Genomic DNA, 288,358 nt, shown 5'->3' with positions numbered 1-288,358 from the left:
CGTAATACATTATTTGACTATATCATTAATAGTTTTCATAGCGCAGGCGATGTAAGGAATATTTTATGTAATTTCTTTACTCCATGGACATCATTATTGGAGTTTTCCATATATTTTATTATAGAGTGATCTATATTTTTTGTAAATATGCTATATTAATATATATTAACTAACGTTCATATAGTATCCCAACAGTGCAAAAACATTTAATCATATATCAAAAACAAGAGGCCTAGATTAGATGACGACTTTTGATTATTTATTTTCAAGAAAATTTATTATAAGACTCAAAAGGAAATCTGAATTTATTAAAAAATGTTTTCGCTTGATATACAAGATTAAGAGATATGACGCATTATCGTCATATTCACTTTGATATTTGGGATTTTTGCTTGAGTTAATTTTGTTTCAAAAATAAAAAACGGAGAGCAGAAGCATAAGAATATGTGTAGAATTTTATTTCATAATATTATATTATTACTTTTCAAAAGATTATTCTCAAATTAAATTATAATTTTTTTTCAGACTTTCACATATCAAATATAGGTACATATATATATATATACAATATGTATATGTACATATTTTTTACGATAAACAAAACTAAACATATAACAAATTTCTTAAAAATCTCAAACATTTATTTGATTAAATAAAAGTTGAGATTTTTATTATTTAAAACTAATGAAATGTTATCGATTTCAATCATCTATCTGACTCGAAACTTCATGAATTTTAGTACATAATATTGCGGTTATTATAAATATATAATTCCACTATTTATGTTTCTCATTATAATTAATTTTCTCATTCATAATAAAATCAGAATTGACAACTAATTAATATATGTATATATATAGTTTATAGTCAAGATTATAAATTAATATCTTTGTATACATAATGCTATTATACGTGTGTGTGTGTCATTGAACTGTCCCTGAACGAAGCATAATAATAATAATAAGCATAATAATAAACATAACTTTCTCATAATTTTCTGTACACGGTCTAAGACGTATGACCATTGGGCATCAAAGCATACGGTCAGAATAAGAGCGACATAAAGTTATATATTTTTTCTCATATATCTTCCACATATAGGCAATGATCCGTTATATTTTATTATATGTATAAATTAACTTATAACACGTGTGAAACTAACGCGAAGGCAAGTTAGCATATACCTAATATACGTCATACTGGAATAATTGAAAACTTAAGGCAGTGGTGAAACTCTGCGCTCACTTTATAACGACCAGAAATGTCCAGCCTAAGTAGAGCCCTTTATCGTGTGATTGATTAAGTAGAGCTCAGGTCAACATAATTTGAAATTATAATTTCCGTTAATAGTAATTTTTTACTTCTGTTTTCATTAGGATTATATTTAATTAAAAATCGTAATTCCATATGTAGAAGGGTTTCAGTCAGTGATCAGATAAATAATGTAATAGATATATAAATAGTTCAATATAGATATTACTTAAATGTTTAACGTGATTCTTTAAATTTACATAATTTATTATTTATTTGCCGAAAAACATGAAATGGACGCTAGATTTACTTAAAGCTTACCACATTACATTAGTGGAAACCTTAACCTAACAAAGAAGTCCTTTTTAAGAGTAGCATGTACAAAAAAATAAGGCAACGAGGCAAAAAATCTAAGTCATTATTTGTGGTTCTATCTGAGTTGATAAAGGTACTAGTAATATTTTTTCTCATTAATGTTCTATGTGCAAACAACCCTTATATTTTTATTATTTATTATGTATATATGTGATTATAGATTATTAATGTAACACAGTTTGGAAAAAAGTATAACTATATATTTATTTATTCTATATTAATTATTTTCTGTCAGTGCCAGTCATCAAGAACTTTGGCACAAAAGAACATTAAAACAATTTAATAAAAGTACTATCATGACAAACATGATGTAATTACGTGGAAAAGTAGTGTTTAATAGAATTATAAAGTAAGTAAGAAAGTTATTAAATTCATTTATGTTGGAGATGTCATGGGTAGCTGATTTGAAGGGGCGTGAAATTTGTGATATTGGCACTATGACAGAGAAATAGTCTTCAAAATAATTGAAGCGCTCATTAGAACGCAAATTAATTTCTGCACCTGATTTGAACTAGAGGCAATATTAAGTCTAGTTCATTTCATGAAATATGTTCTTTATGCAAAAATATTATATAAAATAAATCTTTCGTTATATTTTAGAATAAACTCAATAAAACATGTCGTATTTAAATAAACACAGTGATATTGGAAAACAGGGCAACGTAGGAATTATTATACTACTTTAGACAAATAATTTAAGTTCTCTGAAATAAAATAATGATTTCAATTTTAATCCGTCTGACTAGTAGCATAAATAAACAACGGAAGTGTATCAACTGGACAAATTCATAAAATTTATATTTTGTAAACGACTCCTTAAAACTCTAACGCAATCAGCAATGTGTATTTAGAAACGATCATTGAGTTATCACTAGCGGTGTAAACCCTTTTAGAGCATGAATATTAATTTGCATGCGTAATCTTATTACCAAATTGAGAATTAAAATAATTAATGTCATTAAGTTGTCCTCAAAGATTCAATAGCTAAAAGGGAAATTAATTTATTCATCAGTCTAATCCACGGATTCCCAAATTTATTTTGTCGACCGCCCACATTGAGGAAATTTTATTTATCGCTCCCATCATTTTATCGCCCACTGAAAACCCACTACAACTTATTCTTGCTAAATTTAATTACAAATCACCCCCAGGCCTTTACACAACGTCCCTTTTTTTTAGATGTCTTACCCCTTTACGCTTGCAGTTCCCAGAAGGGTACGTTGTCGCCTATTTTGGGAAAGGCTAGTCTAAAATAAAAAAAAATCTGTATTATTTATGAAAGAAAAAATAAATTAATCTTAATGTAATTGTGAAAAATGGAATTGACACCTCTCGTTAGAAGACACTGTGGTCAATAGTTTTTAAAAATTTATATCTTTTATAACATCACAAAATTATAATAATAATAAAGGGTTTTCCAATAGGGACGCTTGAACTTTGACAGCTGATTGCGGCCATGTTGTTTGAGTGACAGCTGTCAAATGCAGTGTGTTATAATTCATTCCGTCCTCCCAAACCACCATGGCAGGTTACAGTGTCGAGCAGCACGTGCAAATCATAAAATTGTTTTATGAAAATGGGTCTTCAGTTCGAGCAACGTTCCGCGCACTTCGCCCGTTTTACGGTCGCGATGATCGTCCTGCCGAGTCGACTATCCGTCGATTGGTGGACAAATTCGAGTCAACCGGGTCAGTTAACAATCAGCCGGTTCCCGTGCGTCAACGTAACGCGAGATCTGCCGAGAATATCGCCGCTGTGCGCGACAGTGTCCTCGAAAACCCGCGGCAGTCAATTCCGCGTCGCGCACAGGAACTCGGCCTTTCGCAGACGACAACTTGGCGAATTTTGCGTTGTGACTTGAGCCTGCACCCGTACAAGATCCAGCTGACCCAAGAGCTCAAGGTTAATGACCATAGACAGCGCCGTGTGTTCGCTGACTGGGCATTAGAGCAGTTGGAAGTTGACGCCGATTTTGGCAAAAAAATCATCTTCAGCGACGAGGCGCATTTTTGGATGAATGGCTATGTCAACAAGCAAAATTGCCGTATTTGGGACGAGACCAATCCACACGAGGTTCACCAAGTGGCAATGCACCCGCAGAAAGTGACTGTTTGGTGCGGATTTTGGGCCGGAGGCGTGATTGGTCCGTATTTTTTCGAAAACGATAATGGTGTGGCCGTCACCGTCAATGGTGAGCGATACCGGTCGATGATAACCAACTTCTTTTGGCCTGAAATCGAGAATATGGATCTGGACAACATGTGGTTTCAACAGGACGGCGCTACGTGCCACACAGCACACGCTACGATGGAAGTTCTGCACGAGCAATTTCTGGACATGGTCATCTCGCGCGGAGGCGACGTGAACTGGCCACCGAGATCGTGCGATTTGACCCCGCTGGACTTTTTCTTGTGGGGTTTTCTTAAGTCGCAGGTCTATGCCAACAAGCCGCAAACCACCGATGCCCTCAAAGTCAACATACGCCACGCCATCGATCAAATACAGCCCGATTTGTGCGCCAGAGTCATCGAAAATTGGACCTTTCGTGTGCGCGCCACCAACCGGAGCCGTGGTGGTCATTTGAATGATGTCATATTTCATACATAATGGGGTCGATAGACCTTCCAAATAAAAAAAAAATTTCGCAAATATCTTTCCTACATGTATTTTTTTTTGCATTTCAAAGATCAAGCGCCCTTAATGGAAAACCCTATAGTTTCACAAGAAATAAAAATAATAAATATTTTATTATTATAGAAATATATTTAAATTCACATTACTTTAATCAAAATATTGTTAACAATCGGAAAAAAAGTTTTGTTAATTCACTTGAAAGGATAATTATAATTTTACATTTTACATTTATCCTTGGGGGAGGCAAATACTTCGGCCGCCTACCACTTATGTAACAAAATCGTATTCAAAACCGATACATCAAGTTCAGATATATTTTCTGATTAAGCCGCATGGATGATGAATCTGAACAGCTTTCTTGTAAATTGATCCGAGTCTGATACTGTGTGAACGCCATGATCTCAGTGTCTTTTCACAACCAAGAGGAGTTGGAGGAGGAGTGTATTCAACTTGACTCCAACAAATCAGAATTTATCTTTGGATTACTCCCACCGTTTCAGTTATTAAGTATTGAGGTATCTACGAACCTTAACAACATCTTTGATTATGCAAAGTTCACGTACGGTTTTGGATGGAATAAAGAGGTTACATTTGGGCAGGGTCTGTCAAATGTCACCTTTTTTTTCGAACTCCATTGAGAGACGTGTAAAAAAATTTACCAGTGCCCACTTGATCTTGGTAGCCATATAAAGTATACGAAATTCAATGAGGTCTTTAGTGTATTTAAAATAAGTTATACAGTATTAGAAAACACCCAAGACTATATAAGTTTGCGAAATCAAATCAGGGAAGATGAGTTACGTAACTGATAGTTCGCAAGTGGAGTGGAGGAAACGGGTTTCAGGGTCGACACAAAATACTTAACCACTCAAAGTACGGGGCTCATATAGACCACGTTGTGACTCGAATTAGTTCATTGTGTTTTTCGAATTAGCACCTAGTGTTTTTACAACACCAAATTTCAAAGAAGAAGCAGGATGATCAATTGTTACCATCACGATGGGAATATTGACTCAAAATTAATCCTTAGCTACAACCATAAACCTCCTTTAATTTATTAAATTCTATTTAGGACTGGTTTACGGCTATAACGTTTTTTATAAACCTTCTCGTTATCTTCCTGCCCTTTCCCCATTTACTTGAATTTGGCAAAATATATTTTTCTCTTGTAAGTACTCAACAGCCATTAAATGTAAATGAACACCCTTGTTATACATATAATTTCTCACACAATTCTCACTTTTCTCGGTGTTCCTCTACGTTCTTAACCATCTAAATTCACATGCATTACTTATTTTGTTATATGGTTTTATTTCCCCTTGTAGCCAGCACATAGAACACATACCTATTGCTTCTTTTTTTGTAAAACATCTAAGCAGGTAACTTAACAAAAAATATTTTTATTGATTGAAATTAAACTAATATTTTTCGGATGTACTACGCGTGCTTTATTTTTGGTTAAAACTACATAATCCCGACGTTTTGGTTACTTACCGTGATTACGGTATCTGAAAAGTAACCTAAACGTCGGGATTATGTAGTTTTAAGCAAAAGTGAAGCACGCGTACCGAAAAATATTAGTTTAATTTAAATGAATAAAACTCACGAAAGTCTTAGATATCATTAAACATTTTTATCTTTCTGAGGTTACCAGAATCAACCGTTCAAGGACTGTGACGTTTACACGAGTGTAATATGAAAAAACTTCTGTAATATTGTAATTAACAACAATATAGACATTATGCAATTGGACAACTTCATTGAAATACCGTGAAGAGGATTACTCAATGTTTCTTGTATGCAGGTGCATTTCGGATCGGCTACGTCGTATTTCTCTTCGAGGGTAGCTTTGATAGTTTATCACGGCGGTGAACTGTTGATTATCTGTATTGAAATCCACAAAACCAAGTTAATAAAAAAAAACAAGTTGATACATTCAACAGCATTAATAATCAAATCTGTTCTAAATTTAATATCGTAGTTTGTAATAATTGTAAGAGAAAATCAAAGCTAACAATTAGTAATCGAAATCTGCTAAAATACATAAACAATTAAATATATATTGTAAAACGATTTAAGAATACTCAAACATACAGATAAGAGATTTAAAATTTAAACTAGACTTAATAGTGGGAATCCTAAAAATTCCATTAAGATACAGTTAATTACAGAAAATATAAATATAAATGTGACTCAAGCCAAAACCAGATACTGGTATACTGGTAAAAACCAATGTAATAATTGAATATGTATATTAAATAAATAACTTAAAGTATACGACGGATGCATGATAAAATATTTAACATAATAAAAAGTACGAATGAGAAGTTCTACGTAACACTATTATAGAATTTATATAATATCATCTTCACTACGATACCAATATGCGAAATCGGATCCAAAGGCAATATAATTGTAAATTCCTAAATAAAACTAAATAAAACTTCCTCGTCTCTCTGTGAATACGGTACTGCAAGTCAAAACGACAGAAAGATATTTAGAATAGAAAAATAGAAGGAATAAATCAGACGATAATAGATTTATTTAAATGTTAACTCATGAGAAATGTACTTAAATCTCTCCTATCACTGTATGATAAGCGTTTATTCATAAGTTGCCTGATAGATGTGATTTTGTACGTATATTGTATTATATTTTAAATGTTACACACAGCAAAGACATTAGCTCGGAGCTTGTGTTACTTATAGTTGTGCTGAGCTTAATTGAAGTAATAACACAAATTTTCCAACTTCTTAAACGTTTCAGATGATATATGATACGATATATTTTATTCCATAGTATTCTGACATATTTTATGTATGAATTGTGATATTTCATAGAAACGTACTTAATTGAGATAACCACACTTACTCAGAGATGGTATCGAATTCACTGGAACGTGATCAAACTTACTTTCCCACTTTTATGAAGAAAAAATTGTGTTAGTTCCAATATTATTTTATATGGAATATTTTTATATTTATACTATTTGTTAATAATATGATTATTATATATTAAATTTCAGAGGTCCGAGTACCATTTTTATATAAAATATTTACAAATTTGAGCGTGTTCATCGTCATGAGCTGCGTAAAGAATAATAATATATGGCTAAAATACAGAATGTTAACATTTCAAGATTATCGTAAATAGGAAGCTTATAATAACATAGATGTTAATTGATATCATTGAGGTTGCACAGGAATCACAATGAAATACTACTTTATTTATTTAAATTAAATTTAAATATTATGTTTCCCTTAATATTGTATAAAATTAGGAGTAACCACCGCTGTTTTATGTAAGGCTGGGGTAGCACTTTCTTCTTCCCTGCTTTCAATCTGTAGCCTGGTCCTCTCAATAAAGGTCATTCAATTTAATTTGTTTACTTTTTGTGATAAATAATTAAATTAAGATAACGTACCAAATTATTTATAAAACATTTGATTGCTATAAATGGAAATATTATAAGCAACTTTAACATTAATTTAAGAGCATTATTAAGATCTTAGGTCAAAAAAGGTTCTTAATTTTAACATTCTTCTATTCCGTGATTTAATATAATAAAATATATAACTTACAAGAAGAATTAAGAACTAAATTGTTATAATCGTAGGTAATTGAATAGCCCAACGTAGAGGGTAAACGGTAGTTATCTTAAATAACTAAGATGATATGGAATCGTTTAGCGTTAATGAGGGTCTTAACCTTTTAAGAGTTTGCTGAAATTGACCCTAAATCCCAAAGCCACTTTACTGTTTTAGCGGTAGGCGAATGCAATCATGTATGTAAGAAAATTAAGGAAAAGATTACTACCTGAAACATTTTTTGTAATAATACATCTCTGTATGTTGTTTTAAATTTAAATTTTATTTTAGTATAATAATGAGAATTAATTTTACTTTTCTTTTTTCATAGTGAAAACAATATTTATTATTTTACTTTGTTTTGTACCCCAACATATAATTTCTATAAATCCTCATAAATTTTTTAATGTTAAAGTAAATTTATTTAGATAATTAATATCCGTCAAAATTCTTTTTCGATTGTTACATGATTCTCAAAATCCAGTTTGAAAATTAATTTCACAAAACATTTAAATAATTCAATGTATCGGCTTTTCAAGACTTTCATAGAAAGACTAAAACATAAATTGCAGGACGATAGGATCATGTTTCATTTGTTTATTTACTGTGCAATAAAAAAAACTCATTTAAGAATTTTCTAATATGACGGCGTATTTGTAATTTTGGAGACTAAATTGATTATTTTTACAATACATTGAGGGTAGTTTTAGCGATTTAGTGAAGCGAATGTCTCTGACGGAAGGATGGACGCCTTCAAGTGACAGTCCGCTTGACGTAACTCGGGGGACTGGCGGTATCATACTAGAATCGTTGAATTAATCCGGTCGTATGAGGCGCATACGCCACGTTGTCCGCGGAACGTCGTGTGATTTCGATTAATACCGACTACGAACTTTTTATTTGATCCTTGGTTATTGAATTTAGTTGATCGTAGTGTGTGCTAATTAATTATTTGAATTATTACGTCGATTACCTACACGTCAAGTGTTCATTATTATCTCCTCGCCCGTTAACCTACGCCACTATGGAACAAGGAAATAATTCTGATAGCTGCCAACTTCCTATAAATACATTTATTGAGTGACAATCAAATGTTCAAGATTAATCTCAATTTATCTCAGATAAAGTTTGTATAAGGATAAAATAAATACAACATATGTCACGTTCTGAACTGCACTTGGCCGTTATTTATTCTTTAGCAAAAAATGAAGAATATTTTATTAGAGTTTTAAAAGGTTCGTATTGTGAAACACAAGTTTTTCTTCATAAAAATAGGACGATCTCTCCAGTGTATTTTAAAATAAATTATATTAGACTAACGGTGTTTTACTTGCCACGTGCTATTCTTTAATCTATTACAAATGCATCAGAATCTTGAAGTTCCTTCCTGCATTAAACTCGCTAAAACTTGTTAAAGTAAACGCTAACTTTGGTTACAAAACTAATCTTACTACACCAGAATATTATTCAGGCCAGTATATTACTGAATTAATGTTATCTACTAGTAATTTTTCTTATTTAAAAGTAAAACAAAAGATTCAGTAGTAGATAAAAAGAGAAATGCTCTAGGAATTTTCACAGACATATTAAAGCCTTTGACGCTGAAATTACAATAAGATTTTACGAAATAATATTCGCACCGTTACATATTATTCAAATCCGGTTTACAAAACTAGACCATATTTTTATCGTAAATAGACCTGATTAATAATTTTGTAAAATAATATTAAAAATATCAGAACAGGCTACTTCACATCTTTAACTCTTGATGCATTCTGGAAATTTAAAAACATTTCACAGCGTTATCGTACAGATTTAAAGAAACAAGACCTGTCATTAGTTATATATATATATATTGTTTTGAAAATGATTTTTTCAGTTAGAAATTTCTATGTAGGAATCAATTGACAAAATAATAATTAGTGGTTGATATACATTTCACAACTTCAAACTAAGAATAAGAAGACGAGCTATGATAATTAACATATTTATATATTATTACATATATGAAAAGATATGTCGTTGATACAAGTCAATAAAGAAAAGCAGAAGTTTTCTCCCAATATTGGTTATTATTAGAGTTAATAAAAAAAATCTAGAACTTTGATACAAGCCTGATGATCAGTTTATAAATAGTTAAGAGATAGTCCAAGAGTGTGGTCTTGAGCAAGCATACTTTTCTGATTCGAGCACTGGGCTCAAGACAATAGTTGAGAGTTTTTCTCTACATTTTATATTCTCTTCATGTGATTTTTTTGTATCAATTTTCTGAAGCATTTAAGTTTAATATACTATACACCATAATGTGCGAGTCTATACCATTCTATACGGTACTATTATTATCTATGCTATTCTGTACTATACTACTTTCTATATATTATACTATACCAATCTACACTAAAACGATTGGTATTGCGATGCGATTCTATACTATACTATTCCGCACAGGCACCTCAGCGTCGTTTTATACATTTTTAATTATAGTGCCGTTTACATTTTTGGCAAATTGTACAATATGATACAATTTTGAAACTAACATTTATATGAAATCAAATTTTATATTTTGCCCTCATAACATTACTCATATAGGAGTTTTTTCAGATCGTGGTTAAAAAAAGTACACTGACCACACATATAGTATAATACAACCTAGTTATGAGTTACTTCGGATGATCCTCTAGTCACTCTCAGTCAATTATACCTATATATAAAATATTTCATGAAGTGAGAGAAATAAATATAAAAAAATAAAATAAAATCACGCTTCTGCAGTTAGCGGAACTAAAGAGAAGGAAATAATTTGATTATTTTTTAAATAATTCATAATATGGATAAGAGTGATAAATGAAAGAAATTATTTTAATGTAAATAAGCTTGGGGGTGCATGTATACATGGATTTGTGTTCTCTTGCTAACAGCGCCTTATATAGCACACTTGCCTCATATAACTAAATACTGATAGGAGTAGCAACATTGAAGGAATATTTTTCAGAAAAGACCCCAAGGTTTACATTAAAATAATTTCTTTTATTTATAACTCTTAAACATATTTTGAATTATTACAAAAAAAAAATCTTCTTTTTACTTCAGTTTATTAAAAGCGTGTTTTTTTGGTATTTTTAAGCTATTGGTTTTTTTTAAGAAAGAAATTACGTAGCCCCTATAAGTTATTAAAATAAAGTGCAATTTTATTAACAAAATAAAATATAAAAGTGATGTTTCCAGGTGTCCACTCATCTTTGTTAAATTATTCACAGAGCGATAGTTGGGAAGTATTTTACACATCCTTATTCTGGAAGATGTGGATATGGAAGATAGATATATTGAAAAATAAAATTAAAAAATTAATCAGTTTAGAAAGTCTTGAAATTTTTATAGTCAAGAAAAATAATTGTATATACTAGTAAAGTAGACATTATTTGTTTAAAATAAATAAAAAAGGAACCAACTACTAAAGTTTTTGAGAAATCTGTGAATAATGTAATCTCTAATAAAGCTTTTAAATAGTTATTAGTTTCAGAATAAGACACACAAAAATATTTGCCATGCAAGTAATTCTACGGTTAAGTATACGAAACTTGCAAAGTAATGTGCACTGGGGACCACTTTGTATCAGACGATAAAATATAGTTTACTGCAGAGCGTTGGGTACATTGAAAATATTTATAAAGACTATTTATTTACTTATAAAACATTCACTTTATATTTATTATATTAATGCTTGTATTTAAAAAATGTGTTGGTATTCCTTATAACATTTTATTCTTCATCAATCACACAATTATCGTTAGTCAATAAGTCATCATGAGTTATGAGATCCGGAAGTTTTAGTAATTTTGACTTGCCCTTTATTTTTTTTTATTTTTTTTTTTTGTACGGCTTCCTCTTGAATTTTAAACATTTTGAAACTCAAATAAATAAGGTATTATTTGAAAACATGTCTGATTTTCATATGAAATTATATTAATAATATACCTTGAAGAAGGGTAAATAGATTTTTATAGTTGGTCATCGGTTGTATGTAGAGTCTCTTCATTGAAGTTGTTTAAAATCGTTTTTGGATATGCATGGGTGTTTATTATGTCTATTGAGATTATAGATACTATTAAAGATGAGAATTCATTAATAATAATTATAAAAACAGATCGTAAAAACTTAAATAAAATAGATGCGATTATGGCCGAACTTTTAAAAAAAAACCATTAAAATTTTTTACTACTGAATAAAAAAAAAATTGAAAATTTCATTTAAAAAAAAAACATACATCATAAAATGTTTTTAAATAATTATGTATAACAACTATTTACTATTTTAATGTTGGTAACTGTTGCGAATATTCTAGATTGGGTTAACTAATGAACCTTCCGATACTAGAATTTATTAGGAACTAGCGTGACGCATATTCAACGTGACAATTAAAGTCAAATATTTCAATTAATAATAATAATTACTTTCTGGCTAGAGTTTATTTTGTGAACATTTGTCATAAAAATTATCCAATCTAGAGTACTTTAGTTTAAAACGTAAAATACACCAAGCTTTCTCGATTATTACAGACCCTCGAGGGAATCTGATGGAAACGATGTTGTCCGACATGTACAGCAATTTTGTTATTCAGTATTTGTGCAGTAAAATATAAAATGTGACCTGAGTACAAAGTAAGATATAGAAGTTATTAAGTGACACTGTTCTGGATGTTAATAATAGTAACATTTACAGTTACCGGTGACATTTAATATTGTCTATCGGTTTGTCAGATGGTCTTCTTAAGCTCTTTTTGCATCAAAAACCTATATGGCATAGCTCCTTTAGAATCCATGTATTTGAAATAAAATTACATCTGATACTGTCAGAATATCCATATCTTGTTCCACCAGCAATAACAGGAATATTATGGTAGGAATACATCTAATTCATATATTATATATTAACGTAGAATTATATTTTGTAAATAGTTAACAATTTATAAAAATATAATATAAATCAGTTTATTCCATAGAAATATACAACTTAATTAAATTATTTATAACATAATACTGTATCTCAAATATAGTATAATTGCAAGGGACATGATTATAAAACTCTATTATAAAGTTTTTCTTTTGGTAACAATATATATTGAAATTTAAATATTTACTTATGTCCAAGTGAAAGTATTGTCCTACACAGGTAAATTGAATAGTATTTGCTATAATATTTTTTAGTTTTCTCCGATTGAGCAGTAAATATTCTTTGCCTAATTTTGCGTTCTGTTAAATGCTTACAAATATTGCCTTCTCTATTTCAATTGATGTGTTAGTGAATTTAAAACGGATTTTGTAAAAAAGATTTCATTAGGTATTTCTAGATAATGATAACTGTATTAGGATTCGATTTGAAAGAAAAATATTTGTTTATAAGAGTGTTTTGTCATTCAAATTTTGGTTGTGATTTTTATAAGGAATTAATCAAATTACAAGGAAATTACAAAAAATTCTATCAAATACCATATTGTCTTACATAAACTTGAAATATCCCTCTTTGTACATATATACTGACATGCAATCAACCTCGTACCGGCAGCGTACCGGGAGTTTCTTTGACAATATATTAACAACGAACTTCATAATTGATATATGAAAAGAAATTCAGGATATTAAAATCAGAATTTTAAGCCCTAAATTAAAATCAGAACTTAAAGATACAAAAGGTCATACGAAACTTATAACATCTAACTTTGTTCTTCTGTAACAAACTCTAAGAAGAACATTAATGAACTATAAGTTTAGCTCTTTTGTCTTAGGACTTAAAATGACTAGAAGAACTCAACAAATTTAAATCAACAATATGATGTATTCTGCTAAACGCTTAAAATATTCTGAAAGCTGTACTAAACTAATGAATTAAACTGAAGCGGAGAGTAGAACCGCTTAATTCAATGTACAAACTTGGTTCAAGGAATCATATTACGTTTAGCGATATTAAACCCTAGTGTCATATAGTTTATATTTTGTTACCAAATATTTCCAAATCAGAGATAATTTGTCAGTTACAATAATTTATTATTATAACATGACATATATTGTATAGATCGTATTTTATTACTTTCATCTATTAATACTTTGCAATGGTGTCAAATGACCAAGTGATTTAAATAGGATGTGAATATTAATTTACTTTAAGACATTCGAAGGTATGTACGCGTATCATGTCTGTTTGTATTCCCTTCGTAATTCAACGTTCGTATATAAAGTTATGCTACAAAGATCCGAGAGTTATTTTCAGGAGAATTACATTATATTATTAAAATCGATAATTATTTTTTTGGGTATCGTTTTATTAAGGACAAATATAAAAAGTTCTTTTATCAGTCGCATATGAATCGCTTCATTCGATTATATAAATAGAATTTAGTTCCCTTCTTTATCACTACTAGCAAATTCTTACTAGTTTCGTTTTTGTTTTATGAACCTATTCCTCCTAGCTTATGTGTGTCTTTACGCAGTGGAACCTTCATTATCTTTAGAGGGAAAACTAGACTCCGCAAAACGGGTATCTTGGGAAGATGGGTGTGATTATCGTTGAATGAAGCGCTTCATATTATTATAATGATCGAACTTCACTCGGAAGTTTGTTTGATATATTTCATTTCTTATTTTTTACTTTTTACTTTTTTTTTATTTATTAATACAATATAAATGTTCAAAAGATATCTTATTATCATTTAATCAATGAAGTTTCAAGGTAATGTTATGATAATTCATGTTAATACGTAACATTTCTGATATAAAAAAGCAACATAATTTGGCGAAGATGTTGGACTGATTTATCTTATTTGAAACACCTGAACTATTACTGTCTATTATGCAATTTTGCTGCTAATATATGATATTTTTGCTGCTAAAACTCACAATTCGCTTTTCCATTATCTGATGACAGTAAACAAGAGTAATTTTCTTCACGTAACATCTCACCTTTAGAAGAGAACCTGTAACACTAATCCTGAAAATTTTTTAAGAGTTGAGAAATTACATGATTTGTTGCCCCTGTTTGGAAATTTGGTTCCTTTGACAATTGTTTTCTTTTTGGAACAGTCCTTCCAATGAAAAGAAGTAGTACCCTTTTCGTCTGGTCCGTCATTCATAAGTATATTTTTCTAAGCAATTAATGATAAATTAGATCCTTGTGTAAGTTTTTTAGAAACAAAGAGAGAATTCATCATAATATTTTCAGTCACATCTGCTGAATGATCCTCCCAACCTGGTGAAAACGTACATAGCTTATATAGTGGGCACTTAGAACATTTTTTCTCAATAATTTTGATATACTGACAGACATTAAAACTTATAACATTAAAAATATTTTAACAACCTTGTGATTACATATCGGACATCGTCACAATATAACTCAAATATATCTGTTAATAAGACATTGTGATACCATCTCGGAAATCCTCCCAATCAAGCGTAATTTTACGTATTATGTCTTAATAAAAAGACACTAATATGTTATAAGCCTTTGTGATGCCATCTGACATATCCTTCGGGTAAAAGTCGTTTACTTATTTTGAATTACATTCCTCGAGCGAACGTTAGCAACCTCCCGGTGATGGGAGAAAATAAGTTACAATACGATCTGACTTCCAAGATAATCACGATTCTTAAATTTTATTCAGAACCTTTAGAAAAAGTACGACGTACGTCATCCTAGTACGACGATGATATTTTATCTATCATATTCGTATGTTCCTCCGACAATGTTCAATCTTTTAACTAATTGTTATGAGTATTTTAATAAAATGATTGATGCGGCGTCCGAAAACAGTATGAAAGTTTGACTTGTACAAAAGTACACATATATATACTAGAAGGGACACCATCATAGAAAGATCGAGAGCCGTTTACAGTTGCCAGTAACAAAAAAGTGAACTACTTTGTAAAATAAACCTCAAGTATAAAGTGATGAAATATAATATATATCTATGTTGATAACTAAATAAAATTTAAAAATAAAATTTGTCAATGTCCAGCTTTAAAAAAAAAAACATTAAATTAAAAATGAATGAATTTAGAATTACTAAAACTAACACCCACTTTACTGAATAAGGAATTAGCAATCATAATTATTCGAAAAGTTAAATTCGAAACTTCAAAATTTGAGGTAACTTCAATAAATCCGGGCAATTCTATTTCCAGATCTTTCAAAAACCTTGTTAAAGTTAATACAAGCAAATGTTAAGAATTAAGTTCACTTTTAAAATAATTTGCGGTAAAATAGGTTTTTAAAACGACATATTTTATATGTTATTATGTTTTAGTTTAAAGAAAGAAGTTCAACAAAAGATACACGCACCAGGTAAAACCGAGGTTACGATAAATCTTCAATCGTTTTGCCTAGCCAAAATGAAATATATCTTATAACACTAACTTTAAAAGTTATCTTACTATAAATTCACTGATTGGAAATCATAATTGGATTAATTAGATTGTCACTTTTCTAACTCACCTTGCCTTTGTTTTCCGACAACTGACCTTATTCTTTATATTTACAAAAAAAAAAAAAATTCCTCGTGCAAAAGATGCTTAACATCTTACACATAAAAAAGATACGTAAATTTAACATATTTGTAACGTCACGATAGAAAATATTTAAAAAAAGTTATAATCACAAAAGTCACGTGTTATAGTTTATGTACAGTTGATGTAAGTTCAGTTTAACCATTCATTTCGTTTTTAATTCTAATATTGTAAAATATATGAATGCAACCATAGAATGCAACGAATTAAAATGGAATATGAAATTGTAAACTCATTTTTATAAAACTACTCGTGTAAAAGCTCGAATCTAATATGCGGTAAGCTTTATTATTTGGTTAAATTCTATGGTTTACATAAAATAAAGTATTCATTTGTGCAATTTGTTTGATAAAATAAAAGCAATTAAAATGTATTTACTTAATATAAACAATAAAAGGAACATAGATATAAACTTCTAGTATACCCAGTTACAAAATAAACATATCTTATAGAGGAGGACATCTAAGAACTGCAAGTAATACTTATATGGAACTATTTAACTTAATTAAACAGTAGAAAATCTTAATAATGGACCTGTAATGTCATAAAACTTGTTAATAATGAATATTAGCATTGATTCTTTCTAAGCATGTATGAACTCTAATGAAACAAACACATTATTACCTTGACAAAATTACTTGTAAATTAAACGTTGAATATAACCGCCAATTTGTTAGAAATTAGTATATAGACCAATGAGAGAGTGGGCGCAACATTTCAACAAGCCTTTGCACAAGGGCGGGCGATAAATATTTATGCAGATGAATACAGCACATGCAACTAGCTCAGCATTTCAAGAAAGAGTGAGCGTGAAGTACAAAGATATGTTAAGAGTAAGCGCACACTCACTGTAAGCATTACGATACATTACATACACATGCATTAGAAACTAAGCTCCTATCTCTATTATACCAGTCGTAAGAACGTTACGTTACAGAGAAATTCTCGAGAAAATGCTGTATTATATATCTAAGTTTTCCGTATAGTGAAACAAAATTGTGTATTTACTGTTATTTTTAGTATAATACCCGTCCAGATCTTATTTTTTTTAAAGGAAGTTTATTTATAATTGCACAATAAAAAACAATTATGAGAGAGGGCAAATGTCTTGAAGAACAACAATGTTTACATTTACCCAAAACTTTTATTTAGATTGATTCCTTTTAGACAAAGATTATTAGGCATTTAATTTATATTATCTTTAATAGCCTCTATCAATGACAGATTTTTTTTAAACCGGTGCTAAAAATAATTTCCAACGGGTGTGTATTCAATGAGATCTAAGAATTTGGCGAGTATTCATTTAAATAAAACTTATTTTACTACGCGTTTTTTAACTACATGCTGCCGACGTTACGGTTACTTTATAACAACCGTAACCACGGGCAGACGAGATGGAAGTGTCAGTCAATTGGTCTCGTTATTTGTCATCTGCCGCTAACGATTTCTTAATTTCCTGGCGTACCGCTGTGGATGCCTGCAGAAAACATTTACTATGTTACAAGGTCCTGTGGTGTGGTCATGGACATTGAAATTTATATTCTTTATGAGAGGGTCCCAGGTGTTGAATAGATTCCAGCAAACTTCTCTATTGAAATTGGGATATTTTTTAATTTTAATAGCCTCGCGAATTAGAGTCTCAGTACCATGTACCTGTCTTCACGAGTGAGGGTTCTGTGGTTCAGTATCAAACCGAATGTAATAGCCTGCTTTGTCCATTGTGTGTCCACCACTATATGTTTAATGTCCGAGACATATTATTTTACCCTTGTTCAGTGTGTGTGTTTATTTAAATATACATATATTGTTAATTTTATTTAAGTGTATAATAATTTATAACAACATAAATTTAAAAACAAGAGGTAACTTGTTTAAAAGAATATAGCAAAAACCTATTTAAAAACTTTTAATGTCTTAAAACTGCTAAGTGTAGATTTTTTATATGTATATTTAATAGCACAATGAGTTGCTTTAAATTAATATGTTTAAAAATCGGAGCGGTACTATATATGTATATGTAAAAAAAATATTTTGGTATATAGAGTATAAAAAGCATTATGTGATTTCAAAAATAATACAGAATATTTTTCTGCTTTCCCAAATATGCATTTTTAAGGCTGTTTTAGTATGTGACAGAAACAAACTTAAACAGCTATTCAGATTCAGTCAAAAACATTACAATAATCAATATTCTTGCACGAGTTTTTGAAGGAACTTAAGAAATAGGGAGAAGAGTTTATTAGGTAAGAAAAATAAACACATATTGTCTATGAAAATAAAAAATAATTAAAAGCAACTTGTTTCTATGTAAATCTAAAAATATAATATTTATAACAGACGTTATTTGATAGTTTTTTATTCAAAGTATTTTCCAGTCAACCTCTATTTTTGTTAACATGTATTTTTCATTGTGATATACCGAAACACCTTGCCTCAGATTATTGGTGATATTTTATTTTGCCTAGTAGTCTTCTTCACAATACATATAATACTTACATACGACATACGTTTAGGCTTTATAGTGAAATTCATAGATCATCTTAACAAATTTCAACCGAAGATGTCATTCACATATAAAATAAGTCGTCCTATTTCCTGGATAGTAGGTTTAGAGCGATCAGATGAATACCTATTTCTCTGTGCACACCGGAAGTTAACATACGCAAGTTAATACCTAGACTCGAGGACTCATCATCATTTTTGACATAAAAAAAAGAGCCTCCCACCTCTGAAAATGTCAAGCACGAGGTATTCTATATATAATCAGTATATACTCCTTAATTACTGATATCAGATGAGTTGACTGAAGCGTGATAAACCTTCGGATGTAAGTGTCCACTTCTGCCTGCTTTTTTGCAACATTCACAAGAATGACTGGCACGATTAGATCCGTTATGAAGAATCTTGCATCAAGCGCAAGTAAATGAAATATGCACACAGTGAGAGTTTTGATTAGTATTCAGTGAAAAATAAAAATACAGGTCTTTAATGAAGATTTTGAGAAAATTTCGTTTAGAGAAGTAAGGTAAGGTATATAATACATGATCGCATTAATTTACTTCCTAATATCTTCAACAACCTTAAGCTATTATAAATAATATAAACATATAATATAATATAACGAATATTTTCAGTTTTTAAGTGTTCAAGGCCGTTGGTAATCATGTAAATTAACGTAAGCGTTAGCACTGAAGTTCCAGGTCCAAAATCTGTATGTTACCTTTCTGTTACGAAAAAAATTACAAAGTTAAATGCTCTTTATCTATCTGACAAAGCTCTTTATCTAGCTTTATCTATCTGACAGTGGCTAACGTGAACGTTAACGAATCGTTTTATAAAAATGACCTAGTTCCTTTTTAGTTAATTATTTATAGAGACGTTTATATTTTTGGAGGCTTGACATGAAAAATTCATAGAATTTATTAAACCAACAGTGCAAAAACCTCCATTACTAGAGGTCTATTGGCAGAAAAACATAACATTTACTGAAAAAAAATATTCCGAAAATAAAATACATTTAATTCTTATTATTCCTCACAATCTATTAATTCACTAAATTAGCACATTATTAGAAACATGCAATTTAAACTGTGCCAAGCTGAATAAAGATGAGATTAATTTATTTGGAAAAGTAAGGTATTGAGCGCTTTGTTTATTTATTTGTTTTCCAATTCTAATCCTTCAAAAAGAAAATAGTTAGAAAACTTGAAAATTTATGAAAGAATTATTAGATGTCAAAAGGCATAATTCCAAAAAAATATAGATCATCAAATTATTTATAAAACATTTATGAATATTTTTTCCTTAGGGTGGCTACCCTTTTCGAGACAAAAATACTATTATTTCATTAATACTTTCAGTATGTTCTATTATACTATTATTTGATTTATACTTTTAGTATGTTCGCTGACAATTTGGTTCTCGACTTACAGTCGTATTCGAGGCTATTGTGATTGTAAGAGAAACATCAAGACTGCAGTTCCAACTAGTCAACAGAAATTTCTTAAAAATACTCAATATTCTCTCAGCTCAATTCAATGTTGGAAGAAAAGTTGGCTGCTTAAAATATACTTATAATAAGCTTATAGTGATGTTGATGTTTAATTATTGAAACAGTTATAGGGAAATTCAATTTGACAAATACAGCTAATGTTGTTTATGAAGATGTAGACATATTACTCACTGCTCGAATGCCAAAGGAAAGAAATCTATTATTTTTTTAAAAACAGAAAAAACTCAACTTCAATCGCAGATATATACTTTTCTTTAAAATATATCTACTTTTCTAAAGGGTGAAAATCTTATACTATTTTTACATGCAATAACTAACTGTATTACGACATCTACATTTAATAAGGAGGCTGAAACAGCAGTTTTCAAATAGTTGATAAAAATATATCCTGTTTAATATGCGGAAATTTTAAAAAAGTAATGCCACTCATAAAGAAGTTTTAAAGGCGACATTTGCTTTCATCTATCTATGTGTGAAGCTCCTTAAAAATAAGACCTGTAGAAGAACAAGAGATGGGTTTATCTTAATCTTTCTCCAAACTGAGTTTCTACTCATCAACATTTTTCCGCATTACTACCTAGTTGAAGTTTGACTTGTAGACTTGGATGGATGTTGTTGAACAATAAATTAGGGACAGTTCGAACTTTATCCCCCATCTGCGCCGAAAAAACTGCTAAATACTTTTTGTAACAGAAACAAGTCATAAAAGTGGTCGCAAAAAAGGCAGATTGTTTTATTCTGGCATGTACAAGGTGTCATGGCTCACAGTACTCTAACGTTTAATTACCAATAGTGGAGGATTCGTTTGAATCCATAGCTAGAGAAACATCGTTATTGACGCAATTTTCTTACACCCAGAATGAAGATGAAGAAGAGGATCGAGAAGATTAACAAAAAGAGTTCCAAGGTTACAAATCAGATGAATGAAGTTGACCACTTTTTTTATTGACATCGCTTTTATCTTTTCCAATATATAAAATTTCTGTTTATTTGCCATAGTTTCAAATTAAATAGGATCACAGCTGTAAAAGTAGGTTTACTAAGTGGAAATCTGTGCATGATATGACGATAACAACTTTTACAATTTTTTGTATCATTATATCCCAGAAACGGTGAAATAAATTACTAATTCTTTTTTTTAAGATAATTGTATGATATTTCTTTTTTATCGAAAGTGTTTTTAGGATAAAAAGTACTTCGTTGCTGGTAATCACGAATAATACATTCCTTTTTCCCTTCAATTTAAAGCATAATTAATTAAACCATGATGAATTTTTATTTATAATTAGGTTTTGAACAAATTTATTGATTTCCAGCTTGTTTATATGGGACGGACTTTTGCTAGTGTTTTAAAAACTTCTGAACCTGTTTTGATATTTTTAGGAACAATTAATCACGAGGAAGCGCATGTCGAGAACTATGGTAAGAATTTTTTGGCATTCACACATACCTTGGTACGCAATTTGTTACTCACATACACGGGGGCTTGCAAAGTGATTAAGGGTAAATATGCATAATGTATCATACATTTATAATAATTTCTAGACAGTATATCACATGTTTCTAAGCCACTCAGTACTTTAATATATTTACGATGTCTACATAAATTTATGATATCTCTTGAGAACAGTTAAATTTCAATCAATTCTTTTAAGTTAATAAACGTAACCAACCAACGTACCCAACGTAAAATGTAACCAACTAAATGAAACTAGTGTTATTCGGATTTACAACGCGGATTTTATTATTTAAAAACTACATAATCCCGACGTTTCGGTTACTTTGCAGCAACCGTGATCACGGGCAGACGAGGTGTGACACACGTAGTAAATCCGAATAACACTAGTTTCATTTAAATGATACTCGCGAAAATCTTAGATCTCATAATGTAACCAACTGTTATATAAAGTTATTGTTATATAAAAAACATTAAATTGTGAAACCTACTCACGCAATATTCTTTAATTCTCTTTGTGGTATATTATACGTAAGAAAATTTATCTATCAACCTTTTTCCTGTCATCATAAAGCAAATAAGCGGATAAAATGTTCATATTTATCATTTCATATCATATCTTTTTTCCATATTCCATATCACAAAAGATATTATGAAATCTCATTAGATTACTTCATCGTCTCTCTGTACATGGCTAACGTCTTTTAATATATGTTGATCTATATTATACATGGCGTCCCATTTTTCAGTAAAGAACTATTATATGTAGAATATTCACATTGGGTCGCCCAATTTCTTTATAATTTTGCGATCATATCGTATAATACGAAATGCTGCAAAATTATTATTTTTTATTAAAATTTCAATTACTACTCTATATACATAAAAACTTTATGAGAAACTGTAAAATTGTAGTTACAAAGTAATCTATAACTATATTGTTCATCTTTTATCAAATAGAATTTGACCCACACTATTAAGTGATTTTTAAAATCTTTACCCTCTTGCGATAAAAAGGAGGTTGCATGACTTGGTGGAAAAATCTTTTAATTAGCAAGGATTTAGAAAACACTTGAAATTCATGTTGAAAACATTTCATTGCAATACCCTTATAAACAATTAATTGTTTACGGTTTATAGGAATTCACCCGCTTGGCGCTTACAAGACTCTTTAGACAAATGTACATACAAAAGAAGGATTGAAATTTTCTATTAAGAATATAAGAAGAATTAATAGGTTTTCTATAAATTTGTTGTTGGGCATCAAATATGTTTTTTTTTATGGTCAAACACTAATTCTACTACTATAATAAAACTTTGGTAGTTTTAAGGATTACAATTGTTATAGAATAAAATTAATGTTACCTGAAAACTCTAAAATAAAATACTTTAGAACTAACTCAATATTCGTTTTTTATCTTGTTGGGAATGATATTATGTTTTCTGCCTCATAACATGTTTTTTTGAGAATCGATCTCTCTTTTAAAAACATTTGTATGGTACTGAAACGATGTCGTCCAAATTACAGAGTATAGACTGATAAAAAATAATTGCATTTGTATCTAGGGTAAAGACAGAGGTTATTCCTCCAAATCTATTTACCAATATCAAGGTGGTCTTTAAGATAATTGATTAAAATCACAGTGACACTAACATCAACGGTCAATTCCTTACATGCTTGAGATTTGATCATGATATTGTCATCATAACGGAAATTCCCGGACCTTGAGATAATGCTGAACTTAAGTTATTCTTTAAGACGTCTCGGGTCTCGGAATGAACCTTGATAAGACCAAAGTTATGGTTAAGCAGTGCTGCTTCAAGAATTTCATATCACTCAAAGAGCTCTGGAGCGCGATGCTTTGAGACTTTCTCGCGCATACAGCTTTGAATGGAGTTATACACCACAGCACTGAAATCTCGAACATCGTACCCACAATTATTACATTATCGAATTGTGACAAAACATGTTAAAATGGAGACCACTTTGACATAGCAGATGGCCCGATATTTTAAAAGACATTGCGGGCAGTGCCTGTGTGCGGTATATTTAGGCCCGAAAAAGTTGCCGGACATTGAGGCAGGACTATATTTATCAGTGGACGGTGTTTAATTACTACTAGAAAGTGCTAGTAAGTGGTTGTTGCAAAAAATGTATAAATTTATACTTTAGTATCTGTAATGTCTGCATTACTTAATCACTAAAAATATAATAAACACGCGCAAGGCGACATCGAAAACCGATTATGTAACATCAGTAAATATAGCAATTTCAGGGAGTTACTGAAACATATCAAAATTATTCTTGGAGTCGATAGTGAAAAGCTCTCTACTCACAAACTTACCGTGATGCCCTACAATATAATTTCATAAATTGAAGCCTTTAAAACTCTGTAAAGGCACCCGACCACAGGTCAAATTCTACATCAAAACTTAATAGACTTCATTGTAATAACTTGCTGTGCTTAGAGTGAAACAATGTTTCTACCAAATATCCTACCAGTTCACCTTTGATCTCTCAGCTCAAAGTTTTGCTTTGATAGTAAATAAAAACAAAGATAATTGTTACAAAATCAATAAACACAATTGAATATGTTAAATAAAAAAAAAAATGGTAAATATCTTCAAAAACGTTCATTTTTTATTCGAAAAGGGTTAGGTAAATTAATTTTTATTTTTACAATCGATTGGGATACTTTTTTTTTTAATAATGGAGTTTTAAAATTTCCCTTAAAATCGTCACAAAATTCACTAAATAAGAAAGAAAACAAATATGAACAAAAATAGGGTGGACCCCAAATTCACTAAAAATATTGTTTACAAGGAAATATTATGAGAGAAAACTGCAAAAGTCGGAATTCCCAAAAAAAATAAATCTTCCGCCTACATTTTCCCAATTAATACTTATGTTATAATTTCTTTTCTATCTGTCTGTATATTATCTCTTTAACTTAAACAGCAAAGTTGGAAAAAAAGTTTTCGAGAAACAATTATAATCCCTTAAATAAATAAAAATATAATGTCTTTGTTCAACTCCAGGGCTTTTAAGCTTTTAAAAATTCACGAATTTTGTCCATCAAAGGCATTAACAATATCCGATCAAACGAAACCTGCATTTCAAGTTAGTATACGTAAAATAAGTTTTTGTCAGAATGTCTAGAAATAAAGTTTAGGAAAGTGATAGTGTCCTATAACTCGGAAATATTTTATTTAAACTATCCTTGTCAATATGTTGAGCATTACTTTAAGTAGAAATCATGTAAAATTACCTCGTTAGACCTTTAATTTATGTTAATATAGTAGATAATATTTCATTGTGTTATCAAAAAATGCGAATTTAATCATTATTTCAAATCAGTTCATCTTTACTGTCAAGAGAGAAACGTGACTCAAATTCCTGCATAAATTGGTAACTTAACGAGATTAATATAAGGACCTAGGATTATTAAGACAAATCATAAAAACATTGTTAAATTAAGATATAATCTTAAAGAGGTGTTCAAAATCAAATAATCTATAATATAATTTTCATAATGATCCATTTATAAATCAAATAAAGTACACGTGGTACGTTTTTTCAGAATATTAAAATGTGTAGTCATAGGTTGCATAAATATTGTGATTATGAAAAAGAAATAGTTTCAGTTTTGATGGAGAAAAACAAAACCGTTCTGCTCAAAATTTTTTATTTCTTTATTCGATGAATTTATTACTCCTTTATTCTTACTATGCATGTAAAATAAATGTTTGATATTGCTTTATCGAAGATATCCAATCTTGCCAGCAAACAAAAATAAAACAGGAGCTCATCTGAAAAGCAAAATGTATAGAGACCGATTGAAATAAAAATGTACCATGAAAATATTTTTAAATAAGGTCAAGTTACAAGGCTTATGTGGATGAATTTCAGACGAAGGTTAGAAGATATATAAAAATGTTAGGTTCTTGGATCGTGTAAGAAATTTTGTTTAAGTTTCTATTTCGTTATTGCATTGATCTTCTTAATTAACAAATTTCACACTTAGAGTTATTTCATAAAATATATTTTAATCCCTGACAGGATATGAAATGCATATCAAAAACATATATATTTTATGTATTGTAGGTATGTTCATCACACAACCCTGAAAAAAAAATTCACTTAAGGAAAGGTTCAAAGCATACCATTGAGAACTTTAGACAATAAATTAAATTTCAAACCTTTCCTCACATTATAGTTTATTTCTTTCCAATTACTATGTATGATTATATCATTTGTCTTTTTTTTGAACACAGTATAAGTAATAACTTACCGTGATGCCCTACAATATAATTTCATAAATTGAAGCCTTTAAAACTCTGTAAAGGCACCCGACCACAGGTCAAATTCTACATCAAAACTTAATAGACTTCATTGTAATAACTTGCTGTGCTTAGAGTGAAACAATGTTTCTACCAAATATCCTACCAGTTCACCTTTGATCTCTCAGCTCAAAGTTTTGCTTTGATAGTAAATAAAAACAAAGATAATTGTTACAAAATCAATAAACACAATTGAATATGTTAAATAAAAAAAAAAAATGGTAAATATCTTCAAAAACGTTCATTTTTTATTCGAAAAGGGTTAGGTAAATTAATTTTTATTTTTACAATCGATTGGGATACTTTTTTTTTTAATAATGGAGTTTTAAAATTTCCCTTAAAATCGTCACAAAATTCACTAAATAAGAAAGAAAACAAATATGAACAAAAATAGGGTGGACCCCAAATTCACTAAAAATATTGTTTACAAGGAAATATTATGAGAGAAAACTGCAAAAGTCGGAATTCCCAAAAAAATAAATCTTCCGCCTACATTTTCCCAATTAATACTTATGTTATAATTTCTTTTCTATCTGTCTGTATATTATCTCTTTAACTTAAACAGCAAAGTTGGAAAAAAAGTTTTCGAGAAACAATTATAATCCCTTAAATAAATAAAAATATAATGTCTTTGTTCAACTCCAGGGCTTTTAAGCTTTTAAAAATTCACGAATTTTGTCCATCAAAGGCATTAACAATATCCGATCAAACGAAACCTGCATTTCAAGTTAGTATACGTAAAATAAGTTTTTGTCAGAATGTCTAGAAATAAAGTTTAGGAAAGTGATAGTGTCCTATAACTCGGAAATATTTTATTTAAACTATCCTTGTCAATATGTTGAGCATTACTTTAAGTAGAAATCATGTAAAATTACCTCGTTAGACCTTTAATTTATGTTAATATAGTAGATAATATTTCATTGTGTTATCAAAAAATGCGAATTTAATCATTATTTCAAATCAGTTCATCTTTACTGTCAAGAGAGAAACGTGACTCAAATTCCTGCATAAATTGGTAACTTAACGAGATTAATATAAGGACCTAGGATTATTAAGACAAATCATAAAAACATTGTTAAATTAAGATATAATCTTAAAGAGGTGTTCAAAATCAAATAATCTATAATATAATTTTCATAATGATCCATTTATAAATCAAATAAAGTACACGTGGTACGTTTTTTCAGAATATTAAAATGTGTAGTCATAGGTTGCATAAATATTGTGATTATGAAAAAGAAATAGTTTCAGTTTTGATGGAGAAAAACAAAACCGTTCTGCTCAAAATTTTTTATTTCTTTATTCGATGAATTTATTACTCCTTTATTCTTACTATGCATGTAAAATAAATGTTTGATATTGCTTTATCGAAGATATCCAATCTTGCCAGCAAACAAAAATAAAACAGGAGCTCATCTGAAAAGCAAAATGTATAGAGACCGATTGAAATAAAAATGTACCATGAAAATATTTTTAAATAAGGTCAAGTTACAAGGCTTATGTGGATGAATTTCAGACGAAGGTTAGAAGATATATAAAAATGTTAGGTTCTTGGATCGTGTAAGAAATTTTGTTTAAGTTTCTATTTCGTTATTGCATTGATCTTCTTAATTAACAAATTTCACACTTAGAGTTATTTCATAAAATATATTTTAATCCCTGACAGGATATGAAATGCATATCAAAAACATATATATTTTATGTATTGTAGGTATGTTCATCACACAACCCTGAAAAAAAAATTCACTTAAGGAAAGGTTCAAAGCATACCATTGAGAACTTTAGACAATAAATTAAATTTCAAACCTTTCCTCACATTATAGTTTATTTCTTTCCAATTACTATGTATGATTATATCATTTGTCTTTTTTTTGAACACAGTATAAGTAATAACTTACCGTGATGCCCTACAATATAATTTCATAAATTGAAGCCTTTAAAACTCTGTAAAGGCACCCGACCACAGGTCAAATTCTACATCAAAACTTAATAGACTTCATTGTAATAACTTGCTGTGCTTAGAGTGAAACAATGTTTCTACCAAATATCCTACCAGTTCACCTTTGATCTCTCAGCTCAAAGTTTTGCTTTGATAGTAAATAAAAACAAAGATAATTGTTACAAAATCAATAAACACAATTGAATATGTTAAATAAAAAAAAAAATGGTAAATATCTTCAAAAACGTTCATTTTTTATTCGAAAAAGGTTAGGTAAATTAATTTTTATTTTTACAATTGATTGGGATACTTTTTTTTTAATAATGGAGTTTTAAAATTTCCCTTAAAATCGTCACAAAATTCACTAAATAAGAAAGAAAACAAATATGAACAAAAATAGGGTGGACCCCAAATTCACTAAAAATATTGTTTACAAGGAAATATTATGAGAGAAAACTGCAAAAGTCGGAATTCCCAAAAAAATAAATCTTCCGCCTACATTTTCCCAATTAATACTTATGTTATAATTTCTTTTCTATCTGTCTGTATATTATCTCTTTAACTTAAACAGCAAAGTTGGAAAAAAAGTTTTCGAGAAACAATTATAATCCCTTAAATAAATAAAAATATAATGTCTTTGTTCAACTCCAGGGCTTTTAAGCTTTTAAAAATTCACGAATTTTGTCCATCAAAGGCATTAACAATATCCGATCAAACGAAACCTGCATTTCAAGTTAGTATACGTAAAATAAGTTTTTGTCAGAATGTCTAGAAATAAAGTTTAGGAAAGTGATAGTGTCCTATAACTCGGAAATATTTTATTTAAACTATCCTTGTCAATATGTTGAGCATTACTTTAAGTAGAAATCATGTAAAATTACCTCGTTAGACCTTTAATTTATGTTAATATAGTAGATAATATTTCATTGTGTTATCAAAAAATGCGAATTTAATCATTATTTCAAATCAGTTCATCTTTACTGTCAAGAGAGAAACGTGACTCAAATTCCTGCATAAATTGGTAACTTAACGAGATTAATATAAGGACCTAGGATTATTAAGACAAATCATAAAAACATTGTTAAATTAAGATATAATCTTAAAGAGGTGTTCAAAATCAAATAATCTATAATATAATTTTCATAATGATCCATTTATAAATCAAATAAAGTACACGTGGTACGTTTTTTCAGAATATTAAAATGTGTAGTCATAGGTTGCATAAATATTGTGATTATGAAAAAGAAATAGTTTCAGTTTTGATGGAGAAAAACAAAACCGTTCTGCTCAAAATTTTTTATTTCTTTATTCGATGAATTTATTACTCCTTTATTCTTACTATGCATGTAAAATAAATGTTTGATATTGCTTTATCGAAGATATCCAATCTTGCCAGCAAACAAAAATAAAACAGGAGCTCATCTGAAAAGCAAAATGTATAGAGACCGATTGAAATAAAAATGTACCATGAAAATATTTTTAAATAAGGTCAAGTTACAAGGCTTATGTGGATGAATTTCAGACGAAGGTTAGAAGATATATAAAAATGTTAGGTTTTTGGATCGTGTAAGAAATTTTGTTTAAGTTTCTATTTCGTTATTGCATTGATCTTCTTAATTAACAAATTTCACACTTAGAGTTATTTCATAAAATATATTTTAATCCCTGACAGGATATGAAATGCATATCAAAAACATATATATTTTATGTATTGTAGGTATGTTCATCACACAACCCTGAAAAAAAAATTCACTTAAGGAAAGGTTCAAAGCATACCATTGAGAACTTTAGACAATAAATTAAATTTCAAACCTTTCCTCACATTATAGTTTATTTCTTTCCAATTACTATGTATGATTATATCATTTGTCTTTTTTTTGAACACAGTATAAGTAATAACTTACCGTGATGCCCTACAATATAATTTCATAAATTGAAGCCTTTAAAACTCTGTAAAGGCACCCGACCACAGGTCAAATTCTACATCAAAACTTAATAGACTTCATTGTAATAACTTGCTGTGCTTAGAGTGAAACAATGTTTCTACCAAATATCCTACCAGTTCACCTTTGATCTCTCAGCTCAAAGTTTTGCTTTGATAGTAAATAAAAACAAAGATAATTGTTACAAAATCAATAAACACAATTGAATATGTTAAATAAAAAAAAAAAATGGTAAATATCTTCAAAAACGTTCATTTTTTATTCGAAAAGGGTTAGGTAAATTAATTTTTATTTTTACAATCGATTGGGATACTTTTTTTTTAATAATGGAGTTTTAAAATTTCCCTTAAAATCGTCACAAAATTCACTAAATAAGAAAGAAAACAAATATGAACAAAAATAGGGTGGACCCCAAATTCACTAAAAATATTGTTTACAAGGAAATATTATGAGAGAAAACTGCAAAAGTCGGAATTCCCAAAAAAAATAAATCTTCCGCCTACATTTCCCAATTAATACTTATGTTATAATTTCTTTTCTATCTGTCTGTATATTATCTCTTTAACTTAAACAGCAAAGTTGGAAAAAAAGTTTTCGAGAAACAATTATAATCCCTTAAATAAATAAAAATATAATGTCTTTGTTCAACTCCAGGGCTTTTAAGCTTTTAAAAATTCACGAATTTTGTCCATCAAAGGCATTAACAATATCCGATCAAACGAAACCTGCATTTCAAGTTAGTATACGTAAAATAAGTTTTTGTCAGAATGTCTAGAAATAAAGTTTAGGAAAGTGATAGTGTCCTATAACTCGGAAATATTTTATTTAAACTATCCTTGTCAATATGTTGAGCATTACTTTAAGTAGAAATCATGTAAAATTACCTCGTTAGACCTTTAATTTATGTTAATATAGTAGATAATATTTCATTGTGTTATCAAAAAATGCGAATTTAATCATTATTTCAAATCAGTTCATCTTTACTGTCAAGAGAGAAACGTGACTCAAATTCCTGCATAAATTGGTAACTTAACGAGATTAATATAAGGACCTAGGATTATTAAGACAAATCATAAAAACATTGTTAAATTAAGATATAATCTTAAAGAGGTGTTCAAAATCAAATAATCTATAATATAATTTTCATAATGATCCATTTATAAATCAAATAAAGTACACGTGGTACGTTTTTTCAGAATATTAAAATGTGTAGTCATAGGTTGCATAAATATTGTGATTATGAAAAAGAAATAGTTTCAGTTTTGATGGAGAAAAACAAAACCGTTCTGCTCAAAATTTTTTATTTCTTTATTCGATGAATTTATTACTCCTTTATTCTTACTATGCATGTAAAATAAATGTTTGATATTGCTTTATCGAAGATATCCAATCTTGCCAGCAAACAAAAATAAAACAGGAGCTCATCTGAAAAGCAAAATGTATAGAGACCGATTGAAATAAAAATGTACCATGAAAATATTTTTAAATAAGGTCAAGTTACAAGGCTTATGTGGATGAATTTCAGACGAAGGTTAGAAGATATATAAAAATGTTAGGTTCTTGGATCGTGTAAGAAATTTTGTTTAAGTTTCTATTTCGTTATTGCATTGATCTTCTTAATTAACAAATTTCACACTTAGAGTTATTTCATAAAATATATTTTAATCCCTGACAGGATATGAAATGCATATCAAAAACATATATATTTTATGTATTGTAGGTATGTTCATCACACAACCCTGAAAAAAAAATTCACTTAAGGAAAGGTTCAAAGCATACCATTGAGAACTTTAGACAATAAATTAAATTTCAAACCTTTCCTCACATTATAGTTTATTTCTTTCCAATTACTATGTATGATTATATCATTTGTCTTTTTTTTGAACACAGTATAAGTAATAACTTACCGTGATGCCCTACAATATAATTTCATAAATTGAAGCCTTTAAAACTCTGTAAAGGCACCCGACCACAGGTCAAATTCTACATCAAAACTTAATAGACTTCATTGTAATAACTTGCTGTGCTTAGAGTGAAACAATGTTTCTACCAAATATCCTACCAGTTCACCTTTGATCTCTCAGCTCAAAGTTTTGCTTTGATAGTAAATAAAAACAAAGATAATTGTTACAAAATCAATAAACACAATTGAATATGTTAAATAAAAAAAAAAAATGGTAAATATCTTCAAAAACGTTCATTTTTTATTCGAAAAGGGTTAGGTAAATTAATTTTTATTTTTACAATCGATTGGGATACTTTTTTTTTTAATAATGGAGTTTTAAAATTTCCCTTAAAATCGTCACAAAATTCACTAAATAAGAAAGAAAACAAATATGAACAAAAATAGGGTGGACCCCAAATTCACTAAAAATATTGTTTACAAGGAAATATTATGAGAGAAAACTGCAAAAGTCGGAATTCCCAAAAAAAATAAATCTTCCGCCTACATTTTCCCAATTAATACTTATGTTATAATTTCTTTTCTATCTGTCTGTATATTATCTCTTTAACTTAAACAGCAAAGTTGGAAAAAAAGTTTTCGAGAAACAATTATAATCCCTTAAATAAATAAAAATATAATGTCTTTGTTCAACTCCAGGGCTTTTAAGCTTTTAAAAATTCACGAATTTTGTCCATCAAAGGCATTAACAATATCCGATCAAACGAAACCTGCATTTCAAGTTAGTATACGTAAAATAAGTTTTTGTCAGAATGTCTAGAAATAAAGTTTAGGAAAGTGATAGTGTCCTATAACTCGGAAATATTTTATTTAAACTATCCTTGTCAATATGTTGAGCATTACTTTAAGTAGAAATCATGTAAAATTACCTCGTTAGACCTTTAATTTATGTTAATATAGTAGATAATATTTCATTGTGTTATCAAAAAATGCGAATTTAATCATTATTTCAAATCAGTTCATCTTTACTGTCAAGAGAGAAACGTGACTCAAATTCCTGCATAAATTGGTAACTTAACGAGATTAATATAAGGACCTAGGATTATTAAGACAAATCATAAAAACATTGTTAAATTAAGATATAATCTTAAAGAGGTGTTCAAAATCAAATAATCTATAATATAATTTTCATAATGATCCATTTATAAATCAAATAAAGTACACGTGGTACGTTTTTTCAGAATATTAAAATGTGTAGTCATAGGTTGCATAAATATTGTGATTATGAAAAAGAAATAGTTTCAGTTTTGATGGAGAAAAACAAAACCGTTCTGCTCAAAATTTTTTATTTCTTTATTCGATGAATTTATTACTCCTTTATTCTTACTATGCATGTAAAATAAATGTTTGATATTGCTTTATCGAAGATATCCAATCTTGCCAGCAAACAAAAATAAAACAGGAGCTCATCTGAAAAGCAAAATGTATAGAGACCGATTGAAATAAAAATGTACCATGAAAAATTTTTTTAAAAAAGGTCAAGTTACAAGGCTTATGTAGATGAATTTCATACGAAGGTTAGAAGATATATAAAAATGTTAGGTTCTTGGATCGTGTAAGAAATTTTGTTTAAGTTTCTATTTCGTTGTTGCATTGATCTTCTTAATTAACAAATTTCACACTTAGAGTTATTTCATAAAATATATTTTAATCCCTGACAGGATATGAAATGCATATCAAAAACATATATTTTATGTATTATAGGTATGTTCATGAAACAACCCTGAAATAAAAAGTTCACTTAAGGAAAGGTTTAAAGCGTACCATTAAGAACTTAAGACAATAATTTAAATTTCAAACCTCTCCTTACATTATAATTCATTTCCTATCCATTTCTATGTATGATTATATTATATGTCTTTTTTTTGAACACAGTATAAGTAATAACGTAATTAAACTGCCAAAGACCACTTAATCACTACTCTATACTTGTTCTAAAAATATGTGATTTAACGATGTAACTGCTCTTAGACGTCTCATGAAAATACAATTTCTATTTGTTTCAGTTTTTTGTTAAAATAATAATAAGTTTGGACGAATGAGCACCTCAAGCTTTAAAGGCATTACCTAAATAGAAAGCGGTTCCAAGTGTACTCGATCATGTAATGAAGGTTGATTTAATTAATTCCAACATCCTTTAAATTATGATTTTATTAATAACACACACTTTTATTCATTGATTTAATATTAAACAATCGTTTATAAAATCTAAATTGAATAAATCCTGAGTGCAGACCTCATATATATCCATACAAACACATTTTTTTAGCAAGTGTGTTTAATTTGATTGTACGTTTCGATTTATTTAAATGAATAATAATAAAAAAAAAATACGTCCCAAAGGGGCAAACGAGCAGACGGCCTACCTGACAATAATTAGTCGCCCATGAACATTAGCAACTTAAGGGGTGTTGCAAATGCAATGCTGACCTTGTTTGTGTAGGAATCATCTGAAAACTTAATATTTGAAAGACCCCATGCTGTAGTTCTCTGGGAAAACCTCAGGTGGGAGATCTTTCCACATCCTGCACGTGCGAGGAAGTTACCGAAACGCAAGTTCAGTCTTGCAGCTGAAAGCATCCAGGTGATGTGGATGAATTCTTCAGAACATTCCACGGTTTACAGAGGATGGAAAACACAGAGATAACTCACATTCCTTCAGAGTGTAAGAAGTTGGTACTGTGGGGTACCGGACAAGAGATCAGAAGATTAGTCAATGTGGGGACGAACCGGAGCTTTGTATAATAAAAGCAATAATTTATATTTCTTTATATTCTAATACAAATAAAAACAGTACAAATATTCATCTAGGGTATAAAAACGACTCTTAATGTACTAACAACTGTTAAAGTTGATGTTAAAGGTCAGATGCCTCTGGATCTTGACAATTATTTTGTCTGATTTATTACCTTCCCATACATCCGTAATAAGCCAAGGCTGACTTTTTCTGCCAGTGCGAAAGACAGTGCTGGGGATTAATCATTGTATTTCCTCTATAATAGTGTTCTGGGAATGTGAGAAAGGGTCTTTCTACCGAAAAAAGACCCCCAACATGGTATCTTCCTTGGTCCTATGTCCCCTAGATGGGGCAGAGGGCATCCACAGTACGTCCCCAACAGGTGGCAGCCCCACCAGTGAGCTAGGGTATAGTGGGCTAATCACTCGCTTACCTAAATCCAAAAAGATTAGCGAAACCCCAACATGGTATAAAATGTATAAAATTCTCCATTCATCCACTCATAATTCATCCCAATCTGCTGACCTATAGTACCATACTAGGTTCTAGAGGGAAGGCAGTATAGTTCCTCAGAGTGTAAAAGATATTATAATATCTTTTAATAATATCATAAAAATCTTTTAATTTATTTTCCTTTTAGTTTAGTAATTTCTGGTTTTGTGAAGTAAATTTTAGTAATTTCTAGTTTTAGTGAAAATATAAAAACTCAAAACTAAATCTAAAAACTCAACGACGTCAATGAACAAGATTCAAGCAGTCGCTAAACAAACTAGTGCAAAGTGTCATCAAATGTGTGTCAATGAATTCCGAACCTAGAAGTTTAATTAATTAACTCTTAAAAAACAGAACATAAATTAAGTTAACAAAATCACTCCAGGCAATCTGCAAAAGTTAAATTTTATATTGAAAAGTCTGTCTGTGAATTTACTTAAACGCTTAGAGGAAGCATCAAAATCCTTAAAATGAATCTACTGAAATATTATGTAGTGAAACAAAATACGTTAAAGATTTTATATGAATATTTTTATATAAAATTCCAACAATTATGTAATATATTTTATGAAATTTCAAAATAGATTATTAAGTACGACGAGTTGTTTTCATGGAAACAAATTTCAAGGCGAGAAAAATATTGTAAGAATGAAACGTTTTTAATTAAAATTACTTTTAATATTATAGTATCAGATTTACAAACAAATTAACTTGTATAGATTATGTTTTACTTATAAATTTGCAAATTTTATGATTAAAATTAAATTAAAATATTAAGGGTAACCCTCAATAATTATCACTGTTAACTCACTATTAGGTGATTGAGTGCCATGTGGAAGTAAATAGGCAAATTTGTCTTATCCACAAGTTTCTCACTGCCTCTCTTCAAAGTACTTGCTCTACTGTGACCTCTTTTTTTAACTTACAACTTTATTTTCATCCACCTGGGAAAAATCCCAGGCGTAGAACGTCGTAAATATTCTATAAAAACAGAATTTTACTCATTAAGAATCACTCGTAGAATAATCCATCCATAATCAGAAATGGAAACCAAACAGACAATGAGATATGTCATAACTAGAAAGTTAACCAATTAGCCTGTCGTGTTAGATCTTATTCATAGAATTAGGAGGTCGAATGACAGTTGTAGAGCTTAACCGTTTCTCTTTGGAACTTCCCCAACAAATCCATCATGCATCAGAAAAAATCAATCAACCAATTACTGTAAAATATGTGTTGTAGTTTACTGAGAAAATGATAGTCCCCCAGGTTTTTTCACGTTTGGTGCACGTTTAACAGAAGATACATAAAATTTCACAGAAAAAAGGTACATTAATTAAATCGCATTATTAGAGGGGTCCGAATGGTTTCTTTCTTAAATACGGATACCACATTGACAAGCACCCAAGATCTCAGTACTATACCAGTCACTACATAAAGCACAATTTTAATTTTAAATAATAATTTTAATCAATTACAAATCCGTACATTATTGTTATAGGTTTAAATATAAATTTTAATCATAGCAGATAATACGGCTATTGAGTATAATGATATCATGCACAGCAGGTTATCGTAAATCAATAATAATAAGTTTTACTGTTATAACAGTTACCAATACCATAAACATTTAGTAATTACTTCCTAGAAATAATGAGTTAAGAGAAATTACGTTGTTAAATTAAAATTATTATGAAGACTGAATTTGAAGTGTTAGCATTTTATTTTAAATATGTCATTTATCAATTTAAGTTAATATTGTTATGAACATTTTTCTTTATAAATCTATTGGTATTATTCATTTTAAAGTGCTAATTAATATTGTTTTTATTTAATATACAAATGTGTAATATTATTATCAATTAATGTTTGGTCTTATTTTTAACTTTAAAACGATTTTTATTATATTTATTTTTAAGCAACTGTTTCTAGATCCTGTAATAAAGTGATAATGATAAAACTTAGATACATTTTTATAACTTCTTAAGTTAAATTTTTTGTATTTTTTTTTTTTAAATCACGGATAACTTCGTAAGTTCTACGAATATTAATATTGAGGTCTTCATTTGAAGAGTTGGGTTTCGGAATTAATTAATGTAGAAATATTTGATAAATCATTATACCATACTGTCGTTTGATGTTTGAAGTGCTATCAGGTTTTCTAATGAAATTTAGGAAAAGGAAATGAATGAATCGTGAAATTTATATTTCCGTTATTTTTTAAACTTTTTTATATATTATTTTTAATTTTGTAGGTGGTAGAGTCTATCTGTGGTCAAGTTACTGCAGCTCGAACATGGCTGACTCGACCGGGGAAGTACCACCCTCTAACAGAAGATCGGTGTGAAGTAGTCTTTAATGGCTGCGTTTCATCATTCATTTTCATGAGTCAGAGAGCCAGCTGACTTTTTCCTTTTCCCACCCTTTCTAGCCCCTTCCCTTTTCCCTTCCTTTACCACTTTTCCTCTTCCCTAATCAAGGGTGGCAACACATCTACATATCTATGTTGCGGATGTCCATGGGCGATGGTACTATCTCCAACAGGTAGGCCATCTGCTCGTTTGCCCCCTTTAACATAAAAAAAAATAAAATCCAACGACTATTATTATTCTAATGTGATCTTAAGGATGTCCTTACTAATATAATATTATAAGTATTCACTTATTTTTATGTTTACTAAAATTATGTATATTGGTGAATTGCATTATTCAAAAGACATAGTTCTAATTATAGTTAGTGAAAAAGATTTGCAAACAGACGTAATAAGATTCCACAAGTACTGCGTGAAAGCGGGACCATTTTTATGTTTGTCTCAAACATCCAGATTTGAAAAAATAGATACCCAAAATACTATCAACTCAAGATCAAATAACGTGGATAAAGAAATTTAAGTCTTCAAATTCCCTCTTTCACTCTCTCAACAATTTATCTTTGGGCTTGGATAAACGAGTCTAGTAAATCTGGTCAGATCGAGATCCGGATAGATGTCGAACGAGTTTCATATAGTAATATTATTTCTTATTTTATTTAAAATTAGAACTTTTGTTATATATTGTCTCAGGTTGAACGTTAGGCTCCATGTCAGACTACTTTTTTGCTATCGTTTTTCTTGTATTTTTGTTGTTGAGCAAAACATAGCACTTAAAGGATGACACAAAAAACCTACAATTAATTTACAAAAAATGTAAATTTTTGATTCACTAAAAGATCTCATTATGTGAACCAGTACGGACTGGAAATCGCAAACAGAATTCACTAAAAGATTTCCAGCACTATTTTTTACCAAAAAAAAATTTTTTTTCCACAAAATATTTTTTTTATTCTTAAGTTATTGTAGAAAACAACATCATTATCATAAATGTAATAAATATTTAAGTATGTATAACTAAGTAAAATTTTTGGAAATTTAATATGGACACATCAATCTAATGTAGATGTGCATTCTACCTCTCAAGCGCTGTAAATTCGCCTGAAACTCAACTTCCGATACATTAACTCTTATACTTCAATATTAACAATGTCTTTGCAAAACTTTATATCTAAAAATTTCACCTTCTTCATCATTAAAAAGTATATTTTGCACTCATGATACCTTTTGATTTACGGGGCATATAAGGCAGGCATTAGGCATTAACGAATAAACATAGAATCGTGATCAAAATATTTTTTCTCTTTCTTTAAGAACTATTGACAAATAAAGTGCAATAATTAAGATGAATCTATTTCTTTTTTATGAGTTTTTTTTAAACTCATGCTTAATTATTTTTTTCTATATAATGAGGTAGGTTGTTATAAAATTAATTAATATCTGAGTGATATTATAGCTTAAAAAATGTGGAAAATAAAAACTTTTTTAACTAAAAATCAACAGCCGAAATACTAAAAAGAAAAGAATAATACACAAATCGAGATAAGTATTTCGAGAAGTCTTCAACCCCTTTTATTTAACCAGAAACATATTAATGACTATAATTACGTGTTATAAACGTTTTAGTCTAAATACATTTGTAACAAAACGCTCAAGCTACCATCCTCAGATAATTACATCAACTTCCCTCTTAACGTGATCGAATACACTTGGAATTAATTTCCGATTTATGAAAGCCTTTTATACGTTGAAATTCTATTTCTATCAGACTTGTGCTGGATTCATCGAAGAATCCGCAAGTAAAAATCAATAGCATATAGAAATATTATATTTAAAAAGAGAAACTTTTCAGGATCACTTATTTCGATGTTACATTTATGTGAGTTAAAAATATACACATTAATAATTTAATATTGTTTTACAGTTATATATACACTATACTAAGTTAAATTATCACAATTTCTGAAACATAATTATTTTAGACATTTTTCAGGGTAGGCTTTTAACCTTTTTCTGAAGTCAACCAGAGTATTAAAATGTTATTAAATGCAAATACAATAAAAGGCGTTAAGATTTATGCCATTACATTTACTTTTTATATAATAGTATTTTTTTATATAGCACAATTATTTTACAAATAAAAGAAAATACAATAAAAAATTTATCTTATCAAATTTATTACTCTTTTAATGTTTATACTGTTTTAATTTTACATAACTTTTTTCTCTGTTTTATACTACTATTTTTCCACGTATTCTTCTGTATGAAACTGGGTATTAGGATGAAAGAGAAATGTAAAAAATGAAACAATAGATATTGTAACTAACCGGGAGCGTACTATTATCTGTTACACGTGATTTGACACACTATAACAAATATGCCCTGATATGAACTATACTAATTAGAAGATAAATAAGCTTATGTCTTATTGATTGTCTTGTGTTTAAGCAATATACTTGAAAATTTTTGTTAAAATCCATCAAATAGTATTTGTATGAAGAAGAAATAAATATCAACACGTCCAAATATCCATACTTCTAAACTTCACCATTTGTAATATAAAGTAGGTTTGATGTATGGGACCAAAAAAATAAATTTTCTTGTATTAAGCGCTTTTATTATTTTCTTTTCTAGTTTCTTTATTCAGTTATCACGCATAATTTCATCTTTTTTAGAATAATATATTTCTATTCATATATTCACATTGTTTACATAATCGATTACATGGGATTCTAGTATTAAAGTTTTTGGTTAAATTATTTGGGAACCCATAAAAAGTTAATGAAAGTTTAGTTTATATATTTAAAATAGGGAATGGCTTGAAAAAATTTCATGTATATATTCTTACAAACATATAAAATTCAAAAATAATAATAAAGATTTGTTTATTACTTGCTCAACTTCAGGATTTGTTGAAATTCAATGTTTAAGTTTTAACCTTCCAATGGCACCAACAAAGAAAACACATCAATTTTATTATATTTAGAATTTTAGTAGCTTCTTAAATTTATTAATATTGTTATGTTGCTATCTACTTTTTTTAATTGAGGAATAACAGAATTCGAAAAACGAGTATATATTTTTTGATTTAATTGTAAAATAATTGTTTTGTTTTTATTTAAACGCCAGTAAATGATTTTCACAAACTTTTAATACAGTCAGATACACTTAAGTTTTGTTAAGTTCCATACTAAAGAAGTTTCAATAAGAAACACTTGATAAATCGTCTTTTTACAGATTTTTCACTCGATATCTTTTTTATTATTGTAGTTTTAATTTGTTATTCTAGTTGACTGCTAACAGTTTGTATAGCGGTTGTATGTGTTTATTAACAACTGAAATATGGTAATTTTAATGACGTCTTATTATTACTTAAAATGTGTACTTGTAGAAGTTCCTGTATATATATCAGTAAAAGAGGAAAGTGTATATCAAATGATCAGTTAAAATTATAAGTAATTGAAAATAATTGTTTGATTCTTGACTCTACATTTATATTGGTTTTCTTGAAGAGTAAATTATTATTTTAGTTATTTCTATTTATATAAAATTTAAAAACCTTTTAGACACACATAGTATAAAACAACTCCTTGTAAGGGGTTTTCCAATAGGGACGCTTGAACTTTGACAGCTGATTGCGGCAATGTTGTTTGAGTGACAGCTGTCAAATGCAGTGTGTTATATTCATTCCGTCCTCCCAAACCACCATGGCAGGTTACAGTGTCGAGCAGCACGTGCAAATCATAAAATTGTTTTATGAAAATGGGTCTTCAGTTCGAGCAACGTTCCGCGCACTTCGCCCGTTTTACGGTCGCGATGATCGTCCTGCCGAGTCGACTATCCGTCGATTGGTGGACAAATTCGAGTCAACCGGTTCAGTTAACAATCAGCCGGTTCCCGTGCGTCAACGTAACGCGAGATCTGCCGAGAATATCGCCGCTGTGCGCGACAGTGTCCTCGAAAACCCGCGGCAGTCAATTCCGCGTCACGCACAGGAACTCGGCCTTTCGCAGACGACAACTTGGCGAATTTTGCGTTGTGACTTGAGCCTGCACCCGTACAAGATCCAGCTGACCCAAGAGCTCAAGGTTAATGACCATAGACAGCGCCGTGTGTTCGCTGACTGGGCATTAGAGCAGTTGGAAGTTGACGCCGATTTTGGCAAAAAAATCATCTTCAGCGACGAGGCGCATTTTTGGATGAATGGCTATGTCAACAAGCAAAATTGCCGTATTTGGGACGAGACCAATCCACACGAGGTTCACCAAGTGGCAATGCACCCGCAGAAAGTGACTGTTTGGTGCGGATTTTGGGCCGGAGGCGTGATTGGTCCGTATTTTTTCGAAAACGATAATGGTGTGGCCGTCACCGTCAATGGTGAGCGATACCGGTCGATGATAACCAACTTCTTTTGGCCTGAAATCGAGAATATGGATCTGGACAACATGTGGTTTCAACAGGACGGCGCTACGTGCCACACAGCACACGCTACGATGGAAGTTCTGCACGATCAAGCGCCCTTAATGGAAAACCCTATATAACGGTTTTCTTTTTATGTTGCGTTTCTGCAAACGGTCTCTATATTTCCTCAAACATGTATTTGATATTCGAAAGCAATTCACATTAAGAAACGTAAGGTATTTTTCTCTTAAGCGCTTCCACAAATAGGCTTTTGTTGTTAAAAATGAGGTTTTTTAACATTTTAATTTCAATAAATACGCGATGAAGAGATAATTTATTACACATTCAATATACTTGTAAAGATACATTTTTATTTTGATATAATGAGGGCGCTTTTCAATTTTTCAATGTACTTCGAATAGAATTTTAAATAAAACATATAAAATTCTATTTAAAGAAGCTAACCTGTTCATTAATTTATAATTAAATAGAAAACTGTCTTTCAATCTGTTTTTAGACCTATCACTAATTTTAAATAAAATATGTCTAAGAAATTTAATAAAGCGAAAACTACTTGCGAATATCATAGTATAAAGACAACATATAATAGTTCAATAGTGGAGAGATGAAACAATATCTCCATTCAATTTTTATATTTAAAAAACAGAATATTGAATCAATTGAAATGTTATTATCTTCCCAAAGGATGAATTTAAATTGCAAATTCTAATATCAATTATTCTCTTTGCAGAAAATAAAGCTATGAAAAAGTCACGTATCAATTGTCTATGAAAAAAAAAATGTATATAATTTTTTTTATTCATTTATAATATATATACAATGTAAGCTGAAAAACAGTTAAAGAGGACTTTTCTCATGTGATGTAGTTATTGAGTTTTAATAAAAAATTATAAAATAATAGTATTTAAAAAAAATTACCCGATTCTAAAATTGTACCTAGATGACTTACCTATGTAGGTATATAAAAAAAATAACAGAACTTAAAAGTAAAAAATAAAAACTTCTGACAACTTCCGTCTTAAATAAAATTATTTTGATGTAGTAACTAAGTATTTTTTGAAGACGGTGCTGCCCCCTTTTATAGGTAAGTAAAAAGTAGGTGCCTAATGAAATTTTGTACTTGACATCAAGTCAAATTTAATACTTTTTTCGAATTGGCAGAAACGACAGTTTTCTGTATTTTCATTTCTTTTTTTTTTTAACTTAACTTGTGGGATAATCTTGGTAAGTTCATAAAGGCTCCTGATATTGCCTCGCAATCTATGAGCGAGATCCAAATAAATTATTCAAACAACCGCATGATTCTCGCGCGTACCAAGAAATGTTGCGGTTCCATAATAATCCAACCGAAACTGATAATCATTTATAACTAATAATATTCCTTTATTTGAACAATGCTAAGTATAACAAAAAATAATTACTTAAATCGAACTTGTAGTTTCGGAGATATACGTACACAGACTTAAAAAACATACATACATTTTTGAAATTTGGCACATTTGTTGATATATTGATATACACTAATATATATGAAATCTTGGCAATTCTGTAAATATTACATACATACGGATCAGATTGATAACCTCACTTTTTGAAGTCGGTTAAAAATCTATCTATGACAACTGATATACTGACGGGCTATATTATAATATAGTCCTAAAAAGCTCTTTTGATATCTCCATTATACTTTTGGGTTTCTGTATCTCAAAGTTATTGTTAACCATTTATTTACAGGATTACATTACCTATTGAGTCTACGTTAACATATCTGGGTCTGTCTGTGACTAAAATTATATTGTCAATATAATATATACTATAGTACCTAAGGAATATTCAATCAATCCTTATAATATCTGACTTATAATATGAAGTTTCAAAATTTATATATCATATATTTTGATTACATATATAAGGAACTTCAATTATAACTACCATTATAATTCAAAATATCTTTCGCAATTTGAAGCACTATAATCACTTAATAGTTATGGTAAGCCTTCAATTAAGTCGAAAGCTATTTATAGGATACATAACTTAGGCATTAAATCAAAAACTAAGGTATTAAATGATGTAACTTAGTTTAAATTACTTTGGTTACCTTGTAAGGTTCAACCTAATTTAGATACGTGAAGCAAATAATTGAAATATAATAAATAAGCCTCAAACTTAATTTATAACCATTATTATTTTAATAATTTTATTAAAAAAAACTCTCGACTATTATGGAGAAAAAGTGTCTAGGAAAAAGTTTATAGAAGAAATTAATGTAATGTAATATTTTTTTTTATAAAATAATGATGTGATTAAAAAGATTTTGTTTTTTTTCATTATAGTATTAACAATAATGAATATAAATATGAGTAAAAAATATTCTATAAAAATATGAGCTTTCTGTTGAAGTACCATTGATAATAATTTTTGGTGGTATAGCCTAACTGTGGTCAAGTCACTATAGTCCGAACATGGCTAGCTCGACCGGGGAACTGCCACCCTCTTACAGAAGATCGGGTGAAGTAGCCTTAAATGGCTGCGCTTCGTTTGATGAGTGAGAGAGCCCGTTGCCTTTCCCCTTTTTCTCCTTTTCCCACCCTTACCTTTTTCGTACCCGTTCCACTCCCTCTTCTACAATCAAGGTCGGCAACGCATCTGCAACATCCCTTATGTTGCGAATGTCCATGGGTGACGGTGAAAGTTCCATCAAGTAGGTCGTCTATTCCTTTGCCGCCATTCAAATTAAGAAAAAAATCCTAATTCATCAGTTGTTATAATAATGACAAGACCACGTAAAGAAATAGAGTCACTAAAAAAAAATGTAAATATGACCATCTGTGCTCAGCTCACAGCACAGAAGGTAAGTTGATTTATCCGTTTCGTCGTATAACGATGTAAAAGAAAAAGGATATTTAGGTATACGTACAATTTCATACAAGATTTCTAGAAAAATTAAGACTTAAAATAAAAATTTTGTTTGAATTATACATCAAGTAATATATTTCAAAAATTTTAAAATATCAAGTCTTGATAAGTGTTTTATAATTTTATTATTACACAATCATTATTATTTTGTACTAAAAAAAATTAAACTTAAAGTGTAAAAGTAACTCGATTTTATTGCAACTAAAATGTTGGTTATGATAACAGAATAATCAATATATACATACATAAAAATGACCAAGAAATAGGAAAACTTATACAACATATTGATTGGAACAAACGAACAAAAATATTAGCGAATGGTTTCAGCACTTATGTTAATTAATAAACATGAATTATTAAAAGTAATCTGAATTCTCAATTTGAACCATTTCTTTAAATCTATTACGGTTGGCTGCAATCTACAGAAAAAGTTTGATAAACTTGAAAGGGCTCCTACATAATTATTGGAAATTGTAATAATTTACTGAATTCTAGTGGTAAAATGTTTAATAATTGTTAATATTCATTCTTGAATTAACTCACTGTTGCGAATGTAAATATAAAGTATAAGAGTATAAGAGGGTAGTTTTTAAAAACTACTGCCAAGTGTTGTAATTTGCTTTATGCAACAATCAGTCATTTCCCACCGTTTGGTCGGCGAAGACTTCATCAAGTGTGCACTAAATTGTGAATATATATAGTGCTTCAACGAGGGCTTATACTTTGTAAGTAATATTTTGTCTGTTGTACAATTTTCTAGCTATAAGCATTTCACTAACTGAATTAATGTCTGTTAATTAGCAAAATGTGACATAGTAGAGTGATCTTGAAACTTAATCCATATATATGATTTGTGATAAAAAATATAATTGTTTTATTAAAATAACAGAAAGCTAATAATATTAAAGCCAGTGATTAAACGTTAATCAACTATCACAATAAAAATTGTGACATAAGTATGGAATCGTTTCAAGATACCCAAAAGTTATTAAAACTAAAGTTCTACGTTCTTTAAACCAATAGTTTACATCATATACTTTGCTATTTTAATAATCTTTTAAACGTTCTTATATCATATATTCCAACACAACGTTTTTATTTTGAAATGTAAATATTTTTAAAATAAATTTGACCGAGTATTCTACACATGAATAGGCTTTAGTTTGAAAACTTACAACCACCAACGGTAAAAACTCAGTGTCGTATCTATCTAATGAGTCATTTCCGATTCTTTAAAAAGCAAATGAATCGAAGAAAAATGCAGATAAATTTACTTCGTTAAAATCGTATTTCATAAAGATAAATGGAATGAGGAATTAATGATAACAGAAACAAATATTTATAAAATAATATCAGTTTCACTTTATAACCGATCAAAACCCAATATTAAATGAAACGAAGTTTTTCATGGACGTTCTTAATTATAGTGGAACGGTAATAAAATTATTTTTTCTACCAAAATAGCTTAGGTTATTAAATAATTTTTAAATAGATCAGTAAGTATATAGAACATGGACTTGATAAAAGACAGAATAGTATATAAATATATAGTTCACTGACTCTAATTTTATATTTATAATTAAAGTATCCCGGGATAAAATACTTAATAATTTGGTCATTTTTTCATTTACATATAAACCATGTCAACAATAGCGAAAAACAGTACTTGTTCCATATATTCATATCATAAAAATACTGATTTTTAAAAAAAAATTACATGTCAATTTTCTGCTATATCATATTTTTATAAGATGTTAAATATTTTTAATTACTTTCAACATTATTCCATTCACAAGTTTTGCTTTAAACCAACAACGTTGAAATATTTCACTTCCAACCTCGTGGGTGTGAGGGACACTTGTCAGTCGTTAGTCAATTTTCATACGAAATTAATCATTTTCAATATATGGACCAGGTTTTTAAGGGTTTAAATATAAGAGTATCAGTATTTTCATTTCCAACAATATATTGCGATATAAATTAAAAGTCTCGGTATAAAGATATCTGATATGTGATTATATTACAAACATGATTATGTCTTGTATTGTGCATTTACTAAATAATTTAAAAAGAAATATTTTTTAAGTAACCCCTAGTAAAATCTTTGAGGCCTATAATTTTAAGCAATTTCTTAATTTTACACGTACACTAAAAAGTAGACTGTTCTATAATTTAATATTAAATAAACCATTTAACAAGCTTTGAATACGTCTTGCGTCAGATACACAAATTTGTGAGAAACATTTTTTTAAAGTGTATGTAATAAATTATTCATGAAGTAACAAATCAATACCTCATTGAAACGAATTTTACGAATCACGTATCTGTACTTTGGCAACTTTTGCTTTTTGTTCGAGAACGTTTTATTTTCAATACGAAATAACAGGAATTTATTGAAAAGAAATAAAATACACACGTGGGTATAAAAGTATTTAATACTTTATATCTTTTTAGGTTGGAGGCATTTATTTAGAACTTTTTATATGTGAGGATTCACTGCCTAGTCTATCTGTGAATTTATAATTTTTTTTTGCTAACTATAGTGTTAGTATATACTAGAAAACCATAAGGTCCAGTTAGCATTACCGTTGCCAATTTACTAACAAACAGTCTACCTAATAGCAAAAGATTTACACAAGAATGCAATTTTTTTCTCGCTCATGACATATGACAACTTAGTAGAAAGAATATGACATTAAAAAAATGCATGATACTGGTGAAATGTAAAAATTTGGTGGTTTTTGTAAAATTCCGTTTTAAATGAAGGCAAATATAAATATATGTCTATAATGTACAAAACAACATACACACACAAGTATAGATACTAGAGAATCGAAATACATTTATGAATTAAAACTGTTATCTTTACTTTTTTAAAGCTATAAAATGCTCTTTGTATTAACAAACAAGCGCAGTAAATTGTATGGAGTTATAATAATTTTAATGACAAAAAGATTATTACAGATGCAAACTTCATTTATAAAATTTCAATGTACAAATTGGTGAAGTCGTGAAAAGGTAGTGTCGTAGTTACAAACGTGAAGTAATGTTATATTAAAAATTTTTTTTTAATTACTCCAAAAATAAATGGGTTGCAATTTTGTTTTGTGTTTTACAAAAATTATCGCTGATAATATAAGACGAAAAAGAGTTATAAAAAGAAGTATTAAATAATGATGTATAAAACTTAGTAATTTTTCGAAAAAGCTTGCTTCTTTCAGCTAAAGGCGGATGTTATGTTGAAAAAGAAATTTCTTTTATCTGATATAACAAAGTTATTACGATTCACGAGTTTAACTTCTTGTCTGACATACGACATGTGTTTTTGACGTACATCAACCGTCACTTGAATACTTTTATTGTTTCTTTATCCTCTTTACAATGTACTGAATTGATATTTGGAAAAGTTTTAGAGTTTTATTGGCTCGATATAGATCCATATATAGTGTAAAAGAATATGATAACAGATATTATATGGACGAAAATCACTTTGTAGTTAAGGTGACAAGATCATAAAATATGTTTGTCATTATTATTTAATGCCAGTTTATTTTAGTTTCAGAATATTTGAGACCAATAAATCTATTTAATATGATTTCAATTATCTTATGCACGCTTCTCTTAATAATATTTCCGTAACGAATAAATAATCTTTTTATTAGAAATCCATAAAAGGTACGTGTTTCGATTTTCACACAAATTAATGCATAAATATATTGCCAACGCTAGCATAATATTAAAACATAAACTGTTTTGGCTCAAAATTGCTTATCTTCAATTTTGTGCTTATTTAAACGTCAGTTTAGTTGCAAATGCAAGTTGTTTATAAGACTAGACACTTTAGCCACTCCAAATAAAGTTGAAAATAGCTTACTCTTTTTAAATATGCTGATATTTAAAAGTTTTACTCCCTAAAATGTAAATTAAATCTGGAGTGCTCTTAATTAAGTCAAAATGTAAAGTTACAACGAAAAAGATCTTCAATTTATATAAACTATTTCTAGCATTTATTTGTTAGTTATGTTTTATTATTAACGATTTCTGTAGCTATTTTTATGTTAAGAAAAAAATTCAATAGAGAATCCAATATAGATAAAATTATTGCGAACATTGCTAAAAAGTAATGACAAGGGAAAATTTATAGTACATATTAATAAGAAAATATATATTTACATATATAAATATATATGGACAAATCATTTTATTACTACATTAATATATACTATATTAATGTGGCCACTAAAACAGAGTCGAATTGAGAATCTCTTCCTTAGTAAAAGTAATTGTTTGTGTTATCAAAACTATAAAAAGTTCACATAATTTACAACGCTTGTGTCTGTGAATGAAAAAAAACCTAGATACAAGGAAGAATTAAAAAAAAAAGAAATTTATATCACAAAAATATTTATTTCCCCTAGCTGAGAATAATGGGATGATCCTAACACACAAATAACAACAAAAACAAGGAAACTTTTTAAATAAGAGAAGTTTATTTGCATTCCAAAAATTTATTTCATAATATTTTTGTTCTCATCCTGACATCACTTCAGATCAAGTACCATAAGTACGGTGAAACTCAGTACCGAGCAATAATCGATAGGAAAAATTCGGAAAAAAGTTCAAATTTGTATGGAATTATTTATAATTAAAATTAAAAATATTTGCCTACAAATATAACAGCGTATCCAATAATATAAACTTTATTTTAATAATGCCACCATATTTATAAATGTTCATTTCATTTTAATAATTCTTGTTGTAATTCTAATTCTCACGTAGTTAACTACTTACGATTCGGTCTAGATTTTTGTTGCAGAATTCTCTTCATTTTAAGCTTTAGCGCAACAAGAATATTCAAAATAAAAATCAATGTATTATACAAATGTATTGAAAAACCAGTAACTAATAAACGTATTGAAAATATATATATTTTTTAAAAAGCATTATAAATATTAACGTTTTTATTATTACACTGTTTTGGTAATGACTAAAGTATTTAATTTAAAAATAATTTCACATTTCTTCTAATTATTAAAAATATATGCGTATGAGAAGCAATATAGAATCCCAGAGAATATTGCGACAGCGTCCAGACCGCAGATATTTTTATATTTGCGAATTTTCAAGCGCGTTGTGATAAAAGAGCTCACGGTTCCATGGGAATCCAACATCCCCAAAGACCATACCATCAAGGTCAACAAGTATTACGAGCTGAATAAATATAATTTTACATAAAACTGACATAAGAACTTTATGTTTCACTAAATAGTTTAATGAGTATATAAGGTATGTAAATAAAATTCCTAAGCAAATTAGATTCAACAAAGGAAGTTCTCCTAACTCCTAAATTAATATCTTTATTATAATATAAAGAATTCCTAAAACTTTAAACCAAAAAGTAATTGCTTGTCAAAGGAACGTTGTAGAGAGCATTCAGCTTAAAGTCTAGAAGTTTATATCGAAAACTCCCAACTAAAAGTTTTTCGTGCTAAAAGGGTTGTGTAAATCTCTTATCTCCTTCACAATGTCTTACATCAAAGTCTTATACCAAATTCCTTACAATATTGAAATTAATACAATAAATTTAATAAAGGATATAGTAAAAAATGGACTGATCGGTTTTGAAAAGAAGGAAGTCTTAAAAAATAGAGAACAATTACATCCGCGATAAATGAATTAAACAACTTCATAGTGATTCGAAAAATACATATTGGACTTAAAACACATTCGTTGTTTCTAAAGAGTGACACGTCAGCATCGCTGACTACACAAATGTCATTGCTTTCAGTACGTTCCATGAAATTTCAAAATGAAACTTCAATTCTCCTAAATGTTCTTGTATTTCACGAAGGTTCTTCATAGTCACATTCTTCAATGGTCCGCACTCACTGAAATCTGCTGTCGTGCGTCCAGGCGTCGTATTTATACCAATTCAAACATAGTTCTATTCTCCTTTTAAACAGTCTTTGATTTCGTTTTACTTTTAACAATAATATGAACACCATAATTTTTTTATAACAATTGATGACAGCCTCAAGTTATTTTCATGCATATGTCCTAACGTTTACTTTTTTTTAATTATTAAGTTCTTTACGTCATAATATTGAACAAAATTGTAAATTTTCGAAATATCCCAAACATAATTTAACCTCGTAATAAATTTTATTTTTTATTGTGGAACCAAATCAGGTCATTTGTACAAGATGTTAAGAAAATTTGTCTTTATTAATTACACAACATGAAGTCCTGCTACAGAAAATAAATTAATATAAATTATAGTCCTAATTAAAAGTACAGCATAAAAAGTAAAAGAAATATTCGTATACGTCTGTTATATAAATATTTTATAAATTCTTCAATTATAAAAAATATAAGCATAGTAAAGCTTTATATACTCGCAACAATTTAATATCATGTAGTGGGAAACGGTATCATGTTTCATCTTTCTTGTTATTTCACCTTTGCTCTCTATATTTTCGTAAAGATATTGACTGTTTGTTACGTTTAAAAACTGTTTTCCGGAACGAGTTCAAAACATTTGCTTGAGTAAGAAACGTTGTCTTTAAAGTAACAGAGTGCCTGACAACATAGCAGTTTTTGAATAAAAGAAATGTTTTGTTCACGTCCTTTCCTTTAGAATCTTTTTTTATTTTCACAATAGGGTGTAAAGTATATTTTACAGCTTCCAATAAATTCCAAACATACATCGTTAAGTCTCTTTGATGTTTATGCGAATTGAAACGTATTTTTCTATTAAAGAGCTCTTAAAATGTATGACAACTCGCTCTTTTTCATCGACTTGTTTATATCTGTTAAAATAATTGAAAGTAGATAACTTTTAACAGAAAACACTTAATATTTTTAAAATAAGAATTAAGAATTAATCGTATTCTAGTGTTATTTGTTCCAAAAAAAAAATTATTATAATTTACTTCTGCTACGTTACCTTTATTTTTAGTGAAGTTATTCATAATTTTCTCTTGTTGCCAGGAATTTTATAAAAACACCTATGTAAAAACTGTATTTTTTTTTAAACAGAAATAACATTTAGCTTGAAGGAAAGAAAAGAGCTGATACAACTGAATTGTTACAAAAATTTACCAATCCTTTCGTACATAGAAAAAATCAATTACTAATTACGGCTTTGTCACAAAACAGAAATAAAAATTTCTCATAATGATTAAAAACACAAGTTAATTGAAAAAATAAAAATAAAATTTGAATAATTATTTACAGCCACATTTAGTAATAATTTATGTTCAACATATCTGTGCACAGTGTAATATCAGTAAACATGATTTCTGCTTTCAATATTAGCGCGTGTCAAATTGCCTGAAGGTGGTTTTGTGAGGTTTACAAACTTATGTATTAGGAATGTTAAAAAAAAATTGCTGCAATAATACGCAGCTATTATTATGTATAGCATATTCGTAATATTTTTATCCGCTAATTATGTTTATATAGAAATTACACTGTTGATTTTGAGAGTCCGATGTTAGAGTACGTTAAAGGAAGCCTTCTCTTTACATTATTTCTTTCTTCCATAGATCATAAGGAAAATTTATAAATTTAATCCCCAAAGACCGTGCCATCAAGGTCAACAAGTATTAACTAAAGAATAGTTTCGATGTAAATTTGTACGCGGTAGAACTAATTCTACGCTCCTAAGAGCGAGAAGTATAACAGCATCTCTCTACAACCTGCTAAAAGACTTGGGCCTGCCAAGAACTAACATCAGTTAATTCTTGGAACGTGCGTCGAAGGCATCCCTAGCAGGTTTCAAATTTGGTTAGGTAGAGAGAGTAGCTTAGGTAGTGGAGGCGAGCGTTTAACGCTTGTTAGATGGGGTAGATAGGGAGTAGAGGAACTGTTGAAGCTCCTCTCAAAGCGATGGTCCCGGCACCCGCACGGTAATTGAATGCTATGAGGTTTCGTCTGTTAAACTAAAATAAAATTTTAATTCTGAATTTCTTCAACAATATTATGTTGATTTTCATTTTTCTAAACCTATTGTAAATCAAAGTATGCATTGCATTTGCAAAGCAAAAAATACTTATTCCCTTTCCTTCCATGGTAAAGTGATACGTAAGATTTTAGTCTTATTAACTTCTCTGAGGATTGCAATTTACTTCATTTGTTATCAAAGATTAAAACTAAAACCATAACATTAATACACGTACATTTTGTGCACCTATTAAGTTATCTTTCAATAACATGTTAAGTAAAAGTAAAATAAGTTTCTTTTTAACTAAGCATAATTTTTATAATTATTACTACTATTATTCTGTTTTATCTCTATTCGATGTAATTATAATGATCATAACATTAAATTGCTGAATTGAAATATACACAAATATACGATGTTCAATAACAATTATGCGTATTTGTTGGATTTATCAAATATTAAATAATAATCATGTTTTCTGCTGTTATTACATATGTGCAAAAATATATGTATGTGTGTAATAGGTCTCTCTTTACCATTTGTCGAAATTGTTTATTCATTATATAGATACTATCACAAATCTCTTTATATTATTTGTAGACTTTTAATTGGTATCAGAATATTTAGTTGAAAATAAAAATATTGTTACACTTATATAAGAGTAACAATATTTTCATTTAATTTTCAGTTAATACGTATATACGTAACCCATTAGAAACATGCTATATATAATAAATATAAAGAGAACTTTTGTTTGTATGTCAAATGATTGAGAAATAGTATCACACCCACGAGGGTAGAACTGAAATATTTCAACGTTGTCGGTTTATAGCAAAACTTGTGGATGGAATAATTTTGCAAGCAATTTAAAATATTAAACATCTTTTGAAACTGTAATATGAAAACAGAAAAGGATGTAATGAAATGTTAAAAGGAAAATATGTAACTCAGAAAATTGTTAAATGAGTTATTTTAAAAACTAAAAATGATATATTAATAAACAAAGATTTACTAACTTGGTTTATAGAAGTAAACCCAAAAATATCCAGAATCTTAGTTAAATAACCGGTTGTGGACATTTAATTTATAAAAATTCTTGATTTTGATCCTGATATATATCTGTGTGTGTGTAATGAAATAAGACCTACTTTTATTGTTTTTTACCCTAACTGACTCTTTTCAACATATTCTTTGATATTTTTTTTTTAAATAAGAGTTCAACTTTTAATTGTTAATGTTTGTGTAAAATTTTAAAAATAAAAAAAAAATTAACTGGTGAAACAAGTACAAAAGGAAGCAAGCATATTTTAGTTTGTTAATTGAAAAAGACTGCTTTATTTATATTTGATTAAAGCGCAACTTGGTTACTTGGTACATTTTAATTTTTTATTGGTAATGAAATTGATTTGATATTGAAACCATTCTAAAGAATTTAATTTCTCTTTCCTATATTTTTTAAATAAATTATAGCAACAATTTTTCAAGTAAAAATTGTATCTTCTGTGTATATAACATCACGTCTATTTGAATTATAATTATATTAACTCCAGTTATATACACAATATAATAGAGAGATTATAATAGATCGACGAACAAATTTAATTTCCTTCTGTGGCATTGAAACCTTGTATAGAAATTAATGGCTTTTAATAGTTAACAATATTAATTAGATATTAAAATTACACAGGAAAATTAACATTCATGTAATTGATAGGATTATCCCCGTTTTGATAACTCAAAGATCTAATCTGTACACTACTGTTCACAGATTAACAGATTATTAATGAACATCTGTAACATAAAATCTTTGTGACTTCCTTAATCGCCTTGATATTTTTTTTGCATCATTCCATTTGACCAAATGTTGAAGGAATACATTTTGCCCAACCACGATGAAGGGGTAAGGTTCATAAATAATGTCTTGTTTGAATAGTATTCAAATTACTACAAAATGTACCAATAACATAAATTGTAACATAATAAACCCGTTGCAGCTGTAGGTGTGCGCTTAACTTTTAACATTGTAAACAAATTCACAACATTTTAAAGACATAATATAAATGAAGTCATTCAGGTTATCTCTTTTCATATCAAGTGAGCGTGCACTGTCCAGTGTTTTGGTGTTAAGGTAGCTTTGAACTTGAAATAAGTTCATGATGGTGACCTTTTCAGCTGTTATACATGCAAGAAAATAGCCTGATGACGCGGACGGACAACATTTATATTCTCGCCTCACAGGGCTTGTCCAGAATGATCGCTACTTACAAAATATAGGAAATCTTGTTAGTCTGTAGATGTTCAGTTAACTTTAGTCAGCAAAGGCTGTTATCGAACATTATTAGTAACTAAAGGCTTGTGATGTAAGGTTCACTTGTTTTGTTAACAATTGGGAAGGAATTTATGTAATATATTCCAGTAAGGTTATTGGTCATAAATTTTCCATCATAGACATTACCTGGTTCTTCTTTGTGAAAGATTTAACAATAAAACTGTCTTAAATTTTTATTTAATTATTTAATAGACTTTGATACAGCATATTGTTACAGTGACGTACATATTACAACAATCCGGTGGAATTAACAACACTTTTATTTCCATTAACTTTTTATTTACTCAGAACAAAGGCGGTTTTAATTTTGCTTTTATTAATAAAAAATGTAAGGTATCATACGATAATCAGTAATCAGTCAGGTGAGTAATCCTCTTATATATTATGTGTATTATAAATATACTAGCCTCGTTTGCCCCACTAATCTTCTGAGCAATGATATTAATTATTTCTCCTAATTTCATCACATTCATGAAATCGGTAATATTATTAAGACTGTCTCCCCTTTTTAGCGGTTGAAGTATTTTTTTCGAGATATTAATTACATTTTTACTTAATTGCAAGAAAAGATTGACATATTTCAAAGAGGGATATTGATCTGAATTATTCGTAATATTTTTTAATAACTCTAAAAGTGTGTTGGGTTTTTAATTTTTCTATGATTATTCAGAATACAAAACTTTTACAGGTATTATGTATTACACAACATTTTTGACGGGGTTTGTAAGGAATTAATGACTTAGGTCTGTGTCATTGGACAGTCTTAGGTCCTCAAATCCTTTCTTAACCCTGTAAATAAATGGCCAGTGTTAGAGCGGTAATGAATGTTAGATACCTGTCGAGAAATAAGGTTATGCTTTAACCAAGAGAAAATAAGCAATGGTAAAAAATATAAGTGTCTCCCTATATTTGTATAAGTACTTGTATAAATAATTAAACATGCCTAAATCACTATTACACATGAAATGAGTTTTAAGCCTACAAATATAAAATATGATTTATTACTTCTCTCGAGGATGTGTCTGCTATTATTCTTTAGCCATTTATCATTTCGTCACAGCATTTCTCAATCTAAATATTTGGAAATGGGTTTTCAGGGAATACTTTAGAGTAACAATGTTTTTGTTAAATATTTATATTTTAACTAGCGGCTGTTTAATCTTATGGATAAGTAAAATTCTTCGTGTATATATTACATTCATACATCACTATTAGTACTGCGACACGCTTAGTGAAATTTTAGAATAAATTATGTCACCTTCCCTTTATCTTTCTTAAGTGTTAATAATTTACCATAGTACGCTTTTGAGGGACTAACAATATTTCGAATACTTTTGCGAATTCACACATGAGGTAAAAATGCCTGTCATTTATTTTAGTCTAGTCTTGTTATCATTGTCATTGTCATAAATATGTTTTTTATTATGTACCCTTAAATGGACTCTTGAATTAGCACCCTTTTATGATGTAAGTCTCATTTTCCAAAATAATGTATATTCTACCAATAACTTCTTTCAAATATTATGGTGATTTTGCAGGTTATAGCTTACGAAGGTGGTTTTAGATAATTTGTATAAGATTTTTATTTATTAGAGCATATTTTACAAGTTGCAGTTCAAACTCTAGATGTTCAACTTCGAAAAGGCGTCGAGCCACCTGATACAGGATTTTTCAAAGGGCTTGTTTTGGAATCCATTGCGATACTGATCTGTTTGACCTGAACGTATATTTTTGTTTTAGAAATAGTAAATCCTAGAGTGTTAACAGGATTCCTTTTATCAATTGTGTAAAGAAAAATGAAGAAATTGTTTTTTTCTAATTTTTTGGTGAATTAAGTTTTGTGTTAATACAATGGAGATGAGCAAATTATCTCAATTTAAAGTAAAATAGTAAAGGTATAGATTCATATATGGTCAATATAAAAAAAATTGTATTGAGTAGAACAAAGGGTGACAACAACAGAGACCAGTTAACCCATTGCAACTCCATCAACTATCATGTTGAAGTAGCAAATTAGGAAGCAAGATGTTAAAAATAGATTTAATATAATGATGTTTCACAATAACAAAAGATATGAGACAAAAACTGTTTTGAAAATATTATTTATTATATTTATTTATTTTTTTGATTATGACCTCAAGTATTTTTTTTTTATGATTGTGTTTTGAACAATTTTGCATATTATAATTTGTGAATTTATGCACCTTCACTCATAATTGTTGGTCATTCACATGGACATGGACTAATACGTGGACTTAACGGATTTTAATATAATAAATTTAATAAAAAATCTCTACAAGTGTTTAATAAAAAAATCTCTACAAATGTAAATACAGCAACAAGTTACCCATATCGTGATACCTATAAAATGTATTGTTGATTTTCAAAGCAGTAAATTTACTTTTTAATTTTCTTTAAAAACAATCTCGTATTTGAAATATTTTTTTATTATTAATTTTGGATTATACAAAATAGTATTTACGTCCAATAACAATTAGAGTCTATTTCAGAAAGAAAGAAAATTTTGTGCTTAATTTGAGGAAAATAATTTATATTTCCTCAAACATTTATTAAAAACAAAAAAAAAATAATTAAAATGTATTGAAAAATAATGTTTTCCTTGTTGTTTAATCTTTGCTTTTGTTCATCAAAACATTTCTTTAATTGAGCATATTTGTTACAATAAATAATTACATTTAAAAGAGTAGCAATAAAGGCAATTCGTAAATAATATTTTTAGGCTTTTTTAGCTTATTACCTATCTGTGAATGACATATAAGTTAAGTCAGTTAATACATCATAATTATATTAACAATAAGATTGTCATCCACTTAACATCGACGGCTTATGAGATATCGATAGATTTTTAGTCACCAAAAATAGCAGAAACGTCTTTGGTACCAAATAAACTTTAAATATACAAAATACAAACACAATTGATGAAGAATAAATTTCATAAAATTATAAAGAAATTATGTAACAATAAAATTATATTTTCATTTGCGACAGTAAATATGAAAAAAGAAAAATAATTTCTGTGACAAATCATAAATTAAATGTTGAATATTTCATCCTGTTATTATTCCTCGCCTTGCGCAGAACTAAACGATAAAAACATAATTAATGCAGTAAAAAATTCTCGATGCCACTTTTATTTAATGTAATATCTACTAATACTAGTATTAAGTAAAAAAATATATTAGCATCTAATAACCTCTTTGTGACAGCTAAGGAATTTAATTTTGAAGATGCAATAGCAAGGCCAAAAAATAGTTTAGCAATCTTAACATATTTTTGTTAGCAGTTTTTGTTTTTGAACAACAGAGTTCGACATAGAATATAAGTTCTAAGTTTAAGTCTCAATCGATTCTTCAGAGTTGTATGATGTTATGTTTTTAAACGAAATTGTCGTAATATACATTTACTGCGTACTATATTTTATATAGATATTGTATATCAATAACTGTAAATTTATTTGGTTGGATTTAAGTCTTAATTTTACATTACAAAACTTTTCAATTACAAAATTTCTTTACAGATTAAACGAAGTATGAAAGGTATTACATTATAACTATAATTTATAATAGAAGCTTTGATTTGTGTAAGGAAATTTAATGAACCAAAACTAAGTTATTACATAAAATTAGATAACTTAGTTAGATTTTTTTTAGAAACGTTTAGGAATAGATAACAAATTTAAAATGTAATATTACTCTTCCAAATTAGATTAAAAAAAAATGTGTTTTAAGAAATACTTTCAAAATTAAAATTATTACAACAAAGAAATGGAACGTGTGTAATAAAATAAATAATTACATTTAATGTATAAAACACGTTCTGTAATTTATATATGAACATATGAATGTCAAAAATAATCTGACCCCACAATTATTAACGAGTATAATTCACTTCATGTACGGCTATACAAACTCTTTCATATCTTTGCCAATTGTCACAATATAGTAAAACTATTTTTAAATTTAATTTAATCTGTAATGTTTTATATTAAAACAGTTCCAGCTTTTGTTAAGGAAATACATGCAATTGATAGTTTTACAAGGTTGAAAGTATTCTCATAATACTTTTTGAGAATTAATATTTTTTTTTACAAAAAGCACAAGACACATCAGAATCATCTTTTTAGAGATGAATTTGGGACAATTTATGGAAGACGAAAAATATAAAATTGTCCAAATTTTCATCAATCATTGTTTTAAAATTTAATTTTTATTTCTTACAAATGTTTTGATACGAAGTTGCTCATTTAAATCCTGCTCTACTAAATGGAATAATTCAAAAACTAATTAATCACTTCAAATAACATTTAAATAACATATGGAATTAAATTTTAAAATTAAATTTTATGAAACTAGAGTACAAGTTAAAAAAAATGGTTTATTGTATTGTCTTTGAAAATTAAAAAATAAATATTCAATTTTGATTACATAACTTAAAATTTTATTGCTAAATCAATAGTAGAAAACATACCCAAGAACACATTTTTATTTCATCGGTCACCCTAGTTGCGTTGGCCGATCCTTCGATTTTATCACTACTGCGTAGGTACCGAGAGTGATTGATAGACGCAGAAAAACACTTAAGACAATGGAAAAAAATTATTAAAGCTTTAAAGAGATTTTCATTAACATCATTAAGAGATTTTCATTAACATCATTAAGAGATTTTCATTAAGATGCACTTCGGATATAATGTTATGATAATCTCACTCGATATTGTTAGTGCTATGGATTGCAGATAAAAACATGAACTTTTTATAGTTTGTTTATTCTATCACACAAGGTATTAAAATACTTAAATCGTAGACAAAATTTATTAACACGAGGCGACTACATTGACAGTTGACAAAAAAGAGAAGTACACGTAGAGTAACGAATTTTCTTATTATTTATCCTAATAAATCAAAAAATATATATTATTGCCATAATAATAAAAATGTTCTGACATAAAATTTTAATTTTTGTTATAAACGACAAAGTGAGTTAATAAATGCTAATAGCAGAGCAGTTCAGCTTTACTGTCCATTACTGAGCAACGTGACTGAGTCAGCTTTGTCGTAGCAAGATATTGTTAACATAACAAGTGTTCCTTTGTATTAATAAATAAAAAAAATATGAAATATATTAAAAACTAGCCGTTTCCTGCGCCTTTGCCCACATTTTAACCCCATCGTAAAAAGATATTTTGTATTATCATTACGAAAATTTATTACATGGTTCTATAACCCTTTCGTCGGATCCTGTCTTAGAAAAAATAAACTTACTGAGGAAAACGCGATTTCCATTAAAAAATTATATTAAAAACCAGCCTTCTATTGTGCGAGTATGATATAATGTCATAATCAGAAAGTCAAATAGACAACTTTCCCTCTTCTGAGGTGACTTAAAAAGTAGCCAAAATCGCTCTCTATGATTACCCATAAGTGAAATTATTTCCAAATTCAGTCCAGTCGTTTGAAAGACTTGCTGAAACAAACAGCTGTTTTAAAATTGCATATAAAAAAAAATGCATTTTGATGTGAGTACCGTATATATTTTCATATACGTTTACTGATAAGCTATTTATTTGAAATTAAAAGCAGACTTAAATTTTGCTTTATAATATCTATAGACGTATAATTCTTTCGAAAAATCTTTAAGCCCAACCTTGAAACCAAAAAACATATTTAAGCAAAACTATTTTCGATTCGGCCATTTTGCTGTAACCGTGATCACAGGCTGACAAGCAGTAAATCAAAAATTATAGATTTATAAATGTTTGTACTCGCGAAAATCATAGATATCAAATTCAAAATGCACATTGTTAAAACAAAATAAGGTAATATCATACCCATGTACTAAATTAGGTTCATACGCTTTTGTATACAAAACTGTTAAATTAATTACTTTGTTTAAATTATCCCGCTCGAACTTTAATTTACCGGCAACGAAAGGTTTCTATTTGTTGACCGGGATATAGGTTACACACAAAATTTAATGAAACGTGATTACCCCGTAGAAAGAAACAAACAGAGTTACAGAGTTTAAAATATAATTAATTAGTTCTATTTTAAGTTTTTCATCCCCTGACTTGATTTCTAGCATTTTCTCGATGTACATAAATTAGATCTTCACAATATTATTTTCAATTTGATTATAAAGAGGTGCCATAGATTAAATTTATCTTCTTTGGCTCAAGTTATAACTGCTGATGAATGATATTATATGTTATAAAATGTGTATATAATATAATTACTCAATAAAATTTTCTCACCAAATAAATTACTTTGAAAAAATGCAATAAACGATTTTAAGTTGATTGATTCATTATATGCTAAGAACTAAACAATTAGTCTTATAACTACTATGTTTTCACATTTATAAAACTATAAAAGATAAATTAAACTTAACAAGGCACCTCAATTAACTTGAATACTACATTTAAAAACTTAGTTTTGATTAAGAAGTATCTCGTTAATTAAACCAGAGCTAGAATTATAAATTCCAGGTAGAAGTTATGTCTTAACAAAGTTTGAACATAGTTGTGTTTTAATTATAGTGAGAAAACTATTCTATAAAGATATATTGTATTCAAATTGTTGCAAATTAAAGTTATTATATTATGATACAAAGAATATTCTAATATTCTCTAACTCTTTATTATTAACATAAGAACATACAATATATAAATATCATTTTTTTGTCTGTTTGTGTCTTTATTCCAGCTAATCTCTAGAATGACTGCATAAAGTTTGACTTAACTTTCACTAACATATAGCTAATGTAATACGGACTAAGACTAATTTTATTTATTAAACTTTTTTTCGTTTAATAAAAAAATGAACTTTTATTTTAAAACTAAACATGATAGTTCAGATTCAAAAACTTAACTGATTAAAAGGTCATTAAATATTTCATCGGATGTCATTTAAACCGAAATCTTTCTAGTTTATAACTCTCTTTAGATAATTCTCTCTGTCTCTTAATAATCTTAATTTAACATCGACGGAAGAAAAAGAACTATATTATAACATAACTAAAAATTGTCTTAGCGCATCTTTGTTGAAGTCAGCCTGCGTATTTTATAACATACCTATATTATGAAAAAAAAACGATTTCAAATAATATTTTCTAAAACATTACTTTTCAATTCATATGAATTGCTTTCAACACAAAAACGTGTTTCAGGAAATATAAAATCTTTTTCTTCAACAAAGTAAGAATAAGATTTCTCTTTATTGATATATAAATAATATTTTATCGTTTATCGTGAACAGTAATTGCTGCAAGGCAAATATAACATTAGATTTTTTAAACGCAATATTTTATATAGAGCACGGAAGAGAAGAGCATTGATTTTTAATTCATATAAATTGCTTTAACTGTATGAAGGAGTTGATGGAGAAAAATAATTTTGCTTTTCTAAAATTATATAACACTAGTATTTGAAAGTATACGGAGTTTAAAATGTAAATAAGAATAGTGGTCTAATGCAAAATAGAGAATGGAAACGTTTCTGTATGTGAGCTTTTATTTCAACCTCGAACAGGAAAAATAACATTTGAGAGAAGTAAAACAAAGTAAGCTATTTGATTTTGTAAGTAACATGATATTAAAGTTTGTCGAGAATTTGCAAATGCAAAAATTACCTACTAATATTTCACGTTACCTACTAATATTTCACGTTCGTAACTATTAAGTTCCTTGTAATAAGCAAACACTTATGATAGCATATCTATGTATGTTATATGTGAGTACTGAATTCTTTATATCTCACATTTTAGGTAAACTTAAGTTTGAGAAGCAAAACATTTGAAAAAAAAAAAGAATTTAAATTAAGAAAGCTAACTGGAATACAATATATTTCTTAATTTTTATAAGATTAACATACCCGTTCCTATACCTTCTATTGAATACATTAGCTATTTTCACAATGTACAGTTTGAGATGTTATTCTAATATATTTCATAAGAACCCTTGTCCAAATATCAAGAGTGAATAATGCTGTGTGACAAAATGACGAATGACTTAGAAATAGTATCACTCACACCCTCGAGAGAAGAACAGAATAATATTTCATCGTTGTAGCCTAAAAGCGAGACTCGTAGACGTCATAATGCTGAAAGCATTTCAAGACATTTAACACTTTTACGATTTACATTTCTTAAATAGAATGCTTTTAATCAGTTTATGCAATATTAAGAGCCAAAAATAATTATAAAGCATACTTATACATTACATTGGCTACCTCAAGAAACCACAGCAATATATTTTTTTTTAACACATAACGAACATCGTTATATTTTTGCAATTTTTTTCTCTTGTTGGTTAATGATTAATGATGATGGAATTTTGCGTGTGTATAAGGATGAGGATATATAATTTAATGATTTGTTTATAGATCATTAAATTATATATATAGACTTGCAAAACAACTCATAATAAGTCTGGTTATTTAAAACACAAGTTTTTTTATGGTTTTAAAACTGCTTATTACGGATAGTGTGGTGGTGTCAAATTACTTTATATATTTGACTTGTAATTCATACCATTTTTAAAGTCAAGTTCAATATAACATATTGCATAAAAGATAAGTACTATAATGGTATTAAAAACTTTCAAGAGTCCATATTTAAATAAAACTATTTCAATTCTAGTAATTAAAAATGGATAGCAGTAATAGAATTATCTTTGCTCAGATTTAAAACAAAGAAGTATATTTAAAGAAAAAAAATCATACAATAAAGCCTCCTGACCTGAACCTATAAATAATGTAACATTTCACTCACCGACGCGCCGCTTTCAGATCTCCTGAATAATTCCACCGGAATCCTTCGAGTTCATTTAAAATATTTTGTATGGTTATTCTTAAGATCTACGTTAAAGTGTTTGTGTAATCCCAAGATTTTCTTTAATATAGACAAGATATTATAAAAATATTTGTTTAATAGTACAGAAAAGTAAGTTTTGTTTTGAAATTTCATGTAATTCAGTTATTTTGACGTGTCACAAAGTCTATAGAGTCTGAAATTTTCACATCAGCGGAAATAATTTAAAAATTAAAATCTACAACTGATAAACACACACCTTTCTTCTTGATAAAAATAAATGTTAAATTGCTTTGAAGAATCTGTTAGCCAATATCGCAAAGTTGGTGATTAAAAATCCTACGATATACCTACAAATATATGTATACCTATACATTTATTTCGTTTGTAGTGGTTTAGTAACGAATTATACTTTTTTATAATATAATTTAGAGTTTATTGTTAAGTTACTAAGTTATTTTATATTAGTCTTGCTTTGTCTTAATGACGGAGTAAATGTTATGTGAGTGTCTGTCTGTCGGTTGTCACATCTCGTCTGCCCGTGATCACGGTTGCTGAAAGGTAACCGAAACGTCGGGAGTATGTAGTTTTTTACAAAAATAAATCACGCGTAGTTTATCCGAAAAATATTAGTTTCATTTAAATAAATAAAACTCGAGAAAATCTTAGATCTCAATATTAAAAGCACATTAAAATATTTAACTATTTTTACCATACATCACCTATAGTGTCATTGTCAATGACAATGCTTTTATTCACTTTGATAACTATGTATTTTTACCAGTAAATAATAGAGATGAGACTGATCACATTTTACGCATATTTAATGTTATTGATTAAGATAGTAATTTAAATTCACTTCATGCCATGATTCTCCAACATGATTTTATTTTAAAGATGAATATAAATACAAAACAACTCTTTGTTGATAAATTTCAAGTGTTAGGGTGCCGTTTCGAAATAAATATAAAATAATTTCAACTTATTTAATTAACAAACAAGGTAATGGTTTGATCTCGTTGAGATCAGCTGTTGCATTTATTGTTAATATGTAGCGATAATTTGTGGTAAATATTTCAACAGGGTAGCATTGAAGTATCAATATATTAATCTAACTAACATTTATTTCACTAAAATTATTAAGGATTGAAATACTAATTAGAGATTTTGATCGAATTGGTTCGTGATTGACCACTACGTGAACTATCTGTCGGCCAATTAATGATTTGACGTAACGTTGATCCGTTGTGACAAACGAAACTTCATTTACTATTAATTAAAATGAACGATAAATCCAGTACAATTTAATGAACCGTTATCAAATAAAATACTGGTTTAGTAGCGGTTATAAAATAAATATCGGATATCATATTTAGCTCATTGTTATTATTTTAATTTTATATATTTGTAATTGTATTTAATGTATCTAACTTAAGCATTTTAAAAAACTGAGAGCGTTTGTAATGAGGTGCAAATATAATGTGAAAAAAGTGGAGCTAAATCCTAAAACCTTGGCTTGTTATTATTTCTAGTGAAAGTATTGTATAGTAACATATAAAATGCCAGGTCCAAATAAAAAAATGTTTTTCTATATTTATGATATTAAGAAATCACTGGCGGTAGATAGAAAAAAAAACGCGGCTACTTGACAAACACTTTCGTCTCGTCTGGTTATGATCGTGGTTTGTAAAAAAATATCTAAGATAAACTTCGCCTAAAATTTTATATAATTAATAGCGCACTATATATTTTTGTTTAAATGTTTGCTCATGTTTATCTTACACTTCACAATATGTCTGGTCTTTTTTGTGGAACAAATAAGAGCTTACCAATTAATTCCCAAGCTTAATATCTACATTATTTATTAGTTATTTGGGTTGAGTACAAAATGCCATAATCTTCGTTGTGTCGGGTGATTGGGTATGGAAGGTAGCGGGATCCAAAGGTAGGTGCTTCGCTGGCCTCCTGCAGTCCGAAGGACCGGCGACGATCTTTGGGGGGTTCGGGCGTCCCTGCAGTTTCTAGATCAAACTCCCACCGTCACAGTAAATCTGACTTTCTTGTTGTATTATTTCAAGTTATCGTTTAATTTCATTTTAACGGTTCATCTTGGGATGAAAATCGACATTTATTTCCATATTATCCTCGGTGGTGCGTTTGCTTCTATACAAAAAAATCCGTGAAAAAACCGTTCTATCCCCTAAAACTGATGAATAAATTATTGCCATTGATTAAACAAAGTACTTCGCAATGATAATTAATGCAATATTGTTACTTATTATCTTTAATAATATCAACTATTATTCTACAATGAAAATGAGATCAGTTTTAATTAAACATCCTAATCCGTCTCACCATTCGCATAAATAAACAAGGCAGGCGAGTCATTTAGGGGAACTCGTCAAGGCTGTATTTTATGGTCGACTCATTAATCTGACGCCATCAACGATATGTGTTTAGAAACGATCATTGAGTTATCGTTAGTGGGGTGAACCCGTCTGTAACATGAATATTAATTTTCAAATGTAATTCTAAATACTGTAATTTGTACACTTGTAACATCCAGAAAACAAAGATCGTATAAATTAATGTTCAGATTATAATTTATGGATTTTTTTTAAAAGAAATTCATTTAAAGAATTCCTATAAATAAATTAATAATAACTAGTTAATGGGTCAAAATTAAATGAGTCATACGAAAGTCTGTATTAATAAAAAAAAGGGACACCTTATTTTAAATCAATCGAATTGATTCAATAAAATGATTGTAATAAACGTTACTATTTAAACAAATACCACTTGTATATTCCGCTTCATATTTTGCTTAAAACACACAAACCAAGATAAAAAAATACATTGGATTGTATGACATGCAGAATATTTCAGAAATATTTATATCTGTTTATCTCTTTATATCCATATTGCAAATTATAATATTATTATGAACGTTATTTTGATCAGATATGAGAAAGATTAATAGATCAATTAATTATTTCGGTTACGTGATCGTTTACAAAATTAATTACGTTTTAATTCCGATAAATAATTAATGTACATAATATGTTGGTATAAACTAAAAAAGCTAAGTAATAAAAATCCTTTCATCAAGTTAATCTTTTTGATTTTAGAGGAATTTTAAGTATGTATATTTTATATATACAGATATAAAATTAACAAACGAGTAAGGAATTAATATCAGTTATATATTTAAATATTTTTTTTATTGTATGAAAATAAAACACATTTGAATGAAATAACTACACAGTCAAGTAAATATAAGCATACTCTTACTCTCTCCCTCATTATATCTTAAACATAATAAATAAAATAAATAAAAAAACCCTGCGAATAATAAAATAATGTTGGCTGAATCTATAAACAGCTACTAACGGTATTTGGTAATACATTATATATGTATATGCCTGTATAAGCTGTCTCTGGAAGTTGACAGCGGGCACACCGGGGTCGAGCGTGTTTGAATGTCGGTTAATATTCAGATTATTTACAAACTTGTAAATCATATTATTTTGAAAAGGTAGAGATAGACAATCGAATATAATTGAGAAGCTGATATTAGTGAACTTTAAAAATCGTTCCTTTGTATTTTCAAGTGGGACAAAGAATGAAGATGTGTTAATAAAAACAAAAATTTCTTCTCAGAGAAATAATTTGTGGTTTATTATGAAAATCCTCAATAACGCATATAATAAATACTAATAAACTCAACTATATATACATGTATGTTGATTAGTATTAACACTGTTATTACCAAATTTTATGACAAACGCTCTCCCATTAAGTAAATTACTCAATTAAGGTTAAGAATTTACCTGATTCAGGGATAACGACGGTTATAAATAATTTGAGGAGAACACGCGTCAGGGCTAAAGAATAAAAACTAGTAAAATTTCTCCGATGATAACCTGATGCAAGTAAGAATCTGCGTAATTTGTAATGCAGGGATGCCAATCACCTGAAATATTAGTTATAGTTGATAATTAATCACCCTCACAAACATGTAGGTTTTAAATTCACTTATTATGTTTTATTTTTACGTTGTAGAAGCAATTTATCACTTTCCTTCCACTCGAGGTCTGGCACGGCTGGTAGCAATCCCCCGGGATAGGCCCGGGCCTACTTATTAAACGTTACCGGTTAACCGAATTGCTTTCGTGGAGCGCCAACGGATCACTGGCCCATTCGGTTGTGATCCGAAACGCCATGAACCGCGATCTCTGATCCCGCAGTATAAAACTTGGTTACCCATTTTACCCTAGAGTCAACAAAATTATTTTTAATTTTCTGAAAATTTCCTTTACATTCCTTCTCTTACAAAACTCTGCTAGTACCGTTCCCTTTGTTGCCTTTTCTCGGTTATGATTTTTTTGCTGTTTTGATGTCTTTGAAGACCTACCTAATAAATTAGATCGCCATCAAAAAAAAATTTAAAACTCTATCATTGGGTTACGCAAGTTTGACCATCTATCTGATTTTCAACGGTAACTCAAATGGCGTGGATTTAAAATCAACTCAAAGAGGGAAACAAATTTTCAAATCATACTTTTACTTTTATATTTGTTTTAATGATTCCATCCCAGCTTGGTGACCTACCTACCTAACTTATGATCCCCAAACGATCCATCTATGACGGCTGATCCTCCAATGTCCTCTCCTACCACTTCACTGAAGCGTGATTATGTACCATGTAACAAAGTGCCATACTAAGACACTTTTTATGAGAGTTTAAAGATCTATTATTTGTTTAAAGTGTAATTACTGATTTTATATGTCATGAATATTTGTTTTTATTAAGTTTTCCTCTGTTTTTCGACTCTATTTAATGTGATAATTATAATAATTCTAAGACATTGGTACTCATTGCCGGTTTTCACATTCTACTTGATAGTTTCTGTTAGTTTTAATTTAATTTTATAGGTGTTGTGCAAAAACTAATAAGAGAATATTTCCAGGAGCACTATAAATTATATTAAAGCTTTTTAATTCGTGAAATATGTTTTAATGTTCACTTTAATAATGAATACACTATGGATAATGCCATCATAAACCACATAAGTATATTATAGGATAGTAAGTAGTAATATCCCTTAATGCTATTAATTATTCTCTGTGTATTACTTCGTTATGGATATGGATTGATTCGTTATGGATTGATATAAATAAAAAATTAAATGAATGTATTCTTTGTTACAGAACAATCTAAAGCTTTTACAGCCGACTAATACATAATACACAAATTAATATTGTTGTTATTATTATTACTTACATAATTATAGCATTTTATAATAGAAACAGGTTACTTTAAAACTATTTATTATAAAGAATTCAAAAGGAATAAAGCATTCGTACTTGAATTTTAAAAAAAGCGTTTATGTTTCCAGGAACTATGTGTTATATTGAATATACCCCTCTTCATCTATCGGAACATAAACTCTTATTTAAAAGGAAATTTACATCTTTAAGCAAACATAGTAAATTAAAAATCAAATAACATTTAGCATCAAACGTATATAAAGCATTTCCCACTATATTAAAGTCTTATATTTGTTAACTTTTCCTATAATTATTAATTTAATTAACATTTTGATTGCATTCTGCTTTATTACAAATGAAAAATTAAATTTGAAATGATTTACTCTTGAATTGAAATTTTATATATCATAAATTTATATTGTTTAAGCCCCAATTTCTGTCTCCTTTTGGTAAAAAATACTTTGTAATGAGCTTCCCACAACTGTGTGTTTGAGTTATGTCAGTCCAATATTTGGAAGATCACTGATTTGGTTTGCTAATGAAAGAAATTCTGAAAAACCGATATTAAGAAACGAGGAGAAAGTATTATAAAAAGGTCAAAATCTTCAGTCAGAAATTTTATTATTACCTAAATATAAAGTTCATACGTAGTTTTTTTTTATTCTCTTCTTATTCTGTTCACCAACTCAATTATCGAATCGAAAAAGAATAAATCGAAATATAATTATACTAAACTCCTCCTAAACTTTTTTTGTAGGCATTTAAGTGATGCCCACGTTGTTTAAGATTCGCAGATCAGCTTGCAAATGGCTCTGCAGTCGGTATCTAAGTTATTCAAAAAGAAATAGCAGCATCGTAATGGTCACACATGTATTATTTTACGTACTTTATACATTTATGTCTGAGGTCAACTGCGATATTTATCGTGACGCAGTCGTGGGCAAAACTAGTATAATTATAGATATAGTTACGAGCCAAATTCTATGAGTAATATACATTTATACCCTTTAAGTACCTTCGCAACCTTACCATGGAGACTATTGGAGAATGGAGAATTAAATAATCGACATTTGTTGAGAGTTTCGTCAACAACAACACAAATAAAGAGATTGTGTACGTTAAATTAAACTAAGATTTAAAACTAAACATTTAATAACAATAACTATAAAAAGTTATAATAAATTAAAATATGAAAATGCTCTTATTTAAAAATTATTTTTTAGTAAAAATGCTGGTGATTTAGGTTTTTTATTACTATATCTCTGTTTATAAATAATGACAACGGAAATCAGAGAATGGTGTTGGAAAAATTTCTTACACTTTTTGTATTTGCTTTTATCCGTCTACGAGAAAAACTACAAAGCTTTCTAAATCCTACATTTCAAAATATGGTCACAAGTAGTTTGTACGACTCATATATATAGTTTATAAATCAATCAAGAAATAAATAAATAAAAATTTCCTTTTGCAATAATTGACATTTAAAAGGGTTTTCATCAATGTAGCTACAATTTTAATATATGTACATCATTCTCACATGAACAGCTTAAAGAAATTAAATCATTTGAAAGGAATTCAGTGTGATAAGGGTAAATTAAAAAGGTACGATAAGTTTGTTTTGTAAGCGGTACGGACTTTTATAATATTTTATTCTACAATAATTTAGACTTTATCTTACTCCTATGATGAAGTTGATGTGCCGATAAAACGTTATTGTTTCAATTATTATGAAGTATAATCAAACTTCAACATGATATTCCTCAAATGAGAAATCGGTCTTTTGGGACTTTTGAAATAAAAGGCTTTGTTGGTCAAAATTAAACATGAATTACAAAGGGAAATGTAACGAGCAATTACATTACAATATCTTCTTTTTCGCTTAAACAATCAAAGAATTTCTTAGCAAGAGAAAACAATCGGAGAATTATTAATTATAACGGTTTTAAACTTAAAAATGGCGCCCGATACTAAGGTTCAAAATAAATTATTCCATTCTTGTAGGTTTAGTATACGTGCTTTGAGCCTTAAAGCAAAATAAATACAATCACACAAACACTTTACAATTTTTTAGTGTCATTGTAACAAAAGGTGGCATTAATGTAAATTGCTGATCATGTGTTTTTTATTTCAAGTGGAAAGAAATAGTGTTCTACAAATTATTATGTTAGAATTGATAGTATCTTTCATATTAGATGAAGCAAATTAAAAAGGGACATAATATGGGGTTTTCCAATAGGGACGCTTGAACTTTGACAGCTGATTGCGGCCATGTTGTTTGAGTGACAGCTGTCAAATGCAGTGTGTTATATTCATTCCGTCCTCCCAAACCACCATGGCAGGTTACAGTGTCGAGCAGCACGTGCAAATCATAAAATTGTTTTATGAAAATGGGTCTTCAGTTCGAGCAACGTTCCGCGCACTTCGCCCGTTTTACGGTCGCGATGATCGTCCTGCCGAGTCGACTATCCGTCGATTGGTGGACAAATTCGAGTCAACCGGGTCAGTTAACAATCAGCCGGTTCTCGTGCGTCAACGTAACGCGAGATCTGCCGAGAATATCGCCGCTGTGCGCGACAGTGTCCTCGAAAACCCGCGGCAGTCAATTCCGCGTCGCGCACAGGAACTCGGCCTTTCGCAGACGACAACTTGGCGAATTTTGCGTTGTGACTTGAGCCTGCACCCGTACAAGATCCAGCTGACCCAAGAGCTCAAGGTTAATGACCATAGACAGCGCCGTGTGTTCGCTGACTGGGCATTAGAGCAGTTGGAAGTTGACGCCGATTTTGGCAAAAAAATCATCTTCAGCGACGAGGCGCATTTTTGGATGAATGGCTATGTTAACAAGCAAAATTGCCGTATTAGGGACGAGACCAATCCACACGAGGTTCACCAAGTGGCAATGCACCCGCAGAAAGTGACTGTTTGGTGCGGATTTTGGGCCGGAGGCGTGATTGGTCCGTATTTTTTCGAAAACGATAATGGTGTGGCCGTCACCGTCAATGGTGAGCGATACCGGTCGATGATAACCAACTTCTTTTGGCTTGAAATCGAGAATATGGATCTGGACAACATGTGGTTTCAACAGGACGGCGCTACGTGCCACACAGCACACGCTACGATGGAAGTTCTGCACGAGCAATTTCTGGACATGGTCATCTCGCGCGGAGGCGACGTGAACTGGCCACCGAGATCGTGCGATTTGACCCCGCTGGACTTTTTCTTGTGGGGTTTTCTTAAGTCGCAGGTCTATGCCAACAAGCCGCAAACCACCGATGCCCTCAAAGTCAACATACGCCACGCCATCGATCAAATACAGCCCGATTTGTGCGCCAGAGTCATCGAAAATTGGACCTTTCGTGTGCGCGCCACCAACCGAAGCCGTGGCGGTCATTTGAATGATGTCATATTCCATACATAATGGGGTCGATAGACCTTCCAAATAAAAAAAAAATTTCGCAAATATCTTTCCTACATGTATTTTTTTTTGCATTTCAAAGATCAAGCGCCCTTAATGGAAAACCCTATAGTTATATATTGCTTACTATGTCCTGAACGGAATTGTTTACAAAAGAGCTGATTTTGATACATTTAATTATATCCCCTTTAGATGGTATCTCAAGTAATATTGTCCACATTTACCAAAATTTGAACCCAACCAAATATTGCATAGGGCTGGATTATGATCTTTTATAATTTTGAAATAAATTACATTGATGAAGTAAAAACATATCTGGTCTCAATAAAAACTGAGCCAATATTAACAATATTTTAAGTATTTCAATTATTGTGTAATTAATTTTGATATCAAGGGATATCAAGGGATCAATAATGAGATCAAGGACATTAAGATACATGAGCAATCAAGCCATGATCTTTGTTTTAATGAAACAAAAATGTAGGCACTGAAAGTCTTTTAAGGTGCTAGAGCCTAGCGGTGGTGAAATTACTGCAGCTCGAACAAGGGCTTGCTCGACCGGGGAAGAACCATCCTCTCACAGAAGATCGGCATGAAGTCTTATACGGCTGCGATTCTTCCGATGAGTGAGAGAGCCGGTAGCCCTTTCCCTTTTCCCGCCCTTTCCTTTCCCTCTTCCTTAAATAAGGGTGGCAACGCATCCGCAAAATTTTTTGCGCATGTCCATGGCTGACGATACTATCTCCAATCTCCAATTTTTAGCCTCCACTTCATTTGGGTAGCCTTCAGAATTAAACTCAGAGAAAAATGTATAAACTGTACTAAAATAATATATTCGTTAAAATAATAGATACGGTAACTAAGCTGGCAGCGATATCTGTGGTATTTATCATGTGACTCCATGAAAAATAAAACTGGTATGCTATGTTCCCACTGGAGCTACACGAAATGCCGGGATAAACTATGGCCTATGTCAAATTTTGATCTCTAAGCTACCTTACTGTTTCTTCAAAACTCTGTCTATACATCCTGACAAACTTTTGCAATCATATTACTAGAAGGATAACTACTGTAAAAGTTATAGTGTCTTTAAAGAGTTCACACTATTATTCTTTTCACTAATATACTAAATATGCTTTTATTTCAAGAACAAAACTTGTTGGATTATTTAGTATTGTATATTATACTCTTAAATTTATTTTCTTTAAACGCGACATTTAGTTTTAATCTTCTAATGGAGCTTACGATGACTTCACGTTTTCAGTATTACGATTATAATATAACGAGTGCTTACGGGTATTGTTACTTCATGTAATACATTAATTTCATAACTAAATCAAAACGACCACACTTAGTTTCATTTTTTTGTTATTTACTGCAATTAACTGATGAGCGGAGACAATTTTAAATTGATTGGTTAGCGGTTTGTGGTAGTGTATGCTTCATAATAAAATATTACGATTTATGTAAACGTAAAGATGAAATTAATTATAATTATTTGCCTTTAATGACCAATACAAACGTCAAGTGGTATTCTTAACTTGTAGAACAAACCAGAGCTTGAGACAGAAATTAGAAAAAACGTTTGTTTAAATGTGTGATATTAATATAAATTTCATTTAACATGCTTTATATTAATATACTGTAATAATCAAACAAAATTGGGTCTTATTGTGTTGTAGTAGACTTTAAAATTGAAGTGATTTGCTAACACGCGTAGCATAATTAATATATAGATTTTTGTAATTCTACAAAAAATCCTAAAATTGTAGCATAATTCACAGTCGAATTTTTTTGTTTTTAAAATTTATATGTCGAGGAATAGTCCACTTCAGAATATTAAAACGGTAAATTGCAAGTTTTGTTTAATTTTAAAATCCATCGTTTTAAAATCCAGATATTGATTTACCCGTCAGCTTAAAACCTTGTCTCTCCGATATGAGACAAGGACTTGAGAGATGGGCACAAAGTACTTTCCTACTAGTCATCATCATCATCATCATCAGCCTATCGGAAGCCCACTGCTGAGCATAAGCCTCTTCTCGCATGGAGAAGGTTTGAGCATTAATCGCCACGCTTGCTCAAGACGGGTTGGCGATTTCAAACTTACAATTCGAAATTATAAGTTCAGGTTTCCTCACGATGTTTTCCTTCACCGTCCGTCAGTGGCGTCTAAATACTGTTAGAAAGTACATATGACTATGGAAAATCACATTGGTACTTGCCAGGTTTCGAACCCGCGCCCTCCTTTAACCTCCAGGCCACCACGACATTCCTACTAGTAGATAAGTATAACTATAAATTAGGGATATTTTAACGAATAATGGCTAGCTGAGGTTATTTGCTGTAGACTACTATGTTACTACTTTTTGATTAATATCTTATTTACTATTGAAAATAAAAAAAAAGGAATCAAAAAAAAATATTTAAAAAAAAAACATTTATTAAATCGATTACAAAAAGTAGAACTTGAACGACAATACTTTTTTATTTTTTGCTCTTTTAGTAAATTTGACTCAATTTTAACTTATAGTAAGAAATTTGAGAACCTTATTGGCTTTTACTAATATACAAAATATTTGTTTTATATTGGTAAGATGGAATATACATTGAAAAAATATCGTACAATAAGATCCAAAATTGTATTTTATTATGCTGCGAATAGAATTAAAGTGACACTTATTCAGTGGCCTTATGGCATCAACTAAAGATATCAAGGAATTTTTCGTACAAATTGCTTGCTCTTGCAGATTGATGAACAAAGTGAAAATAACCCAATATATATATAAACAAAATAATTATTTTATCTAATTCTTAAAGTGTTTGATATAAAAATGTTTCAGATCTGTTTAAAAATTAATATAAAAAATTATATAGATTTTATTTGGTATCATGGTATTCATTGACATTATGATCGTTTTGATAATGGATATAATTTGCTTTAATTAGTTTTTTGCAGCACCCGATTATAAAAACATCAATCATCCAATTGCTTTTATTGACATTCCGATGGAACCACTTTTATAAAAGTTATAACCTTTTAAAAAATCACAAAAAGAAATTCATATTTCAATCTTTGTTCCGTTAATGTATATTTATTGTAATAATTTTGCTTTACAACTTCACGTAATAGATCAAACATTAAAAAGATTGATTGCATGACCCTTAAATGCTACCCTGAATTCAACCCACACATGTACCCATGTCATTACTGTTTGAGACAGATTCAACCATTGAATCAGCAGGTAATCTTATAATGATTCAAAATTTATTAAGAGTAGGTACTGTTAAATATTCTTAAGCTCTATTACAAAAAATGTATATAAATAATGAAATTTGATATTTATTACGATTACGATTTGAAAATGTATAATAATAATTTATATAATAAGTATTATTAATAAAATAAACTATTTATACAGCTATAATATTATGACCAAAGTTACACACGTTACACATTTTCCAGGAAGATTTACATTTAAGACGAATGATAAATTAGGAATAAGGAATTACGTAAATTCAATACAATATTTTTTCTAACAATTATATTGTAGAAGATTACATCGAATAGAGAGAACATTAATTACTAGCATTAGGTTTTAATTGCAATATTAATATTAATCCAAAAAAAATCCTTAAATATATATATGTCCTAGAGCAGCAGGATTCCTTTTTTTTGAATATGAGAAAATAAATTAGGTTAACTCATAAACTAAGGCGATCGAGGTGATTATGTGGGACTCGCCTGCTGGTTTGGCGATAATAGGCACTAACTGAAACCTCACGAGGAAACTACCAGTCTATTTCCTCACGTCATAAAAAAATGTGACTAGATCTAATTGCAAGTATGTCAACAAAATGTACAAAAATATTTGATCTAACTCTACTTTGAATTTTATCTAAGTATTCGTTGAATTAAGATTAAAGATTGAAAATGCAGATGTTCTAGCTTTAATTATATTGTAAAAGTATCAGTTACATAATGTTTATGTAACAAGGGTTTGACTTGAGATTAGCAAAGGGGTTGAATGTCGAAGTTGTCAATGTGTATATTAGCGGCTACGGAGGAGACTTATAAACCCATTGTAACTTCATCAACTCGTAGGTAGAATTATGAACACATCATCATTCCACACAAGGATGCCAGATGTAAATCACCGCTTAAGTATCTTTGTTTCTTGTAGTGTTATGTTTTTATCCTTTAAGGTAGATATATCAGGTAAGTTAGTAAACAGCTACTTGATCTCTAAATTGACCAAAATGTTTTTTTTGGTTAAGTTTGAATGGTTTTAATATTGAAAAACCAGTGGGTATACCCCAGGAGTTGTGATAGTATTCCTAAAATCAGTTTTGCCAGTTTTTATGTAGGTTTTACACAATTTTATTTGATGTCAAAAAAATGTTTCACTTAAATTTGTTATAACTGTTTATAGGATTTTAGATATTTTTTACATATAATCCTAACGTATAGAAATACAATAAAAGTTTCAAGTCTGGACAATAAAAGTTTCAGAAAAGAATCTAGATTACCCACGGAACAGAGGAAGAATACATTTGTACCCTTTTTTTGGGTAAAAGAATGTATGTAGGCTAAATAGCATGATCATGATAGGGAAGTAAATGTTTTCATCAGTATCATCATTCTCTGCATCCTTGGTAGAACTTTGTTACTCTTCATGCATATTTTACGAAATTTAGATCATATGTCTCTTATATAACGTCAACGAAAGTAACTTGATATGTCGTCAAAATTTGCATGTACGAATTAAACCTCTTTAAAATTCTCGAGAAGGTTACTTGGTAAGATTACAAGCGTCAACGTTTTCAGATATCAATTTCGATTATCGATTATCTCGATCATGTGTTGTTTTAAAAACATTAAACGTTCAGTTGTTTTACATATTGAGAAGTTGTATATCAAGTTATTATTTTGCAAGAAGGCATCAGTATTACCAAAAAGCAATTTTTGGCGTCACATAATCTGCCTTCGAGAGTTTCAGTGCTTCAAACCATTTCAAGGGTGATCCCTTAAGAATTGCTGATTGGAGCCAATTGATGTTTCAAATACAGCTCCAGTTGTTCTTGACAAAAGGTAAAAATTAATATAAAATAATAATAAAAAATTTATACCTTATTTTTATTATTTAATATTAATGGATATCTTATGGGAGTAATACAAATAGAAATTATAAAAGGTGTGCCTTTTATATTCTTTTTTTTAATATCGACTAGCTAGTACTAGAATTTTTGACTTTATACTTTATCCCTTTATTGATACACCACATCTAGCTCTTGTTTCGAATTGAGAGAGAGTGGGTTACCCTATTGTGTTTTTACGTCCTAACTGGCAAACTATGTATTAGTACAGAACAGATTTTTTTTTCCAAAATTATCAACAATATCTAAGCTAACTACGCTCAATTAAAAAAGGGCAGACATTATGAAATCTAATGTTAAAGACATGACACATTAATGTTATTTTTTAATTGTTTACAAGTATAATACACATATAAAAATATATTTAATCCGCTCCACGGCTTATCCCTGACTGAAAGTGGCCTATGTTTTTGTACAAAATTACTTATTGATATGAAGAAAAGCCGACTTGAAGAAAAGCTTAAGAAAACATTACATTTGAATTCATATAAAGTCCTTTTAATATGAAATACATGTTTGAAAATGTAGGAATAAAGACTGTTTCCTCAAAAGCATTATAACTAATAGGAATATATTAACTTAACAGTGCTTGTAAGATAAAAACAGTTATTGTATTAAAACTATATAGTTTTTTTTATAACTTGTGTTTTTTTTTTTATTTCACACTTTCACGATAAAATAACCGAAAGTACAATAATAGTATAAAAATTTAAAATAAAAACCCGATTCAACCTAAAAAGAATCTATAGTTTTTTTTTGTTCAAAAATATCAATTTTATTCGATAAAACACACGGAGTATGATTTAATTTAATTGAAATAAGATTCTATATTAAACGTAACGTGTAAGATCATAGTGAGTTTTTTCTATGCTGTTAACTTAGCAATTCCTACATTTCTTCTTTTTCGACATATGTCAGGATCGAGTTCCTCGCAATAAGCTTCAACATACAAGCAAGGACCGAGCAAATATTTATAATGGAAAGTTTATATAGTATGTATAAATTTTTGTGCAAATCTCGCCTCACTAAAAATATTTGTATTCACTATACACAATACTCACTCTACGAGACTTCATCAGGAGTACTTAATCGATTGTAAATATTATATTACATGAGAAAAATAATATTTATCTTATGTTTATCGCATTGGATAAAATTGAAGAATTGTGAAATTTATATTGCCTATACGGTTTATGCGATATTATTTCAGCACTTGTATTTATAAAATTCGAATCAACAGAGTCGTTGAGATAAAACGAACCATAGATTCACATCACTATATTTGTTATTGAGCAAATAAATGTAATGAAAAACAATATCCGTAAATTTCACTTAAATTATTCTACAAAAACTGAAAACGTAAAATCTTTTGCTGTATTTATATATTGAAACTAAATGTTGCCTTAAACACAGTTTATCTTAAAGTTAAAATTACCCTCATAAAAAGTATTGTGTGAAAACTTTATACTGGTTGTAGATTTATTTAAATTATAATAAAATTGCTGTTACAAAAAATATTTTTGGTTATTAGTGACTTACTTAAACTTTTCATTAACGTATATGACCATAATGATAAAGTTTTATACTTGTATAAGCCTAACACTGTGGTTTAAGAAAACATACGTATGTTTTTAAAGGTTCTTCTAAAATTTTAATATTCTGTATGCTACACATTTTTTCTTATGGAATTATTGGAAAAACATAATTCAGAAGAAATCAAGGTCTCATCTTATTAAAGGCTTATCTAAATCGGAAATTGATTCCAAGTATACTCGATCATGTTGAGAGGGATGTTGATGCAATCATGTGGAGATGGTAGCTTAAGGGTAATGTATCTCGTTCAAACAGACTTGTATTTTGATTACACGTTTATTTATATATTTTTAGTAAATGTAAATTAAGACTTCAAAATGTTCATGTTTACCTTTAGGTATGGTGAGATAATATATATATGTTGTTATCAATATTAAAGACGAAACGTAAAAGTGATAGAAATATATATATATATATTCTTTATATATCAAAAAATATATGCCAAGTAATAACCTTAGAGCAGAAGCTTTTAAAAGAGAGTCAACTATCACAACGAGTATCAATAATGGCAGCATGCATTTAACCTTTACCAGCAAAGGGCTTAAACTTTTTTTTGTATTTTTAACCCCCGTCGCGAAAGAGCTTAAAAAAAGATGTTTTTTCATTTAATATCCAGTTTCGTTGCTGTTATTCATAGCATTGTTTAGTTAAAATTTGTCCAGCATTGGATAAGTATCACTTCCCGTAGAAAATGATGGTCTTTTTGGCCCATGATGATTAAACTAATTGGATCACACGTGCCTGTTTAATCATTAAACTACGATTCAAGTGGTTTTTTTTAAATAAAAGTTATTTACCGAATATTTTTTTTTCAAACCCTATGGTAAAAAATTAAACAACATTATCATATCAAACAAGGCATGTTAATTCAAATTAAAATGATTTCTTTAATTGAAAAAAATATCTTGCTGAGATTGTTATACATACGACATTTTTAATCTCTCATAAAATCCTCTAACTCACATATATGTACTGAAAAATATAATTTCTTATTTATTATATTTCTTTCTTCTCTTTATAAATATTTCAATTGATTAAAGCAATAATTAAAATAGGAAATATGATGTAAACGATGCTTCGGCACCGTTCAAATCTCCAAGCTAGAGTATATCGATTTCTACTTGCTTATACCATTCAAATTGTCATGACTTGGCTCGAGGCGATGAATTAAACATTCGACGAGTTTCCCAACGAAAATCCTAATCAATGTTTTCCAACTTTGCAGTATACATGAAACAGGAACATTATATTTTTAATATAATAAAGAATTTTTACTACACTACAATATTATTTTCATCTATTAGGTTTTCCAACGAAAATCTTAATAAAAAATTTCTAACTTTGCAGTGAAGATATTAAGTTCGTAAAGATATATTTTTAAAATAATAAACGCAAATACATACGACACGCACATCAGAGTATCAAAATTCAAAAACAATTAGATTTGTATTAATTTTATCGGCTCATAATGATTATTATTAGAGAAAAATTATTTCTTCTAACAGAAATACTAGTATATATTGATGTAATAGAAATATGGCATAAACCTTTCATTTTCATTTATTTAAATGTTATGAGAGGAGATTTTCATTCCGAGTTATAAAATGTTTATTTTTAAACTTAACAAATTGGAAACTATTAAAATAATGACACTGTTACTTATAATTTTAAAGTTAGCGATGTTTAATTTAAGTAATTGCTCGAATTTTTTTTTTTTGTAACTAGTCTGAAAATATTACGATATATTAATTTAAAATTTAAAATAACGTCAATATATATTTATACTTTGAATTAAAAAAATATTATTATTAAGTAAGCGTATTTTGTACGAATCATAGTATAAATAGCCAGTACTGTGGGACTTAAAAAAAAAGTTTTCATTATTCTTTTAAATAATGTTCAGATAATACATTTATTTTACATTTTTCTTGCCATTATGTTTGTAAATCTATCAAGTCCACATCTCATTTTATTAAACATACTTAATAAAACCATGATTATCATTATATTACTTTGCTTAATAGGATGGAAGAGATTTTATATTATAACAGCAATTTGAAAGGGATAGTTTTAAGGGGACGTTCTAAGTGTATATATTAAGGCATTAGAGTTTTATATTTGATTAAATAAAATGTGCGGAATAATAATAATAATAATAATAATAATAATAATAATAATAATAATAATAATAATAATAATAATAATAATAATAATAATAATAATAATAATAATAATAATAATAATAATAATAATAATATAATAATAATAATAATAATAATAATAATAATAATAATAATAATAATAATAATAATAATAATAATAATAATAATAATAATAATAATAATAATATAATAATAATAATAATAATAATAATAATAATAATAATTTTGATAACAACAAAAATAATAATAATAATAAATAATAATAATAATAATAATAATAATAATAATAATAATAATAATAATAATAATAATAATAATAATAATAATAATAATAATAATAATAATATAATAATAATAATAATAATAATAATAATAATAATAATAATAATAATAATAATAATAATAATAATAATAATAATAATAATAATAATAATAATAATAATAATAATAATAATAATAATAATAATAATAATAATAATAATAATAATAATAATAATAATAATAATAATAATAATAATAATAATAAATAATAATAATAATAATAATAATAATAATAATAATAATAATAATAATAATAATAATAATAATAATAATAATAATAATAATAATAATAATAATAATATAATAATAATAATAATAATAATAATAATAATAATAATAATAATAATAATAATAATAATAATAATAATAATAATAATAATAATAATAATAATAATAATAATAATAATAATAATAATAATAATAATAATAATAATAATAATAATAATAATAATAATAATAATAATAATAATAATAATAATAATAATAATAATAATAATAATAATAATATAATAATAATAATAATAATAATAATAATAATAATAATAATAATAATAATAATAATAATAATAATAATAACAATAATAACAATAATAATAATAATAATAATAATAATAATAATATAATAATAATAATAATAATAATAATAATAATAATAATAATAATAATAATAATAATAATAATAATAATAATAATAATAATAATAATAATAATAATAATAATAATAATAACAATAATAATAACAATAACAATAACAATAACAATAATAGTAATAATAATAGTAATAACAATAACAATAATAGTAATAATAATAGTAATAATAATAATAATAATAATAATAATAATAATAATAATAGTAATAATAATAATAATAATAATAATAATAATAAAGCTGAGTTTATATAACATTACTTTTGGTAATGGCACCATCTATGTGTGATTGACATATAGCTACATTTATGTAATATACTATATTAATGGCCGATAGAAAATAAATTTATATTTTATGAAATTGATAATACAAAACAATGACATGGACTCTATAAATAAAATATGTAACCGAATAATTGCTTATATTGCCTCTAATTACTTGATATTCATTACCTACAGGCTCTAACTCGATTTCCATTAATGAGATCTAAGACTTTCGCGAGTATTCATTTAGATAAAACTAATATTTCTCGGATTCACTGCGGGCAGACGACATGTCTGACATCGCGTCTGCCCATGATCACGGTTGCTGAAAAGTAACCGAAACATCGGGAGTATTTAATTGATTTAAATAATAAAATACGCGTCGTAAATGCGAAAAATATAAGTATTATTTATTTCGATTTCCAATATTCATTTCAAATAAATTAAAGATTATAAGCCTTATCATGTGTGTAAAAATTATGAATCTGTGTTATATTGAAAACAGATAAAAACATTATATCCAGCTCTTTGAAACACGAATACGAACACGACAAAGTTACATGTGAATTATACAAACAATAACAGATTACATACATTTATAGGAAATAAAAATATTGCTACACTGCAAATTTGCGAAAACTTCACATATCTTTTCTTTGACATATATTTTCTATGAAGCTATTGTATATGCGTTTATAAACAAAATTTTCTATACATTTTCTTAAATATTCACACATATTTGATATAAACAAAAATCAAAACGAGGTAAAGGAAAATTTGTCTAGCTACACTTTTCATGACCGATAAATTCACATCAGACCCAACTTCCAAAACATTAACTTCCATAGATATATACTTTATAAGGTCATTGCTAGGATTTATATTTCCAAAAATTTCCTTATTCCTTCACAGATAACACATTTGGCGCATTATTACCATTTCAATTTAAGAGAAATGGCGTCAATTTTTCTTTAATAATTTTACAGCTTCTAAGCTCTTATTCTCTTTTTAATATATTAAGTAAGGATCTAGCACTAGAAACTATTCACTGTAAAAGTCAAAATTAATAAACATATTATACATATTAAGTTATTTGTGGTAATATTATTATATGTTATATATGTGATATAAATATAATCTTACCTTGTCTCTATAATTAAGGGAAATAAATACATCTATGGTAAATGTTATCGCCATTAAGGCTAAACTTAACCACGTTGCACTCAGTCTCTATTTGTAGTTCTGAAATTTCACTCTAGTTGAATAGTAAGAAATAAAGAACTTGGTCTTTCTTTCATACTTTCATGTAAAGGATTAAATATATATTAGATATTTGAGCTTAGAATATTTTAGTTCATTTGTATAATGGCCCCTCGTATCATATATTATTATCAGAATTTCGATAATTCTATATAATTTAAATTAAATTTCATCAATTTTTTTTATTACTTACTTCATTACATTACTCCATGTCCTAATATGTCACAAAATACAAAATTTATTTCTAGAATAGAATTATTTTAACAAAAAACGATAAGAGGAAAATATTTTGATCTTTATTGCAGGTTGCAAGTCCTGATTTTCAAAATCGTTAATTATTATAATCCTAGTTGTTTATTTTATTGTATATGAAAAGTTCTTGAATATCAGAATATTCAAAATATTAAAAAATTTACAAAAGGAATTAATCACAGAAAAAGTTTTTTTTGTACAAAATAGTAATGAGTCATAAAATTCTAATATAATAATAATAATACTCTCCCCGCAATTATTAAAGGTTTCGAATCATAAAGGTTTCGATTATTACCTTAGGTATCCATAAACTGAAACATTTCAGTTAATGTATTTAATAATTTTTGTTATTATAGGCTATGTACATGTAAGGTTTTTAATTAAAGTCTGGTTTCTATGTTTGCACTAATGAAATTAAATATAAGACCTTTGTGAAAAAATATAAATTTCTGTATATATGAAGTGCTGGAGCACTACTATGAAGTAAATAAACACTTTGAACTAATACCTAGATTTAAGACACCTTTTATCCTAATAAAAAATGTTTTCAATATTTTCCTTGTGTTATTAAGAGAAATATCTTTAAGTAAACAACCTCTAGACTAAAAAAATTTCTTTCTTTCCAATTTTGTTTTTATTTCTACTGATTGAAATTCTGATAATTTAAGACTAAAGTAGCGTTTTCTTAATATTCGTGTCATCTAGTGTTATCTCATTTACAAAATCAGTCCACTTAAAAAATACATTGTCCCATCGAACTTAGTCTTACTTAACGTAACAATGATAGTTAATGATTGAAAAATTAAACTACAAAACATTACTTATTTATGGGACGGTAAGTAGTAAGCCTTTTATACCTCATTAAATTGTTCACTTAGGATAGCAAGTAGCCTAAATAAATATAACACTATGGGTCAAATTACCTATTCTGATCACTCCTTATTAATTACCTTAACAAATAGAGACGTGAGCGATCTTGTTAAGTAAGAGGAAATGTAAAATATATTGTAAATTTTTTGAATGAAATAAGATGCATAGGTTTTAATGTTGGATTAAAAATTTAAATAAAACATTATTGTAAAATTATAGTAAATTATTATAAATATATTATAGCTTTTAACTTTTAAAAAATTAAAGTAATTTCTTTAATTAAGAACTGTCACACCTTAAGGCAAATAAGGAAGGCAAGTAAATTGAATTATATAGTTTAGTAAGAGCTAAGCATATCAAAGCCTTTTTTTTTTACCACACACTTTTCAAATAACCCTTTAGTTTTAATTGAAATAATAATTATTTATCTCTATTCCATGTTTATATGTACATGTATTAATCCGTTAGCGTGATTTTGTTTACTGAAATACGTTTATAACTATGCCAACTTCATCTTAAACTTAGTTTTGACGAAAGAAGCAGTATAATGTTATTTACTCAAAAGCTAAATTATAAATTCTTAGTATTACTAGCAGTGCCACAAAGTTTTAGATATAATGTCGTAATTATAATATTTAAAATCTGTTTTTGTCTGGCATTTGGTATTTCATTGCGGACAATTAAAAAAATGTGTATTTGACAATGAATAATTATTGATAGATTAAGGAGCTCGACATGAAGGCTTCCACAGCGGGTCGTAGTATCGTAGCGTAGCGGGTCGTAGCGGGTCAAAACGTTACTGATACATTTACAGCAATATGAATGGTAAATTGTACATAACATGTTATAAATTAACATATAATACAGGACGACAGGCACGTACAGATAGATGAGAGGTTATAATATATTTAGAGATGTGAAATGATTTAAATGTCACAAAAATAACACAATATAATCTTTGAGGATATCATAACCTGTTATCCGTCGTTAGACAGTGCTTCTAAAACTCAAAAATTTTAGGTTCAGTATTAAATTATTTTTTTTATAGTAATTTTGATAAATTGTTTTCCTTTAATTTTTATTAATAGAAGTGTAGTTATTAGTAATAAATATTTCCTATGTCTCATATATTTTTAGTTTAATTTTCTTCATACCTTCCAACGTAAAGCCCTGATAGTGATTAATATTAAATAATTACTTGAACATGTAAGATAATATATAATAATAACATAGAGTGCAATAACAATATTGAAGTACCCTGACACATGACTTGTAATTTTTTATAAAATTACTGAACAAGTCTACCTGAGCCTAACGCTAGGCACCTGAACTACGAATTAAGTCCGGAGTAGAATTGCACCACTTACGCAGAATGGATAGATAATTTAACGTTCTAGGTTCATAACGTTGTAGAACCTTGCATAAATTATCCGTGCTTTATTAATACATAATATTACAGAGAATTGATGAGCTTAATGGTTTCATAAGGACATCATCATTATGTTTTAAGCTAATATGGAACTCCTTCTAGTAATGCTCACCATTAAAGCAGTTATAACATAAGCTTTGTAATCTTAGAAGCACAAAATAAAGTGGATCTCATTTACAATCACAGTTACTTATAGTATATCAATAAATTTACGTAAATGACAAATACTAATAAAACATATGAAAATAAATGATAAAGCGTTTATTATACTACGTAGCAATAATAGCATTTCACTTTTATTTTTAAGCCTGACACAACATTAAGCAAGACAAATTGTGGGTACTAATAAATTTTTACCTCAACACAAAATGGTGAGCGTTTAGCAAATTTTGCAGTTGTCATATTATTGAAATTGAAATAAATTAATAGCTATTTCAGTGTTTTCTATAAAAAAAATACTTGTTTAAAAATCTAGGAAGTTTGTTGTGTAACATTTGACAAATGATTAAAAAATAGCACAAGTTTTAGTAATAGTACTTATAGCATAGTGTGTGGAATTTGTTTATATTTCTTCTTTGAAATCCTTAGCAGAAACAACAGATATTATGTTAACTAACTTTCATTACTGTACTATATATGACACACAGACTAAGAACTATTAAGATTGAAAGGATGTCAAATTAAAGAACCAGGATAATATAACTTCTTTGTTTTGCAATCGCTACAATAATCTATTTCAATAATGCATACAAGCTCACGGTAATAATATATAAACATTCAATAACAACACTACAAAAAAAGCTAGATTATACTATAACATACAAAATTGATTGTTGCAACAAAACACTAGGTACGCACGTCAAAAGAAGAATTTTATAAATGTCACTGCAACTACATCATTTTATATGGACCCAGCAGTTAAACCCACTGACGCGTCGTATTTCATGCCTCCTGAATAATTCCGTCGAAATTCTCTGAGCACGTATAAAGTGTTTTACCTGATATATCCTGTGATGTTTCTTTAAGGTACAGAATTTCGTTGTATACGTGTATTACACTAGATCCCTAAGCATTTGAAAGGCAAGTGTCACTGGATGTGCACATAAAAGAAAGAGTAATAATGTTAACAAAGTAGTCCTTATAAATCCTCCTGAATAAAGAAAGATTCAAAAGTTATGAGCCTCGGTTTAAAGATACATTTATTATATAATAAATTAAATTAGACAATATTTTTATTATTGAATAAATAATAAGTAAACCACTTAGTACTGTACGAGTATCCAAAATCGTTAAAATTTGTGAGTCTGGTAGAAAAATATAAAAAATTAAAACAATGGAATTTTATAATCTAAAATGAAGTAGAATGTAGCCAAGATTAGAAAATCAATTTATGTATTCCTTAATGTGTTTGATATAAAAAATTATGTAGATTTTTTTGTATCATGATATTTATTAACTTAATGAACACTGGGGATATGGATATACATATATATTACCAATAGTAAAAATAATTTTTAACAAAAAACAAACTGACTTCAAGCAGTGAACTAAAAACCAAACAATAAATTTAGTTCGTACAAAGTATTTTCCACTGAGTTAAATAAAAAATAATATTAAATAATTATTTTATGATTTTGAAGTTCGTGCCAAGTATAACAATAACTGTGTAGAGATATTAGTTACCTATTATCAATCTTTATAACAATTGACGAAAATATTAGTAGGTGGTGTAGTTGTTTGCTCTAGCACAACTACTATTAGATTATCAATTTGTTAATCATATATAATAAAATCTATATGGACATAAGAAAATCTGTTTAAATTATTGTGTTTGAAATAGAAATCATGGTGGCCTGGAGGTTAAAGGACCGCCTCTCAAGCATGAGGGCGCGAGTTCGAAACGTGGCAAGTACCAATGTGATTTTTCCGAGTCATATGTACTTTCTAAAAGTATTTAGATACCACTGACAGACGACGAAGAAAAACATCGTGAGGAAACCTGGACTGATAGTTTCAAATTATAAGTTTGAAATCACCAATCCGCCCTCAGCCAGCGTGGTGATTAATTCTCTAACCTTCTCCATATAAGAAGAGGCCTTTGCTCCGCAGTGGTCACCGATGGGCTGATGATGATGATGATGAAATAGAAATACAAAATTAATGTTATTTACTAAAAATAAAATGTTTTTTTTAAATTATAATATCAGAAAATAATAAGGACCGCATATTTTATTTCCGGACATTCTCATTAGAATTCATAAACTATTTAAATCTGCTTTCACTAGTCCTACAAATGAACAAGAATAGCGAGTCAATTAGTGGGACTTATCAAGCCTGTATTTTATGAACGTTTCATTAATTATTACGCGCAATCAACAGTCAGTTTATAAGCGATAATGAAGTTAACGCTAGTATATAAATGGGTTTAGTAGTATGAATATTAATTTGGATGTTATATCTTAGTAAATGAAAATATCAGCTGGCTATTAACTTCTATTTCACGGAAAACTAATTGTATGTATAAATGTTATATTAAAATTGAACTAAACTCATCTGTTACTTACACTTATATACAAAAGTGTGGCTCTATAATAACAGGCAGCTGCAATTTTATCTCATTTTACAGCGTTTGATAATTCACTCAACAGACAGTAGAAAATTAATGGTTTTTAAAGGCAAATGCTTTTTTAAAGGTTTGTTTGATATACGTGAAATTTATTTGGGGCTTTTAGCATTACGAACTAAATTTTTTCGATTAAAAATTGACATTTCAGAATTAAATAAAAAAATGTATTAAAGTCGAATCGGGTCATGTATGTAGTATCGGCAGGATGTTGGATTGATACTTGTAGGATATAGGATGTAGTATTATACTATACTATTAAAAATTTAGAAAAAAAAAAATTTAAAAAAATTATTATTTTGTAGTATTATTGACTATAGTCAATGGTTTGTATATTCATCGGCTTCTCAAGAGATGATCCGCCTTACATCAAGTCTCGGCTAGAACTAACTAACTAACTTAACTCTAAGAACAAGTACCTTAATTTTCTATCTGGGTCTCACCCTGCTCGTACTGACTTAACTATAAGAACAATACACATTGTTCTCAAGTATAACAACAATACACATTCCATTCCCACGCAATCTTATCTTTTGACTATTTTACTTATTTCAACGATTCACAAAACATCTTGCACATTTCAGCCCTCATCTGTACACAGTATGCCCAAAAAACCAAGCTCCTAGCAAAGCTCTAATCCTATCATTTATGATAAACTAACCTAACCCTTACAGTGATAAAAGTGAAACTTAAATACTAAATACACAGAATAACTTAAATTTCTATTTTATAACTGCACATGTATTGATGTATGCTGTCCCTATCCTATCCCAAAAACTAATTTTTACTCAAGTATATGTTATATATATATTTATTTTTCAAGAAGATACATCATAAAACTTACATACATTGTGGATGTATGGATGTTTCTTGCTTTGCACTTAAAGACTACGTCATTATCATCAGTCTATTGGTGGCCGATGCTAAGCAAAGGCCTCTTCTCACACGAACAAATTTAGAGCATAAATCATGACGCTTGTCTAAGGTGGATTGGCGATTTCAAACTTATAATTTGCAATTATAAGGCCAGGTTTCCTTACGTTGTTTTCTTTCACAGCCTATAAGTGGTGTCTAAATACTTTTAGAAAGTACACATAACTACGAACAAAATCGCATTGGTACTTCCCAGGTTTCGAATTCGTGCGCTCATGCACGAGTAGCTGCGATTAACCTCCAGGCCACCACAACTTTTTTTAAAGTAAGTAACGAATATTACTTAAATTTTACAATATGAAGTTTAGACATTAGATTTCTAGTAATTGTTAGGAAAAAACTAGAACTAATATAGAAGTTTAAAAGAATAAAAAATACTTTTTCGTTGATTATTCCAGACAGTATTAAGTATGATATTCATATTTTACTATGATAATAATTATTTATATGAAAACTTTTTCGTGTTTTTTACTATAAAAGACAATAAATTATTTATTTGTCGTATCTTTATCTTCTTATTCTTTTTTATTTCACCAAACAATATCATGATGTCTATTTTTCGCGTGCGCGTGAATATACAAGCTTTCGTATATTATTGTACGTTTAAGATATTATTTTATCATATTGTCCCAAAAAAGTCCATTATCTTTTCACTAAATCTATTTAATGTAAATTTTTCGGTGGTGTTAGTTCTTGCAATGTTATATCTGTTAATATAATTTTTATAATAAACTACAAACATATTTATAGAAACTCATGGTTACATTTTAAACCAACTTTTTTTTAAGAAATTTAAATAATTGAATTAAATCTTATTGTGGTAATAAAGGTTGAACTAATAACTGTGATCCTTAAACAGGTACGACATTAAATATGCAGTTAATTGATACATACTTATTATTGAAGGCCATAAAAGTCATATCATTCTGATAATTTAGAATATGTTGTACCATCATATTATATGTCCAAAGTTCGGATTGTCATTGTATTTGCACATTATTATTTATGTAATTCGTGTAATAAATAAATAAATAAAAATTAAACAAAGATAAGCTTTTTTATATCTAATTACTTGATCACCCGACCGAAGACGGTTACAATATACGTATAGTAATAGGCCTGCCATTATAAAACTTTTAAAGTTATTCAAATATTTTGTATGAAATATTATTCTATCGACTTTTAAAGTTTAAAGTAGTTTCAATTAGACTCATATTGCTCGCTCAAATTATTAATGCCCGTGGACTGTCATGTTCTAGAGCCCTTACATTTTGGATAAAGTGGGGTTTTAAGAGGATAGGATGTGTAATCTTCTGTCCAAATACTCGTATAATTAGATGTCCAACATCACAAGGTAGGTTCGTTTGATTCATGGACTCTGGAGTGATCACAATATCCTCTTTTATATTAAGAAACAGACTATGTCCAATGCTTTAAATATTTTGCCAAGAGAATATAAAAGCATGAATAATTTCTCATTTTTAGTTATGTTTTTCAATGAAACACATCTATAAAAATATTAAGAGCAATGTTCTCAGCACCTTTTATTTTATTATTCCTATTTGTTTATTATTATAAGAAATATTTATAAAAAACTAGCTATGAACACCCATTTTGCTAGGTAAATTTTATTGTACAGTTATTTGTTGAAATTATTTTTTTTGTTTGAAATTTTTGAAATTATTCAGAATGTTTTCAACCGATTTGAATGTTAACATACATTTCAAAACTTGGTAAATCAGTCATTATTATTTTATATGATTTTTGAATTTTCTAAATGATTTTTAAACGATCAGAATCTAAGCATAGGTTATAGAACTCCCTATACCAATCTAAAATGAAACAAATTTCAAGAAATTTATGGATTATTCTAGATTTTTCTAGAACATTCTCGATCGAACAATATATTGGCATACATAGTAAAGCTTTCCAGATCATTATAATTATCGTTTTGTAACAACCATAGTGCATGATGAGAATCTTGGACCTACTTCCACATACAAACTAGTGTGTTGGAAGCCAATTTCTGTGATGCGTATTTGGCTGTGTATATGTGTGTTCTCTTATCTCAATATAAGAACACACATAAATAAATTTAACTATAACTTTATTGGTGACTCAATTACCATATAAAAAGTTTATCAGACAAAATCAACAAATAACTGATTTAAATTTGTATTTAGGATGAAATTAAACCAAATAATATGGAACGGTGACCGCAAATCAGCTTCCGACGCTTTACACTAACAGTTTGATTAAAATGAGAGTAGCGTTTCATGTTCCGTTTTAATTAGTTGCATTGTACTGTTTATATGATTTGCAATATCCGGATTAACTGAAATGAAATAAATGACTTAGTAACACATGACCTTTCCACTTTTTATTCGATATACGAAAACATAGAGTCCACTTTTATATTAATTGAATTGAATTTGTTCAGCCTCTGTGTGATACTATCAGCGTAGATATATATTATAATATGTTTAGGATATTTAAAATGTTATATAAATATCTCTTATTTATTGTAATAAAAATATATTAATGATTTCATATTTAAATTAAACCGTATTATTTAAAAGGAACTTTGCTTTCTACTTTAAGTTTATGTTATAATATAATAGACACACAGTTTGAATTATAGCCATGTCTTAGTTGTTATTAAAATTTTTATCTTTAAAATGGGTATAAAAATTTAAGACCAATAAAAACGTTTTGATAGTTAACACTTAGTAAGAAAATAGCGACATCTTTCGATTTCTGACAATAAATATAAAACTTTGAGTTACAATGTAGGACTATTTCAATACTGATGTTTATCTCCAATAATATTTAATATTGTAATGATATTTTTGTAGATAATCTAATAAGTAACGAGAAAAATGGGGTTATCGGTTCGTTTTATAATAAATTCACGGTATCTTTTTTAGCGTTTGCTGACGATCTCGCAATGCTGACACGTAACCCTAAATCCGTCAAGTACTATTGGATGAAGTGGATAAAATCTGTGAGTGGACGAATGAACTGAGGACAAAAACATGTAAATGCCACTGTCCGTGTCTCGGTAGGCGAAATACAAAATATACCTCATACGATACGGGATTATCGTTAGGCAGTGAATGAGTTTTGACGGTTACGGAAAATGCTCCCTTTAAATTTCTCGGTCTTAAGATTGATATTATAGGCGGTACGCCATCCTTAGAAGGAATAGTAGATAGCTTTTTAAACGATCTTAACATGGTCGATTACCAAGTGATAAATAACTTTAAAAAGCTTGGATCCACGATAATTTTCAAATATCACTTTTGAATTGGCCCTTCCTCGTCTAGATCAGCAAGCTTCATAAAGGTGTTACAGTTGTGGCTCTGGTCCGCACTGCCGGCGGATTCGTCAACGTTATTTATGGTTATTTATGGTTTAACAAACGTTATTTATGGTTTAACAATGTTGAGCTAGTACGTAAAAAAAAATAGTTTCTTTCCTTTCTAACTGTATTTTATCCTTCTTCTGTTTTATCACAGCTTAAATCTAACAAAAGTCTTTACAGAAATAAGTAGATTAGAACAAACTTTTCTGAACACCTAAATTGTAGTGGTTTGAATTAGAAACTTTGCACAGGTTTTGTTTTCTATATACTGTAAATCCGTATGCATCATCAGCCTTCTTCCGGTGTGACCTTTCTTGCAAATCATTTTCGCATTAAGATATTGATTAACCCTGGATACCACTATTGTTTAGACTTTTAAACAATGTTACTTATTTGTGTGGATAAAAGGCGTTGCTGTAATCAATAAGGACTATTAACAATAAAGAGTTCTCTACTGTCGTAATGTTGAAAAATATATGCATAAAAGCTGCAATGACTTGTCTTGTGTCCTTTTGTGGTGAAAAAATATATGGGATTTTCTAATAATATTGTTGCTATCATATCACTTATGGAATATTTTTTTTATAATATTGTAATATATGTCGAATTTATTGAACATTTTGAAAAAGAGTGACTTCAGCAGTCACAAACGCCTTTATTCTTGTTTGTCGTCAGTTTCTCAAAATATTTAAGGTAACCTCGCAGACGGTTTCACGAATTATTTATTTTGAAGAGGTTCGATTCTTGTGTTTGGTCTGTTTTTAATCTGTACCCCCACCTCTTTTTATACCAACCAACACTCATTGTTGTGACTGAACTTGCGCAGGTGACACCTGACAATTTTAACCAACTATCATTATTGATTATTATTTACGTGTATAAAGGATATTTGCTCCGATATCATGACAATAAAGAAAAGTCATTATCAGCGCTAGTGAGATATTATCGCTCTCCCATGTTGGATCACCGAGCCTATCCTTCAAATCTAAAAATCGAGTCAAGGAGAAATAAATTATTTGATAGATACAATCATGATATATTAAAGCTTTTCCGTATCGCTGAACGACCATTAATATAAATTTTGCGTTAATTATATAGAGATTCTTCAGGCCACACGTCTGCTCTTAAAAAAATATATAACCTTCAATCTGCTATGTACTCGTCGACAAAAATAGGCTACTTAGAGTTTTTCATATAATTTTCCAACCAACTATAATTCCTGAACTATTTTTTGACTGTTAAGCTGCATGCATTATAAATTTACTTAACAGCAGCTGAAATTTACTTAATTATAAGCCGAGAACTTAGTAACATAATATTTTTATAAAGTACCTAAATATACTGTCATAATTATCAAAATAAATTTGTGAAAAATAACAATAAAATAGAATTAAATAATTTTATTGTTGCTAATAAAAAAATGTTTTCTGCATAACACTATAATTTTAACATCTTAGTGTAGCTCGCTTAGCTTTCGCTTTCAAGTTCATCTTTCATTTGAGCATCTTTAAAAGAAAATTTAAAGATATAATCACTAATCAGTAACAGTTTTGGAATTTGTATTTTAATTTCGATTAGATTAAAGTAAGACAAACGTAGATCATTTAAAATTTCAATTCTCTTACATTTGTATTATACAAATGTGTATTTATTTATAATTTGTGTACAATCTAAATAAATTTTGGTGTATGAAAATAAAAATAAGACTAATATATTTCACAAATAATTAATCACCAATAGATTGTATGCATAGAAAATAATTCATAGTACAACATATAAACGCTATTTCCCGTGAAATCTAATATACAGAGTAATTTTGTAAATTCCTAGAATCGAGTTTGTACATTAAATTAAGTCTTCCTATTCACCACTTTAGCTAAATTGACGAGCTTATATAGCATAGAAAATATTTTAAAACATTTAGAGAAATACTTATTTCGTTGATATAAAATTTCTTGAGTTTAGGTCATATCATGTTCTCTAAACCATAGAGTGAAACTGATAATTAATTAAACTTTAAATCTCCAACAGCAAAAAAGTTATTTTATAAATCTTTTTCATTTGAATTCAAAGTTTTTGAATCGTTTACTTAATTCCTTATGATTTATCAATGCTGAAGATTATATTGTTAAAAAAAGGCTTTTTGCCTATTGTTATGGGCTGTTAATATATTGTTAAAAGTAGTTGCGGTGAGAGTTTGATCACGTCTCAGTAAATGGATGGATATTTCAAGTGGACGTGAGGGAATTCAGCAAGTTTGGCCACAAAAAATAATAGTTTTATTCATATATGTGAGACATTAAAACCATGCTATTTCTAGAGACACATAACAAAACTTTTTTTCAATGTAAGATGATAATTAATTGATAATTTTATTTTAAAAAGTTCTCCTTATTTTTATTCCATTTCTAAGAAGAATTTAGGCAAAAAAAAATTTAAGGCAAAAAAACGCAAAAAATATTTTACCGTTTAAAAATTAGTGACTTCTTAGAATTGTGATTTTGATTTGGTATCTACAATTCATATACTAGTAAGAGGCATGAAATACAATAATTTTCCTGTTTTCATGATCTAGGAACATAAAAATAAAACATCTTTGGAATAAAATATCAACTCCATAAATAAAAGTGGAATAATTTTAATTTTATATATTATATAATAATTAAAGCTGAGAATGCGAAAAATATTTGGTATTTTGGGAAATATTTTGAACTTTTTTGATTTACTTATGATGTAACGCTTTGGTCTGGTGCCATATCCCATAAATCATTGTGATGAATGAAGGAGTGATTGAGATTTTTAAGACATACTCCTGTAGACTACAAAACAACGGCTTCGAGTGTAAAAAAATATTATTTGAATTCCCGTAACTATCAGATTCCATAAAATAATTGATTTTTTATATGGAACAAAATTGTTGAAGATTTAAAATTTATACAGGATTTAAAATTTTTGCATCATATTCAAATCGCTGCAGTAAACATTATTTATCGTTTTACACAAAATTATGTTCATTATTTTGTAAGTTTGAAATAGTTTATTGTGGGAAATATTTGGTGTTATGCGTTACTCACGTTTCTGACATTTTAATGTGTACTGAAACAAGAATTTCAAGTGAAAATATATTTTTAAAATCATTAATTTAGCTGCATAGTTTCTTAATCTTTGGAAAATATTAATTCTGGGTTGCTTTTTGTTTTCTTTTTTTCTTACACTTATTATTTTCTCTTTTCTTTAGAACTTGAAGAATAATAACTCTAAATAACTAATTTTATATGATATTATTAATGTAATTTCATAAAATAAAAATTTTTATTCCTTAAGAAAAAATACTTCAAAATTTTTTTGTCTTTGCAGTATTGCTATCAACTATGTCTTGTCAATTCGAAAAAGGTTTATTTAAAAACTATGTTCAAACTTAAAGGTTGTGATTGATATAGTCAGGCTTAACATGTGACTGGAAACGCAAGTTATAATATTGCTTTCTTTTTGAGAAATATCTTAAACAATGCCCCTTTCCTAAAACCTTTACTTATTTCTTTATAAAAGTACTCCTTTATAATACTATAAGTATTATCCTTTTAAAACAAAAAGTATTTTAAATTTGTAAATTCCTTTATTTTCAATTATTTTAAATTATTACCTATTTGTATGATTTATGTGATCTTAAAGTTTTCCTTCTTATTTATGGGTGTGGCTTTGCAGCATGTGGTAAATTTCTGGTTAATTTAAATAACTAACTCAGACATGGCATTGTAAACATAAAGTTGGGCAGAGTAAATTTTATTCATTTTCTTTATGAAATTTATGACAAATTTAAAACTTTTACTTGATGTATATACATATATATATACATAAAAGTTTTATATATATATATATTGTTTCAGTATCAAATGAAAAAATGTTTTCTCAATAAAACTATACTTTTTGTAAATTTGACTCGGTTTTTTTATTGTATTTTCACACTTTACAGAATCCGTGATCACGGGCAGGCGAAATGAAAGTGACTGTGACTTAGAATTCTTATTTGTTTTATTATTGATCTACCATAAACAATTTTTTTAATTTTAAAATAAAAAAAAGTTTTATTTCAAAAGTGTACTTTGAAAAATATTAAATATTGAAATAAATTTTTTATCAATATCAATTATTTATTTTTTATGAACAATTTGTAAATGATATAGATATATATATATATATATTTATATATATTTATATTTATTTATATATATATATATATATATATATATATATATAATATCTATATGTAAGGTAATTATTTTAATAAACATTGTATATTTGATTTATATAAATGCTATTTTTACGCCTTTCAATAAATATTGAATTGCAAGATAATGTTTTAGTCAATTATTTGTCAAGGCATAGGTTTTAAATCTAAAAGAATTACGACGCATTCTTTCTTAGTTTTTGCGCTAATGCCATTCACCGCCGCATCTCATCGCTCACGTACGTGTTAGCTGTACATAAAATATTAAAGTAAGTTGATATTTGGCATAAAATTTTAAGATCCGAGTCTAGTAAAGAGTTAGTAAGCTTTTATGTATTTGAATAAATATTTAAATATTATATTCATACACATTAATTATGTTGAACTATAAATTCTAGTGTGCAGATCTTACCCATTAAACTACAGCACATTCAATATCCTTGTGTTCGTAAATATACCGAAGTAACATGTAGGTAACATTTTATATTATAAATCAGTCCTATTACTATTATTTTTATAAGGCTACTCTTGTGCGGCAGTAGAGCAATAATCAAATTTTAATTATCAATGTCTCACGGGATAGGTATGAAAATGCCTAAACTTTGTCTAACTAAAGTCTTAAAATTTTACTATACTAATACTTAAGCTATGAATGTATAAATATTTAAAAATAAGCACAATATATTCTTGTATAACATTCACTCTGTTTGACAAATTAGCTTTATATTAATAAAATTAAACTTTATTTCATCACCAAATGTGTATTTGTTGATATGAAGATGAAGATTATGTTATAAAGCATGTACGTCTAGAAAATCAGGCAAATAAAAATACGTTAAAACATTAATGAAATGCAATGAAATTGATAAGAGAAATCAAACTGATATATTATTCATATGTATGAGTTTTCTTCTTGAATTCTTAGCTATAATATTCTCCATAGGTAATATAAAGATATTTTTATTAATAAGTATGAGGTAACTTAATGACTTAAGTCACAAGTTTATGATATATGTAGTTTTGTTTTTCAATACAAACTAATAGGAATATATAAATTACTAGTTTTTTTTCCCACGACTCCCTCCGCGTGGAGTTTAGAGTAGGGCTGAAAGAAAATTGTAAAAATGTGTTCAAACAATGCATATAATAACCTACGTTGCAGTTTTTTCATTTCATATTAACGTGGGCACCAACTACGATGCCAGCTGAATGGATGATTTGTGAATTTAAACCATCAGGGGCACCATCCAAATGCATATGAAAAATCATTCAAATCCGTCTAGCCGTTTAAGAGGAGTTTAAGGACCTATACACGTACAATAGAATTATATATAACAATATTACACCTCTATGTATTTATAGGAAAAACCATAACTTTACTTTGAATAACCTCGATTGTGAAATTCTATTTGGACTTACAAATAATATAAAATAAATGTATAAATCAGTTTCAACTAAATGAATCAGTGACCAACACCATACTTTAGTCGTAATTAATCTGACATTAATAGACAGAAACATTGCTTAAAACTGATAAGCAATGTTACATTTTATTAACTTTCTTTATTGTAGGAACATAAATTATTTAAAACGGTACTAAGGGGATTAAAATGGTTATAATCATGATTACAATATAAGTAGCTTATAGCTTCTACTGAATTGCAATCGAGAAGTGCTAGTGCTTCATACCGTCATATAAACCCAAATCCGTTTTTCAATAATCCTCTAGTACACATCACGATCGACTAAGTTTTTAAATTTCAGTGAATTCTTTATCCGTAATATTACCTTGGACATCCTTCACAGTATCATAACTTGAATAGAATCAAAACTCCCTCTTATTTGTTATTAAACGGGCTATTTTTTATTAAACACCTCAGTACAAAATGGGAAATTGTGATTCTATGACCACAATATTAACATAATATTATATATGTATATACATAATAAAAGAGTAGAAAAAAATATACATTAGACTACATAGTATTTATTAAAAATGGAAATTATTACAATAATATATATATATATATATATATATATTATATATATAATTAATTTATTATTTGAAACAAGCAATTGATCTTTTTCAAATCATTAATATCACTTAAATTTAAGATTACGACTAAAACTTATATTAAAAGCAAATAATGAGAATTTGTTAAGTTAATATATGTCAGGTACAACATTTTTTGCTGGAAATTATCATTAAAAGATTTCATCGTGAAATCCATTTTGTATAACATCAAGGCTCTATTGTATGACATCGGTACAAGGCTATCCTAATTACCTTCTTGACTTTTCTAATAAGTTGTTTAATACGTGGTTTAGTGTTTTGTAAATCTCTGATACCATATAGACTAGTTCAAGAGATGCAAGCAGTGAATCAATGTTATCAACGAAGTGATTCGAGGCATCGCTCTAGTTTTATTGAGTATTTTTGCATGCACATGGCCCGATCACATAGACGAAGAGTCGCATTTAATTTAATTTTTATTCCCACCTTCATTTTTGAAGTGAATTTGGTAATATTTTGCAACCTTGCAAAATTATCAATTTATTAATTTCTTGAGACAAATTTGTTTGAAGCTCTAGAACTCTTTCAACGTCCTATGAAGCTTCGAGGATAATAAATATCTTTCTATTGTTTTCAATTATTGTTTAAGACATCCTAGAATATTTTTTATACTTTTATGATCGTTGCCATTTACGTGATAACAAATAAGTAACAAGAGTTCAAAGATTTATTTGTATGTGTTAAGATCCAGCTGTTAAATAAAATAGTCTTGTTTCGTTAAAGATCGCATATTTTTTGTATACTAAGAAACTCAGAAAGCAGGGGTTAGCGAACATTTTACAAAAAAAGGCTGCCATTTTGTTTTGAATAAATAATATTTCATGAAACCTGAACACAGAATGGAAAGTTGAATTTATTATTAGTATGCAGAAATTGACCAAACTATCATTTTAGACATATGAAAATTAATTTATTGTTTAAAATTTACGATGCTTTCAATTATTGTAATGATTTTTGATTCTTACGAATTATTTTACATCACACATCCAATACTTTTGTCACATAATTACCTTATTTATATTTTTAATTGCCTTGAGACATATAAAACCAAGATATGTGCGGAGCAGATACAAAGCTAAGCTAAAGCTAGGCGGAAGATGTGTCATGTTAGTACACCACCAAAAATTTCAATTTAACCAATCACAAACCTTAGATAATCACTCAGATTAGCCAATCAGCAACCGTCATTGATGTAACAGCCGTCATGCTTATTTCATTGAAAAATAAAAATACCCTGCAATGAGTCTGGAGGGATATCATCGCTGTGACAGCCTACAAATAAGTGAATCAATAATTGATTGTAAATAAAACTTCTACGTTTTTCAATATCTTACCTTTTCGGATATAACTTATCTAGTCCATGATATTTTTAAGTAACACATAGATTGCAGTAATACATTACAATGAATTCGTGAAAATATATATTTTGTTATGTCCCTAAGGTGAATCGAGCAAACGGCCAATCGGATGAGAAGTAGTTACCGTCGCCCATCGACATCTGCAACATAAGGCGTGTTGCGGATCAGTTGCCGACCTTGATTGTTTTTGAGGGCCCAGAACATATAGGCAATATATATATTATATATATTTCGTACATATTTACTATTCACTTTAATTCACATTAATAATCGCAATTTACCTAATGATTGCTATATAAAGTAGAAACTTAAAAGAATTTTCTAATACCACTAAAAATAACAATAAGACGTTTCTTTTAGACGGTAATGAAATAGGCTTGGTTAGTTATTGACGGGATTCTTATAATAACACTCAGACTAATCTTCGTTTCAATTCAGTTCGGTTCTTCTGACGTAACCGCTTTACCGCGCTGTCTAGACGGGGTCTTATTTCCTTTTGTACTCTTAAGTCCGAGCCACGATGTATACTAGTATTAGAATTTAATAAACGTGTAAAGTGCAAATAGTTGGTGAGGTCAGAGGATATGTTATGAAGAATAGTGTGTTTAGTTTATATATTTACCTTTTTACTCCTGGATATAATTAGTAGGCAACCAAGAAATTAATAAAGTCTAGTACCAGTAGTTCGGTATGAATTTAATTTAATCTCTTAGATTCATTTTCTTGTTTCAAACATTAATTATATCAGCCCATAATCTTCGTTAAAAAAAATGTCACATACGTTTACTCTTTTTATTAAAATATAGTACTATAGGTACAATAACGAATGGAAATTAAGAAACGGACAAAAAGTATAACCTTAAAAATATAAAAAAATACATTTCTTGTAGATATACGAACAAAGAAAGCGCTTTCAGCTTTTGGAGATCATCTCTGGGGATGAAGTATTAGACATTCAGCAAAAGTTACTTAATTTACGTCAACAACAGATGTCGGATATACAACAGAAAAGCTTAAACCATAAATCATAATTTCTTGTGTCACATATTTATAAGGATACTTTTGATATGGAAAGTCACCCTTGATAGTAAAAAATATTAAAGTAGTATTATATTTCCGTCTCAGCGCACTTTTGCAATTCAGAGATAAAGCAATTTTTGGGTTAGGTCCAAAGATTTTTTTTGTCATGTATAAAGTACTTCCACTCACTATAGAACAATATAAAAATATCTATCAAGATTATAAATTATTCTGTATAGAATATTTCAACATGTCAACGTTTCCTAAGTTTCAATTTAAATGTAATAATAATTTGAGAGATTTGAACTATAACAGATTATAAAATTCAAATATTTATTTTTTTATTTAATTTAATTTGTAGAAGGTTAAAAACATTAAATGATTTATATAAAACAATTAATATTAATTTTTACTTTGTTTTTAAATCACCGTTTATTGTTTTGAAAGTAACCTATTTCACTACAAGCATAGAAAAATACCAGTAGCTTAATCATAATAATTTAGTTCCTTTTATTATCTTTTTGTCAAGTAAAAGGTACGAATAGCTAAAAATAAATTAATCTTATTTTTTATTTTTTTGAAGCTTCTACATTTTTTTTCAGATCTGACTATACAATGCTTAGAATAATGGATTCTATGTTTTTTTTTTCATTTTTAAATATATCCTCATTTTAATCCAGATAGCCTTAATTTAACATATATCCTGGTTGAATAATATTTTGTTGGACTAAACTAAGTTTTATTACTAAATTTTCGTTTAGTTAATCAAGTTTTAGTAAGTTAAACGCGAAAATGAACTGCCAGTGCTTTATGTATTTGCAGTTGATTAACGAATAGCAAACCGCAAACAAAATCCAAGTTATATTTGTTAGATACTTGCCAATTTATAGACCAAGTCAATGTAAGGAACGCCAAAATCCAAGATACTATATATATATACTATAGAGATTAAAAACTATAATATGGTTTATTTCGTGCAATAATGTTTGTAAATTTCAAGCAATGTTTAGCTAATATTTAAATTGAAATTAGAAAATACTGAACCTTTAAAGGTATATCCTGCTTGTGTCGATGATGTTCTTTTTTATTTTTCTAAAAAAATAAAACTACACATGATTTCGTATATTGATTTTAAAGAGGCATATTATTCTACACTTTATTATTTTTTGTGTTTTCATTTTAGTTTCACAATAAGACACACATTAGAGTGCCAAAATAATCTCATAAAATTTGCAATATGTGGGTGGTTTCAAATGGTTCTTGCGATGCTGGCGAGGCACGGGCAGGTTGTTGGTGATGAGAGCATGTTCTATATGCTGCAGCTCGGCCTCTAGGTGGTCAGCATCACAAAAGTGTTGGGCTCTCTGTAACAAAGATTTGCCAACGGTAGCTAACTGGATAGGATGGTGGTGTGAGTTTCCATTGAGATACTTATCCGTATGTGTGGGTTTCCTATAAACAGTATGTCCCAAAATATTGTCAGGGTTCCTAACGACAAGTATATCAAGGAAAGCTAAAGAATTATTTGCCTCTAATTCTATAGTAAACTGAATCTTGCTATTGATAGAATAAAAATGGTTCAGAAAAGCAGATGTTTTATTTTTATTTATTTAGGCTTTATTGGAGGAGACCAAAAGTTTTGCAATTTGAAGAAGGTTTCCATCAAGACTATTAACATACCACATAAGGAAGTGAGCCAATTCTTGATACCAATCAAGAGTAACATTCCTTTGCAACAAACGTGTGACTACAAACTCGATTGTGACTGTGGCTTGTCATACATTGGACAGACAAAGAGGAGCATCGGTACAAGGGTTAAAGAACACATCTCAGATATCAAAAATAGGCGCGCGTCGAAGTCAGAAATTTCAATAGAGAAGATGGAATCTATCAAACACCTGGGACCCCCTTCTTAAAAATATAAAACCCCATGTCCGTAACCACACCGCAGGACCTCAAGACACCGTAAGCGCATTCTGCCGGCATCCAGAGCGGTACGCCAGAAAATTAAAAAATCGATGGCGGTAGGTTATAAATAACAAGGACTAACTGACAGACATTCATATCTCGTCTTTTAACTTTGTCATGCCACACGGACTTTTTTGATATTTTTTACTTTAATTGGTAATTGTAAGAATAAATAAACAGTTAAAAAAGTCGAAAGACAAGAATTATTTTCTATTGAGCAAAAAACAAAGATCTCGTAAATCAAAAGTTTTTTTTTAATAAACCACTTAATGTAATCCTCGATTTTCTAGAGTATTTAGCTTCTGGTTGGCCTCTTTCAATTATCCAGCAGTAATCTGCTAACATATTCGGGCTCCATTCGCTCTTGTACCGTTTTTCTATATAAGAAAATTCCTGATGGAATCTCTCACCGTGCTCGTCGCTTACAGCCCCTAAAATATCAGGAAAAAATCCAGGTGCAGGTCTAAAAAATGTACTTTAAGAGACATGTTGCAACCCAATGCTTTATATAACAAAAAAAAAACAAAATATTGGTGATAACACTCCAACACAAGATTCGTAAAATTTCGTCGTTGTTTTTTGGATGTAAGTTTTCCACAGACATAACAAAAAGAGCTAGAATCCTTATTACACTTCCTTGACATGTTCACAGGGTTAATAAAATTATTATGGAATCATAAAAAAGTGTTTAAATTCAACGAAAAATAATTTTATGACGATATACTTGTAAGCATTTCTGTTAATTTATAGCCGCAGTACAAGCTATGAGTATTACCGTATCACAACAAATATGAGGCTAATTGACTCATGACAACTGTGATTTAATAATGAGGATAGATTGATAAAACAAAATTTGTTATTAAAGTTCGTATGGCAAAATCAGTGTTGACCAGTGTAATTTGAAGACAAGTGATTTTTTTGCCAGCAATTTCCTTTTATAGTAAAAAGGAACTCTTAAAATTTAGAAACATATTAGTATTAAATTACTTGTGAGGTCCTAAACTTGAAAAGTTTGGCTTAAATATTTATAGTGTCACTTACTGTGTCCGCGATTCCTTCTGGTTATAATAGTTTTTTTTTATTTCTATCTTCAACTATCTTACAGAGAAATTTCATTGTGACAGAAAAATGTAGAAAAATGTTAACAACATTAAATAACGTTCAAAAACAAAAAATCCATGACTTCTTTTCAATTAAAACAATATACACATACATATACATATTATTATGTTCAAGTAGCTTAAGAAAAACATGACATCCCTTAACCGTCTTACACACATACTCGTAATTGCCTCTCTTCCTACCGGTAAACAAACTAAAGTGGCGTCAGGATTTTGGGTCAATTTCAAAAACCTCTTAAAAGGCTAAGACCCTCATTAACGTTTAAGGAATCCATATAATTTTGGTTATTTAAGAGAACCAAGATTAACTATATACCTTAATGTATTTAACTACAAGAACAAAAGTAAAACATATATATATAAATATATTTTTTTTATTATGATTTTATTCGTGTTAAATTTTCATTTTAGGATAACATAAACAGAACATAAATGCTCCGTGATTAAGTGCTCAATAATTTAAATTGGACCCATTACTTTATAATATTACGTAATTTGTATTACATAAAACTGACTGGATGATTTAACTTATTTAGATGTTCAGCAAATTTAAAATTATTTTAATAAAAAAAAAATATTTTTAAGAAAAAAAACCCTCAACCAAAAAAAAAGAAACATAGGATTAAAGAAAAAATAAAATTTTAAACTTAAATACTATTTCCTACTTTTACTTATCGTATAATAAATTCTAAATGTATTCACAAAAATCAACTAATTTAATAACATCTAATTTAGATAAATAAACATAGTATTAGCTCATAAATATTACCCATTTAGGTATAAGCCTAAAGCACCGCCTTTAAAAGGTGATTAAATGTTGAGTAATTGTATATATTTAGTTGGATATTAAATAAGATTATTGGAAAGTAAATATAGTAATAAAAACGAGAACATCGGGGAAAATACAAAAAAAAAATACTCACGGATTGAGAACCTCCTCCTTTTTTTTTTTTTTTTTGATGACGCAGGGAAACTCTTTTTACGAGCCGTCTCACCGGCCTTGGTGGGGCCGGAGAGGATGTGTGAGACTCGACCTGGGCAGGTCCCTACTCACTAAAACCACTGCGAAAGCCATCGGCCGCTATGTTGGTGCACCCCGGATCTGTCAGCGACAGGGCACACCAGCGACTGGCCGGTCCTGGCAAAGACCGGACTTACTCCCTCGGAGAAAGGGGGCGATCCCGGCAATTAGGATCGCCCCGACGACGCCGGGCTTTCACAGGAGCCGGGTTACCAGCCCGACCCCAGCCCGGGGCGCAGGGGCGCTATTGGAGGAGGCGTTGATATCGCCCCCGGCGCGCCCCCGTCCGTCGTCTGCGGAGGGAGGGTGCATCAGCCGCAACCTCCCGTTCCCGCTCAGATGCCTCCTTCGTGGACATAACCGTCTCACAGAAGGAGGACACCGCCATCCAGGACCTGTCACTCTCAAGCATCTTCTCCGCGACACTCGAAAGCGACAAGCCCACTCCGCCGAGCGCCGCCACAAGGTCTTGGCGCTGCGCAGCCCATCTCGGGCACACCTCGAGGGTGTGCTGGGCTGAGTCCACCGCAGCGCCGCACTCATGGCAGCCTCCTCCCGGCTCTCTCCTGGCCACCCGACACAAGTAGTCACCGAAACAGCCGTGCCCGGTGAAAACCTGCGTCAGGCGGAAAGTAAGGGGTTTGCGTTTCCGCCTCATCCAACGCTCTAGGACCGGACGGAGCGCAGCCGTTGTACGTTTACCGTACGGCTGGCCCGCCAGGTCCTCCCCCCACTCCCGCATAAGGCGCGACTCCCCCTGCCGGCGAACCGCCTGGATCTCCTCTGACGAAGGGTTCTCTCCGAGAGCCCTCCTACCCGAGACGTAAGAGAACACCTCGGCGAGAACCGACGCCACCAGATCCCAGGGCGGATCGCCAGCAAGAGCCGTCGCTGCGGCCCAGGAGACCGTACGGTACCCCCTAATCACCCTCACCGCGGGTGCCCTTTGCGCCGAGCGCAGTAGGGCCTTGACCCCGCGGCTCATCGGTCGATCAGCCCAAACGGGAGCACCGTACGTGGCTATACTCCGACAGACCCCAGAGTATAGCCGCCTGCAAGCTGCGCTGGGTCCTCCGAGGTTCGGGAGGAATTTCCCCAGCGCACCTGCCGTCCTCATGACCTTCGGCCCCAACTCCCTGAAATGGGGCACGAAGGTCCACCCTCCGTCAAGGGTGAGCCCCAGATATTTCATGGTCGGGCTCACCCTGACCCTCCCTCCTCCTATGAGAAGGGTGGCACCCGGCGGGGGTCCTTTCCGCCCAGTCCCGCGGAAGAGGAGGGCTTCGGTCTTGTCGATTCTGACCCGAAGCCCCAACCTCTCTATGCGGCTGACCACGAGATCAGTACCGACCTCGGCCAGCCGCGCCGCCTCCTTGTAGCTCCGTCCCCGGGATAAGACGAGGGTGTCATCTGCATAGCAAATGACACCCATCCCGGGGAGGAGGCGACTCCGCAGGACCCAGTCATACCCGACATTCCACAGGACAGGTCCCAAGACCGAACCCTGTGGAACGCCGTTTTCGACTGTCCACCACTCTATGGACCCCCTCCGGTTCTCGACTGCCACCCTCCTCTGGGAGAGGTAGTCGCCTATCAGCCTCCTCAGATACAGGGGCACTCCGAAGTACTCGAGTGCCACCTGTATCGCGCTGTGTGGGAGGCTGTTGAAGGCGTTGGCGATGTCCAACGACACCGCCAACACTACCTCTCCTCTGCGTTCCGCCTCTTCCGTCACCGCCCTCAGGCGTTTGAGGGCATCGACGGTCGACCGACGGGCTCGGAACCCAAATTGGGACTCTGACAGTCCCGGGCCCGAGCCTTCCTCCAGGTGCCGAACGAGACGGGTGGCCATTATCTTCTCCAGGGCCTTCCCCGCCTCGTTCAGCACAACCACCGGTCGCACCGCCGAAGCCGAGTCCAGAGGCCGGCTGCCTTTTGGGAGTAGGCAAAGCCGGCCTTCCTTCCAGGCCCTCGGAAACTGCCCGGACCTCAGACAGAGGTCGAACAGCTCCCTGAGGGCTTCCCCGAGGTGCACCAGGGAGAGAGCAAGAACTCTCCCGTGCACCCCGTCCGGACCCGGTGCGCTTTTCTTACTCTGGAGGCGAGCCAGAATCGCCTCCATTTCAGACTCCGTGACGGTGGGCGGAACGCGTTCGCCCTCTTCCAACGTCAGCCGGGCCATTCTGGGGGGAGTGAATCCCGCAGGAGCGTCGGGGAAGAGTTCCCCCACGATCCCCCTCAGAACAGCTGGCTGGAGCACTTCCGTTATGGGGGCCGACTGGGCGCAGAGCTTGTTCCGCGCCCGCTTGTATGGTCGGCCCCAAGGGTCTCGATCGAGACCCTCCACCAGCTATGAGAACCTCCTCCTCTTTTGAAGTCGGTTAATAACAAGATTACCAAATCTGTCTTCCGACCAAGAAGGTCACACAATATTCACCTAAAGTAATCCTGTTACTTAATATGTATTATGTATGTCTACACATTTAATGGATATTCTTTCAATTTTCTCTTGATTCTACGATCAGGTCTTGTTACAATAATCATGGGACCATTTGTTAAGTCTGTCCTTATGAATAAATAAATTGAGATCGGTTGGCATTGAAGTTACTCGTTTATTTGTCGCACACATACTTTATGCTAATTTTAGAAATATATGGTTTTCTAATAGTTAGCAGTTTTAAAACTGAACCTAAATAAAACCGGACCACATAGATTTCAAATAAAATCATTAAAATCAATTCGCCGGGTCGAAAGTTACGAGGTAACAAACAAAAAAATACAAATGAATTGAGAACATCCCCCTTTTTTAAAGCGTTTAAAAATGGTTTAATGACATACATTAAGATATGGCGAATTTAAATGAAACTAGTATTATTCGGATATACTACGCGGATTTTATTATTTAAAAACTACGAGACAGACGACAGACGACAGACGAGATGTGACACACCTCGTCTGCCCGTGATCACGGTTGCTGCAAAGTAACCGAAACGTCGGGATTATGTAGTTTTTAAATAAAAAAATCCGCGTAGTAAATCCGAATAACACTAGTTTTATTTAAATGAATAAAATTCGCGAAAATCTTAGATCTCATTATATGGCGAATTTATTCTTAATACATATAAACAATCAAAGAAATTGAAACAATAATATATATATATATATATGTTCATTAAATTATTAATAATTGTTAATAGATAATTTATCAAGTGATAGATAAATTAATAATCATATTCAATTTGCGTTACTTATATTACTTTATTTTCACTAACACTATTATTATCTTAATAAAATTTTTAAATAAGTTTGTTCACATTAAAAAAAATTGGTATTATTATGGATTTTTTTCCAAATGTGTTGAGAAATTTGGTATAAAATTTTAAAGATAGTAAGCGAGACTGTTTATAGAAAATAATTTTCTTAATAGCGTAAAACGTGACAATAATGACGATGTATTTATTTTTAATATTTGGAAACCTGTTATATATTATCATTTTTAATGAACTATAGATTTTAATAACCGCTGCAAAACAACAATGCAGCTCTGAATACAAAGATAAAATCAAATAGAGACCGAGCGAGCGCTATTTACAGTTTGCTTGTATGCATTTACAGTGGAGAATTATATAGCACCTCGTACTTACTTTCCGTCCTTATCTACTTCATTGGACTTAATAATTTTAGTTTTGTTCATCTTTTTTTTTTATATTAATAAAATTTAAGTTAAAATTAAATACTAAATTGTTGTTGTACATTAAAAGTTTAAATTTTAACCATCCTTTGTACTCTTTGCCTGTTTAAAATGTTGAAAACTTACAGATAAGACTACAAAGTTGCAAACACTGTCTTATCCTCTCTCCAAGTAATAATTTTTGCTGTTTACGATTATTTAAAATTATTATTTTATTATTATAGGCAAAAGGTGTTGCATGGAAGAGAAAAAAATACGAATAAGAGATAAAATAATTTTCAATTAAAAACATTTTATCTTACATTTTCAATTTTGTTTGTAAAAAATTTGGTGTACATATGTATATTCGGTAACGAAGAGACCTAAATATTTCGCGTGTCCTTTTAAATAATACAACCTCTAAAACTTTCAAGATCAAAAACACTGCAAAAATCAAAGTAAACTTATTCATTTTCACGCTTTTCAACATTCAACGTGATGTAAAACAATAGACGTTAATGTGAGAAATTTTCTTAAATGAATTAAGACCGAAAACTTATGTTAAGTGTACTTGTGTTTGGTGTCTTTGAAATGTTTATATTTTATATGAAACTCAACTCATTGTACAACTTTTCTTCTCGTACCAAATCACTGCTATTGTGTTAATTATGAATTTTATAGAAAACTTTCCAAAGGATTTCAATAATGGAATGTCATGAACAAATTGTAACTAAACGATATGTTACTCGTTCATTGAACCAGTGTAGACTTAGAGATATATATAATCCAAATTATGAATATTTTTTTCAAATAAAAATTGTTATTACAAAGGCTCAAAAAATAAAACCTTTACTTACTTAAGAAAACAATTAACAATGGCCACTACTTCTTATTGATGTTTTTGTTTTATTAAAATTTTACAATACATATTATCTTAACAGAAGAAAAGACAAACGAAATATTACAGTTTATATTGCATAAAACGCACATATCAAATGTTATTATGGGTTTGAATATCACAGAAAAGTTTGGCTGATAGTTTGAACACGTACCAGAAAATTCGATACATATTTCTAGTGGACAAGAGAGGAAATTGGATAGGAAGGAAGTTTGGACACAATGAAATATGAGGCGCTATATACTATACATAAAGTAAGCTCATACATACTGTGTTGTACCTTCAAATATAAACATGACCATTGAAGTGCTATTTTTCTAGCAAAGACTATTTTAGTGCAACGAAATATGATGTCAATGCGTCGTACTTCAAATGGTAGATGTTATTTGTAATTATCCAAATTCAAAATTACTTTCAGAAATTTTTTATGTCCTTATAATAAATCTTACAAAAAGACTTTCATCAAATTAAGAAAATAGTGCTTTATATGTTAAAATATATATATGCAACTATTATTTTTCTTTACATAAAGTAAATTTTGTTTGTCTCATTAAATCCTACTTACCTCTTTCATGCAAAGGCTTGTAAGGATGACACAGATATGATTTTTCTTAACGTATTGGTGTATATCAGTTTTATTAAAATAAGGCTTAAAATATCAGTAATGTGGCAGCGAAAATGGTTATAGTTAAATGGTAGACTTGTAAGTGGAAATAAGCAAAGTATGGTATAAATTACAAAGTTAACATCGTCTGATTAAGTTTTAAACTTAGTTAAGGTAAACTACTTCAAATCTGTCTTCGTTTACTTAAGCAAGCTCTAGCAATTTAGAAGACGGAAACGCAACTTTATGTGTGTATTTGTATATAATAATTGAAATACGTATAAATAATTTAATACTTATTATATAATTCATGCCAATATGTTTGTGCTAAAAGCTAAAAATACTTAATAATCAAATACCTGGAGTTATTACCAAGACTGACATAAATAAAGTTGTATTGGAATTAAAATAAACATCCGAATGAAAATCATTTCTGTACCAAATCCTATTGAGAGTAAATATCCAATAAAGTTGTCTCCTAGGATCAACTTCTGTAACTCTGTGAAAGTTCGTGTAATTATTTGTCCGAGCTTCGCGTCTATGCGTTTATTTAGTTTCGTGACAGAATTTTGGAAGTTTGATCACGTTCTAGATTATTTGATATATCTTAGTTTTGTGAACGTGGTTATAAATAAATGATAAAATACATATAACACATTGGAAATGTGCGACTGGTCTCAAGTCGCTAGAACAAAATATACTTTGGAATGGAATGGATAACATTTCACATCAGCCTCTTTTTCATTATTTATTATTTTTATTAGATAAATTGTTCTTAAATATGATAAGTTCATGTCCTAGTTCTGGTCGTTTCAAGAAAGTATCCCTCTGAAATTACATAAAAATCTTGTAGAGGTAAGATTTGGCGTTATAATTTATAAGTTTTTTTTTCAATCTCACTACTCAGTACAGTTAAACATATTTAATTGAACTCGTTTTTTATATGAAATAAGTTCACAGAGGCTAATCAATATTAAACAATATGTTCAAAAGACGTTGTATTTCCAAAAGACCTTGTATTTCCAAAAGACCTTGTATATTCAAAAGACCTTGAATTGGGGAACATACGTAAAAAGAACATTCGATACAGAATACAACTAAGGATTCAATAATCCTTCATATATCTACACATGATTTGAGGTGATGATTTATGTAATGAAAAATTAGAAGAGTAATTACATTGTTCTCAGACGATGAAATCATGACATCTATATTTTGACGCAGGAACTACTTATCAAGTAAGGACAGTAACGAAAGCCAGACAAAATTTGTGTTGCAGCCATTCCATATTGTTCCAAATATATTCACTAGATGGTATTCTGGAAAACTACACCTTGTTATGTTATATTTTTTATGTAACTAAAAATATTGTAATTAGTTCTTAAGAATTAGACTACTAGTAATTAACTTATAAAATATTCGTCAAATACATATGTGCATCGCATTTTTATTATAAATAAAAATCTCTGTAATGTAAAATCAAAATAAGTTCAGTACAGTAAAGTGGAAATAAAATTCGAAAGACATCGTTAAGGTTCTCCTTAAACGCCAGTAAATACTGCACATTCTTTTAAAGAATCGTACAGTACATATTTCTTTAGTAAATTGGAGAATTAGTATTATCCCGTTGGAATTTTTTACCAATTGATGACTTTTTTTTTAAAAGTTTGATTTATTATATTTATTAATATATTAACTAAATGGAATATCAAATACATTATTATTTTTTTAAGAATATTTATTTTAAACATCTATTTTAGTCTCTTTTGTTTCAATAAAATAGTCACACATTTTGGAAATCGATTTATTCATCCAGCTACAAAGTATAGGAATCTATCAAATTGGGATTGAAATATGTAAAGTAAATTTTATTGAATAAAGAATATTTTTAAGTGAATTGAAAAGAGGAAAATTACCTTTATTATTATATATATTTATTTATTTTATTATATAAACTTTTTATTTTAATCTGAATCATTTCTCATCCTTGACATTAAATTTCATATATTTCTTGTAAAATTCTTAAAGCTATTTTTATGAAAATTTGAGTTGACGGTTTCATACATTTTCTGCTCATCAGCAATTCAGATGTTTCTGAAAGGATTTGAGGAATTTGTGCTTGTTTAATCAGGACGAAATTAATTGTTTCGAATTTCATTACATGAAATTTTATTAGCGTTACCATTACTTCTATTTCAGTATCTTCTAAAATAAGCTAGACAAAGCAATTATTTAACAATATAAAGCATTAGACTTTAAATTGGCTTCATTTTAGAAGTTACAACCAAAATTGTTTGCATGTAAATGGATATAAGAGCGTGGACTGTAATTTGTTAGTCACAAAATCTTTTAAAAATGTCGGGTCGGGTAAATTTATTACAGAATTTGGTTTTTGACTTTTTTGAAACTAATTCTAGTTAGCAATAGCTGACATTTAACACTGCATCAATAAAGTACATGTGACAGTTGACACGTGACAGAAAGTAAATGTGACAGTTAATAAACTGTTATACAATAAAAATAATATGTTTGTAAACTAATAACGGCAGTGGTATAGGTATTGGAAATTTTCATAAATATTCTTTGTTCTTGACATACATCCTATTGGAAGTTCCCTCAAACCGCTGATTCTATTTGCATGCTGATTATTCGTCAATAGAAATTTTAATGGGGTATTGGGAGTTATATGAAGCTGTTATTCCTATATTATATATCATTAAAAATATTAGATACTATTTGTCATTTTTAGTCTTTAGTGAACACTCTACGACTTAATGAGATCTATGACTTTCGCGAGTATTTATTAAAATAAAACTAACATTTTTCGGATTATACTACAAAAATTTTATTATTTCAAAAACTACGAAACCGTAATCACGGTTGATGTAAAGGAACTGAAACATCGGGATTATGTAGTTTTTAAAATAATAAAATCCGCGTAGTAAATCCGTAAAATATTAGTTTTAATTTGACGCTACGACTTTACAAACTCGTTTTTATTCTTTTATATTGCATAGTTTTTTAACTATTACAATTTTTGGTGAAGTATTTTTTTTATTCCATTCAGTTAATATTAAAATTATTACCACGATCATTTTATATTCAATAACATACAACTTGGCTTCATGTTAAGCATTGACTTTTGAAAATATAGTCAAAACATGAAGCATTCAAACAATAACCGCGAACAAATAACTTGAGATTAAAATTGTTTGCTTTTGACGCGAGAGTTTATCAACTTTGATCCTATTCGGGTATTAAGAGTTTCCTCATATTTATGTATGGCGTTATAAGGGAAGAATAATTTACGTTAAAATCAACCAGTGATAATGAAATAGTCTAAAAAAAATGTTTGATCAATATAATCTTCTATTCTTCTAGTATTAGAGTTTATACGATTATAATTATATAGATATATACACATATGTGTTATTATATATTTTTCTCAGTCTGTAATTTAATTCCACACATAATCTTAACATTAAAACTGAATAATAAAATTAATTCCATATTAATGAAATAGCTATGTATTTGTAACATTATCGTTAATGTGTAACTACAACCGTAGTTGTAAGTTGTAAGTCGATTTTTTTGAAAGTATTTAAATTTTTAGTATCGGAAATACGACGCAAGTCTTTTAAGTTATGTCGCATTACAAGTGAATATGTGAAATGACGTCATTGAAAACAAACGTCAAAATGCCTTATTAATTAAAAAAATTGTGGACAAATTTTTAATTAATAAGACAATCAGTAGAATATTTTATCAATGATAACACAGATCATAAAAAAAATTCTTGAAAAAAATAATACGAAGCTGTTCATAAAACCTGATTTCCTTCCAAAAATTTTTCGACCCATTTTTCATATATAAATTATTTTTGGAAAATCCTGCATCTTTTAAAATCCATCCTATATATATGTATGTCTATATATATCATTTGGTAGAATCAAAAAAAATCATAACTATGTTAGATGTTAGAACTGCTTTTCTCAATATCAGCACAGGTGTTTAGTAGTGTGTAAAGTAGTTATTATCATCTAATCAGGGTTAATATATTGGCGAGGTAAATTAGAAACTGAGATAGTTAACTTAGAATTACGATAGGCTATGTAATATAACATTTACATTTTGTGTGGATTAAATTTATTAATGCTTTAAAATAGATAAGGCAATAATAAATTACTCACTAGAATCCGTCGGATAAAATTAGAATATAATATAATATCACGTTTCTCGTTAATAATGTACACGGGCTTGGATTAGTTTTGTGAAGACACCTACCAATAAAATTGTGTCTTAAATATGTCTTGCCTAATAATATGCCGTATAAAGTAATCTATAGCGAAAAGCTCTGAATAATATAACCTACCTAATATTATTATATTAAAAAAACATACATTTTATTGACGTCACTCGCCTAAGCATACTGACAGCTGAATTTATTATTGTCATTGTATTACTTTCATTAAGATTAATAGAGATTGAAACATAAGAGTTTGAATATATTGTAATAATTTTTTTAATTTTATATTTTGTTTATTAAAATTATGATTATTATGATTATTTTTTTCTTTTTATAAAATATAAATAAAAATCCGTACGTTCAAATATAATAAGAAACAAGGAAATATTGTATGTAAGGAAAACAAATTAAATCAGGTTACAAATAAATTTATGTTCAAAATAAGAATACAAGTTAACTTCTAAAAAGGCTGTACTGAAGCAAACTTTGTATCATAAAATATCACGAGTTGCAGCTTTACACGTGCAGCGAAACTTTTCACAATAAATTTACACTTTTGTTTGAGATATAGAGCCGAAATTAAAGTTAAAACAAGGTTTTAAAAACTTCCCTGTTTGGTGAAATCAGTGTTCATTTTTCCTTTCACTCATAACATGTAGACAAAGTTTTTAGTTAATTGTTATTCAATCGTGCACAAGGGGTTTGATAACCCATTTTTAAGTAAAATTATATAGGTACATAGATTTAATAAAAATTAAAATAATAGAGAAAAATTAAAGAACCCAGTTGCCACAAATGTTCTTAAACCAGTAGCTAGTAGCATATTTGTGTACGTCACTAAAGGGAAAGGAATTACAAGTTTCCTATTCTAAAATGAGTACTACTTTTATGAAAAAAATATTACGTACGAGCAAGGCTTGTTCTCATAACCAAGGACATCTAGGCTACCTGAAACAGGTACGTTGGCCACTCCATATTATTTTGAACAATGATTCTACCTAGAATAATTCAAATGTGATCACTAAAATAGTGACCAAATAAATTACTATTTACTTCGTCTCCAGAATAATAATAAACTTAATATTTTATTTGTTTCACAACTTTAATAAAACTAATTTTATTCTTTTATCAAAATTAATAAATATAAAATAATATAGGTTATAAAAATAAAGTTAAAGCGTTTTAAAAATGTTACCCCACCAGTTGTTTCCATTGTACCGTACTGTAGTGGGTCTTTTCGTTTTAGCCGTAGAAAGTTTACTAAAAATGTTTCAAAATCTCTTTTTCACATGTCTTAAGAGAGACAGAAGACGGAGACTGCAATGCAGTATTTTATTCTATCACTAGCTATTCACCTGATGCGAAAATATAAAAGCTGCGTTATACGTTCACCTCTTATGATTCTCATGAAAGGAGATTCGTTATATTAAAATGGGTGAGCATTAAATATATGATAGTAAATTTACCTGTGATAAAACTATATAGAGTTCAGTTCATGACTTTTCACGTGAAGGAACACTACAGTACATTACATTTTATTTAATATTATTTTTATAACCATCGATATATACTTTTAACTTTTAACTAAAAAAAATATATTTTTCCATTCCATTATAATTATGACAATGACATTTAAAGCGACTTCGAAAAACAAGGGAATTTTTCTATTTAACCGTAAAAATCATTTCATATGTTTTTTCGGAATACTCTTTCCTTTTTGTCCTGATTTTGATGATCCTTTTTTTTCTTGGAAATGATTTGCCGTTACTTCGATAAGAAAACACGGATCTGATCATTAAATCCTACGGAAGTAGATGTGAACATTAAAAAATCTCAGCCAATTGGAAATCGTATAACACTAACTAATCTCCGAGGTTTTGTCCTCTTAGTTCCTGTTGTCTGCATTTCAAACTATCTTAATTAACAATGTCATTATTTGGATCTGATTAATCATAATTATTATGTAATATCAAGTTAATTAGTATTAACAATATAAAGATTATAAATAAAATACTCTACTGAAAGGGAATAAGTATCACTAAAGAAAGTATTAAATTTTTTTTGTCATAAAAAAAAATCATTCTCTCTTGTCTCTCGGCTTCTTCTTACATACACATAAACTCTTACTAAATACGATAAATACTGAAAGTAATAACGTATAATTAAAAAAATCAGAATCTGTTTTATAAAATAAGAATAATATTGAAGAATGCACATAAAATAGCCTATGAAAGACAGTAAAAGAATATTGACAAACTCTGTACCTAATTAATGTTTGATTTAGCACAGATTTCAAAATTATTAAAAAATTTTTCAATAATTTCTGAATTACTAATTCAAAGTGGCTTTTATTTGGTCTTCCTTAGATTTGTGTTTTGAAGTCGGGTATTATTTATTTTTTTTATTATTTTTCTTAGAAAACTCTCATTTAAATGGTCATCCTCTTATAAATATATAATGTAAGCCATGAGCTAACTGAACCAACTGAACTGAACTGAAAACAGTCGTGGTGGCCTGGAGGTTAAAAGCCCGCTTCTTATACGTGGGGGTGTGGGTCCGAAACCTGGCAAGTACCTATGTGATCTTTTCCGAGTCATATGTACTTTCTAAGAGTATTTCGATACCACTGACAGACGGTGAAAGAAAACATCGTAAGGAAACCTGGTCTTATAATTTCAAATTATAAGATTGAAATCACCAACCTGTCTTGAGCAAGCATGATGATTAATGCTCTAACCTTCTCCATGTGAGAAGCGGCCTTTGCTCAGCTGTGAGCTCCGATAGGCTGATGATGATGATGATGAGCTAACTGAGTGGTGGCTATTCACTCTAGCCTTGAAGATACCCAAATTATAATTAGAAGGATATTACAACTAGCCAGTACTGGTTTATATTATATATGAATATAGTATCATATAGTTCTACAATGTTTAGAATACCTGGAGGATGACTATTAGTGACCTGTATTCAAGGCTGACGATATTTGTTTTAATCAAGTTGTGGTCACAAATATGTATTTTTTATCTCCTCGTCACAGTGTTCAAAGCAGTAAGTTTTCATTTTAATTTAGAACAAAAATCTGTCCTGGTATGAAGTCCTGTCGCACTCAATCCTTGCCATTTATTTATCTATTGAACGAGTACTGATGTTTCATATATTTTGCGATATGCAGTTATCTCTAAGACTTCTAATTTCAAACTAAATTCAACCAAGAAAAACCTTGTCCAACAGTTTAATAAAGATGAATTAGCAATAACCTAAAGTGACAATCGTAGTGGATATAATAATCCAAGTTTATATGTGAATTCAGATTGTTCATTCAGATTACCAAAATTTATAATCATTAGAATACTTAAATGAGTTTTAAGGAGATAACAATGAACCATACTTTGGTATTGATTGGGTTTCCAATTTCTATCATCTTGTATAGCATCAATGTGTATAGATTTGAAAGAATAAATTTGTTTGTATGGATGAATGAGTTTATACTCGTGCTCGTTTAAAGGCACCTTTTAATTATTTATAACCTTTATATTAAACTTCAACTTGTCTTAAAAAGTTTTTTTAGTCTATTCGAGATTTTCCAAGCCCTTCTGAGACCAGTACAATGTGATTGTTGTGTAGTTATATACAACCTAGGTAATATTGTACTTACGTCACACAGATAGCCTGCCAAACTAAACGTGTTTACAAAATAATTGCAATGATTGAACAATCTGTTTGAAACTACATAGCATGACTTAATTTTAACGAACATACAATACTTTTCATTTTTATTTACTCTCACATATGTCAAGATACAAAATTACTGGAGATATACATATATTTTTTGTTTAGATAATTTTATTAATTTCTAAGACTAATTCTCAAACCCCATTAAATTTTGACCGTTTATTAATTATTTTCTGTATAACAAATAGAAATAGAGAAAAATGATGAATGTGAAAGAAAATAAAAATTCATATAAAATGGCTGTAGTAACTAAGCTAACTAAAGCTCTCTAAATAAGCTTACAAAATAAAGCAACGTGTGAAGCACTTTGTTCCATACAATATATTTAGATTAAAGTTATATTTCCTGCATACTAAATATTTCTTCGTAAGAGTTATTATATTTAATCTGATTGTTTATATATTCATAAATTATAAAATCAAATCACAAACGAATGTGAGTTTAAACTATAAATGTAGTATAAGCGTTATTAAAGAATTCATTAGTAATGTATATTCTCATTGCTTCAGGTAGGTAAACATAAAATAGGTTTTATAGACATCAATTTGCTGCTTCAGTGGATCCATAGCGGAGGAGAAGAAAATTCCAATCGTTATCCATTTGAAATGTCTGTGTGTGATTACAAAAGAAATTGTCTTTCTTCGATTCTTATGATAGCCCATACAGTAAGCAAACATTCTTGAAAGCTATATCACAACGTAACTGATTCTTCTTCAGAGTATTTGATCATTACAATATGAAACAATGCATCATATTCGGACTAAGGTTCCGTTATTTACTAATATATTTATGAAAAAGTTGTACTATTCAAATTGTAACTATTATGACATTAATAGTTATATCGATATTAAACATGGCTAAAACCAATATGAAATATTGACCATACACAAAATGTGACGAAACCTCTCAGCATTCCATGGATTCACCGTGCAGGTGCTGGGTCCATCGCGTTGCAGGGAGAGAAGAAGCTTCAACAGTGCCTGGGACTTCGATCTATCTAACGCGAGTTAAATGCTCACCTCCACTGTTCAATCTCCTATCTCTACCTAACCAAATTTGAAACGAACGAACTGTCTTCGACGCACGTTCCAAGAATGAACTGATGTTAGTTCTTTACAGGCCCAAGTCTTTTAGCAGGTTGTAGAAAGATTTGGCTGTTATACCTCTCGCTCCTACTTCTACCGCGTACATATTTACAACAAAAACATATTCTTAGTGAGTTCGTTAGTGAGCTCGTAATACTTGTTGACCTTGATGGCATGGTATTTGGGGATGTTGGTTTCCCAAGGAACCGTGAGCTCTATTAGTACAACGCGCTTTAAAATTCGCGAATATAAAAATATCTCCGGTCTAGACTCCGACGCACAAATATCCTCTGGGATCTTATATTGCTTCTCATACGTGTCCATCATAAATGTCCAATCCGAAGCCGCTTTAATAAAAGAGTAAGGCTTGACGTTTGATTTTGTAGCCCTAGTGCCTTCTCTCACAAAACCTATTGATCGTTGGTTCGTTGTTATTTCTTTTTGCGCTCTTGCTATCGATAGACTAACCGCTTCTTGTATGATTTCTAAAACCCTATCGTGACGACGCGAGTATTGACCGCTATCCAGGAGTACCCTACATTCCACCAGCAAGTGCTTAGCAGTTCCAACTGCCTCCCCGCAGATGTAGCAAGTTTTTTTCGGTACCTTTGCCCCATCTTACTAAATTACTCTGATCTGGGAGAGTCATCTGGAACACATTGAGGTAAAAATTTAGCAGTTCTGGTGACCAATCATGGATTAGAGTGCGCCACTTTAGTGCTACTCGGATGCAAAAATCTCCTATGTGTAGCCACTCATTGTGCATTTCTAAGCATAATTAATTAATTGATTGCATAATTAATGATGCAATGAAGTCATCATTCATCTCACAGGCTTTAGTTTACTTCAGAATACTAAATGCTGTAATGGTACATTTTAGGGTATTTCTGTTTTAAGCAAGGCTGCTTAGATTGACTTTTTTAGATAAGCGCGAATGAGGAGAGAAAAAATAGATTATCCATACCTCAAATTTTTAGTGACGGGTAGTTTTACTATCTTGGAGAAAGTATATAACGTGTAGCACTATCGCTCTGCACACTCGTAACTCTGGTTTAATTGAATCTTGATCCTCTTGCAATCTGGGAGTTTCGAGACTTCAATGATTGAAGTTCTTAGAGCAGGTCAACCTGCTGTCACTGGGTCACTGGTCAACTCGCTGTCAACCAAAACCTTTCAAATTTTGTCATTCTTAATATCCGAGCTTTCAAAGCGATTCCACGCTTAGCGAAAACTAGTTATAACGACAATATACACAACTGAGCAAGGTTGATAAGTTACCTATATCATGATGAAGAAAAATCAAAGCAAAATAATCAGCTAGGAAAATAATTATTTTCATTTATTCATTGCATTAGAAGTTAGAAAAGGTTTGGGAGGGAAGGTAGAGAAAAAAATAATTATGTTATCTCCATCCTGCCATGATGATTAAACGGGGTTCTTAATTTATTAACTCGAGCCCGGGCACGATAGAAAAATTGTTTGAGCGACTGGAACGCGATATTCTAATAGTTTTAGGTTCAAACGCCGGTCATATAAATAAATTTCCATTTTTTATTTTGTATTACGATTTTGAGAATATAAATATTTAACCAAACTTTGTTTTGTTTTTAAAAGCCATATATTCGCCCCCTAATACTGATCAATTGCTAGTTAATTGTTCATGTGCGATTGATATTCGATCCTAACCACTTTACAAATTGCTTTCCAGATAGAAGAATATAGTCGATGTTTAACTTGCTACTTAATTTAAGCTCGACTGTTGAAACAATTTATTTATTTAGCAATATAGGAATTTTTACTTCTTGAATAACAACACGGCCTCGAAGTAATTTGATACATAAGATATCCTTTGAAAATTATTATATTTTTATTATCATTGATACATTTATAATAATAAAATCAGAAAGAATCAATAAGAATTTGTTTAATGTTAAGACTTTCGACCTACGACTTCCATATACCTAACTGTAGTCTTTCGAAATTCGATTTTGTCTTCTAGACAGATTTAGTATTTTTAAAATAATTTATTTATTTCTGAGTCGCAATACCATTTACATATCATTTTGTTTACTTTGGAGGACCAAAGTAAATTTATAGGAATAAATCAAAGTGGTACTTGAGTGATTTATAGTTTTTCGTAGAATTTACGGGGTTTCGGAATATTTTTATCGATATGTGAACATATGTCTTAGATAACTTAATTTTAATCTTTGAAAGTCTATAGTAGTGAAAACATTATGTATTTATATTATGCCGCTCATATAACAGAGTTAATTCTGAATACTTCTTCTTGCTAAAAACACACATACTAATTCTTGCTAAAAACACATTATACATCCGAAAAATGTTTGAGTACTTTGTTATATAATTAATATATACATACGTACATAACACTTCTTTTCCATGGTAGAAACAACCAGCTAATAAAAAAGGAGCTGTAAAAACATTTTTATTAAATCTTAATTTAATTCAAATATAAATATTGTTTTAAGAAAATTAATAAGTGAGAATATGGATTACTTAAAAGTACAAGATTTTGAAACAACAAATGTTCTGATCTATAACATTTGAAGGTGGTATGTAAACGCCTTTGACTCGGATAATCTTATATGAATATTTTAGATAAGTTAAATGGTTAAAAGTCTTAATGATAATCCGTTTTTCACTCAATAACTGACAATTTATTAAGTATAATATTTAATAAAAACGAGTATCACATTACTGTACAGTTATTCAAATTATTTAGCACAGTACTATTGACAAGGATTTATTTTGAGCCTTTATGATGTAGATTTCTAGAGGTCTCTTGATTGAATTCTTTATTTTATACAGAGGCTTCCTTGAAAATAAATAGACTTTTCACAATGTAAAAATATTTTCTAAATTAAGACTTACAACTTTTATGAATTCCTTCATCTCAAGGAGTCTTATAAACAGGAGATAAGTAAACTTGAATTTATTGAAAAGTAACCCGATGCAAATAATATTTAAACATCTTTTGCTTATACAACATACACTCTAAGATACTTCCTTAAATCGTCGAATTAGCTATAAACCTGCAAATATCTATTGAATATATTAAATTGAAATTATAAATTTTAAGAAGAATATTTTTACTTACGAGTAGAAAAAGGGTTCCAAATCTTTTGAATCTGAATAGTGATAAAGTTGAGTTGAAAATAAGATGCCATTATGATGTAATTCTTTTGTCATAGAATTTTGAAAGTCTACTTTATACGGGTGCATCTTTATTGTCAACTTATGAACGGGAATACATTATTTTGGCTTGTAAGTAATTATCATCATCTTCAGCTTATCGGAGCTCACTGCTGAGCAAAGGCCTCTTCTCACACGGAGAAGGTTAGAGCATTAATCACCACGCTTGCTCAAAACGGGTTGGCGATTTCAAGACCAGGTTTCCTCACGATGTTTTCCTTCATCGTCTGTCTAAATACTCTTAGAAAATACATGTGACTCGGAAAAGATCACAATGGTACTTGCCAGGTTTCGAACCCGCGCCCTCACGTATGAGAGGCGGGCCTTTAACCTCCAGGCCACCACGACTTTAAAGACGACTTTCAAGTTTTAGTTTTAGTACTTACTTAGTGTTAATTTGCTTACATAAGACACTTTCGTTGTTTAAAATAAATAATTTAAAAAATAAAAAATTTAACTAACCACAAATATTGTATAAGAAATTCAAGTTACGCTTGTTCTGAAGTATCACATAAAATGATAAAAAATAATGATGAAAAAATTATTATATAAAATGATATGTAAAAAATGACATGTAAAAGTTTATTCACTATTACCTACATCAGATTATCATATGTCAGTGTAAAACAGATTAATTCACTTTGATAATCGTAAGTTCCCAATTTTATATAAACGTTAAATATTCGCAATATATAACGGTATGTTAAATAAATATATCGATTAATCGTTTATTGCCTTCGTTATCCCGGGGATTATTTATATCTCTTGAGAAGACTACTACTCTTAAACTCCTTTTATATATTTTAACCCCTCTTGAAAAGGGATAATGATACTCTCCTAATATATTATATAACGTCTGGGGCTGCCATTTATATATTCATAAAAAAATCGCAAGGTTTGCAGGAACATGTGGCGCCAATCGTCTTGAAACATCGAAGGAAACGACCTTGATGGCGTAACATTAACTTTATTTACTGGCGTAATTTTTCAAGTATACGTGAAAAACATATTAAAAAATGTGAAACTTGTGACTCTTATTTAATATTTTCTTAGACACTGTATCATAATAAGATTTAGTTTCGAATTTGAAACATCAATGGTTAATGTTTTTTATAATTTCTTTTCGTGTCAAAATTGAAGACAAATTCCATGGACGTCATTTGCTCCACCATCATGAGGAATATTATCCGGAAAATGGTTTTCTTTACACATTATTTTAATACTTTAAAGACTTATCTGGTCTCCAGTTATCACGTCCGACCCAAAACCAAACATTTTTGTGTCCTGAATATAAAACACGAAAGATAGAATCGTGATATTTTACATATAAAACTATCGAATTCTGTCAATTTATTAATGATTTTATAATATACTATATATATTATAAATATATACCTTTATATTTCGTTATGGCCTCAATATTTAAATGTATTTCTGGCTTTAAATGATTTAAAGATAATAAATCCAATTATTTTATAAGGAAAATTTTTATCATCCGTTCACATTTTGGTATGTTGTATAGAATTTCTTACTTTTTCCTTTTCATATATTTATATTATTAAAAATAAGTTTAACTTCTTTTTAATATTCTTTAATTACAATCTTGAAAGTGTATTGTGTAGCTATTTCACCCATACAACATTAAGAGGGTAGAATAAAAATAGATAATTTTTAGGTGGTAGAGCTTAGCTGTGGTGAAGTAACTGGAGATCGGACATGGCTCGAACATGGCTCGACCGGGGAAGTACCACACTCTTAAAGAAAATCAGTGTGAAGTAGCCTGTAATAGCTGCGTTTCGCCCGATTAGTTAGAGAGCCGGTTGCCCTTTCTGTTTTTCAACCCTTTTCTCTCCCTCTTTCACAATTAAGATCGGCAACGCATCCGCAACATCCCTTATGTTGCAGAAGTCTATGGGCGACGGTGACTACCTTCAATCAAGTAGGACGTCTGCTTGTTTGAAGCCTTTGAAATAAAAAAGTAGTAGGGCTGGTACCACATTTATAATAAGATGTTAAGTAGTATTTAACATTAATTTTGTGTATAAATATAAAGAGTGATTTAAATTTAGTTCTACGTAAATATTACCAAAATTATTATTTCTTGGAAATTTTATATAACAAATCTTCTCCCGCCCAGTGAGATCCATCTTTGTCATCTATCACTTATCATGAAGGACATAAATTTTATCATAATTTTTATCTTATTATTTGTATAACTATTATTGTTTAGGCGTTTCAATTAATTTTAGGAGAATAAATAAGAAGTATTAGTTTATCTTTTACCTTTACCTTTAAACCTGCATTTATCTTTTTTGCGTGGTATTATAATACCTGTTTTATTATCGAACGTTTTTCAAAAGCTGTTTTAAATATTATTGTATTATGTATGTGAGATGTTAGTAATTTTACATATTAAGTTCATTTTTAACACAAAGTATGTAACTTGAACTTTAGTGTAATACTGAGATGAAATTTCTTTAAATAATTCCTTTGTAAGTATTAAACTTCACACAATTTGTATTCCTTATACCTATTACGTAATTGTGTAATGAAGTTGAGCGTAATTAAACAAATGTCCAACATATATTTCGAGCCCTTATAGAACGACTGGTGTTAAGAAATTGATGTATTTACTCAATCAAATATTAACAACACCAGATGGCTTTTGTTCATTTCGTTCATTTTTACCAAAATATATTTAAATAAAATCTACATCAATATATATTTCAAATTATTTAAAGAAAATCGCAGTGCAATTAACATTATATTTGGAAAAGATATCAAATCTAGTCATCTCTTGTAATGTTTTATCCTCTCTTGTGTATACGTAGGTTGAAACTGTGTCAAATGTTAATTTTAACCCAACACCTGTCACATTCTAAAATGATATTTTTTTTGTTATCAATAAGAAGTTTCATCAAAAACTTTAATATATCTCTTTGCTGCTATATAATAATCGAATTCTAAGGAACATGATTTATGTGTCTCGATTAAACTTAATTAAAATTATAGAATTTTGTAACGTTTATTAGATTTTCTATTGTAATAAAATCGATGTAGATTAAACGGCTCTCTTTTATCAAACAATTGAGACGAACAATTGTGTGCATGGCATTGATGGGTTTCTTTGATAAATTTCTACCGAATAATAAATAGATGAATAAAAATAAATTCTTATTTCAACGGAAGTAGTGAAAAAATTTATAATATCACCGCTGAAACAAAATTGAACATATATTTATCAAGCGTTTCTCAGCATAAAAATTTGGCATTAAGTACTTATCATATCAATTCGATTATCCTATAAAAACATTGATGCCCTTAGGCTGCCGTTAATAGTTTTACAGTTGATATTCGTAAGTGTGCTTAAGTATATATACCTATACTCTTTTGATATTTACATTTTATTTTATAAAAGAGTATAAATACTAATTGTCCTACAACCATAATAGTTATAACACAAATCTAGAGATTGTACTGTTTCGGAGAATATATAAATTAGAAATTCAAACGAAATGTTTCAACTCATTTTTATATCTACACTGAACTGTTAATACTATTTCAAGTAACAATTTCACATATCTCAATTTCTGCTGTTAATTAAGAAAAATTAGCGATATGTAACATAATTTTTGAATTAAGTAAAAAAATTATGAGCTCTTTGATTTACCATCCTCTGTAAAATGCTAAATTATGTCACTAACATAACATTAATAATCCACGTCATCAATGTAAAAATAAAAAATATATTGACTATAAAAATTACTGCTTTATTGAAATATCATAAGAATTAAAGTCAACAAAGATTTTGGGAGACTATTAAAATCTAAGATAGTTTATTTAATAACTCTGTTACTATAAACAATCTGGGCAGACATATGTACAGAAAAGCAAAAGGACAAATTTACATAAGTTTTTTGTTAATTTTACACGAGAAGTAAGAGTTGTGGAACAAAATTTTATAGAATTTCCAAGTAAGATGCCTCGGTATCTCTACTTCATGTTGTTTTTGCGCTCTCATTTTGAATATTCTACAATAACATTGAAGACACTCATTTTGTACTTATTTCTTTTCGATTTAATTTTAGTCTAATCATCATTTACTAAATGATTTATCAGTGTTATTATTAACTAAATCCCTTTTTTTTAACTTATTACAGACGGATGTTATCTTGAACAGGAAAAAATATTTTATCTGTATACACATTGTTAAGAAATAAATAACATCCCTTTTTCTTATCTTAAAATTTTGGCATATCGTATCTTATTAAGACTTTTTCTTCTTTAAATACCCATACATGTATAATTCGACAGTTTATTAGATATAAATTAAAAAATATCAAAATTTATTTATATCAAAAAAATATACTTACAAGCAATTAATGTATACACACAAAATATTTTGTTTTGTAAGTTTCCTAATTAAAGATCTGTGTCTTATAAACTATATAAAAACATTAATATAGTATCATTTTATAATCAAAACTGATTAAATTTTCCAGAAATACTGACATGCTTTTCATTTAAAATAGTTAAAATATTTTGTAAGATATAAAGTAAAACAACTTTTCAAATAAGGAGTAATTTATAAAACATGTGTATATAATAATAATGATAGTTCCATGATAGTTATTTTAAGTAGGTGTATTAAGTATTTTAAAAATAGACAAAACTCACGACTGTCTTTTGACTATAGCGGTAACATACGAGTACGTGACGGTCAAATTCCCAAAGGACTCTCGTGGCATTCCGCTAAGGCGATGAAGGTAACAGTTGGGTTTTAGTGGGAAGTCCTGGGATTATATAAAGAATCGAAAAACAGTAATACATCCCTTTTCCTAGTAATTTACACAAGCGATAAACATCGGACAACCATGATCTCTGTAACCAGCAAAATCGTTTTGCCTTCTGTAACCAGGGCGATAATTAAGTACTTCCTAACTCTATTAGCTTGAAACATAAACTCTGTGTTACTTTAATATATAAAGTAATAAATTAGCAAAAGAAACCGTCGCTTTTAAATCCAACGGGATATTTTAAGGTAATATTAGGATAGAACAGGAAAACGAAAAGAAATATAGAGACTAGTTATAATAGTTTATTTAATTTTATATAATTTCAGTTAAGACTAAATTTAGAAATATGTTAATATTTCCAAATGCACATAAATGTGAAATCGAATGAAGGTTTTGATATAAACAGTTTTGTTGACAATTTTAAAACACATTTATTGTTTTTTTTTTGTTTTAATATTTACTTTGTAGCTCTTATAGTTAATTAGACAGCTTAAGATATGAAATAACTTTTAGTAAGAAATAATTAAGAATTATTAAAATTATGAATGAGTTTTACTAAGCTATTGAAACTAGTATTCAAAATATTAAATGCTTTTGGGATAAATCAGGTGGAATAAAGAGGATGAAAGACGTCAGTAATCCCGTGAACCTGGAAAAGTAACTTGAGCCTAGTGCATTCGCGTAAAATGTTATATTTTCTTCAGGGAAATATGAAAAGTAGACATATTTGAAGCCATTCATGTTTATTTAAATTTCTTTCATTGATAGATTGACGAACAAATCTATACCAAAACGTAAAAAATGAGAATCAGAAAATATTGTTCAAGCATAATTTTTATTAAAATAGGTAAATGACAAGTCTGCCAAGAAAACAAATATTAACAAACAACTTTCTATAGAATTCATTATATGAAATATCAAGGACAAATTATAGTATTATCGGATATTTTATCTCAATAATTACTTGATTAATTAAAAAATTGTGATTTTGAAGCCAATTGATACGATTCAGGAATGTATGGCTTCTAAGAATACAATAACCTAAATTTTAATAGGGTAATGCTTAACCTGTGTTTATTCCTGATACTTTATGAACCCATTGTAATATAAACGTTTTTATATATATAGTTCTCATGTTATTAAAATCTGTTTATGCAGCTTTTGAGGTGAACTGCAGTGGGTTAACCATTAAATCTTAGTCAGAACAAGCAATTAACGCATAACATGAACTTCTTCTTTGACAAAATTCTTGCTACACAAGATGTGACTTTGTAGGCGACTGTATTTCTTGTAAACAAATTTATTTTCTATTTGTTAGCAAATATATTAGAGTCGTCTATGCTACGATCAATAAACGTTCTCGGAATATATGTTCAAAAAGAAACTAAAAGAGTAAATAGAAATCAACTAATTCCAATAACATTAAATACTGTGAGCCAGTGAGTTGAGAACAGCTTGCTTTTAATTATTTATATATATTTTTTTAACATGATCAATATTTTTTTTTACCACAACGATATTTGATATAGGGCTTTGACGGTTATTGGTCCGTAGAAAACAATTTATTGGATAAACAAATAATCAAATGTAAAAACCTTAGACAAAACCGTGTATACAGATTGGCTACTTGGTCTGTATTAGTTGAGCATTTATCTAAGATGAAGTGAGAAAACCAGAGAAGGTGGAATAGTTTATAAGTGGAACTATTTTAAAACTAACATCTGCTGCACCCACGGCATTGGGACTTACTTGATAGGTGTTCCTACTCACAAGTCTATCCAAATAAAATTTGAAAGTACGAACATGAGAGATTGCAGTGAAAAAAGCTAGGATTAGATTTAGAAGTTTAATTTTAACAGTTAGTTGATTTATTTAAATAAAACTAAGTTGGTTCTCATCTCGTCTGATCGTGATGACGGTTGCTAGTAACCGAAGTAACCGAAACGTCGGTAGAATGTAGTTTCAAAAGTAATAAAATAACGGGTAGTAATTCGAAAATATTAGTTTCTTTTAAATGAATACTCGCAAGTCTTAGCTCTCATTACTTGATTTATAGCAATCTTGTTAGGATATTTTCTTCGGATTTTGCACCTACAATAAATTGACGATATTTTTAAGTTTTCTAGGAATATAGCAATGTTGCTTATCTTTACAAATTTCTTTACCACGATAACGAGGTGTTATTTATTTTTTATATTTTTGTCATTGGGATATATGAGCAATTTTATTACAGTAACGTTTTCTAAATTATGCATTTATATATGTATTTTTGTTGTTATTTTCTGGAAGTAAAAATATTTTTTAATCTTTTTCATTTTTATTTAGATAAACTTGAGCCTCCATAAGATACCTATAACGAAGTGCTTATCTTATACCTATTATTACATAATTAAAATCATTTAAAACATTTTTGAGTTGTGTTTGAGATTGCAAACAGTCGAGTTTTTATTAAAAAGCATTATTTAAATTCCTTTGTGTTTGTAATCCATTCAAATACGAATCATTAATTTCATAATAAAACTTGATAATTTCATTATTGGCCAAAGAATTAATTGAATGCGTTTAAGAGCTTTATATTGCTTGATCTCTTCAGTACAAATTGCTTACTGCGCTTTATATTTGTTGAATGTTGGTGATTTATCATTAATTTAATTAATTTTTTTGTTTTGTAAAGTTCAACAAATATATAATAATGACTAGCCTAACAAAAAAAAGTACGTAAAGGTTATTATGTTTATGTACATGGAATAATAAAAATAATTAGTATGTCAAAAATATTTGAGATAATACTTAATTAAGAAACTGTCACGTTTACATTTTATGTGAATTAAATTATATTTCATTGTTTGTCACATGCTTTCTTTATGTTGTACCTATTTGAATTGATTACGAATTTCCACAAAATATTAAGCAGGTCTATAAACACGTGGCTCATCCGCCAGTCTGGTTAGCATTCCTCTTATAGTGTTTGTAACTCGTGCGGTGACTAAATAGCTAACACTATGATACCAATGCCTACAGAAAACAGAACCTGATCACTCTGGCAAGAACATATTTTCTTAGACGTCAAGTATACGTTGGATCTAGTACTCTTAAAGAGCAGTGGTCGTAGTGTGTCGATTCCTCTTTTACGATTCGACTTAAATTAACTCCAAAACACGAAGTCCTACTGGACTTTGTGTCTCATTATACATAAATTCGTTTGTATTATAATATGTAATTTCATATGATTCTGTTCCCGTGGATGCTCGTTGTGTCTTAATAGAGCAAAACCCTGCGGAATTTGCGAGCGGCACACACTACATTATTTTGCATTGCATATTAAAATCGTTATTCCGTTAATATATATCTGGAATTAACATACATTCATAAATATGCTAACTACTAAATATATGAATAACTCGTTTGTTACGAGATTCTGTAGCTCTACTTAAATTAAGACTCAAGTGAAAAATATCCGTAATGTAACATTTTTATGCTCTTTTAAAACTCTAAATCCGAATTCTGATTATTATTTTTTTTTTGATTAATTCCGTTTTGCGCACAACTCAAGTGGTGAAAAAATTTACTAAAACGATTTTCTTAAAAAATAAACAAGTAACCGAAACGTCGGGATTATGTAGTTTCTTAAATAATAAAAATCCGCTTAGTTTATCCGAAAAATATTAGTTTCATTTAAATGAATAATACTTGCGAAAATCTTATATCTCAAAAATAAACACGTCAAAAATCTAAAGCAACAAATAAGATTAATTCTAGTAGTAGAAAGTTATATCATCCTCCTTTCTCACCTCAATTCTCATTCTACCTGAGTTTAATCAAGTGTTAATCGTGTGTTTCATTAATGAAACTTCGTATGTACAAAGAGCAGTTCAAATTTGTAGTTATAGATTACATGAAAGATCTTATAACTGTAGGAACTTAATAGTTCTGAATGAACTGCAATGACCGAAGTATTAAATATTACAAGTAAATAATTCTAGTCTCACATTTAAATATAAGAGATTAAAATGAATAAATAAAAGCTTGTTTTCAAATTTAATGTAATACTTTATTAAAGAAAAACACAATTTTTTTGGCCAACTAAAACACCAAGATACGTTATAAATTTTCGATCCATTTGAGGCTCTCCTATTAGTATCTTGTTAAATTGGAGGCCATCAATTCAGAGATAAGTACTAATGCGACAGTGTGAATATAAATAGCATGGATTTTAAATTTCTAAACATTACACAAACAGGCTATAACTGTTATTGTTATTGAGTTAAAAATATATAATATATAGTGTTCCGGATAAATGTGAATGTAAATGTTGTGAGTACAGTTTTGGATTACAAAGAAAATTACAAACAAATTTGCTTATTAGAACTAAATTGCTTTAACATTTTCATATCACTTATGTTAAGTTTGCGATAATTTCAGTACAAGTACACGATTTTAATCTGTTAGTCATCGATAGGGAATGGTTGAGTTTTATATTATTTTATCAATAACAAAGGAGATCTGTAAACTAAGACATTACGAATATTCTGCTCAAAGACACACATCCAACTCCATTGTTTTAAAAAAGAAACTTAAGAAACATATTTTTACAAAGCTAAATAATTTTAATCGAAGTTTTATGAAGTCCACAAAACATAAACTTTAATTCGGCATTAAAATTTAATTTTATAAATAACTAATAATAAAAATATAATCAATTTAGTATTACAATTTTTGATATTAGAATTGAATAAAGTTATAGAAATTGAAAATTATATTAAAAACACGGAAAATTACCTTCTTTATATTGGCGCTAGATACAGCCAAATGTTGTAATTTGTAAAGCACTTCGCTTGTCTAATAAATTACTGATTGGGTGTGTGCTACCTCTATTATTCTTGAATAGTTATAATAGGTTTATATTATATATAAATTTACCATCTAATAATAATGTACACGTGCACACAATACTTATATTCGCATGAAATATTTTTTGAAAAGTTTAATTATATTAAACGGTTGGTGTTATTTAAGAAATACACCAATACATAGAGTTATTAAGTAACGATTCTTTAAGGAATTGTTTTAAAACTATATTAATTACAATATAAAAGCTGTGGTATTATTACAAACAAATATGTATTAAATGTATATGTATGGCTCATTTCAAAAAATATGTTAATGTTAGTAACTATTTATTCAAACGAAAAAACCATTCTAAGAAACCTTTTTTCAGGTAGGGAGTGTTCTCGAATATCAGTCTCGTACTAGAACGCTAAACAAATATACTTCTATATTTATTTGAAATTTTATAATCAATGCTTCCTTGTGCTGTCACTAGAGAGTGTTTTAATGTTTACAGCAGACAGGTTTAGTTTTTTTTTATTATATATAACGTAGAAACCAAGGACTGTAATTTATTTTCACCTCAACCAAAGAGAAAAAGGTTTCATTTTGTATTCAGAACGTTAACGGACCTAATGGCCGAGTGCTGTCAGACGAAACACTTCTCCCATAAACAGGCATCTCTTTAGAATATAAATATATAAATATATATATAGCTTCTATGCTTTTATTTTATAATCTTTGCTAGAGTGTAGATTTTAATTAAGTCAGTGGTTCGTTCGTTCTTGCTTTTATTATTTTCTTAAGCCGACCAATGGTATCAGTATAAAGAGCTAATTAACGAATGTATTTTCTAAGTGTGTAACTAATCTTTAGTCAGCACATATTTACAACATGTACTAAGGAGTGTATAACTATTAATGAACTTGTTCAATGATACTCTGACGTAAAATTAAAATCTATTTTTTTATATTTTACTAATACTGAAAAATCACTTTTGATAATTTTTTACTTCAATAATAATTTAAATACTATAACTGACATAAATGTTATTATTATATCTTAGGATTGATGTCACTTCTGTTACAGTAACTGTTACCGAATATACCCAACCTTTTATACAGTCTTTTGTGAATTATTTTTTCTCTGTAAAGATTTCTTATTATATATCAGTTGAGGTGTGACTTATGGATGTCGTTAGTATAATGACCGGCCTTTAAATAATGGTAGCAATTCCGCTGAATTGCTATAGTACTAATTAGTGATGAAATAATTTTCGTTTAACATCAAACGTTTAGATTTATTATACAAATTATTTCTAGAGTTAGTTTTTGATTTGTATTTCATTGAAATAAATTTATAGATAAATGAACACGAATATTTAATTAAAATCTCATAAACGGTAAACGTTGGACTGATTAAAAACGCTGTTTTGTGTTTATTATCTTTTTAATCTAATTACAAACTTTTTTATATTTCGGTGACTTAAAAATTCATTTTTATTAAATTTTACTTAGTACTTACCTAAAATTTTATGACAGGATGTATCGAAAATATTGTGTCAATGTGTGTTTTGATTTTGTTCAGACGCAAGCGTTGTGTAATTACCTTTTTGACAAAATCTTGACCACAGTCCGCACAAGCCTGGCATAACTAGAAAACTTTCAAAGGCCATGGGCTTATAGAGCCGTTCACTGCCTCTTTCACGAAGTCAAATCAAGATTTTCTTACGACTTTTCATTGAAATTTAGTGAGCTGTTAGTCTTTTGTATAAGGTTCTTTTTATGTTCAATATGTTATTTTTACAATGAAAATATTATACGAGTATTGTTAAGCATTGAACTTTTTATGTATCAACAATATAAAAAAATTTATATGAGAGTACTTATTCGTATTTAAGAAAAAGAAAAGCACTCGCCAAATTGCATTTTCATTTAATTATTTTCCAGTGTAGAAGTTTTTTTATACTAAAGAGGGCAAACGAGACCTCCTTGGTGGAGGCAGCTACTGTCGCCCAGCGATTTCTGCAACATAGTTTTGCGGATGCGTTGCCACTCATGATTGGGGAAGAGGGAGGGAAAAGAGTGGGAAAAGAGAAAGGGTGGGAACAGGGAAAGGGCAACCATTAAAGGGTATTTAACAACGATCTTCTTTTACATGGGGGTACTTCTTCGGTAATTTATGGGGGTATGGGGGTAACTTGACCACAGCTAGGCCACTAGACCACCTTAATAAATTAAAGTTATTTATGATGCAACTACAAGTTTCGAAAAATTTGCTTTAGGATTTGATTTTGATTTAGTTATACTAAGTCCCAATTCCAGTTGTGTTAATTTGTAAAATGTTTACTATTTTCATTTAAATACGAACTCACAGGAATGTTTTTGTAAAGACGTTCCTGAGTCCAAATTATACGTGTTAATTTTTGATTAGATCACATAATAAAACTCTCAGAATAGCCCTAATCATCGCCTTTTGAGTGACTTTGAAATTCTAAATAAAGCCTTTCCGAATATGGCCTGTTTCCTTGGATCATATTAAATATGGTGGCTTAAAATAATAATATTCATTAATTTATTTATGGTCAGAATCAATTATTGAACCTAATCTGCGGAGCTTCCTCAAACTTTTCTTCTAAAAATTAAAGCAGTATTGTTACATATATCGGAGCGAATACCGTTTTTTTAATTAATTAATAATTATAGATGGTTAAAATTATCAGGAGTTACCTGTATTACCAGCTGCGTAGCCACCTATGCAAGTGTATTTACAACTGGTTGGTAGAAATAGAGGGGAGGATACACATTAAACATATTCTCGCTCGAGCCGTTGCAGGGATCCGACCCCTTCGAAATTAAGGATTCGTCAAACCATCTACGAGGTTACTTTCAATAGCGTGAGACCCTGAATAATCAAGAACAAAGCCATGTATGACGTCATTAATGCTGAAGTCACTCTTTTTAAAAACGAAAAGTAGTTCTTAATCTGACGTAGTATTATATCAGATTGTTTATATATTTTAGGCTTTGTAAGGAATTGTCTAACTAATGATTAAGAAAGAAGTAATAAAAAAATAAAAGTTGGCTTCAACATTAAAAATCAATAATAAGTTAGTAAGCAATTACTTTTATTGATTAAAGTCTTAATAAACTGGGGATTAAATTTTATCGAGAAAGTAAATTTAATTTTTTTTATCATAAGAACCATTTACTGTTAAATTTGTTTAATTGAATACTATATTTATTTTACGATGTTAAGGTGAACGGATATTTTGAAACCAATGCCATTTTTTTATACGTTCATTTATGATTAACAAATGATTTATCATTTGAGGTAATCATCGTCAAAGAATCTTATAGAGATTAGTATCTAGGATATCTGGTACCGAGGAGCACCGGGCTGCAGTCTAGAGGTAATTTATATTGTTAAGCTTTGTATAGCAAATGAGAGTTTATTTTAATTGAATTAAGGCTCTATCACTATTCCCATTGTTAAAACAAAGACTATGATATAGTACTAAATAAATTAAAGAATAGATTAAAAGACGAAGTATCTACTTCCATTGTTAAGTCTGAGTAAGTGAAAATCGCTTTACAACTGTGAAAAATACTTCAACTAGGTATGACGTTGGTGCACAAAGAACTTTAAGGAACCATGTTTTAATCTCTATAATGAGAATGATAAAACATGAAGCGTCTGGAGTTAAGGACAAGCGCCTGGAATTATTCGAGTTGCTTAATAACTTAAGGTAATCCTTTTGCGAATTTGTGTAATTGTAAATATTATATTTTTTTTATTTTCTCTGTCACGTTTACTTTAGTTGTAAGTAATATATCCTCCTTTCTGTTATACCATTATTAATGTTTTTTTGTTTAATTTTAATTTAAGTGATAATAACAAAGTTCTCATTAGAATATTTACCGTATTAATGGAATTATATTATTATATTGTATACATTTTTAAATATATGTTTGGCTTTGATAAAGCTTGATTTACAATTATAATCAAAAGATTTGGAACAACTGCAATCAACGTAAAACCTAGTAAATGATGGGACTATTCAAAAATAATAATGTAAGAAATGAAGAGAGTTATCTTTTAAAATTATAACTATAGAGGTTTAAGTGGAAATGTGATTTAGTTAAAATTTACCCTGAGGCTTACACATATTAAGAACTTATATTGAAAGTTGTACAATTGAGGAGTGATATATATATATATATATTAAGTAAAAAATAATTAGTACTAAAAATAATAATCATTATTTATTTAATGAATATCAATTTCAAAAGTGATAATGGAGTTTCTCACAAAAAGTTTACGACATTTTATTTGTAGAAATTCTGTTTATCAATATTCAAGGTTGCTTACGGGATAAGAAGCATCCAAAATAAAATTTTCCTCAAATCATATCATCCTTATTATTAAATTCATATTTTTAATATTAATTTTAAAATTTTGAAATGGCAATAATCGTGAGAAATTAATCATAGCTAAGACAATATCCAAGCATATATTTAAATTTAAATCGGCGTTTAGAGTGTGGAATTCTTAATAAATATAATCATTCAGGTCCTACACGGTTAGTTGATATGTTAAATTTTAATTACGACCTCAGCTGCTCTTCCGAGCGGCTTTCAATTTACCTCTACTTGTTCGACGACTATAATACGACATGCGATAGACGAAGAAATATTTCAGATGATATATGAAAAGTTATATAAAACAAAGTTAAATAAATATTAAAAGTTGTAATTATAAAAGTACAAAACAAGAGGCGATGCAAAATTTTTATGGGAAGTTGTGTCTATAAAAAATTATTATTTAATGTCTGCTATTATAGTGTGGAAAAAATTATTATTAATTGATATCATAGCATAATAACACGTCACGTGTAATTCTTGAGAGCTATGTCCGACCAATAACTAAATTACTATTCTAGTTTAATCAAATAAATAATAGGTAATATATTAATAAAATGATGATTTCTACCACCGATTATCTGATTATCCTTAGCTTAAGGGACGCCTAAAATAGAAAGGTCGAAAAATCCTCCCTAACTTTATTAAATTAGGGCAAAATCAGATAATAAATAAGCAAAACGACCCTTTGTTCGTTTGAGTAAGGTGGCGAGGTGTCAAGTGTCAAGTTCAATCAGGTTTGTACCCTTATGGTTCAGTTGATATAAATAAAATCATACCATGATTTCGATGAATTTTCAAGTTAGTGAAACTATTAAAACTTAAAATTTTGATAATATAATTTGTTTATATGAAAAATTAAATTGACTTGTAGATGAAAAGGAATGGTATACGGTGTTTATGTATTTTTTGTTTGTCATTTCTCACTGCAATGTTCTGCATAATAAAATTGAAAGATAACTAAGAAAATCAAATAAAGATTATTTTGCAATCTATCAAATTGTCAACTGCAAAAAAGAAAGTCAATTCCGTCTGTAGTAAATAGGAATATTGGACAAAACATCTGAACACTCCACCGACGATTGCGAGGACTCTTTATTCATGTTCAGTAAAAGGATGTCTGCCATCTAACTACAGAAAAGTAATTTACTTCATTTAATTAATATGAAGTCGCTATGAAAGATGTAATAAATTTATCATAATAATGTGTCTTTGCAGTCATTTGCTTTGAGAAAAATTTTATAATTTTTGTTATCTATGTTAAAACCCTCATTTTGTCTCACATTTTTGTTCTCTTATCTAATTTATCTCTCAAACTTTCCTCTATAATTTCACTACACAAGAAGGAAATGAGTGAGTATAAATAATGTTATACTTTTGTATTAAATTCTATAATACTAATATTGCCAGGTATAAACATAAATGATGTCAATAAGAAATCTCTCCTGGGACATTTACTAAATGAGATTTGTAGTGAGATCTAAGACTTTCGCGAGTATACATTTAAATAAAACTAATATTTTTCAGATTATTTTATTATTTTAAAAAACTACATACTCCCGACGTTTCGGTTACTTTGCAGCCACCGTGATCACGGGCAGACGAGATGTGAATTATTTGTGTGTGTGCATTCAGTTTTATTTTGATTGATATTTTTATATTTAAGGGTCAATTTCAATAGCAAATATCAACTTGTCACTAATTGAGCTTGTGGACATTTCCGATAAACCGACAAACTTTATAAGTGCCGTGTATAATGCTAGCGTATATCATGTTTTTATTACCTAACATTATTGTGTAATTTAGCATTACTTTAATTTATATTTAAAACTTAAAACTATTATGCAAACCTATAAATAAAAATAGACATTATCTACATTAAAATACTAAATAGTTTATTACGATAATTACGTTGTTAATATTGCTTATCTTAATCTGTTTATAATTTTATCTGTTTATTATTCTATAATATGTTCACTGTATTTAGAAACTGCAAAATATTATTTACGTTATTATAACATCGTCACAGTATTATGAAACTTACTCGATTCCTTGAGTTTGCAACTGTAACTATTTTGGGATGTTGTTATAAGTTTGGAAGTTTGAGCTTGGAGACATACTCTTCATATATCTCTGAGTATATATTTAATTTTATCGGACAAAAATTTGTCTCCGATATTTTGTTTGTTTCGATAACAACAAATATGTTTAGCTTGGTCTCATTTGAAGTATCACTTAGACTTTGCTTTTTAGTCTTTTTTAATCATTGTACATTGCAATAATATTATCAGAATTCACAGAATACAATGTATAAAGTATAAATAATAATTGTGGAATTAGGTTACGGTATGAAGACCTGTATATTAGGAGACAGAGAAGAGAAGCAGTATTCCGAACTCATTATAAAATGTTATTATAGTTACTGTACCATTTCTTGTATAACTTACTGATTATATTATGTATAGAATAGAGTGCATATAACATGCTCGTAGAGTGTTGGTATTCGTGTAGATGTATTTGTGTTCGCGTGCACATGTATGCGTGTGTGCAGGTGTGGCTATCAGAGGCTGTATATAAACATATACGCATTAATTTTGTATATGTGTTATGTAACTTAGTAGGGATTCTGTTTATGATAATCCTGTTGCTTGGCTATTTTGTAATGTTCAGTTCAAATCACAATGTAAGGAACGATAATTACTCTATTCATAAGTGATAACATATAAAAATATTTACAACAAAAATAACCATCAAGTTTTTAAAGGATGATTTACTATTATCATTATTATTGTTATTATTATAATATTATTGATTAAAAACTGTTATTGTCGTGTTAAAATGGTAACATTTATAATCGTCACAAGAGGGGTAGAAATAAATTAAAAAATCAATTAAAGTCATAACTTTCTCTTTCACAAAACCATTTAACGTTAAGGTTTTAATCAATATTCGTTTGTAAATAGTATTCATGTTAGTTTAACATTTTTTATTAATTGTAATTAAAAAGTATAGTTAATACGTAAAACTAAGTATAAAGCCACATCTGCTAGGATGGCGTTGTGACCTCAATTTGCGAGGGGATGTTGTTTGAGCATCTGTTTATTCAATACGACCTAATATGAACCTTTTAACTTAGGTATAAAATCCAATTTATAATATCAAGATGTCTGTTTTAGTACAGACATACTTTTTTCACTGCTAAGACGCCATAATGCATATAAAATTTAATATTGTGTGCTCAATCGCCTCATTCTGCATGAAATGAGGTAAGGAATTTTTATTGTAAATTAACTTTTAATAACGGCAAAACTCGTTCCGATGATTTGCGTATACCAGAATCATATTGTAATAAATACGTTTACGGGATCTAAAATGAAGGAAATATTATCGTTGGGCGGGAAATCTTATTTTTGTCATTTAAAATGTTGTCTTATTTGTTAGGGGTACGAAAATTTCATTTCTAAGGAGTCATAAAAACAATATATAAAAATCGGGGCCTTGTCGACTAGACAATAACTAATATAATTAAGGATGTACATAAATTTCAATCTTAAGACTTTTTATTAAAACATGTTATTTTTGTTATTTATTATTCAAGATATATTTTATTCCGTTTTCAGCAATAACATATCATGTGAAACGAAATGCAAAAGAAATTTCTTTCGAATATTTTAGTTATTACCGGATATTATCGGAAACATATATTTATTGCTGATGCTTATCTTTCGTTTGAAAATTTAAAAATAATGTATAAAATTATTGTAATATTCGTCTAACTCCATATTGAGAGTTGTTTGAAACAGTAATATTTTATAAGCCGTTTCCTAACTAAATTGCTTTTGTACGTGGTACGTAAGAAATTTGTGATGCCTTTGCGAAGGATTCGGATATGTCTCATGAGAATCGTTTTTTACTAGGAAAATATTCAATACGTACGCTTTTAATATCGACCGATTATTACTGAAAATAATATATTACTGATAAATCTCGCAGTTTAGACTAATATTAAATTTAGTTTGTCAGCTAGTCGAACTATCAATATCGTAATCTTATTTTATTACACATAATCTTAACACTAACAAACTGAAAGTAACTCAAGAGAGTGGCCTAAAAATTATAAGTTAAAAAGGTAGTACACAACATAGGAATGAAATATTTGTTTCTTGTTGCTTACATAGTATTTATTTCTCAGACCGAAATAAACTTAAACTTATTTAGAAATAATAAAAGCTGATAAATATTAAACATGCGAACTAAAATTATTAAATGGACACAATATTTTATTTTTATATAACTAACCCTTTAAGGTAAAGAATATTGACATAACAATCTTACTACAGTTAGCTACTCTTTATTAAAACATTTTACAATACTTTTAGAATCATTGAAAACAAGTTACGTCATAAGTATCGAGATCAAAAATTTGTAACAAAATGTCAAGTACTCCTGAGACCGAGTGCATACGTTTGTAAAGACGTGATAAACACATCTTAATTTTATTATTATTGCTTAAAATAGAAAGTACATAAAAACAAATAATCAAAGTGTTATAAGAACAATGGCATATAACAGACGTAGGAATATCTTTTACTGTTAAAATAATATTCAGGCTATTTTTATAACATTTGTCCTTTTTTTTCGCGGGGAAAACTTAATGCATACTCTCTTACTTGGGGAGGAAAAAAACAAGAGGAGTTATGTCGGACTCTCGTCCTGAAAAGGAGGCACTACCGACTAAAATCCCACGGGTGTCCCACGCGCCGCTCTTCCGCTAAGCCACAGGGCCCGCAAGGCGATTCCACTGTGGTCTAGCAACGGCTACCCAACAAAAGGGCCATTTTCTCTTCACTTCAGGCTATTTTTATAATATTTGTCCTACAAGTCTAAGTTATAAAACTTACTGACAATAAATTGAAATTATTTGTTTAAGCACTAGCTTGTTCAGACGTTGTGGTTTTTATTATAACGTTCAACATATTTATTAAATGCCTATGATAATTTAATATATTCCTGTGTATGTATATCAGAATATAATATATACAGAATGTCATCCATAAATAAACCGTTATACCCACTTTATAATATACAAATAAATGTTAAGTAACGTTGAATATATATATATTATAATTTTAATGAAACTAATATTTTTCGGATATACTATGCGTGATTTTTGTGAAGAAAAAGTCGGGAGTATGCAGTTGTTTCTTTTTTACAAAAATAAAGCACGCGTTGTATATCCGAAAAATATTAGTTTCATTAAAATGAATAAAACTCGCGAAACTCTTAGATCTCATTATATATATATATATATATATTTGAGATATTAGTTTTCAGGTTTCAATAGATCTTAATTTCTATCTTTATTTATAATAAATATAAGAATCATATTCTGATATAACTCTGTAACAAATCACAACTTCAAACATTTAGTTTTTTAGCGGTCTCGTAAATTAATTCTGTACCTAAAATGTTGTACAAAAGGTAGACAGTTGTGAAGTTTGTTTTGTTAACTGAGCCCTAACAAAAGACTATTGGAAAGAGAATCTTTGTGGTTCTGTTTTATACTTTATATTTTATATCGATCAAAAGTTACAAGGTAGCAAACAAGATTATATAAAAGGGCATCATTGCTTTTGATAAACTATAAAAATGGTATTTTGTAATCATACTTACCTGTGAAATTTTTGTATAAAAAATAAAATAATATAAATAAATTGTGACTACTATAACTTTGTTGAAAAATTCTATATAATTTCACAGGATCAAAGATAAATGAATAAATTTACTAGGAGATAAACCAGAGTACTATCAAAGAAATAAAATGTGAGTTGGAATTAAAACAGAATCACTCTAATTTAAAATATAATAATTGTTTTTACACGCATTCCAGTGGAAGTGAAGAAAATGTTGTGTATTATAAGTAAAATATCATAGTATTTATTTGATCTTAAAACAAAAATTGTAATAAAAAGTAACGATGAAAAGGTCAATAAGTAAAAACAAGCTTCCACGAAATTTAAATTATCCGTGGAAAGCAAAATATCTATTCGATTAACAGTTTGAAAGATTTTTCAAAGACAAGATTTCTGATCCCAAAGCTGAGTTGCCCAAATCGTTATATTACCTAGAATGGAATCTTTACAAAATTACTCGTAGTTTATTTATTCAATTACGATAAAATACGATGCACCAGTTTACAAAATATCGATGTTCACAAAATGAAAATCATCTATTAGAGTGAGTACCTGATACTTTGAAGTACAGCTTCGAAGCAAAGCTGAGAAACGCTATACTTACATAGGCAGATATAATTCTAGGATTTATCTAAAAACTTTATTTTTCTTGTGTAATATAAAGTTACTATTTTAATAAAACTTTTATTCATGATGGCACGTTTCATTACTGAGTTTTATTTACATAATAATCAAACCTGAAAACGTATTCTATGTGAATTAATTTTATGACAACATTTCTTATAGATGTAAGTAGTTATGTTATATATTATGTTTTGTATAAATGTTATATATAATGAAAATAATGAAATTCCAATGGAATTCTTGACGGTATATCAATCTTCTCAATTTATTTATAGTTTATATAGAAAAATAAAACATTTTATGTTACTTTACCCATTTTCTTACCCATTTTCGTAGTGTTAGTAAGCAGTATCCTAAGCCGGATCTTGCAGTTTAAATTAACTCATTTTTATAATGAATTACAAAATGGATATGAAAGCTTTATCTAAACCACGTGTAAATTAAAAAGTGCAAGATTTCTAACTGACGGTGGCTTTCTTATTATTTAAATGTATATCACGAGTTATAAGGATATAAAAGTTTAAAAAGTCTTTTCATTAGAGTACATTTAAACTATTATTTATTCTGTTATCTTTTGTTTTGTCCGAACATAGTGAATGAATTTGTTTTTGTTGTTAAAATGAAATGCTGTACATTACATCATTTAATTTAAAATGTTACATATTATGGGCTCAATTGCTTGAAATGAATATATGTAAGAATTTAAAAATGTACTTACTATATTTTATGCTAAGTTAAAAATTTTCAACTAATCTTTAAGATATACCATGTAATTAAAGTATAGGCTTTTGAAATATACTTGGTGCTCTCGACTATGAAATCAATGTTCGGTAGATTTCAGGTCACTCAATAATTAAGAATTTTATCCCGGAAAAGCTACTTCGCCTGCATCTTATCATTGAGGGAGCCAATTTGTAGAACATTCAGCCCTGCTATTAATAATAAAATATTACTTATTAATGTTACAACGTGAAGATTAACTCGTAAGAAATATATGCTGTCACGAACCGGATTCGTGAGATAAAAATTACGTTCAAATATACTGAGCCGAGAAGCGAGAACTTATTATGTTTTCTCCTAAACAGAATACAGATAATGTTTTTATATTAAGAATAAAATCACCCTTTCACATATTTTATACCTTTTTATTTGTTACGAAAATTATAAAACTTTTGAATGGATATCATAACATAAAAATAAATAGACGATTTGTTGCAATAACATCTGTGTTAAAGTACCGTGTGACCAGATAAACAGTACAAATCACACAGAGTCTGCTGTGTTCCTTTATGATTAAAATATTTCAGCAAACCCGATGGCATCCGAATGTTAGTCGCATTATAGTTTAAAAAAGGAGATTAAACTTTTCTCTGAGTTGTGAACAGAGAAAAGCGTTTAGTCAAAAGAAATAATTTTAAAATAAGAAAGAAAATTCATCTTCCTAAGACATTTTTGGTATAATAAGTTAGTACTACATGGCAAAAATTCAAAAAATTTGTACCATAACAACATATTATAAATAATGCTAAAACAAATTTTTCAACTACCATTATTTCATAGTTAAGGTATTGAATTTTATTAAGATTATTATTTGATAGTATTATTGAACTGAATCGCTATACTATTTTAGTTAAAAGAACAATAAAATATGTTTCCCATAGAGTAATCGAAATTTTCCTTAACATTTAATGATCTTTATGAAAGGCATTCCGAGACTATTTTATTTCGTAATTACGTACTAATCAAACAATGTTATACATGTACATAAATTATTGTGTTAAAAATGCTTTTCTTTAATGACTTTTATATTATAATTAATATTTATATAAATATAAAAAGAAAAGTACGGGAATACGATATTTGAAGTACCATTTCGAAACTGGGGTAAAAGTTAAAGTGCCTTGGTATCTTTGCTGATTGCTACGCTACCAATTAAATTGATATCTTTATTCAGTAGCTAGTCAAATGTTTCCCTTTTGATACATTAAATTCCTATATGTATTTTTTACATTAAATCAATATTGAACTACATAGCTAAAAGTACTTGCTATTTTCTAAGATATTATTAAATTAAATGAAACTAGTGTTATTCGGATTTACTACGCGGATTTTATTATTTAAAAACTACATAATCCCGACGTTTCGGTTACTTTGCAGCAACCGTGATCACGGGCAGACGAGGTGTGAATGTCTGAGTATTATTCGGATTTGCTACGCGGATTTTATTATTTAAAAACTACATAATCCCGATAACTACATAGTCTGCAGACAGACATTCACACCGCGTCTGCCCGTGATCACGGTTGCTGCAAAGTAACCGAAACGTCGGGATTATGTAGTTTTTAAATAATAAAATCCGCGTAGTAAATCCGAATAACACTAGTTTCATTTAAATGAATACTCGCGAAAATCTTAGATCTCATTATTATTAAATTAATATGTTAAAATAAACATTCAACAACAGCAGCAGAATATCGAATTTTTAATCATTTGGTCTACTTGTCGTAATTTTTAGTTAAAGTGAATTCTTTATTTTATATTCATAATATTAGTAGTTGACAATTTTAGTACCTGACTGGTGTTTTAAGTAATCAAAATTATTATGACATTAATCTTATAATCAAGTGATTAAAACGCTTTCCATAGTTTTCTTAAATTCACATTCTAATAAAGTTTAATCTTCGATAAGTGTCCGATAACTATATTGAACAAATTTACTATGAAATTTATTTTACATTTCAAAAATTTATCCAGTTTTAAGAAAATAATTATCAATTTTAAAGTTTTATATGTAATATCCAAACTAAGTTTTAAATGTAAAAATATATGAACATAATTTTCATAGTATAATAATATTAGTAGAAACGGGAAGCGCAACAAAATGAAACTACTTAACTTGCATTAATTAATTAAATGGGCACTATATCACGAATGTTAACAAAGTGTGATTTTCAGTTGCTCAACTCGACAAACAACTCGCTATGGAATTTGAATTTCTGACATTATTAAATACTAAAGACTAATTTATACTAGCTAAAGAACCACTTTGAAGTCGGTAAGTTAGTTAAAACATTCTGTGAAAATGTTAAGTTCTTCATTTAATAAAAGTTGTACAGTTCCCGTAAATAAACAAATAATGTATTATAATGCAGGACAAAGTGTCTTACTGTTAAAAAAGAAATATATAACATCATTTTTCTTTTGCTTTACTTAAATGTAGTTTCATCTTGTAAAGTAAAGTTTAATATAAATGTCACTGACGCACAACTTAAGGTATATTTTTGAACAAACGGAACACTTCAGAAAGTTCATCTCTGCTTTCATTAGTTGTTGCATTTGGTGCACGATGAACCACTTTGGCACTTCATATTTTTTAAAAAAACAACAGTGTGCATAAAGTTTTTATGTATATTAAACTATAGTTTATCTTCTGGGATGTGAACTTATTGTTTTTGGATACACTTTATGTTATAGAAATGATTAAATTGTTAAACTAACTTTTGGTAAAAAGGATACAATAGAATAAAGCAATGGAATCCGTAACGAAACTTTGTGTTTCTTTACACGGTAACTTTATTGTTCACGTAACCATTAATTCCCGATATAATCCTGGTTTTAGGGTTGTACTGAACAGTACCTACCTAGTATTTTTAGTTCCTTGGTTCGAAACCGTTTTTACGGTCTTTAATATTTTATAACTCAATGCCTAAGTACTGTAATTGGCATGAAACTTTTACTAAGAGATCTTTAAATCTTATAAGTACCTTGAAATCATTTCAGTTTGTTTATGTTAAGACAAGATTTTTAATTTCCTTAAGCAAAAGCATTTTCATGGCGTATTATGAAAAAAAAGTATCCAGTACATAGACACGTCATATGAGTAATGTTCAATTTGAAACTCATAAGCTATTAACAAAAATAAACCAAAAATTTAATTAATATGGTTTTTATGAGCCATCTAATTGAAAACTGAATATTCAATCTGAGAAAGATACTATGTTTCTAGTCTTCTGGTTTATAATATTGAAGTCATCATCATCATTGTCGCAAGAGTCTTTGCAGACTTGTGGTGGTCTTCACGTATCACGTATCAGTGATGACTTTCTTGGGAAGATGGTTGCAGTGGTTTCCCCTTGTCTTCTGCACCAGCACTTTTTTTGGGGCTATGTAAACCCCAAGGCTTGCTGTAGCCTCCTACCAGCCAGTGGTGTCTTAGAAAGTCCATATGACTCGGAAAAGATCACATTGGTACTAGCCAGGTTTCGAACCCGTGCCCTCGCTTATGAAAGGCGGGCCTTTTAACCTGCAGGCCACCACTGACAATTAATTAAGTACTATTTGTTAAAAATGTAGATTTCATGGTATTTAAACACAGAGCATATAATAATAAAAAACTTTGGGTTTTTAAAGACTTACTTAAGCAAGAAGTAAGTTCTTAAGTATTAGCAAAGTATAAAAGGCAAGTCCAACAAAATATGCTTAACATTCTCGCATTATAACAAGAGTAATCGGAACAAAGTGAAAGAAGTTGAGTTAATAAAATATGTACATATACAATATTTTAATGAGAATGGCCAAAAAAATTCATAAGGCGTTTAAATCAGTTTTTTTTTTAAGTCAAAAGTTTCAATTTAGAAGGTATGAGCTTATGTTTTAATTTTTTTAACCGACCTATTTCTCATGTACACATGAACCAGCCGAAGTAAAACGAATCTGAAAATTATAATCTGAATCGAATGAATATTTAAATGGAAAAATAAAATAAAATTCATCGACACGCCCCGATCGTGTCGTCGTTTTCATTCTCACGATCTGTTTAAATTGTAATGCTAATATAAGATCGGCACAGTATTAATGTTAAAAGTATAATTATACAAAATTATTATCTATTACAAATGTATATTTATATTTTTATCTAGATAATCTAAAATTTTATCACTGTGGAATTACAGATGATATTTTTTTTATACATTATAATGACTTTGGGGAGAGTGGTTATGACCTAGTCAAGCTAGTTATCATACAAATGTCTATCGCTGACTTAAGAGAGACATTTAAACTTAATGTATATTTAATTTTTAATATACCCTATTGTATATATTTTGAAGAATATAAATAACATTTATAGTAAATAACAAATGAATAACTTTTTCCATTAGTTTATCTTCAAAAGTCTCTTAAAAAGTTTTAATGAAGCCCATTAATATTCATTAATATTGTATTGAAACTTCAATGGAGAGAACATTATAAAAATGTAATTTATGAATTTTATAGATAAATACTTTATATATACATACATTGATAAATATACTAATGGTTTTTAATTATAACAAAAAACACTATATTAATCCCACAGAATATATGATATTCTCTCAATACCAATTAGTATCACAAAGATATTACATTCCCGACGAGATCTTTAACGTAATGCCATTATTAAGTGTTCATTAAACAATTTCCTAGATAATTATTTTAAGTAAATTACAGGACTGAAGACTTTATATATACAAGAAATACATAAACGTAGTAAAGAATATGTACCTATACTATAGCATTTATGGCGGGTAACTTTAGGATAAATTTGATTCGAAAAACGGAATTCATCTAAAAGTAAATAATCATCGTTGTTTTAAACGTATTTAATTTATAGCTATATAGCTATGCTATAAGCTGTTTAGAACTACTTTCCCAAGTGCTATTTGTTAGCATTGTGTTAAATGTTTATAATAAAGCCCAATATATAAGGATATTTTTATATAAATATAAGAAAACATTTATTTAAAATACACTCTATAATATCCAGAGTTGTACATATAGTGCTGTTTTGACATTTTTTAATCAAGCAGCGTTAAATTTAGTCAACTGTAACAAAGTTTGTTTTCATTATACTTCTAACAATTATATCAGATGAAATATCAATTTGATTTTTTTAAATAATATGAATACTTGAAAATAGAACAACTATGATGTAACGATCTAATCATATAATTCCAACAAATAAATTGACTTACTCACCTGATCAATAATTATAACATTTTTATGGAAATAATTTATATTTTTAGTAAATGTAAATCTTATTTTTGGTTAAAAAAATATATTGAGTTAATCTTGAAAGGATTTATTTCATATTTTCATTACAGTCAAAGCAATACCTTTAGAAAAATTCATATATATTTTCTGGTTTTCCTTATCATTATTTTACTCTCGAGTTATTACTAAGAATTTAATATGTCAAAATACTTTATATATACGTACGTACATATGTGTAAATTAAAAATTTTAGATGATAAGGTCAGTCATCCCAATTTTATTTATATAGAGTGACTTTAAAGAGATTCGCCTACACTTATAATAAACCTTTTGATATCAGAAAAAAAAATAAATCAGATAAATCCAATTGGATACACAACCCACATGCTTGACACCTCAATAAGTCACTCGAACTCCAAAAGGATATTTTTGTTTACCTAGCATCTCATACTAGATTTATATGGTTACTTACACTTGATCTCACATAGTCGTAGAGATATACATATATTGAGTTAAATATATTAGAGTTGGTGACATGTTCTTTATATTTTAAAGTATAAATTAAACCATTAATGTTAATTTGTGTTATGATGAGGGATTTTTATGTAAGTACACTTAGTCTTTATAATACTTAACTAAATATTTTTAGATATACCACGAGCTTTGTTTTATATTTTACCCGACGTTTAGGTTACTTTACAACAACCGTGATCACAGACATCAGCTGAGAGTGTCTTAAAAATACATTATAATATATCGAGTAGAATATAAGAAAATCAGAATATATTATTCTCATCTAGTTAATATATTTATGGATCTTTAGTTGACAAACTCTCTAGTTAGTAAATAAATTTTGAGAATTACTGCTTATATAAAAAGCTTACCTTGCTTAACTTTCAAAGAGGAATTTTTTAAAAGTCAAAGCAAAATAAACGTTTTCATGAAATCGATAGTTAAAAACTGTTTTAAAACCAATTTTAACCCACTCGAGGTTATTTTTGTTTCCATATAAACAAAGAAAGACGAAAGAAGTAATAATATAGGTTATCTTTTTAGCGATAAAATATTATATTCATTTAATATTTTTACTTCTAAAGTATTGAGTTTCAAATTCAATACACCGTAAAGGTTTATTGAAACTAAAACTATACTTTCGAATCCAATCCAAGACGAGAGACACTTAACGGAACAAGAGGATCAATTTGTTTACATAATCTTCGCGAACCTAGTCCCGTGTCAATATGATACAGTCAGATTCTTGACATCACACACACACAAGTCAGGCTTTATTTTAATAAAATATTGTTTATTTCTACAGAATAATACATAATTACTTTTTTAAATAATCATTGACACCAGTGGTGTATAATTAAACAATGCGCAAGGTTAATATAAGAATAGGAGAAATTGCTCGCAGCTTGAAGCATCGGTTAATTATGTTTTTGAAGAACTTTATTGTTATAATTAACAGTTTTAAATGGGAAATCTCTTAGCACTTTAATTTAGTTTCAACATTGAACTCGTACATCAAATTCAATAACATTTCATAACATTGGAAGTTGAAAATTATATATACAGTTAAGTTAGGATACTTTGTTTTTGCAAAAAGTTAAAAAAATATAAAAAATGGTATAAAATGTTTTTCAGAGAACAAGTAAATGGACGCGGTTGAATTTACCTGGATGAAAAATATAGGTGAGTATCCTAGTCGTGAGTTGAATCGTTTTGTGGTTACAAGGCTAGCAGATTCAGGAACAGATTCCTCTTATGCTCTTACAAAATGTATTTTATCCATTTCCATCGAGTCTCTGGGATTCAGTTAACACTTTGCAGTAATATATATTTTAAAAGATAAGCACTACTATTATAACATCGGGCCAATATATTTTTATACCGTCATGAATACCTATATATATATTTTATTGTAAATTACAATAAATATATATATTTTTATAGTAAAATTTAATTGTATTTTTTGAAGAAAAACAAAACTTAGAGCAAAAATATATTAAAATCTGTCTTAATACAGCAATTCTATTTATTATAAATTGAACCAAAATACTGTTTTATTGTCTTATATCAAACCATTCTGTTCATCATTATAAAAATACCTGCAAGAGTTTCAGGAAATATTTTTAAATATATAACTAAGAGATGGATTAAAGCTATTTTGTTTTTAATACTATGAGAAATCTTGTTTTAAATGCTTTAAAAAGTACCCAATTTAAATCTGATAAAAGCGTCCACCGACGGCACTCGGTGCCATTTGGTCCGTTAATATTTTGAATACAATGTTAATGTACTATTTTGCAAAATAAATTTCAGTATATACTGATATACTATCGCGTTGTATATGACTTGAATAGTTATTAAATTATTCGCCAGCACAATTGTGTCACAGATTAAATTATGTCAGATAACAACTTTCTAACCGATCAAATTGCCGTCAAGTTATTGACATATGAAGTCCAGAAGGGATGGTAAATTAACGTCATATCCCTTGTCACAAATTATGACGCTATGAAGCTAATAAATTAAAACGTTAGTTTTCTTTAATAGTCAAGTTGATTAAACTATTGTTTATATATTTTTTTGTTGATCTCGGTGCTGGAAAATACAGGTGGAGTCCATAAAAAATTACCATTATTTAATAGCATAAACTTTTTCATGGAATTCTCACACTCTATTACCACAAACGACCGATCAATAGGTTTTTGTGAGAAACGTCATTAGGGCTATAAAATCAAACGTCAAGCCTGACTCTATCATAAAAGCGGCTCTGCATTGGAATATAATGATGGATACTTATGAGAACCATACAAAATCCCAGAGCATATTTGTGCGTCAGCCACCAGAACAGACATATTTATGTATTAGCGAATTTTAAAGCACGTTGTGACAATAAAGCTTACGGGTCCCAGGGAAACCATTATCCCCAAAGACCATGCCATCAAAGTCAATAAGTATTACGAGTTCACTAATGAACTCACTAGAACCAGGTTCGTCGTAGATTTGTACGGGGTAGAAGTGGGAATGTGAGGTATAACAGCTAAATTTATCTACACCCTACTAAAAGACTTTGATCTGTTCAGAATCAACATCAATTCATTCTTGGAACGTACTTCGAAGGCAGCTCTAGTAGGCTCATTTCAAATGTGGTTAGGTAGGGAGAGGAGCTTAGACGGTGGAGGTGAAGGTTTAACGCACGTTAGATAGAGGCCCCTTAAACCTACACCTGGGTCGCAGGTCCCAGGCACTTTTGAAGCTCCTCTCCCTGCAACGTGATGGATCCGGCACCCACACGGTGAATCCATTCAATACTAAGAAGTTCCGTCCTGTTATTCTATAAGTTTAATATTTTATGGCTATATAAGAAATTAAATTGGTATACCTGCAAATTATATAGTCAAAATTTATTTTTGGCTACCACAATTTATATTATATTTTTTTCAGTTAAAGAGTAACAAGGATATATAAGTAACTTATTAAAAATTCCTAAACCTAATATTACTTATAAGAAATTTATTAGTATAATTCTAACGAACAGCTAAAAAACTAAGGCTTATTTTATTTATTCTTGACATTTATATCGAAGTTTCATTGAACCCGTATGTAAAATAAAAAACATTCCAATATTTTTTAACGAAAAATATAATTACGTAAATATTACGGAAGAACGAAGTAAAACCTGTTCAAGGTAGCAAATCCTGGAGTACTTCGGGAAAGCAATTTTTGTCCTTATTCCCAAAAAAGATCGAGTTACTGATACGAAAGATACTAAACCGATAGCCTTAACAAGTCCTATATCTTAAACCTTTATCTCAGTTCTACAAACGAGAATGACGCGATTCGTGCTCAATAACAGGTATTTTAAGCCAAATCACGAGAAAGGGTTTTTACCCGCGATTTCTGGAGTCCTAGAACACAGCATTTTGCTGTCGGAGAGTCTTAAAGATGCTAGCAAAAGTGAGAGGAAAATTACATTATGTTGAATAGACTTAGAAAACGCGTTCGGGTCGATACATCATGAATTGATGCTATTCGCGCTAAGGTGGTACCACTTTCCACCCCTAGTTAGTGATATGATCGCGTCATATTACTCAAACAATTTTTTTTTATAATAACTTATGAAGGCCCTTCAAAAATTGTGAGCGTTTAACGCGCGTCAGTTAAGGGGCCCCTCAAACCTACACCTGGGTCGCAAGTCCCAGGCACTTTTGAAGCTCCTCTCCCTGCAACGTGATGGACCCGGCACCCGTAGGTTGAATCCATTGAATGCTACGAGGCTTTGTCTCACTTTATCCAGATTTTTTTTTCTAAATAAAAATATATATTACATGCGAATATCGTTTGTAAAGAAGAAAAAATACCTATTTTTTAAATTATAAATGCTTAATATAGAATATTTAAATTAATTTACTGTTGAATAAAATAAATAAATAACTGTTTATTTAATTAATATTATTTAAAAAAATATTATGATTTATTTGTAGCCACACAATACAAGATAAGTAAGAATATTTTAGAGAAAACTCATTATTATAATATCGTGAAGCCATAAACTTTAAAGAACAAATAGTTTTTTACATCAGTTTGCCTTGTATTAGACTTGATCGTTACATATTTTCAACGACAATATTAAAGCTCTATCAACATGAAGACTCAATAAACTTAATCGGTAGTCTGGCAATAAACTGAAATATTTGTGTAGAATATGTTTTATATTTTTTGATAAAGCTAGTGTTTTTTGAGATTATATATTACATAATAGTCAAATTACCACAACATTGTTTATTTCTTAATTTGTTTATCAGTTTTTTTTTTATTACAAACATTTTGTTGAGACGTTTACCATTTTTATGTTTATATCACACTAGGTATCAGCCCCGGCTTCACACGGGCTGTTTACAAAAAAATATAAAATAACCTATTTTATTTTATATTATGCAACAAATATCGTTAATGTTCACACAAATCAATACAAAACCTTAACAAATTATATATTAAAACCTTTCTCGAGAATCACGCTATCGAGTGGTGAAAACCGCTTGACAATAGGTGCAGTAGTTTTTCCGTTTATCGCGAACAGACAGACAGACAGACGCGGCGAGGGACTTTGTTTTATAATATGTATTGATGGATGATTACGAAACATATCAATCGTCGTAGCTCTTAAGATGGAACAGTTATTTTTGAAAAAAAATAATTCATTTAGCTTTATTAGTCTAAACTTTATAAAAAAATATAATTGTATTAATTAATTCATTATATTTTCAATATCTACTGTAGCTTTTTTTTGTTTGGATACATTTTGTTTCTTCTAATTCTCAAGTTTTAATATATATTAAAATACAAGATGGTATTATATATTCTTTCTAAAGGGAACAATTTTATGGGCATTTATATTTTATGGTCTAAGCAAAAGTTACAGGCGAAACTTTCGCAAAACTCTTAGTAAGATAATGCTATCCGAAATATCTTTGGCTCAGAGTAATTTATTGTACCCTAAACTTGTGGACGTATTTTATTTTTCAGTATACCTTATATCTCATATTATAAAAATGTTACATATATCTTTCATAACTGAATACTATTAAAATATCTATAATTGTAAAGTAAATTTATAGATATAAATAATCTAAATTCAAGTTTGTTAAAATTTTAGTTATATACTAGTGATATAAATGAATCTGTATTCAAATTAATTGGATTAGAAATAAACTAACATCTGAATGGACTAAATATGACAAGATCTTACGCCCTTGGGTGAAGATTAATTTAATAATTATTCATATTTTATTTTTAAGATTTTACTTATATATTATATATTAGGGCCTGATTTAATTTCTTATATGCTAGAATTTATTGTATAAAATACATTTATATGAAGAAAATATTCATATCATACATTACATGTCTAATTTACTTCAACGAATTACTTTTATAGATATCACAGAAAATAATACTCAAAAGATCAATTTCACCAAGTAAGTTTTTCAAAAAACGAAATGTTTCTGAACAGATTTTCTTGCGATTCGTCCTCATAAGAATCTATTGGAGAACGTACTTACAAAATTTATCAAGGCAAAAACATATGTTTAATAATGAAAAAACTATATGTAAATTGTAAGTTTAAAAAGTAAGCTAAAAATAAATTAATTAATATTGGTTTCTAAATAATATAATGATATTCATAGGTTTAATGTGGCAAAACATTTCAATGTTAATTTAACATACAAATTCGTTAATTAATAGTGATTGGCTTTATCGTGATATGTATTTATTAACGTGTTAAATGAGCACGTAAGGAGTAAATTCATTAATAGAATTTGTATATTCAACAAATTATTTGTAGTTGATTAAATAATCATATTTGCCATGAATAGAATTTATATATACACATATTAAATTACAGCCTTTGGACAAACATATGTAAATAGTATATTCGTGGTGGCCTGGAAGTTAAAGGCCCGCTTCTCATACGCGAGGGCGTGGGTTCGAAACCTGGCAAAGTACCAATGGGATCTTTTCCGAGTCATATGTACTTTCTAAGAATATTTAGACACCGCTGACGGACGATGAAGAAAAACATCGTGAGGAAACCTGATCTTATAATTACAAATTTTAAGATTGAAATCGCCAACCCGTCTTGAGCAAGCGTGATGATTAATGCTCTAACCTTCTCCATGTGAGAAGAGGCCTTTGATCAGAAGTGGGCCCCGATAGGCTGATGATGATATAAATAGTATATATAAACATTTATAACCGAACGATATATAAAATAGCATTTACATTTGAACATAATATACACATTTAAATTATAGTTAACATTTTTATCAGCAGCTTTCGACGTTATGTCCTGGTCGTTGTAAATTATTTTGCATACTATTGAATTCTATCACTTTTATGTTAAATAATTAAATGAATGTTTACTTTTATTCCGATATACCTCTTCTTTATATTTATTTTCTAACAAAAAGTGCTAATATAGCACAGATTTTGAAATAAAATATTTATAGATATTAAAACAAAATAATCGTAAGTTTAATTTGAATCTCATTTCCAGACATATAATGAATTGTAGGTGGAAAATGAATGTATAATCTATCTTCTTCGTTTATACAAAAAAAAAAAATAGCAGGATTAAATTCTCCTGATATATTATACATTATAGGATAGGGAATATGAGGGTGTTAATAGAAAATTATTAGAAATATAAGAAAATATAAATTGCCCCCTCTGTCATTAATGTTTTGAGCAAGGAATAAGTAATGGTGAAGTAGTTAGACCAGACGTAATACAAGCTGAATTCTTTGATGTTTCACTTGTTGATAGTTAGTACTGATCTTGATGTTTCTGTTTATGCTATAAGACGGGGTTATATCAGGGGAATGATAGTTCAGTACAATAGTAAAAAAACTGCATCAATAATAGAAAACTAAACATCCTATTACAGTGAACAGCTTTGGAAGTGACGGAAGTGAAGGAAAAACAAAAGCGAAGTATCACAAAAGCATTTATGCTCGGGCTTATCAAATAATGAAGGTTTATCAAAAATAAATATTTGCAAATTCTCTACTTTTAATAATTTTGCAGGTAATTTATAACAGAATATGCATCAGATGAGAATTCTTAAATCCCTTCTCTGATTATCAGTATTCTTGTATATTCGTGTTTAAGGATACTGAGTTAACGAGTCAGACATATTTGGTTGGATAAAAAGAATGTTTTTTGGCTTTTCGTATTCTTACTTACATACGAAACCTTCTTAAAGCTTGAATAATTTTAATGAACAATTTCAACTCAATAAAAGTAAAATGCGATATGAATTTCGTTCCATATTATGAATGGCATTTTTTTTTGTAATTTATTTAACATATTTAACAGGAGGTGTAATTACATTTTAAACTTTATATAATTATAATCAGAGTTTACCAACATTTAGTCTCAGTAGATTTAAACAAAATATTCGATGTTCATATTATGAAATAGGATTAACAAACTTAACATGGTTTACAAGGGTCGCTGATTCTGAATGAGTATAATTAGACAGAGAATGAATGACTACAGACAGGTTGGATATTTTACATAATGGTATTGCTATACAAAGCGATTTAATTAATTAAATTTCGTTTTTCAAATCTATTCGTTTTCATATGGAATTGTTTAAAAAAATTATGATTTTTCAAATAGACCACAGAGATTTGCTACTAAAATTTTTAATGTTTTAATTTTTTCATATAATTTTATAATCTTTCTTTACGTAATATTTCTGTTCTCCGACTCCAATTATGAGCTTATTAGCATTTGGGCACAAATATAAAGTTGTTTACTGACAGAAACAGCCCTTTCGTGTATTTTTGTCGTGTCTTTTTTATCGAATAAAAGATAAAAATAGAACAAGAAAAAACCTACTGGTGTTTGTAAAATAAAACCACGAAACGGCAATTACTTTTCCTGATTTTTATTATATCTCATAAATGTAAAGAAAAAGTTTTAACGTTAAAATGAAAGTAGTTTCATAAGTCTAGAGTTCTATATCACAAGACTTTTTTCTTGGCTTTGAATTCTTTATAATACTTATTTAAACCATAAAATTTTATTGTTTTTTAATTTGATATAAGGTTATTTTTTAAGTTTTGCAGCATTGTTTTAGAAATAAAACATCTCTATTATGTACAATTTTTATGTACTGGTAATACTAAAAACTGAATCTTTATTAATGGTCTAAAGTTTTAAAGTTAAGCTAATGAACTTTGTTAAAAATGCGATAATTTAATTAAAATAATGTGTGTGGCCATTCTCGATTTTAAAAGTGTGTGACATATTTTTAAACTCCGATGACATAAAATTTTGAATTATAATAATAATCCCTGGTTTTGCACTCTTCAAATTGCATAAAATCATTTCATTAACATTACCAACAGAAAAAAAATTTCTAATATATTTTACAGAGCATTTTATATAAAGCACAATTTTTTTAATAAAGCAAAGAAATATTGAGTGGAACAGTAATAGGTATTTTTTCATAATCACGAAAGACACGTGATATAAACAATTAAACCATTTACCCGTATATGTGTTGATAATTGTGAACAAGTTATTATATGCAATTCCTTTAAAATATTATATGTCCTGCAGCTTTATGTCAATCAAACTTGTCGACCTTTCGTGTAAATGTTTTTGTATAAAAATGTATTTTTTTTTGTATTGTAATTCATTGTTTTGTATAAAATTAATTCAAGGCTAGAAAACAGGTGTGCCTATTTTATAAATTGTTTCTCAAATATTTTAAATCATTTTTATCTATTCATCTTTTAGTCATTTACTTCTTGGTTGTTGGTTTCCAGCTAAGAAATTTTGACCAACCAGTTTTAATGAAACAACAGATAAAAGATTTCTATTCGACAATTATTTGAATGGACTATTTTTAAATTTCTATCACGCCCTAATTACATATATTGACTACCATACAGACATCATTGGACGTGTAACAAGGGTTGCGATTACAGATTATCTTTATAAAACCTTTTAAGCCATGAATGTGTGCAGACGTACAATTAGTGTGTAAATACATAAATAGAACGTTTGTGGCAGGTAATACTTCTATTTAAGATCGGAATAATTTCTTAATAAATAATAAATGACATGTTTTCTAACATCCACTAACTTTTTTCCCTATTGTTTTGTTAGTAATCAAATTTTAAGTATTTGTTGTTTTAGGAATCTTATTCATGATCCAAAACTTCTTCATAGACGTTTTTCTTTATCAATTTCATTGTAAGCTTGCATTGAATTCTACTGAATAAAAACTCTATAATGACAGAAAAAGAAATTAATTTATATTGTGTCTGCCCCAAAGTATATGTTACTAACACAAGCAAGATGTTGATATATTATAATTACTTGATGAAATACTCAAATGCTATTAGATATATTATGTGATTGGTATAACGTACCATACAAACAACGCTTTTACGTTTCAAGCCTTTGTAGGCTCTATGAGATTAGAGCCAATATGCGGGACTAAACTGAATTAGGTACTCGAGGGCGGAAAGAGTACTTTTAAAATACTCCTACTACAAACGAATGTATTTATTGACAGCCATAAAATAGCTCTGTTTTACAAACATTAACGTTATTTTCTTTTGATTTAATATTTTAAAAATATTAAATTATAATGAATATTGAGTCTTCGTATATATTGTTTTATCTTTGTAATGTTTCATGTATGAAGACCATATAATAAAACAACTACAACGTCACTTATTCTCTAAGTATAAACAAAGTTCTCTGCATTGTAATCTATCAATAACATATATTGATTGAAAGTCTTAATATTTTATATTTTTGACGATTATTAGTAATTACCTAATAAATGCAGTATAGTAACAATATATATAAATTTAATTTTCATAGTATTAAAATATTTCATATTACATCTGTTTGGATCGCAGTTAAAAAAGTCAAAGTTTCTACTACCTATTTTATAAACTAATTATATTGCATGTATATAAAACAAAATAAGTTGCAGAACTGAATGAACAATTTTAGAACTCGTATCAACGATACATTAAGCATTATATCAACTTACTTATGTATTTTTTACAACTGTAATAACCTAAAGTTGTTTTCAAATTACTTTGCAAGCGTAACATGTTGATTATAAAAGTACATCAATTTAAATGTTTTTAATGTATTCTTTTTAACGTCTTGTATAATCTGTATCTTGTTTGTGTTTGTATATTTTTATCCCAAGTTTTTACATTTACAAGCCTGTGCATGCTTCAAAAACTTTGTCATCGAGAATCTCAATTTGCCTTAACTTAAATGAAAAGTTATGTTTTATTGCGACCCATAATGTTTTATCCTTTAATCTACTCTCAATGTGTGGTTACTGTCATTTATAAACATGGACATTAAAATAGGAATTAACTGCAATTTACTTACCGTATCGAAAGCTGATCAATCGCAGTTTGAAAGATTTTTTGTTGGAGCTTATACAGAAACACTAGCAAAAATAGCAGCAAAAAATCTATAAAAGTATATATTTTGCTGTATCGGTAGCATTACTTACATACTTAAAAGATCTTCAATCTATTAATTAAAAGGGTCTTTGTAGTTATAACCAATCATTATAAGCAAGATTTTCTACAAACAATGTGGTTTTCTGATATTTCAATTTTCTTTAAAAATATTTGTAACATAATTTTAAAATATTAAGTCCATTTGGTTTCAAAAATTTAAGGATGTTCATGAATATATGTATTAAGTATTGATGTACCATTAAAAGTATGTTTACTTAAAGTAAAAAAAAATACTTCAGATAATTGAAAATAATATTATTCAGATTATTACGCGTATTTTATTATTCTAAAAACTCCCGATGCTTCGGTTACTTTGCAGCAACCGCGATCACGGGCAGACGAGATGTGATTCACATAATACGCGTAGTAATATAAATCCGAATAATATTAGTTTCATTCAAATGAGCACTCGCAAAAGTCTAAGACCTCATTATTTACTTCGGACTGATATAATAAAAAAAACACAGAGGTGTAATTTTTCACATTGTCACTTATCAGCTCGTATTAAGTTCTTTATGAGAACTATAACACAACAAATTAAGAGATTTATGTCGACCATTATTAATGATTTGAAAAATATTTAAATTATAACTAAACTGGCATAGATCTAACTAACAATTATAATGGTCTCCCTTAATTTCTGTCCATAAAATCACAATGGTCCAGTTGCAATCATAAGTCCTTTCAAATGAAATGTGATAAATGCTAATGTTTAATATATTTTCCTAAGTTATATACACACGAACTCGCGGAAGATAAATCATATGGATATGAAACAAACAAGAACTTATGAATTGTATAAATTCAGTATAATACTTTCAATGGTCGTTTTTATTTTGCTGGCGTACATCGAGTAGGTACATCAATCGGTACCATTAATTTTAATTTGCAAGATTATTTTTAATTAATTAATTTAGTTATCTTTTTTTAACCTTCCGAACGTGGCTACTGTCACTAGAAAATATATTTCTATGGCATTAACATTTTATAAAGCTATGCCGCTTTTTTATTTTGCCTGACATACAGTAATTTTTAATACCTGTGTTTTTCATTTATCTTTTAAATAATATTCAATTTATTTTAACTTTCTTTTTTATTGAGATTAACTGAAGCGAGATATTGAATTTCATTCGAATAAATGAGTTTTTAACTAAAACGGGAAAATGGAAAAATACCGTCTGACCACAATAATGTTTGGTTTTTAGGGATTAGCAAAAACTTTTAACAGGAAAATATAAAGAAAAAAAAATGATATTTATTGAAAATAGTTTTATTTTTTAATCTATAAAGAATTCGTACTTTCCTCAGCAAATTCCTATTTCCTTCCAAATAATTGTTTAACATTTAGTATTTTGTATTTCGCCTCAACATCTCTCCTTTTCTAAGATTATTTATATTTATATACAGTTTTATACAAATTATAAAACCTTTCACCTTTTTGCATATAAAAATATTATTTAAAAGTTTACGTTTAATCCATGTCTTGGGTAAAACTTCAGTGGGTTTAAATTTTTACTTACTGCCTATGTTCATAAATAATAAACTGCACTTTTTTGTATTTTATTGACCGATATATCTTATATACAAATATCCATGAAATAAATGGAGCAGCTACTCTACTTCTGGCTTTAATAAAATTTATGGTTACCACATACGTTTTTTTTTCAAAGAAATAATTAAATTATTAAGTTTAGTTTTTTGTAAGAACAAAGAATCTTAAACAATAATATCCAAAGAAAAATAAAAATCCAAAATAAATATAATATTAAACATATTTTTTTTATATGAAACTTTTTTTACTTATAAATGTTGAATTGAATGAGTGAAGGTCAGTACTATTTTCACTCCGTGTCTAATAAATTAGTTGAATCGACATACATCACATCGTTTCAATCATTTATATTACGAAGTGCTTGTTGGTGGGTCCATTCAATTTGCGGCTTCGTTTCTACGCGTGCTGCAATCCATATGCGAGGGTGGTCCGATAAGTACTTAACCTACAAAAAATAATGTTTTGAAAAAATTAGCTTCATTGTTCTAACTAGTCTTGTTTCAGTTCTTATTGCTTTGCCTGGCGATATTCTAAATTTTTAAATCATCCTTAAAATATTTTTTCATCCATAAAATAAAAGTCTTTGGAGATCTGCAAAGTAATTTGTAAAGTGTAGTGAATAATGGTGAAATTTTTCAAAATGATTATGGTAAAACTGTTTTTTCTTCACCAAGTGGGACCGTTTTCCTGCTATGATTAAGTTTTATAGATGCTTATGATTATGGCTTCGTCAAGTAATTCAATGTACAAAAAAACCATGTCCAACATCTTTCTGGTAGATCCGACAGTCTTCAATATTTTCAGATTACATTTACAGAGTAAAGTCCACTGTTGCAACTGTTGTTTCTTTGGTGCGTACTATTCATATGAGAGCGTCATCTATTGTCACCTTATCTTTCATGGTCGATGTGTTTTGAGCACTTGGCCATTTATCATCAGAAAGCGTGCGAACACGATAAAACTTGTTTACTCATTTTTAACAGCTATTAAAGGAGAAAAATAACCATACAGCACAAAAATGATCTTTGATTTCAACGAAACATTTGCCTTCCAATTACGATAATCGAATCTCCAAAGGATATTGGTCATCTTCCACTCTTCTAAAATTCAACGATTCAACGATCATTAGCTTTTATTCGCTGTTAAAAAGTTATTTTCGCCCCAATGGGATGTAATTTTGTAGTGGTGAGCAATAAAGATTTCTTATAGGACAGTGATTACTTTTTATTTCGATAAAGTCACCATTAAACGGTGAGGCTAGCTACTTCATAGACCACCCGAATACTAAGCTGTTATAACGGAACCGTTCCTTTTTTATATGAATTAATTGTCTACGTATATCGATTTGGATTAAATGTTTATCATCAATACATATTATAAAACAAAGTCCCACGCCGCGTCTGTCTGTCTGTTCGCAATAAACGAAAAAACTACTGCACCGATTATAAAACAATTATAACCACTCAATAGCGTATTTCTCGAGGAAGGTTTTAGTATCTAATTTCTTAAGTTTTTATATTCACTTGTGTGTACTTTAACGATATTTGTTTAAGATGTCGGGAACACATGAGCCATCTGAGAGCTTTTAACGCAAACGCTGCCTAAAGTCTTTGAGATATAACTAAATAATATATAGTGGAATTATGTATCTTATATGTCTATAAGAAAGTCCTGGTTCTCTATACCTTAAGGATAAATACTATATCTATTTTACAACTTTTAAAAATTGGCATTCCTAAAGCGTTTATTGGAAAACTATTTACATAAATACGGTATTAAGTCTTATCAATAAAATTACTTCGTTTTCAAGCCTACATCTGTAAATTACTTTTTAAATCATTTAAATCGGACGTACCATTTGAAAGTTATGATAATATAAGTTTAATCGTTCTCAAAATTAATTAGTCTGTTTTATATTTTTTGTAAAGAGCCCGTGCGAAGCCGGGGCTGATTACTAGTGTTTTATGTAATTGTTAGGTATATGTTATATTTCTGGTCAAAGTCAGTAAATAGTAAAATATATTTTTTATGAAAATACAATTATATATTCATGCAACTCTGTAAGTAAGCTGTCGTGTTAGCTCATTGTTTTAAACATTTATGACATTAAATTGGTAAACATATAATTTATTTAATAACTTCTTAAACTTCAGCCTTGAAAATAAAAGGTTTCATAAACATGGCATTTTAATAAATTTGTTAATAATTTAATTATTTGCCTATGACGAATGGGTTTACTGTTCAATTTTTTATGTGTTTACTTAAAATTCAGAATCATGTAAAGACCTACAACTTACTAGCTTATCTTATTTATTTTATACTCATAAAAATGTTATACGTAATAAGTGGCCAGCGGCTGGGCTGGCCCTTGAAAATTTTTTAAAGTACGAGTTATTGATCATTCTTAGAGATGTTTGTAGTATCTCGGTAGGATGATATATATAGTATGTGAGAATATCAGATTTCGTTTATATCTTTACTGCAGGAATTACAGAACCGAGGTACATAATTGTAAGAATTTATTTCACACGACAAAGACCCTTCTTACATCAACGCTGTTCTTGAAATGTCTTTTTCAACACTTACTCCTGAGTACATTTTTTTCTATATGGGCCTCAAACTCCCACACCATCACACGTATATGTATTCTTTACACAACTATAGTCATCCCATTCCCCAAACCAACCGTATACAACCATCTTACAATGTTCTATACTTAAAATTACTTTTACAACTAACTACTTACCAACATCTGGCGCCAGTACGTGTAACATTCATTTATGGCATAACCGATCCTAATCCTTAAATTTACAGCACCCAATCCGGTCATCACATAAAATTTTAGAGCTTAAACATCGAAATACATAAATAGTAGAATATTTTTTGCAGCTATTTATCAGACCCTACATTTATAGCATAAAGAGTGGAAATTTATGATTGGAAAGACGGGTAATGTATGGGAGGTAAATTTTCATTAATCAGAAAGAACAGAACGTGTAAAGGATCAGTTGAACTCTAACCGATGATTGTTGTTGACAATATATTGCCAATACTTGAAGAATAATATGTAATGTAGCTTTTGTAATCTATCTTTTGCTCAGAAGAAGTACTACATTAAAAACATGGATACCTTTCCTAATATTTCGTTTTGTTCGTTTAGGTATCAGTTGCAGCACTTTTAACCTATATGGTAAGTTTTCAAATCTCTCCTTATTTCATTTATTTACATCCTTATTCCTGAGTTTATCTTTTATGTCAAATTAATAATGTATAAGACTTATCGTATAAAAGCTGACACAAAATGTTTGTATAGTCCATCAGTTTACCAGAATAACAATGACTTAATGCATATTGACTTGGGATGTCCAGCCGATTACCCAATAAAAACAAAGACCCCTTAGGATGCCTTTATTAGATTTATAGACTGACTCCTACATACGAGATAGAAGGTGATAACATTTATTCTATAGTTATATTTTTTCACCTTGATTTTTAATAATTATTTTAATTAACGTAGAAGAATATTAAAGATACGTTCAGATACATGCTTTTAAAAGTATATTATAGTGTCAGTAACATTTTCTTATAATAACTTAAAACTCGGAATATTTTGTTATTGTGAGCTCAAAGTAGTTACATTTTATCGGTTATTGTTAGTTTGTTATTCATACAATAGTAACTAACGCCCTCTTTATATTAGTATATACAGATATAATAATATTTCTCCATAATAATATAAATGTATTTTTTTTTAATGTAATATTTAATATATTAATATTTATTGGAAACTGTTATGAAAGGAAACTGAAGCCTTCCGTATGATATTGTAACTTACCCAAGCCTAAATGATTATAACATTGAATATTTTGAAATAAAATGTAAATGCTGTATTCAGCACTGAGTTACATGTTTGGAAGTTATAGATATAGAAGTGGAAATACGGTATGTACTTTTTTCATACAAAAGGTAATATTCTTAAAAACAACATAAACATAGAAATCAAACAAGGTAGTGTATCAGTGCTTCAAAGATTTTGCTATATTTTGGTTTCGTTCGTTGAATGAGAATGTTTGCAAAACCAACCAACCCCATATTATTTGTAATCCTGATTCCATTTTAGTTAGAGATAGACAAGTTAAATAGTGTTTTGATACTAAAACAGTTCCATACTTAATAAAACTTCTTTTCATAGAAAATCAACAATATTGAAAATTTTTCTTATACTTTTTTTCGAATAAACGTATTTTAAGGGTTTAGACATTATATAGAATTACTCTTTTAAAATTAATATTTCAAAATCATTATAGATCCGGGCGTTATATGTGGTTAAATCAAAGAAAGAAAAGAAAGAGCTCAACTGCTCAATAAACTCAGTAATATTTTTGTTATATCTATAATTCCTACGTTCAGGATGATGAAATAAATATATAATGATATTCCCAGAGAACACATCACGTGACAATATTTTAATGTGAATCGTGACACGAGTACACGTTTTAGGGCTCCTTCACAAGTTTTTGGTATGGAATTATACTCGTAAATGTAAACGGCTGTGTATAGACAGAGTAAAGTCTGCATGTGAAAACACTGGGTGTGTCAACTCAATAAAGCATTGAATTTTGAGTGACATTAACCGTTTTTATTATATTATCTATAACGTGAGCAAATTGAATATAATTTTCCCATATTTTTGCGAGCAATAAATGAAACTAATAACATCTTAGGCAACAATAACATTACAAGTATAGGTTTTCAAATAATAATTAATCTATCACATGATTCCTTGGATATCATTTTCTACATCGATACGAGAAACTGTACTGTACTTCTTAAAATAAAATTATTATTTAAAAAATATTAAGCCTATAACCTAACAAAATTTATTTATAAGTAATTTTTAATTGAACCATAGTCTGAATTAAAAAGTTACTTTGAAATTTAATAATGATAGGATCAAAAACGAACAAATGTAAATGCCATATGTAATTATTTTACATATTTTAATACGTAATTTTTATTCTATCTGTCTATATTTCAATGACTTTTTTTTTCACTTTTTACGATCTTCTATAAGTCCTACCATTAAAGCGGCTTCGGATTGGACTATAATCATGGATTCGTATGAGAAACAATATAAAATCCCAAAGAATGTTTGTGCGACGGCATCCAGACCAGACATATTTTTATGTTCGCCATCTTTAAAGCGCGTTGTGATAGTAGAACTTACAGCTCCTTGGGAAACCCACATCCCCAAAGACAATACCATCAAGGTCAAAAAGTATTACGAGCTCATTAACGAACTCACTACGAATAAGTTCGTTGTAAACATCAGTTCTTTCTTGGAACGTGCGGCAAAGGCAGCCCCAGTAGGTTCGTTTCAGTTTGGTTAGGTAGAGAGAGGAACTTGGACAGTGGATGTGAGCGTTTAACGCGCCTTAGATAGGGGCCCCTTAAATCTACACCTAGGTCGCAAGTCCCAGTCACTGTAAAGCCGCCGTTTTTATATTAGTCGAGTGCTTTAGATAACACAAGGACAACCAAAACATATTTTTAAAATCTCTCTCCCTATAACATAACATATTCCTCTCCCTAATTTATATTAACTTTTTTAAAACATACATTTAATATGACTAAAATGGATATATTGTGGTTTTAATTATTCATATTTTACTATTTATATTTTTATAAGCTTAATTGATTTATTTAAAATATTGGTTTTATGAAAAACAATTCAATATATTATATTGCACCACAAAAACCACTTTTACGTTATGACATTTGATATTTATTTAATATGTAGTCAAATATTGTTCACCTCATTTACAATTATAAATATTGCATTGAAACCTGTCACTAAAATTACGTTGTTGATATTTTCAAATTGAAGAAATATTTTACGAATCTTAAAACAAAACATTATAATAACTTTTGTAGAAGGAGTTACAGATGAAAATCTTATTTTTCATCTATTTATTACAATTTATTCAGCACTTCACAACTGCCAGAAGATAATATGTTATAGAATTATAAGCAAAAAATCAAAAATATTTTTTTATATATTTTGTCAGGTTATATTTCTTTTCTCTTTCTCTATAACTTTCTGTATTGATCACGCTTTTAAAGAATACGTTTTAAAACTCTAATACTTTTAACTGGTCATATACAGACATTTAATTAAACTTATTTTTCTAAGTAACCATGAAGGAGATAGCACATCATCTTTGTTTACCCCTAAAGTGACGTTACGCCAGAACGGCATAAATTTATCTAAATGTGGTACATGTGGTCGGCGAGGTTACTCCAGCAGCGACATGACATTTATTAAGATATGCCAGTTGAATTTAAAACTCATAAAAGGGATCCACGGCCCAATGATAAAGCATTGATTAATTCCAGTAGAGTTTTTGTCAATTGCTTGATGTACTCATATTATTTGTTACTAAAGTAAATTCTGTCTTCAAACTGGTTTGCAGTGAGACCGAAGACACTATATGGAAAATAATCAGTAAGGTAATTTTAAACTCGTATTTATAATTTAAAAATAAAAAGAAAATATATTTTTAATCTTTTTCGATATTTGGTTATTCTTTTTAGTTATATAATACAGTTAGTTGAACATTTTTAATAATATCACTAAATATTAAGATTCTATGATTTAAATACAATTATTTTCAATTTGACAACGTCTTTAAATAGTGTTCTGAACCAAAATGGCACATTATAAACAGTGAACGTTGACAGACAAAAGTGCTATTCATGTTATTCTCCATCCTTCACAATATCTTTTGTCCCAATAACGCTTATCCTAATTTCAATTTCGACCTGATTCTCATCGCGGGCCGCGTCACCCTACTCAAAGTATGAATTAAACACGCCTACACATCACACTGGTTTCATAAACGAATCATTCACTGTGGTTGCTACATAATTTTAAATGATTTGCCTGATGCTGTTTTAAGAGCATCGAGTCGAAACTCCTTTAGACATCAATGTACGAAGCGTTCACTTATGTACATAGTAACTATTAAATGATGTACTAATTATTTATTTTAGAAACTTAACGATCTCATTATATGAGTTTATATATTGTACTGTCTGTATTCAAAATACATATAATAAGTAATATATTAGAATTAAATTCACCATCAACACATTCAACTATTTTTTTATATGTAATTTAAAATATACAGAATGAAATAACTTTTGAAACTTGACCAAGAGGTACTTTTTTAACTGCTTGTATCAAATGCACAAAAATACAAATCTATTATCTTTACCATATAAGTAAAGAAAAGTATTGAAGTGTAGAATATTATTTTTTTATGCATTTTATTGTATGCATAAAGTATATACCATATGTTTATATTACCCGTAAGTGTATATTTATAAATTGCCCTTGATTAGTTAAATGAAACTGGTTTTAGTATAACGTACTTGATTTGTGCTAATTCATTTTTATTTAAAGATGTATTTTCAAAAATTGTAGCGCAATTATATAGTTATGTCCAATAAAAGACCTAAGTCTTTCGTTAAGACGACTAAAACATCTTTCACCAACCACAACTGTGATTGCATGTTCTGTTCTTTTCCTTAAAATTTCAGTTATTGGTATACAAGTTTACTTAATTTAACAAAGGTTCAGCCTAATAAGCCACTTCTAACTTGCTGTGCAGTTTTATCGAAATATGTATAAATTTCACAATTTTGACAAATCTTAAGTGGCTTCGGGGACGTCAGAATTTCCTCGTTCTTTCTCAGTCGAAAACAATTTGTTTAAAGAAAAGGTTCAATCTCTTGGCCTCGAGGTATCTCTTAATTACCTCAAAAGTCCTAATTTAAATCTTTATTTTGTTTTTATTCGTATACTTTTCTTGTAATTCAACAGATGGAACACTTTGCCTCTGAAAATACATGTGTTTGGATTAGTGAAGATTTATGGGAAATCGGTCAACGCCTGACCTATTGAAGGAAACTTAAATGGACATTATTTGTGTATTACATTACGAATACACTTGTTTATCATTAATTATATATTGATTATGTTTTGGGTAAAGGAATTAATTTATAATTTTATTAAGACAACACGATCACTGAATATATCATACTGTATCTTCCATACAAGCGTACAAAAGAGATAACTTTGGCGATTAGGTCGTCTTTTCTTTAGCGATTAGATCGTCTTTTACAAGTCACAATATTTGTTTTTATACAATTCTTTTAGCAAAATTTCATTCAATAAAGTTTACACATGAATGGCTTTTAATAAATCTCTACATAAGTATAACTTATATCTCAGAATCCTATATTAGCTACAATAATTCCAAAATTTCAGTCAACGTCAAAGCAATCTTGTTTCGTAAGAATTGACCTGTCACAGACGATAGATATCGACTGTTGGTTGCTATGTCTGAGATTGGTCGTTTCTCTGATGACATATACGAAGTGACAACTAAAGAAAAAAAAGGAATAAAATTATAAACATTACAAATATTACATTTCTCAAAACTTTAAGACTTTTTAAAATAAAAAAAAAAAATTAATGTGATAGTGAGGATAAAATTTTGTGATGTATTAAATTGAAATATAAGATGCCATAAACATGTATCCCTATTTCTGTATTTTGAAAATAAAATAAGCAAGAAAATAAAGTAAGAAATATATATTTTTTCATTTCAGTCAGTGTAAAGTCTGCTGGCCCATTTCAGCGAGTTTGTGTGCGTGAGTGTGTGTGCGTGATTAGTAAAATATAAGGAAAGTGGTTTTACAACTTCAAGCAATCATATTATTCAATCTGAGTATAATTTTACAGGCTACTTACCAAATCACTCGTCACTAGGGGTCAGAACACATCAAATTTAAAGTAAAAACTAACTTAGATTACATTTTAACCATTTATTATAACATTTTACTCAATATCTACATACGACACCCAATATTGCAACGAGATTAAATATTACTTATGACATTCGATATGAAGCTTATTTAATATTATTGCTGTTTAGAATTGTATAATACATTATTTACAAACAAACTATTTATAAAAATATATTTATAATCAATTATATAATATATATAATGAACTGATAATATAATATATAATTAAAATAAGTTTAGAACAACTTTATCTATGTATTCATGATTTTTTATTAATTTAAGTAAATAGTTTATTTATAGTTAACTCATCAAATTAAAATACTCAGTCTGGGCTGTTTCGGACTCAATATAAGAAACTAAAATAAATATCAAAAAATAAACCGAGAGATAATTCATGAACCATTTTAACTTTACAAATGGAAATGATGTATAACAATTTTGTCGTATACTATGAACTATTTAACATATTATTTAAGTTTTTTTTTTTTTATTTCAGCTCACATGGTTTTGTTTTCACAAAGATTATAATAGATTCTCATATGAAAAACCTCGCCGTAAATCATAACGTATCTGAAGCTTTCTTTAAATATACCAATTTATACATAAACAAACTGACCTGTAAATTTCTTCATATATCTTTTTATCAATGTTTTATGTAAATGTATATTTTAAAATATATAAAATGTGCTTAATTGCAATAACAATAAAATACCTTACCAGATGTTTGCATTGACTCACGACATGTCGAGCGTTTAATACATACACCTAAGTCGATACTATCATATGCGAAGTTTTGTGAATGAGAACTATGAAAACCCAAGTTATTTGACGTGACAAAGCAAACAAATGATAAGCATACTGTAATAAATATTAAAAAATCTCTATATACAACATTTATTTACACACTAATGTTACAACGATTGTATTATGTTATTTTTATTCAATACAACACTTAATTACGTATTTGTTTTCCCCTTTGCAAAGTAATCCTTAAACTTAACTTAATTCTATTTTTTAATATCTACTAAACATTTATTATAGAGGCAAGATTCAAAAGCAAATATTTTTAAGAACGATAGAAGCTTAATTTATACAACATGTTTTTCATACATAAAATTATAAAAATAACATTTAAAAAAAGTTCAATATTTCTCTACCAATAAAGATAAATACGCTCCTTATAATAAAATTTTATTATGAAGTATCTTTAAAAATTTACTTACAATTAAATGATTTAATACTTATCATTAAAAAATCTTGTAAACAATGTTAGACATTTGTTTTCAATGACGTCATATCGCATGTTCACTTGCAATCCGATATAAGTTATAGGACTTGCGTCGTATTTCCGAAACTAACAATTTAATTGCTTTCAAAAAAACAACTTACAAGGTTGTAGTTACTGGTTAAGAATAATGTTATGGCTAGTACATAAATACTCTCTTGAGTCACGTTGATCAAAAAAATATTTTCTCTTCAACCTATAATTTATTTAAGTTCCATAGTAGAAATCTTATTTAAACTATTTTAAGCCAAAAATTAAAACAAAGGAAAATAAATTAATTTAATAAAATTTATGAATGAACTCAATTTTATGAATTAAATTTTGTTCTAAATTATTGTAAATCAGCAAAGAAAATAGATTAATGTCTTAACTACAATAGTAAAAGAAAGTTTAATGAGGTCATGACAAATTAATTTTTATACACCGATAACTCTTATTCTGAAGTCAATTAATATAGGAATATTTCAAGATATATTTCGTTTAAATTGAACCGGAAACCAATATATCCAAGGTTATATATGGTAATGTATATATTTTACATTTAATTACATGTTCTAACTAACTTGAAAGATCTGTACACTAGATATTTATAATGAAATTCAACAACTAACATCAATTTATTCTATTTCACTGTTTTAATCATTCTACTCTGTTTAAAACATTTTGCATGACTATGTTACTCATGCGACAACAGCTTTTACTTGGGTAAATTACAAATGGCGTTGATTTAAAATTGGTTTCTAAGGATTACACAACCACTACATATTAAAATATTGCTTAGAACAAGCTAATTTCATTCATGAACGTTTATGTCTAGGACAATCAAAAATATTTGTCTACATCTAAAAGTTGTAACTCTAATAAAATTATTGCTTTACGTGAGCTTGTCAGAATTTTAATTGTTTACTCTAAAATGGTCACCTGTTTTGTCAATAAAATTCGTTGTGATAGATTATTTTAAATTTGGATTTATTGCAGAACGCACTATTATTTGCAAAAATTGTGGGTCCTATGTCTAATAAAAAAAAATTATATTTCCCTTTGTTAACCATTCGCCTTAATTTTATGCTTGGATATTAAAAATGCAGATTATACGCTTTCTAATTCATACATTTCATAAATCTTGAAAATATGATATTGCAATATCATACAAAGGATGCTGTGCCTGTATCTTTCCAACATTTAAAACAACAAGGCAGCGCACACATCAGCGTGTTTTTAAACGCGTCTCGAAAGTCCCTATTAAAATAGGCGTAAATCAGTGGATTTAGCGCTGAGTTGAAGTATCCAATCCAGAAAAGTACACCTACTACCACATCGGGAGTATCACATGGCTCACCACATACGTTTGTTGTGACGTACCTGTAAATTAATTATTATTAATAATATTTAAAAAAAATCCTCACCAATAATTCCTTGACAAAGTTTGTTAAAAAAAAAGTAAATATCATTGCTAAGCAACAGCATTTTATTTATATAATTAAAAAAAATAAATTATATGAAATCATAATAGTTTAAAACTAACGATGTTTTCCAACTCACCACAAAAAGAATGGTAACCAACATAGCAAAAACGCTCCAACAATTATGCCAAGTGTTCGAGCCGCTTTATGTTCGGCCCTCCATGACTTACCAGCCGCCCGTAATGTCGCACCTGTGAAAAATTGTTTCGTATTAAAATAAAGCTTAAATTTTAATTTCGAACACTGAAACTTTGCGTATATAATGAACGCAATATTCATTTTGTAATGAGTTGGGAGATTTTTCTCGTAGTTGGCTCTGGAGTTTTAAAAATATTGTTCCTGTTGTATCACGAATTCTATACAGTGCTATTTTACAATAGGACTATACACGATTCGTATATATAATTCTGAGTATTCATTTTTGGCAAAAATTATTCCACAGCATAACTTTATACAGTGTACAGAATATCATTGTTCCCTTTGTCATCATATATACGTCCGTGTAGAAACATGGAAAGGTCTCATAACCCAAAATAGGATCAGAGTTAGTAAACTCACCTTTAATATATCGAACTTACAAACAATTTTAATCTCGACATATTTGTTTGACGTTATAGTTTGAATGCAGATGTTGTGACATTGTTAATACAGATATTAATTATTCATATTGTTCTCTATGTATTTACGAAAAAACTCATATAAATAACGCATTTCAATAGTTTTTTGAAATAATAATTTCATAATAGACATAACATTCTTTATTGAAATAGAACTAAACAATTATGAATACAGGAAAAATGTAAAATAGACAAGTGCCAGTTTCAAGCCTTTATTATTTAATAAGCTACTATATCACAAACAAAAAAACAAAATACTAACTCCGTAGAATCTGTCTCAGACAAAAGAAATTATAATAGTATTGGTGGCAACTCATTAAAATGCTTATTGATTTATAGCCTATATGGAAATAGAAGCTAGTCTCGTGGGTTCATGCAAAGTGAGTTACGACATAAACAAAGAACTTATAACAATGGCGAGAAACTGATATAAAAACATAGAAAACGAATCCCTTCTTGTATTTATAATTTTTTTAACAACTCCTCGAAAAGGATAGTTGTTAATGTCTTTATAATTTCGTTATTGAAATATGTGTTTACGAGTACATATGTGTATTCCTTAGCATCATCATTAATCTTCCGAAATATTAAGTGCAATGCGCTTAACAAGAAAATATAATGTCCAAATGGATCAGCATTTAAAGTAGACATTACTAATAAGAAAAAATATATTTATATATATAAATTTATTTAGAACTAACTTTTCAGTAAAATATATTATTAGCTCTTATTGGCATGAGGAATAAAATATACTATTGCAATGCATTATAATTCATTATAATTTCGCTTTATTAATTTCGGTTTACCATTCTTAATAACGTCTGTGTTGTGTTTTAAACATATTTTAATTTGTTATATGTCAAATGAATTTAAGACTAATGTTATATTATCCAGAAGTTATTTCATTATATTACATTTGAACACAAACAAAATCTCTGTGATGCACAAAATAATTAACTCTAAAATATATACGCCTGCTTTGTTGTCTCCAAAATTCAGGTCACTTTATTTCCATTTAAATAGCTTTATCAACAGTTTTAATAGCCTTCACATGAAGAAAAATTAATTAAATAATCCGTATGGTAAATTTTGTTGTACTTATATTGAACTGCTTGCTTATAACGTGGAATGAAAATTTAGAACATAGTAAAGCTTATTTATTTCTAACATTCAATTATGAAAAATATCTTTGTCATATAAAACTTTAATTTATTTTTTGACACAAAATTTTCATATTTAGGTTGAATTTTTATAACATTGAATAGAAAAATACTTTATTTATTTCCAAAATAATTAAACTCGAATATATTTGTTGACAAATATTATTGAAGTGATAATTTCTGACAAATATTATTGAAGTGATAGTTTTTGACAAATATTATTGAAGTGATAGTTTTTGACAAATATTATTGAAGTGATAGTTTTTGACAAATATTATTGAAGTGATAGTTTTTGACAAATATTATTGAAGTGATAGTTTTTGACAAATATTATTGAAGTGATAGTTTTTGACAAATATTATTGAAGTGATAGTTTTTGACAAATATTATTGAAGTGATAGTTTTTGACAAATATTATTGAAGTGATAGTTTTTGACAAATATTATTGAAGTGATAGTTTTTGACAAATATTATTGAAGTGATAGTTTTTGACAAATATTATTGAAGTGATAGTTTTTGACAAATATTATTGAAGTGATAGTTTTTGACAAATATTATTGAAGTGATAGTTTTTGACAAATATTATTGAAGTGATAGTTTTTGACAAATATTATTGAAGTGATAGTTTTTGACAAATATTATTGAAGTGATAGTTTTTGACAAATATTATTGAAGTGATAGTTTTTGACAAATATTATTGAAGTGATAGTTTTTGACAAATATTATTGAAGTGATAGTTTTTGACAAATATTATTGAAGTGATAGTTTTTGACAAATATTATTGAAGTGATAGTTTTTGACAAATATTATTGAAGTGATAGTTTTTGACAAATATTATTGAAGTGATAGTTTTTGACAAATATTATTGAAGTGATAGTTTTTGACAAATATTATTGAAGTGATAGTTTTTGACAAATATTATTGAAGTGATAGTTTTTGACAAATATTATTGAAGTGATAGTTTTGACAAATATTATTGAAGTGATAGTTTTTGACAAATATTATTGAAGTGATAGTTTTTGACAAATATTATTGAAGTGATAGTTTTTGACAAATATTATTGAAGTGATAGTTTTTGACAAATATTATTGAAGTGATAGTTTTTGACAAATATTATTGAAGTGATAGTTTTTGACAAATATTATTGAAGTGATAGTTTTTGACAAATATTATTGAAGTGATAGTTTTTGACAAATATTATTGAAGTGATAGTTTCTGACAAATATTATTGAAGTGATAGTTTTTGACAAATATTATTGAAGTGATAGTTTTTGACAAATATTATTGAAGTGATAGTTTTTGACAAATATTATTGAAGTGATAGTTTTTGACAAATATTATTGAAGTGATAGTTTTTGGCTGTAATTTTTTTTTTCAGTATTGTATCTATATATAATTTCTACTGGTCTCACGCTACTCATTGCTAACGGTGTGTTAGTAACAAATTTAAAAACTATATCATTTCAAAATCATTTTTATTGCAAAAAGTTTTTATCTTTTTTTTATTTAAAAACTCATTTTTTGTTCTACAATGAACGATTTAAACTAACAATGAATAAGTTTGAATGATATTTTTATTCTAATTCTGTTTTAAATTGGTGATCAATTACATAGTTAAATAAAGATATAAAAAAGCTATACATCTGGGATTATATCAAATAAAACCACTTAGGAATAAAGAGTTTAAATACATATATTTAAGATTTTTATTTGTAATATCTATGCGCGAGTAAAATATTTCAAAATAAATAACATCTCAAAAAATAACATTAATTTGAAGTAGTATAATTAAAACAAGTCACTTTTTATTTCAGAGGGACATTTAAATAAATAATAAACTAAGTAAATTGTAAAACACATTTTTTTTATTATTTAAACTATGAAAATAAGTGATATTTTACAATATTTCCGTAGAATTTGGCAGCTTCTTTTTATAGGCAAATACATAAGTAGTTTAAAAAGATGTATCTAATTTGAATCTTATTTATCTTTAATAGAAAACGAGAAAAGTTTTGACATCTGTTTTATGACTAAGACATAAAGTTTCGGTTGAAGTCTCCATGAACTCTAAAATAAATTATAATAGAGTACACTTTAGTTCTTATCAGTGCTTTCAATTTTAAATGTTAATAATATAAAAAAATTAAGATGCTAAAAGTCTTTAGAAGTAGTCTTCATAATAACACGCAGACTGATGAAATTTTATATAAAAGAGATATAAACTGTTATCAAAAGTAAAATATAAATCTACATATTCGTAAACTGAAAATCCATATCCTTTAATTTCAACAAGTTAAATCTCGGGAAACCAATTAATGAAATAAATATAAAATTAATTACCCATTTAATTTTGTTCGTAAAGGCTCCATAAGGCGATTTCATTAAAACTTTGTTTAATTAAACCAAAATGTTTATTTCATTTATACCGAGGCCCTAACCAGCCTTTTCACTCGAAATAATCCGATAAGAGTTATCGCTGTGAATAATAAAATCCATGAATGAGAAAATAATCTGATGTTAAAATGACATGGATTCCATGACATGAAATTACATCCTTTTGTATTTAATGTCAAATAGAAAAATGATTGATTTCATTGATTTAAATATATAACATCGCTATGCTTTGTGGCAGTATATGTTTGTATAATACAACAAAAAAAAGTAAAATAAGAAGCATTTTCAAGAACATCAATCACCTTTATGTATGTCTTGACCTGTACGTTCAAAGGTTTTATAATTTAATGTATATTATTTATCATCTAATTCTAAATAAATTGGTACTCACCTTGTGAATTCAATTCAGTTGCGGCCTTAGCTAGTTCTTTTGTGGCCACAGCTGAAGTACAGCTTGGTCTCCAACCCGTCGGTGGTTGACCACTTGAGGATCTCTTGTTAGAACCTCCTGAACAATATCCAGAACTTGCTGTATCACAACTGATATTCACTGACTTTCTTGGACTTGCTTCTTTACTTGGACAAATATCTCCTAGAGCCAACACAACTTCTCCTCCAAATTCTGTTTCCTCGGGACCGACTTCGGTAAAAGTACTGTAATTTGGACTAATATCGGATGGTCTTCTGTCGGGATGTAAGTAATGGGAGTGATGAGCGCTGTGTGATGTGTGTTTAATATGGACAGAATTGAGCAAAATATTTGATGATGTTCTCGTTAATGCCTCCCTTTGTCTGACCGCTTCTCTGAATATCTTACAATACATTGATATCATCACTAAACTTGGTATCCAAAAAGACACACTAGATGATATTATAGCGTAAATCATATTGGCTTTAAAAATACATACATCAGGATGAGCTCTCCTAAACTGTCTGTGTTGTTCTGTCGTATACCATCCCATAAAAATTGGAACAAAACTTATAAATGCTGGCCATAGCCACACATTAGCCAACATAAAGCAGACAGTTTTATGTGTCATTAAGACAGGATATTCCAAAGGTCGGACAATCGCGTAATATCTGTCGACAGATATGCAGCAAAGATGTAATATAGACGCGCTTGAGAAATAAACATCAAGAGAATTAAAGATATCACAGACTAAAGGCCCGAAAAGCCAGGTATCAGTAAGTTCAGCACTTGCATTAAACGTCATAGCACACAACGCAACCAACATATCCGCCACAGCAAGGCTAACAACATAGTAATTGGTGATGACCCGGAGTTTCCTGTGACGATGTACGGATATGATGACGAGAGCATTTCCCAGAAGAGCTCCAAGGATAATCGTGATGAAAACAAGGCCTTTGAAGACCAGGGAGATTGTGTGCCAGGTTTCGGGCGCGGCAGGTGGCAACGTAGAGTGTAGTTCGTGAAGGAACGCCGGCTCCGTGCCGCGCCCTCTAATGTCTACCTCTCCTCGAAGAGCGCCATCTGAAAACAAAATTGCCATGTAAGAATTTGCAAAATTTTATAATTTGTTCGACTAGCTTTAGTTAGAAGCTTATTTTTTTAACTCCGATCGACCGTTTTGGATCAATTTTGTAACTGTATCTAAATTACTTAAATTAGTAAAAACGTCATTTATTTTTATTTACTCTTAAAATTTATTTTACTTGAAACAATTTTTTCGTTTTAATTCATTATAAAAAAGAATGAAAACGGAATATAACATCTTGTAATTACAGTATAACTATAATAAAGATATGTATATAAGGAATAATTAGCACTGATTAAATAATTAAGAACCTTTAGTTAGAATCATTTAATTGAATTGGAAAAATCTAAATTTACTAAAAATAACAGAAAACAAACTGTAATCAAAGCCTGATACTAAAATTTGACTATTTTACTTCGTGTGCTTAAAAAAAAAGGAATTAATTATATTTTTATTTGTTTCTCATAAAAAAATAAACATTACGTTCTTAATCACACAAAAATGCACTTACTTACTATCATAGCTCGAAATATAAATTTGCAAAGACGAGCAGGCGATGTGTGCAGCAGTTGTTTTAAAACAATTGTTTACAACTTTTTTTTACAGTTAAAGCGTAATTGGTACCACTCCAAACTGAGTCATACAATTCAAGTTTTTAAAAAACGAATATTGTGTTGTCAACTATCCTACCTATATCCACGTATAGCAGCCAAACAATAGTTTTTAATTAATATAGTGTTTTATTTTTTTATTATTTTTGACAATCTATTGCCTAAGATCAAGCAAACAGCTGTTCATGTAAAAACTATGAAACCAATTTTGATTTGACTGAGCATTAATACATGTTACATAATGCAACAACATAGTATTTTCTAACAAATTCTATAATTCATTCAATGAGGTTAGAGCATTGTAGGAAAATTTGGATTTGCAAGAGGATAAACAGATTTCAGAATTTAAGTAATGCAGACCGTTTCTTGTGAGACGGAACTCCTATATTTACTTGCACATAAAAAACCATATTTATAATTACATTAATAAAATGATTATGACTAGAAAAATCACACATTATACATTATATAATCTTCTGGACTTTCGTTCTAATGTTTTAGTTCTGTTACTATTTTTATAGAACCCTCTGCGACATTATTTTGTAGTTTTAAGAGAACCTCAATTTATGTAATTAAAAGTCCACTGCAGGAAATTTCTCTTATTTAGGCTTTTCAACGAGGCGACCACAGACCTCTTGAAAAACTTTGAAAGCTCGCAAAACCTCACAATAATTTAGATATTTTACGAGATTTTTATTCAGTTTCAACCTTAAAAATAATTCAGATATCTATATAAAAAACAAAACCAAAAATATATATCATTCCTTTTAAACGGTAAAAATATATAAGGTTAGTGACCTAATATAAATAACACCATCTTCAAATAGACGTATTAATTAATATTTGAATTGTAAAGAAAACAATTGTTACAACAAATGTTCATAAAGGTGAACCTTATATGGTTATCCAATATGGGAGTATAAATCGTTAACAACGTTTTAGTATTTCAATACTAAAGTAAAATATATTTATCGGCGCAAGCAGCTTCAATGACGGATGCAACATAAAAATAACTCAAGGCTGTCATCAATTATTATAACAACTTATTGGTCATCGTTACTATTGTTAAAAGTAAAACGAAATCAAAGAGAATAGAACTATTTAAATGAAACTAGTATTACGAGGTGTCCTCGTCTGCCCGTGATCACGGTTGCTGCAAAGTAACCGAAAGGTCGGGATTATGTAGTTTTTAAATAATAAAATCCGCGTAGTATATCCGAATAATACTAGTTTCATTTAAATGATTAAAACTCGCGAAAATCTTACAACTCATTAGAATAGAACTATGTTTGAATCCTGGTATAAATATGACGTCTGGACGCACGACAGGGGACTGCAGACTTCAGCGAGTGCGGAACATAAAGAATGTGATTATGAAGAACCTTCGAGAAATACAAGAACATTTAGAAGAATTGAAGTTTCATTTTAAAATATCTGGAACGTACTGAAACAAGTGACATTAGAGACGTCAGCGAGGCTGGCGTCCTCTCTTTAAAATAATGAATTTTTATTAAATCCGATATATTTAATACTGTTTCGGATCATGTTACTGCAATAAAAATAAACAAATATGGGTACTATATATTTTGATAGTTTAGTTAGGTAATATCATAAATGCTCATACACGTAGTCGACCCCGTAGAAAATCTTAGTGTCTTCGGATTTTGAAAGAAATTATTGTACTTCCCCTCAAGCCTCATATAATCAGAAGAATGGACGAAATTAAACTAGTGCTGTATTAAATATACCATCGAAATTGCGTTTTAATATAACTCTTTGCCAGTATTTTAATATTATTTTATACAAGCTTTGCCCGCGATTCCCTCCGCTTGAACATCAGAGTAATTTGCTGTCACTACGTCATTGAAACCGAAATGCACTTCATGGTTTGACCCGTGTAGTTTTCGGATCGGGACCAGGATAAAAAGAAGACTACGTCTTCCTCTAGGATTCCATCTATCTCTATACCAAAATTCACCATATTTATTATTAGGTATTAATTCCAAGCGTTTTATATTCTTAATAACTTCTAAACAAAATGTCTCATTGGGATAAAACAATAATTATTTTAGTTCTACAGAGATGCTCTTGATAACAAAATGCCTAATTTGGATGAGGATTTCGATAAACTTATAAACTAGTTTCTTTCTTCAGACGATTTAATAAGTTTTTTACTAACAAAAGCGGATATCGTGAAAAACTATGATATGTAGATATATGCTCTGATATTTTTCTAGATCTTAAAGGGACCTATAAGCCCTTAGTATATTATTTTGTTTAATTGTCAATAGTTTTTTGCGGCGCAATCATAAATAGTTTTTCGATTTTACACCTTGGCTTACAAAGTAGTAATTTTCTTACATATATCTATGTATCTTATTTAAATAATAAATAGCGTATAACCTTCCTCGATAAGTGAACTTTCCAAAACTGAATTTTTTTTCAAATCGGACCAGTAGTTCCTGAGATCAAAGTGTTCAAACTAAAAACAAACTCTGCATTTTATAAACTTATCCACTTAATAAACTATAAAAATACATATCCGACATCGATTGATATAGCTTTAAGAAATTTGACCTTAAATAGGCTTGAATAAAGTAGAGACGAAACCTCTTAGCATTCAATAGATTAACCGTGCGGGTGCGAGTCCATCGCGTTGCAGTGAGAGGAACTTCAACAGTACCTGGGACTAGCGACCCAGGTGTAGGTTTAAGGAGTCCCTAATTCCTGTTAAACGCTCACCTCCACCATTAAAACTCCTCTCCCTACGTAACCAACTAATTAAATAAAAAAATTAAAGCGATTCTAATCATATAGAAAGCAAAACATAACGTAACATAAATGTTTCTGATGATAAGTGACGGCTGACATGTTCTTGTTACAGTTTGAAGCTATGCCATTCATCAATTTCCTACTTGCATTAACATAAGAAGTTTGATATAAATATACATGTTTCGTCTCTTAATGCATTAAGGAATATTTTTACTAAAAATTTTAATTTATTACATACGTATATTTTAACGAAAAATAAATGTGTTCAGAATTTGATATTATGGTGCAAATAATCTTTATTGTACTACCTCAAATAAAACTAATACACAATAAAACTAAAAAAACAGCATAGAAAGAGCAATGTTATCGCTAAAAAGCAATCTCTCTCAGAAAATTAATATATCTATATCATCCATCACTCACGGCTCTGTGGCTAGTTAGATGAGTTTTTAAAAATACAGATATCATGCACATAAATATTTATTAAATATACATATGTGTGTGTCGGTAATTACGATAGTTTAGCGACAAACTGACCCTCGGTAGGCAATGGATTTTGCAATCAAACCTGTGGTACACAGTTTGATAGTTTCTAAATATTATGTAGGCGTACAATCACAAAGTTACAAGAGATATATGTACAAAAATATACTTATAACTGTATATTGAGTCAGCTAAAGGTCCCATTACCAAGGTTTTTATTTTATCAACTGTCTTTCTAGCTTAACTGTGACCAGAGTAACAGCTCTGCTGTATTTAAAATGTAACAATTAAACTTGTTAACGATGAAGACCACGTGATTCATTAGGTCATTGCGTTCACATCCCATTTCCACGATAAATCAATTGTGTCTAATTAATATTAAATTATATATATAATTCGTGACAAATATTTATTAACTTATACACTCTTAGTAAATTCCTGTCATCATTATAAAAATGGTATTAACACTACTTATGTAATGATTTATATTTAGTTATAAGATTTTCAAGAGACAAAAAATGAAGAGACGTTTTACTATTAACTATTAATTTATTTTGCTCCTTTTCGTAGTTAGATTTTTTATAACACACCATTCTGTTATAAAACAACACCTGTTTTATTTTACTTATTGATTGACTATAATATATATATATATATTAAACTAAAAAATTAAGGAAAAAATTAACTATTTTATTTACCCATAAATAAAGATATTATAATTATAAAACATTATAATTAATTCAACAATCGGTTTCGGTTATTATTTAAAAGAATGATATGTTATGAAATATAAATAAAATATTTTTATTAAAACTTCATATTATTTACACTTTTTAATTATTTTTTTTTTGGTTCAATTTTTTATCTTCCTAAGAGTGTAATGTATCTACAGAAAATCGAATAGTTTTAGTAAAGGTTTTATTAAATTTGGCCCACGTTAATGTTGTTTAGATTTGATTATGGACTTAGTCGTGCAAAACGAAAACTTCCGTAAAAACTAAATGGGACTAAATTAAATTTATATATAATAAAATACCGTAGGTTATAGTTTTTATGTTAAATGCTGTCTATCTCCTAGACATTTAATAGAAGGCTCTTAGACTATATTACTTTTTAAATCATAATTAATGTTTCAAGAATTCCCATAATTATCATATACATATATTTGTTATACAAAAAACTGAGGTATAAATAAATAAAAGTTGACACAACAAATTTACATATCATAACTTATCTCGTTAAAGGAATCTGTTCCAGTCTCGCTGGAGCACAACAATACTATGGTAATTTTTCAGAACACAATGTTGCCAACCCTGACTTGGCTCTCATCCAAGGCTAAGATAATGACCTTGATATCAAATCGATACTTTTATTGCAGCAATACGAATACCATGTCTTCATTACGCTAACATATTATGAAGACTAAACATGAAAAGTTTACATTTACGTGTTTATTTAAAGAATATGATCCGCTATTGTGTCGCTTAGTATTGACTTAAAAATACCCTCACAATAGTATTGTTATTGGTAATATTCGAAAGTAACAATAGTCATTTAACCTTTTTCAAAGCTGAGGATTGAAAATATAATTTTCAAATTTTGATTTGCGTTCTAGATTTTCAGATAAAATATGTTTAACATATTTTTAATTCCATATCATAGTGACACAAGCTCACATTGAGTGAACAAATGTTTAATGTTTTTTTACCAATGTTCAAATAACAAGAGACAGTTTCAGTCCTATCAGATATAAATACCTTTATCGTTATAAGGATTTTCAAACATAAAAAGAAAAAAAGATAAGGTATTCCATCTAATAATTATAATATTATAAATTGTAATATTTCATTTAGGTATAATAAAATTTAGGTATATGTAGAAATCATAAAAACTGTAGGTACAGCTTGCTTTGAGGACAAATCAACTTTGGATGTACTAAAAATACTTATATATGAGGCGGTTAGCGTTCTTTTCTTCCTAAGCTTAGGCCAAATAAAGAATCATGCAAAAATATTTTGCATCAAAATTCCTATTTCCTTTTACAAATATAAGTTTCAAGATACAGGTTTTCAGATATTAAACAAACACATTGACCATAAATTATAATTAGCACATTATGAATATTCTGATTTCTAACTTTTGTTGGATGAAGTAAATACAGCTATTTATATTTAGTTTTGTTTTGAAACTCCAAACAATGTCATCCATATAAATAATTAAAAACGTCATCTTTATTTCAACAATCAACAGTCCATATTAAACAATATTAACTGTATATGTCAACATTAATTTTGAAGGAAAATGAAAATATGTTTCACAAAAAGAATTTTTTATACATATAGTTTATTTATGAGAATTATGTTATGTTTTTAAAAAGAGAACGATGGTTTTTATACTCGTTTCATACACGTTGTTGATATTCTGCAGTATGTAAATGGAATAAAGAAGTTAAGCATTATTGTTGTAGTAAAAAAAAAAACATGTCAAAAAACAATAAATAAAATATAAGTATAAGATAAAATTCAATATGTGCTATCAAGTCAAAATAAACCAATTCACTACGACGCTGCCTGTCATTCGATCTAGAATCCCGATCAGAGATAGGCGTCATGAAAAATTCATTTCAAATGTAACGCTATTTCCAGTGACTAGTAACATCCACATAACCTAGTTTTGCAAATCTTATATCCAGATAATTCGCAATTATATTATACATTTGATATAATAATGATTATTATGATTTATCTTTCGTTTTAATACGAGTTGAAGAGTCGATTTCCTTTAATCAGATTACATTGAACAACACGTTTATAAATTTAAATTTGGAATGCCTTTGGCGTTTAATAGTTTGAACTATAATAACAGGGTTATCAACGTTCAGAAACGTTTTAGGTTGTTGATTCTTCAAAAATAACTTATTTAAAAATTATGATCTCAATAGCCAGCAATAATTCTGGATAGTTTCCAAAAATAATCCTAGAATTACAGAATTTTTAATAAATTACTTAGACGCCATTAAATATTGGGCAAGTATTGTTTACTTTCAATAAATATTTTAGATACTTCCAAAAAGGTATCAAATTGTTTAAGACATATTGACTTCTATATACAGCTGAAGGTCAATATGTAGTTTTTGGCACGAAAACTTGGACGGACGCCAACGGATACTTTATGGTAAGTTCTGGATTAATTTGCTTAACCAAAATACGCTAATAATATATTAATATGTCGACTTAATCTAAGGAGAATGTAATAATATATTAAATATATTATTTATGTTATATTATCGTAACACAAATGTCACATATATAGTAGATTATAAAATAGTAAAATATGAAGTATTAAATGCGGGAAGTGTTAAAATGACATTATTTAAAATTTTCAACGATCCCATTGATAAACATTTTTGTTGTTCTGTTCTAAAGTTAGAATGATTATACTTTAATAAGTGGCGGCGGGTCGATAATATACTTGCAATATAATTTGAGTGAAGCTATTGCTAGAATACACAACGTTCTTTGAACATTTGCGGCTCCATTGGTTACGATATATTGCCCTCGTACAAAATACAAAAAATATGTTTAATAAAACGTTATTGAAAGATCTCAGGAATTATAAAGAAGTAAATTTACATATAAATTCTTTACATCAAACCATTTTTTTCAATGGTTAAAAATTTTTTTACTTTATCCTATTGACAAAAAAAAAATGGATTTACAAATGCCTTAAAAGCCATTAGGATATTTGTTTCGAGTTAAAGGAAAAACTAACTAAAACATTTCAGCTGCATTGGGAAACAGGACGTAAAATTTTATGATCAAGTAGTTTTTATTAAAAAAAAGGTTCAAATACGGAATAAAAATTGCATATAACACACAAAATCATTTGTCGTATCTTTTTATTTTATAAAAAGCAAAGCACTGGATGATTATTTTAGAAAAGATTGTTTAACCAAGCCATCGAGTCCTATAAAACTGCATTAAAGAATTCTTATCCCGATCGTCTTAACTATTATGGCACGAAACTCTTTTCTCGACCGTTTTATAGTAGAGTTTTCGGGTAAAAGACAAAGCGAATAGATAACCATTGTTTAGCTTTCTAACTAGTGAATATTCTGTGGTCGGATTACCTATATTTCAGATGTTTGTGGGAATAAGCTCTACGACTAGTTGTTAATGGCTGCTTGTTTAGACCAACAGTCGTCACTGAAATTATTTCTCTGGGGTCTGTAATTTCCGATTATTGGATATTTGCATATTTGATGTAATGCTATTATTGGATAATTTTGGTAACACAAGTATGACAGCACAATTGTGGAATGGAATCAATATAGTTCCGGCGGTCAGCCAGGATCAAATAGAGCTTGAAAAAGAGGTCGTGGTAGAACGTGTTAGTTTCACCTTTCAGTCAGTCAGTCTCCAAAAGGATCGATGCCAACCCCGAGGAATGTAATTCTACCAAAAAACCAAGTGCATCTCTTGACAAGAGAAGTCCGTTAATGTAAGCTCCGTTAATGATTTCCGTTATTAGAGTATTGAGATGTCATTGAATTAAATTATTTGGTTAGTTCATTGCGTCCAAGACTAAAGGAGCCCCAAGGAAACTTCATACCCTTTGAAAAATAAGGCAGTTCTTCAAGCCTGGACAGCTTCTTTCTTTCGCAAAGCACAGTTCTGGTTGTTACATGTGGACAGGTATTGCTAAATATCAAATTATAGCTTTAGATTCAGTGTAGAAACTTAGTAAATGGTCTTTTGCTAACCACAATTTTATTGAATCAGCGTAAATTTCCCATTCTCTAGGCACTCTATCTATGGGGCATATTATACCATCTGACAACTAAACGTATTGCTGGCGTCCATTCTTTGGTTATGATTTTTTTTTCGGAAATTCAAAATGAATAAACTCTTACTGATATAGTGCTTTTACCGCTTCCGGCTCCTTTTCCACGGACCAACTTGAATTTGTTATTACTTTCCTACAAGATTCTGGATCTTCATTTAAATATAAAAAGCAAAATAATTAAAGAATTCCATATTTTAATAAGAAAGGGTACATTCTATTTTTAATATTTCTGAGTGAAGAAGGAGTTTCAAAATAAATTAGACTTATATTCTGCCAAAATGTACTCCACTGAAATTGAATGTCATTGAGGCTCGCAAGGCAACTCTACAGAATGATATTACGCCCATTGAGTTCATATTCTTAGTAAATGGGATCTTTGTGTAAATATGCGTATTATGGAAAATATGCTGAATTGATTAAAAGGTTTATTATTCATGTCTGTAAATATGAACGTTATTTTTGTTACAATATTTACCACCAATACTCTAATAACATTGCTTATAAATGGATAAATAAATAAACAATTAATTTTGGTGTAACCCGAGGTTAAGTCCCGTCAATATACCAAACCAAGAAATAACCTTGACTTCGGTGTAATGGACCCATTATAATGCAATAGACCCAAATCCATGACTGAAATAGAAATTAGATTGCTTGATGTAGTAGCGGTTTAATTGGTTTTTCGATTATGAAGATTAGCGTTTTAATTTGCCTTTTACGACTTGATTCAAAGGGTTAAAGTTTTCTTTGCTATAATTATAATTACTGTTATACAGGAATGTTGCCAACCTCAAAAGTTCTTTTGTTAAATAAAAAAAATCATTGATGAAGTTAAAATATATACTAATAGTGTTAATTATGGAATATTTTTAGTATACCATCTAATAGGCTCAAATTCTTAACATAATTGATATAATATTAACTTTATTTACTCCTCACCCAACAATTTATTGCTAGAGCTAGGGAAAAAAGATTTTTGTTAAGGTTGGTGATCCGAGAATAGGTACACTTTTCAATATGGAGTGTCGGGTTGATTTGTTACCCGTAATAATTTTGAAGCTTTTTTCGCGAGTATTGAAGTGAAGTTTTGATCTGATTTATGGAATGTTAAATTTATTACTTAGTTTTCACTTCTCCCAACCTCACAGTTTTGTTCAATACTTAAAACATTTAATTATAAAAAAAACGAATGTATATTTATAGGATCTTTTATTTACAAAGAATAGGAAAAAATAACAAAGCATTTGATAATATTTGAAAATTTTAATCGTAACTGTCTACGAATTCATCCGTTGCACATTTTTTCGTCTAATAATAAAGTGGTTAAAAATTTTTTATTTTATTAATAAATTGTTTAGCACGTTTTCAATTGATAGACATACTATAATTATTTAGGTGATTTCAAATCAAATGCACTTAAAAATTACATTCATTAAAATATCTCTTTAATATACAAAAAAAGTAACAAAACGATACGAGTAGTAACCTCAAACATGATAAGATCTTTCACACAAGTTTTTATCTGATTTCACTTGGTCATTTTCCATATTACAGTTACTGTACCAATACATTTGGTTTCCTTCTTTTATTGCATTATCAATAAAATATATAGGTGTAATAATCGACGTTGAATATTTTTGTAAAATATTTGTAATTTCAACCAGATATCTACTTATGAACTTAAAATGTAAAATCAATAGAATTACTTTATACCCTTTACTGTACAAACCTTTTCATTTATATTCTTACTACTCAGTGGAATTAATAGAAAGTTTAAAAGTCACGTCACAGGGCAATGATATGTAAATATAATTTCTATTCATTTTTTTTAGAGCAACTTGTTTAAAAAGTAAAATAAATGTCATAAATTTTACTTAATAAATGAAAGTAAGTTTCTGAGATCACACAATTGGCTTTATACGTAAAAAATTCTGTATATCTAGACGCCTGTGCTAATTCCAACCATAAAAATTAAATTGTCTGACTTTTCCCACTTTTGAATTTAGCTAAACAAAATTATACGTATTTCGTAAAATATTACAAAATAAAGTTTCTTTGTAATTAATTTTAGAAAAAAGTATTTATTTACCAACGTGTCATGTAAATCAGACATGATATTGAAAATGAACAAACATCGCTTGAGCACAATAATTGTTTATTGTTATCGTCGTCCGTTATCTATCGTCGCCTCGGCGTTAGAACTGAGCGTTTCCTAATGCCGCACTAGAATTTTCTGTTATTGCGTCTCAAAAGCTAAACCATCGTATAAACTGAAATAGAGATTGTAAATTTTAATAATTTAACTTGTTACTTTGTACATTTAAGAGAGTCTTCTTTTTCTTAGAACAGCTGCCACACTCTCATAATTCAGACGTAGAAAATCACTTGACTGTCAAATAATGCTACCATTAAGGTTGGTTATAAAAATAAATAAACACTCTTAGGTATCTTTTTACAAAAACGTAAAATGTAATTGTCATTTACAACATTAAAATCATAATCAAGGAAGTGATTATGTGTTATAATCTACTAGAAAAAAGAGTTTATTTTACACGTTGATGCATGTTTAATAATAAGAATTTGTGAATCTTACTTGCACTATTTCACTATTTACCCACGATTTTAGGCTCGAGGCATTCCACCTACTAAGAGGAACGGTAGTGATAGTGTCATACCTTCCTTCAAAATAATGTTGATTGTAATTTTCCTCCTACATATTATGTTAAGGAAAATACTCAGCTGCAAATTAAAGATAAATACAATGGAATGCAAAACTTAGAACTTAGAAATGAAATTTAATGGATTTTTTGTATATTTCCCATAACTTTGCCATACATTTTTCAATGTCGAAATCCCTTAAGTAATATTTCAAATTAATACTATATAATTTCAAGTATATTTCCATTAAAACATGAAGTCTTAGTTCATGCCAGAAAAACTAAAAACATAAGGCATTTGAAATACATAATTTTACTTTACACCATATTGTAATTTATCATCAATAGAGTGGAAGGAACAAGATTAATGATCATGTTAAACTCAGTGAGAATGAAGAGGGTATGACTTTTTTGGTGTTGATTCGCAACTGGAAATTATGGAAGTTTTAGATTTCTAACATTTCAGAATCGTTCAGTGATTTGTATTGTTTGAAGACTCTTTAGTACGTATCTTTTGTAGCTTGTGGTTTGGTATAAGTTTTTCTTTGAGAGAAACAACTGTGAAACTGAAACGATAAAGACTGCTGGGAATATGAGACTTCAAAGTCAACATAGTAGTTTTAGAAAGCGTCGCTTTACATTTAAACGTTTATAAACAAAATATATATATATTTTTAAGACCACATTTTAGAGGTTTTGAAATTACTCGTACGATATACAAAATTAAATACATAATGTTTTAAATACTATAATAATTTATTACATTTAATATGATACATTTTTAAAAATTTTGTTTATGAGAAATCTCACATTATATTTTTTTATGAAAACGATTGCGACTAAATTTTAAACTGTTCATAGTAAACCCACTAAAATTAAATTATGTATCCATTTTTGCTTCAGATGATATGTATTGCTATGTAATGTCATGTCAACGAATTTTGATGTTTGCAAGCTTTCATATCATACCTCAATGATAAGTGCTTTTATTTGCAGTTCTTTTACAGATATTTAATTATTTTGTTTGCAAAATAATAAAACTCTTTGCAAAATAATATAAATCATAATCAAAATTACTTTTCTAAGCACAAAGATTAAGCCAAATTAAAATGATTAAAATTTTTATAACATGAAATGTGTAAATTAAAGTATCTTTAATAAGTGGACACATATACATTATTACGAGAAAGAATGACACAGAATCGACACATGATATATTCCACGATAAAAATACTATATATCCCACTGTTATACAAGATATTGCCAATGCAATCATATGAATTGCATAATATAAAAGCAGAAATTGTTTGATATAAATAGAATGGGTTAATCTGAAGGTCAATATCAAGCTTTTGGCATAAAACCTTGGACATAAGCCAGATGGTACTTTATAAGATGTTTCAATAAAATTTTGACAATTTTTAACATTGCACGAGCTGAAATATTTCATAATTTTATTTTCAAGTACACTAGATATTGTAATAACGTTAATTTAACGCTATATTCAAGATTATATTATTATATTATATTCATCATCATCAGCCTATAGGAGCCCACTGCTGAGCAATGGCCTCTTCTCTCACGTAGAAGATTAGAGCATTAATCACCCCGCTTGCTCAAGACGGGTTGGCGCTTTCAATATTATAATTTGAAATAATAAGACCAGGTTTCCTCATCATATTATATTTGCAAATTCTTTTTTCACCAAACAAATATAGTGAGAGTAGATTAAGTGTAAACTTAAGTACTAAAGTAACAACTAGTTTCGAACCATTAAACTAAATGTAACTACCTTCTATTAATTACACTGAGTTTGCCTGAAGACTTTAGGTGTAATTTCTGATGTAGCTTTAATAGACCAAGTCCCTAAGACTTAAATTATAAATAGTTTACAAAATAACTCCATCTGAGATATGATATTGTAAGCGTAATAGATTTTCAAAATTTTTACACATTGGTTAGGATTATATAAAACATTAGTTTTTGTCTCTAATTTTTTTCTCGTCTTAATATTGCTTCCAAAATATAATTGGGGACAAAATTAGTCTATAGCAAAGTACCATTACACTTAAAAACAAAGTATTTATATGATTTTATTTATAAAAAGTTATATCGTCGCTAAATGGTTATTTCTCAATTGGGTCACTGAAATTTATATTTAACACTTTAATGTGGTTTGCATATTATACAGTATGTGAACTCAATTATGTTGAGTAAGTGTCCTCTGATTGAGTAACAAACGAATGAACTAATTGTCGCCTTTAGTTTTAAGGTTTATATACAATTTATTTGAATGCGTTGCTTAATGTCACTGTGTGGACGCTATTTTATATGAAACGAACTCATTTTTAAACTTATGCAACGAATGCTTTTTTACAAGGTTGACTAATTTGTAAATTACTTTTAAACGTTACAAAATTGATTTATTTTTGCCTGCAATGTATTAATAATTAAGCGAATAAGAAATACAATATTTTTTTGATGTAAATGAATATATATCTTAGACTCAATTGAAATGAAATGTTAAATATTTGACTTTTCGAAGATTCATTGATCGGCTTCTTATTTGACGATAGTGAATGTATCTCAGGACAAATGCCCTTTCTATTAATAATAGTATTGAAAATCGGTCCTTACTTCAATTTTTATGAAACTGAAAACTTCCTCGTTTTTGAAATTATTTAAAAAATAGTAATAGTTCCTCCTTATAACATTCGCTTCAGCTGTTTAAGAGATCAGCCAGAATAAAAGACAGATAAAAACAACAAAATTAAAAATTGCAGGTTTGATTGATTATTATTGTATATATTTTTAATTAAACACTTTTGACAATTTTACTTATTATTATAGACTTTACTTTATCTCTCTTTAATTTTTTTATAGAGGTTTTTGTACGAAAAGATTTAGACACTTGCGACCAATTCACTAACTCATAACCAAGATATTACCTTGACTTCGATGTAGTGGGTCCATAATTATGCAATAAACGTAGTCGTTTAACATTGAAGCAATCTAATTGGATTTTCTTTGGATTTTTTCCCTTTTTAGATAATAAAGCAATGTATCATGATACGTTGAAGTTGTAATATGCGTGTAATTTTTTAAAATGAAAATTAAAAAATAAACAAAGGCTAACTTTTTCTAATCTAGAGATATTTTAAATTGTATGAAAAATTAAGGGCAGAAAACTCAAAATCATCTTGAAATTGTTTATTTTTGAAATAAGAAACATGTGGCTTTTAAATTAAAATTAAAATTAGTATTTAAATGTAAAACAACAACTTATTACTTTTATATTTATTTATATTACAGACAGACATTGCATTCACACAGAAAAGATGTCATTTCGATCAGGGAAGATTAGATAGATTTTATAATTCATTCTTAATTCCGACCATTGACTTATAACATAAAAATAATACATCTTTTAAATTGTCTTAGTTTCTAAACAATTTTCATATTTTTTTTATATAAGAACTTTTTACGAAGGATTAGAGAACATATACAAAAGCAATGAATATGTAAAGCTGCCTTCAAACGACAGCGTGACCATGAGACATCGTGGTTAATTTTTCATGCATAAAATATAAATCAGAAATATCTAGATAGAATTGTAAGTTTAAATTGTGTTTTAACTTCGTTAACGATTAGGTGCAAGATGAAACCAGAGGTACCAAGATCAAGTGAAACACTAAGTGACAACCAATACAATATGCGTCTTGTTTTGAATTGGTATTATTAAGCTTTCTTTTTTTTTTCTGGGTCAAACTTAGTGATTGAAAATTCACCTTCTTCCTGACAACCGACTGATTTTAAATTATGTCTATGCCTTTGGTTCTCTCTCTCTCTCTCTTTCTTGGTCCTATGTCCCCTAGATGGGGCAGAGGGCATCCACAGTACGTCGCCATCTCGTTCGATTTGTACTGTGTTGGTTTCGCTAATCTTTTTGGATTTAGGTAAGCGAGTGATTAGCCCACTATACCCTAGCTCACTGGTGGGGCTGCCACCTTAGAGCCAGTGAGCGTGCTCGGTTTTGTCACGGGTTTCCTCCCTGGTGAGTAGGTTCTGTTTTGAGGCGCAGAATATTCGCCTTTCGCCCTGTACCCTCAGCTCAGCTGCATCCTATGGTAGCGGTCACGCGTCTGCGCGGTTGCAGCAGTTCCCAGGAGGGCCGACGGGGACGTGGGTAACTCGGACTTGCTAGGGCTCTGCGTTAGAAAGGTGTTCCGCTACTAACACTGCAGATAGTTTTCTTGGCATTTTGAGGGTAATACTGTCCTCACCAACAGTGATTCCCACCAAGACTTTACCCTGCCTTCGGTTCGGATGACAATATTATAATATATATCAAAGTTTATTCTAAATTCAAGATTGTTAAATTTTTTGAATAAAGTAACTTATGAGTTATTCAATTTGATGAAATAACTATGTCACATAAATTTCTGTAACTGCACTGTATTATAGATTAATGTAAGTCAAACTATGATATTTTTGTAAAATACAAATTCTGTTCATTTGCATTGATTAGACTAAAATAAAATCGTGGCGCGTATCAAATCGTCGAATAAAATTTTCGTTTTATATTAATTTAGTTTTTGCTTTAGTTGTCTAAGCAAAACACTTACCGTTAGCAGTCAACTGGTGGTCAAAGGCTTCTCAAACACCACACGATTGAATTCGATTTTAAATACTTGTCATCGATACCACAAAATTACTTTTAAAATTTAAAATGATTCATAAACAGCCTATGGTGGGTTATAAAGGGTAAAATTATATCTTTATAGCATTTTAATACTCACCGTTTTACTTCACACCTTTTTTAATTTGTCATCAATAAGGTGGAAAGGACAAGATTAATGTTCAAGGTTAGCCGACTGAGAATGAAGAGGGTATGCGTTATCTGATGTCAAGTTGATTCCCTACAGGAAAATATGGAACATTTTTATCACGGATATTTAAAAAATCGTTTAATGACGTTTTGATTCAGGCCATTTTAATGAGTATCTTTGTTGTTTTTGTTTTGTGCTAAGTGTTTTCTTTTGAAGAGAATTTTCAGTCAAACTAGAAACTTGCCTTATATAAAGTGCTCTTAAAAGCTTCGCTTTCAATATGTATGTTTTAAAGCAAAATATTTCTGCTTTTGTGATCACATAAAAAATAAAAATTATAGTTGTAATAAATTACAGATAATGTATATAATGTATACTTTTGTTATCCCAATTGGTAAACTTTGTAGTAAAAATAAGGGACTGTAAATTAAAATTTCTTAAAGTATCCGTACTGGTTGGTACTTGGCTCACTATTTTTATTCATATCCTAGTTGAGTTAATTATGGTAGCAATATAAAACTATAAGAATTTATAATATCATTTAAAAAGATTATTGCCTTAGGGACCACTTAGTAAAACACCTCACACTCAATACCTTGTAAATGTAAGTAAAATAAAATAAATAAACAATCATACTAAACGCTACTTATAAACTCAATAAACTGCAGTTATTTGCCAATAAAGTACAAAAGATACTTTTATCTGCGTGATCATCCCTTCATAGCATAATATTATATTATTGTATCATTTTCAACTATTTCTTTATTTTATTTTCATTTTCTATTAAGTCGTACAAAATATTGAGTACTTCAATCAAATATTATATATTTTTATACGAACATATTTGTATTTTGTGGTATTTTTTCATGAATGTGTAAGAATGTGAAAAATCTTTTACTTTATCTGTGTCTCCTCTAGCAACAACGTGCTAGCTTCAATGTGTTAAGTGCATAGACGCCGTCTTCACTAACAAGGCCATCAACACGGAAAATGTTTATACAGCATGTATAAACGATTTCCGTGTTGATATGCATTCAAAGGTATAAAAATAAAAACCTTTCATATATAGAACGAAGTTAAGATGGGATATCTTTGTAGCAATTTAAATTTTTTACAGAACATACCCTCTTCAGTCAATGTATTTCATGAGAATTTGTTGAACTATGGGTTTGGTGACATGTAAAAGTTCTGTCTACTTGAAAAAATTGTCTGATCTGTGACCAATAATCAAATCTCAGTGTTTTACTTTTGCATATTCTCGAATTGTTCTGTAATGCATGTATGGACAGCCGTGGTTTGATATAAGCTAAGTATTTTCAAAAACGACCATCGTAGTTTTCATTGAAATAGAGAACTTTGTCTAGCACATTCACATCTAGATATTTGAATTTTTAAATTGCTTTCAAAAACAGTTTCTTCAAATCAAACAAAATTGTGCCATCCTTAGGGGGATATTAAACATGCAGCAACTGTTTGCGCTTGCAGCATTCGGTAGTTCAATCCCCTGAAACCTATTTCAAAATACATAATGCAATGTAATTTACTTAAATTTATTCTCCATTATATTCTAAGTAATAAATTATGCAATGTGAAGCACAAAATAATTAATAGAGTATTAACAAAACATTTTATGAAAATACATTTGAAAATATGTGTTTGAAATTGTAAGTCAATGACACAAAAAATATCTCTTTTCTATTTATTAACAATTTTTCTTTATATCATGTATTTCAATAATCATAATCATAAATAGAATCTTTTATGGATCCTAAAATATACAGCAAGTAATTGAATTTATGAAAACTACAATAGTTTTTATATTCCTTAGTCAGTTCATCTATTATTACAATCGTCTAAAGCTCTCTGGAATTTCGTCTTAGATCTTAGAGTTTTGTTTATCTTGAATCAAAGTAGATTTGGATTGTTCGTAATTAGCAGGAGATAAATGTCGGTCTTTGTTCTTTTGATAAAGACTCCAAGAAAGTGGAAAACTAAGATTGACTTTAAGTCAGCCATTTGTCTTGTGTATTTCCAAAGTATCATTATTATATATATCTTATATACAAGACAATGTTGGATTAGTAATATGTATCCTATATTATATATAACAAATAGGAATAAAATATGTTTCACTAAAATTATCTTTCATTATATATTTTTAAGATTTACTTTGCCAAAACCTTGTTTTGGGTTAAAATATTGAAAATTATGCGTTATTTTAAAGAATAAATTAGTATTTTAATTGATTTGTTGTTAATATTTACTTCGATTTCGATTGCTATTTAAAATAAAAAACTATTTCAGCAAAAAATTAATCTGACGTTCTGGTTTACAAATGTATATCAGAGGAATATAAAAAAAACATAAAATATTTTATTTTACAGGAAAAAAACTGTAATTAAATTATTTATTGTCATTATTAATCCTAGATAATGGAAATTCTAATTTACAAATATTCACGTTGTTAATGATTACAGAAATGATTAAATCATTTAGCGAAATCATATTTGTCTTAATCTCATAATCATGACGAGAGTAACTTTTGTTATTGACAAAAAAATTAACAATGACATAAAATAAAAAATAACTACTATGAAAAATCCTTTTGAAATATAATTAAATTCTTAAGAAGACAAATGTTAAGAGCTAAAGCAAGCCACTCATTATGCATGCCGCTAACTTTGTTACAAAAGTTTAAAACTAAAACTAATTAAAACGAGGAGAAAGTGATAAAAATTCTGTATATTCTAATTGCTTCTGTAAAAAGTCGAACTCGGTTAACCGAGTTACTTGAAATATCTATAAATGAATAGTATTATTTTTTTTTATTTATACATCAGAGATAAATTTTTTGTATCTTATAAAGATAGTACAAAATTTTATTTAACTCTTATTACTTAAACAATTGGCATATCCCTAAATATTTTATTGATATTTTGGTTACTATGATTCATTTTTCTTCCAGAGTCACTAAAATCCTGTATTCAAGCTTTTCCTTATAAATTAACGACCATATTAAAATCAGCGCTTCTATATAGCGGTATAATATATATATATATATATTCTCACATTATTTGTGTTATAAAAACAACATATATAATTTTGTAAAAGATATGCCCAAAAAAAGTAAGGGATTTTTCGCTTTGCCTATACAATAGACAAGTTCGACAAATTTATTTTTCCACTTATTCAACAGACACTACATGTGCCTTACCTTACGTGATTCTTCTTTTATCCATCGGCATTCAATAAACAGTAAATAAATATAAATATCAATTCAATAAATAATAAAAATAAAAATAAGCTTATTTTTTATAATAGTGAGATTTTCAATACTAATGTCGGGATTTATAACATGAAACTAAACCATTACAATTTTATTCACAGTTTATCAGGATTTGTGCAATTTTAAACAGACAAAAAAATATTGATATCAAACGAATTAAGCAAACGAATTAATCATATAGTTTTCCTTAACAAAAAATAAATGCAATAAAAACAGATTTAAAACTAAACATAGCAATAATGTCTTCTCCTAAATACATTAAAACGTCATGAATTCAGTCAATCTTCGGTCTTATAGTACGAGTGGTATAATAGACGTCTGATTTGAGCTATCAATAGACTAATCAGACTCGCCCCAGATACACATCGAGCTATTGTGTGCATCCGTTTGGTCTACTGAGATGTACAATACCAGCATGGCATTACAATGCCTTATATAATATGTAGAGGATTATCAGTAAGACATTTCATAGTAAAACTTTGTTCATCCTATTTGATACCGCAAAAATTAAAAGCATTTTCCACTTACATCATTAACGCTCTCATAGTAGTTTTCATTAATACAAAAAGTAAAAAAACTATTTATTCAGATCAATTTTGTTTGATATTTTAAAATTTAAACCAATGCCGTTAAAATAACTAATCAGAAACCGTAGTAAAAACGCCACGAATAATCTTAAAAAAAAAATTAAAATGTTCATCCGTATAAAAGTAGAAATTTCTAAACGATATTTTACTTCTTTTTTTAGTCGCAGTCGTCACTGAAACGTCACGTCTCCTGCAACCTAGGTACACATTTCTCTTTATATAATACTTACTTCATGCACCCACATTTTCCATATCGAATAGTTTTTATAAGCTATCACCAATACTCATTGAATTTATTTTTCATATATCTTTTCTCATATCTAAACGAAACGATCTGATAAAGCTATTGATTGCCTCGACCAAATCAATTTAATGAATGGGACGTGAATTATTTGATTGGTATAAAGCAAACAAAACCTATGACTTTGATCAGTATTCGAAGTACCAATTGACAAAGCAAATATTGATTGAAAAGTCGATTGTTATTTCAAGGAATTGATACCATCTTTTTCCATGCATATCTGTTTTAATGTCGATTGTTTTCTGAAACCCGAAGATGAATAACTAATAATTGATTTTAGTGTCCTTAGCATAATTTTTTTAAATTAATCAAAATATTTTATTTCTTTCATATATTTTATTGAGTTATTGCTTGCAATATGAATAAACAAAATTTCAGTGAGGACAACAATTAAAAAAAATCCGACGTCCCCGTTATAAGGATTTAATAATAATATTTTATTTTCATGCCAAGTTTTACTGTTTGATGATATTAATAAAGCTTGCAATTAGGTAAATATAATACAAATAAAATTTATGAATTATGAAAAGCATTCCAGATAACAATTCCTCATTATCAAACAACCCCTCTTGAAATCGGCAAAACATTTCGATTATGTTGAGTTTACGAAATTTTTTGGAACCAGAGGTAAATAAATTTTAGTTTGTTGATAAATTTGGTTGTATAGCAGTTCCATTGAAAAAACAAACAAACAAACTTCATACACGAGTATCGGTTTGCGAGACCAAGTCTGACATTTAAAATTACAATGCTTTTTATTATATTTTGCTTTATATAGTAAAATATGTGTAAGTTCCTAAATCAAAGGAAAATATACGTTCCAGAAGTGGTATCAGTCTCTCTCTCTGTAGATATGCTCTCAAGATGTAAGTTGTGATATTCTAACAGTAATAGTATTTTATTTCTCGTTGGAAAAGACAAGAATACTTGAATATTTTTCAAATAATACAGACATTTATATATCTGCAATAACAAAATGCTTTGTAATGGCATGACTCACAATATAGATACAATAATATATACTAGAAGATTAAGAAAAGGATCTCTTTATATTAATTATATCAAGGGCTCTGTCATAATATAGCCCCTTTATCTCATCAACATGGAAATAATTAAACTAGGACAATTTACTTCACTATTTTATCAAAATGTTGCTTTACTCCTAGGTTTTCCATTAAAAAAAAAACATTTTATCGGATTCAATAAAAATAAATGATTATCCTTTGATTATTCCGCATTTATTTTTGTCTCCGTGGAGTTTTCTCGATAGAAAATATTTCCTTACTGGATCTTAAATTATACCCATACTAAATTGAGACCATACGGTGAACATTTTGTCCAAATTGTGTCATTTTTCTTGCGAATTATTATAACGGACATTAACTTCTAAAGAATGATTTATATGAGTAAAATTATGATATCCTAGTGTACGTCTAATGTAGGTATAGATCTATTTTTTATGGATACAATAACCTATTTGAGAGGCTCAAGTTACCTGGCTTATTCAAAGTCATTAAGTTTTGAATCATGTAGAAATAATTTTGATATGTGTATTAAAAATGGAAGTCGTGGTGGCCTAGAGGCTAAAGGCCCGCCTCTCTTGAGTGAGGGTGCAGATGCGAAACCTAGCAAGTATAAGTGTCATTTTTTCTGAGTTATTTGTACTTTATAAGAGTATTTAGATACCACTGATAGGTGTTAAAGAAAAACTATCATGAGAAAACCTGGACTTATAAATTCAAATTACTCAATCCGTCTTGAGCAAGCGTGGTCACTGCTCTACCCTTCTCCATGTGAGAAGAGGCCTTTTCTTAGCGAATAGACTGATGATGATGATGGCTTTAAAATCTTTTTATTTTATTTTCATACAATAACAGTTATATTAACTGAATGTCTTTAAAAATAAGCCAAGGACATAATCAGAAATTTTAATGTGTTCAGTAGCATAAGATTTTAAAATTTTTTTCTGTAACTTCTCTTTTCGTGATGAACAATACAATACTTATACCACTATATAAGTATTGTATTGTTTCATTAGTCGTCACGATTGACTTTCTCCTTTTATTAATTAAATAGTACTAATTACGTGTCGCTCTGATTGGACGATGGTGATAGATGCAGATTAAACCTTATTTGTGATGAAAAAATATTAACAATTAGGTACAAATCCTATAACGTAATAATGATATTTTGCGCAAAAAATCGTTCAAGTTTAATTTTATTGTTTAAATATCTTTATAATTTTCAAATAAATTCAATTCAATTGGAGAATAAAAAAATACATTAATTATGAGAATGCAGCCTACTCAAATTTGTATATATATATGTATATACTTATTACGCATATTATTATATATATATACATATAGCTTGCTGTGGTAATATTAAATTCAATATTAAAAAAAGAATAGGCTGGAATGTAGCATTAAAATGCTGTTTTCTTTTTTATCACATACACTGTTAGTTCCTAAATATCTTTTGTATTTTACGATATAATCGCTGACGCATATCACTCATTAACAATAGATCTACCTTGTCAGTAATTATGTGTTTGTTTCTATATCACCTTCTAATGCCCATCTTGTTAATTGCGAATGTTTTCGTTGAAGTATTAATATTTTTTTTTAAGTTAGTAATGCAGTTATTTCTAATAAAAAAAAATCAACCCTTTAGAAACTATTAAAGAAATATAACACAAAAGCTTGGTACGATTTTAAATAAACTATTAAATTTCAAAGATAGAAAGATATTCATGACTTTTTAAAGGACAAGATATATTTTTTTGCATTTTGATAACTTCATGGTATTATATCTATAGTAAAAAAAAACACCCGAAATTGTGTCTTCTTTATACTGGTTGTTTTGATTAATCTGATCAATCACTGCAAATCTCTTCATTTCACCAAATTATAAATGATCATTCCAACTTTCAAAATTATTTTTCTTATTCAGAACCAATTGGCACCACGAAATCCTACAAAAGTTTTATTTGAACGAAATAAGTTTGTTATAGTAAAAGTAGTGCATCTATAAGTAAAGAGGGGCTGATTTGAAATAAAAATAAATCGGTTAGTAAGCCAGCTGTCTGCAGTGACACAGATTTGTAGCTATGTAGGTAATCTGGGTCTCAGTCGAGTTCTGTTCCAGACGAGTGCTCCCATATTTAAAATTCTTGCTTAAGTAGACCGTGTAACATATCTTGTAATTGAATCAATTAATAAAATTTTGAAATGGTCTCAAACGACTGTAAATCAAACGATATGCTTTAAAACGGATTGTTCTTAACATACATCAAAATATGAGATATCATTTTTATGAATATAGTTTTATATATTTGGACAGTCCATTATAGTAAAGGCATTAGCAGGCGATTTTGACGTTGAAATCTACGGTAACAAAAAGGTATGTTATGCTTTTATACTGAATGTACATAAGTATCTATGTATATATGTATATATTTATGTATTGTAAGCGTGTGTGTTATTGTAAAAAGTGTGCTCTTTTAATAAATTGTGCATTGTCTATATGCATATATCAGTTCTCAAATAATCAGACTAGTTTTGTGTTAACAATGCGAGTTTTTCTATTATTATTGATTTCTTTGTTAAACTTTACTCAAAATATTAACTATGTGATAGAAAATTTAATAAATTAGAATTTAAATAAGGAAATGACTATTATGTAATAAGTGAACAAAAAGCTTGCCAAAAATAGCGCATCTGATATTGAATAATTTATATCGCTTTAAGTTAAAAAGGAGACTGACACGGAATCTATTGATAGGGTTTGGATAAAAGTGAGAAGAAGAAGGCTGAGCTTCAAGTATCCACATTAATACCCGTATCAGTAAACTCTAAGATTAAACCCATGCTGTAGATTTGTTTTCGCTTCAGATATATTTCTCACTCGTTTAAATGAAAAAAAAACGTATAATTTTTTTTATATGGCTCCAGACATGTTATTTGTTATTTTAAATAAAAATATAAAAACACTAAAACATCATCACAACCATGTTTATATTTAAATTGAACTAAAAATTTTCAATATTTTTAATATTAAAATTGCTATGTTAATGAAATACTTTAATTAATTTCAAAAAACAAAAATAATGTTACTAAACTAAAGTAATATTTCAGGTTAAATTTCAGTCACACAAATTATAACACGATTAAAATATCATCTCCATTTACAAACAAATTGACTCCCAACATAAACTTAAGCAAAGTATTTTAATAGTCCGTCTAAAAAAAATATAGCTCTTTTATAAAAAATAGTGATTTCTCACAAAAAAACTTGCCTTCCAAATCGTAGAATCCGCTCGCATTGCCTCGCACTATGATATTGTACGTTTGCTTGTCAGACAAAAACTTATCCACTTTTACATAACAATGTACACGCAGAACAATACCCAATACTCACACATACTAATATTTACGACGATTTACCCAAAAACCGATATATTGTAGACGTGCTACGAGCTACGTCTACGAGGGAATACTGCCGTAGAGCAACTGCTACAGAACTGCGAATGGTAATATAGTATTTCTATCTCTCTCTTGATCGTTATGTTTTATATTTTCTTCTCTTTCTTTAAATACGTATCTTAATACGGTAGATAGCTGACTGTTTGTCGAAGGCTTCAACTGGAATCATTGTTGCCGTTTTGGCATTAAGAATTTTCTTTTGTTGAGAGTGTGATTTCTTCGTAAGGTTATCATTTATTGTATTTATTTTGCGACAAAATATTTTTTATATTTCATTTGAATACATTTTACATGCATTTAGTAAAAAATATGGTCGTATAACAAAATTAGTGGATGGAGCAAGAAATTTGTAGTTCACAACGTCTTTATCAATATCAAAAGTCTTATTATATTTTATACTTTCTTAGATGAACATTTTAACGCAATCATGAAAAATACATCACACAAGAAAAATTATTAAATATCTTAACAATTTTTATTCAACTTTTCGAAAAGATTGTTTGATAAAAGCCACAATAATTTAGAAAAGATGATTATAATACATAAAGACCTTTAAAAATACATTAAAAAGTCATTTCAACACTGACTATGTCTTCCAACGAGCACTTGAAAAATATACGAATATTTAAAAATACAAATTTTAACCTGCGCACAATTAAATATTTTTTTTTAAATACCAAAATTCAAACTGGGTATATTTGAGCAAAAATTTTAAAGCGAGTTCATAAATCATAGGTTTAAAATAACACAATGACAGTGTAAATAAAAAAAAAGAAACTTTGTTACTAAATTTAAATTTTCCTATGAAATATAAAAATACCGTTAATTTTTAATTTAAAAGTTTAACGCGAAGTAAAATTAAAAGATATATTATTATTATTAAATGACAAAAGCTTTTGATACCAGGGCCCAGATTCTAATAAAAACGATTTTTAAAGTTATTGAATATAGGCCACCAAAATAAAATTGGCAGACTAAAAAACAAAAATTAAATATGAATCTATTTATTACCTAGAAACTCGTATGCAATGGAATAAATATTGCAAAATATTTATTTTCAATAAAATAAAAAACTCTTTACTGTCTCTATAAAAAAGAGTGCAACTGTAATACTATTATTGATAAAATCAATAGATGTGAACGACCGAGTGAACAGCCAAGGGCGCTTCCGTGATCAAGGATGGCGTCTGATCGTCTGCAGACCTTGGTTGGCATAAAATATGATTGCTTACATGACCTTCCTATGTTACCAGTTTTATTTTCATTTGATTTCACTCTTACTTATGTTTCTTGTAACTTAAGATTAAACGCCAATAAACTTGAGCTTAATTTATAGGGTGTGTAATTATATGACATGTGTGATTTATTTCCAATAATATATATATATATATATAAATTATATATATAATAGATTATTAATCTGTAATATTTTAAGAAGCTTTCTTAACTAATAAATTGGAAAAGTAAAAAGGATCAAGCGCAAAGTTTTTTTAGTCTATCACTGTTTATCAATCAATATTTTGTTTCGTCAATGGAATTTTACGAGAGTCAAAAGTAACGTAAGAGTATATTTTTTATAAGAGTTATAAAGAAAATTACATCATTTGTTACATAAGACTAAAACTGCTTTCTTGAACCAACTATTCATACATCATTTAGTAGAAGCCTTTGTACACTCATTCAATATAGCAAGTTCAGTTCAAATAAACCATTAAGATCGTTTGTAATGAGGCCGCTAAATTTAGATTGTTGAATTATTAGGTGATGACTTGTAAAATATAATTGCTTTGATTACTTAGTTGGCTATTCTTCAAGTGAAAGTATGAGGGTAAGTTCATACAAAAGACTCATTCATTGAGGTTATGACATCAATGAATGGATTTTATGATACGAAAATAAAAATACGATTTTGATATAGCTTTACGAAAAAGTGACTATTGTTCTACATTAAAAGGTAGGATACTTTTAGTGTCATAAATCTCTTTAATGACCGACCTCTACAGTAAAATTCAAAAAGGCGAGGGAAGTCGTGTGAAAAATATACATAAAACATAAAGTCAGTAGGTTCTATAAACGAATCCCTTCACTATTTGAAAGTCATTATTCCATTACAAATTTCACTGTAGTTTTATATGATGAGAGATGAGAGAGGGAGAGAGATGAGAATGTGATACTCTCTGATAGTATATTTGAAATATAGTATAAACATATTAATAAAAATAACATTATACTACAACTTGCGAGTGCTCCCGTATGAGCCTTATTCTGTATTTTGTTACATAGACTCAATGTATAAAAGATAAAAATATTGTGGAAAAACTATAATTAGAAATAAAAATAATAATTCCAAAACGGTTCATTTGTAAAGTTTCTTGTTCTGCCTTGATAAGAACCGCCTCGAAGACGAACAAAAAGTAAAAGATAGGAAGAATGTTGAAACTTTAAAAATTTATAAGGTACAATTTCATCTTGGCAACACTCAGGCCTAATCACAGCATGTAGCCGCATAGTAAGTAGGAAATTACTTATTAAAGTTGAATGAAAATATAAATAATACAAAAGAATTATTCAATATACTGAATGACCTTGAACTGAGAACGTAGTATAATTTGACATTCTCATCCTAGATACAATAGCTTTTTTGCATAGCCCCATACTTTTTTCTACGCCTAAATCTCTAATGTAAGCTGGTAAAGATTATAACTTATTATTTAACTCGATTCTTGCACAACATTTATATATATGTGCAATAAAGATAAATCAATAAATAAATATAGGTTATGTGGGGACTCTTCAAGGAAATAACTTCGAAGGCAGCCAGCAACAAACAAGGTTCAAGGGTATCATCGGCTGGCGTCTACTAGTCTATAAGAAGTAGTTAAAATGACATTGCATATTGCTATAACAATTTATAGACCTTGGCATATAGAAAGCCCTTGGGACCGCTGCAGCCATAATACATTTCTTGATTTTTCTTCATTGCATTAATATCAGAGTTTTGTAAAAGACATATTATATTTTTCTTTTTCACATTTATATCTTTTGATACGTTTTCGAAGGAGTTCGTCGTTAGATAATATAAATAACATCATAAAAATAAAAAAAGAAATGAAAAATAAAACCTTAGTGATGTATTTAAAAAAACATTTCTTATTTAAGAACGAGACATTTTAAATTCGATACGCCCGACCTCATTAGAGAGACGACAATTGTCCGCAAACCTTGAACGTCGGTGGCCAAAAAAGTCTTATATTAAATTGTTATGGAATATGATTAAAGTTAAAATCGCTGTTTTTTTTTTCTAATACGAATCAAAAAAAATAACGAGGATAAGGATTTTTTGTACTTAATTATATTCCATAAATATTCCGTAAACATTTTATCATATTATATTATGATGAATCATTAAGATTTAGTATTTATTTATTAAGACGTTTTAACCAGAGTGCGAGTTTTTTAAAATAAATAAAAGAAAGTGGGGAAAAATCAACTAACATGCGGCTTAATTAATTCTTTTTAATGTTACAGTATTATTAAAGCCTTCAAACTTACATATATTCGATGAGGTTTTGCCAGAATAACTGTATGGTTTTATAAGTGAATAATAAAAAGTATTTTATATTTATATAAAACTTACAAAATACGATAATGTGTCGAGTACATGCATGTGTAGCTTTTCAGCTGGATAAGGTTTGCCATATACATGGTCACCAGGTTATAGACAGCGAGGTGTCCTAATTTTTAATATTTTTTTTACTTGTGCATAAAGTTCTAAATTAATTTCTGCACAAAATTTTCAAACACAAATTATTTTTTAAATAAAGATCCTTCACATTTCTCCGTAAGAGCTCTTAATGTAACTAATCTAAATTTAATTACGAAGGAGTTGTCGGAATTTTCTATAATTATTGAATCTTCTAATTCAAGCAATTTAATTATTAATCATAATAAGATGAGTAACCGCGTGTTTAAATATTTATTTATTTATATTAAAAAAAATTAAACGTAGTGGAAAATATTTTGGTTTAAAAAAAAACGTAAAAAAATAGAAATAAATAAATTCATCTCCCTTTCATTCAACTAACTGCTGAAATACCATTTTCATAAAACGCTGTGCGAGCGAGCCACGACCCCTATTTGTTTAGGATAAGCCCTGAATTATGGCTCAATATGTCGTCTAAAGATAATGTAAGCAATTTATTAAACTCATTATTATATAAACAAAATATATAAAAGTTATAGTTCTAAAGTAATGGTAAAACTCTAAAGTAAGTAAAAGTAATTTCCCTGAAATTATTTTTATAATGTTTTTGTTTTTAGTCTAAATAACTCGTTTAATCCTAAAAACTACAAATTAACAGAAAAACTATTAAAACTGAAAGTTACACTCAAAGGGAAGATCTCTTTGCTAGTCATTTTTAGATTTGCATTAAAACCAAATATAAATTTTAAGTAGTCAATCTGAAATCTGCCTAGTAATACTAAAACCAAATTTTCATTCCAATATATATGGTTTTAAAATTTATAGACATTTTAAGATATATAAACTTTACCGACTTTTGATAAAAAATGACTTGTTGTCTTTTAACGATTGTACTGACTACCATAAAGCTCGTAATCGACTAACCATATACTAAAAATGAATTAAATACATTTGGAAATGAATTGTTATCGCTTAATTATTCACTCAGTGAAAAATCCCGGTGAACTCGATGAAAATGGTAAAAAAAAATATAGAGACCAGAAAATAAGGGCAAAATGCTAAAGTAACTAAATGATTAAGACAACTTATTTGACAAAGATATCATAGGTACAACTTCAAAAGCAATCAAAATGAAACACTGTTTGAAATTTTATTTGGAAAGCTTTACCGATTAAGATTAGTCTTGAAAAGCTTTTGTATGAATTTCACGTTATATCTTTTGTTATCGCCATCTTCAGTTTGAATTAACCAACCTTGATTATATAACATACTTAAAATGGAAATTCTATTTGTGTCCTTAACATAAAACATATTTTCCTAAATATAAATATAATTTTACTGACGTAACATTATATAACCTCTTAATTTATAGCATTTCCCTACGGTGGCATTCGAAATTTCAGTAATTCATATTCAAAGAAGAAACAATGTATCTTACTCTGGTATTAATAGAGTTTACTATGTGCTAGCTTTTCCATCTGAAAACCGGGGCAATATATTGTGTTGCAGAGTTAATAAGAACTCAGCACCTTTTAGTTGCTAAAGTAAAAAACTTAATAATTAAGGGATACAATCCACATTTTAATGAAACTAAGGTAAGGCAAAACGTATAGACAAACACGTTAATCCCGAATACTAACCATCGGACTGGTGTTTAACGAACCTTAAGAACCAAATGTAATGCCGATATATGAAGTTTTATATTATGAAACTTAAACTCAATCTCTATTCAACTGTCCAACAAAATACTCAAATACACAGATAGAAAGAACTCTTCCGTCCATATATGTCTATATGACTGAAAAACTAGTGCCGTGTGAACTCATCTAATATAAGTTTGGACGATCTCTAAGGTCTCATCCAGAAAGTATATCGTTTGAAACGCGTCTCTTTCCTTATGAACTGATCTGATCTGAAGAAGAACATTTCATTTTTTACACAACATTTTTTCATCGATTAGTTTCTACTCTTTATTACAAAACTCCGTAGCGGAGGTCTTAAACACTAATCTCAGACCGAATTTTTCTCCAAATATCCGGGTAAAAAAATTCCCCCGTCAAAACGACTCCTATCTCAACTTTCAGAGTACTCTACAATACTTGTTTATGTGTAATGGTCTAGCACACAATATCCAGTCCCCCGATAGACTCTTTAAAAACTGAACTTTGTTGACACAGACCATGTAGCGGAGTGCCTTAGTGGTTGTTTATATTCGAGAGGTGGGATATATTTTTTTTTTGCTGTAACTTGTCTTTTATTCTATGTATATATATATAATCTATGTTTATCTTTTTTGGGCTCAGAAGTATGGATGGCATGACAGCTCCAACTACTTCTTTTATTTATGCATACCTTATGTTGTACTATGCAGACGTATGGTAAAAACCAGGCGAATTATTTCAACCACATAATTTAATGGATCCCGTTTTGGTTTAATCAAACAATTTGTGATTCAAAAATATGAATTGCTTATTTAAATATGATATTAATATTTTCTAAAAATATGAGATTGTTTTCTAACTCATCCTATCGTATATATCAGATATCATACAAATACGTATATTGCAAACATTATAATGTAGTATCATTCTCAGTTTATTTATATAAATTTTGTTTATGACCCAAAGGGGCAAATAAACATATGGCCTATCCAATGAGAAGTATTTACTTATCATTGTTGTTGCCGATGCGTTGCCGGCCTTGAACTAAAGCAGATGATAGAAATCGAACATAAATAATTTATATAAAAATTCCAGGTTATTAATGGGCTTTTTTTTAAATAAACAGGACTTTAAAAATGTATTAAAACACCATGTTAAGTTGGTTATAACAAAAACCAAATGAAAAAAAGACTAGTAATTGTAACAGCTATGATATAAATATTTCAATAATTAAAAGAAGTTCCGTGAAAGTACAGTTTTAGGTTAGATAATTTTAAAATTAATGTTAAATATGTCAAAAGATAATGAACTGGTCTAAAGCACCAAAAATATTTTTATTAATATTTTGTACTAATCAAAACCCCAAATTCTGGAAGAAACCTAAGACGTCGCTCTAACATCAATCAATATCAGTGGTTTTATTAAAACTTTGGAATGTGAGTTTCAAATTAATTTTGTTCAATTAGCTCCTTAAAAAGAAACCTTTTATTAAAAACTTTCTTTTTGTGAAAAAAGTCAATTGCATAAATTTGAAAATACGTCACTTATTAGAGTTAAATAAAGTGTTTAGGGTTTCATGCTTTTAGGATTTTCTCGTAAGAAAGATCTCATAGTATAACTTTAAAACCATTTTATTCATAAATTAAGTTATGTCAACCCTTGTAGATTTTTGTTGTTGTATTTAAATTATATTTTATGTTTTGTTTAATTATCTATAGTTTTTTTTTTTTTTAATTTTTAGTAAAGATATCATTAGGTTAGTATAGTCTTATCTTAAGGTCAATGTTGTTTACACCTGTAATGATTTATTCATCTAGATTTAATATCCTGTATCTACTGCTAAGTGAATGTGTTAGTGATAAGTCGATGGTGTAACTATTTCCAATAAATAAATAAATAAAATGACTATATTTTTCTATATTAAAATATGTTAAAATACATTTTCAATTTCTTTCATTTTTTTGATTGATAAAGATAAAATATTTTTTAATATACAACAGAAATGTTTATACAATTTTCTATTTTTGAATATTATCGACTTTTAGCAAACGGAAACCCACATTGCATATTAAATTTGTTATTTATAAACAATATCTCCGAAAAATGACTTAATTTATGTAACATCACTCATAGCATATAAAAATTATACCAACTCATTGAAAAATATCCAATGGAATCAATAAAAAATATATTAAGTACTCTTGCCATGATTCCAGAGTCTGCTTTTTTATTATTTAAATAAGTATTGATTCGTCAAAGCGAATGAATCTGTCTGTGCTGACTCAAAACACTATTCAGAAGTTACAAATTGGACTTTGTTTTATTCAGCGAAAACTTTTTATTGCATACTAAGTACCAAAGAAGTTTTCTCCCTTTGTTTAAAAACAAAATTATCCTACAATCATCAACAAATATTTAAGGGACATTGAAAATTTTATTTCTCCTCAACTTTCTTTATCTGCTAAGTAATCTTTTGGAAGGAAGCTGCTGCATATAGTTATAATATAATAACCATATGTAAATAAGATAATATGAATATTTATTCTCAAATTACAAATACAAAAAGCAAAGTGACGAAATTATTGTTTTGCTCTAAAATGTATAGATTATAATTTATTACTACTTGATTTTTGAAGTCAGATTTGTATTTTTTGTAATAAAATTTATAACTGAATTTTTTTATAGATGAAAATATTTTTAATTAAAGGTATTCTTCAAAATCCTTTACTGAAGGGAACCAAAAAATAATACTTTCTTTCATAACAAACAAAGTTTTATTTTTCGGTCATATGCACTTTCTAAGAGTATTTAAACATAATGTTATATATTTCTTAAAAGCTACATGACAAATTTTGATAAATTTAAAACTAAAACAGTACCAAATAAAAACCGAAAATTTTTTGTATCGGGGCTTAAAGAGACGTGTAGAATCTTCTTGTTCCTTTTTATAATTTACATAATTTTTGTGAACTGAAAGTTTGTACTGGATAAAATTATATTTCTTTGAAGTCTTCTTTTAACATTATTATTTCCGTCATTTCTAATCAAAGTAAGATTATCTTTATCAATAATTTTCACCTACGATCCTAATAGGATAGGATAGGATAGGATAAGTCTCTAGGATAGATATCTATTGTAAAATTGATATTCCACTTAAATTTTCAAGAGATGTTTGTCCTATTACGTTTTACCCTTACTAAAACAAATCTCTACCTTTGATGATAAATATATATATTAAATTTGTATTGTATAGGTATATTGTAGATATATTATAACAATATTAATTATAAATCAAGACCTTGATTTGAACTTCTGCCAAACAAAATCTTTGAAGTCTTTTAAACATGACTTTAATGTTTTGATTAAAGTAAATGAAATATAATATGTTTAAGTTTAAAAGTTTTCGATGAATGCATCATTGGAATTAAAAAGAATTTGAATTTTCAACTTATCTTATCTCAAATTTTATTTTAATAAGTTTATTAATATTATAATAAAAGAAATCTTTTGTCATAAAATCGTTATCAAATGTTAAGATATGGAAAAAAGTAATGTGAGTTATAAAAATACTTCTAAGTTGTCAAGTAAAGCCACTTTAATCTTTAATATTGATTGAGTTCGCCCTTGTAAAAGCTATCACACGACTTTGAACTTTCAACCCTATGAAAATTACTTATTAAAGTTCACGTGATGGCTTTTGTATGGTTTTGAAGATAAATGGTGTTATTATTGCTGTAAATATTTATCACCTATAATTTTATGAATAAATGTAAAATATACATAATCATATCATGTTTATTTGATGTTAAGTTTCATATAGTTTCAAAAATTAAAGTGTTTTTTGTTTTTAATAAAACTGTAAGTAATAAATTGTATGTGATGTGGTTGTGAAGAGAGTTTAAGTCGTGTTATTCTAAAATAAAAATGATTACTGAAGAAAATTATACCTATTAGTATTTTGAAATCTATCAACTAATATTTTTGTAAAATAATATTTGTATCTCTTAGAAAATTTCAGGGAAAATATTTCAACTATTTTCAATTAAATCTTAAGTGCTGCAGCTTTTGATGAAAATTTAAAACAACTTGCATTTCTTAAATATTAAAATGGTTTTAATTAGGTCATCGAAAATGAATCAGAATATATTTCAAAATAAAATTGAGTTTTTCCACATAATTTAAACACTTATTTCTTAAAGATTTTATTCATGAAATGAAGTAGCGCTTTTGAAATGTGTCTGACTCATAATGTATTATAAAATTTCAAATTGTGGCTAGGTAGCTATAAAATATTAATTTCTATTCTGAAATATAAAAGTTAATCCTTTCCCTTAAATCCACATCACACCGTTTAACAAGTTTTTTTACTCTTTAAACGAACCAAATTTCTTTTCTAAATTATTATTTTATCAGCCGCCAGTTATTTGATCAACCAGATTGCTTGATTTTTTCAATGTAATATGCTCTTTCAATTATGGTTCGATAGAAGTTCTTTTGTATATTAAACAGTGAAAATGTGTTTATTTTAGTATAAAGGAAAACAAGACACAAAGAAAATGAACACAAAGTACAAAGAACACTTTGTCAAAAGCAATACATTAAAAGCTGCATTACTTTTTCTCAACTTTATAAAGGATTATCATTGATTTTATTGAACTTCACAATATGCTTCGTTTTTTCTTTCTTCTTTTATTAATTTTAATTAAAAAAATATATACACAAGGGTCTTACATTTATATTAATAATATACAATAAGATTTTTTTGTTCTGAATTTCATAAGAAATAATAATTATAATGTTCTCAGCAACAACAGCATTTGTTACATAAAATGTAATAAATTTTGATACTTGATAGCAAATAAGATTTACTCGTCAAAAGTCTAGTCTTTTAATAATTCATAAAGTTTCCACTATTTTAGTATTTTAGCATAAAAGGTATATTAAACTATAACTTTTATAAATTACTTATAGCTATTGTAGTTCATCGTGGGGGCCTGGAGGTTAAAGGCCCGTCTCTCATACGTGAGGGCGCGGGTTCAAAACCTGGCAAGTACCAATGTGATCTTTTCCGAGTCATATGAACTTTCTAAGAATATTTAGACACCACTGACGGACGGTGAAGGAAAACATCGTGAGGAAACCTGGTTCTATAATTTAAAATTATAAGATTGAAATCGCCAACCCGTCTTGAGCAAGCGTGGTGATTAATGCTCTAACCTTCTCCGTGTGACAAGAGACCTTTGATCAGCAGTGGGCTCCGATAGGCCGATGATGATGATGATGATGATGATGATGATGATGACACGTGAAATATTTAAAAGGGATTTATAAAACTGATAATTCCAATTATTACTATGTATAAGTGTGAAGTGTAATAAAAAAAATATTAAACTTGATATAATATGACTTGTGATGAAGTGGAGATTGGCCGCTTATGGTCCCAGACGATCAGAAGCGCGATGACACCGAATCAAGATAGACTAAACACCGCGCTTAGGTAAACTTAGTGTAGGACACCCAACAGTAGGATGGAACGGAGCTTGTGAAAGGTGGTGGGTGGGGCCTAGATGCGCTTTCTACAAGACCGAGGCTGCTGGCAAAGTTTGGAAGAAACCAACATTCCGCATTGCATGGTGATAAGCTAATTTGATAGGAAAACTGGAAATTAACTAAATTTATTAAGAAATACTATTTAATACATTTGAAATATATATTTACTGTGTGGCTTGTACCAGCAGCCAACTTATGAGAAATGAAATAATCTCTTTCGACTCTCCGTCTGCAGCGTCCAATAATCGAGGTAAATATTCAAAGTGAGCTGATACATACACCCAGATAGCATAACCGGTATATGTTTCTTAAAAATATTAAATCAGCGTTCTCTTTTATATTTATATGTAGATATGATTTTTAGTAAGGTTAAATTAACAATATATTTATTTAAAAAATACTGTTCTGTACGTAAATCAAACAAGTAGACCATATTTATTAAAGATTTAAATGAAACTAGTATTATTCGGATTTACTACGCGGATTTTATTATTTAAAAACTACATAATCCCGACGTTTCGGTCACACCTCGTCTGCCCGTGATCACGGTTGCTGCAAAGTAACCGAAAAGTCGGGATTATGTAGTTTTTAAATAATAAAATCCGCTTACTATATCCGAATAATACTAGTTTCATTTAAATGAATAAAAATCGCGAAAATCTGAGATCTCATTTATTAAAGATATTTTACATTATTCCACAATTACCATGCAATATATTCCTTTCAACAATTATTCAGACACAAAAACTAAAGCCAAATTAACTTATGTTCTTGTGTTGCTGGTAATCATGTTTAAGTTAGTTGGGAGGCTAGTTAGCACTTGATATATGAAACACTATTATACCAGTGTAGAAGTACTTGTTCCTCATATATTTAACATTTAAAAGTGATCCACGAAGTTGTGCGAAGTTGTGCGAAGTTCACACATGTTATGAAGTAATTATATTATTCAATTTTATATAATAATTAAATTTGAAGTGAAACATAGTTTTTATAACTAAGAATTTTACATATTGTTAAAATATTTATTTAACAAACCTATCAACCAAAACTCGATTTGTTCAAAATAGTTTTTTTCTAAGTACCAGTGTTATTTATACTCTTTAGTCATCTCATACATAGTTCATTGACGTTTTTAACTAAAAAAAACATTCGGATGGTGAATCAATAACATCTTTGACGGTGCTTTGATTTGCCCCAAAAAAGTTGAATTTTTTCCCTTGCAAGAAGTTATCCAAATATCCAAAAAGCAACGTCCGGGGAGTACGGTGAATATCTTAGACATTCCTTTTGAAGTTCTTCTAATTTGGTAACTATCTATTGTGCAGTGTGTGGTCTAATGTTGTTTTGAAGCAGCAGTCGCCTAAGACCATTTTACAGCCTCGGTTGTTTAGCAGCTAGTTTTTCCATCATGGTTTGCAATTGCTGACAATACACATCGACCATAATCGTCTGGCCAGATTTAGACAGCTAAAGATACAGACTGTCATAAGTAACTTTTTTTAAGTAAATTTTCGCTTGGGGCAGGATTTGGCTGGTTTGCCAGGGTTCAGTTATTACAATAAGCATTTCCGATTATTGTACAAGATCCACTTTTCACCATATGTAATAATTCGATATAAAATTCCTTGATTATAATCATACCCCTTAACTGATACATGCTTGTCGATTTGCTCCACTCTAATATTGAGCCACCTTTCAATCTTTTTCACCTTCCCAACTTGCTTCAAGTGAATTAAAATATTATTTTCACCAACACCGCAGCCTGCAGCTAACTCGGACGTGGTTTGTGATGTATCTGCTTTGACAGTCGCCTTCTATTCTTCATTATCAATCTTGGAGAACGGCCGCCCACAGGGTTTGTATTCAGAATTTTCCAGAATGAAAACGTTAGGGGAATGGCGTTGCTTGTAAATAATGTAATATTTTTTGTTTCCTATTTTAATAAACTGAGTGACTAAAAAATTAAACAAAGGTGAAAAAAACATCTGGATTACGTTTTTCGAAAAACAAATGCAAAAGAAATAGCTATATAAAATTGAAATGTCTAAGCAATGAGGAGATATTGAAGATAAGATGGTCAGTACGATAAAATGTCAATTTCATATGTAAGGACATGATAATTAGTGTTTGCGTTCAAAGAAGATTAATTGTTACTATCACCGTCACCGTCATTAGCAATATTATAATCATAAAAAACGATTCTTAAAAAAAAAAATATGTATTTTAAAATAATTTGTTTTATTACACCATAGCATAATTTAAAATTTTTTATAATTTTACAGCTTTTTGTGGTACTATTTACATTGCGTTTTAAAATTCCTATAATAAATCTTAATTTTACTGCGACAGCCTAAAATATATTACCGAAGTAACGTTTCTTACTTTTCCCTAAGACACTTCTATTTTATTACACAGTAGGGATGTTTGCTTTTTTTATAATGTACGTGGGGTTATCATATTTTTTTTTTAATTAAAGTCCACGAATTGGTTACTAAAATTGTTATCATTACTAACTAGAATTATAAAAGCCTACTATTAAGAAGAAAAAGTGATTTGTAGGTTATTTTATCTTTTCAAGTCTCTATGTAGAGCTACAAAGACATGCGTTATTGAGTGCATCGAATTAAATAAGATATTATTGTATTCTAAAATGTAAATGCTGGTTATTAATTAGCTCATTAGCTCTTTCAATACAATATGATTGATGTAAATCCTTCTTTATTACCTTCTATCTCATTGTTATTTTTAATTTTCTATCTTAGGATCTTTAAATATATTAAGTATAGAATAACTTTTTATAATATTAAGTAAATAGTAAAAACTGTTTTTACTGTATATTTAAATTTAAAACATCGACAATGCACTCGGTCCAACACTCGTAACATCTAACGAGCATTACTTAAAAGCTTTTAAGCTACATCAAGTTTCTAGCGGAGACGCTAACTCCACACATGTATAAGATAATCCTTAGCTTGTTTAAAATCTGATCTTTTCTGTAAAATTCATTTTTAATAAAGTCTCTGACATTTAAATTGCAAACTGATAGTTTTATAGCCTATAACTTTCATGTATTAGTAGATTAATCAAAACAACGTTATACATGAGTATAAGTATATTTATGAAAACATATATGTATATTTAGGATTCTAACAAAATCATTAAAAAATATAGGTATCTTATAGAGCCAGTAATTTTAAATAAAAAATCAAACCTTAACTAGAACAAACTAATTATTATCTTAAACCAAAACACTTTAAATAAGTTAAATTCAATTTACAAAGATACAAATCGTGTCGACAAATACTTTCCCTCTAGTAAGTAAACAAACTAAATGTCATCGCTTTAACATCACTTCGGGTACATTCAGCTCAAATAAAATCTGTGTTCCCTAATTCGACCTATCCTGACGAAGCGTCGTCCTCGGCGCGGTCCTCGTTGTGGTGAGTTGATAACGAGGCCTGAACTGCAGCTGGAGGGTCGCCACTACATCCAACTGTGTTGTACTTGGCTGGTGGGACTATGACTCCCTTCTACGGTTATTTACGTTGTCATCTAAAATCTGAATACTTTCAGAGATTGCGATGATCTCATTGGTTAGACACACGAAGAAAGTGGTGGAAGGTGTGAAAATAAAAAATAAAAATAAAATCTGTGAGGGCCTTCAAAATTCAAGTGCTTGTTTACACTACTTTTCGTAGCGAAGTTCAGTCGAGCCTAACACCAACCTGCATCTGTAATCAAATCAGACAGAAAGCGTCTCCACTATTTGAGGTTAACAGAAGCATCTCTGAATCGCGCGTCAACAGTTCAGTTATAAGATAACTGCCTCTGATTATAGGCCTATCTCTACGGACAGAGGCATCTCTGAATCGCTCGTTTAATATATGATGATGTCGTTTATAGTACTTCGATAATGACATGAATTTGTTTACCATGGACGGAGTCATAACTGAATCGCGCGTCCAATATATGATTACGTCGTTTATGGTACTCACCAGTGTTTCGTTGACAACGACAGTTTCGTTATTTTGAACTTCATTGCTAAGAGCCGCTTTACTTGAGGAAGAGCATTCAGTTTTGAATGTATTTAAACTTAAAAGGGCTGATTTTTAGGCTATTTTCATAACTCTATTATAGTCACGGTCACGACGATCTGGTTAAGAACGTGCCCTACTTCTCGATAGTGATCTATACTTAGAATAAGTTAAGCTTCTAGATCTATGTAGTTTTGTTCCGAGATCTGCGGTCCCTATCATATCGACGCAACTTGTTGTGAGACTAATTATGTCTGTCAGTCATATCACACGCAAGTAATTGTTTAAAGCAGATTTTAAAATTTTGTTGGTATTTTATTTAATTTATTACTTTTATGCAATCAAAAAGGTATAACATAAATATAAATGTGAACGTGAATGCTATCCCACTTCTTAATTTAGGATTCTAACAAAATCTTTTAAAAATATAGGTGTCTTATAAAGCTATTACTTTTAAATAACAAATCAAAACTTAACTAGAACAAACTAATTATTACCTTAAACAAAGATACAAATCGTGTTGACAAATACTTTCCCCCGTAAAAGTGAACAAACTAAATGTCATCGCCTTAACGACACTTCAGGTGCGTTCGGGAATTTAAAGGTTCGTTTCAAATTAAATGTGTGTTCCTTATATACATACAAAAACATATATATCATATATGTTTACTATATATCATGGATTTTTATAACGTATAAAATTGCGGCTTCAATTAAAAACTTAATAGAAAGGATTCTAAATAGAACTTACGTTTTCATTTTGAGTAATTGTCCATCTTTTGACATGGACTCACTAATTATCTCAATACAAATAAAATTGTTGAAACTTCAGAACTGTACACTTATTTAAATATTTTTGAGGCCCGATAGATATTTCATAATAGAATTTATTGTGGAACAGTATGAAAAAAAAATGGTTTTATTTTCCTCTCCGTAATACATTTTAAACAATTATAATTCTACTATTACTAAAGAGCAGACAAAAAGATAGTGGTAAAAGTGAGCTGATGATTGAAATCAAGTCAGAAAAATCTTAAAGCATATAAGTATGGACAAATTAGTGGTCTAAAAATTTCTAACAAATATGTCAATTTTTAACGAAGATTATTATTTCTTATGACAACATTTCACATAAAAAATATAATTATTGTATATTTTATTTGCAATTCATTAATATAATTAATTCGGAACATAATTCTGGTTTATTTTTTTTTTGTATTTGAAATTCTTTTCTTAAACAAACTAACGTATCCCATAACGTTAAAATGTGAATATATAACAAAAAATTGACTACATATATCGACAAAAAGAATCCATTATGTATGAAAGCAAGAGGTAGAAATTCATCAATCCATTGATTATTTGTATGACTGATGTTAAAAGATATATTAAAAGAGTAGTGGCAGTTATTGGTTATGTTAAAACATGCATTGTAAATAATATGAACGTATAAAATAAATGTAAATTGCAATGAAGCGTTTGTTATTATTCGGATTAGAGTAGAGAGCTTTGTAGATTTCTGAAAATAGCAAATGAATCAAATCAATCAAATGAAGAAGGCGGAAGAGGAAAATGTGAACTCGGATTTTTATGGAGCTATCTCAAGTCTTATGGCATTAAATTTTTGATGAAAAAGGGAAGAGTGTAAATTAACCAGAAATGACTTTTGATTTATGTCCGAACTGGGGTCTATTGACGCTATGTTTTCTATTTACAATCTTTATGATATGTTTCTCTTGTATTCCAATGTTATGATTATTGTATGGATAATAACAAATTAAGCTTTTTCGCCTCGTTTAAGTTAAGGATAAAAAAATGACACTATGATGCTAGCTGTCTGTTTTTATTAACGCCCATGTTAAATATTAAAGATAGTATGAAGCAAGTTAAATAGAAAGGTAACTTAAGGGTAGCTTTAAGTGTTATGGAAAAAATGTACCTATATATAATTAGGGATATATCATAGTAATGCTGGCTTTTAATAAATTAATACTAGAATTTATGGATTTTCCCATATATTTAAAATGCAATAACACTTTCAAAGGGTAAAATATTAACAGAATGATTTAAATGAAACTAATATTTTTCGGATATACTACGCGTGCTATATTTTTGTAAAAAACTACATACTCTCGACGTTTCGGTTACTTTTCAGCAACCGTGATCACGGGCAGACGAGACGTGAGTATAGAGTTTTTACAAAAATAAAGCAAGCTTAGTATATCCGAAAAATATTAGTTTCATTTAAATGAATAAAACTCGCGAAAGTCTTAGACCTCATAACTAACAGAATTAAATAAATTAAATCTTAAAGATACATTCTTTTGTGGGATTATATAAAATAAAAGGTTTTTTTTGAAGAGGTGAAACTTTTTACGGACTCCGCTTAAGAGCGTTTCTTACTTAGTTAGAAATAGGATCGTTATACTTACAGGTGGGTTAGGTTTTGATTCCCTACAATATTCTGTTACAAATTATTTTTAAAGGTTAATGGATTGTAAAATTTAGTTCTTTGAAAAATTAAAAGAGTTCTGTGTGGAAATAAAAAAGTTGGTTTCTTGCCAAAATGATTACACAAATTTACTATATTAATTAGATTGTAATACAATTAATGTTAAATGAGATGTAGAATTTAAGCAGATTTATGTGAACGAGAATATTTTTGTCTTCAAACATCTTTACAAGTTGTTTTATAAGATTTCCAAAAATAATATATTTATGACGTGAAACATACTCAATATGAATCCAAAAATATTATATTTAAAATATGAATATTTAACGTTAATAAAGTACAGAATGTTTTTTTTTAATAAATTAAAAAAAAAGTTGTATTTTTATATATTATTTTTTAAGTTCACTAATTAAAATAGGAAAGCGAACAGAAGTGCAACTGATTATAATGATCATAAATAATTAAAAAAAAATCGATTTTATATCAATTTTCTATGATTTTTTTTTTAAATTGTACTAAATAAATTATTTTATATATTTACTCGAACTTCTGGCTCCCACAATTAATTGCTGTAAACTTCAGTACAAGATATGTAAAGGAAAGTTTATAAAAATTAACGAGAATCATAAATATAATATAGATTCTGATATAAAAATAAGATATCACTTATTAAATAACATCTCAGACTACAGACCGGCCATAACTCATAGAGATTTATAACGTCTCCATGACCCTGCATATTGAATTAAAATGATTAATATAACTTAAACTTGAAACTAAGCTCTGTCCATTTTATTATCATCTGGCGCTTGCTTACTTATTTGATAGCTTATGGGCAATTAATAAAGAAAGTGTAAAAATTTATTTAAACATAATTCAAATGTGAAAAATACAACAGACATTTGAATATTGAGGAATTAAAGACGAAGCCATTATTAAAAGTATTCAATTTTTAGCTAAAGCATTATCGAGAATTGTATATTATATATACTATAATTATTTAATTCCGTTTACAATAATATAAAACTCGTATATTTCTGTACATACTTTGAAGAACTTCTTTATCTAAAAACAAATTAGAAACACGCCCATGTAAAGTATAAACGAAAGTAGTCGTTATAAGGATTTGGAAACCAGAACTGAAGATGCAGAACGTAACAGAACAAAAGTATTATATTCGCAAAATTAATTTCTTATAGGGCTTTCTAGTATTTGGTAATATACTATTATTTTCTTATACATTTTCAATGAAATTTAAAATACATGCAAAATAAAATTTAAACAAAATAAATTGAGCTTCTTAGCTTAATCATTGTCCTGATATTTCAACAAAAATATAACATAAGTAATAAAATTGTAGGGTGTACAAAAAATACATTCAGAACAGAATTATATTGCTCAAGTGAATTCTTATTAGACTGGTTTTAAATAGCTACGATCATGCTAAGTTGCAATTGAAGTTTTAGAAAGCCTTTTGACCTCAGTATTCACTTCTTACCTATCACTTTTATCTCCAGATACTTTTCGCTCTTATCTTACCTGCCTGGAAGGTAAAGAAAATTTGTCTCATCTTATTTACTATCAAACTAATTCAGATATAATAATATTTATCGTAATGTTTGTATACAGTCTTAGAAAAGAGACCACAATCTTGGCGTTGAATTAAATTTAACCACATAAAATTTTCAGCCCTTATTTGGATTTGAAGATACTAAGAAAAAAGTGCTATATGAAAGATTCAACCTTATATTCTAACGTTGACGATGTTATGCTACTAGATTCAGAAATAGTAATCTATTAGATACGAGTAGATATAAAGAGTAAGCTAAGATCTAAACACACCTGCTTATTTGAGAGAAGACTCAGAATATTTCCTCTTTAAAGGCTCAGTCCACTGATCCATGAGAGTCAATAAGGATAGATAAACCTACAGTATCTTTATTTATCATGAAACACGAACCTGAAGTGAAGTTAAGTTGGAGGTTCCCCATTTCATTTTAGTTCCATCTGTAATAACTAACTAAATTCTACAATAAAAATAGATATATTTTACTTTTATTTAAGATAAATTATTTGAATCGCGATATTTTATATAAACATATAATTGGTTTATGTTTTCCGTAGTTGGGTGTGAAAAATTGTTTTTCTGCTATTATTTAACAGTAATGAAAAATATATTTTTCTATGGGTCTTCGTAATCAACCCGCTGTTCCTTGCAGATTTCAGGAATAGTGGTGCAATTCCAGACATCAATCTTTTAAAAAACACGTATGAAAATCGACAGATTTAAACATTATTTCCTTTATTTACATATAAACATAGTTTTAAAATATAATTTCTTAATTATGAAGGATAAGCAGATTAATATTTTGATAAAAAAGTGGTTATATTACTTGACCACATAGACATAGAGCATAGAATCAATTCGACTACGCTGAATTACAGAAAAAAATTAAGTTCACGAATCTACTAGGCAAATTATTTTGAATACATAATTTTTTTGATTTGAAATACTTTTTCGTGATCACTGATTATCGTGATTTTGATGATCAATAAAAATTTTAAGTTCCATGAAGTCAAGAAGGAATAAAGATTGATTACAATTAACTAACAAATATATAACAATATAGAACACTTAACTATACTAGTAAGACATACAGCATATGTTACATTATCTAGCACTCAGTAGCTGCTTTTAGAGCGTTAAGCATAACGGCTCTTATATCCCCTACATTGTCTTGCATTTCTTGATTTATCGTTTCATTTTCTTGACGTACGATGACTGCATCAGTAGTTTTTAAAATCAACAATTTTGCATTCAAGAAATTAAATGGGTTTGTACTTTTATAATTGTTCTAAGTTAAAATAATTTCCTACTAATTTTAAAAGCATTTAAATTGTTCTAATATATATATTAATCTAATTATATTAATTTTTTACCTAAAGGTTATTTTAAATGTATATGAATTGTTCATAAACTATGTTCACTTCATTAAGAGTGAAAATCTTATTTGTGTCAGGATTAATTTCGCTTATGGAAGCTTTCAACGCTTAAGCTAATGAGTTCTTTGTCAAATAATAATAGCGTGATTCAATCGCTCTAACAGATTACAGACTACATTAACATTTTTTTAAAGTTTAAACTTTATGAATATGTAAAATAATCTACGTGTGTTTTAAAATGATTTCAAAACATAAATTCAAGTTACTATGGTATGAAAGTACCAAGTAATAAGCCTATAATCTTGATAATTTCTAATTAAATTTCATATAAATGACAATCAAATAATAAGAAATTGCAAATCTCGTCGCTTTTTTTGTTACTTTCTAAGTTACATAGAAATACATACTTTCTAAGTTACGTTGCATATTTTTTTTTAATTGTAAAAAATATTCTTACCAACATACTGATCTATGTTACTTTATAATATGACAACTGTCTTCAGACCAGATGATTAAAAATGGATCTCTCGACAAGTTCAACAATGCTTTTCGCAAGAAGAAATGATTAAAACCAGGAATCATTTTTTAAATGCATTATTTAAAACTTACAAATACACTTCCATAATAAACACAGTCACATAAATGTAAATAAATATTCAAATGTAAATGTCACGTCAGGATTGAATTTAAAGTTTCCGAATCTATTACTGTAACGCTAAGTGCTTTAAATTACACGTGTCTGTGAATACGAATTTAGTACGAATTATAGAGACAGTACAGTTAAAGGGACCATACTGTTCACATGGAACATAAAATTTAATTTTTAACATTTTTTACACCAGGTTCAAATAATGTGTGCATTCTAAAAAAACTAGCATCTACAGGTAGAAGAAGATGGAAAACTCACTTTTTCTAAACTTTACAATAGAAATATTTTTTTGTATCGTATTTTTTTAATATATTTTTTTATAGTATCTCTAAAGTCTGTTAATATTTAGAAACATAAAATGGTTGTGTATATCATAAAACCGTACTTAGCATATAACACAAGGCTTCGATTTCAGTTTTGTATAGATGAGAGCCTCGTTAGTTGTAGTTCGTCCGTGAGTTTGAGATTGTTCACGATTTTATTTATCCATATTATATGAAGTCAAGTGGATCTAGTAAATGCTAGGAGATTACAAAAAGAATAATATTTGTAGTAGCTGGATGAATGGTTTTACTTCACCCTACGCAGGATCCTCAGTTTTTTTTTTAATGAGAGCGTTATTTTTTTTAATAATTCCTCAACTACACCTACATAAATTAGACTACTCCAAACATCTAAATATTTTATGTGTACTGTTAAGAATGATTTGTATTTTAGACTTAAAATTATAGGTGGATTATGATTCTTCATAAAATCTTTAGGGTAGTCGACACTCATATCTTTTTAAAATTAGTTATATCGAATAAATAAAAACCAACTTCAAAATTGAACATAGATCTCCAAATAGTTAATATATATATATACATATACACATACATATATGTATATATATCTTTACCAACAAATAAATTTGAAGTGTCTGTTCCTAGTTTCAAATCAACTGGTTTTACTAAACGCATATGAAAATTTATCTCCATCATAACTGCAATTTTTAATTTTTTTTCTCTCTGCTTTTTTTTATGCTCATTGCTGTAACTTCTGGACTAATTTTGATGAGAATTTCATTTGGGCTGAGGGATAACTCATGCTCCTTTTTAAACCCATTATAGAAGAAGGAAATTCTCAATTAAACTAAATATATATTACGGTAATACTCCAATTAAAGCCAAATTTCCAAAATATTTATTAAATCGATAGGACATTGTTCCGAAGGTACATTGTCACCTAATCAGGATTTGACGAAGGGATTTTCAAGATATCGAATGAAATCTGATAATGAAGGATCAAAGGATATAATTTAAAGGATACACATATGTATATATATAGTGTCATAGAAAGGATATATATAAAGTCGCAGGAGACAGCAAGCATAAATATATATTTATGAGTACATAATGGCAGCTCACGCGGTTTGTCATAAAATTTCATGATGGTATCAAAAAATAAAAATCTACACAGATTCTCAAAAGTGTGTAAGAAGTGAAAATTGGTGTTAAAAATGTTATACTTTTATACGTACGATACAGATTTTAAATTGAAGTAAATTTTAATTTTTTCTTTAATTTTAGAAAATTTGTGACAATATCTGAATATTCTATGGACGGTCCAAATGGTCAAGGTCCTTATAACTTTAAGATATCAAGTGGCTGTCAAAAGACTCTAAGTAAGACAATCATTTTCTTAAGACAAATGATCAAACTTCCAGAAACCGCCGGTAATTTGTCTTTTGTTGTTCTTCTTTGAGTCATCTACATGTCATTATACTAAATTATAGTCCAAAAAGAATAATAAAAATGTAAGCTCAATATATGTTCACAAATAAAAATGTTTTAAATTAAAATAGTTCCTTTTTGTTTAATGAAAGGCTGTAATGAAGTATTTTTAATCTGTTTCAGATCTTTTACTAATAATTCTTATTGTTTAAAAATTGGATAACTTCATTTTCTAGGTTTTTTTTTCACTCCCATTATCTCTATTTCGCGATTATACTAACGATCCTGTAATTAAAATTTTAAATAATTAATTCTTTCTAAATGTAGTGGAGAGAAAGTATTGAAAAGATAAATATTTTATAAAACATAACTCATTGAGAAATTTCAAAGGAATCTTATTATAAATAAAACTTTTCCGATCGCCTCAAAGACATACAAAATATTAAACATGACAGGGTTCCGTATTCATTCATGTTAAACATTAAAATAAACATCGCAAAAGCTTTATACCGACTTTCAACTTTATATGTAGTTTACTTTATACTTACTAAGGTTTAACATCTCAATTACATACAACTTTTACTTTTTTCTTTTAAGTTAATTACAATGCAATTTAAAAATCAAAGGTCATTAAAAATTTTAAGCAACTTCTATAGAGAGCTGATATTAAATTCATGTTAGAAAATATATTTTGTTTAATAAAAAATATTTCAACTCGTACCCTAAAAATCTAAAAGAAGTTTTAAAGTTTTCCATTTATTAAATGTCTCGCTTTCGAATAAATTTACTTCTTTTTAGTTTTTCACTACTTCGCCTCGAATGAACATGTTTTATACAAAACTTTATCTTCAAATCATTGTCAATCGCATTTGCTATTCTTTTTTATTTAATATAAATATCAGATTTTCAGAAAAGATAATGATTTCATAATGATATCCAAGACCGTCCCGAATATTCATTTAAATTTTAAGAGAAAGTTTTGTTAATTTATTCCTCTGTCAACATAAAGTTCAACTGATTTAAATTTTATCACCCTGCCATAGTTTTAAAATGTCAGTTGTTTGTTTGTTTGAAGGATTTTTTTATAATTAAAAACATATCAATGTCAAATTATCTAAAATTATGTTGTACGTGTAAGAATTACCAAGGTCACATGTATAAAAATAAAGAAAACTTGTTTAATCCAAATTTTAGACTAGTAAAGCCTCGTATAAGCCTTGTTAGATTTATATTCACGACGTAGAGAAAGAAAAAAAGACGAAAGCCTTAAATCGAAAAGTCTGTCTAAAGCTGAATAAGTACTAAATCATACACAGTAACTCTTAACAATTACCAGAGCTTTGTTTCAAAGATATACTGACAGAGTCAAAGGATTAAAGGGGGAAGACAAAAATAATTGGAATCGTGACTTAACTTTATACTTGTTTGCTTCTGGATATTGTGACGTTGTATAAACTATCATTTATTTAATAATATTTGCAATAAGGTATATACAAGTACCAATGTGATCTTTTCCGAGTCATATGTATATTACTTTCTAAGATTATTTAGACACCACTGACGGACGGTGAAGGAAAACATCGTGAGGAAACCTGGTCTTGTAATTTCAAATTATAAGATTGAAATCGCCAACCCGTCTTGAGCAAGCGTGGTGATTAATGTTCTGAACTTCTCCGTGTGAGAAGAGGCCTTTGCTCAGCAGCGGGCTCCGCTAGGCTGATGATGATGATGATGATTTGCATTAAGGAAGGAAATTTATTTAAATTTACTCCAATTTCTATATAATACCGGAGAAATACAAAAAAGCCCGTGTTGATACCACCTAAGTCTGTATATTAGGGAAGACGTTTGAAATAGTTATAATATAATTTGTTTAATACTTATTCTGCTCATGTCACGACAGTAACTGTTATCTACAGTCACAGGTTTGACTAGTACTAATATTGAAGTTCAGTCTACCGAAGCGTCCTTGTCGATGGTAAAGAGGGTAGCCATCTTGGTTTCACTGTCGAGTTCAGGTCGGTGCCCGCGCACCGCGCTTGTGACAGATCGCTTTAAATCCGCATTGTACGATGTAGCATCTAATTATATTGATTTTGTGTCACTATTAACGTATATTAATTATGCCGATATACATGTCTTGATTCAAACGTTGCTCTGTTCAATTAACTGTGATCAAATGAAGAAATTATTTTAAATGAAAAACTTATTTTTAAAAGAAAATTATATCTTTTACAAGACTTATACTAATTAAAGCCACCTGCACCCTCACATTAAAAACATAGGAAGATATTTAGATATAAGTCTTGATTTTAATTATATTTATCGACATTCATTATATCAAGACTACCTCATACTATCTCAAATGCGTTCTTGTAAAGAAAATAATAATTAATTTTTGAAGTACAAATAACACACTCACAGTAATAACATACCAAATTATATATTAATATTACGTACAAAAGAAGATACAACGGACAGTATTTCAAATAAAACTAGTAATTGGAATAAAGTCTCCTATTTCATTTCTAAATTTACATACAATTTATATTAAACTAACTAAATTTTAAGTTGAAATTATTAAATTAAGAAGTAGAAATTCATAGACACGAGCGAAAAATGAACCTACAACCTCCGGAATTTCGCGTTCCAGTTTCTTAATCAATTAAGCCATCGTAACACTATAGCTTCATGGGCAATAAGTAATTTATTATCCTATATTTTCTAATTTAATATAAGTAAATCTAAAGTTTTACAAGTCTATTGCCTAATCTCAATTTTGTACGTCAAAATATATTATATACATAATATATTTTCTTTTAGTAAATTTTAAATATTGCCAAAAAAGTAATGATAAAAGTGAAAAGTTTACAACCTGAAGTCAAGACAATAAGAACAAGTAAAAAAATAATAAAATAAAAATCATTTCATACCTGTTAATTTTTTATTTTAAGGACATAACGGGTCTTTTTCCTCATAATAAATTTTCCTAAATTTATTATACTTATCTATTATTTATTTATATCTCATTATACTTAATCTCATTTTACTCAATAAAACATAGTAAGTAGCCTACATTTAAATATCTACATTTTACACAATGTAGTTTACTTATTCTCTAAATATTTATTAACTTTTATCAACAAATTTAAGGAACTTTATATTACAAAGTTTTCAGCATTCAACGTTGTAATATATTTTTTAGATAGTAAAAGAAATGTTTTAACAAAACTGAAAATATTTCAAATCCTTGAGAAATACTTTACCGCTCCCACTGCTGCAGGCTTTTTCGACGATTCCAGACACTTTGCCTTGCAAGAAACCTTTCTCTGCAATGAAATTTGGTTTTGAGGACGTTTCCTTTAATCTTTAATGAATCGTCCGACAAGCGTAAGTCCGATTTTTTTTGTTAGAGATCCACGGAGATGAGACTAGTCCCTTCTATGATGATGTTGCTTTATTTTTTTTTAATTGCCTGAAGGTTTTGTTAAAGATATTATTGCCTGGTTGAAGTTTAATTATCTTTACTGATACGTCGTGCCATCTATAAAAGAGAGCCCAAGGTAGTTAGCTTATAAAAACATCTAACAGGTTTAAGCGTTACGATTAGGTCTGAAGCGTTGCATTTTTTTTTATAATTTCCGCTATACAAAATTTTAATATGTCTCCTTATACTTTTGCCCAAAATTATTTAATACGTCGTTAAATAAGCACATAAATAAAAATGGATGAAAAATGATTTTCATTAGTTCAAATAAATGTAATTAACAACCATAGAAAGTGAAACAAAAAAATTATATAGTTATTATTTTATATTCATTAGCCACTTCATTATGCCTCTGTAAAATTACAATATGAATTAATTATAGTGTTCTGTAAGAATCAGGTTTACACTTCAATGATAACAATGTGCTTATATATATATATGTATATATTCTATTTAACTTACATTGGATGAAAACCTCCACAAATCATTGGAAAAACTCCCAAAGGATTCTTGCGTTTCATTTTTATCATTCCCTTGTTAGATGGCTTACAATCTTTTGTAAAAAAAAATCTGTTAAAAAAATTTTCGAAAATGGATTAATACGTAATAAATAAAAAAGGTTTTTTTTTATAATTTCACTGAAGTAATAAATTTCTTACATGAAATTAATATTTATTCTAAAATATACATAATAAGTAAACATATTCATTATCAGTTTTTAGCTTCAAAAAAATATTTCCCGATATAAGAATAAACATTAAAAATATGAATAAAATCAAAATAATTTACTAAATGCCATTAAATTATATTTTAATAACAATAATATTTATAATGATAATAAATAAGTTTGGGTCATACCCCATACGGAGATGTAATTTGGGGCTTATCCTAAACAAATAGGGATAAGCTTGTTTTCCGTTTTAGATAAACATTAAATAAATCCGTTAGTCTTTTACATTTATTAGAAAAAAGTTCATCTTATTTATCATATGAAAGTATAAAAATATTTTTTTATTTAATATTACAACTGCATTTGTTATAATGAATTTTATTTAGTGTTACGAAAATTATTATTCTAATAGCAATACATTTTTTAAAAGCCCGCCTATTTATTATTTTTTAAAAGCCTATTTGCAGACATTATGTATAGGTTTTCAGAGTTCATTAGAAGAGTTTAGAATAGGTTAATTGTAATGTATACGAAATGGACTATTAAGTTAAAAAAATATTGGTTTCGGGAATGTGGACTTATAATTATGACAGGGGAAAAAATTTGTATATCGTAAGCATTAATGTTAAAATTACATCAAAATATAAAAGTGTCAACATAACAGGAATATTAATTTTTATATCTCATCTTTTGTCAATGTAATCATATTACTACATACTTTATTGTATATCAATATACACTTAACAAAATAAAGAAGAAATATACGAAATGTCATTCATATTGGCTAGATATAAATATTGTTTTCATATTTAAAATTAATTAAATACCAACATTCCCAAAGACCATGCCATCAACTATCAAGGTCAATAAGAATTACGAGCTCACTAACGAACTCACTAGGAATAGGTACGTCGTAGATTTGTACGCGGTAGAAGTCGGAACAAGAGCTTTAACAGCTAAATCTCTCTACAACCAACTAAAAGACTTAGGCCTGTCCAGAACTAATATTAATTAATTCCTGGAACGAACTTAGAGAGAAGAGTTTCGACGGTGGAGGAGAACGTTAAATGCGCGTTGGGTAGGGGCTCCTTAAACCTACACCTGGGTCACTAGTCCCAGGCACTGTTGAATCTCCTCTCCTTGCAACGCGATGGACCCGGCAACCTTACAGTTAATCCATTGAATGCTAAGAAGTTTCGTCTCATAATTGAAAACTATAATAATAATAGCCTTTTATTCAGATCCATAAAACATTTAAATGGTCAAAATTCAAAGACAACTTAATTTAATATACCTGAACCTAGTCTCTTATTTGAATTTTACATATTTTCTGTAGATCTGATTGCCAGTCGACAAAGGCGTCCTCCAACATTTTCCACTAACATCTTTCTTGAGCCACTCTGTTCTTTTCTGCGGTCTGCCTCTTTTCCTCTTGCCTTCTCTAGGATACCACTGAGTAATAATTCTGCCCTAGTTATGTGCATGTGCCCTGCCCATCGCCATTTAAGTCTCCTAATTTTGCACGTTATGTCACAATAACCTTTGTTTTGCTTCTTATTACACGGTTTCTCAGTCGGTCTGACTTTTTCATGTTCATCATGCTCCTCTCCATTGCGTACTGGCATGATGCAAGTTTACTAATCATGCTTTGTGTTAAAACCAAAATGTTTGGCTGCCAAACATAAGTACTGGTAGTATGCAATTGTTAAATAGTTTGCTTTTGAAATAAACAAATTATACCGCTTGGGCAAAAAAATGCACTTCAAAATAAACCAAGGCCGGTGCTATGCTCCTTTATAAACGCATGGAGAAAAGATGAAATTATGAGGAGTAAAAAGAGCTTTAAGAATATTTATATATCGGAATTAAAAACTATAAAAAAGTCCTATATATTACACACAAGCTTTATGTATTTTAATTTATGTCTTTTATGCATTATGAGTATACCATAATAATAAATTAAAAAAAATATTCGGCAATACACATTTAATAAGATTAGGTAATTATAAAGCGGCATGATACTTTGATGCGGTCACGGATGATGAAAAGTAATTGTAACAATGTAAATGTAAATCCTTTTTGCAGTATATAAGCCATTATTTTACAGTAATGTTGTTGACCACAAATAGTCGAAGATTCAAGAAAAACTAGGAAGATTTTATCTTTAAATCAGGTCTCTAAACTTAACTGAACCTAAAACTATATAATTACCCCAATATAAGAAAAAATATTCATAATTCAACAAATATTATTAACAGTTAGAAAATAAAAATGAAAGTTTCATTTCAGTAATAATGTATGTGACATTAAATAATTCTGAGAAGATGAAATCTAGATCACTCATGGGTACTTTAAATATAGAAAATTAACCAAATTAATTTGAAAATACTCAAGGTTTTAATAAATCCTCAGATAAAATTATTGTCGAAGCTGAGGTTGAGCCAAATTTGAGGTGTAATTTAAATTCAGATAAACAATTTCGTTATGAATATAAGTTGATAAATAATGATAGAATATAACTTGTACACGTTTATTGTTTTAGTCGTAATAGAAATGAGTTTTGAAAAAAAAAAAAAAAATTATCATGAATTAAAAAAAAAATTAGTAAACCTATAATTTGTATATATTTTATTATGGATTATTTATTTTTACGCTAAGAATTTCAATTTTGTAAAATTACATAAGTCAAAAAGTAATTAACCAAGTTTTTATATTATACATGTATGTATCTGTTTAATTTTGGTATAAACTATCAGAAAATATTAATTACATTATTAAAAATATTTACCATATTCCTTGAAAAGTAAATTTTTTCGAAAAACTCATTTTCATTTAAATATTTTTATTTTTTAACTTGTAGTGTTTTAGAAAACGTGGAAAAGAATATTTAAAAAGATTGTCTGATGATTGTATATTCTTTCAAGCTATTTTACTATAAGGGAATGGAGAATGCTGCTCTCATGTTATATACCTATAGTCTCCAGGTATTTTTTAACTTTATAGTATTCGCCTACTACAAAAACTTTTCTTTTTTTTAAACTCGGTGTATTTGTGGACAAAGTTTTATATGAGATTTTAAAGTAATTAATTATTTATCTCGATTGATAGGAAGGAAGGTTGAGAAAGAAATGAAAATTTCAGAAAATATGATTACGAAAAACACAGTACGTAAGGGCTGTATTTAAGAAGCGAACAATTTTTTTTGTATCTTGACGACTATAAAACCAGCCAAGGTTAAGTTGCAAAATTAACGAGCTAGCTCGTAATTAAGTACTGAATTAAAATACTCAGTAAAACCTAATAAATTGGAACATTAACTTTATAAAGATTTTATACTGTCGGAAGCACTCTACGAGCTAATTAAATGTAATTATGTATCGTCTTTCTCTCTTTCTCTCTGTATACGTTATATATATGATGTAATGTAACTATTTCCAATCGGAAATTGCATTTAATGCTTTTTAACACTGACAGTTTTATATTAAACTTTAACATTTTGTGTTTTTTTAACCCTCCTGGGTAATTTACTGACAGTATACATTAAGTACCTTATATTTCAGTATCATAAAAACAATATTATGTATATATATATGAAGTCTAATTCAGATTTGAAACAAAAACTACCTCTATAAATCTATTAGTTTTGAAACAAAATTGTACACGGGCCTAATATCGTGACATAGTATAATTCAAATATATGTCGGAGTAGGAGCACTTTGTCGTTTTTGAAAGAGTGACGTCAGCATAACTGACGTCACCGATGACTTTTTCTCGAATGCCATCAGGATCTCAGACTCTTGAAGGTACTCGTAACCCCGTAGACGGTTCGAAGAGGTCCCACCCTTCCAACGGCTTGAGCGAGACTACCCGTAATCTTTTTTTGTTTCGAATTGTCTGCTGCTGTTAGCCCTAATGACTGTTACAGCGTCACCGGGAGGGGTGGGTGGCCTGATGGGGTCAACCCATTTTAATTCGTGCCCGAAGGGCCTGACGGAGGGGTACGCCCGTCCTAAGGGTGCCTCTAAGAGGCTGGACCTCGGCTTAGGACGTCGTTGGAGTGGAGGATGTCATCGGAGATTGGATTGCATGACGTCCCCCGACGGTAGAACGCCGGAGCGACGTGTATGAAACGGGACCACATCTTCGCCGGCGAAGGCGGTTTGGGTAGATGTGGTTTTGTGTCACGTGGGCCATTGTGTCTGTGTTGTCTGTTGTTATTTTATCGTCAGGGTCTAGGAGAACAACTTTGGGACGCCTCTTGCCTAACAGGGAGTTGGGTGATGGGGAATAGTCACACGCTTTGACTATTAGTCGATAGTGATGTACCGTCGCGGTCTCGAAAAATCTCTTTGGGATCGTATTGAAATGCGTCTCCGTAATCCGTACTCTCGCCTATATTTATACCAACATTGTTACGACTACATTTGCACAGGTAGCGGAGGTGGTTATAAGAGTGACACCTGATAATTTTAACTACCCTTAATTATTAGTTATTCAAATAATAACAATTGCGCCGATATATATAATTGAAGCAAAAATAGAAGTGAAAATAAACAATAAATATAAAAGTAGATACACGTTATATAGTTAAATTAAAAAAATCTAAAATATTAGAATTAAAAATATCTATTTTGAAGGATTAATTAAATAAGAAGTTAGTTTTGTTCTATTTGTAATATTTTTCCTATAAAATTAATGCATAAATACTATCAGCAAACACACAAAGCGTGAAAACTAATATTTAGCACTAAATTTATAGAATCTCTAAAAATAGCCTCACACTTTATCAGACATTATACCGCCTTAAGCATCTTCATTTATGTGTTGAAGCAAAACATTTAGGATTTTTTATATTACAGTTGTGTTATTGTTTCATTAAAAGTATGCTGTATCAGAACAGTTAGTTTTAAATTTATGGTCATGTATACATTTTATACCTCCCATTAGCTCTTATTATTCAGACCATACCAATACTCGTTAACCTTCCAAAAGGAATAACGTAATGGAACGGCTAATGCAAAACCACATTCACATAGTTTAGATAAAGAGACCGCTTGCGGTTATCATAAACAAAACCTGGGCTGATTATAATAAATCCCAAGAGCCTCATAAAATTTTGAAGTTATGGATTTATTATAAAGTTCATTTTTAGTAAAAAATATTAATTTCTTAAATAATTTTACTTTTCTGAAAAGGTAAGTTAAAATTAAAATAAAATTATATTTCTTTGGTTATAACAGTTTGGAAATGTATTTAGTGGTCACAGAACAAAAAATTAAAATGTGTTTGCACTACTTTCAGCGAGGAATAAAAATGCCATTTTTTTTTAACTCTAAGGGATTCCTTTTAATATTTAGCTTATAGATTTTTCGACATTAATTGGTATCAATTATATCAAATTCAAGAGGCAGCGGGGCTCAGCGAATAAATAGGTCAGGTTTGAAACTTTTGATCAGGGAAAATAAATTTAACCAATCACTATTTATTATCATTATGGACAACAAAATGTAAAATGCGATGCGAAATAAAAAGAACTGGTCTATTTAAATAGAGATTATTGAAATAAAAACCCTAAATATTTTACATTCTTCTCAAAAACTTTAAATTTGTAAAAAATTAGAAAATGCTCTTTGTAAATAAAAGTGAATATGGTCTAGATAAAAATGGAATCTCAGCTACGTTTGGCTCCACTAATTTCTTCTCTTCTCTCGCGCATGAGAGTATAAAAGTATTGAATTTTGCAGAGCCGGCCGACATTGTAACAGCTTACGCATACAACTGAGAGACCGTGTAAGGTTTCTGGTACTCAGAATCAAGGTCACCACGACTGAGGATTGGTTGTTATACGGCCGTCAATGGGGCTTTCTTCTTGGGAAATCCATCTTCATTTTTCGTACTGTAGTGATGGTTTAAGGAAGGTTTGTGAATTACAGTAGAGGGCCGTCAATTTTATGCCGGTGGTCATCTGCCGACATCTTGAAGAGCAACTCCTCTACTGTATCCTTGAAGAGTAACGCCCTCTACTGTATCCTTATATGATCAAGAACGCTCATCTTGTATCAATAGCCAAGAACGTGCCCTAACATTGTGAGCTAGCAACCGAGGTTCGCAGCAAGGTTACGCTTCTTAGCGTAGTTACGTCGGAAGGGTGCTTGTTACTCGGAACATCCTTACCAGGGTTCAAAAATTCTGCTAAAGCGTAACAGTCGAATATGCTAGCGAATCCGCTGAGGTACCAAAATTACTGATGATCATTATTAGTGTTAAAAAAAATATCTTGAGCCTGTTTTGGGTGCCATAAACCTCTACGAGTACCCTGAGTCTGAAGAAAGTAATAAATGGCTTCTCTAACGATAAAAAAGTTAAATCTGAATAAAACATTAATAAATTTTCTGAAAAAACTCAAACCGACCACAAACCAAAATATAATACGTCCTCATACTGAAAATTGAAATGATATACGAGAAACAATCAAAAGTCACTGGCAGTTATACAATTTTCATTTAACAGAGACATGAGTGTGACAGTTATAAATTGCATTTATTTAAAACAAGAATATGTTTAAATAGAAATAAATCCCATCACTTTAATATATATAATTAAACAAGACATAATAGGCTCCATAATATATCGGTAATTCAGATTGTATGACTAGAATTTATTTTAGTAATAACATGTTTATTATTTATCTATCCACAACGTTTGCTGTGTATCGTGACCCTTTCATAGCTTATTAATTAAAAAATGTTCTAAATATATATCAAATATAGAAATTTAAAAAAATATGGTTTTTAAAGAATAGATTAGGCTAACATTACAAAGTAAATAAAATAAAACAGATATTCTTTTTATAATCTTTAAAATTATAGAAAATTTTATAGTCGGAATTTATTTTCATCATATATTTCATCAAATACTGTAACAATCTATCGTAATATAAACTCAACATTTTAAAAAATAAATAAAACATTTTAACCGTCAAAACTTTCGCCGTACGAAAAGAAAATGATGTTCTTCAAAGAAAACATTCACTCCAATACGTCTTGCGATCACTTCCTTTGACATTTGTTACAAGATATTGCTATTCTCAACATTTATTTTACATTCAAGTTTATATTTTCATTGCAATTTATTTAAGAATTCTGTAATCTCAAGGTAAACTACATTTACAGCTCAACTTGATATCGTAATAACACACGCAGATTATGTTTTAATTTGTACTCCAAATTATCAATCAAATCCAAAACTAAATTTGAATTTTTTTATACACGTTTAATAAATTTTTTTGTGAGACTATTTTTCAATTATATGTTCTTTCTAAAGTTAAAGGACTCTAGAATGTTATTGATCAGCAAACCAAAAAATTTTTTGAGATAATTACTGACCTTATGGAACGTGCAATAAAGTAAAAATAAAATGTCACTAGTAATTTGACGAGTATAAACTATAAAACCAGTTTAATTTAAGTTAAGGGTAAATTATTTATTTAATAATTTGTCTTACTTATCAAATTAAATATCTTTTTTGTCCAGCCATGTTTTTCCTCTAAAGACAATGTTTTAATAATGTCCAAAGCCAACCTGGAAATATTTTGTTAAGCAAAGAACTGCTTTGCTCGAATGTTATGCACTCAAGAGTATTTATTAGTGAACAATGGAATATCACGTATTAAGTCGGACAGCTACATTATTCACAACATAAATTCCATAGCTTTGTGTCACAGCAATTCGATGTATAATGGGTTGAAAAGGGATGGAATAATTTGGATCTTTCCTAATTACATGCTTATTGTTGGAAATTAATGAATTAAAAAAAAAAGGATTTTATTGAAAACATAATTCTTTAGAGATTATATAGTCAAATGACGGCTTTACTTCAAACATCCACTTATGACCGAACAATATATTTATATAACATTGTTATCCGTTAAACAATGAAATGTAGATAAATATAATAGACATACATATGTACAGATTATGTACATAATACGTACATATGTATGTCTATTTAAAATGTGTGTTGTTAAGCGTTATTGCTATGGTTTTTATTCATGATTTCGAGAGTACATATTAAAAATAAGACTTATATGTCATTAGATAATTTTCAAAACACATTTACAAAACTATCACTTTAAGTTCAAACTATTATATTAAGTTCACACTCAAACTAAGGTCAATTTTGTAGGTTAGTCAAAATATGTTTTTCTCCTGGTACGTCTGCTTGTCTACTCGACAACCATCGGGATGTAGCCTAATGTAAGTGTGTATTGGGAACCAAAGTCACATGATTTTAGTTAGCTGACATTCCGAGATCTAAGACTTTCGCGAGTTTTATTCATTTAAATGAAACTAATATATTTTGGATATACTACGCGGATTTTATTATTTTAAAAAACTACATAATCCCGACGTTTCGGTTACTTTTGCTGAAAATATATTAGTTTCATTTAAATACCTGACATTCCATTTAATTCCTGTGATATATATTTAGTTTCTGGGAAATTATTTGGTCTTTTGCAATGTCATAACATTTGCAATTTTCTCTTTCACTAGACATGTTCTATGATAAAGACAAATGCTATACTGAGAATATACGGACCGCAATTTCTTTCATTTCTTTAGTAAAAGAACGTGTCAGTGAATATAAAGACAAAGAAACACTCTGCACCAAATATTTACATGCAGTTTTTCAACATTTTTTAATCGTTGTCTGACGATTGTTATATTTTAACACAAGAATAACTTAACAGACTTTCTTGACTGTTTAATTTTTTTTGTATTTATATATACGACTACGTTTAAATATTGCATACAAAATGTGAATTATCATTTTTACTTGATTAAATTTTCTCGTCCATTTGGAAGACAAACTATATATACTATTGTATAATATTATCATTACCCCTTATGAAATTACTTACTTTGAATGAATTGTGACTTTAAAATACTTTTTTATTTTTGGTAAACATTTACAATTCCGTGAAAATTTATTGTCGGTGCTGTAGTTTCTTAATTTTGTTGAAATACGTACCCGGAACTTTAAAATATACAGAGGTGTTAGTGTTTCATGCAGTTGCTTTTTCTCAGAAACTCGTACAGTCCCCATATATTAAATTAACTGTTAATTAACTGTTAAATATTGATTTTGGAATGTTAAGTTATTTGCTGCAAATTTCAATATATAACTTACATAAAAACATTCAAATTCCGTAAACAGCAATATAAAACTTCATTAGTATCGGAGTTGTTTAAGGAACGGATCTCACGCATCGGACGAAACGCAGCCACTACAGGCTAGTTTACACCGATCTTCTGTGAGAGGGTGAGGCTCTACCACCTAACAAATATAATACAATCAGACTACAAATAATGAAAATTTTTAATGAAATTTTAGAATTAAGCCGAAATTAACTTTGAAAAGTCCATCTAAGTATACAATAAAGCATGACAGTCTTATTTACACAAAAATTAAGAAACTTATCTCATGGTAATGTGAAGAATACTGAGGAAAAACTGTCAAAGCCAAGAAATAATTTGGTCACGATTCCCATTATCTGGAACTTCCCCTTTTGGTACATTGAAGCCAGTATTGATCCAAAATATCTCCGGAATTATCAACAAGTGCCTAAGTCGTTGTCAAGATACATGATGCTATTTGCACTTCGCTACCGTTAAAGTTTTGTGTAAAATATAAGGATTAATTTTAATTTAATTTAAGAAAGGAACTACAATATTTAAGCAAAATATAAATAAGAAACTATTTTTGTGTATTTTTTCCGTGCAAATGAAATATTTAAAATACTGATAAGAATTCATCAAATATATGTATTTTATTACGACAATTAACTTTTATGATAAAGTTCCCACTCTTTCTTGCCATCTCCTTATTACGACCACTTTCACCTTTCTCAACAACCAAGGTCGGCAACTGATCCGCAACACTCCTAATGTTGCAGATGTCCATGGGCGATAGTGACTACTTCCCATCAAGCAGTCGTCTGATTTTTGCTACCTTTGACATAAAAAAAATTTTTCAGAAACGTAATTAATATATATTTTTTTTACAATTTAAAAAAATGTTTTTACATGTTTAAATATATTGTGAATAGTTATGTAATTTGCGCACATTAGGCGATTCAAATTAGAAAATTAAAGAATGCTTACGAAGTCTATTCATATACGATAAATGAGTTGAAATAATGAGAAATAATAAAGAAAAATTCATAATGCCTATTTATAATATCTGTATAATGGAAAAAGCTGGTGATGTTCAAAAATAATAAAAAAAGGTTTCAAAAGTCATATAGCTTTAATTTAGGTACCAGTATGCTATAGAATGAAATAATGATAGGAATTAATATATGTTACAAAGTAATTTATTGTTACTATGACGCCTGAATTAAAGAAAAAGTTATAAGTCTCAAAAAAATACTGAATAAAAAAAAGAAGAAATGGTGTCGATATTATTGATGTATGGTAGTGAGAAGACTGGGAGTGATAAATCTTTATGACAGTTGATGATATCTCAAAGCACTGACTTGATGGAGACGTTTCTAACCAATATGGTCTAATGAAAAACTATATGAAATAAAAAGACAATAGCGGGTTTACAAAGTACATAATATTATGGTGATTGGATGAAGAACATGAAGAATTAAGTTTAAAGTTGAATATTGGAAAATGACTCATACTGTAAAACTTAATTTCACATCAATATGTGATCAGTAAGATCAGTTCTTATCGAAATGTGATTTTTTTACTATTTTACCTTTTCAATTTTATCGACAAAAAAGTTTCCTCTTTTGATCCAATCGTACTTATTTTAGATGTATTTTTAACTGTTATTTTTAATGCTTTAATCGCCACATGTCCACGACGATGATGATAATATAATAATGATAACATTAACAAAAAGCACTCAAATGACTCAAAAGGTTCAGATAAAAATGTATAATCAGTGATGTCTTTAAATAATCAAAAAAATTATAATAAGTTTAGTCAAAATAATATGAGAAACCATTAAAAATACCTTTGAAATAATTTAAATAATAATTCAAGACAAAATGTCACACCCGCACCGTAATGCTCTTTGGATACTTTTATATAAATGGAAGCGTTTCTTTAGGCGATGGAAGTTTTTAAAGGCTATATTTTAAGAGCATTTCTTACTTTATTTTACAAATGGGATCGTTTTCCTAATGGTTTAAATTCCTACAACATTCTTTTATAACCTTTTCTTAAAAACGTAGTTTATAAAATATTACTAATTGCGTAATTAGAGTGATTTTTAAACGAAGTAATAAATTTATTGAAAAGCATACATTAAATTCATAAATATAGCATCCAACAATAAACATTAACTTAATAAAAATATACATATTGATACTTTTATATATTCTCCTTTTTTATAATGACTGTCTTTAGTAAATACTTCTAAGAATTTTGTTATGCATTTATGGAATAGAATAATTAATTTTTAAACTAAAATTAAATTTGATTAAATAATTAATATACCGTAATTAAATCTATTAAATTTATCAATAACAATACTAACTAATTTACTACGCGAATTTTTATTATTTTAACAACATAATCCCGACGTTTCGGTTACTTTTCAGCAACCGTGATCACGGGCAGACGAGATGTGAATGTCTGTCAGTCGGTCTCGTTATTTATCATCTATCGCCCTCGATTTCTTAATTTTCTGGCGTACCGCTCTGCATGCCGGCAAAATGCACTTACGGTGTCTTGAGGTCCTGCGGTGTGGTCACGGACATGGGATTTTATATTTTTTAAGGAGGGGTTCCCAGGTGTTAGATAGATTCCAGCCATCTTCTGTACTGAAATTGGGATGTTTTTTTAGTTTCAATAGCCCCGCGGATTAACCTCGGTATCTATATATATCTGTCATCAAGAGCGAGGATTTGTGGTTTATCAAACCGAATGTAGTGGCCTGGTTTGTCCATTGTGTGTTCACACACTGCTGACTTCGACGCGTGCATATTTCTGATGTCTCAGAAGTGTTCTTTAATCCGACATTCCTCTTTGTTTCTCCAATGTATGATAAGCTACAGTCACAATCGAATTTGTATACAACTGCTTGTTGCAAAGGAATGGTATTTTTGATAGGTCTCAAGAATTGGCAAACTTTCTTATGTGGTTTGTAAACAGTCAAAATTTTCTTCAAGATGTTGCCTATTTTGTCAGTAACTCCCTTCAAATATGATAATATTGCAGGTTGTCGTTCAACCGTAGGTGGTTTTAAGTGATTCTTGCGCTGCTGGTGAGGCACGGGAATTTTTCACATGCTGCAGCTCGGCCTCTAGGTGGTCAGCATCACAAAGGTGTTGGACTCCTTGTAACAAATTTTATAATATTATATTACATTTACATTTATATATCTATTATATCTTAAATTCGGAATTTAAAATCTTCTATCATGCTGAATCCAAAAATTTATTTATAATTAAATTGTAAAGGTTAGGTTAGGTTGTTTTTCTAGAATGAAGTGTTTAGTAAAAAAAGTCTTCGCAACATGCCTTTTCTCCTAAACTTTCATATTACACAAAACTCTAACGATAACTTTACATGACCATCGTGAATTTCCTTTTTCTTGCACTGTTTCTGAATGAATTTATATACTTTGTTTGAAATACAATCTAAATAAATTAAATTATAAGATACTAAAACATAGACACAAAAAAAAAATTGTTGAGTTGACTTTCCAATATTTTATATTTTACATGTCATTCTTTTTAACAAATATAATTATATAAAACCTCTTCATTTAATAAATAAACATGATATCTGATTATAAAAGTTTTTGATTACATTAAATATTTAACTCAGATAAAATAGAGCCAAAGTCTAAAGGGAAATCGAATTGTGTGCTTAGAATCCAAGTTTTAGACCAAAATCCGAGCTTAACAAACGGCTCCAAATACATTTTAAAATAATTTGTTAAAATAGCATTAGCAAAGTTACTTTTGGGACTCTTAATTCTTATTCCTTAAGGAAGATATGCTAATTGAGTAGGATTTGCTCACAACGAGTTCTATTTTAGTGTAGTAATATAATTTTTTTATGGAATTGTTTTAATGTTTTAAGAAGCACTAAGGTCATATTAATGCTATAATTATTTTTTATTTCATTAGCATGTTTTCAGGATTTTCGTTTTTAAAAATTACGAATTATTACAACACATCAAAACATGCAAGTCATCCTTTTGGGTTGTTTTTGGTATAAATTGACAAATTTCCTTTGTCGTCTCATATTTAAATATTCGTTTAAAGCAAAATACGGAAATATTCGTAAAATTCTTAATATATTTATTACGACACAATTCGATCAAAATATTATATAATAATATTAAATTTAAATTTCATAGCTTTTTATTTTATTTTGTATAAAATATAGAACAAATTTATTTTTTCCTTCACAGATGACGTATGTATGGAAGCTTATAAAGGAATCGGCTTGAAAAGACCAAAGTACTATTATTTCCAAAAATTATTAAATGATAAAACATTTTCTAAAGATTTCCAAATTGTAATAAATGATTTTAAGTGAAACAATATTTTCACTAAAACACACATTATTGGGTACATTTTAATAAAAAATAACGTACACTAAAAAAAAGGTTCATATTTATAGCCGCCAGACCATAGAAGGGGGGGAGGGTGTCATAAGTTTGACGTTAATGAATTCATTAGGACTATTTCCTTGTTATAGTTGGTTCCTTGAATAGTCCACGGAGTGTCAATTCTTTTCAAAAATAAATTTTTACTTATAATTATATATATTACTCAATTAATTGTTTCATAGCAACTATAATAGTTCAATGACAATTAATGCGTTTAAAATTTTATGAAATGTTATAAATAAATTTTTTCAAATCAAAATTTTATATCTTCTGATTGTCGTTTTGACTATGTTTTTCTTTGAAACTGGATATTAATTTGATTTCTTTAAACAACTTTATCGTATACTATGTTGTCTTCATTAAAACTTAAAATCTTAGTTATGTCGGGATTAATTAATTTCGCTTACGAAAGCTTTCGCTTAAGCTAATGAGGTCTTTGATCGTCAAATGAGCTCATAAACTATCTGTTTTAAGGGCACTAAAACTATTAAGTCTACAGACGTTAAGTTTAGAACTATTAAACAGTTGGCACTTAACTATTATTAAAATATGATAACTTCTAAATACTTAAGAGAATTTTCAAATATTATCTTACTTATAAGATATGTATTTGTATTTCGGCTTTTGCTAAGATTTCTAAAACATTTTAAAGAATGGCTAGTAGAAATCCAAAGTTTTTGTCATCATATTGACTACAGATGGCAAAAAAATTATTTATGAATTTTAAAGTACAATTTATTTTTGATTACTTTAACAAATTCTCTAATAAATTTACATAAAGTTATTTATCTTCAAATTTCACACCTGATTTCAATTGTGACAGTTAAAAAAATCAAAATCTAAATGGTAAAAACATTGGTTCTAATAAAAAGAATATTTACTTTCTTAAAAAAATAGCGTTAATTTTAAAAAAAATACCACATAAATACTTTTGATAAGAATATTGCTAGCACTATGATATTTTTAACATTTTGGTACATATATATATATATATATATAAGTACAAAGTCTTTACATAAAAAAGTATAAAGTCTATACGTCTATCTTTACAAGGTCATTTAGGATGTCAAACCATTTAAGATATGTTGCACTTAAAGCATTACTAAGTAATGGGACCACTTACACATAATAAATTTATATATAAGTATATGTTTATTTGTTATATATTATATGAAACGTCAGGTTAGGACAGTACTCAAGACGTTGAACCTAACCATTGTATCCTTAAGTGCTTAAAATTACACGCGTCTGTGAATATGAATACTGAACAAGTCATCAAGAGACAGTCCTCGTGGCGTCCCTTAATATTCACGACGAATATAAAATGTGCCTAGAAGAAAAATAAAAAATTATTGGGGTGTGTTAAAACTTTTAGTAAATACATATATAAATTTTAAATCACTTTAAAAATTAACTGAGTGATTATGATACAATTATTCTACTAGGTAAATATCGCGGAGATTCAGGGATACTTACAATGAAGGTGAACAATAGAGAGGCCTCCTTTTTTTATTTTTCCTGTATGTTTGAATTGAACAAATGGGAGCAGAACTAGGTGTTGCAAATTTACTTTTGCTCTTAAGAAGAAAAGTTCATGTTCTTCCCTATGTGTAGTTCTCTGTTCTAGACAGAACCTTTACTGTTAAGGAAGCTTTGACCACTATGAAGGCCGAGTGATTCCACTAGTACATCTCTAAAAATATGTGGATAATATCAATTTTGTTCTGGACTATTAAAATGTTAGTAGTTTATAATAAAATTTTTAATTATTTTATTTATTTATTTTATCAACATTGTCAAGTATTGCTGTCTCGTAGCACAAAAATTTCCTTTAATTTCGAAAGAAACACTTTTTTGTGCTTGAAGACAGCAATAAAAAATAATTTAAATAACTTTAAAGTTGATTTAAGGTTTCACAATATTTATTGTCTTGGCATATTTTATATTACTGATTGCATATAACATTTCTTTAATACCCCGTTATTACTTTTAACCATTACTACTTATTATTAACAAACATATATCGTGTATTATTCAACGTAAGAAGTTTTTTAAATACAATATGCAACATTATGGAACAGTTTTACGAAATTACTCCAAAGACTTGTATTTCTTCTTAATAATTCAACTCATGTTCTTACTCAACTATCAAACGACATAGCCTCGTCTCCACTGGGAGTTCACGTGACCTTGACCTGACCCCCAATGTGAAAATACATACATATGTAAATAGTCTTGGATACTGTTTATTATCTTATTATATAATAAATTATAATATAATAAGAAGATTAACTGGAGCAGATTAATAATATATTATTGTTTAATAATAGTAGTGTCAATATAAAAAAAAACATTGTAAGTGAGGAAGTCTTCCATATTTTATTTTGATTATTATCGTTTCTCCCTGCTGGGTAATGTTTGACTACAGAAATCTGAACCGAGCCATGATTAGCGTTTTTAATTTGTTATTAAAAATAGTAATAAGGATTATTGAATTGTTATTAAATATAATAGCTGCTTTAAATGCACTTATATATAAACATTTCGGTTAAAAAAATATAATTTTTATATCAAAAACCATTACTTTAATATTCCATCGGCAGCGAGCGGCTAAGGTCGTCACAACTTTACGATATCAAATGACTGTCAAAATACACTAAGTTGGGCAATAATTTTCTTTAAGACAAATGATCAAACTTTCAGAAGTCGCAGGTTAGTCATCTTTTCTTGTAATTATACTCAATTGGTCCTTTAGAATTATTGTCTTAAACGCAATTATAACCAAACTATATATTTATATGTTAATTGCAAGGTCCAGTCATTGTCCTTTAAAAGTGAAAATATATCAAAAGTGCTTGTATAAAATATGGATAGCAATAATTTGTATAAAACTAACAATATGTTTAAATAAAACCCGATTAGAAATATTTGTGTTTTTTTTTTGTTAACAGACAGATTAAAAAAAATTGCAATATATTTAATAATTAAACCTTTTACATTTATTTTCTTATTTTTGTTAAACGATTCTGAAATACAGCAAATACTACATTGAACACATTATATTTATTATAGTCATAATTTTGTTATTGTTTATTTAGTAAATTAATTAAAATTTTGAAGTAATAAATTTGTTATAAAATAAAGCATTAGACAAAACTTGCAATGGGATTGTTTTTCGAAACACTCCCGATCGCCTTTGTTGCCTTATAAATAAAAATAATTCTTAACTTGAGTTCCGTATTTATTTTGTATTGAAAGTTAAATATAAAATGTGTATTGTATTTCACGTTCTATAAAAATAACTCACTATTTTCTCAATTTCAAATCTTACTTTATACTTAAATTCCAGATCCGTATCTTGTAATAAGTTTGGTTTTGAACACAGCCGACACTAAATTTACAATGTTTGTTATAAACCTTGGGTACATATAAGATCCAACATCTTTCCAAATAAAAAAATTCTCTCACACCCAAAATTTAGACGACAGAAATCGTATGTAATCTTCATTAAATATATTTATAACAAAAACAATGAAATAGGAAAGACTAAGTCTCCATCGAAACAGCTGTTAAAACCTGAATAAGCACTTAATCATATAGAATTCCTGATAGAGAAACTATACCTTTGTTTCAAGAAGTACGAACAGAGTTAAATGGATCGAAAGGGGAAGTCGGGAATAATTGGAATCGTGACTCAATTATTGGCTTGCGTTTGTACATTTTGACGTAGAATATTTTGTTAGAAGCATTCATATCCTCTAAAAATGTTCTTCTAAACATTAACACCCCTTTATTTTAATTTTTCTTTTATATTATAATATAATTTTCTAGTTACAAAACAGACAGAAAGTAAAGAAAATCATAGACATGAGCAAACTTATATTATGTGACAATAAAACTGGTGAACAGTAAAACTCGAACGAGTTTATGATAGCACCTTTAATAATGTGTTATTGTTGTTTATACGTAATACATATTAGTTTAAAAAAAGAGAAAAGAAAAAAGTATTTCTTTTGGAGAAAGAAGAAAGAAGTTTTTGGAGAAAGAAGTCCTAAAGCCACTTAGAAAAACATTTATTTAATTTTAAATAAAAAAAAAAAAAACAGAAATATCTTAATATTGACGGTGGTATCTTGAAAAAATTTTCTAAAACTGTAGAAGTTAGACAACCTTGATAAGTACTATATTAATGAAATCTAATGATGTGACGATTAAATATACAAGTATAACGCTACTTACTGCTGGCCTAGAACCCTTGACTTTTATATCAGATCAACAGGTCGTGACGCCTTACTAGGTAAAATATAAATAAAATTAAATGTCTATAGTCAACTTGCAGGCAACGATACAGCCGTAGGCTGGATGGAATATAGCCTTTTTAAAAAGAAAGTGATGCTGTTTATAAGTATAGGTATTAGTCAGACAAAATAGCATTTTATCTCAACATACTGAACATAAGAAAAGAGAGAAAGAAAAGAAAATATTAGAAACATTCAGATAGTTCAACTTCTGTAAAACAATACTAGTAAGTGGTATTTGCTTTCCTTTCCGTATAATTAATTCTCTATCTTGTAACGCTTCTAGAATATTTAATTATACTTAAGTAAACCAGAGAGCTTCATATAGATATATTAATAATACATAAGATATATTTATTAATATTCAATAATTCATACATATTAATAAATATTTTCTTGGTATTGAACATATCAAAACCCCTATCTGAAAATAGTAACTTCAATGGAATATTAACGTTGAAATGTGTAAATATTTAAAACAAACATCCTCTTATTTTGTTATTTAAATTAAATTCATCAATTTTAATTTTAATATAGGTATAAATTTTTGGTTATAAGATAATTCCTGTTATTCTTAGAGTATTATGACCCTTTGCGGCTCAACTGTGAAATATTCGGTTATGACAATGATAATGTAGAAAAAATCTATTCGCTAAAATCTTTTTAAGCCACTTGACATAAAAACGTTAAATTTCCCAGTTTTGTATTAAACTTAACCTACGAATACAATTAACAAGTTTTATAAAAGTTTTAAATAGTAATAAGAAATCCATTCGCTGCTTCGTGGACTTATATTCATTTTAAGTGGAAGGTTTATTTAGCATTAATCATTTTTATAACTTCTAAATACTATTAGAAGAAGCAGAAAACCTTTCAAAATAATCCATAATATTTAGGATTAACAGTCTGCCTCAAGCCAAAAGAGCGATCTTTGCTCAAAAACCTTAACGTTACAATTTAAATACAAAGGGATGTATGGATTAAAAAAATACTTTTTACAATTATAAAATAGAATCGTATTTCTAAATTTTACAACTCTTTAATTTATATTTCGTTAACACTACTATAATAATGTTTTGTAATTAATCTATTATAATAACTTGTCTATAATAATCATTTATTGTAATTAAATACTTTCTATATTGAAAAGAAAGTTTTTCTATAATACTGAATAAATGTGATACTTACAAAGGATATTAATCTTTCGTCTCTTTTGATTATTTTCTTTGTAGACGACATACAACCGTATGTAAGTGACATTTTCGTGTTTATTGCTACATAAATAAATAGATTTCTCTTAATTCCCTTAAAAGTAATATTTTTCTCGTTCAAGCATTATATTTCTTTTAGTTGTGATTGTTAGTTTTGTATTCAAACATCGCTTTGGCTAGCTGTAATTTAAATTTTCTTTCTGCTAATTAATGTTTAAAAGTTAGTTCGAGCTGTAACATTTATTACTACTTAAGATTCTATGAATAATTTAAGACAAGTTTAAATTATACTTCACTGGCATGTGATAATCCGAAACTTATAGGCTTCTTGAGTTTGATTAAGGGATAAAGATTTCAAAGTTTTCTTCACAGGTATTATCAAAAATAATTATTTGTGTTTTTAGCATAAATTCGATTTTGTTTATTAAAATAATAACTATATGCCTTCAAAAAGCTACTGCGAAATATCTATAATATATTTTGACTCATTAACTTCAAGGTTATCGACAAAATAGGATAAAGCCATCAGCGTATTTATAATCAAAGGCTACCTAATTTATTCAAAAGCCAATTATATAATTAATACATAACCGAATTTGCTTTGTGCTGTGAGTACCTTTAATATGTACCAGTGGAGCATAAGTAAACGTTAATGAAATAAGAATTATTTTGTACTGAGGTAGTTAGAGTGTAACTATGCTATGGACATCGTATAGGCATCGCTAAACAATATGAACAAAGAGACATATTTTATACTTACATATGTGCAAATATTCTATTTGACTGCATTTTAAATGAACTTCCCAATTATCTTGTTCACGGATGAATTATATATATTTCTTTATATATACATAGATTTTTTATTACATTTATATTTTACAACATTATTTGGTTAAAATAAATATATATATATATGAAGAAATAAAAAGAATTTAACTAATTGGATATGAGAAAAGTTTGTTTAGAGTTTCAGGTGCTACTGCTATTTCAATGCTTTTTCTTTTACTTTAACACGAATAACAAAATATTAGATTCAACAACAACAACATTTCTAGACAATTTTTAGTTTTCAAAGATTTATTTATTTCCCTTTGAGATGTTTCTTCTCGGAGAACCGTTCGCTGACTGTGTCGATACGGTTCTTTTTTGTTTCGATGTGACTAAAGCTGTAAGCCCTATAGCCTGGACAGCGTCACCAGGACAGGTGGGTGGCCCGATGGGACCTACCCGTTAAATTTGGGCCTGAAGGGCCCGGGGGTACACCCGTCCCAAGGGTGCCTCTAAGAGGCCGGACCTCTGCTTAGAACGTCGTTGAAGGGGAGAGCTTAGCATTGGGTTATGGGACTGCAAGATGCCCCCTGGCTAGAGCACGCCGGAGCGACGTGACATGCGACCTCGTCGTCGCCGCCGAAGGCGGTGTGTGTTGATATGGTAATTTTGAGTAGTGGGGGTAATTGCTTCCTTCGGGTAGTTGGGAGACGGGGAATTGTCGCATGTTTTGACTATTAATGGATTGGAATATACTATCGCGGTCTTGAAAAATCTTTTTGATATCGCCTTGAAGTGTGTTGCTGTCGTTGGAGGTCCCTCTGAAGATCGGAGTGGCGCTACGGTTTTTTTCGTAATGTTTAATGCTGTTGGCCCTGCGGTTTTTACAGCGTCACCGGAAGAGTGGGTCGGTGCTGGGACCGGGCCGTTACGAAGGGGCCTGAGGGGCTCCTAGGGTACGCACGTTCTAAGGGCGCCTCTAAAAGTGAGGCTCGGACCACGAACTTAGGACGTCGTGGATTAGGGAGGGATTTCCAGCGGCAATCTCCGACGCCCTCTCGCGAGGGACGTGCGGAAGCGGGGACCTCACCCTCGCCGGCGAGTGCGGTGGGTGTGTGTAACTGTGTGTAGTGTAACCCTACTACTCTTATTACTATCTAATGACGGATATATCTGACGATTAACTAGGATGGCGGCGCGGTTTCGGACGCAGTTGGTGCGGTGGTTTTAGTTTTATGCCAGGCGTTCACCGTCGGTGCTTGGGGGCCTTGAGGGGCCTTTGGGGCCTGAGGGCCAAAGGGCGGTGCACCAGAGGCTTTAGGAGCTTTCGGCTGGTGCGAGGATTTTTCCCGCCTCGCTTTGCCCTGCACGGCGCTTTCCGGCACCCGCCATAGTTCGCGGGTTGGATGCTAGCGCAGGATGCGTCCTGAGCTGCGGCTCGGAGGGACGTCCTCCATAGGAGTTTTCCGCGGACAGTCTACTGTCGCGTGGTCTTGCAAGCACTTCACGCACCTAGGGCGCACAAAGCAGATGTCGCTACGGCCGTTCGGCCCGATATTTATAACTGACACGGCGCTTGCACTTCGGGCTATTCAGTGGGAGGAACGCCTCACCTTTCGACCAATCAGAGTGCTCGCATTGTTAATGTGAGCTTGACATGAATTAGCGAATTTTCTCGTACATGGATACATTAAAGACTATTATTATTATAAAATTTTTCTACAAATTTATTTGCAAATTCATAAATAAACCTTAATAATATGATATATTTCACTTATATTTCTCATTTTATTCTATCGTATTATTTAACTATAAGTCATCCCACACAAACCTTATAAATCCGATTATTATGTATTACCTTTGACAATTTAATATTTGTAACCTAAATAATTCTAATATCAATACGGTTATTTATTAAAACGCTTTTAAATAATATAAATCTCTTGTAACGAGTATGAGAAAAATAATATTCTTTCAAGCTTACATTTGCTCAAATACGTACGTGGATTGCTTCTTTTAAAGGTAGTCGGGAAGCTCCCTGATGGGACGTATTCTACTTATTTTGAAATAATCTATTAACTTAAAAGTATTTTATATTAAATTCACTTACAACTAAGTTAATATTTAAATAACATACTAATAATTTAAAAAATCATTTTACACAAGGAGAGGCTTTCATTATTGAAATTTTCTTTTATTCCAGTTACAGTTTAATTAATGTCATATAAATACATGGCTAGAACATAGATTCGACTTCTTATTGACTACGGAAGACCGGCAGTCCACATTTATATACCGTTCCTTATCGTAACAAAGGACAGGAAACACAAAAAATCAGTATGTGTCGCGCTCACCTCAAATCTCAAAGCTGTTCAGATCCTCTATACGGTTGCAACATACCTAAACTATGCGAGCTGGGTGGCGGTATGGCTTCCTGTGATAGCTGAGTAGCCCGACATTATGATTTTTCTCCTTTAATATTAATATTATAAAGAGACTTCACTGTATAGCTTATTTAATCACATTTATAAAACTCTATTTTTCTTGACTCACCGTAAGAAGTATGTTTTTCGACATACATCTTTCTTTATCTTTAGCGATACATTGTATTTATGTTTTATTTATCTCATATCACTAAATTATTGAATGTAAACAAACAATCTTAAACGACCAACACTTATAACGTATTATTTCATCTTTCTATATTCCTATTTTTCATTTATATTAATGAAAAGACGCGAATATTATACTAAAGCTTTATATAAATTCTAATTATTTAGGACTCTTATCGAATTATTAAGATAATGTTACTAAGTTTAAATAGACACCTTTTGCTTAAATTGAATATCATTAAGGTTACCCCAAACTAAAAATATTTATATTTTGAGTGTCGATGAAAGACATAGCTTGTTAACTATTTAAAGAACATATGACTGTCCAAAAATATATGAAAAGATCTTCTTATCAACGAATTGAAAATATAGAAAGTGATCCCTTTATCAGCATAAGATATTAGCTCAATACTTATTTTTATCAGATATGAGTTGATTCTTAATTCGTTTTCTCCTCTCCTTTTTTCAATTCCACATTTTCTGATACAATACTTTAAAGAATTTTTACAAAATATGTACTTAATTCAATTTAATTATAAAACCCTAAACTCCTACCACAAATGAAAGTTTTGTGGAAAAAAGCATCACAATAGCAACTACATGTGTGCCACAAAGTTTTTATTTAATTAAGTATTAACCTTATCGCACAATAATGCATTGAAGAACATTTCTAAATTAGACATATACTATTAGCAATAATGAAATAAAAATTTAAATATCAACTTGTAGTTTAACTGATGGCGTTTTAAATAAATTAATCTTGAAATTTCCATTTTGAAACTTCAATTTCATCCTAGAGATGATGAATGTCAGAATTGAACTTGGATCCGAACTAATGAATATTAATTCTTCGGATGTGATTTGTATGACCTTCTTTCATATTATATAACCAAAAAGATTTTAAATTAAATATTTTATTATAGTAGTTTTATTAGTTTTACAAAAAAAAAAGTTCTCAGTCAATTTATTATTTATTAAATAATTAATTTTAATTAAATTTTTTAAATGTCAATTAATATATTAATTTAACAAGTATGTTAAGAGATCCAAAAATTGTTATTACATGCTGACGTACAAGCGTGGACGTTACACTAAGTGCTTATCTTTTTCAATTGTATTTTATGTATTGTACTTTCTTATACTTATTTTAAATTACCAAAGAAAAGGATCCATGCATTTGAAAACCATCTAAAACCCTCATTTAAAAAATTAAATTTATTTATATATATTATTCTATGTTTACGTAATATATAAACATTATATTACATAATAATCCGTAATTAAATACATTTTTTGTGATATAATTGAAAGTAAAATGAAAATAGAAAACATAAAATAACGTAATATATTTGCTACACTTGCATTGTTTTATTATATACTTTACTTGTCAAGTTAGCAGAAAAACATTCTAGTTGGTAGTTAAGTGCTAAATTAAAACAGATAACTCAGAGGTGCAATAGAAAGCTAATAAATTAGGTTGTTAGTTTTATATCAAGCTTGCAATAAATTTCTTCGTCCACTACTACCGTTTTGTAAGAATATTATCTCTAGTGTCATATATCAATAAATATCAATACATATTATAAAACAAAATACCCCTCCACGTCTGTCTGTTTGTTTGATCGCGATAAACGGAAAACTACTGCACCGATATTATCAAATAGATAGCGTGATTCTCAAGGAAGGTTTTAGTATATTATTTGTTAAGTTTATAAATTTCCCGTTGTGTACATTAACAATATTTGTTGAAGATATCAGGAAAATATGAGCCGTCTGAGAGATTTAACGAAAACGCTCTCAAAAGTCTTTGAGACATAACAATATAATATGTGGTGGAAATTTGTATCTTATTTAAATGAATAAAACTCGCGAAAATCTTAGATCTCATAATTTGTATCTTATATAGGTCTACAGAAAAGTCAACGGTGGCATATATATATACCTTAACGATAATATATATCGGCGCAATTTTTATTATTTGAATAACTAATAATTGATGGTAGTTGAAATTATCAGGTGTCACCCGCATAACCACCTGCGTAGCCAACTGTGCAAGTGAAGTCACAACAATGTTGGTATAAATAGAGGCGAGAGTACAGATTACAGGGAGTCTCGCTCGAGCCATTACAGAGTACGGACCTCTTTGAAGTATGGGATTCATCAAACCGGCTTCTTTCATTAGCGGTTTCTTTCAATAGCCTTAGAGTCCTACGACATTCATAATTTACTACGACATTCACATTCACATTGAATTTATCATAATATAAGTTTAATAATTCTCAAAAATAAATAGGCTATTTTTTATTTTTTGTAAAGAGCCCGTGCGAAGGCTAGGCTTGTACCTGGTAGATTATATATCAATCTTCTAAAGTCTAAACTACAGACGCTATTAATTTAACTTCTAATTATTACTGTGCTAAGGAATTACGAAGTATACACATGTGTGTTTACAAGGCTGAAATATCTTGTGAATCTTAAGATTTTTTATATTTTTCTAACAGTGGCCCAGGAGACAAAAAATTTGCTCTTAAGGATTACAAAATTTATAAGAGACGAAACCTCCCAGCATTCCATGGATTCACCGTCCGGCTGCCGGGTCCATCGCGTTGCAGGAAGATGAGCTTTAACAGTGCCTGGGACTTGCGACCCAGGTGTAGGTTTAAGGGGCCCCTATCTAACGCGCGTTAAACGCTCTCCTCCACTGTCCAAGCTCCTCTCTTTACCTAACCAAATATGAAACGACCCTGCTAGGGCTGCCTTCGACGCACGTTCCAAGAATGAACTGATGTTAGTTCTTTTCAGGCCTAAGTCTTTTAGCAAGTTGTAGAGAGATTTGGCTGTTATACCTCTCGCTCCTACTTCTACCGCGTACAAATTTACAACGAACATATTCTTAGTGAGTTTATTAGTGAGCTCGTAATACTTGTTGACCTTGATGGCATGGTCTTTGGGGATGTTGGTTTCCCAAGGAACCATGAGCTCTTTTAGTATAACGTGCTTTAAAATTCGCGAATTTAAAAATATGTCCGGTCTGGAGGCCGACGCACAAATATCCTCTGGGATCTTATATTGCTTCTCATACGTGTCCATCATTAAAGTCCCATCCGAAGCCGCTTTAAGTATAGAGTAAGGCTTGACGTTTGATTTTGTTACCCTACTGCCTTTTCTTAAAAAACCTATTGATCGTTGGTTCGTGGTTATTTCTTTTTGCGCTCTTGCTACCGATAGACTAACCGCTTCAGGTATTATTTCTAAAACCCTATCGTGACGACGCGAGTATTGACCGCAATCCAGGAGTACCCTACATCCCACCAGCAAATGCTTAGCAGTTCCAACTGCCTCCGCGAAGATGTAGAGAGTTTTTTCGGTACCTTTGCAGCATCTTACTAAATTACTCTGATCTGGGAGAGTCATTTGGAACGTATTGAGGTAAAATTTTAGCAGTGCTGGCTACCATTCATGAATTAAAGTGCGCCATTTTAGTGCTAATGGGATACAAAAATCTCCTATGTGTAGCCACTCATTCTGCATTTCTAAGCTCATTGCATGGATCTTGTATTTAGAACTCTCGTCTTGCCGAATAAAGGTCTTTAATATATCCGTATCTTTGGCCTTCCTACTTGATCCTAACCCTACTCTATTACTTTGTGCTCCTATCATAAACTGCTTTTGGAATTGAAGTCTCGATTCTAGCTCTAGGGCATCATTGTCTTTTGGGAGTGATGGAACAACGTCATCCTGGGATTTCCCCAGAATATATCTCTTGGAAATTCTTAGGTGTTTATAGAGCTCCGATGGCCTTTTTAGATTCATCCCAAAATTATTTAGATCCCTGAATAACGCTGACGAATCAGCCGATAGCGCGAGCCCGAGCCAAAACTACAAAACCTTTACGACGCTTGCATCTAGTTTTGACAGAAGGGTCTTACTAAAATCATAGACGAGGAAAGGCCAATTCAAACGTGATATTAGATAATTATCGTAGATCCAAGCTTTTTTGATGTTACTAATCGGTTGGTTATCGACCTTGTTAGGATCGTTCAAAAAGCTATCTATTATTCCTTCTAAAGATGGACTTCGACCTGTATTATCAATCTTACGACCGAGAAATTTAAAAGGAGCATTTTCCGTAACTGTAGAAACGCATTGACCGCCTAACGATAATCCCGGATCGTATGAGGTATATTTTGCATTTCGCGTACCGAGACACAGACGGTGACATTTATTTGGTTTTGTCCTCAATCCATCCGTCCACTCACAGAATTTATCCACCTCATCCAATAGAACTTGACAGTGTTTGGGGTTACGTGTCAGTACTGCGAGATCGTCAGCGAAGGCTAAGCTGGATTCTGTGTATTTGTTATTGAACTTGAAATTATATTATTAATATTAATTTTATGGAAAAAAAATATCTCTGTGCATCTACTCACAATGAATTCATTTATGGTAATGGATATAATATTTGAATATACTATAATTTAAAAACACGTTTCTACAAAAACTAGTAATAGATAGAAGAATTAATTATATTTTCTGTATTACGCTCAAAAATTACAGTCAATTTTTTTTTGGCAAAGGCGGCTAACGAAAATACGGCCTACTTGATGGGAAGTAATCAATGTCGCCAGCAAAGTTAGAAAATATTGATAGGTATTTCGGGAGAAAATCCTTATCATGACTTATAGATGTCTCCATTGCAATAAGGCGCTTAAATATATAGATTGCTAAGTTCATAGACACGAGTCACGGCACGATTGCTTAGTCAACAGTGCAACTGGAACACAATATTTCAAAAGTCGCAGGTTAATATCCTGTCCGTATTAGATTTTTTTTATTCTATCTTTTGTTATTCAACTACTAAACTCATTTATTTAAAGTATAAAACCTCACTATAGAAATATTAATGAAAATTTCGTTACAAAATCATTAAAGGCTAACATTATAACAACACAGCAATGGTTTTAAAGGTCATATTTATATATTCACAAGTCTTTTTCAATAGGTTTAATAACAGAAGGCGACGTTTCAGTTAGACAAGAAAAAAACTACTGTATTTATGTATGTATAGAATAAAAAAACAAGTCACATTCGAAAAATATAGTTATCATTGAAAGAGTTTTCATACTCCTCTAAAACATGCCGTTCGGACTAACCGCAAACCGGATTTACATTACATCACGCGGACCTATAAATATCAAGCCGTGTAACATTTTAGAAAAGCCAAACAAATACACCTTTCTAAAAATATTCAGAATGTGCAAACACATATATCTAAACATTCGTTTCTTTTATTGCTATAAAAACATTAATACGGGTAAGAAGTATGTTTAGAAAAGATTAAGAGCCTCCAAACATATATGTAACACTTGACTGCAATTATGTGTTAGCTAAAACTGTTTTATAATTTTTTAATCAAACATGACATCAATAAGCTTTAAAAGGGAATAACGTAGTGGAACCACTAACGTAAAACCACATTTACACAGTTTAGTTAAAGTGACCGCTTACCGTATTCATCACTGAAACCTAAGCTGATTATAATTAATCCAAACGCCGTATTAAATTCTGGCTACGTTTATAGGATGATATTTTTTTATAATTAATGCCATATCCTTAATATTATATTAGTTTATATTTGTTGAAAATAAAATAATAATTTCAGTAGCTTCACGTTCCCTTTCAAGTCACGTTTGTAAATCTGTTTTTGTATTAATAATTTAAATACGTGACTTGAATTATCAAAGTTTTCCTAGTAACTGTAATTGTTTAACGTTAGTGTAAGTAACACTTTCTAGACTTAGTTATATAACTTACAGATATCTATACTAGTATACTAGTCTTCTAGTTAGTAATACTATGGTATACATAAAAATATATATATCTATAAGTATACATAATATATATATATATATATATATATATATATCTTAGTCATAATTGGAGGATATATGTATAGATTTTTATACATATTTCTAATACTGATTGATTTTATGTGTATAAATAGTATCGCATATAATATAATAGCAAAGAAACAAGTCAAGGCTATTATGAAAAAAAATTAAAAATATGTCAGTCGCTGTACTTTCGAACAATAAATATAGATAGATTATTAAATAATTGTCCTATTTTTTTGGGTTGAGTGAAATTGCAAAGAAACTGAAAAGGAAAAAGAAACTAGAAAATTTAAAATCTTCTGAATGGAAAAAATGTATTGACTCTATAAATGAAAATGCGCGGTCTGAATTCTTACTAATTGTAAGAATTCAGACCGCGCATTTTTCTATTGATAACTTCATATAAAACATGGATCAGTAGTAGTAACTTTGAATAAACAAAAAGAGATAAAAATTATGTTGTATTAATCCTTTGTTATTGACTCAAACTGATCAATTTTAACATCGTAAATGCTTTTAACTTTATGATAAAAATGTGACAGTTTAAACTTCTTAGCAAAAGAATTTATATCAATAGAAAAAAATCACTATTATATCTAAAGCTGGGTACATATTTGTGAAACCTCTCTCATAGTGTTGACAATTAATTTATCTTTCCCCAGTTTTTTCATAACTTTTATATTGATTGAATTTAATAACATAAAATATTACTTCCCATACCCTAACCATTTCTGTATATATAATAACATTTGTCATAATTCCCAAAATGGCACAGTAATATATAATAAATACTTTAATATAAACTATTTTTGACCGCAACAAAATGTTAGCTGATGTTTATTTAGGTTAAAAATAAAATGAAAATCTTATGTTTATCATTAAGTATTGAGAAATAAATATCTTGATATTAGAATCTGTTTCAATAGAAAATATTGTACAAATATTTCAAAGATATCAGAAAATGAACTCTACATTTCAAAAATAAATAAAGCGTCAGAGTAAGAAAGGAAAATGATGTTTAAAAGGAAACATTCGCTCCCTTACGTCCAACGACTACTTCTTTTATCATCGTTCCTAAAGTACGATTGATCTGAACATTTATATTACACACAAGTTAACATATTTATTGCAAATTATCTAAGATCATTGTGTTACCAAACCAAGTAAATTCTATGATGATATTTTTATGCGACACAGAGAGCAAAGGGTTATGTTTGGATTGAAGGATGAGATTATATACACAACAGTGATTTCGCTAACATCCAAAACAAATTTACAGATATTATGTAAGAAATGAACCGAAAAAGATAATCTATTTGATTACTGTTAATTTCATATGTATTTTTTTATGAACACTACATTATGTTAGTGTTAACGTTGATAATAAAGACAAACGTGATACAGAGAAAACAGAACGCTTTGCAGGACTCAATTGCTTTGCTATACCGATGTCGTTAGTAAGAACGTGTTAGGCAATGTACAAACAAAGGGAAACTCTATACCAAACGTTTGCTTGCAGTTTCTCTACATTTATTTATTCAATGTCTTGAATGTCGTCCAATATTTGTGGGTATGAATTATTGTTATATATAAGCAAATGATTCACTGAACAATTTTTTATAAACCTTATAAATTATACGTAAATGTATGTTCAAATAATTAATACGTGCTAAAAAATTGGCTGTTTAAAGAACGTCACAGTGACTTTTATCATTGGAAATTAATCTTACGGCTTCAAATATAAACCGGATATGTATTTTAATCCATATAAAAAATAGAAAATATTACTCTCAGTAGTGGATTCTTTTAGTTTAAGTGGTACAATAAAATTATCCATTTATATTTTAAAATATATCTCAATGATTTTTATGCAGGTTGAATCATAGCATGTTTTAAACATTAGATTCTATCACAGTTTAAGTCATTATGTTTTTGATAAAAACTAGTTTTGGAAAAAAATATGCTTTTTTTTATTGTGGCTTAGAATAAGATATTTAAACTGCTCCAATGCCCAATTGAAAGTTTCTAGATAAGCCAGATGTACTCAAGTTGTATGTGCAATAAATAAATTTATTGTAGGTAACAGAATGTTAGAAACAGTCTATTGACTATAGTAGGTATTATTTACGTCTTGTCGAAGTTACAGATCAGAGATTTTAGAAATAATGTATAAAACTTTTTCAGTGTTATCTATGACAAGTAATGGAATATTAGATCGTCCTTCTTTAAATATATAGGATAGTTATTTCTGTTTTAATAGATATTGTTCTATCTTTTAACTAGCACAATTCGATTTTTTTTTATAAAAAAATTATAGAACGTGAAAAAATTTCAAACATCAAAAACCCTCAGATTTTTTTTTAAATCAACTTATAATTAATGCTAAAAAGTCCTATCTGAGAAAGTCATAATTTATGCCAGTCAGATTTTTAATAAATTGAGAACCTGCTCTCAAAGTAATAAGGACAAAAAGTCAAGACAATTTGGTCACGATTCCAATTATCTGAAACTTTCGTAGTATTCCTTAAACAACTATTCTGTGGTTTCTTAGACAAGAGCCTATATTTTTGCCAAACTATAGTAGGTATACTGTGTTTATCATATTGGTAACGTTGAAATATTACAATTAGTAAATAATTTCGGTAGTCCTCAAATTTTGAAACTAAAACACAGTACTTAATTAAATTGAGCAATTTATAATATAATAAAATATGAATTCATTGTTAATTTAAACAAATAGTTATCTTTATTTTTAACTCTCAGAATATATTCCAAATATGAAATTTTTTTTATAATTGTTATGAGATTCTTGAAAAAAAAGATAAAATAACTATTCTTATTAATATTTTCAATTTTTTAATTTAAGTAACTATTGATTAACAAGTTTATATTATTTCGGAAATTATTTCGTAAGCCACTTTGTCCAATATTTTTTATGGGAATTGACAGCTTTCATTCTCTTATAGACAGGGTAAGAGATTAATGATATGCGTGTATGTTTTTTTGTAAAAATACTGTACTAATCTTAAAGCTTCAATGACTTGAAAAATGCACAAGAGCACTTTTACAAAGAATAATGAATAGCCCTAAATAAATAAATGAATACAAATATGTATTTCACGTTATTCCAAACCTGTCTTTCTATTTTAATATATGTTTGTTGTTTATAAATAACGATTAAACGTTGTAGAAATCTTCCTAAAGAATATCATTATAATTGTAATGAGATCTAAGATTTTCGCGAGTTTTATTCATTTAAATGAAACCAATATTTTTCGGATAAACTATCCGAATACTAATATTTTTCGGATAAACTATCCTTATAGTTTATTCGAAAAATATTAGTTTCATTTAAATCATTATAATTGAATGTATAGCCTAAACAATTAAGAGAATAATATCCTGATATGACATATGGAATAACCTCCCATTAGTTTTAAACTACTATTTAGAGAAAACATTACGTCAACTGCCATTAGGATAGGAGCTGTTGAGCACCCTTCAATATAAACTTATGTTTTCGTATAGCGATGTTTAAGATTACTCATAAAGAAATATAGTTCTGTTAGTATACATAACATCTTAATGTTGTAACTATTATACATTAGTATTTTTAATAACGAAATTGACAGCAAATAATTCAAAAAGTAATTTTCAGATACCAATGTAAACTTGAAAACGAAGTAAGTTATTTTGATAAGACTTATTACCGTATTTATTGAAATAAACGATTTAGGAATGCCAATTTTTAGACGTTGTAAATTGCATATAGTATGTTATCCTTAAGGTATAGACCGCACCACCGCAGACTTTTGTGTAAACCTATAATGTATATAAGATACACAATTCCACTGTATACTATTTTGTTATATCTCAAAGGGTTTAGGCAGCGGTTTTGGTAAAAGCTCCCAGACGACTCATTTTTTCCCGACATCTTCAATAAATATCGTTAGTATACACACAAATAAATACAAAAACTATACAAATTTTAAAGTAAAACCTTCCTCAAGAATTTCGTTCTCGATTAGTGATAACAGCTTTATAATCGGTGAAGTAGCTTTTCAGTTTATAGTGAACAGACAGACAGGCAGACGCGGCGGGGGACTTTGTTTTATAATATGTATTGAATTTATGCAAAATCGTAAGTATATTTCTTTGATGCTCAAGTAAAAATAACAACATTGAAATTAAAATCTCATATCTAAACAAATCATCTTTTTTCCATCCATTTCTTAATAGAGACATAATTACAAACTCTTGTGTTATACAAAAAAAAATTGTTCCGTTTATTATAATTTATATTGTCAGCTATAAATAGAAACAAGAAAAAATAATGGCAAAGAACAGGACAAATGTGAGTATCCCATTATTTTCAGATCGGAAAAAATGGAAACGTTGCGCAAATTAATTGATATCAAATTATAAACAACGAAACGTTTGAATGATTGTTCAAAGCACTTTGCTTTTAAAAACCTTTCATCCAAAGCGGATAACTCGCATATTTTAAAACGAAATTATTTATTTAAACTGATACCTGAATTTTAGAAAAATATATTTTATTTTTCGTCGTAATTTCATCACTCAAGAACGGGATCACATATCTAAAAAAAAATGTTTAGATTTTGTTCGGACCATTTAGTTGGTATTTGCACAAAATCGATCGAGTGGTTCGGAACTTTATAACAATGAATTCATTAAATGTGGTTCATTAATCAATCTTTAAAGTGAAACATTTTGTTAATGGGGCTTTTGCTGTCAAATTAACACTGTTTTCAATGTTGATAATCTAAGCATGTTGTTATGTCATTCATGCTGTCATTTCAATTTGAATTGATGATTCGTCCACAAGACCAAAAATTTTATTTTGAGATGTGGTAATCAGTACATCGTTGATATGTGTGCCAAAATAGAAACTGAACGTCTATTTTATTCGTTTCAACCAAGCAAAATTAATATCCGAAGAATATATTCATTTGCGAGATGCGATAACGAATGATGCTAATGTTAACGACATTGGACGTTTATCTATATCACCATCGTCGTATATTGGTAGCCCACGACATATGAACGAATATGCACCAGACGCAATATCTTATGTAGAAAAATACGGTCGACCGGATCTGTTCATTACATTTACATGTAATTCGCAGCGGGATGACATCAAGAACAATTTTTTTTAAGGACAGCCGACTACTGATCGCCTCACGCACAAATTTTAATTTGGGTGGTTCATAAAATATCTCCAGATTAAATCGATAACGTTGTATCAGCTGAAATTCCTGATCAAACAGTTGAGCTTATTTATTTCGTTCGCGCTTTAAACATGATACATCGTTCGTGTGGTGAACTAAATATGACTTGGCCACGTATAATTGGTGCAAAGTGTTTGAAACGATACCCATGGCCATTGATTTCAGATACAATAACTGGCAATGACCGATATCTGTTGAATCGTCGTAGATCATCTTATGATAATTGTGAAAGGGCAACCATTATAATGCATAACCAGGACGTCAAAGTGGCTGATAATGGTTGGGTGATTCCGTATCGTCCATTATTATCAAAAATGTTCAATGCTCATATAAATGTGCAGTATTGTAGTCGCTCAAATCCATTAAATAGGTTTTTGCACTCATATAAATAAAGGGAGCGATATGGCTCTTTTTGATGTTACTGGTGATAATAGAAAAAAAATTAATAAGTCAGTACCAAATGGGGAACCATATTTGAATTATTAAACATTAATATTCGTTTTCACCTACAAAATAATTCAACTGCCAATGAATTTTCAAAACAATTGTTAGAAATTGGTGATGGCAAAATACAAATCGATAGTACCAAGAAATTTATTGCTGTACCAAATAATCTTTGTAGACATGTGCAAACGATAGATGAATTGATTGAATGTGTTTTTCCGTACATTTTCCGAATTACTGAAATCATGATTGGTTGAGATCATGAAGAACATTCATATCAATGCCATTAATTTTCATATTCAAATGAAAATCCCAGTTGTAATCACGACATATGTATAAATCAATTGATAGTGTTATGAAATAAAGTGGGGCAATAAATTATCCAATTGATTTTTTAAAATTCATCGGCACCAGCTGATATGGCTCTGATTGCTTGAATCTGAAAATCGGTTCTTTGATTATATTGCGAAATATTAATCCACCAAAACGGTCTAATGGCCCCAGATTGGAAGTGAAAAAGTTATTGCTAAATTTAAAGCTGCGATCTTAACTGGTAAATCAAAAGGAGAATTTTGCTTGATACGGCGTATTCCTATGATTAGCTCGTAATGGAAAAACAAAAAATATATATTTTATTGAACAAATGAACTTGATGTTCCATTTTTGTTTATTTCACTTTATACGTAGCGAAGCCGCTGCGGGCCGCTGGTATATTATAACTTTAATTTAACTTACACTTTATTTTTTGTTTCTGTTGTGCGATGATTAACAAGAATTTATATTCAGGTTTATGTTTAATCTTACTCTATGGACACTAATGTATAAACGATATGTATATTTTTTTACATCAGTGTCCATAGGATATCAACCGCGTTTGATTCAAGTGGCTTCAGCATCAGGAGTAATTAACATTGAAGACTTTTACTATTATATTACACAAAAAATCAGCAGTTACTAGTACAGCGATTGATATATGCAAATATTATGTATACCCTGTTATTATATTATTTCTCTTCAAGCTATAGTGCAACCACAATCATATGCGGGAAATACTTCATAACTTTCGTTACGGTGATTGAATATTTTCTCGGTGTAGTTTTCTAGGTTTGCCTTTGTGGAATAAATGAAGGCAAAGGAACGGTTGAAATTTTAACGCATTATAGTTCAAACTATTATAAAGTTGTCGATTTAAAATATTTCTTTATATAGCTTTTTAGAATATCGAGTATTGTACTGAATAATTTTAAGAATTTAAACAATCTATGAATATCAGAAAAATTCCAAACGCAAAAGTTTTAGTTTCAGAAGCTAACATTCATTAACTATCACAAGATTCGTAAAACTAAATTGCGTGGAGACTTATTATACGGCGACTCAAAAAATATAATTAAATTGCAAGTTATACGAAACTGGAAAAAAATGAAATAGGTTTATAGAGGAGAATTAGTAATTGGTAATTAGAGATGGGTCACTTTATAAAAATGAATTGCTCAATAGTTATACAACCAAGAGAGCTTATATATATATATATATATATATATATATATATATAGGGTTTTCCATTAAGGGCGCTTGATCTTTGAAATGCAAAAAAAAATACATGTAGGAAAGATATTTGCGAATTTTTTTTTTTATTTGGAAGGTCTATCGACCCCATTATGTATGGAATATGACATCATTCAAATGACCGCCACGGCTTCGGTTGGTGGCGCGCACACGAAAGGTCCAATTTTCGATGACTCTGGCGCACAAATCGGGCTGTATTTGATCGATGGCGTGGCGTATGTTGACTTTGAGGGCATCGGTGGTTTGCGGCTTGTTGGCATAGACCTGCGACTTAAGAAAACCCCACAAGAAAAAGCCAGCGGGGTCAAATCGCACGATCTCGGTGGCCAGTTCACGTCGCCTCCGCGCGAGATGACCATGTCCAGAAATTGCTCGTGCAGAACTTCCATCGTAGCGTGTGCTGTGTGGCACGTAGCGCCGTCCTGTTGAAACCACATGTTGTCCAGATCCATATTCTCGATTTCAGGCCAAAAGAAGTTGGTTATCATCGACCGGTATCGCTCACCATTGACGGTGACGGCCACACCATTATCGTTTTCGAAAAAATACGGACCAATCACGCCTCCGGCCCAAAATCCGCACTGCCACTTGGTGAACCTCGTGTGGATTGGTCTCGTCCCAAATACGGCAATTTTGCTTGTTGACATAGCCATTCATCCAAAAATGCGTCTCGTCGCTGAAGATGATTTTTTTGCCAAAATCGGCGTCAACTTCCAACTGCTCTAATGCCCAGTCAGCGAACACACGGCGCTGTCTATGGTCATTAACCTTGAGCTCTTGGGTCAGCTGGATCTTGTACGGGTGCAGGCTCAAGTCACAACGCAAAATTCGCCAAGTTGTCGTCTGCGAAAGGCCGAGTTCCTGTGCGCGACGCGGAATTGACTGCCGCGGGTTTTCGAGGACACTGTCGCGCACAGCGGCGATATTCTCGGCAGATCTCGCGTTACGTTGACGCACGGGAACCGGCTGATTGTTAACTGACCCGGTTGACTCGAATTTGTCCACCAATCGACGGATAGTCGACTCGGCAGGACGATCATCGCGACCGTAAAACGGGCGAAGTGCGCGGAACGTTGCTCGAACTGAAGACCCATTTTCATAAAACAATTTTATGATTTGCACGTGCTGCTCGACACTGTAACCTGCCATGGTGGTTTGGGAGGACGGAATGAATATAACACACTGCATTTGACAGCTGTCACTCAAACAACATGGCCGCAATCAGCTGTCAAAGTTCAAGCGTCCCTATTGGAAAACCCTATATATATATATATATATATATATAGGGTTTTCCAATAGGGACGTATTCTCCTCTATATATATATGTCGCGCCGACAGCCTTCTCGTATCGAAAATATTCCTTTTCGTGTATTCGTTCATTATAATTGTTTTCAAATTACCCACTTCACCGATGTTAATAACTTTATTAATACATCAAGTGATTAGTTTTTTCCAAGTACCCACAATTGTAATATAGAATTTACCATATAAAAGTCAAAGCATAATCGTACTGAATTCATTCTACATTGGTCGCTCTTAGGAGCCACAGTGGTAGAATCTCCGCTATACAATTCTTGACATTCATTGTAAGAATTTGTTAGCAATAAACAAGTATCATTTTGAGTAAAGACTATCTTTGCTTCAAAATGGAAGTCTGTCCATCGTCATCGGTACTTAACGCCCAGACTCGAAAGCCTTTTAAAGGACTAGGGTCTTGGCCAAGGTTCCACGAGGATCCCCGCGCTCTCACATCAGAAGCAGGGACGTCTTACGCCACACTTTTAACCGCCGGATCGTCTACATGAAATCGCCTGGTTCAACATACAACTCTGCACGTTTTTGAAGACTCAAGAACCGTTGCACCACAATTTTTGAGATGAAGACAAGACATGGGGCATCTTGTTTCCTATTGAGGAACCAGAATCTTTGAACGAGTAGGAAGTTCGAATGAAAGTAACTTCCTTTCTTCAAGAAGTTCGAAAACATATGGCGAAGAGTTACCAACGACAAATTAAGTCAAAAAAAAAAATGCCGTTTTTGGAAGCTGCTATTGAAAATACAGGTGACAAAAATTAAGCATAGAATTATGAACGTAAGTACTCATTCCTTACCTAAACTGATTTTTCTAGCTGCCACTGCAAGATTAAAAAGTCGAGTTAACTATGGTTATTCCAAGGAATCCTCCCATTTCACTTCAAACTATTATTAAATCTTATCATTTTATCATTGGATCGGGCTTATTTTGCTATAGATGCAAACAACGTCACCCTTAGGATGCTACTGCAACAGTAATGTCAATCACTAAAGATATTTCCTTGCAATAAGTGAACATAGCAGTCCTACATTCACCACTATGGTAAAATAAGTTCAAAATTTATCTCTTATTGCCCTTTTTGATAGTGGTACTGGTTGTGCCGTTATTAGAGCATCTTTAAAAAAAAATAAAAAATAAAAAAAATCCTTGGTCGTCATTTACTAACGAACTAGATGGAGTCGGTTCGGTTCTGGTCATATTCCTTTCGGATAGTACTATAATCAGTTTATTTGTCTTGTCAGTTCATGAGCTTTCCGTTGAGATGTTCTTGGGAACAAATTTTTAGAGAAAAATGGCCTCACCGTTATTGTTACATATGGGGCTGGTATTGGTTTCGTTCTTAAATATGATCCATTTAAAAACTTCAACGTAGTCATTCATAAATGTTGATTCAGACTTATAGACGTAATAAATAATACTTAATACCTTAGACGAAAATAAATCATCTGCTTGCTCTTTTTGGACAAATGTTCGTCGGTGGCTTCGGTAGTTTTTCGAATAATATGGAGTGCTCTTTCTTCAAAAAAGTATGTTGAATATCTTTGTAACTTAATTTCAAAGGGAAAAGTGCGTCCCGGCTGACGAAAAGTAAAAAATTCTATAAAATCTCCCTATTTCCAGAACCATTAACCAAGAAATACAATTCAACGGTCTTGCAGGGAGTTTTAGAAAGTTTATTCCCAATTTCTGTATACATCATAACGCCTTAACCAAGAAAAGTAAAATTGGAATTCGATTCACGAACAAGAGATGACTCGTAATATGATAATATAATTCCTAACAGCTGAGCTTGTTCTCCCTATATTTCAAGAAAACGCTTCTATAGAAACATATGTCGAGGCAAGGTCTCTTGGTTATAGGGCAGTACTCATTCAAGTCCTAAAACAAAAGACAGCATGCTGTCGATTATAGGAGAATACGAACTACTGATGCTGAAAACGGATACCATTTGTAGGAGCTTTAAACTCGCGTAGTGGTCTTCGTCATTAAATATATTCACTGTTTCTTTTATAGTTGATAATTTAAATCATTAACAAGACTTTGACTCCTTGAAAGCATCTAAGTACAAACGAGTTCTTCTTTCACGTATTCACCGTTGGTGAGATTTCCTTCATAATTTTGATTTTGGTATTGAATATAAGAAATGTGATAGACTACAGAATGCTGACTTCGGTCCGAATCTTGTCCATTTTAAAGAATCACTGGTGAATATTATTACCCTCGGGTCATAACATGGATGAAAATGTTTAAGTTTGTCAGTATCAAGACAACTCAGATTGCTTCCCATACCAAATCACTCTTCGGCATTTGAAGTCATCCGCGTGTACGTTGCTAGTAAACTTGGTATACCAAAAGAAATATAATCGTTGACAGGGGTAGTGAGTTGTTAGGAGAGGTTAAAACTTTCTGTGATCGTTTTGGAATTAGTATTTACTCCGTATAGCCAGGTATTAGCCGAGCAAATGGATCAGTAAAGTGCTTCAATCCATCTTGAAAAATTGTTTCGTGTTGATCAAGAAATTGGTAACTTCTGAATGGCATATTGCATTGGACTTTAGCTAACGTTAAAATTTTACAAGTCATAAAACATTAGCATTTCTCCATTAACTTTACTGACACGACGTCATCATTGCTCCATTATCATCACTGCTCCATTAGAATATCTAAATTTTATAAACATAGATGGGAATATAACATTATACCTAGGTCTTGGCGAACCCTAAGAGATTTAATAATAACCGTTATTTTTCTAAGCATGTTACAGGAAGAGGAAAACCACGAAAAATTGCTAAAAGCAACTAACCCACACGAACGGATGGCAGTGTCGCAGATTGATGAGTTTGATGACAACAAGCTTACGAATACCAACTGAAACAACATCTACCAAATTCTCCAAAACTTTACAGGTTCTCTGACACGTACAGGATATGCGCATCTGAATCTACAAACTTCTACAAAACGATGGCATGACACGTGTAGTGTATGCACATCACATCTACAAAATTCTACAAACCGATGGCATGACACGTGTAGTGTATGCACATCACATCTACAAAATTCTATAAACCGATGGCATGACACGTGTAGTGTATGCACATCACATCTACAAAATTCTACAAACCGATGGCATGACACGTGTAGTGTATGCACATCACACCTACAAGATTCTACAAAACGATGTCATGACACGTAGTGCATGCACATCACATCTACAAAATTCTACAAACCGATGGCATGACACGTGTAGTGTATGCACATCACACCTACAAGATTCTACAAAACGATGTCATGACACGTAGTGCATGCACATCACATCTACAAAATTCTACAAACCGATGGCATGACACGTGTAGTGTATGCACATCACATCTACAAAATTCTACAAACCGATGTCATGACACATAGTGCATGCACATCACATCTACAAAATTCTACAAACCGATGGCATGACACGTGTAGTGTATGCACATCACAACATCTACAAACTTCTACAAACCGATGGCATGACTCGTGTAGTGTATGCGCATCACATCTACAAAATTCTACAAACCGATGTCATGACACGTGTAGTGTATGCACATCACATCTACAAAATTCTACAAACCGATGGTAAGATACGTGGAGTGTATGCACATATAGACGTCTCCAAAATTCTAGTCGCATCCTTACATCTGAATATTTCTAGAAATTACTTTAGAATTTCGATTTGATTTCGAAGTCACAATATATTATGAGAACTAGACGTTGGCGCTGAGCACGCACCAACCATCAGTATGGCCGTGTCGCGCCGACAGCCTTCTCGTATCGAAAATATTCCTTTTCGTGTATTCGTTCATTATAATTGTTTTCAAATTACCCACTTCACCGATGTTAATAACTTTATTAATACATCAAGTGATTAGTTTTTTCCAAGTACCCACAATTGTAATATAGAATTTACCATATAAAAGTCAAAGCATAATCGTACTGAATTCATTCTACATTGGTCGCTCTTAGGAGCCACAGTGGTAGAATCTCCGCTATACAATTCTTGACATTCATTGTAAGAATTTGTTAGCAATAAACAAGTATCATTTTGAGTAAAGACTATCTTTGCTTCAAAATGGAAGTCTGTCCATCGTCATCGGTACTTAACGCCCAGACTCGAAAGCCTTTTAAAGGACTAGGGTCTTGGCCAAGGTTCCACGAGGATCCCCGCGCTCTCACATATATATATATATATAGAGGAGAATTATACTCATATATATATATATATATATATATATATATATATATGAGTGACACGGTTAATTTTCAATTCATAAGTGTAGTCGATATTTTATAAAAAAATAATATGGTATAAAAAATTATCGGAAAGAACAGGATTTGAACCCGCGACTTTCGGGACATCAGGCCCGAGTTACTTAACCACTTATTGATTTATCAGACTCTGTTTTTTCTTAAATTTTTTGAGGTCTCAAATATGTTTATAAATTCATAAGCAAGCACTTTTATATTTGTTGACTTTGAAATAAAACAAAAGATTAAAAACACATTGTGACAATACTTAAATACCTGAGTTTTATCTTTAGGAAATCTTTAATCTTTAGAAAGTATTCACAAGAAAATGTGCTAAATACAAGGGAATATAATAGATGAGACAAAATATATTCTTTAACATGTAACAATATATTCAGGTCCTATCCTGTGAAAGTTGACGGATTATTCAGACATTTTCCAACACAATTTTGCTGATATCGCCCGTAAAATAACATAGTTACGAACCTTTTCTATTTTAGACTGAACCTCGTTTATTACTTCTACACTATCGAAATTTAATCTAAAAAATATAAACGCCGATTTAAAATTTTGCTAATTGCAATACTTTAATTGTGGACGACATACACCATTATCGTGAACAACATAGTTTTAAATATTAAAAAGTTAAACCCACAATCAAACACAATAATAAAAGTTTTAAAATAGAAAGTTGTGCCTTGCATGCCTTTAACTTCATTATCATTTAATATGAACACTAATACGTTAGACTTAGATAAAAGCAAATAACAAGTGAACGTGAGTTTAGATAAAGCATTTGCGAATATCTTGAACGAAATTCAGCTTTCAAATCACATTCATAATTTATGTAACGATAGATGCACTATTCAATAAATGAATACATATTCTAGTCCTCAACTTTGCTTCAATCAATTTATATTATTCTATTAGTTAAAATTCAATAGTTACGTGCTTACAAATTGCTTATTAATAACTTAGTTATCAATACTTTAAGGAAATACAAATTATTTGATGAGATTCTTATTTGACTTTTTAATTTTAAAATGGACATTTTTAAAAAAGATACAAAACAAATGATGTGCTTTGCTTTTATCTCTCGAGTCGCGTATATTCTGGTAGCTACTTATCTGCGGAAATCCGTCTTGAGCCATCTTGATATCTGCATCCGTTTGGCCCTTACAGAAAAATGAAATGTTGAATAATTTATAGTATATATTGTACTTTTTTAACGCCATACTTGACGACTTTCATATTCGGAATGATCACTTCATAACAGTTCCATTATTATAATTTATTCCGCTGAGATTAAGGAGAGTTACAACTTGAGTCGTTAGGTCGAGTAGAGTTGATAGTAACTAAGTAATTGACACTTTGGTTTTCAGAACTATAGATTACTTATTATTTTATGTTTCGTATTTGGAGATTATTGGTTAACTTAGTCTTTTCTTTCAAACAATATCACTATTAGTTGAAGATTTTTATAGAGAGTGCGCCGTCTAAGTAGGGATTATTCTAAAATAAAAATAATTTTATACGTGGCAGAGCGTAGGTGTGATCTGCAACTCGAACATGAGCAGGCTCGACCGGGACAGTACCACCATCTCACAGAAGATCGGTGTGAAGTAGTCTGAAATGGCTACATTTCGTCCGATGAGTGAGAGAGCTGGTTGCCGTTTAATTTTTCCCACCCTTTCCCTTTGCCCACCCTTTCCTCTTCCTCTGCCCCATTAAAAGGGTGACGGTACAACCTCCATCAGGTAGGCCGTGTGCTGGTTTGCTCCCTTTGTAATAAAAAAATACTCTTTTGTTAAAGAAAGTGAATGCTCTCTTAGAAAATAATGAGAATTTGTGCTCTATAAGTAGTTTGATATTTTATTATTAAATAATGTTAGAAACGCAAAAAAATATGATTTATATTTTATTCATATTTCCGTCCAATCATGTAAATTTCCAACGATGAATATAAAAACCCTTCCAGTTTTCAGATTTTAAAATATCACAAGAAAAACCATCGCCATTCCTTTAAATAGTAATATTTTTATCATAATATACATATTCGTTTGTAATTTGTTTTAGGGAGATAAATAATTCGCTTCTGGAAATAACAATCTTTAATTTATTCTCATTGATTGTAAGAGCAACACCTTGTCTGAAATTTATCGCTCTAGGTAGGTAGGTAAGGCATAGTGCAAAGTAACAAAACATTGATTAGGACGACCGTAAGAAAACTTAATATATGACACATTCGCCGTGATATTACAGGTAAGGTTAAAATACATAAGACTCATTAATGTTTATAACATTTTCAAATATAGAAACTTTTATAAATTTACATTTCTATATTAAGAATTTGATCGAAAATAATCGAGACTTGACTTAGTCTACTTGATTACTTGACTTAGATGTGTGCTCAAAGATACATATATTTCTTAAATTCCATTTCATATTTCAAAAGTGTTAAATTAAAGATTTATGGTTTTCACATATTTAATATTATAATTTTAATTTTCTTTATCACCGGTTTTAGCTTTCAATTCAAAAACGCTGATAGATAAATATTTGTATACTCCTTTGGAAAGGTTTCCATCTTAGAAACCTTTCCAAAGGAGGTCCATAGCTGGTGAGCAATAGCCCCTCTAGCATGTATTTTGAATTTAACCTAAGATTTGAACGTTGAGTTATACATCATTAAGAGAAATACTTTTTGATAAATACATTAATATATTAATTAGTGGGCTATATTTTTGTGTATGTATGTAGGAAAAAGTTAGTCTTTCGGTTACCAGAGCGCAAAAAGAAATAACCACAAACGAGCGATCAACAGGTTTTCTGAGAGAAGGCACTAGGGCTATAAAATAAAACGTCAAGACTTACTGTATCCTTAAAGCTGCGCCTCTTTACAGAAAAATAAGTACTGTTGTCTTTATATTAAATATTTGACTTGTAACGCTCTTCCAAGAACACATATTCTATGATCATCGTCATTTCTTTATCATTATTTCCACCCTTGACATGATTTATTATTCTTAAAGGAAGGGTAGGTTTACGGTTTTAGTTCCTGTTGTATTCAAATAAACCTTACGGCAGGGGTGTGTTTCTAAATAGAGAATATGAAGTTTCGGATAAAGCATTTTATTGTTTATAGTTTGAATAATTAAATTCTAATACCGATGATCACGGGCAGACGAGATGAAAATACAAAGTAACCGAAACGTCGGGAGTTTGTGGTTATAATAGTTTTTAAAAAACGCATAGTAAATCCGTAATATTAATTTTACGTCAATGAATACACTCGAAGGTCTTAGATCTATTATCTATTAGATTATTTGTCAAAAATAGTCCATGAAATTAATTTCAGAAATATTAATTATATTATATTTATATAGATAAATAAATAAATAGATTCTCTCTTTAAAAATTAACGACAATGACATTAATAAATCTTATAAATTGGTATAAATTGTTATCAAAGATAAATATTCCCTCGGATATTTCTTAGGTTAAAATTAGAAGATACGAATTAAATTGATGCTCAAAACGTATTAGAACAAAAACAAAAAATAAATCCTGAATTTTAACAGCGACGTAACTTTCTCGAAAATCTTATTTTCCATTTATTAGTATTAAAATAAAGTTGATTTTTATTTTATTTTAAAAGACTTATGATAATTTTTAATGATAGTAGGTTTATGTAAATTGAATTTCTGTATTTTTTGAAGATAAAAATAACTAAACCGAGTATTTAACCCTTTACAATAAATACGGCATAAATATCACGTATTCATTGTCCATAGGAAGTAGCTTTTATAACGTATATTTGTAAAGACCAAACTATTAAAAGTTTAACGAAAAACAAACTATTATTCCAATAAATTGTGTCAGAGACCTAATGTGTCGATGCAACTTTCAGCCATTAGTTACTCAGACCAAATTTATTTTTCAGGCAACTTAAATGGCTTACGTCGCTACATTTAACTGTGATATATTTAGTAATTTCAAGATCTTTATATGTAAAGCTTCTATTTTAATAATAATTATGCACCATAAGGCAAATAGTTTACGTGATGCCTTTTTGTGGTCAAACACAAAATTGAAATAATTTATATGTCATAGAGACTGGTTACGACATATGTTGAAACAAAAATCAAAACGTAATTTAACTCGAAATATAATGACGGTAACTTTAAATTCTCAATGTTTTCTTAGAATTATGATTCTGTGTAACAATTCTTCTGTGTAAATATGAAAGACATCAATCCGCACAGATATAACGACTACATTCTAGACATCAAATAAATAAATCGAAAAACTACATGCAAATGTTTGATTCCCATTTCTATAGGTAACTTATTTCAGTCTATAGCTTCTAATGAGTTTTTTATTGGTTGTAAGGATTTATCAAATCTCCGACTAAGAATGAATTGGTTGGATGTCGTGAAAGCAATATACTTGAATAGTTTTTTTGCGATTTAGTTTAAAGTAATCATGATTTTTACTGATTACAACTCTTAGAAACCATGTTTTGACTGAAAACTTTTTAATTTATTATTTCATTACGATAAGAATATTTCAAATCGGTTAGAGACAAAACCTTGCAAAATTATGATTTCATTAACGCCGATTTCCGATTAAGTAGGTGTTTTCTATTGTTCAGTAATAAAGACTCTCGGGTGGATTTAATGGCTTCAGGTAGAATTAATTCAATTGATATAAATACGTCCAACTTTTATCTATGCATACGTATAATCTCAATTAAATCTTCCCAATATACCATAAGTCATAAATATGAAGTAATTTTTAAGAAGCTATAATAATTTTACCTTCATATTTTCATATCCAAACTTATAACGTTTTATTTTTATTATAACAATTTTAAAACTTTAATATCTTAGAAATCTGTTATCAAGAATAAGATAAAAAATATTCATTTAACCTAGTTTTGTATGTTTTTGATTACTTATGGTTATGAATGTGGACATGTTATTACTGTAAAAATAATTATTTCTAGATAAAAGTGAGATATTGTTACAATTATACATCATTAATAGCTAAGTGTATGAATATTAAAGAATTATTCTCACACATTATCACACATATTTTTTTTGTCATTTAGTTAAAATGCGTATTGTTCTGAAACATAAATTTAACATTAGTATATATTTTTAATAGAATAATTCTAGATTTTAACAAGTATTCTAATTACGTAATGATTTACCCAAAATAAAAAGAATAGAAAGATCACAAAGATATTCTTTTTAATTTATTGGAACAGAACTCCTCTTAAGGAAAAATCATTAAATTCGTTCTTGATTATTTCCTGATCCGTTTTATTACTGATTAGAATATTGCTAAATAGATCTTCAATCTCAGTCATTGTCATAGAGTCTGTAACTTTTGATCGATTATTCCATTATTTGGTCACAGCTCTCGAAAGAAAAAAATAGCACGAAAATAATATTATAGTTAATAATTAATAGGAATTATAAAGCTATTGGTATGTATGTTTATAAAGAACTATTATTTAGACTTAGAATTGTTTCATGTATACCATAATGGCACTATTCTATGGCTATCGAAAGCTGTTACAGGTGAAATAGGTGTTGCGTATACAAATGTTAGAGCAAATTCTATTGTCCAAACGATGTTGCAGTAATTTACACTATTATAAAGCACAGATTAAATTTTGTTGATGGAAAATTCGACATATTTCTAGGACACAATGAGAAGTATATTGAATTCTCAAAACAGTGAATAATTAAATGATTTAATTATTTACGATTGGTGATTTAACATGTTATATAAATTTGTGCTTTTAAATTGATACAGAGAGTTTAATGTATTGAATATTTACATAACTTAATAAACTTAGTCTTACATTAGATTTTCATGCTTAGGTTTTATCTTTGAGTAATATTTTTAATGCGACTGCAAAAAAAATGTTTCAGACCAAAAAGGTAAATTATTTAAACGGAATGTTAATTTGCAGCGGATGCTTAAGGTAAGAATGTAAAAAAATATATATAATGACAATGCAAATTTATGAATCCTGTTTTGCTAGTACAAACATTCAGATACTATGGTAACGATCTCAGACGGTTAAAAGTTCCGTATAAAACCTAAATTATTAATAGAATTTTTAGAATTTGATTCTTAATATCTGTCTTTACATCAAATATTCTTTGGTAAATCAATGCTATGTGCTCTTCCTCGTCGTCGAATAAAACACAAGCATAAATCATAAATGATCTCGTAACTAATATATATTTTACGAGAAGGTGTTACTAACTTGTTGAGCCAATTGGGATTTGTGAGCTTAAAATATAACTTAATTTTTTTTTAATAACAGAATAAAAATATTAATAAATAAACAGAATATCAATCATAGGTGATTGATATTCTGTTTATAAACACTTTATAAACTATACTATATACACTTTATAAACTAGGAAGTCTTATTTAGTAGACTGATAAAATTACTTTAAATTTATTCCAACAGATCCAACTTTTAAATTAGTTACAATAAATTCTGTGAGAAAAGCATAAATTAACAATTTCATTATAAAGTTAGGTCACAATTGAGTTAAAGTTAGTTTTTATTGTAACGTAAATGGCTCGGAACGTCTATTGTCTGGCTTACATCCTTCGGTGAAAAAATGTATTGGAAATGGTTAATTCGTAAATGTTTTTTCATGAATAAACAAAACACTTTTGTTAGAATTTAGCATTGTTTATTGAAAAGCTAGGTTCGGAAAGTTACTTCAATACCCTATTTTTTATATTTAAAAACATGTATCCTTCATTAATAGTATGGCAGTCCAGAAAACTCATGGTAAGGTCGTTACCATTTTAATATCAGAAAATGAATAGACGTAGAGACAAATTTACTGATTTGATTAAAAGAAAATCTCTTACATTGTTCAAGACAAAATTTACATTTAAAATGAAAATTTCTCTACATTTAGAATCATTTCAATAAAAATAGTGAAGTTGAAAATTAGTGGCACGAATTTCTAGAAAGTACTTTTATTGTGTTTTATAGCATATAATGGTGATATACATATGAGTATTAAGTCATATATTACATTTTTAAACTCATTTACGTAAAAAAAAAACCTGTGTGTGATCACCATGAGTGCAAGCAGAACATCTACTGCATCATGCATAAGATTAAAGACAATTAAGAATAATTAAAATGAAATGCGTTATTATGTTCAAAATTAGTTATATATCAATAAACTCTGAGCTTTCATATAAAGTAAAATCTCGGATCATTATTACTAATACAATTCTTTCTTTATACCCGCATTACTTTAATTTACCATACATATACCTACGTATGTAAAAAGTATATATATAACAATTTCTGTATATTTATTGGATAAGCAATTTCCTTCCAAGGAACTGCCTATGATTATTCAGGATCCCTTGGCAATTTCTGGGGGGCATTCAGTCGTCGCCGAACTCTCTAAATCGAGTCCCCGTCTTCACGGTGAGTCTGGTTGAGTGATTGAGTTATTAATTTAAGAGCTCGTCGAACCTTCACCTTTCTTAACAATCTATTCTGTCTATTGTCTCATGCACGCAGCAAGGAATCTAAACATTTTGCCTTCGTCTGTGTTCCTTTCCACTAAAAATTTTGAAAATTTCGAGGATCTGGATAGGCTTTTCAAAAGGTGTTCTTACCATTCTTAAAATTTCACTTATTATTAGGTGAAATGATAGCCTAGTAAACATATAAACAAAACAGTAGCTTATACTCCGTTTTCTAGCTCTGTAAAATATTCATATCTGTTCTGTACGTTTTACGCTATTTAATATTAAAGACTCGGTTTACTAGATAAACTATCTTATACGTATATAATATTTACATGTCAGTAAGTTCTGCAACACATTTTTAGGCTAAGACTTATAAATTGCTCAATATGTAAATTGAATAAACAAAACAAGTCATAAATAATAATTTACAATAATTTTTTTTAAATATACTTCAAAGTTCAAATAAAGCCATTTTTTGATCGCGGATGTTATTTGTAAATTAAAACATATTGTGTTTGGCTAAAGCTTCGTGATTTACGATTGTCTGCCTGGGTATTATGTTTCTGTATCATGGATTAAACAATCAAAATGTGAACAGAATATCAGTGGAACATTTACTTACTTTTTTTTTTATTTCTCTATATAAAATTATTGTATTACCGGGAGGGTAACATGAATGTTATGATTCCTTAATATAAATGAAATATATTTTCTTGAACTTCTCATTATTTTTGTTCTAGACTTAGTTTTAATAGCACTCTTATTTTAAAAGTCTTTAATGGATCGAAAAAATTTGTAGAAATCACAAACTTCAGACACGTTTAAGTTAATTAGAATCCACATAAATTCTTGATCTAGGAAAAAATTAAAAATAGGAAAGTTGATTATGAGTGATTTATAAGGGAGCAGAAATGAAAAAAATATTTTTTTAATAAATAACGCTTTATCCTGCAGTTGACTGCTTGCAGCTTTTTATGGTGACGTAGAGATGATGAAGGACAGTTGGAAGTCACCATTATGATATTATGTTATTACTGACTAACAAAATACGGAAAATATCTAAGACATGAATACAAAAATTTATTTATTAAGTGAATGTCTTTAGTATGATTAATACGATAACATATTTTACTTTCACTGAGATACTTTCTTAATTGAACATATAGCTATTTATACATTCAAAAAGAGTAAGATTGTTTAATTAAATAATTATTTGTTTTGGTTAAAGTAATAAAAGGAATATTTATCATAAAATGTCATATGAAATAAACGTGTCAACAATATATTTAGCAGCAAACAAAAAAACTAAAATACTTTTTGGAATTCTTTTGTCATCTGTGAAATAAAGCCCTCAGAGACTTTGTATGAAATACAATATCATTCTTATTGTCGGTATGAATTACGTTTGGGGAATTGAAATGCTTTTGTGTGGTTAAGGGATTTCTCATATACAACATTTTGTATAATGATCAGTGACCAAGACACAAAATGTACATTGAAGTACCTGTTTCTGAGAAAATAATGTACCCATACTGTTTTATATTTCATATAAAAAATCTATACTCGTTGAATTATATTAAAATATATATACAAAATTTTATTTGATTAAAGAATTCTTCAGTTATTTGCTTAACAAAAAAAAAGACAATTTAACAAATATATATATTGAAAAACAAGTTACAACGTTAAACGTAAAAAAATTGTGGAAAAGCTTAAAAATAAAACCACAAAATCTTTCTAAATAATTTCTTCAAAACTCACATCCCTGGAAGGAAATAACTCATGGATAGTACTTAAATGTAAATTTAATTTAAAATTTATTAGTTTTCAATAAGTATGGTTTTATTACTGTAAATTATGGTATTAGTTATTCACAAAAATTTTTGTTACTGTTAGTATATATCAATCTTGGGCTCTAAAATAAATGAAGGACCAAAAACCAGTTACATATATTTTATATTTTTTCGGATGGAAATAAAAAACATTATCATTTGGTTGAATCTGCACCTACCTACTAAGTTAGTAATTTGTGTTGACGCAATACAAGAAATTACAAACAATGGGATCTCGTATGAATATCACGTATCTCAAACCCAAAAGTTGGACAGTTTTAGGAGGCACCGTTCATTAACCATATGATATTCAAAACTAAATTGAGTTCATACTTATTTAATGTAGAAATTATTTGTAAAAGCAAAATCAAAGGGTGTAGATGTAATAGACGATAAATATAGTACAAATATGAAAATATAGGAAACCTTGAAACTAAAATAACCTTTTTAAAAAAAAAATTTTTCAATTTTTGACTCTGGTTTAACTAAATGTTGTTATGTTAAAGTAATGACTGATAGAAATAATATTAATATAAAATTAAAAGTAACGTAAAATTGCCAATATTCCATGTATCACTGAGTAATATTTTTATTTTATAGTAAATGAATCAGAGGAAGTGAAAACATGCTTAAGGTTTAAATCGAAAAGCATACGCGAAGATTATAATAGAATTATTTGGAATGAGAAGTAACTAAAATTAATAAAGAAAAGGTTATATTAACTAAAATAGTTTTGAAGTGAAACTTCTTTAGAATCGTTCTGATTTCAAACTCGATTATTCTGATTTCAAACTCCGTAGAGACACAAACACATAAATATAAAGGATTCAGCTGGCTGGCGAGAGATTGAAATGAACATATTAGACCTTTTCGGTCTCCTTTTTGCGCGACTCTTCGTAGCATCCCCACTATAGTCTACTTAACATTGTCCATATGTACGCTTCTGTGTAGTGGAATAGTCAGTATATCTATCTGTCTTGCCAAGGTCCCAGCGTTCGACGTATTATGTTAGTATGTTACGCCTGCGTAGTAGAAAGTTTTAGTATAAGCGTGTTGATTCTTGATAATTTTTTCTTGTATTAATATTATCATCTCCTTGATAAATTTTATAATTATGCCAAAAACTAAAGCTGAGAAGAATCGTGAATACTGGCGAGAAAAAAATATAAATAAAATTCAAAAATCGCAAATAGTTCTATGGAAAGTGTCAGAGGATTTCTAGCACGTCAAAAAAGTTATTATCGCATGTACAAAATGAAAGTAATAGTTCTAACGTGAATGATAATTGATTGACTATATCTATCTCAATCTCTCATAGCCTACCCCTGATTAAAAATACTTATTCAAGAGTACTGAAAATGATTAAAAATTATATTGTTTTCACGAATTCGAATTCTTTTTTCAATACTTTCCAATAAGTTTTTTAATCAGGGACTTTTCAGAAGTTTCACTTCTACCGTGAGTGGCTTCCACACACACACACTTTTTTGAATATATTTAGAGAGTAATTAGTTACTAAAACCGAAATGCGTATATGATATGATATGTTATGACATGATATACTCCATAATTAAATGGCACAGTCCGTGGACGTTGTAATGACAGGTATGCGTGATAAACTTGCATTAAATTCACTAATTAAGTTACTATCTAGGATATCTATCCTAAATAGGGGGATAAAATACACAGCGCTATCTTCCAAATTTGAGATTAATATTGAGGGTGACCCTTTTGACCGGACTACGTTGTTGGAATCTTTTAAAAGAAATAAATTACAATTAGTAACTCAATTTAAAGATTTCAACTAACATTATGCAATTATGTTAGTTTATTTTTAGTGACTTGTATGCGTTTGATTAACATTTACTGTTTTTTATTCGATAATTTCTTTAAGTGCTTAAGAAAAGTATAATATAAAATTAAATAATTATATTTACAGGAAGACGAAGTGAAAGTACTCTGCAGAACAAATAAAACGACAGATAAAAAAAAAACAATAACTAATTTAATTTTAATTATAGGAATACACATTTAGAATAAAATCTAGACATATATCTAATTTATTATAATAAGCCTGGTTTCGGTAATGTTTACGTCACTTTGTGTAAAATACTTAAAAATGGTTTTTAAAGTTTGTCTACGTTATTTCTTTCAGAAGCTTAAGGAATATTGGCACGGTCTGAGTAAAGATATCAAATTAAAAGTCTAAAACATGCACATCCTTATAAATATAATAATAGCTGTTTAAACATTATGTATTTTTTTTTATTTTTAAAGGATAAAGTGAAAGAGTGTCCGATAAGTTAATAGAGATATCGAAAGGCTCTATTGAAGTTGTTTTGTTTTATTTTTATAATAAACATTACTTTTTATTCCTAATAAATTTTACCTTGATTTTTTTGAAGTTCAAATAAAGAATTTAAAATGAATTCCAACCGATGTAGTTTATTCAAAATTAGAAAAATAAAAATATAGTAAAAAATTTGTACGTTTAAAGTGCTGAAGGTCAGCAGTCGACTGCCGCAAGCTGATGATGATGAAATAAAAATTAAGGAAATATAAATAATTGAAAAATCATAGTATCGTTAGTCTAATATTTTTATTCAATTAATTTTATAATACAAAACGTATTTCTATATTTATTACTTACTCAGGAATATCTTTTCAAACGCTATTTACCTATGAAAATTTTCTCAATAACCGTAGAAAATTTCCTTATACCCGACATATAAAAGTAACATTTTAAAACATTAAGTATAATACTTAAAACTAATTTAAAATGCAATCAACTTGTAATAACCAGTATCTTATGATGGATTTCTCATTTAAAAGTAACAAATACATTAAACAAATAAATAACATAATATCTGTACTATCAAAAAACAGGCAATACTATCAATAAATGAAACTAGTATTATTCGGATTTACTAAGCGGGTTTTATTATTTAAAAACTACATAAATAAAAAATTAAAATCCGCGTAGTAAATCCGAATAATATTAGTTTCATTTAAATGAATACTCGCGAAAATCTTAGATCTCATTAATACTATCAATACTTTAGATTAAACATAAGGTATAAAAAGAATCATTACTTTTATATTGCTTAGAGTATTAAGCCCTCTAGCTTAAATAAAATGTAGGATTATAAAAAGTTTTTCATTTGGTTCATTTAACTGCGTCATAAAAGACGATTTTCCACTTGGTTATAGCAATAAAATATTTTTACGTTTTAAAATTACTAGCACCGAATAAAGCTACTAAATGGGATCTTGATGTTAAATAATGTTTCAATTTATTAGTTTATCACTGTGTATTTTAGTTTAAAAACCTAATTTATTACTTCTTAATCACATGATAGCTAACCCACTTAATTACAAGCTCTATTACAAGCGAGACTGTAAATTTACTTTTTTTTTTAAGTAAAAATTTTATTCCATTTTTCATTACAGCGTAAAAACCCTGTTTTTTATAAATCTCAAGAAAAAAAGATTTCGTAACTGAGAATTATTACAATATTGTAAGATTAACAAAAACTTATTAGTATGTAATATGTTGTTTTAATAATAATTCCAATATCTTCAAATATAAATTAATACGGTAAGCGTCTGTCATCATAGCGTGTTAGTTCAAGGAGGATTCGAGAAACATTCTCAATGTCTGTTATACCTCATTTAGCACGACATATTAATAAAGTAGTTAACCTTCATGGAATGTTTGTAGCTGATAAATAAAAATATCGGCTCATTAATTTTGGCTTTGGCCAATAATCATTATTTGTTTATTTGGAAATAAAAGTTAAATTGACTAAAAGAAAAACTCTTTTTACTGACGTGGATATATGTCAATATTAAGAATAAACATATTTTTATTTTCTGAAAGTTAAACAAACCAAATTTATTTATGAAGTTATTTCAGATCTCTATTCAGAATTTATTTTGTCTATAATAAGTACATATATGCATAACCTAATTAAATGATTGAAACAAAAAAATATTTTTTTAATCGTAATAATGAAGGTTTGTTGCCATCATTATATTTAAATACAGATTAATATAAAAGGAATGTATAAAATATTATCGACTACCTTAAACTTATTCCAATAATAACGAAAATATGCTTGTGCTAGTTAAGCTACTAGAAATACCCATACAAACGATCTGCTTAAAGCTTTTTTAACGCATACATTTCGTATTTTCCAAAGAAGTTTCCTTCCTCATGTCGCATCATCGTCTGATTTAAACTTGGTAACCCCTTTTAAAATCTTTCTATATTCCCAAGAAAAACTTTGAAACTCTATCGTGAAAGTCGTTTGAACATTTTTATTAAAAACGCCATCCTGAAGTGAATATTACTTTACACGGGGATCAATAATTTAATATCAGCTATATGAAATATTATCATATTCTCATATTTTATACTGTGACCGAGTATTGTGAGGTCATGTTCAGATATGTGGTAATTTTATTTTCAAACACTAAATAGTCATTCCTGAAATGTTTTTTTCCGTGATGAATTACGATTGATTGATGATGAAAAAAAAAATTTAGAAAAGTCCCCACAGTCAAGTATGCTTGCATAGTTGTATCAATTCCATTCTATTAAACTAATTACGGTGCCTTCTGAATATAATATTAAAAATATTTTGATCATTCATTCTTTTGGAAACGGTAAAAATTGTGGTCAAAACCTTTTCCGGTCCAATCAGCTTTGAAGACATCTTATTTGAGGATGAGAGAACTTGTCATAACATATGTCAAAAGCATTATTGTTCTTGTTCAGTCAATAATACTCTTTGAAGTGATCGTCCCATCAAATATCGTACATTTGAAAGATATCATGAAATTCCTATTATAAATACTAACGTTATTTAAACAAGACAATTTAAAAGGTTCGTTCATAGCTAACAGGTTTTTTTTTTTTAATTTTGTTGTAAATAATAAAAGAATTTTAGTACAAATTAAATAAATTAATAATTTTACAAGAGGAATACTGAATCTTGAACTAAGTTGGATTGTATTTGAATTCGACTAGATTTTACAAGACCACGGGCAAACCACAAACGAACCTTAATTTATATTGTGAATCCAGCCTTATGTCGCTCGACAGTTATTATCATTTAAATAAAAACATAAAATTAATTTACAATCATTCTGTGACTTGGTATGGTTTATTTAGATTAATTTTGATTCAAACAAAGTGTTAGATATCTTTGTAATATAGAAGCCACTTGGAACAAAAATATTATTCTGTCCTATGCCAGCTCTTTGACAAATTGTCTAAAAATATTGGCATCAGAAACTCTAAATTGTTTTTTTTTAACACCAATATGACCGTACTTTACCAAAGGTAAAGCGATTTGAAATACATCCGGAAATTCATTCTTTTGGATGATTAAATTTTTGTTTATATTTAATTCTTTAAGTCGGGAAATGTTCTTTCATACATATTCGTTTTAAAAACAAAAATATTATCTGATATACGTGTACTAAATCCAAATAAATTGTTTTGGCTTACTGCATATATATATATATATATATATATATATATATATATTATTGGGAAATGTCAATAATTGTAAAAATAGGTTTTCTTATAATCCGGAACCCACTAGCACTTCAGTTTTAGGGACAATCATTTATTAACCATTACATGATTCTCAAAACTAAATTGCTTTAAACCTAAAAACTTATGAGAAGATTTGAATCATATCTCCATATGTTTAGGTTCATATTTAAGTGCGAAAAAGAAAAGTTATTTTCAGAAGCAAAGCCATCGAAATA

General features: G+C 29.1%; 1 protein-coding gene across 1 annotated transcript; it reads right to left on the bottom strand.

Annotated features, from left to right (window-relative positions):
- Window positions 1-171,799: 171,799 nt before the first annotated feature.
- LOC116775004 (octopamine receptor beta-3R-like) lies at window positions 171,800-180,200 on the bottom strand. The gene is made up of 3 exons (XM_032667794.2): window positions 179,107-180,200; window positions 174,624-174,735; window positions 171,800-174,443 (listed from the first exon to the last, which is right to left on the bottom strand). The coding sequence occupies exons 1-3, from the start codon at window positions 179,948-179,950 to the stop codon at window positions 174,227-174,229; spliced, it is 1,173 nt and encodes a 390-aa protein (XP_032523685.2). The 5' UTR covers window positions 179,951-180,200; the 3' UTR covers window positions 171,800-174,226.
- Window positions 180,201-288,358: the final 108,158 nt, after the last annotated feature.

Source organism: Danaus plexippus, chromosome 23 (assembly GCF_018135715.1).
Source record: "Danaus plexippus chromosome 23, MEX_DaPlex, whole genome shotgun sequence".
NCBI classification, from domain to species: Eukaryota; Metazoa; Arthropoda; class Insecta; order Lepidoptera; family Nymphalidae; genus Danaus; species Danaus plexippus.
The sequence above is the reverse complement of the archived record's forward strand: the minus strand, read 5'-3'. Positions and strand labels throughout refer to the sequence as shown.

What these genes read in the sequence shown, in the direction of transcription:
- LOC116775004 (XM_032667794.2), bottom strand. Translation starts at nt 179,950, where the DNA reads ATGTTGGTTGCGTTGTGTGCTATGACGTTTAATGCAAGTGCTGAACTT. An exon ending in AACTGAATTGAATTCACAAG is followed by an intron (nt 174,736 to 179,106) that starts GTGAGTACCAAT and finishes AATTTTTCACAG; the next exon opens with GTGCGACATTACGGGCGGCT. An exon ending in TGGTTACCATTCTTTTTGTG is followed by an intron (nt 174,444 to 174,623) that starts GTGAGTTGGAAA and finishes ATTAATTTACAG; the next exon opens with GTACGTCACAACAAACGTAT.